Raw genomic sequence first — 288,358 nt, forward strand, 5'->3', positions numbered from 1 at the left:
TCTCTTTCCCGCGCCGCTCCTTCCGCCTGCTTCCGCCGCTCATACCGCGACAGGCAGCTCCCGCGCCGTTCGCGTGACGCAACTCGCGCTACGTCGCACGCTACTCCAGTCCGTATAATGTCCGTGATTTCCTTTCCGCCCACTTTGTCCGTGTTCTTGGCAACCCGCACTCTTTGCCAAATTACGCCCTTTGAGACAAAATTTCGAAAGTTTGAAAGTTTTGAAAAATTTGAAAGTTTTGCAAAATTTGAAAGTTTTGAAAATATGAAAGTTTGAAAATGCGTTGCCACCTAGTTGGGCGCCACTTGTCGCCGCGCGGGCTGATCCCCTTATTGGTTGTGTAGGTTCTTGGGCTTGCTCAGTTGGGGGTGGGTTTCGGGCCGCGTGGCAGTTAAGAGGATCTAGCCGGCTAATAATAAAACTACATAGGGTTTCGTGGCACTCACTCTTTTTATTGGCCACTATTTGCAGTGGCACGGGGCTATCGCAGTTCCCGCCTACGACCGTTCTTAGGTGAGGCCTGACTGCACGAGAATCTCCCCTTACACTGCCGCCTATGTGGGAAGTAGTAGGTGCCGGCGTCGCGGCGCTAACCGATGGCGTTTGTCCCAAACCGGCAGGGCTTTGATTTCCTGTCCTATAGCGACTTCAGGCAAGCACTACCTGCGGACACAGTTTCTGAATTGTCCCATTAATATGGCGAGGTCTCGTCCATGACACAAAGGTACTATTTTATCCTAGGCAATGCACGACTATACAAGCGAATAAAGATATATATATACATACATACGAGAGGGAAGGAAAAATTAAGAAACGCTAATAATACAATAAGGCGACACCTTGGCAATAGTTGACATACTAATCTCCATAGTTCCGAACTGCCTGACACGACTCGAAAACTGTTGCTGATCTATTCCCCACGTCACTCTGGTTAAGCCCGGAGGTCTCTATGCTCACCCGTTTCACTCGTCTTCGCGAGAGCTCGCGGCCGTCACGTCTCTCCACCGCGGTTCTCCAGACATGACTGCCGACTCCCCTCGCGCCGACCCCCTCCCCGCGCGCGTCTCGTCCAGCACCTCACGTCCTCGTGGACGGGAACCTGCGACTTCTTCACCCCGTGCATAATAAAATACATGTTATTTACCCTTCTAATTTAAATTATACATGATGGACGATATTATAGTTTTTACAATAAAAATTATGTCCTGCTGAAAGAAAAGAAAATATACATAAAAAACTACATCGGAGGGACACTGGTTTATTGAAGGTGGCACCACTGGCTCCCGCACACGCCCGCGCACAGAAGAAGGCGGTGACGCGTCATAACGGCCTGCAGGAGGTAGGGTGGCCTCTGGGTCGACGTCAAGCCTGTAAACTTATTCTCTCCCGCCGTTGGCGTTATTAACAGTTTCATAGTGAATGTAGGTGTAGCACGATTGGAGACGTGTTGTAACATTGCTGAAATAAAAGGAGTACGTTGAACGTGTGGTTTTTAGTCGAGTGACCACGTGTCCCTGCTCCTGAACCTCGATGCGTGTAGGACGCCTGAAGAGCCCACTGTAACGATATCGCGCGCAAAGGGAACTGAGCGTAGCCCTACATGGGTCACGTCACGCCCTGATGATAGTCTCCGCCGGGTCCACGTGCCCAAATCACGTGGTGGCGCCCACTCCGACATTTAATTTGTTCGTTCCCTTACATCCCTAGTACGACAATATGTTAATATGTTCACTAAAGATATGCAATTGATGGAGGATGCCCTACATTAATAATAATTAGTAACAGAGAACAAAGCAAATTTGTAGAGAAGAGACCTAACAGTAGTAGAATAATAAAATTCCGAAAAAGGCTGTTTCAAAAATTACAAACATTCCTACACATAAGAAAACCTTAATCTCAAAGACTTCATTATACTGGTCATTACCTGCTGCTCACGATCTGTAAAGGTAAGCTAATTAAATTAATGGGGAAAATGTAAAAAGCATTTGGTTTGTGGTCTTATAAATGTGGTCATTAGAGGCAAACATTATGTCTCTGTGTTTAAGTGCTCACTTTTCTGTCACCAAAGTGATTCTCAGCAGGGTCATTAATGGATCTTTTGATAGTGGGGAACATAGCAAACATTGCAGTGGTTAGTTGGTTTTCTCAGAGTTCTTACGTTACTCCACCCATCTGTTGTGTCATTATGCATATCATTAGCATTTTATAGCCCTTAATTTTTTCGTAATGATCTAGAGGTCACCAAGCTGAAAGCTCAATTCATTTCCTTCATTGACAGATATAAGGGTTGAGGATTTGAACCAAGCAAGATAAACATTTTAATGTGGTCTGCTTCGTCTTCTATAGAAAATTAAAAATAAAAAAATAAAAAATGCTGCACATTTTAAGGCATCAAAGAAATTGACTACATATCCCGAAATATTGTAATCTTTATCACTTTTCGTACAATTTTGCAAAATATCGCTTGCTAGATCAAAAAAACGATATCATTGTTCACGTTCAAAAGCTGTGGCTATAGCGATTTTTTTTCAAACCTAACTAAAACTAAGTGTATTTTGGAGGGGTTCTGGTTAGGGAGGGACCTAGGTGCGTCTCAGGCCGAAGCCTATACGCCTAGTCATGCTGGGATTAGCCATGCAGGGAGAGGGTCGCATGCATCTTGTGCTAGGAGGGGATTGGCCAGCCATGGCAGCGATTGGCGCCATGACTAACTCCCCTCACTCTTAAATCTAAACTATAACTAGAGATAGGTTGGGCCCAGGTAAAACCTGCATAGACACAGGGAAAACCCTTGGCACATTCATGCAGGATGCAAATTGGCATGCATTATGTGTAGGAATTTACAGGAGACAGAGGATGGTCTGGATGAAGTGTTGGTCAGAGTAGAAAAGAGTCTACCATGCGGGGGTTGGGCACTTGGACTTGTGGTCCGCCTTGCTAATTGTCCAGTACTGGATTTAGTGACCAGGGACGCAAGCGCCCCTGGTGGTGGATGGTTGCACTGACCACTCACTCCTGTAGCTATAGCCCGTGCTTTTCTACTACCGAAGTTACCCGATCGAGCTTCGTACTTCGGAACTGCTCGGGCATGTCGATCTATGGGGGTGAATATTATATTTCGTAACGAAATGCCTAGTTTGTAAGTCATTTATCTGTTTTCTGTCTTAGGGCGCGGTTACACGGGAGTCTGAACTACTTCAGGTGAACATGTTCAGCTGTTGAGTGCGGTTACACACAGTCTGAACATGTTTCGTTCGAGGCCATTTCCCATTTAACTTAAACAGGTTGGCAAAGTAGTTCAGATCGACATATCTTCTACATTAGCCTCTGATTGGCTGGTTAGAATATAAACAGTCTTTTGCAGAAATTCTAGATGGAAAGTGTTTCTGGCACAAGTTCGAGTAATATTTTACCGAATGCAACAAAAAAAACCAACAGATAATTACATATATTTTTTAATTTATCCTGACCTTAATTTTCTTAAAACTGAGATAGGTACTCTCGCTCAAAAAATAATAATAAATAAGTTTAAAAATTTTACTGTGCATGTTTGAATTCCCGATTTGTAAAAAAATATTGAGCAATATGTAAACACATTTCATTTCTGCTGATACTGCTGTATAAACAAGTGAGAAAATCCCGCGTTTTCTGGATGCAATTAAAAAATAGAGATCAACAACACAGTCATTCGTTGACAGTAGACAATCGGTTTTAGAGCTAAACACACTTTTCAGCAACTACCGTGTAACCGCACACTTTCGCGTTTGTAAACGTGTTTACTTAAACATGTTCACCTGAAGTAGTTCAGGGTCCCGTGTAACCGCGCCCTTAGTTTCTTAGATTTTTAGGTGCTGACTGGCACCCGGACCCCTCCAAAATACACTTAGTTTTAGGGCGCGGTTACACGGGACCCTGAACTACTTCAGGTGAACATGTTTAAGTAAACACGTTTACAAACGCGAAAGTGTGCGGTTACACGGTAGTTGCTGAAAAGTGTGTTTAGCTCTAAAACCGATTGTCTACTGTCAACGAATGACTGTGTTGTTGATCTCTATTTTTTAATTGCATCCAGAAAACGCGGGATTTTCTCACTTGTTTATACAGCATTATCAGCAGAAATGAAATGTGTTTACATATTGCTCAATATTTTTTTACAAATCGGGAATTCAAACATGCACAGTAAAATTTTTAAACTTATTTTTTATTATTTTCTGAGCGAGAGTACTTATCTCAGTTTTAAGAAAATTAAGGTCAGGATAAATTTAAAAATATGTATAATTATCTGTTGGTTTTTTTGTTGCATTCGGTAAAATATTACTCGAACTTGTGCCAGAAACACTTTCCATCTAGAATTTCTGCAAAAGACTGTTTATATTCTAACCAGCCAATCAGAGGCTAATGTAGAAGATATGTCGATCTGAACTACTTTGTCAACCTGTTTAAGTTAAATGAGAAATGGACTCGAACGAAACATGTTCAGACTGTGTGTAACCGCACTCAACAGCTGAACATGTTCACCTGAAGTAGTTCAGACTCCCGTGTAACCGCGCCCTTAGTTAGGTTAGGAAAAAAAAAATAAAAAATCGGGCGAATCTTTGGCTGTCCCAATTTCAGAGAAAAAGAACAATTTGAAATCTTTGTTTACTTCTTTGAGTAGTGCTCGTTGTTTCTGTACTCCTTGGTACAAATTAGGAATGATTATTGTTGGTTATAAACGTTGTTTTCAGGTTAAGTAGAGGAATAATTAGTTTCATTAAAACATTTTCCGGTATTTCATTATTTTATCTACGGAAAAGTCGTGATGTAAGGTAAGTCCATATTTCAACAAACATAACCAAGAACTGCTATGAAGCTAGCGTCGAATCCCAGCTCCAGATCGGAACAAGCACCATAGTTCTACCGTGCTTCTCCGCCGGGTTTAATGAAAAGAGGAGAATAGAATAAATGTATTTTCAATTTAAAAAAAATTTTTAAACACATATTGCCCAACTACATATTTACCCAAATATAAACGTCTGCTTTGTGTGCAAATCAGGATGGGACAAGCGCGGGTATATGATTTGGGCAGGGAACTGTATAAAAATAAAAACGCGTCATGTTTATAATAATATAAATGTCATGTACCGTAAACTATAATTCCCCCCCCCCTTTTTTTTTCATCTTTTGTGTTTTCTATTTTGCGATACCGATATTTCATTTTCATAGAAATAATGCCTGCAGACGTTAACATTTTACGCGGTATCTTGAAAATACAACCTTGTTATATTTATTACAAATCTTCATGATTCTCGAACATTAATGCTGTGGTAAATGTTAATTATAAAGAATATAATACTAGTCTTGTAAAATATAATAGTCAAGGCACAACTGTATTCTACTTTACATTACTGATAAAATATTATTTAACTTACCTTTTTCAAAAATTTAAATACCGGTATCTGAAACTAGAATAGATGAAAATATGTATTTAGTAGTGGGTGTGGTGCATTATTAAACATTAGTTTTTATTTGACCACCACCCAGATTGTAAATACTAGTCCTTTAAAATACAGTTGAGAGCTCCAAACAACACTAACTGCAAATTTTGAGTGCTGTTAAAACGTAAACTAAAATATGTACATGTGTTGTTAATATACCTACCACCATACAAAAACATATATTCTTAATGTATACCACCATCTAGTTTATAAATACTTGCCCTTAAAAATGCCTTTTAAAAACTCCTGACAACACAAACTGCCAATTTCAAGGGTTGTTAAAACGTAAGATAATAATGTGCATTATAGTAGGAATGCATGCATTTGTTTACATATACCTACTACTATAAGTTGTGGCCAACCCCCCTTATACCGGGGTAGTCGCACACGTCCGCACTCCCCACGCCAGTCCCGCGTACGCGTTACCACTGACATACTGATAATGAGAGTGTAAAGAAATTAAGCTTAACAGACGCGCATCGACTGGTCTAACATTTGGCAAGTGTGCAAAAAAATATATTAGCATACTAAATTTACCGACAGTCCTGGAAACACTATCGCGATAGGTATAATAATGAATTACGAAACCAAAGATTCTCAAACTTAAATCCAGTAAAAAAGCAAAGGGACTTAAAAGGTAAATTCTAGGTATCATTTAAATTGGTATAATTACGTTCACAGTGTAACAACATTGGTTTACAGACCCTCTTGCAGTATAATTAATTCTAATCCAAAGTCCCAAAAAAGTCTATTATGGAGGAGGGGGGAGAACCGAAATTATGACGTTCTTTAGTCTATATAATCCAACCACTAAATCCCGTCGCCGCACTCTGCTTTCAATACACATCTTCTGTAAATCATACCAGCCAGGAAAATAAAGTACTAAAATCCAGTTCTCACACTTACTTGGTACTGAAGCATACCTCTGAAGCCGGTGACTCCGGGGTCGGGCGTAAACCCCACTCACTATTTGCGCTTCTAGCAGCGCAATGCTTCTGTGGCCCGTGCACTAGCCACACACCATCGCGCGCTCATGTACTACCTCGTTTTTCGCTTCGCCAAACGTGCCATGGCATCACAGTCATATTGCCGTTAATTCTTGCTCACGTAACGTAACACTTCTTGCCCATGGCTGGGACGCGATTCCTCCTATGCACGAGCAGTTCCGCGGCCGGCGGTCAAACACACACTCCCTTCTCTCAACAGCAGGCAGCCGCCTCCCACTCGTCACGTCAGCTGACATCACCCCCCTCCTCTGCTACCACCCCTCACTCCGCTAGATCGTTCTCGTTGCTTCTTGTACGTCCCACTACAGAGTAAGAGTACTTAACGTAAAATAAACCAAGTATACTATTAAAATGTTACAATAAATAAATATTAAAATACACCATTAAATAATATAAGGACATAAATAGTGTTATAAAAAATTAAATCATCTTAGAATAAACTTTACGCAAAATAAAAATAATAATAATATCCAAGACGACTGAGGTCGCCACAAGTGCCCTCAAAGTTTGATTCTATTATAAATTCATACAAAATATATTATTTGCTTCATGTTTTTAAAAAATTGGTAATTGTTCTGTATCATATATCCAAGTTTATCCCTTGATGGTATGATCCTGTAAACACTGATCCTGTGGTACGTGATGCTTGCTGTGTTAATTTAGTACGTCGAAAGATCCCGGGGACTAGTGCAGTTTATGATTCTGTAACATTACTAATGACGTCACCAAGATGGCCTCGCTTACGTCATTACCACCCCAACATTCTTACGGGACAAGCGCGGGAATATGGGGGTTTTGGGTGGGGAACAGAACTATAAATACACTATTTATCACGTACTACATTTTTTGAATATTATGTTTTATCGGTATCGTAAACTACACTATAATTACCCCACAACCCCCCCCCCCCCCCCCCCCTCATTTTGTTCTAGTCTATTTTGCGGTTCTGAAATTTCGTTATTAAAGACATTATTTCTGTACATTATATAAATTGAATTATTATCATGAATTATAAGAATCATAAACTTGTCCTATTTATTATAAAACGTTGTGATTCTGAAAAATCAAGTAGCGAGAGACGTGAGCTATAAAGAATTAAAACCGGTACTACACTAGAACAGGTGAACTGTAGTCTACTTCACGATACTGCAATCATTTTTTCTATTATTTATTACTTTCAATAAATTATTTACTGGTATCGAAAGTACAATAGACCAGTTGGGACTTGAGTCATCTTCACAATACCGTGAATATATTTTCTATGAATTCTTACTTTTAATACATTAATTATCAATATTACTAAATACACTATACCGGGTGGGTACCTACTGTTGTCTGCTTCACGATACCGCGATTCTTCCCTTTTTAGCACATACAATAGACAGCGTGGAACTGCATTCTACTTCTTTATAACTGGGATATTTTTTTAAAAAATATTTTTTTACTATTTAATTACCAGTATCGCATAATAGACTATACTGCATGGGACTGTATTTTACTTCATAATAGGTACCCATGGAATATTATCTCGAAACATCTTATTTATAATTAATCAAATACTGGTATCACAAATTACACTCCAGTCTATTTCATGTTACAGTGAAGTTTTTTCTTGTAATATTATTTTCCATAATTTATTGACTGGTACCTATCTCAAATTATACTACACAGCAAAAATTTTATTGGAATAGTATCTTTTTCACCTCATAAAATACCGATTTCCCTAAGAAACCTTGTTTGTAATTAAATCTATTGTATGATTACCTATATCAATATTACACCTACATTAAATATGCAACTGTCACCTAACACATAACAATACATACACATAAAACATCTAAAAAACACAAAACTTTGCATCCATTCAACCCTACTTTCCTTTCTTGTTTTTACTGCAGTGATTCTATACTACCAATTTTTTTCTTACAGTTGCATTATTCACACCAAATCCATTTTCCATTTCTCCATTTCATTTTCCTATCTCGCAAAATGCTAACCCTTATGTAGTTAGTTTATTTATGATATACCTATTCGTAATAATACACTAATAAGACATCTCATTGAGCTATTTCACAGTAATAATAATTGTGCTAGGTTCATTGTAACAATTCAAAATGCTACCAATTCACCAATTCAACTAATTGAATATTATCTTATAACCATACTTTTAGAAATTGTAACTAACAAATATTTTACCAAGTGAGACAAAGAAACAAGCATTGTTTAAAAACGTGTCAGTGGGCATTGACGTGGTACCTGCTATGGTCGCCAACCCGCTAATATCCGTCCCCGCTGCGGCACGCACCCTCGATCATGTCCGCGCAGGGCCAATTATAAAGAAATGCTGTAGTCTACTTAAGAATACTTTAAGCTTTGTTTGCATGTTTTTTGCACGAGAGCATGCTTCCGCCCCTCTCGCGCCCCTTCCCCATCTCCGGCAGTCTGCATCCAGCCTCCGTTCAGAGCTCACGCGTTGAGCCTTCAATGTTGAAACTTTGAGCGATTCGTTCTGTTCCATGAGTAATTAAACTGGAGCCGTGGTCTACGCTAACCGCTGTGACTCCGAACCATTTCACAGGAGGGATTAACCTTCTTCAGCTGCAGCTCACCGCCAGGTGACTCCCGTGTGCGGCACTGGCCGACTCCCGTCCGAGATCTGCTGGTAATTGTGTCGCGCACACTCCTACCGACTGCACTATCATCCTATACAGATATTTGTGTGTAGAACCCACTCCACGGGACTGACCAGTTATGGTATCTAGCACACTCCGCGGGACGAATGGTTAAAGAGACTGCCGCAGAATCAGGTCACTAGTGTTTACAGTACATTGTTTCATAGAGTGTGATGTACCAACGCTGCTGTGTAGCATCCCGACAAATGCATGAGATTAAAGTCTAGTGACCAAACAGTTTTAACCCGTCTACGCTAGTTAGGCATCAACATCTTGAGCTGAGCAGGGGAGTGCTGCAATAATAGTTATAATAGGTGTGTAGATAAATTCCTTGGAAGTGTTATTTTATTTATCAATAATATATGACTTTCGTTTCCTAATGTTATATAGGTTAATTTTTCTTGTTCAAGTTACTTGTGATCATATAATTTATTCTTATTATAAGTAAATCATAAAGTATGTCACAAAGCCTATTGAGTATGAAATAACTAAGCCAATGAACTACTAAATTTATTTAAAACACTTATCAAATTGCTTCAGCACTTCATACGGGATTTATGTAATTTAAAAAATATGAGGTTCATGAGAATCAGCCATTTTCTACACTGCGATCTGAACAAGCAATTGCTTCAGAAATGGCTGCAGCAGTCATGGCAAAGACAGTCTTATTCATGTTCTTAAGCACAGTCTCAACGACTATTTAACATGCTTCTGCGATGTGTTCTCAAGCAACGACTATGAGACAGAAGAATGCCCTCTCAGAAATAAGAAACATGGGACTATCATAAGATGGTCATCATCAAGACTGTCTTGTTTGCGATCACTTGAGATTATCTCAAGCAATGTCTATGGCACACAAATATTTAAATAAGAATGCCTATGAGAATTTCTTAACGAAGGAATTGCTCAAGACATAAATATGAATACCATCCCTCTCTGTAAAAGGTGTGTGCAATATTTTAGTTTACATTTTGATAGCCCTCAAAATTGTTAGTTTGTGTTGTCAGGAGTACTCATCAGGCATTTTTAAGGGCAAATATTTACAATCTAGGAAGCTGTCAATCTGAAGCTGTTATGTTTTCTTATAGTGGTAGATGGTACTAATTAGAAACCAGCAGAGTACCTTTTTATAGCCATCTTCACATTGTGAATGGAGGCCTTTAGAGGGTGAAAATACTGTGTTCATTTTATAGCCCCTTAAGTTAGCCAGATTCCAATTTAAAGTGCCAAATGAACACAAACGTTTGCATCCCGGAAGTAGATACGTATGTTGATTCAAGCCAGAGTAAGATAAGGTAAGATTCCCTCAATACAGAGTACAAAATCCTATTGTAATATCGTAGCCTGTTAACCGTTGTAATTCAAATCTGAATTCCTTTCACAAGTACCAAGTGCTTTTCATTGTTTATTTACCCATACATTGGTTCAAAATACTGTTTATTGTATCATTTTTTTTTATTTGGTAAGATATGTTTTATGTTATTTAGGCACTAAAGCTGTGAGTTCGTCGCACTATACCATTATAGTATTATGGTATGTGTTCCAATCTGAAGCTGGGATTTAGAGCTAATGTAACCTCAGTACAAAACCATTGATGGTGTACATTCCTTTTTTTAACTTAATTCCTTCCACTGAACACTCAGTGTCGTCTAGGGATTCAACATTTGACGTCCGCTGATTTATCTTGTTCTTCCTATGTTCATGCATGTTGTCCGTTCTTGAGGTTTCTCCTGTGACATACCGTATAAACCAGCAATGGCGTGTGTCCTTAAGAATTGTTCAAAAATATATATTAATTGAAACGTAGAGAGCAGGAAATGGTGAAGTCTGCGAGGTGTGCCGTTTCTAGGTATGGCACTCGTGATTTTATGAGTAGGTAATTAATTCATTCACATTTCTTTTTTTTTTAATCTTTCATGTTAAATAAATTTTAATATTTTTATGCAAAGATTGTATTTGATATTTATTTATCTTTACATATTTCATTATCTTAATGTTAAAGTTTTGTGTAGCTATTTAATTAATAATGTCTTAAATGTGTTTGTTTCTATTATAATCAAATGTGTAAGGGAAACACTACTACAATACTGGTTCTATGAATATTTTGTTTTGTTTTTATAATTCTACTTATTGTAAACTCTATGATTTCTGTCGTGCCAAATGAAAAAGACTTACCTTGCCCTTTTCAATTTCTTTTCAGCCATTTGGCATGTAATTTTTTGGTGTGGATGTAAAAACCACCACAAAATGTAACAACTTATCTGTTACCGCCGTTTTGGCGGTTCGAGTCATGGGCCTCATCCTGGCTTTGGTGTTCCAGGAATCTAAATTCATTTTTGGGAATTGACCTCTTCAAAACAAAGGCCAGAAATTTCATTATTATTATTTTAAGGTTATGTAACTGTTTTAAACTTCTACGTGATCATCATGCAAGTTTCTACTATTGAACTTGAATCAACGAAATCATATTGATTTCTACACTTTGGAACATTTCCGGCAATTAATTTTTATTCTGAAGAAAGAATTATAAGAAGACTTCAATAATTTAATATTTGTTTGATGAATTAATTTTTTAAATAATATTTGTTGATAAACTTAACCTGTTTTTACTTAAATCTAATATAAATACTTGGTACGTACCTAGTTGTTCACGATCTCGTTACTTTAATATATAATACTCAATAACATTTGTTAATATGTTAATTGTTTTGTCGATGTTTGTTTTACATTGTTGTTTTTACAAAGGCCTATAATTACAACCAGCACCAATCTGATATTTGTGTTATTTGTTCCCAGTGGTTTATTCCAATAAGTTTTAATTCCTTTTAACATATTATGTTTGGTTATAAAGGGCAATATATTCTCATGTCTCTATTGTAATTTATACTAATCCTTTGGTTAATACATAATAACATAGTACAGCAAATGTAAACGATCCGACATATCTGAAACTTTCATGTGTTATAGTGTCCTTGGGTAACTTCCAATGCCACACATTGAGGTTATGTAGGATGCTATAGCAGATGGAGGCCTTTCAGTCAACAATATGTCACAGAGGACACATCTGGCATGTTGCGTGCTGTGTCTTGCAGATGGCGACAGAACGCACGTGCCTCGAGGATCCAGTGAGGCTGGAGCCGTGTGACGGAGGGTTGTCGAGCGTGAAGGAGGAGGTCAAGGTAAGGGCTGGTAATTATCTACATTGGCATCTTTTCCATGGGGGGGATCACATAACGGGGATGGCCTTCATTTCCCCCAAAAACAGTTTTTTGAAATCTTACTTAATAGTAAGAAACTCGGAAGTGGGTAGTACCACGAATTTGAGGGGAATTACAGCGAATGTAAAATCTTACATCACTACTGATTCATTTTCAATTTGCTGGAACACACCAATTTTCCCAGACTTCAAGACTGTTTTGGAGGATTTCACGTCAAATAAGCGGTATTCATTTCAAAAACTACGGGAACCTCTTGGAGTTCAAAGTATTTTTTAAGAATGAATTGATTTTAGTTTTTTTATTCAGTCAATTTTATTACACTAAAATTTTGCAAAAATAACTTTGAATTTTGCATATATCTGATTTTCTGGTCACTCAAGAAGGAATGGTGTTAGAAAGCTCAAATTTTTATTATTTTAATGAATTTTCATGTGACATGTAATAGGATGGATTGCATGAAAAACAAAAAAAAAGTGAACAATATTTCAAATTTGGTTTTTTTTTCAGAAAGAGAGACTAAAAATAATTTGAAAAAAAATTTAAATAATTATTTTTACCATTTTCATTTCATCTTTCAAATATTGTTGTGTAAACTTAGGGAATAAAACTGAGTTTGAAAAGTATAGATAAATTAATACATTTTTAATTAATTAACTGCTCTAATATGCAATAATATTTACAGCTATCCCTTAATAGCTAAGTTCATTTACCCCATTAAAAACATCTCTGTATGCCTCCTGTCCTCTGTGTCTGTACCTCTGTTGCCATTACTCAGGTCCTCGGAGCCACTCGGCGCCAATAAACCCGTCTGCTTGCCGCCATTGACTTGCGGAACTCTCCTCTGCCTCGCACCTCGCAAGTCACTCGCGCCTCTTCTCATTGCATGCGCACACGTCACTCAACCACACTCCGCTCGACTTCTGCTCCGCTCGACCCTCGGCACTTGTTGCCAGGTGTTATATAGCTCCCCCTCGCCAAGGCCTGTCAGAGTCCCAGGAGCTGCACTGCGCAGCCAGGGACGACGGTCTCCCGGAGACCCTCAGCGCCTGGCGCCCCGGGGGTCAGGGGGCAGAGCCGCTCAGAGACTCGGTGGTGCCCAGGTCTTGGAGAGGGACCGGGCATGTCCAGTTAGACCAACTGTCTGCAGGCTTCGCAACAGTATCATTGAGGGATCGTTATAGGTTCATGAGATATCAGGCGTAAAGCAGTGGCTCAGTCGAGGGCAGGTAATTTAGTAGCACCAATTTTTTTATCAAATTATTTAGTTTTAACTACTCTCTATTTTAAGTACTCTCATACCAAGTCATTCGTATTACTTAGATACATACTATTTATTAGACTACTAACCAATATTAAAAGTCATAATTTACTTAAACTAATGGCTATTTTTGTATTATCGTTCGCTCTCACTAGGCATGACTGCTTATGGCATAGATTTTTGCAATAAAAGAAATTACTGGAGGATAATATTTCCAGCATCATATTAGTACTGTGACATTTTCTCATCCTTACAGCAAGCCACAAAAATTCAGACACCTGTCTGGGAGCAGCCTTAAAAATATGCTTAATTTTAAAAATCAATTTTTTCTTATTTGGTAACTTTTGCACACATCTGCATAAGGTGATCCAATAAATAGATGTCTTACAAACAAATTATTTACAACACTAAACCAAGAATTAAGGAAGGTGCCAATCAGAAGAGCCTTAATGAAAGTTAGGGAATAACCTTTATTTCAAAAATATTTTTTTGTGACAGATACCATTCTGATTTTGAGCACTATGATAAAACCAAATTTTGGATTACAAACTTAACTAACTCTATAATGGTATATATAATATACACCAGGGGTCGGCAACGTCTCCATCGCGATCTACTGGTAGATCACGAGAAAATATTTAGTAGATCACGAGCGTTATTGAAAATTCACGAATTTTTCCACCCACTACGAACCACTGCAAGTCTTAAATGAGATTTAAACATCAAGAATATAACAATTCTTCGTTAGCTGATTGAGGAACAATTTAAAAAAACACTTCGTTCCCAAATGATACCGATCATTTACAAATATTTTTGAGTAGGTGTAAAGCTGTCGCCGCCAGTACAATAAAAAAGTGTTATTTTGCATAACGGTCTTTGTTATGTAACGAAAACATAAACAAACACGATACTCAGTTCAGCAGTGTAGCCATCTTGATCTCATCTGATAGCAAATGTCACGGATGTGGGGCTACATTTTGATGTTTTCTACACGCTAACAGAAAGGAAATTATAGTAGCAAAAAATGTATTTAAAGCGAAATAAGAAATACATATTGCATTTAAGAAGTTATAATAAACTCATTTGCTGAATTAGATATTTTCATGCAACGTACTTAGAGAATTTTTGTGGGTACATATATGTTGGCAATCCTGCCAGAATAAAAACATAGTTTACAAGTCATCCTTGTTTAAAATGGTTAATAACCTCAAAACCATCACGTATGTTACAAAAATAATGGCTTTAATGGTGATATTTATTTAACGAATGCCTTTTAAAAAAAATAACCACAGTTTATGCATACGTGTATGAAGAACCGATGTTAGAAAATAAACGAGATAGTTTTATGTAAAACCAGAGTCGTCTCGTGATGACATCTCTTATCCCTGATCGTGTTCACAGCCGTTGATTTATAATGCCAAATACTCTAAACAGGACACAACTGCATGTAAATATTGTTTTCTGATATTCACGTGACGATTGTTGGCCGTGCAACAACGTTTACTATTAAATTTGTTTTAAGCCCGCATTTCTTAATTATTGACTGTGGTGTGATAAGTTAATCACTTCTGATGAGTGCACCAAAGATACAAAAGACAACATCCATGCAGAATGGGACCATGACTTTTTTGTCACCAAAACAAACTGCAGATGCATTTGTTTACTGTACAAAGTAAATATTGCATTCGTGAAAAAGAGTAATGTACAAAGACATTTTGAAACAGTACATTCAAACATAAATAAAGAGTTTCTCCCGAACTCAGAACTGAGGCGAGAGAAAATTAAGAAACTGAAAAATATGTTGTCATTACAACACATGTTTACGAAAGTGACAGATAAGGGCACAGCAGCCACAAGTGCTTCTTCGCATTTCTTATGTGTTGGCAAAACATAAGAAGCCATTTGAAGACGGGGAGTTAATTAAAGAAGCATTTCTTGTAGCCGATGATGATCTGTTTGAAAATTTCAAAAACAAATTGTAAATAATGGCAGCTATTCAGTCCCTGCAACTTTCAGCTAGAACTGTCACAAGAAGAGTTGAAAATATGGCAAGTGATGTCATATCTCAAATAAATAAAGATTTGGATGCATGCTTGTACTTCTCTCTCCAGCTTGATGATTCAAATGATGTAACTAGCATTGCTCAGTTGCCAGTATTTGCCCGACTTGTATTCAATGACTTTTCAGTCAAAGAAGAATTGTTGAAACTGATTAATTTAAAGGCCATACTAGAGATGAAGATACTTTTTTTTGCAGTGAGCAGTTTCTTATATCTGACCAAAATTCCAATTCACAAGCTTGTGAGCATTACCACTGATGGAGCAGCGCCTGCCCTTATTGGTTCAAATAATGGCTTCTTGGCTCAGTGTCAAAGAGATAAAAGCTTTCCAAAATTTTTGTCATACCATTGCATCATACATCAGCAATCTTTGTGTAGAAAGTTCTTAAACATGAATGAAACCATGAAATTAGTTGTGCAGATTGTTAACAAAATACGGCCCCAACCTATCCAAAGACGACTCTTCAAAGATTTGCTGGATCAATTACAACTGCAGTATGGAGAGCTACTTCTGCATTGTGAGGTGCGTTGGCTGAGTAAGGTCAAAGTTCTTTAACGATTCATTCAACTGCTACCTGCCATTACAGCATTTTTGAAAGAACAGGAACGCTCCATGGCAAATCTTCTTGATGATGCAAGGTGGCTTCATAATTTAGCTTTCTTAGTTAATCTCACAGAAAAACTCAATGATTTGAACATTAAATTTCAAGGGAAAGATAGGGAAATGGTTTAAATGATATCTGAAGTAGGTTCTTTCATTGAAAAACTTACATTTTTGGAGAAAAGCCTAAGAGGAGGTGATTTAAGGCACTTTCCTACCATGAAAGCTCAAGTAGAAGCATTGGAGACCCCATATGAGAGAGAAAAACATGTAAAACTTTTGTCTCATTTGAAAAATGATTTTGACTCCAGATTTCCATAATTCAAAAAGATTTCTCTTATATCCCAGTTTGTCTCTTTTCCATGGGCAAACCTGAATCTTGAGTATTGTACTTCCTCAATGCAGACGACGTTCAACATTGATAGAACAGCTACAGAACTAGAAATTATTACATCGAAAAATGACTTGCGTGTGAAAAGTGTTGCAGAGCACATGTTGGCAAGTCATTCCTCAAGAGAAGTACATATCCAGTGCTCACTGATGTTGAACTTCGAGTGAAAGCCTTGTTTGCTTCAACGTACCTATGCGAGTCTTCATTTTCCAATATGAACTTCATCAAAAATAAGTACAGGAGTAGGATAACTGATTGAACATTTGGAATCATGCATTCGTCTCAGTGTAACCAGCTATTCACCAAACATCAAAGCTATTGTTAAGGAAAGTTCCTGCCAAATTTCCCACTAAGTGGAGATATTTTTCAATATTAATCTAATTTTAAGTGTTTCGTCTATAACTAACAGATCTCCTTTAATTCAGTTATTGCTATAATTATTTCTTTATGTACTGTAACCATAAAAAGTAGGGTATTTTAAAACTACCAGGAAAAAACCAAATAGACTATTTTGTAAATGTGTGAAAGTAAACTTGTTTATGTATAATCAATAAAACAGAACAGTAGATCAATTCAACATGTGGCGAATTAACAGTAGCATATACACCATCATTTGTGTAACAATAAGGTCAAATTTACTAATTCAGTTAAAATTATTATTATATAACTCCCGGGGCGCCCTGGCGGGTTTCACTTGCAGGGAACAGTGTGTGGACGGCTCGGACGGCCGTTCTACTGGAGAGAGCAGACGCTCCCAGGTCAGTCTGTGCTCCTCACCTGGAGGGCAGGTTGCTGCTGGTTGTTTATACTTCTGTGTTGTTCGCAAGGCTCGGTATATTGCAGTTTTCAGGGAAATAATATCTTACGTAGCAAGTTATAAATTACAATGATATTGGCATATTTAAAATCATGATATTCTTAATAAAGTATTTTTGTTAACATGCTATTATTTCATTACTTAAGGTTATGTGGAATATATTTGTTTTGACAGTCTCATGTTAAAACACATACAACATGGTTTGATTAAGCTGTCATAATTTATGGCACGATATTAGGTATTGCCTAAGCAGTTTCACCTTTAGACGAATCTTACTTCGCAATTGTATTTTTCAAGACATCTGCTTTTGTACTGTGATCGCCTATTTCAATGTGACTAGCCCGGTCATTGGCAGACCAACAAAGAAAGTAATTTGGTTAATACCAAATTTGAGAAACTCTAAAGAACATATTTGATCTCTGAGTATATGTTTATGATTATTGGTGTTGAATCAATAACAATCATTAACATGTTAAGTTAAGGTGATCCACTGGGTTATTTATAAACACAAAATTGTACTTATTATTAATCTTAAGTTCTAATTCAATTTCAGTGATAACGCAAACGATTCACTGTTGTAATATGAATAGTTATATTATTGGAAATGATATTGTTTTCACATTACAACATGCTAATTGGAATTTTTACAAGAATAACTATATTCAGTAGAATAGTTTAAGATTAATATTGCACAACCTGTGTAATAGGACACCTCTTCAAATAAAATTTAATAGTTATATTGCAATATTCAAATGTAGTAAAATTTTAAAATTATTTTAGCTCAATCGGGACTCTTCGATTAGTCTCTCGGGTTATATGGGTGTAAGTAGATGAATTAGACATAAGATTGGTACACTACGGTCGAGTTATGTACTGCTATTAATTATAAGCTTGTGGAGTTGTAAAGATGTAAAATTTTCTCATAGTTCATAGTTACCTCCGAATATGCTGCAAGTTAAGGACAATACCACCTTAAGATATGGTATTTCAACTATACCGTGAACTGCGGATCTCAGTAACTACATTCGTACGGACGTAGCGATGTCCTAGCTCTCGATATTCCTGATGATAACTCCACAGGAACAGCGATTTCTCGATCGTCCTGATGATGGGTCTCCAAACCGGCGATTCTTGATGACGACGAAGGGCAGTTGTTCACATTCTTGATAATGATGCAGGGTGTTATCTTTAAAAGATTTGTGCAATGGGAGTGCATGACTTGATGTAAGTTTTTGGACATAAGCCATTGCTAAGAACTTTTTCTGTTGTTTCTGTTGTTTCTGTTTAGGTAAAACTATTGTATTTGTTTGTTTTTTCGTTTTGTCATGTTTTTTGTCTCGCTTCAACTGTTGTGCTGAATTATTTTGGGGTTCAATATTTTTGTGTTGTCATCATTTGTGGGGATTTTTTCGTTCTCTTAGTACATTTTTCTTTGTTTTTTCTTTGTTTGCTGACCATATTCCTGTTTCGGAATATTTTGTGGTGTTCATATCCTTGTTGACAACAGCAATTGTTTGCTTAATTTTGTGTGTTTTTTTTTGTATCTTTTTTTGAGTATTTTTATTTTTATTTATTTATTTTATTTATTAGTTTTTCTTCAACAGAAAAAGTTCTTAGCAATGGCGTATGTCCAAAAACTTACATCAAGTAATGATGCAGGGATTTACTATCCTCGATGACGCATATGTAGTTCTTGACTATCTTTGATGACGACTATGTAGTTCTGGTCTATCTTCGATGACGACTATGTAGTTCTTTAATACCTTCGACGACGATTAAGTAGTTCTGGTTGAATATTTGGCAGTGATGAACTTTAAGTTTTATATAAATTTTGGATTTGTACATTTCTCGAAGTCTCAGTCAATTTTTCTGCTTATCATTTTCTTCTTTCATGCTCGCCGTTCGAATTCATCCTTCCTAATAAAAATTCTCCATCTAACTTGTAATTCAAAAGCAAGAATAGAGGAAGTAGGCAAATAAATATGTTTTAAATCCAAAGATATCGTTGTTAAAAGTTACTATGAAGTATAATGAAAAGAAAAAGAAGAAGGTTTCCCAAAACACAAGTAGTGGCAATACTTCACAAATAAATATATACAAATTTTGAAATTAAATAACATTATTAATTACTATAAACTACTGGTTGGTTTATAGTACCATTAAAAAAAAATTAAATAAAAAAAAAACTCCAAGTCTCATTTACTTTGCGTATGTGAGAGTTACCAACTCTTTTAGACCTAGGTTCCTTTGCTCCTAACTCTTACAACTCCTAGGGTCAAAAGAGACTAGTAAAACAAGCCTATTTACGGCCGTCTAAAACGGGGGAGAGGAAGCACAATATTGATAATAAAAAACCTGCAGCAGGTGTTTATGATATAATGTGTTATTGGCGATCCATCTCCGCCAGGTCTTTGCGAAGGCTGACGAAGTAAGGAACACACTGGTCGAAGGTTATGGGGAATGTAACAGTTCGTCGGCACAACTAGAGGTTATTCGTCCAAGCTGACGTAGTGCAGGACTGAGACATCACTAGTGGAAGTTGAAGAACATTTTTAGATCTCCTTGCTTCAGGTAATGCGAGTCACTCCTCCTAGATTACAAGTCCAGACTTGTACCGTCCCCTCTGCTTCCCGGTTCTGAAGTTGGCAGTCTGCTGCCAGTTTACCAGTTTTATAAAGTGCCCAATATAGAAGTGTATTATATTTTGAAGTGTAGAGTAGGTCTATTTTTGTGTTAATGTGAGAATATTAGGCAGCATGTTCCACTATGAAAATAACTTGTATAATGGAATTTAACCAGCATTTTTCATGACTGTTTTATATGTACAAGACATCTAACCCAGAATGGAAAATAAAGATAGGAGGGTAGGTCTCAATTGTTTTAACACATTAGAATTGGCAAACCACTCTTAACATAATAAAGAAGCTGAGAATTGCACCGACTATGTGGTGTTCACTTTTTCCTGACTGCCAGAATTAGCAAAAGTTTGTGATGATTGTAAAAAAGAAATGGGAAACCTGAAAAGTGTTCATGAAGTTACTGACGATTGATATCTTCAGGGAACTAGCCAAGTAGGGTCTTCAGACTCGGCAATAGATCGGGATGTGTTATTCCGTTCATAAGCTTTCCAAGCTGTCTCATCAGTGAATCAGTGAATTTTTTTGTTAACAAAAAAAATGTATGGTACAAAACGTAATGAACAGGAAACGTAACAAAATAAGCACTACAATCCAGTGAAACTTATTAGTGAGTGCCGAGAGTTACAGCACTGAATTTTCTCAATCTGAAGATAATGTAATTATAATAACCTCAGAAACTACTTCAATAATTGCACTAGCAGAAATAAAGAGGTTGTGGTACGATGATCTTCACCTGCGGAAACTTGACACGAGTGCAAGGTAATGCGTGAGTTCAAAGCCTCGCATCACATGGTTTGCCAAGCAGAAAACTTCCTTTATAATTCTTGTAAATGCTGTCCGTTAAAATAGGTCTGTAGCCCAATCGATATGGGGTGTGTAAGTTATTATGAATTACTAAGTATGTGAGTAGGTACTTAAAATATCAATAATTTTACTTTAGTGTAGTAAAAATTAAATAATTGGACAAGAAGGGTTTTGCCTTCAACTCATGCCACTGCTTTATGCGTCATATTTTATGAACCTATAATATTCCCAAAATTATATTAAATGGCTAAAATAAAAATAGGATAAACAATTATTTTTTTTAATGTGTTAAAGTGTCACTTTTTGAGAACAACAAATTTGAAATATTCCATCTCTTTTTTTTTTATAAAGCAAACCCGGTCAAGTTTTCTCATGAAATTACATCAAAAAAGCTTACAACTGGTACAATTTGATATTTCTAACTCCAACCATTCCCAAGTGACAAGTATTGTGTAAATTTTAAACATTAAAATTAGAGTGTTTTACAAATTAACTTTAAACAGAAACTCACAATATTAAAAAAAAAAAAATTCATTCTTCATTTTCTGCAGATATGTAAGCTATGAACAAAAGACGAGGTATTGTAGAATGTCTTGTGTTGATTTTACGTGGAATCACCCAATTCCACTTCCAAATTTCCTAAAATATCATGCAATCAGGATCAAGTATAGAGGATTATTGATGAACTGAACTAAACCAGGAATAAAGATTATCAACAGTGTCAGTATCATCAGGATCTGGGTATTACATGTAGTTCAAATGTGCAAAAAACCACAAACATTCATCTTTGTCTGAGCAGTTACATCTTATTTGCTTTGAGCAGAAAACAGTGATGTTTTCAGTTGCCTAGAACCTTTGATGAAACATGAATTCCCTGAGGTACCCTCCGTAAAATAAGAAATTTGACCATCTAAATACTCACAGAAACATCGGCCAGACTCACATTAAAAATAACCCAGTACCAAACTGACAACTCCTCCAGAAATGACCATCAATTTTTTGCTCTTAGCTTATTGATGTTACACCAAACAATCACCTCACAAAAGGGTACGCAAACAACTAATTCAATTTAACAATTAATTCTTGCCTCCATTCCGAACTGTTTGCCACTACATGAGTCGAGCTACGTCATAAAATACATGCAACGCAAATAAATTCACGAGAATGCAAAAAATTTAAACTAATTTAAATGCAAAACCATAATATAACCAGTATTTATAGTTTCAATCATGTTTTCTTCTGTAAAAATAACAAACTAAACAATTTTCATAATTTAAATAAAACCACACTTGACAAAACTACAAAGAAAAACTAACCTAGTAAACATGGCGCACTTATATGAATATACCCGTGCTCATAAAGTACTTACATGATTATACCACTTGAACTGTAAACCTTTTTAAGTTAATTAAAATATCACAACAATGCACTCCTGTCTCAAACCATCCACCACAATGGTAAGTAGATCTAAAACATAACTTATTTAAATGTTTTTTTTTTGTATGAAGATCCGCCACTCTAGGTAATTATCTAAGTGCGGAGTGCAGTTACCACGTTACTCTGTAACTATGCTCAAGGCAGTCAGACATTGATCATAGAAAAGTGCTTATTCTGTAAGAGATAAAAGAATTTAATAAAATGTTATAATTTTCCTCTTTAAATATAAGGACACTGATTTGAGACAGTCTCAAGTTTTGAGTTTTGCTGCAGCTGTTAAAGTAAGAATAATAATTTATAAAATAATGTATTAAAAAAGTTAAATTGCAGCTAGTCTATAGTCTAATATTTATAGATGTGTATCTCATAGAGACAGTTGAAGATGTGCTTAAAATAATTAAGAATGAAAGGTACCTGGGGTGGAAAAATCTGACGGTGAAATCAATAAATTCTCAGAAAAAAGTAAAAGTTGATTACGTGGGTATGGAAGTGGACCTAGTAACATTGAGCATTAAGGGAAATTTTCAAAACAGGGTTTGTTAAATTGATGTGTACCTACCAGTGATGAATAACATTCTTTCTCGGTCTATATTCTTTTACTGGACTTGACTTTTTTCTGAAGGATGAGAAAAGGCTGAAAGTGAAAGCCACCTACCCTGACACTCAACATGCATGACTTGAAGGAAGTATTCAGGTAGGTCGAACCTTGTGGACTCCCGACAGTGTGTAGCGGTGCCTAAAATGTCTAGGAATCCTGACGTCAATACCTAGTCAGAATCTGTCACCAATTCTTGGTTTGTTTTCATACCAATTAATGTGGTAATACACTATAATGAATACTATGATTTTTTACAGAATTTTGGCACTGAAAAACTAAAGGGAATGCTTTTGTATCAGATTTTGAGTCATAAACGTTCACAGTAAGCTAGTATTATAAATCCTTGTCAGGGTAATAAATAGTAATAAAGAAACAAAGGATAACCCCACAAGGATCATTGTCAAAAAATTGGACAAACCATAAAAAATTCGATTTGATGTTATGTTACTGATTCCAACATGGAAATAAAATAAATGACAAAAGAAGTTGACAAAGAAGAGAATACAAATATTGAGTATAGTTGTTGATTCTTGTTAGGTAATGGAATATGCCTAGTTAAATTCTCATGCTAGTAATAAAACATATTTTTAAAGCTAAGACTATAACTCTAGATGCATGTGTATGGAGGTATCGTAACCATGACCATGGCTGGGCACAGCGTCTAGTTGAAGATGGTGTCTTGTGTGGACAGCTGGAAGGAGCAGTCTCACTTGCAGGCAGTGACTGACTGTTGCAGAGTGAAGACGAGGCAGATTGGAGTACTGCTCCAGCCATGACTGTGACAGGGCCCAGCATCAAGGTGAAGGAGGAAATGACATTTGAAGATGGTGTATTGATCGGACAGCTGGATGGAACTTTCTCACTTGCAGGTTGTAACTATGTTTTTTTTTTTGCCTTACCCTAGTCATTAATTATAGAGGATGTTTGCCCAGCATTAAGAATAACATATGACTATGTGTGTGAGGTGTGCTGTGTAGGCAAAATATTATTACAATATACACTTTAACCTTGAATATATAGACACTCACTACCTAACCTAGGAATTGAGGACATAGCTGCTCACCCGAGGCTGTTTGTAGTGGACGCCACCACGTGAGTGGGCTCGTGGACCGTTATTCTTATTATATGATCCCGCGCCAAGGGTTATATTTTAAGAAAGAGACACAACACTCTTATAATTTATAGAATCCCTCATCCGGGCTATGAACCTTAAATATATATTAATACTTAAATAATAATTGTTGTTATTGGTTTCTGGTGACGTCGCACTGCTGCTAAGCGCATGTCTACATACGTCGGCGTACGAATGCCGGGAAGGAGGGAACTGGACAGTGGAGTGGGACCAGGCTTAGGGGGGAAGCCCCGGCTGACGTCAGAATATAGACACTCACCGCCTGCACTTCAGTGGACCGTAATGTAAACATGGGTACTTATTACAGGCTGTCTGAAATAAAATCATAAAATGTTAGTTTGGTTTGTTATTAATTTTTTATGATTAATGGCTATTTTGAATGGTTTGTTAAGTAAAGTAGAAGCAGAAAAAGTAACAAGGCTTAAGTCTGGTTCTCCAAAAAAAAAATTCATATTGAAAATGGCCAGTGGAAAATTGGTTTCTTTATTAGTAGTTTACATAATTTTGCTGTTTACAACCATGGCATATTATTTCCATTTTTTGCATGACAAAACCATTTGGGATATTTTTATAATGTTTATAGGTAATTTCTGTCTGATATCTGTGATAGTTTGACCGATACTAACCTGGTAAGATAATTCACATCCTGTTTAACTTGGCTGGTATATGCTTCAGACATCTGGTGGGGGTTGGTTCAAGGAGCTGGACAAATGGAAGATCCCCGACCAGGATAGCCACTGCGCACTCAATAACAGGCGGTGATAAAAGCAAAACTGATGGCAACAAAATTTACAAATTATTAATAAATAAATTTAGTTATGAAGTTAGGATGCTGGTTCCACTTACCTCATAATGCAGGGGTATCCAGAGGTTATTCCATTGTAGAGCTAGAAAACTATAACTAGATAAAATCTACTAGAAAACTATGTTACCATAGGAAAAAGCAAAAAATTGAAAAGTGACTAAATCTGTAGTAACAGTACCTACAGTAATTACATAGTTGTTTCTATTTGAAGTTGCTCGTCCGAATTATCTGAAGCAGATATGTTGGACTCTACTTGGATGAAGTAACACAGAGACTACCTCAATGGGACTAGAACATACAATTGTAGTTGAAGATACACTTCAAAGGGCAGGGGCCCGATTCTCGACGCTGTCGGAATAATTCCAATAGCAGATTGATGTGCAAGTTTTATTCCCACAGACAGCTAAATGTCTATTTTTGAAACTGCAACAGCAGCCATCAGAATCAACATTGTCGGGTTGACGAAAAGTCTCTATGGAAGTGTGGCAACGTTGTTTTCTTTGTTGACGTCACTGGTAGGAGGCCAATTACAATGAGGGAAGGACCATTTTTAATGGAAGTATATTATAATTTTTTTTTCATTATGTTCATCTTTTTTCTCTAGTTGATGGACGTGAAAGTTAGGTGTATAAATAAATAAGTAATGTTTAAAAATGAGTTGTAAAGTTATGCCTGAGAAGTGGAAAATTCTATGACATACGAAAAAACAAAATGTTTTAAGCAGTGTAATATACTGTGTAATGCAATTGTAAACTTTATATCTTGTTGGAAAAGGTACTAAAACACAAAAATATTTACTAAAATGTTTACAGATTCATGGTTTTGTTTGACGTCGACCGGGGCTACGCCCTCTAAGCCCGATGTGCCTCACGTCTCGCCCTTGCAGGCCCCTCCTCCCACCTCCACCCTCTATGACCCGGGCGTAGTGTATGTGTGTGTGTGTGTCGGCCCGCGCCCACCGGTGTGACGGCAGTGCTTCGCTCCCGAGTGATGCCGAGCGAGGACGAACATTCCCGAGACAGACTTCATTTAATATTCAATTAGTTATGTAATTACATTTGTTTTCAGACAGTAGACTAATTTAATGATGGGTTTATGTATGTTAATTCCTTTTCCGGTGGCACGCTTGATATAAATACATGTTAACAGCTGTTGGCCGTCGCTGCCTGAGGTAAGGAGCTTCACGCGCCCGTTGTCTGCAACTACCACTATTACTGATCCGCGTCCATCTGGCTATTCATTTATATAAATCATTTTCTTTAACTTGAGGACTTACCTTGGGCAGTAGAATGTTTTATTTAAGTTTTATTTACCTAACAAATCAGTGTGTTTTGTGCGCGTGGCCACGCGGGGAGATGACTGAGGCGTGTGGGCCACCTTTGAGAGCCTGCCTTATTGTGTGTTTTAATAAATAGCGAGGGGATGTAGTTACGTGTTGTTATTGATGCTGGGGGAAACAGGCCTCGCTGCACACGGGCGACGTCACGGCCTGAGAATAGAGTCCCGGGTCCACATGCCTGTAACATATGTGATGGTGTCCTAAGTGTAAAGCCAAGTACTTATATCCAAACATCAGAACCCCCTTTGCAACAGCAAAATATATTCACTATCAAAAGGAAAAACAAGTGTGCTTTGGTTGGTCTTTCCCTGTAGGAACCAAATATGCAGGGGAACTGAACGTAAATAAGGATGGTTCGATAACATCTTTGTCCAATAAATAATGTTTTGTGATTGTGTATACATAATTTTCATTTTGAGGCCAAACAGCTGATGTGTGTGAAATGTGATAGGGGTACGATCAGGGTTTGCTGATTTTAACCACAATGTTTTAAACCACGATTTTAACCATGGTTAATATCATTTAATAATTTTTTTTTTTTAAAACTGTATTTTAAAATAGAATATCATAATTACTTTTAATGAAAGGTCTAGTTTCACTGATAACAATAGTTTGCTTATTAATGTTTCTTGTGATTTACGGAACAAATAATTATATACTAATCAAGATCTTATTTAAATTATCTGAATAAGTTGGAATTATACCCAGCTAAATACCCCTCTAAAATTAAATTAATTATTAAATTATATTCAAAAGTGTAAAAAAAAAATTGATTATTTAAAAAATATTCTTTTTTGTGTGAGACTGTACTGTAAATCCCATTTCTGTGGGAACGCCCATTCAATGGACAGTCCTCCTCCTGTGGGGGAATACCCTTTCTGTGTCAAGTCCCAGTGCAGATTTGCTGGACTTCACTTCTCTGATGTTATAATTGTTCTGGTTCAACATGAGTGGCAGAAAGCAGAAAGCAGGATGTTGTATGGCTTTCATTTGAACATGCTGAGAACCAAAGTAACTAATGTGATTAAAAATTCCTGGTTTAAGAGTGACAGATAGTAAAATTTTTTGCTGCATATTGGAATGAAATTTTGTCAAAAGTTTTATTTAGCTACTGTTTTTGTCTGTACGTAGTTTCGAAAATTTTCATAACATTTTAATTGAGATATTAAACCTTAAGTTTTAATCATTTAAGCAGTTTTATACAGAATTTTAAAAAGTCTCGTGTCTGACGCTTTAACTATATATGCATGTAACCTTCTTGTTTACTAAAATAAAATTTTGTTTTAATAGGTGCAATAATTCTATTATAAAATAATTAAATTATAAATCTCTGCATAATGTAGAAGTCCAGTCTTTTATGAAATCGCCTCTTGCACGTTACTAACATATTGTCGAGAGATGGGATGAAGCCCTTATAGAGACAAAGCACCATGGATATTTGTTAAGGCTAAAGTATGTCAGAGCTATATCTGGGAAAGCCAAACGATGATCAGCTAATATTACCAATTTTTCACAAGTAGCGAGTGCAGACGTCTGTGAAACTTACTATTTTCACCTAAGTTCGTATTCGACGAATCAAAATGGAAGTTTAACTATTATACAGTAGAAAGAATACTGCATCGTTTGATACCAAACATATGTCTGTGCACTGCCTGGAAACTCTAATCGAAGGTTAGTTGAAAGTCCAATTTTGCGTTGTTTTTGGAATTTTACACGCAGCCGTTTAAAAATAATACGTGCTGAAGAGCGCTGCTATGGATTGAGCAGTGGGAACTTTCCTGAACCAAGTACTACCTGCTCGTAGTGGGGACTGGTTAGACCGCTCTAAGCCGCTTATCTCTCTTCAAGATCAGGAAAGGGGGCAGTGCATTGTTACCTGCCTTTTTCTGACCACTGAACCATGGAAGTGCAGAGTATATCAGTGATGTCGTTCAAGTTCCTTCTGCCAGCCGAAAGAAACTTGCATCAACAGCTTCTATGTTCAAAGAGCTAATTAGTAATCATATTGAATTCTTTAACATTAATTTTTATTAACGTTACCGTAATTTTCCCTGTTCACTTACAATTTGGTTTATCTCACACATCTGCCTCCCTACTCTCAGTACGCCTTAATGGCCAGTGACAGTACACCTTGTTATCATTAGGCCCGTTATGTAATGACACGGAAACGTAATCAAACGGTAACACATCTCGTAAATGCAAGACGACCATTTACGGTACTCCGTCAGCTCGTTCTACAGTGTACGGATTTGTCGAAAACATAACAAAACTTGAGCCAATAAGCGTAAAAAATACTGACGTCACGCAACATCATTGTAAACAAGCTCAAACGTGAAATTTTAAACATGCATCGGTTTTTATGTTTAGTTTACGTTGAATTGTGCATGACGACTTCTGTTTGATGCATTTAACTAGTCAAACGGCTTATAATTAGAGACTTCTGAATTTAGCGAATAGATTTTGTGACTGGTTGTATTGCATATCACTGCATCTTGTATTCACGTAACTGATTGGGTGCTTTTTACTCTCGCGCGTCTGGGCACTTAAAAAATATATATGTCAAATATTGTACCACACGTACGCTATAAAGGCAATATTTACACTTTATAGAAAGTAAATATTTAATTTCCTTTAATATTTATTTTGTTAATTATATTTTATTCCTTATGTTTATTTGTACTCTATGATTAATCCAGACTGTAAATATCTTTCGTTATCGTTTGTCTATGTATTACTCTATGTTATTTTAATTTTAAATATTGTCAAGTTAGCATAGCAGTATTTTTTGAATTAACTGTTAATTTAAAGATGAATGCTTCAGAAATGGTCAGTAATTTTACTATCTTTTGTTTTAACAACAAACTAAAGAAAATCGTTTACTAGTGACGTGAAAATATTCTTTTAGAACAAATTAAGACTTGAGGAAGACAACAGCTAAAAAGCAACGATTCTGAAATTGATTTATAATTGAATGTTTAATAGAAAATTGGAAATGGTCATTAATGCAAATATTAGCTGAGTTTAGAAGAAAATAATAATAATTTTAATCTACTAAGATTCTACTCAGACATCAAGATTTTAAATAATTCTTTAAGAAGAGAAGTCGTCAAAAATCCGTATTCAAGAGATCGCCAAATGACTTTGATATGCTTTGAAAACTACGAAGATAACATTTGTGACATTTGTAAATAAGAAGAAAGAAGAATCCTGTTGAAAATGAAAAGTCACAGTTCGAGCCCGGGAAGGATGAACGTCTCGCAGCCCATAGTCGGAAGGATGGAGTCGTTACGGCGTGTATTCCTGCCGCACGCTAGAGGACGGAGGAGCAACCCAACTATCGCAGTCCTTGACGAGTCGAACCAAGGAGTCTCCGAGAACCTACACATCTCGTGGGTATCCTGCAGCAAGGTTTGGTCCCTTACCCCATCAACCGAAGACTCGCTGAATATAAATCCCCGAACAAATTACAATTTAAGAAAAAACTAACATATTTTCACCTATCTAGGCTGTATAATATTATATTGAATATTCCTTGTAAAGAAAACCTATTAACTTGTTCATCTTTAGATGTTAAAATCAAATTCCGGAATCGCGATCCCGATCAAGATAGTATAATTTAGTTTGGATGGAATTTGGTATTGGAATAACGTATTACTATTTTTGTTGACTAGTACTGCAAGAAACGTACCCAGTAGTCCAAACTCTACTGTACTGAAGTTAGTTAGAAATAATTAACATTTGATATTAAAAATAATTCACTCAAGTGAAAAGAATTGTTAGATGTTTGAAGTTGACAGTCATATCAAATTCCATCTGGATTTTATAATAAGTTAGCTTTAAGTTAAATTTTCTATTAAATGTATTTTGGTGCATGTCAAAGTGTATTGTCACCGTCGTCACAAGCACTGCACATAAATATAAACAGTACATTTGGATTTGATTACACTTTATTCCAAGGTCTAGTCACGATATTAGTATTTAACATACTTTTGAAACACCTTACCTTAACTTTCACACACAAGCTTCTTAATACAATTCATAATACTGTGAGAGTTAGGCTAGAGTAGCAGAAACTATTAAATAAATTAAATAATTTCATTTTTGACACTAGCTGACTCCATAACGCTAATTTATGAATAATCACTTACTGTAATTTGTACATCTCAGAATGCATTTATACACAACACATTCGGCTTCGTTTTGATAAAACTTAAACAATTAGCTTGTCGGTATTTAACGGTAAATTTATCAATGTACTGAAATGTCACTTTTGGTTTTAAAGAAATAAGTTTTATATATTAATTACACTGTGTCAAACCATAAAATTTTGTGAATTAGCACATAAAAAACAAGGTAAACAACCTAGATTTCATCAAATCATTGCTACATCCACCGGTCACGATGTATGTAGGTTAACCGACATGCCGAAGGCATTACTTGTTGGAATTTCACGCTTAATCTAGCTCTAAAACTAAATATTTCCATTCGTTAAATGTGTGCCGCAAATATACTTCTATTTGTTTATTGACATTGGTTTTTTTTTTACTTGAGCCATCGTCGTTACCCAGCAATTTTTGGCCATTCAAAACTGGTATTCCCGAAAGAGAGGTGTACACCAAACTAGACTTTTTTGATATTCCAGACAGAAGAAATGACGTCTTAAATAATAAAGCGGAAACAACTAGCACATAACATAAATATCGTATGGGGAAGGTACCTGAGGGTAGGGTATCGTACCCCTATAATGGTTCGTTACATACAAAAATAAACAGATGTTCAACGCCGATTGCAAATTTTGTTGTTTTATTTTTCAAACTAGAATGCATAGACGAAACCAATCATTTTCACAGTTTTTCTCACTCGTTCAACACGTACATCTGCCCGTCGAAAAATGCTCATAGTTTGCGCGATGTGAATTAACGAAAAATAACGTCCTTCAGTAATCTTTTACTGCAAGTACACGAAATTAGTGCAGCCTTAAACATGACCGCACCCAGCGAAAATGAATTTCGCCCCGAGCCAAAAGCCGACGAAGGTGATCACAATTTTTAATTTGGTACTGTCCGAATGAAAATAAAAAAAATTAGGTTAACTTAATAATCGGCCTGGCTCTGACCACCAACGTTAAATTATCTATTAGCAAATTTCTTCATAATTTGGTGAGAAGCCACCGAACGCGACCTACTCGTGCAGCGTTCGACGGACGTCTGGTGAAATCCTGCCACCGTCTCCTCCACGCAGGGAGGATAAGTCACATGACCTCACCGACCAATCACACGCACGCTTCATTCACGCTTACAGATACAAGCCAATCACAGAACAAATTACAATACATGAAAAAACCTTGTACACACATAACACGGGGCTTCCCTTGATCTGTCTCTTTTCAAATTCACCTCAAAATCGGGGACTCCCATTCTCGTTCTCTCTCCCACACCGTGAGACAGCAGTTATCACACATTTCCCACGTAATGGGGAAATTCCCGTCTTTATCTTGGTTGGCGGGGAAGCACTGTTTCTTTCTCACTCACACTTACATGTCTCTTATGCCTCTCTTTTTAACCATCACACCAGACACAGTCCTTTGTTCTAGCATTATGCAACACGTTAATTAAAATTAAGAACAGCAATCATAACACAAATTACTTTATAAAATTCAACTTATTTAGAAAAACCTGAAAAAGTAGGCGCAAACAGGCAAAAATCTAGTACAACGGCTCATTTGTTAATAATTACATAAAAAATAGTAATGATTAAAAATGTCTAATAAAATACAAAATACCTTCTTAAAACACATAGCACGTGCAAATAACATATATTAATAGCCATAACATCTGATTATACTGTCTCATAACATACACACCACTCTAAAAACATTTCTTATTAATACTTACATATACAGAAAAGAAGTTTAAAAGAAATATATTTAGCTATGAGGGCAGGGTCTTGCAACGTTACACCCCGAGTGCAGACTTGTTATTGGGTGCCTGTAGGCATCTGCGTGCCCTAAGGGATGATAAGCAATGAAGCCCTGCAATGGCGAAGCGCTTGAATGAGCGGGGCGGTGTAAACGGGAGATCCCCGAGAAACCCCGCCATCCACGAAATCAGAATGATTCCTACATGTGAAATTCCGGGCTTCTGCCCCGCTGAGATCGAACCCAAATCGCTTTGGTGGGGGGCGAGTGGTCTGGCCCCTCGACCGCCGCGGACCCTAACATGACTATTCAAAAACAAGAATAAAATGGACATGTACATGGTATATGTAGTGATAAAATAGTGCATTGCCCATTTCTCCATCTCTCTTACGCTTGCAGATGCGAATATGTGTACACTTACGTATGATTGTAGAACGAACTTAGAGTGTCATACGTTTCCCTTTTGTGTGTCACGGTCAAACGTGCCTAATCATTACTTGCATAGCCGTTTCATAAATAAGTACTTAAAATTAAATGTACAACTCTTGTGCCCAGAAAACTGCTCGTAACTAAATAGGCACTTTGTTAGCGATGCTAAGACTTTGCTGCAACTATTTTAGTATACAACGTGTATTTTAGTTAAATTTACAGTCAAACCTCTCTGAAACGACCCCTCACGGTTCCCAGGAATAGGGTCTTAATAGAGGGGGGGTCGTAATAGATTTTTTCCGAAATTTTCAGTTGAATAACCCCCCCCCCCTCCCCCCCCCCCCCAACCCCTACTCGCTAAGAAACCAGCCGTACAATGGCAGGATGCTGTCACTCACAATGCTAGACGGCTTTGCTTTAAACCCACTTCAACCTTCATGACAAGTCCGTCGCCCTACAGGCCACCTCTAAAGAAAATATGTCAAAAGACAGTTTATTTTTACTGGTTAGTTTACATGTACGTTTTCTGCTTGCCGTAGTTAAATACACTAGAACCCCGATGTCACGAACCCCGGATTTAACGAAGCAGTGATTTTACGAATACATTCTCGGGAACCGTCAAAAAATTGGTTATTTTGACTAAAATGTGAAAATCAGAAAAAAATTAAAAACGAAACGAAATGAAAGATCATTAAAATCTGCTAATTTTAACACACAGCGTATTTTTGTGTCGGCTTTAAGGGGGCGGTTCACGTAGAACACAGAATTCGTAGTATACCTAATTGGTGATATAAATCTTGTGTGTTACGGTAATGTGATTGTAACTAGATATTCACATAAAAGAAAGGTATTACTTTAATATTTACTTTATGACAAACACTGGAACAGTCCAAAAAGTTAATTAAAATTTTTTTAAATATGGTTCTTTATGAGAACACAAACACGTCTTGTTTCTTGCATATTATGTGTAATTATGATGCAATGTTTAGAAAATATTTTTTTTACAAATATTTTATTCTTATAATATTTAATTATGTATAAAAAGTGAGTATTTTACTAAACGAGACCTTTTTTTTAATCGGTTTTTAATTTTTCCAAGTGCATCGCACCATGTTTAAGAAAGCCGTACATAGTAGTTAATAAATTTATATCCCTATAAATACATGATCTACTCGTTAAGCTAAGTTTCTTCTTCAATTCTATAGCTCGATAATTGTTGTTCGAACAGCAACTTAGACAAAATGTACGAAATATTCCTTGCATGCACGAGAAAGCGGTTTGACTAGTTGATAAACTGCCAACAGAGTGCAGCTACTGCGCTGTCAGTGACCATTTCCTGCCTTCTTGTCCTCCCGCCGCGAAGCAGCACTGACGGTGCGTGGACAGTGTTGCCATAGATATTCATGTGAATTCATGTTCCGGTGTTTAGCAAAAACGTTTTCTTGTGAAAACTAGATAATGGGTAAAAGAAAAATATCCTATCGTGTTAAAAAAAAAGGGTAAAAAAGCTTTAGCAGTTTGTTTGACCTGGCAAAAAAGAAAAGAAAATGAACTGACACAAAAGAAAGATGAATCCCAAGCGTTACTGAAGTAAACCAATTCCAGGATGCCCTACAGTAAGTAAATTTAATTTTATTTTATTAATTTTAAATATGTAATCCTTAAATATCACAATGTTCTGCCGGGATATGTTCTTCTTGCTTTACTAGACATTCTAGAACTGCGTATTTTTTTTATCTTGCTGCAGTATAAACTATATAAACCTAATTGTTTCTTAGCTGTTTTTGAAAAAAAAATTATATTTGGGCTCGGTTGTATACCGTTTAAACTATAGTAATAATTAGAGTATAAATATTTGCGAGGGCAGTGACAGATGGTGATGTCACTTCAGTCGTGCCACATTATCTTGTCCTAATCCAGTGAACATGTGATTGAACCCACATTTTTTAGTTATATTATTAGTCACTTAAGAGTTTTGAGTACGCATATAATCCATTGACAGCAACGCAGACGCACAATTATATAATAGTATGCAATTCGTCTTGAAGTTAATCAGTGACACATAATTTTTTTCTAGTGTCGTAAACCTCAGTAACAAGAGTAACACAAGTGCACGTAGCGTCGTTTATATCAAAACAATACCGACAGTAGGCCTACCCCGAAGCATCAGTGATAGACAAATAAATAAACTTAACGTTTTCACTAAAAATACGAAACATATCTCTAATATCTTTCTTTATGTAAATACAATATAACTAATATTGACTTTACCTGAGAAGGCCTGGAAAAATCGGAGTTAATAATAAAACTAGCAAGAGAATGTAGAAACAATCGTATACCTACTTCAAGTGTGTTAACAAGTAACCAATGAATAGTTTAAAAAAATTGCTTTATTAAGAAATACACATCAGTGATTAGTATACATTAAATGTCATAGGTCCTGGAACCTCTGAATTTTTCATGCCTCTAATTGTTTTGACAATTTGTGTTTAGTAGGTATATATTAAAGATAAAAAATAAGTTTCAGGAAAATGCTTGATGCTTAGACTTTTTTTATCAAAGACAAAAATTCCTGAATGACCGAGTTAAAAAATATTAGGCAATATCCTCTTTGTGAGTGGATATTGCCTAAGTACCTATAGTCTACAAATTTCTACAACATTCAAAGTACAGCCAAATAACAAATTTTGAATGATATTAGTCAGAAAGTGTGTCTACTGGTGTACCACAAGATTTTGAAACATTTTTGAGAAAATTAATTTTCAAACAGGAAAATGTTGAGCTACAAATTTATAAAAAGGCTAGCACCAAGAGGCTCTAGTTAGATTTTAGACTGGTGAGGGGATCTTTAATATCTTCTCCCTGGGATAAGGACTAAGTGTTCGTAATCTCCCTTTCACCATAATACCATGGAAGGCAATGGCAAACCACTATAGCATCATCGGAAAAACGTACGCCCCGGACACGCAGTCAAAGTTCATGTTTGTGGGCAGAGTTTTATTGGGATCTCCTCTAATTTTTGTATTTTTTTACATTGATACACTAATATGCGAATTTCTTAAATAAGAATTAATATTTGTTTGTTTTCTTGGAGAGTAGTTTTAAATTTAATACACGCCTGGACTCGAAATGCAGCTTTCTCATTGGCCATGAGGAAAGGAATATACAGGCCAGTCACCCTGTTTGGTACAGTTAGCTCTGGCATGGCTGGTTCCACAACACTCGCTTGCAGCCCAGTAGGATGTCCCTTCACAGAGGATGCCTATCCTGCCACTGTTTCTTTTGAAGAAGAGTGCCGTGCGGTCAAGCTGTAGCTCATAGTTTTGATTACTAAATATTTAATGAAAGTCTAAATTAAACATATAATAGAGTCCTTATGTATTAAACCATTATAATAACAAATAAAAAAATTAAATGGCTTACATATTACAAATGTAAATGAAAAGTAAAAATTACCACACATCAATATAGGCCAGCTTGCGTTTTGATTGAGCAAATGTCCCTAGTGGCATAACAGAGAAAAATTTGGGTTGATTTAAAATTGTCTCTATTTGCATCACATTTTGTCTCAAAGCTGTTATTCTTTTTTTGTGTGCACTTTGCAAAGACATTTGCATTATTTACCTTTATTATCCTTGTGAAAAAAATATAATGCTGTATATTACATATTGACTATGCTTTTCTTATTCTAGACAAGATACAACTCAACAACCTAGCACATCGGCACCAAAAACATGCGAAGAATTCCCATCACTGGTTGTCACGAAAAGTACAGAAAAAATTAAATGCTCCTGGAATGAATTGAAAGGAAATAGAATTATCAACCCGAGCTATGTGTTTCCAAACATTTTTGAAATAGGAAGTGAACACTCCAAGCAGTGTACATTTGGGAATATTGGTTTCAAAAATGAAATCAGCGTTGGGCTCCATTGCAAATTGGTATTTGAATGTGATACATGTCATCGCAATTACGCAATAAGCAATGAAGAAACGGGGCATGGTGACATGAACAGTGCTGGTACATGGGCTACAGTTACCTCCGGGATCAGTTTTTCTCAGTTTGAGAATGTTCTTGGAGTACTGGATGTTCCAGCAATGAGTAAAAATACATTCCTAAAGAAGGAAGTGGAAGTAGAGAAGGTAAGTTCGTAATACTCAAGGAACATAAATGCTAATATATGTGACTTTGTATGTGTGTGTTATGGTTATTATGGTTTTGTTATATGTATATTAAATTTTTCAGGTGTGGTTGAAACACATTGACAATGCGCTAGTTGAAGCCGGAATTGAGGAAAGACGTCTAGCGATAGAAAAGGGAGATGTTGATGATGGTATGCCATTTATCACTGTGATCGTAGATGGTGGCTGGAGTAAGCGCAGCTATGGTCATAATTACACTGCAACGTCTGGCATGGTAAATAATTTTTTTTATCTCCTAGACGATAAACTGATCTTTAAATATTTATATAGGTTAAAATCTAGTCGTTTCCTGCGTTTATCTGGTTGTCTCTCTGTAAGTAGGTATAGATTTTAATGCGGTTTTCACTGTCATTTGGAAAATATTTTCGGGAATGTTTTTATGTATTATACAAGCATATTATAGTACAGAAAACCCGAGAATGATTTGTAATGATGTCGCAAAAATACATAATTATTTGCCATATTTTACCATAGACATAGAAAGTTGCAGACATACAAACTATGGGTGTTATATATTTAGGGCCACCAAGCCGTAAAAGTTTTTGCTATTGTAACTAATAAACATACTATCTTGGGTGCTTTCATGGCTAACGATGAATAAACTTTACGAGATATTTCAAAATGATATATTAAGGTTGTTTATTTGTGATGGTAAGATAATATTATTTGGTTATTTTTGGTAAATATTGCATGTTTATTTTATTTATATATTTTATCGGCTTATTTTATGTGGCGAAGTTAAGCCAAACCGCTTTGTCTCTCACTTAACCACATACATGACATACAATTAAAAGTAAAAGTTACAAAATAAATGTACATATAACTAAGCTAACCTAAATAAAAGAAAAGAAACAAGAATATGCTTTAACAACTTACAAAATAAAATACACACCAATTACTATAAAGTAATTAAATATGATACATACATATTTATAATAGTGTACTTACACAGGGCAGAAATATATTCAAAAATATTTTAAAAGAAACTCATTGAAAACTAAGAACCTTTTACCGTCATACTTAAGATCGAAAAATATTTAATCTATAACAAACAATTAAAAAAAACCACACCTACACAACCACCACACCTACACACACACATATAAAAGGCTCAAAAAGATATCTCCTCACGGAAATATGAGTGCCTGAACAAGATTTTTTTTATACGTTAAGGAAGAAAATTTTTAAAACGTTTCAAATAATGCAGCTTAGCTAGTGCCTTTCTGCTTATGTTCGCAAAATGCTCAGACCAGTTCAATGCGCTGTTTAGGGTGAGGCCCAAATATTTAACGGTGCGCCTATACTCTATTTCTACATTATTTACTGAAAGTTTTGGAAATTCTGCAGGAATATATTTTAATTTTAAAGTTATTCCTATATGTTCTAAAGTAGGGTTCATTTATAGTTATTTATTTTGCATTGTTAATTAACTGTGTTGTTTTTAATAATACTGCTACACGTGAAAGCTTTTACTATTGTAACGAATGATTTTATAACTAGCGATATTCTTTAACATTTTAATGTTACGATTAGACGTGAATGATGAGAGACATACTTGTTTTCTTTTCCTCCCTAAGGGCTACTCGCGCTATGAACGCATTTGCCGTAACACACTTAATGATTCATTTCAGTTAATTTCATTTTAATACTTGCCATTCGCACCGGTGTGCACATTGTGTATATAAAAATATATAGATATACTGATCGGATAGTGTTAATATTTGTTAATGCTTAGACATATAAATACGCCACATTAGTACCGACATTGCCCCCAAGTGAAGCCATGGCGTGTCGCTTATAACATATACGTATATTTTAAGTGATTTCATTTGTTACTGTACAGAGTCTAGCCTGTGTGGTATTTAGAGATAAAAAAAAAGTCATAATCTGTAGTCTTTGTTGCCAAAGGACGATTTGAGGTACCCACCCTCTGACGTCATGATGTCATGTGACTCAAAGGAGAGGGGAGGAACTGTGGATTACAAAGTCGCTTCGCTGCCTGATGCTACACATTAGAAATCAGCCATTAGTTTCCCATATAATTAACACATAAACACAGCAACATTTCCACACAAGACGTAAATCAAAAATACCTTCCCTGCTTTAAATGCATAGTATGTAGGCTACATCTGAGAGATTTCTAAACCGTGAGACTTTCCTCGTCACGAAAATAAATAAAGTTGGCCTGCTCATTTTTTTTTGCTGTGGATATCAATATCCTTTCAAAAACACGTCAGTGTAGTGTGATGATATCCACACATTGTATGAAAACATGAAAACCTTAATCTTTGTTTGAGCCTCTTGTTTTCCAAGTCCACAAAAAAGCTAAATCCTTAAACAAGCCTCAAATGAAATCAAATTAATAATGATTTAGTCGAGAAAACTCTTTTCATTATCAGTAAGTGATTGTTTACATTATGTCTCACACACAGGCGTTTCAACTGGTCATTGAATTGCTTAGCTCCACACCATTTCAAGTCGCCAATTAGGAAAAAATGTGGGGGGGGGGGGGAGATGTGACTATCAAACTGTTTATGATTAAGACCGTTAAGTGATAAGACAATTTTGGAGGATCCCGAGAAAAACCATAAGCCAATGGTTACATTTGCCACAAATTTCTTGCTCAAAACCAAATTCGCATTTAACCATTCTGGTAATCAAACCCTTATTATACTAGTATAATGTAAATTGTCTCACTACAAAATCATAGACACCCCTATTAAGCCTATGTAGTGTGAAGTTCGAACAAACACCGGTGGTACACTGGATATAATTGTTTGTGTTAATATTGCTTTATTCATTGACTTCAGAACAACTAAAATGGGAATATATAACTCAATTCAGAAAAATTGGAAAGTAATCCGGTATTGCGTTATAATCGAACCCTGCATTCAATAGGAAATTTTGGTAAATTACGAAAAACTGTGGTGTTTAGGGGTTAGGGCGGCTCTAAACGTCTAAGTACTTAAGAGGCGAAGAGATTGATATGAATTGAATTGTAACCTTGCCTAAGTATTAATCAGGTGTTAAAAAAATTCACCTGCAGGTATAATGAGAAACGTTTATTCAATCAAATTTAAGACCTTTGAAAAACAAGCAATGTAGTTTTTGAATGACTAAAATAGTGTTATTCTGTTCTTGTTTCAGGCTGTGATAATTGCGGAAAGAACAGGCCAGTTATTATTCTTGGGAGTCAGGAATAAATATTGTTGCATATGTGACAGAGCAACAAAGATTGGCATGGAAGCAAAACCTCATCTGTGTTACAAAAACTGGGATGAAAACAAACCCTCGACAGCAATGGAACAGGACATTAATGTCGAAGGTTTTAAAATGAGTGAGAAAATGCATGGTGTGAGATACAAATACTTTGTTGGGGATGGGGATTCGAGTGTTTATGCGAAGTTAGTCCAAAATGTTTCGTATGGTCGTACGATTCAAAAACTAGAGTGTGCCAACCACTGCATAAAAAATTACACTGGGCATTTGCACAAGTTGGCAGCTGACAAAACATTTCCACCAGATTCAAGAAAGCTTCTCAAGCAGTCAATACCACGGTTAACTGCAGCAGCTCGAGGTGCCATTCGGCACTGTGCCGATGAAGGAGAAACAGTTGATGATTCCATCAGTGACTTAAAAAATTGGCCATATCATGTTTTTGGAGAGCATGCCCAGTGCAGAAATTATTTCTGTCAAAAGGTTGAAAGTAATGAGAATTTAAAAATTATTACAAATGCAAAATTATTGGATGAAATAACAGCACTGGTCAGTCGTCTAGAACAGAAGGCCCCAAGATTGATCAAGAACAAAACAAGCAATGCAGCAGAGTTCTACATGAGCTTGCTGGCAAAATACAATTGTGGGAAAAGGATAAACTTAGGTCAGCGAGGGTCATTTCAGCGTAGGTGTTATGTTGCTGGTTCAGAAAGGTCATGTTTGGGAACAAAGCCCATTTAAAGCACTGACAGGCCATAGTCCAGGACAAACCCACAAGAAGTTGGTACTGCAGAAAACTCATCGACGCGAAGCAAAAAAACGCAGACGACTTGAGTACCCAGATGTCAGACCAACAAAACGATCCAGATTATCTTTCCCACCTGATGCCGATTATGGACCCGATGCCGAAGAACCAGAAGATGCCGAATCATTGCAACAGAGATGCTGTGACTTTATTGGTTCCTTACAAGTTACTGCAGAAGATGGGATAAGTGTGTGAAGGATACCTGCTCAAAAAGAGAGAGTCAATTGTGGCATGATATGAGACGCTCTCGACTAACGGCGAGCAATTTCGGAGCTGTGTGCAAACGAAAAGACACAACACCCTGCACAAATTTTGTTAAGAAATTGCTGTACCAACCACGTGTAATAACACCAGCTATGGAGTACGGACTTCGCAACGAGTATCTTGCCATTAAACGGTTTGAAAAGGACACTGGCTTAACTGTGGCCAAGTTTGGCTTATTTGTAGACCTGGAAAATGGATTTTTGGCAGCAAGTCCTGATGGATTGATACAAGAAGAAAATGCAGTGCTGGAGGTCAAATGTGTTCCTTCAGCTAGGCAACAGGGACTGATAACGACTGCTAAAGAGAAAAAAGGATTTTTCTTGGAAGTAACTACAGAAAATAGCGTGAAACTTTGGAGGAACCATAACTATTTTTACCAAGTACAAGGTGTTCTCAACATAACTGACCGTGTTTTGTGTTATCTTGTTGTTATGACTGATAAAAATGAAAGCTTGTTCATTGAAAAAATATATAGAGACGAAAGATTTTGGAAAGATGAAATGCTACCTAAACTGGAAAAATTTTACAAGCACTGTCTTCTACCAGAACTTGTTTTGCCTATTTTTCCAACAAGATTTGCAATTCGAGAGCCTGCGTACATTTTAGAAGCACAAAAGGTGGCAGAGAAAATAAAAATTAAGAAGAAAACCAGGAAATAATATGAAATTGGAGTGAAAATGGCCAGATGTTTTGCATGACTTTTGTTGCAGTTTTCAAGAAAAAAATAATATGTTTGTAGTTGTATATTAATGACAATTCTTTCAGACGAAAACACATAGTTTTTAAATTGTTCATAAGGTCTCGTCGACAGCGCGGAACTCGCACGCAAATCTCGCACCACAAGATGGCTTCCAACAGGAAGATTTTTAGTTTGGTATTAAAGTGCCGGTACAACAATAAACTGGAAATTAAGATAACGTTACTTATTTGTATATTGCTTGTTAATTTTAACGTCGTCGAACTAGATAAGCAAATCAAACAGGCAAACCATGTTCTAAATGTGTATGTACTAACTATTACTTTTAAGACCATTCCTAGTGTGAAATTTTTACGGTGGTTTCAAGCACAGCTACAAAATATTATTTTTGGAATGTTTATGATATTTAACTACCTACCTAGTCTCGATGCATAAATAATTGTATTAAAAAAAATTCCCATTCAATTTAATAAGGTAAATAATGTTGGCAGCTTTATTGCACATATGGCTTGCACAATTAAATAATTTCAGTTAATTACATCTGCACAGTTTATTTGACAGTATATTCTCTTCTTTGTTATTACAACTTATTGTACACAATCATACTATGATTGGAGTAAATTAAATGTATTATCATTATTGCAAGTAGCCTATCTTATCTGAAATGTTGTATGATTTTAAACATTTGTGATTTATTTGTTTATTTCTGTTATTCTATGAGTTGTCATAATAAACTAGGCAGTGAAAGATACATGATTTCAGTTTTGTAATCATGCACATTTTGATTGTTTTATTTTGTAAATTGTAAATAGTTTTTATGGTTGGTACATGTTTCACAGATTACATATTTAAAAATATATAATTGTAATATGTTTTTGATATTTTTAAAGTGTACTATGTTTGGTGCATTATTACTAATTTGCTATGCTTATGGCAATAACATTTACATTTAAAGGAAAAATAAACAAAATACCAGAAATTATAAAGTTTTGTACTTTAAACATAAACTCTAGAAATAATTAAAAAATACGAGCAACAGATCTATCAGATCCAGGGAATTTTAAATATACCAATAAAGATTTCTGTTATTTAATTGTCATGACTGATAGGTAGAGCCAAGATTTTACGGTTTTATTTTTTGGGAAATTTCGTCCTAAAGATTTTGAGATTTCGTCTTTATCGTCATAAAAATTCAAATTTCTTTTGTATTGTCTTTATGATTTATTTCGAAGATTTAAGGACAGTGATATTAAATGTAATTATAATCCCTTATTTTAATATTTACAATTTTTGCTTAAAGTTAATTAAAACATTGTTCAAAGTAAATAAATACTAACGGTGTAGATTGTGTATAAAAGCAAGTATAAAAACACGATAAACATAACTTAGGACATAATTTTGACATTGTTCTTCTCATATTTGGTAAAGGCACATTTATATATAGGTGGCAGTATTTTATATTGGTTATCATTATTCACAAATCATGAGAAAGCAACCATAGTTAAAAGTTCTGCATTCTCAGGCAAAAGAGATCTTCTCCGGTCACTGACAATTACAGAATATTTAGAAAATGACCTTTCAGTGTCAACATTTGATGTTGGTATCCACATTAATTTTAGTGCAGCTGCAGCAAATTCAGGAAAGTCACATTTTAGTTGACACATGAGGTTCACTATGTCTACATTGTCTGTGTGTGGTTTTTGTAGTTCAATGTTTACAAGCTTTTGAAGGGACATATAACCTGCTGCCACTGCAGTTCTTGGCACATTTTGTAGGAACGGTAGAGAATCAACCATTTTGGAGAAGTTTTTGCCTTCTATACTCACATTCCCAATATTTTTGGGGTTGAGCAGGGCATCAATATCACGAAAAAGTGCATGAGAAGGATCACTTGAGACCAAATCATGTAGCTTTAGTAAGCTAAGCTGTGATGTCTGTTTGAACAGTTCTTTCAAGGCTTCAGACTGAACACTTTTCATTTTGCTCAGTAACTTTTCAACACTCTCTGGAAAAATTCCTTTTGTTAGAACTTCCAATGAAATTTGAAGCTTCTGAAGCTTTGAATAGAGGAGGTGGGCAGTTGGGTAGGAGGATCCCTCCAAGAAGTTTATTGTGTCAACAAAGCAGGCACAATTTTCAGTGACAAACACACACTGAGCTTCCAGGGCTTGTATCTCAGTTTCTTTCAGTCCCTTTATGAATTTCACACCAGCATTATTTTCTTCACTCAGTTGTTCGAAGAAGCTAACAATGTTATGCATGTGGTCAGCCAGGTAGAAAACAGCATGAAACCACGTGTTCCATCGTGTCACAATGGGCAGTGGAAACATCTTCGCATTATCTTCTCCATTCTTGTCCCTCAAAAAGTTGAGGTAAGCATGCCGTCTCTTTCGTGTGTTCAAAAAAGCATTTTTTACCTTGATCACAAACAGGTTTAAATCCTCCAAACTGTTCTGCCAGATCTGCCCTACCAGATTGATTTTATGTGCCCAGCACTGCACGTGGTACACATGTTCACCAAATATACCTTTCAAAGTGCTTGCAGATCTGGTCATATATCTAGCACCGTCAGTTACATATGCAGACCTGCCAACTCTCACGATTTTGGTGTGAGGCTCACGATTTTAAGGTCCATCTCACGCCCTCACGCCAAGATAGTGTTTCCTCACGATTTTTCGGGGCCCCAAGATTTTGTTTGTAAAAGTTCTAAACAAGTTTTACGAAAGCTTACAGTAACAAGTTTCCATCAATACTCGAGTCACGTAAAGGAAGCAATTTTGAGTTTTGTAGCGTGTGCCGTGCTGACTTTTATATCTCGAATAGTGAAAGAGGAGACATTGTGAAACATGTCGCTACAAAAAAAAACACGACTAACACATGAAGTGTATTGCTTCCAATAAAAAAAATTAATTTGGCTGTGAACAGTGATAATAGTGTTACATGAGCAGAATGTTATTTTACATCTTTTTTAGTTGCGGCCCTGCATGATCACTACATGACACCGCTAAATTATGTTCATCTAAATTAAATCTGCAACCTATAATTTGTTGAAATAAATTTTGAAGCAGAGACCATGTAACATATGTACAGGTATGTCACTTAAATTTAAGGATTCTCATTTGTTGTTTTTTATATCTAACCTGTATTTATGGGCCTGAAAATTTTTATCGAGGACCTCATGATTTTTTAAATTTGAATGTTGGCAGGTCTGCATATGCAACTATGTTTTCTTCTTTGATTTCATACTTGGTGCATATGTCAATCACAGCTTTCGAGCAGCTGACAGCATTTGCAGCTTCAAGTACACATGATGCTCCAAGTAAAATGCTATGTTCTGCCCCTGGTTGCAATATCTGGAAAAGAATATTGAACACACAGTTATTTGCTTTATCTGTGGTTTCATCTGCCATAATTACAACTTTCTGGTCTGCCACTTTTTCTCTGATCTCTGCCTCTTTCTTTTCCCTTAAAAGAGGAATATATTTTTTTCTTACCCAGTCTGCACTAGGTATATCACCAGCACCACCGACATGTTTTGCTAGCCATTCCCTAAGTTTGCAGCTGTCCAGTTTCTCAACAGGAATTCCAGCAGCAATAAATGCTTCAACTGTTTCCAGTACAAATTCATCTTTTTGTTGCTTGGCTCGTTTTAGCACTGGCTCTGCCTCATAAATTGAAAGCTGCCGTTTTGAAGTTTGTTGCCTTTGCTTCCCATTTTTGTGTCTCTCGGACTGAGTGTGTTTGTTTAGTGTATCTTTCCTTTCAAACTCTAAACGACAGTCGCAAAATTTACACATCAGTATTTTACCGTCACTCACATAAAACCCTTCTTTTGAAAATTCTGCTGCACGTGCAGCCACTGTTGGTTTATTTTTAGGCATTTTTTTTGTTTGTTACACGATGTTGCTACATCTTCCTAAAACAGGAACACAGAGAAAAAAATCCACGAAAACTTAACGAACGTAAAATGTTGTAAAATGTAATGAAAATATAACTCTAAATCTAAATTTCAGCACGGCAAAAGTATAGTCACGGACGTTGTAAACCACTTTTTTTTTACAAAAATAATGTTTAATGCAATCGTGCCAATACACGAAACATTAATATTTTTTTTTCTCTTTACACTGGCGATGCGCTGCACGTCATAAAGATTTTAAAGCTTCGGGTGCTGCAGTAAATTTACTTAGTCAAAAAACGACAAATTTTTTCCCAGCTTTTAAATTACGTTATGAAACGCACGCGGAAAATTATTACGCTCAATACAATTGTATTTGTGCTTTGCGTGTTGGCTAAAGCTGGAGTCACAATGCCCCGACGGGTCCGACACGACAGGCCCGACAAACTGTCGTGCAGCATCTCAGCACGACAGATTTAAAAGTGTAGGGTCACAATACCACGACAAAAATAACCCGACGATTTTCAATTTGGCCTTCGGCAAATCGTGCCAAGCTAAATACTTCAATTAAAATGCATTATAGAAAGCGCTAAAAACAAAGTAGGCTCTTTTATTTATTATTGACAGTTGAAGTGCAAAAAAAAACATTTAGTCGTCTGCGATACGAAGTAAGGTTAATTTGATTTGTAAAACAAAGAGTAGTTTATTATAGTTACAAGGAAACAAGATAAAGATATGTCAGTGAGGGACAGAAAAATACTCCTGATGTTAGCTGTGCGAAGAATTAAAAAGAAACGAAAAATTAAAAGATGGATTCTAAAATATCGTCTTTAACCATAAACACGATGATATCTGTTAATGTTTATACAAACAGACAAGCTACAAATTTTTCAATTCACCCACACGTAAAACGAAATTTCACTTTTCAGCAAAAAGATTTACCAAGTAGGTAAATATTTTTGAAATTTATTTCTGTGCTGTTTCCTTTCCGTTGCCGTTTTCTTTTCTGTCGGGCCCCGACACGAAATTAGAAATAGAATCTATTCCTTGCGGGCCGTCGGGTGCGTATTTTGTCGGGCTGACGTCACGGCGAGCTTGTATTTCATTGGCTGTTGAACTTGTCGGGCCTGTCGTGTCGGGGCCGTCGGGGCATTGTGATTCCAGCTTAACGGTGTCTGTTCACAATCTTCGCATAATGGCGGCACTGTTTTTCTAACGTGCGTATATAACCAAATATTTTCAATGTTTGATATAACCTAAAACTAGGAAGATTATTATCCGTGAAAAAACTATGAAATATTAAAATCTTCTGTTATATTTGTATATTGGAGAAGTGTGTTTGAAACGCCTACAAAGATAATTGATCCAAGAAACGTCGTAAACAAAAATTTGGCATCTAACGATGTTATTGTAATGCATTTCGTGTTTATATGGTACGTATTCTATTTTTCGCGTTATTTCGCTTGTGCGAAAAAATCGTGGCCCTACTGATAGGTACTAAACAAGATTTGTTTGTTGAAAATGTTCAGCGAAATGAAGATTTTTGGAAAACTGAAATGCTGCCCAAACTCACGCGATTCTATAAAGAGTGTTTACTTCCCAAAATTGTTGAATCACGAGTAATTAGAGGAAAATAAGCAAGAGAGCAATAGTAGGTATATTTCAAAGGCAAAAGAGGAAATGGATGCAAGAAAGTCCAAGAAATCTTCGCTACTAATCTTTCAAAACATATGAAGTTAATATGAATACACTTTTATTCTGTTCATCGTGAAAACTTAATATTTTTAAATATTTTGATGCTTAAAAATATGCTTAGTAAATTTGCAGTTTTTTCGTTTGTGATTTACAACAAAAATATTATCTAGTACGTTATAAATACGATAGAGAATAATAGAAACTCATATATGATATTCGTTAAACAGAATGCAACATATAATGATGTAACTGTAGTTATGATAACTTGGAAATTAATGTTTCCAATAAATGAAACTAGGTATCTTTGTAATCAAAGTCGTTTGATTACTAATGCAATGTAAATATAAAATATTGTTATTTTGAACCCTTTGATACAGATTTTCTTTTAAATTAAGGTAATAAAAATTCTAGCTTATCGCGGAATCAAACCGCAAATTGTTCTGGTCTTTATGTATAAAGTGTGCGGTGATTTTTAATAGTAACACCTCTAATTAGGACAATTTACTGTTGCAATAATTGATCTAAATTACTCAGTGAAGATTTTATTTTACACTTGTGCTAATCATTAATTATATATTTGTTCTGACATTATTATTCCTATTTTTTTTACTCCTTAAGTATCAAGTATAAATTACGTCTCATAACTTCAGGCCTTCCCAAATTGAGTTAACCGTAAGAAAATGGTAAGTTATGATATGTCAATAGAGCATGTTTTTAACGTCTCAATTCAAGATACATATATGTTTGAAATGTTAGTGAAAATGATAATAAAAATATATTTGAAATGTGTATTATGATTTTATCTTGAACCATAGTTAACATAGAATAATATATACAGCACGTAAATGTGTTGATGTCTAAAGTGCGCGCGAAGGTATTTCCCGACGGGCTGTCAAACTGCGCTCACCGGCGCGGCGGATTGTCAACCTCGATCAGTCGCGGAGGGTCGTGGCTCTGGTCGGGTGGAGTAGACCTGGCAACACTGCAACTCTCAGCCCTGTCCTGCGCATGCGCGGGTGTAACCCACACATTCCTCGGGGAGGGGGGCGGCCAACCATCTTCGCGTGTCTAGAGCCGGCCAGGAGAGAGGAGAAATACAACCTCCCCGTTTGAAGAGCCTGACTCGAATGACCGTTGCTCCCAGCTACGCAGGTACTTATACTGACCGGGCGGAGTAGTCGGGTAGTTGATTTTGAAGGTTTTATTCAGATTTTACCAAAATTATCACGATTTAGAAGAGTAGCGATTTTTAGTCTCTGAACCGCCCCCTTAATACTTCCAATAATGTTCATGTAAGAATAACAAAAAAATAATGGGACATTTCCTTTAAAAATATGGCAGCTGTAGGTTCTGCAACGCGAGTGGGCGCACATGAAGCTCACCCGGATGGCTGGCAGCAGCGGCTTCATGACGCATAAGCTCACCCCTCCCTCGCCTTGGTAACATTCTTCAAGGCTAGCTCATCCCTCCCAGACACACAAACCATCTAGTGTCCTCCCTTATAACAGTCCAACTTCGCTCCCCTTTGAAAAACGAGAAAATACTCTTTTCACCCTCCATTCTCTCGTAAAATTGGGCTATTATGAATTGGGTACTAAAGCGGTGAGAGAGGGGTAAAATCGTTGTAAATATTTCTGACCCCTCCTTCCCCATCAAACACGCCCAAAAAAAAGTATGTCAAAATATGTCACTTTTCACACCAAGTTCGAGTTCAGTCATCTCTGGCAAGGAATTTACAAACTTTCAAACTTAAATATAAATGTATTTTAATGGCAAGGGTCCTATGAAAAGGAATATACCGAATAAAATCAAGCTGCTGTCACCAAACAAAGCATAAAACGGCCCAATGAGTGGTAGTTTCGTAATTGCTCGCGCAAGAGGCGAGACGTGGAATGTTAGAAGAAAGATAAATGCGGGGGAGACAGACGGCAGCCAGTGTGTTTCCTGCGTGGGGAATAAGTGGCGTAGCCTTTTTTTTTATGCTGGGTGAAGCGACCTTTTTCTGTCAACCCACGGGAAAAGATAATTTGAGCTGTCAAAATAAACATCTTTGCGGCAGTTAAAACAAGTTGAGGCGGGCGTGCATCCAGTCGGTCGCTGTGTATATCTACTCGAAAAACATAACATCTCAATTCATAACACGATTCCTTATAACCTACACGTATTGCCGGATGTTTTCAGCCTGATCCATGCAAGTTCTTTAGCCACGTTTTGAATGAAAACAACTGGCGGGCCAGTGTTGTGCCCTGTTTTGCAGACACATAATGCTTTTATCAATTTACTGACAGTATTAATATATTTTTACTCTCCTCGTTAAAATGAAGCAGATAACGTGATTGTTAACAAGTACAAGCAGCGGCCGACTACCATGTTCACACGCTGCGGCCGAAGGGCTTTTCCTGCATTGAAGGGACGTGGAATGGGGGTTGTCAAGCGCTGACAGCGGTCGACAGGAAGTGGTATCTATTTTTAGATATGCGCTGCCTACGGCAGTACAGTACTCAGCAAGAGAAACGCAGTAACACGCTACTCACCACAAGAAACTTATTTTCTGTCCGATTTTCTTCTGATTTTCGGCAATTTTTTCACGGTTCCTCGAAATCGGATGTAATAGAGAGGTGGTCGCAATAAATGGGGTCGCAACAATAAGGTTTTACTGTATTAACATTACTGAATGCGTACTGCTGTATTTTCGTAAAATTAATACCACACACGTGATGTCACAGAAGTTGTTATTATGGCATAGTTGTAATGCACGTGTTACTGAAGTCTCTATTGTTTTATTTAATCATCCTAATTACACTATTAATTTCAACGACAGTTTGTCATTTATTTGGCAAAAAAATTTATCTTGGTTTTCATCTGAAATAAGTGCATATGGCCTGAACACTGGCGAAGTTAACTGCTTTCAAATAACACTACAACAATTTAAATTACAAAAAATTACAATTAAACTTCTATGTTTGTTAGTGCTGTTCTCGTTGTGCTGTCCATAGTATTTGTTTTTTTCATCGTTATGTTTATGTGTTTGCTGTGTTGCCCAGTTTTACTGTCTGCTTGCATCCAAGGGAAGCCTACAACTCACGCCGAGTATTCGACATGCCCGAACATTACCGAATTCTCGCCTTCGGGTGGCTTCGGATTTCTTTTGTTTACATGAAAAAAAGCGCGGTACATTATAAGGGGGAACGCACGTACAGTAAAGTGAGTAAGCTACATTATAAGGGAGAACGCACGTACAGTAAAGTGAGTAAAACGATGGTTATTTCAGAATGATGATGGAAATAACTAAATTACTCCAGAACTGTATTGTGGATGAGGAAAAAAAGACAATTTCGGGATATGTTGATAGTGAAGAAAACTATCAAGAATTTTGTAATACTCTGAAAAAACTAGGACACACATATTCTGTACGAAGCAGTCACAATAGAACCACAGCAGGTAAAAGTGTAACCTTTGAAAGTAGTATAATATAATCCAGAAAATTACTGTGCTGAAGTTAGATCTATCCGCCGGCTGTCTGGCCGCCCGGGTCAACGCACTTGGGATAACAACGGCCTAAGTATTTCCATGCAGGTAAGGTGCAGCTCATCCCGGTTTTCATTTTATAACATACAATTTGGCAGTCGTATGAACTGTTATGCTATATAGTGACCTTCCTACATATATCTACTATCAATAAACAATTAATTTAGGGTGGCAACCATCGTAGGAGTTTCACAAGGACCTCTGAGGACCTCCAAATTGTGGTTTCCAAGGTATCTGTCACAAACATAATTTTTTTTAAGGCAACTTAGCAAACTCGTAACGATAGAGCTGCTATATAGTGACCTTCCTACATATGTCTACTATCAATGAACTATTTATTTAGGGTGGCAACCATCGTAGGGGTTGCATAAGGGCCTCTGCTTTAAAAAAAATAATGTATGTGATAGATACCTTGAGAACCACTCTTTGGAGGCTCTCAGAGGCCCTTGTGCAACCCCTGCGATGGTTGTCTCCCTAAATTGTTTATTGATAGTAGACATATGTAGGAAGGTCACTACCGTATATAGCATAACAGTTCGTATGACTGCCTAACTGTATGTTATAAAATAAAAACCGGGATGAGCTGCACCTTACCCGCATGGAAATACTTAGGCCATTGTTATCCCAAGTGCATGGACCCGGGCGGCCAGATAGAGCCGGCGGATAGATCTAACTTCAGCACAGTGGAAAAATATAATGAGGTGCAAAAATAATATATTTAACCTTAACCACTTATTTAAGGTCAGGCGATGCATCAGTAAAAATTAATCCTACATTCGGGAAAACATATTTCGTACAATTACTGCAAGCCTATGCTGGCATTTCTTACAAAAAAAAAAACATGCCACTTTCTTCTGATTTGAAATGATTTCTGTTACGTCTTTAATGAACTTTTCAACATTATGTGAAACCATATACATTTTTTCTTTCTGATTGCTTTTTGCTCCCTTCAATTATGGTTAAACTATCTTTAGGGCAGCTGGCATTCATTACACATCAGTTAAAGATATTTTATGAAGAGTTAATAGTGTTTGTTTGGCCATATTTTCCTATAATTACCAGGATGATTGTTGCAGCATTGCTCAATATAAAATTAATCATAAAAAATTTTTAATTGACTTACGATTACTTACCTTTTTTTTCTCTTAACAACACCATTAAATTGAACTTTAAAAAAAAGGAGCTTAGTAGATTTATAAAGTAGCAAAAGTATAAAATTGTAAATAGGTGCAAAGGGTTGGTTAGTTTTAGGTTACCAACATTTTAAATAGGTACTCAACTAAATATAACTATAAAGAAAAAAATTTCAAATATTTTTGGAAGAGTACCCACTTTCTCCAAGAAATTACCCAGAGTCTATATTGCATTTTTTGATACGCATTACATTTTGACAAGAGGTACTTTTTATAATGTTTAATATTATTTGTTTGTTTCTTTTATTCATATTTTACAGATCTACAAAGGATTTTTTTCCAATATAAACAGGGGAAATTAAGCAACATCCCTGAGATTGATTTCTTCGGGGCACCATTTACGTTTGAAAAATGGATGCACCTAGAATGTGCCCAAGGCCCAAAATATAAACAGTCTGAACAAACAGTTGATGAACTGGTATGTAGTAGTATTGTTGTTTGTGTGTTAAGTTAGCCATTTTTTATGTGCATATAGCAAATTTAACATTATTTATATTGCATTCCAGTTAATATCAACCCTTTTTTTAATCTTTCTACATTTTTATTCCAGTCAATGTTATGAAAACATTAAACTGCATAACCTGATACGTTGTTAGTTTAAAGACCTCTAATAGAGGCAATTTTTGAGTTTAAAAATAATCATTTCACTACAAGATGTAAGGTGATGCAAAATTTCTCATTAGCTTGAATGCAATATTAAATAATATTATCATTTGATCATTGAAGTATTAAACTCAAAATGGTATATGTATTTTGTAAAGATACTCAATTTCAAAACTGGTTTCTATTCTGCTGTTTAGCAATATTTTTTCCCTGAAATTTCTGTTGAGTAAGTTAAGACAGGTTTCATAAATGTTTTTTTTTAATACAGTTCGAAGAAACTACTCTCACTGTGGTAAAACTTGGTGCCATACAATGCCTGCTCCACCTCAGTATTGTTTTGGAAGTGACACACTAGTCCCACGTGCCCTTTCGTACCGGACAACAGGATGCTCTTCCAATGACTGCCATTGTGATTTGTACTCGAACAACCTCGGCATGCCAGTCTGCTGCTACTCTCTTGTTCGGCGCTCTGTGCGTCATTATCTGCTGATGCTACTTTCGTTGTGAATTAACCATGGGTGTGGATTCTTATGGCGATTGTTTCACTTATGTACCATCTGCTCTTTAAAAAGAAATGACAACTTACTTTCGGAATGTCCCTTGTATATTCAGAAATAAAAATTATTTTCCATTGCTATTTTCACAGCTGTTTTCCATTAACTCCAAAGAGCCATTGTGCAACACAAAAACTGGTTCATCCTAGTAGCAAAGTTCTTCAACTAATATCATGGCTGTGTCATGGCTCTGCCACTATCATCTTGGGATATTTACCCATAACCACTCTTGACAGCAAACATGGTTACTTATTGTGTGAAACCATCAATTGATTAACGGTTGTAAAAATTTGACTCCAATTTTTTTTTTTTTCGCCTGATCACCCACATGGCAGAAAAAAGAAATTCCTAATTGGAAACACCAAAAAAATTGGCTGTCAAGCAGTCATGTCGGTCAGGTGTGTCCGTGTGTACCCTGAATTTCCTGCAGAAGACACGGAGAGGAAGAAACGTGCTGTAAGTTAATACCTGATACCAGGGGCTTATTCGGAAAAGGGATAGGGAGATAATTCCTCCTTCCCTAAAATATCCATCTTCTTTCCAACAAAACTAAAGAATTTGAAAGCAAACAGCAGAATAAGTGTTTATATTCCATTTCCCTCCCTCCAAAGTGATATTCTGCATGTGCTGCTGCCTGTTACACAGTCTTATTTTATGGATTTTTATAACATTATTTATGCTTTCATAAGTACAAGAGGGGTACCTGTTCACATTGAGAAAATAATTGTAAAATATCATGCTATTTAATTGGGTTGTATTTTAACTGTTATAAGCAGCGGATGTTATGTTATCAGGTTTACTAGTTGAGTTTTAATTGCATTCTTTTCCATAAGTGACAGAGGATGAAAAGACTCAGAAATATTTACCTTAGAACTATCATTGGATTAATTGCAAGTTACTGTAAAATTTGTCATGTTTTTTGTTTCTGCATTGTATTATTTATTTTAGTTAATCTGTAGTGGTGCAGTCATCTGAAATGGCTATTTCTAAGTACCCACTATTATCCAAATAATTTGGTTATGTACAATAGTAAGAAATACAGTTTTGTAATAAATTTTGACATGTCATGGATTTTTTAAAGAGAAGTAGCTCTGAAGTAGCTCTGAGATGTCCTCTTGCAAATATATGTGTGAATAGTATACCACAATACATAGCCTACATAATTTGATTTTACGTATATGTATTCAACACCTTCAGGGTCCATAAGTGTAATATTGGCTTTACACCAACATAAAATAAAGTTAGCCATACTAAAACCTCACACAACCAGAATTTAAATGCTGAAATAATAAAACTAATACCAATTTATATAATCTAATATGGCTTTAGCATTCATGTACAAAATACAGCTTGTTCTACTGTTAACCACATTTATCCACCACATGCTAACTACATACAATCTAATAGTTTCATTTTCCATGCAATTACTTGATTCAGGAAATTCAATTCAATTCATAGTGATTATATTAACCACATTGCAAATACCAGTCTAAAATATTTTTCTCAAAGCACCGACTTTTAATTTTGACATTTATTTTACATCAATGCAGTTCACTGTCCATAATAATTCATGGTAATTATCAAAACTATGGGTCCAATCTGCAATGTTGGACGAGCTGAATTTCCGTCATGAAGCTTATTGTAGGCTACGACAAAACTGAAACAGCCTTCTGTACAGTGTAAAATGAAGTAAAGGTTGAATGTACATTAAATCACCTAAACTAATCCAACTGCATTAGGTATAAAAAATAAATGTGAAATGAATCTCATAGGTTTAATATCTGTGATTTCAATACGTAGCCAACTGTTTATGCATTTATATACATTAAACATGTTTCCAATTATTTTACAGAGAAATTTTTTTGCTAACACATTAGATCCATTGTGCAGTTATATTGCTTTTTTAACATTTTTTTATATGATTGATAGTTTAGTTGAACATTTCACAGTGTAAATGTAGAAAAATTTTTGATTTCAGATGGTGAAAAAACTGAGGGAAGTGATTCAGAAAGAATCTCCTGTTAACACCTACCTACGCTACTACATAAAAGTATGTTGTGCAGAGAGCCATAGTCATTCGATGACTTCATCACACCTCAGCCAACAAATCAATAAAGATCTGGCAATAGAAATCAAAAGACTTGTAAATGAAGGAATTACAAGTACAAGAGAAGTAAAATTATTATTACAAGAGTATGTAAAAAGTAAATTTGCTGACAACAAAATGCTTTGTAGGCTAAGTAAAGCTTTCTTTCCAGAAGATTCTGTTATTTACACACATGTACATAGGACACTATTTTCAAATAAAAAAGAACAAATGGACCAAGAAGTGTTGCAGCAAACCATCAACGAATGGAAAATTCAAAATAGCGATGACCTTTTTTTTTACCGGCCGTATGAAGATGTTGGTGATGTGAAATCTTTATTGTTTTGTTACCAATCAAAATGGCAACAGAAGTTGCTATTGCGGTATGGTAGTGTGTGTCTGTTGGACGCCACATACAAAACGACGAAATATGCTTTGCCACTTTTTTTTTTAGCAGTCAAGACCAATGTCGGCTACAGTGTTGTTGGTACGTTTATAGTGCAATCCGAAAGCACAGAATCGATTGCAGAAGCTTTAAAAGTATTCCAGGAATGGCTTCCTGAATGGCATCCACAATTCTGGATGACAGACTTCAGTGAGGCAGAAATAGGTGCGATAGACAAAATCTTTCCTGAAAGCACTGTGTACTTATGCTCATTTCACAGGGAGCAAGCCTGGTTAAGGTGGGTGAGGAAGAGCGGTAATGTCACTAATGGTGATGCAGAAGAGATTTTAAGTATGTGGCGTGCCATTGCAGCTTCAAGAGATGAGGTTGAGTTTCATGTTAATGTAGAAGAAATGAACACAAGCAACATCATGCAACGGAACCCCAAAGCGTCCCATTATTTTGCTACTTGGTGGCTATCTCATGAGTGTAGGCGGGCACAAGCCTACAGTGAAAAAGATTTTGTCACAATTATTCACACCAATAATGGAATTGAAAGTCAAAATAAAGTGTTGAAGCATTCATATCTGTGTCACAGTTCTGATAAATCTCTGACTGGAATGCTCAAGATAGTAATCAACAACTATTTACCAGACGTGTACAGAAAATATTGCTCCAAGAATTCTACTGTCAAGTTGTTTAATTCTGAGATTCCATCATATTTAATCAATCGACCACAGCATTTTATAAAACACGTTCTCACTAGAATAAGTGCTGCCCGATTTGACTTCAGCAAGGACTCCATTACAGAAATTTCAGAAGGGATTTTTGGAGTCCAAAGTTCTACGGATAGAGAGAAATTTTACTGTGTTAATTTTGATAATGCTACATGCACTTGCATGGACTTCATTACTTTCAGATTTCCTTGGAAACACATGTGTGCAATATTTGAATTTGTGCCCAATTGGAGTTTCCTTCATCTGAACTCCGCATATACTAACAGTCCATACATAACGCTTGATTTGGATAATGCCTTTTGTTCTGTTACAGGATTCATAACTACAAACTCAGAAAATGATTGGGCAGCAAATCAAACCTATGACCCAAAAGATAATATTTCAAAACATCAGCCATTAACGTCGCCTACGTTGACATTACAGAGGAAGGTTCGAAATGCAGCGAAGATGCTAACAGATTTTTCTTATATCTGTACAGACAACAATGCATTAGCTCAAACTGAAAAATTTCTCCTGGAAGAACTAAACAATTTGAAGAAAACTACAAAAGGGTCCTCTGGACTACACTACCTGAACCAAAATGATTCAGAAGAAACTCAGATAATTGCAAAAAAAATAAAGCAAAAATATAAAATGCTGCCCTTGCGCAGGAAGCGTAAGCAGCATAGCAAAAGCAAACTTTGAACTGAGCAGAAGCAAGGAAGTAGTCGCAACTGAAAAGTTCTGCCCTCGAAACAATGTGTATTATTTTATTTCTCTATGCAAATGAATATAGTGGTCATAATATAGGAAATATTTTCCTATAAACTATGAGTACAAACTAGAGAATTTAATTCCTAAAATGACTGCTTTAAAAGATCTTGGAATTATTCTTGATACCAAATTATTTTTTCATCAACATGTAGATTTTTTAATTTCTAGTTCTCGAAGAACACTTGCCCTAATTAAATATATTACCTACCATGCCTCTAATTCAGATTCCATTATTTCTCTTTTCTTAGCACTTATTAGGTCAAAACTAGAATATTGTTCAGTAATATGGAACAACATTAATTCATTTGATATTGATAAAATTGAAAATATTCAAAACAAATGTATTAAACTTATTACTCATAAATCATTTCCCCCTCCTAAATTAACATCACTTTTTGATCGGCGTGCCCTCCTTGACCATCTTTTTATTTCCAATTGTTATTCATCTAAAATCAATTGCAAATACGTACATCTTAGATAACACTGTGTTAAGAGTCCCCCAGTATCATAGTCGACTTAAATCTACTTTCTGTACAATCGCGAGAAAAAATGATATTATCTTTAGATTAATAAGCAATTATAATAGTTTAGAACCAATAGTAACAAGCTTAGTCAATTAGTAAATTATTTTAGTAGCACTTGCTGCTAATTAAATTAACTGTGTATTCTTAATCCACTAATTTTCTGTATTTTTGAATCTATTAATATTTTTTGTTTGTTATTATATTTTTTTGTTTGCTTTTTTACCTTGATGTTTAATTTGTATTGTGGCACAAAATTTATAATCAGATATGCATTTTTGCAGCTTCAACATTGTTTAAATGCACGAATCTTATTCTAGGGCAATTTTAGAGTGAAAAATAATAATTTTTAAGTGAGGAAAGACCACATGAAAAGTATAATTGAACAGTGTACATTTTGTTACGTTTAATGACAGATCCATGTAGGTTATTCAGGAAATATTTTGTTTGTTATTGAGTATACTTATTGCATTTTATTGTATTTTTTGTATGTAGGTATTTATTGTATGTATAGTATTGAGTATGCAATATCATTGGTCAATAATGTTATTTTGCACAATTTTAATTGAATTTGCTCATTTTAATATTTTCAATGAAATTGGTGAACCATCAATAATTTTGGGAGAGCAACATGTTTGATAAAACATTTGGCTGCAGGTGGATTCAAGAGGGAGAATCCCCCCCCCCCCTCTCCCCTCCATCACAGTTAAACCTTGCAGAAAAAATGTAATACTGATTATTCATATGAAAAACATTTACGTATTTGTAAAAGGACATACTTAAAATATATTTTGTATTGTTAATGATAATTTTATAAATTTTCGTAAGTATTTTATGACTATGAAGTTGGCAAGTCTATCTGGTATTTTCTCTGTATATCTTTAATTGAAAATTCATGCTTTTCCAAGAAATTGCTCAATATGAAGTTGGAAATACAGCTTGTTATCATCAATATAATTATTATTATAAAATGTATTGTATGCCAGGGCATGGTATCCCCCCCCCCCCAACCCCTGCTTCAGTTTTATTTGAGGAAGAACTGATGGACTATTACCAGATTATATTTACAGGAATCCTGTATTTTTTAAAGAGAACAGGAGTAGCCAAGACAAGAATGGGTGCATAGGCATTGTGCTTGTATTTTTTTGTATGTTACATTACCATTTTGTCACATGAAGTACACCCTAGATATGATTGATAAAATTGCTGCTAGAAGTGATTAACTATCAAAATTATCCTTGTACAACAGAAATGAAATCTTTAATAGAGATTAAATGTAGATATTAGAAATTTAATGCAAATTACAGTATCCAGTGGTCCTTAAGTTCCTTGCACTGAGCAAACAAATGGTACAAAACATTATTATACAATATTAGTATACAAAACGGAGTTCAATTAGTATATTGTCGTGTGATACAGAAATGAATTTCACCGAAGAATTGCAGAAAATCTCTATACAACAAGTTTTACTTCATCACCTTCAATCAATCTCAAGAGATACAAAACTATTTGTAATACAGCAAAATACCTCTAGGAAAAAAAAACTTACGTTCATTACTTAAATTTTACAGATAAGTCCCTATTGTACAGCATTACCTCTGGAACACGTATCCATCCCAAGCATTGTGCCTATCTCAAACTTGTAGCCCTAACGTTTCATTTGAGAACTAATTACTTTAACTTTTTAAGTTCAAAGTAAGACAAACATTTTTAGTATAAAGGTGAGGTACAAAATACTAATTCAAATTTGATTTTTATATATAAAATCTAAATGTGTGATAGGAAATTCACCAATTGTTGTGCACATGCACAAAGCATAGTTTGCTGCCAAGTCAGAAACTAAATGACAATAAAATATCAGTATTTATTCCTTACTTGAATGTTTTAAATCTTTATTAAGGAATTTTTAAGGATATTTAACACACCTGCCCAAAAACAACTCTATTCATGTACTTCTTTTGTGTGTTGATTTAGTTTATGTCAACTGTGGTTGAATGTATCTTGAAAGTGACATTTTATCTTCCAACCTATACCATGTAAAAGGTTATATGTTATATTAAAATATAAGTGTACAATGAATATTCTTACACTTTCTTTCTTGTATCAATAAATCCTATGTGCTTGCATGATATCTATCATATTAAAATGTAAAATCATGGATTATGAATGTCTGGCAAACAATCTTTACACTTTCTTATTTATGACACCATTATATTCCTGCATGAAACATTATTTAACCTTCTCATACATTGCATTGAAGATGTTACTGACATGCCTTGTAAAAACAAAATTTGTTTTTCCAGAAACCCATTTCTATTTCAACTTTCTTATTTATTATCAATTAAATGACACAAAAATAATATTCTAACTGCAATGATAAAACAACAGTTATAATGAGAATTAATAAAATGAATGCTTCTTTTCCATGGGATGTCCAAGGTCTGCAACAAAAAGAAGTAATTTACAAGTACTGATTATGTGGTGAATAAGTCAAACAAATGACACAATGAAGGTGAGAAGCAAGGTGATTAATAGAAATTGTATATGAAGAAAACAATATTTATGGCAACACCATACACACCAAATGGTCTACACTACTCTTCATACTTTTGATATCTTATTCAAATGAATATTTTCCTTTCATCACAACTTTCATCAGTTATTTTCCAAATAAATATTGTCAAACATTCAGTTATGCAAAAAAATGCATTACAAAGTGTTTGGTAGGTACTTTACAAGTAATGCAATGAAAAAATAAAGCACGTAACACAAATTAATTACCAAAAATCTATAAATTAAAACAGCACCTAACAACTAGTTACAGCTCATATGTTTCTCAGGTACATAGAAGTACATATTGCAGAGTTAAAGTCTTTTAAAGACCTGTATGAAAAAAAAAATTAAAAAAATTGTGTATTAATTTAAAGAACTTTTTACTTTAGAATTTATCTCCTATGGACCAGATGGCACACCTGTCTTCCTGTATTATGTAACATATCCTTGGTATTGTGTTCTATACAACTACAGGTAAAGCTGAAGTATACTTCAGTAAGCCTAGAGAATACAATACTGTAGGTAATATATATTTATGGTATCATATTCTATACCTATATAATGTAGCAATATAGTATAAAATATAATACCCGACTTTATGATGTAATCAATAGCATGAATCATAAGTAGCTAATACATTATAGTCGTAGAAAATGCCATACTGAAAAAATTTTTAAAATATCAAAATGTTATTAATTATTAAGTAAATTTAGGTACTTGAATAATCCAGCTCTGTAATGTCCGAGGTTTAAATAATCTGAACTGAATTTAAAGTAAACCACCAACAAACCAGCACTCTTAAAGCTTTGCTTTCATGATTCTGGACTAAGTCCTTAAAACCTGGATCAAATAAATTCACATGGAATCCCATGCAAGTACCATCATGCTTGCACAACAGACGTCCATGTCTTAAAACTAAAATTGATACACATAAAATTAAAACAAAAATAATAAAAAACAAATATATAAACTATCCTTAACATCCTAAAATATTTTGCTCAAGACACACATGACTCCATTGTTTATCAATGCTGAATTAATTTATAATAATCATCACAAATTTTAAACGTAAATACAATGAAAAACTATAAATACAATAATGAATATATTCTGCGTGTAAGGAATTATTTTGCAATGCCTAATTTCCAAAATCAAACTACTTTCAAACATAGAAAGAGTATCCTAATAAAATTCATTAAACATACGGCTAGGGTATGAGTGAAGTCGTCAGAAGAGAATTAAAGTTTACACTTCTTTATATTAAATTACTTTAATGGTACATTGAAGAGAATGAATGTTTCATTGAGAATGTAGTTGTAATAGTTTGTATTTTGCGAAGTTAATGAAAATTTAGGTGGAATGGCTAATTTTTAATTTGTATGTTACATGAAATGTCTTCCTTTGGTTAGGCAAACCATTAACATTATTAAATAATAATTAATTGCATCGTTTTCTAGGGTAGATTAGTTTTGCCCTCACATTAATAAAACCAAAGCACTGCGGTATTTCAGCTATATAAAAATATTTTTGTACGTACAAGTAAATGTACAGCTTAAAGCCTAGTACACACTGCTATCTTTCTTGAGCAAGGTGAACACCTAAAAATGAACTAGATGGTGTACTCTGTCTTGTTTGCAAGTATTTTGCACATACCTACCGTACACATGGCACTGTGCTTGCATGTTGCAGAATGCCATCCAATTATGATTATGATGTCCTTTTAGGAGCCGTTGGAGTAAGTGGTGCTCTAACATTAGTATCTGTATTTAAACAAATAACTTTGCAAACAAAACCAGTACTCAACTGTGTACAGCACAGATGTAAACAAACGATTACAGCTGAAATGTATATGCAACGAAACAATATAACCTCAATAACCAGTGATGTAAGGAATTACAGTGCATCTGCATTATTTAATTACCATACTATTTTCAACAAGAGAAATGGATAACTAACATTAAACATCTTACCAAAATTGCATAATTGCTTGCCTGAAAATTTGTTTTACTTATGTTTATTTCACTTACTATTTTTAATAAAGCCGGGTTTACATTTTTAAGCTAAGCAAAAAAAAGTTGAAAATCCGAAGCCACCTGAAGGCAAGAATTCGGTAATGTTCGGGCATGTCGAATACTTGGCGTGTAATGTAGGCTTCCCTTCTTTCCAATCTGCCTCACTGTATGTCCACTGTGTTCGTCTGTGTTTAATACATTATTTTTCTTGACTAAGTTCCTTTCACGGCATTCTTGTGCTGTCTAGTTTTTTTTAGGTTAAATATATTGTCTGTGATGTTTTCGTTGTATTGTCCATATTTATTTTTATTTTCCTTGCTGGTTCAGACTGTGTTCGAATACATCTGACTCGGTCTTGTTTTTCTTTAGAAATTATATTTCTGTTTTTAATTTTTTAAATTTATTTATTTTATTTTCGGAGTTTTTTACATGACTAACAGTTCAAAACTGCAATGGCGTATGTACAAATTACTTCACTAAATCAAAATTCCCCATTGCATCAAACATTCAAAGAACGTATAACAACCATGTGTATACAATCAAGGCTATGACTGTGTTCGTACAAATTTTCGCTCTGAAAAATACTGTTCCAATCGGACACAAGTTTTAGACAGTGTATATGGGTGAATATCATACTGATGTCTAATAAACGTTGCTATCACGCTCGCGTCCGTAATTTTTGTAAAGTAGTTTTTACTTCCACGTAATGAAGCCAGTTTTTTGATGGCATAATTACACCCGGGAACAACCGATTTGTTTAAAGCATTATAAATCTTAGTCTGAATGCTCGGTTCGCCCACGCTTTGTTATAATAAGTCCTATAGCATCGATCATACAATTCCGTATTCCTGTAGCTGTCTCGCCAGATGCGCAAGACTGGCATGAGTTTTCAAGAAATGATATATGTAACTACAGAACATTTTTGAAAAGCAGCAAAATTATAAATCGGCCCCTTTGCATTACAGTTATTATATTGAGGAAAATACATTTTGTGGGAACAGATTTTTTTTTTTGCGGCAACCAATAAATAGTTTGTGACTAAACGAATGTAGCACTAATAAACAGTTCAGTGACTGAGTAAATATTATCAATGTTACATATGATAAACAGCGTACCAAGCTGCTAAGTTGGTCGATACTGTACTATTAGCCGCGCCTCGAAGCTTAGTCATGTCCCGATTAACCATTTTGTGTTATTATGATTGTGTTTGATGCAGTGTTTACCATTTCCTTGCCTTGAACTTATACTTGCAACATTGCACTTATTTACTGTCACAATAAAATAATTCACCTCCCTTCAATAAGTTGACAAAATTGGATTTAAATACATATGCAGAACTCACAGTCTACTTGACAAATCACTTGCAGCACTGACTGCAAAGGATGCTTTCATAGTTGTGTCTAGCCGTTCATTAATATGATAACGGTAGTATGCAAATTAAAACAGACCGAGATGTCTGACTGTATTTTAGTCTGCAAAGTACTGTATTGTAAATGAAAATTTTTCAAAAAAAAGCATTTAAAAGCATCATGGAGAATTACGTAACGGAAGTTAAAGATAAAAGTTCTTAAAATGCTTGCTTACCAATGTTATTTCAGTTCAAAAAAGCTAGCGTTCCACTAGTTCTTATATTTTTTAATCTTCGTGACATGAAAAAGTTATATTATTACAATGCTATTTACATAAGGTACTGAAGTCACTCAACTTAAAGATTAAAGCAGTGTTAATGTTGTTAATCTTGCTACTCTTTCGCCAGAAATTGTAATCTCCATCATCAGGGTAACAGCCATGGTACAAAGAGTGGGTAGGTATACTGTGTAGGTCAGTGGTGAGGGCATATAGTTGAATACGTAACAATCTAGAGCTACTACGCTACCAGGAACATGGCAGATTAGATTTTGTCCGTTATCACTCCTCGTTAATATGCCGCACTGTGCGTTCTATAATGGACGTAAAGTTTTTATAATTTCTGAAAGACGTTGGGTTTGAGATGACAATATATAAATGTGGGTAAGAGGAGAAGAGACACTGTTAACGTGATCACAGGTTATCACATATTGTGATCGTTGGAACGTTATAAACAGCACTCATAAAAATTAGAGTTGAATTTATTTTTTAATCAACTTGCGCAAGCGGTAGTATTTCTTTGGTTTATTTATGTTAATTCTACCTTTGCATTACAATATCAATGGAATGTTCGTAATTATATATATATATACACACACAAACTCATGCCGTTACAAGCTTTTGGCTTCAAATGGTATATAGTCAATGCCATGAACGAGTGTAGGCCTACTTCTTTACATCTCGTAAAAGTAATTTTAAAAACTAAACGTAGTACCTATTTTATATTCGCGAATCTATGATATAACTTGCCACAGGGACGATTAAAGGTGAAACAACGTACACAGCAAAAGTAAACAACGTACACAGCAAAAGTACACAGCGTAATTCACACGGGCATCTTTCTTGTATAATACCTGCTTATTCACTTAGGCTTGTAGGGAGCGTTTGTTGTGCGAGTGATCACTGAGCATATTAGTGTCTAGCTTACAAGGACTTGTTTACCAGCTAGTGCAGGACAGTGACAGTTATATTTTTTCTTATATTTACTATACAAGTCGAATGTAAACGAACAGTTTACGAATGCATGCAAATGTTGTTATACAAAATAACTTTCGGAGAACAAAGTAATTTGAAAATAATGATGTCTAAGTGGATGAATAAATACAAATTTTATGAGTAGGGTACACGAGTCTCATACCCCGAGGGCAGACTTGTAACTGGGCGCCCGTTGTCATCTGCATGCCCTGAAGGATGCAGAAGCGACGGAATGAGAAGGCGGGGGAAACGGGAGATCCCCGGCAACGTCCAAAAGCAAAAAATCTCGGATAGCCTTTCAAAGAAATATTGCCTGTTTTGCATCATGTCGCTAAAATAATTACGTAGTCCTCTTAACAACTTTATTTCCATTTTTGCCTTCATTATTTCCCCTTATGCCTAACCAATTAATATTGAGCGAATAAACTCCAACTGGTTTAAACACAACTTCCAAATATGCATTTGAAATATTTAAGGGTACACATTTTCATACAAGAAAGTTTGAAGTGTGTACTGACCACTATTTGGTTGGATGCTAGGTTCACTATAGGCTCATTCACGCAATTTAACTACCACATCATTAATTATACGTTTTGTTACAAATTATTTGTATTATTTGTGTTAATAATATATCATAATTTTACCACATATATTTACAATTGGGAGGTTTTTTCTAGCAGACTGACTATTGAAATAATGATGTTTTGTTTTCAATTTGCTCTGCAACTAAACACTAGAAAAAATCAAATGGAATTGACAACAAAAATGCATTTATTTACACACCGAATTTTGGTATGTTACTTTATTACTTTAATTAAGGATGATAGATAAGCTGAGGTCACAACGAGACCTTTGCATTTTTTTATCTTACTTTATCATGTGTTTATTATAACACAGAAATTGAATTACAGTTAATGAAATTTTATGCTCAGAAAATTTGTTGTAACGTATTTCGTTTACAACAAGACTGCAGACAATGTCAAACTATGTCAACATATTACAATTGATAACTGGCACGATGGTGTACTCTGAAAAATTACGATTTTTAATTAAAACAATGGCTAAACCTAACATGGTTAATTTTCAATTTAAAACAATAGGACTAGAACACTAAAATATTGTCAGCATACTTGTTATGTTACTTAACAAATACATCATATTTAATTTATGTAATGTTGTGTTAAATCCATGCAAAACTATTGATAACAATACATTTGGTTCTACAATATGTGATCCAACGAGTTACATCTTTGCTTAACATGTTTCTTCACCAATTTCAGGCCAACCACATATAAGGAAAATTCAGTTTGGTGTTTATAAACAGATTCAGTTAAAATGTTTTCCTTGCGTATTACTTTTACAATACAAACTTACAACTATGTACTGAAAATACTTTCCTCCCCTTCTTTTTCCAAATGCACATTTGTCGATGTTTTAAGATTTCATGGAAAACTAAACAAACGTAAAATTTTAATAATTTATTTTGTGTGATATCATTATTTAAAATACGATGTAAACAATGCTCCCCCAAAACAGTTTACACATAATTTGCAGAGCTAGACGAATAAACAATTTTATCTTTAGAATGAATTTTAATATTTTATATAGTACGCATTACTTTTAATCCTAATTCTATACGCAACTTTTCACGAAATTTCTTTCACAGCATATTTATTACTACTGACACGATTTACACTGATTGTTATTAGGTAAATTTCAAGTAAATACTACCTATTGTAGCTGAACCCATGCACGGTGCGAATTATGGGAAATTTTTATATAGTTTTTCGTTTAATGGTCCATAGACCTCAAATACAATTTGTGGACATGATAATTGCAGAAATTTTTTACCAATCACTTCTAAACTGATAAATAAATTCTGAAAGTGGAAAATCTCGATCAAGTTCGTTAATAGGCAATATCTGACCAAAGTGGTAGAATTGGGGAAAGTTTTTCGAAAACCTGAAAAATTGCTATAACTTCCATAGTATTAGAAATATCATACTCGTTTGAACGTATTAAAATTTGTACAAGTAATGTAATGAAGTTTGGTCTTAGCTATTTTTTTTATACAACCAACCATAACTGCAGGGGGTTGATAAAACAAGGGTTTGAGGACAATAAAAAAATCATAGCTCCCAATGTAGGCACAACTTTGGATCTATGCGATTTTTGTAGTATTGTTATGATTTTTATCTAAAATTTTTGTCTAAAACATTTTTGGATTAGACAAACGTTTTCTGAATGGGGTCAAAACATAGGAGCGAATTGTTAAAAATAATTCATAATGCCCTTAGTAGAAACACTACCAAATCTGGACAAATCTTTTGTTAATATTTTAATTTTTATCTAAAAATTTAGTCTTAAACATTTTTTTGATTAGACAAACAGTTTCTAAGGGGTTATATAAATAGGGTGACGTCGGCGGGGGCTTAGCCCTGAGCCTGCACAGGCTCCGCTCCCTCCCGGCATTTCACTGCGAACGTGTGTTTGTTTTGGACCTCCCTCATGAGGGCGCTGTAGAAGCAGTGCGATGGCCCCTAATTATGTACCTAATTAATTATTGTAACCTTTTATTTTTAGCCCCAGTGTTTTTATGTTCAAGCCAACGGGCTCTTTTACTTAATTTAATAATATATTCTAGTTTTAGACGTTGCGCGGACGAATCCGCACGGACCGGAACTTGACCTCAGTTGTGGTTCTTTTAAGTCTCACGTTAAATAATTACAGAAGTGTTAATGGTTTTTAATTAAGAATAATGTGTTTTGTAATTATCTTCACTTTTGTCGGGGCACGAGATCATTAATTAACGTAACGTTTTTGTACGGCGGAAGTGTGCCATTGCGAGGGTAGCGTCGCCAGTTCCTCTTCAACAGCCATCGAGAGTAGACGCGTCAGCACCCCGGGGGCCGCAATCTTTGTGCATCTGATCAAGTATTTCTGTTTTATAATTTGTTCCTAAATAATTGCAATCTCTAGCCCTCGGGGCTGCTCTCGGTCGGTGGGACGTTTAATTAAATATTTATATCACTCGTTACGAGCTTCTTTGTTGCTGTTCACAGGAGACTCATGCGCATGGCCACATGGTTGGCCCATGCTTTACCTAAGCTGATCCGTGCCCAGGCCTTTTACTGTTTTAATGGAGAACGTGTAGGGAGGCGTGAGTTATGTTATTAAACCTAAATTTTAACTGAGTCGTGAGTTATATTTTACGTAATGGGAATCCAACCTTTGTACGAGTGTGGCGTGCCAGACGCCTAGAGCGGGCCAGGTTTGGTGTAGATCGACATAAGCGGATCAATAGGGCTGGTAACTCGTCCCACATGGGTTAGTCACGCCCTGAGAGAGAGGATTGGCCGGGGTCCACGTGGTGGCGCCCATGTAAACATCTTTCCCCGTGAAGCAGTGGAGAAGATAGCCCTCAAGGGGTTAGTTATAAAAAACCATTACTCCCTTAGAAGAAACACTATCAATCAGTTCAAATTTTTTGTAAAACTTATAATTTTTAGCTAAAACTTTTGTCTAAAATTACTTTTTACAAAACGAGCCAATATTGCAAGGGGTTAAAAAAACAAAAGTTGGAGAATGAAAAAAAAATCTCAGCAAGGTCACAACTTTGGATCCGTATGATTTTTATATTAATTTAATAATTCTAATCTTAAACTAATGTGTAGAAAAATTTTTCTTACACAAAAAATTGCTGCAAGGGACTGAAAAAAGAGTGGCATAATAACACACACAGTTCCCTTCTTAGGCATTCCATAAAATCCATTCAAACTGTGTTTGAATTTTATAATATTCATCCAAAACATTTTGTCTAAGAACATTCTTGATAATACAAACCATTGCTGCAAGGGATTTTGAAAACTTTGGTATGGAATATGAGAATAATTAATAGCTCATTATCATGTACTCTATGGAATTAATTTTTGTTTTTGTTTACATTTTTAGTGTTGCAAAAAATTTTCCTAAGTTAATTTTATGTTACAAACCATTACTGCGTGGGGTGGGAATAAAAATGATAGAAATCTAAATATTTTATTACTTTTTTAACAAATATTTTTATAAAACTTTATAAACTTTTCCTAAAACGTTAAGCTGAAATAATTGTTGATAAAAAGAACAATAAAAACCGAAGTTGGGATTATAAAAAACAATAACCTTAATAAGTGTCAATTTAATCTAATTTTATTTTTATCACCTTTTTTTTAATATTACCTTAAACCTTTGTCCAAAGGATATTTTTGTACGACCACGTATTAGTGGCAAGGATGAAAAGTAGTGTTTGAAGGTTGAAAACAATTACATAACTACTTAGTAAGTACAATATTAAATTTGTTTAGACATTAAATGCTGAATGCATTGAGTTGAGAAAAAAACATTAAAAATAGTTTCGCTGTCTGGAATGCAAGAAAATGTTTAGTCTGACATTTTTTAATATTGGGTAACATATCTATAAAAGGATGTTATGTACATTAAGTTTTTAAAATGTTCCAGGAGTTTGTAAAAATCTCCAAATCACTTCCACTTTGAAATGGATTTTTTTATATCTATTTACAGACGCACACGAGATAGTTACATAAATGAATAATCCAGTGTCAACAAGTTACCAATTCCATATTAATATATTTCAAAAGGTAATATCAATACAAACTTTTAATATATTATCTTCAAAATATATCTTTTGACTTTTTTTTAAATAGATGTTTCCTAATGCATAATGATAAACACAATAAAAACAAATTTAACTGGAAAATTAGTAAGTTCATTTTGAAAAAGTTAATGCATAAAGTGGCTTACTTACATTCTGCACTTAACAATTCAAATGTTGTTAGGTGTTTTACATTACCTGGAAGACATATGTTAATATTATACAAATTGAAACCAAATTACAAAATTTGCATCTTCGTTTTGCAGATGACTTGCCATATAACATGTATATTTTCTTTGAAATTCTATCCAAATCGGCTGCAACAAAAGACCTAACTATAAAAAAGTAATCAAAATTTTTGTTTTAAATTACAGCATTTTGGAACAGATGTTGAAACTTATACAATTTTTATTTCTATAAATTTTGCAATATTATGCATGCAGATAAAATTGTCTTTTCTTTATTTAAAATACTTTGCAATGAAAAATCAGATACATCAGGTCATGGTTAGGTTTTTTAAGGCCTCCTAGGTTTATGATATATATTAAAATGAAATTATTTACAATAAGAAGATTAACGGATATTATTGTTAGCAAAACAGTTCACAATTATACTGACATATTTGGACATCATTTGACTAAATGGTTTTTGATTTATTACGAGTTGAGTTTGACAGATTTTTTGATGCGCTATTGCATGTACTGCACGCGCTAGCAACTGACGATCAAAAATAGCGGACGCGCATACACACTCCATGCGCCTTACACATCCCAGCTACGTCACAGGACGAGAAAGCTCCCCCCCTCCACCCCCTTCTGTTTTGTTCTTCATAATGGCCCAACCCAACCCCAACCGCACTAGCCAGACACAGTGGCGGCAGCTAATCCTGCTTGATTGACAGCAGCTACCCAGCTACGACAACGCTCTCTGTAAGGATATTCTGGAACTTTTTGGGAGGCTTTTTCGTGACCTCGGTGGCTCCTCCTCGGTTTTGTCATTTCCTCCTTCCGTCTCCGTCCTGTCGCTCACTCTTAAACAAAAAAAACCTTGTCCAAAAATAACCATGTTGGTTTTTTTTTCCAACCCTGGTTACTATCCAAAAGTTCAAAGTCAAATACAGAAAGGTGGGTGCGTTCCAATTTTTTTGGTTAAAGCGTCAGAAGGAAGATTTACTGCATACAATTGGGATTGCCAGTCGTATCACTTGGCTGAGATGGTCCAAAAGTAATATATTTCCATCTTCAGCACTGGGTAGCATAGCAACAGCTCTCTGTACCCTTGCACCACAAAAAGGATATAAACTTGCTTATTAAATTTAAAAGTAAAATTTTCTGCTTGGAATTGATTACTAGGCCTGTTTAACAATGTATATAAGAACAGGAATATTATAGGTATATTGTCACGGTCTGAAAATTTCATTACTTTTTTTCTTAAATTTATTTTACTGTTGTATCTCGTTAGGTTAACGTATTGGTGTACGTGCGCGTTTCCACGCTCGGCCGGTTGATTTCGACACGCGGGTATTGGAATATAGGTTGCTGTGATAGAAGTTTGCAGGCACCGCGGGCTTTTGCGAGGCTGCGTGGTTTGCTGATTCTCGCGGGCCGCTGGCCAGGGCTCGCCGAGGGATTGCACCACGTTGTTCCAAAAAAACCCGCTGCGCTACGCTAGTCTCTTGTTTGCCGTTTTGTTAGGTCTGCCTCGCAAGGCTTTTGTGTACTCGTTTCGAGGACTCTGTCCTGATTAGTGTGGCCATCTTGCGTCCGAGTTTGGAAACGTGGACAGAAACAATCGAACAGCGCGAGAGGGGGAGGGAAAGCTCGCTCGCGCCTGCGCAGAAGGAACTGTTGACTTCGCTTGTTTTTGTTTTTCCTTGCGGGAAGGAGGACAGCCATTTTCCCCTTGGCTAAGTTTTCCCGGTGTTCGTGTTTTTTCGGGGTGACCTCGTTCGGGAGGTAAAACCCTCGTGCAGGGAGAGTACGAGGCTTTTTTTTCGCCTTGGAGACCTCGCTGGACGGGTGATCCACGACAGTACGGGGCCGAGTCACTGAGACGAAGTGAGGGTAAGTGATTGGCAGTGATGGATAGCGAGACGGAGCCTCGGGCTGGACGATCTTCGTCCAGTACTTAATATTTTAAGAAATAACGTAGTATTAATCCATTCCTATTATTTTTTAATTTAAAACAAATCGACGTCTGGTTATAAACATGAATGTAGTGGTAACTGGGAAGTAGACTATTCCTCAGCGGAGCTGCGGCGACGAGAGTACGGCCATGTTGGCCATGTTGTTGTACTGATAATTGTTTGCCGGCCGACTTCACTTTAATGTGTATTTAATGTATTTATTTATTTATGAAACTGTCTGTTAACTTATTTGTTATTAATTTATTTGTTAAACCTTTTTTTTTTTTTTTTTTTTTTTTTTCAGAGTTTGTTTATTGTTTTTCTAGCTTCAGGGCTAGTAAATAAAATCTGTGCTTGAATGAATTAATAATGTTTCTTTTCAGTGCATAAATCATACCCTACACTCCCTGTATGGGGAAAAGACTTGGTCTCGTGTACCACGACTCTACCTAATTACCCCCCCCCCCCCCCAAATGTTATAGGTTATTTATTGTTTTGTGTATAGGTGTACGCGGGTTGTCTGACGGAGCCACGTCACAAGTGGTGGAGGCGCCGGGTAATAGTCACTTGTAGGGTTGTTTGTGCTTTATTTTTTTTTTCTCTTCTCTTTTTCTTTCGAATTTAATAATGTTTTATTATAGAGCAGTGGAAGCAGTGTCGTGTGGGAGCACGCGGCGGACGTGTTGCGTTGTGCTTCACGTATTTTTATTAGTAATGTTACTGTTGTTTTGTTTAAATTTAATGAATAAAAAGTTTTTGGTTTAGTTAAGTTAGTCACTCAGTCAGTCAGTCAGTCAGTCAGTCAGTCATGAGTTTCTTTTTTTTTGATCAGGTCACCTATTAGGTTTTATTAAGTTTTAATTACGTAAATTTTAATTCCGGTTTAATGATTATTTAATTTTTTTTTTTAATTATGTCACCATTAAATTTTTGTAATGAATCTAAGAGTTTGTGTGGAGTTTTGGTTTAGGAACGATGTTAAAACTTGTGTTAAGTAATGTTGTAGACAGTGTTTGTTGCGGGCGAGGAAAGTCATGTGTCGTGGAGTGGTGAGGGGCGCGACGCTCAGCTGTGCGCTGATCTTGAGCGGCGGACGGCCTGGCGCGACACGGCTGGTGTTTACCGGCCGGCTGGTCTTCCAAGGACACAGATAAGAGTTTCACAGTTATTTTTTTTATGAGTTATTTTAGTAATGTTGAGAGTAATAATTTTAATAGAATTTATTTATTTTTCATTATAATTATATTTGTTTTGATAATAATAAATTTTTTTTTTAACTTTGTGTTTTGAATTGTAGGAGGTACACAGTAGAATGGATTAGCTATAAGAAAAGTGTGAGGTTTGTTTATTTGTGTATGGGTTGAGGGAATGAACTCCAGGGGAACAGTAAGGTATAATTTGTGTTGTCTTTGAGATGAGAGTTGTTGTTATTGTCCAGCCAGTGGAGCTGAGCTGGGACAATTTGAGGTGTCCCTGGGAGAGTAGGGACTGTAGCGCAGACCCATAGGAGATGGGCTGGCTACTGGTTAAGGGTCGGGAGAACCCTGAGATGTTAGTAGTTTGGGGCAGGAGTTCCCCATGGTAGTACCGAAGTGGCTATCCCGTATGGGATAAGGGTACCACTTCAAGAAATTTTGTTGGTGGGGTTAGAGTCCCCTGTGTAGTGGGCCTATAGTAGATAGGCACTACAGCGAAATTTTTGGTTGTCCTGGAGGTAAATTCCCTGGGTTAAGTTAATGGAATTGTGTTAAATTTAGGAAGGAGGGGAAATGAGAAACATAAGTGAGTTAGTGTACCTGCCTACGTATTAAATTAAATTGTATGGAATTAATTTATGAGAAAGTTTATTGTGTTAATGATAATGGAAGTGAGTTAATTTTTTTTAAATTTTTTTTGAGTAAAGTATTTTAAGTAATAAAGTTAAATAATAGAGTGAGTGGTGACAGTTATGATAGAGCATTTTTGAATTTATTTTGTTTATCCTACTTGGAATGTAAGGTTTTAATTTGTTCTCTCAACATAATTAAAATTTAAATAAGTTTTTTTTATACAGTGCCCCTTATACATTTGTTGACACAAGTAATAAAGCATTTTTATTTATTTACAATTTTATTTTAATTACACAAAAATTTGTATTTAGCTTTGTGATACAGAGGAAACTCTTTTTTTAATGAGTTGTTATGTTTGTGCTTGATTCTTATCGGTTTTGTGAAAGTAGTGTTACAGTACTCAGTTCAGTGGTGACCTGTGACTGACTTCACGACTAAGAAGACTGAACATGGTGTTGCTGGTGGCACATCAGAGTGAACCTGATGGCACCACCAGTAGCTGTTGTTTCGAGGTGTTGCTGTTTCCACCAGACGAGACCAACCAGCTGCTTGCTGCCTACAGCATAGCAGATGTTAAGGTGAAAGTATTTTTATTTTATTTTTATCATGTTTGTTATGTTTTTGAATTTTGGTCTAGGATGTCTGATACATTTTTTTTTTTATTTCAGCTTTCGTGGTTTATTTATAACAGGCAGATTTTAAGTGAATAAAGAAAAGTATTTTTATTTTTGGGGCAGTCTAATTTTATGATTGTTGATTCTGGAGTTTATTTTTTTTCTAAGATAGTAAGTTAAATAGTAAATAATGGTTAAAAGTAATAGACATAAATTTTTGTTGATTTTGGCTATGGCCCTGGTTCGATTAAGTGGTTATTTGTTAACGAAATTTATTTGATGATGATGCCATTGTAGGACGTTATGGAGTAAAGTAATACAGACCCTGGAGGAATGGGCTGTAGTGTGAGGGTAGGGAGGCCCTGGTTGTGACTGGGTTCGCAGGGTAGGCGACCCTTAGTAAATGAGGAATGAGCCTGGGGAATGTTGTGTCCTTTTGAAGTAGCAGTGGCTACCAATGTAAGAGGCACGGAGGGGTAGAAGTGGTGGGCCAGGGAATTGGCACCACGGGGATGATTGGTCAAGCCAATCCTGCCGCTGCGAATTTTTTTTGTTGTTGGGTTAGAGTCCCACAAGTTGTGTCCACAGGAGGTTGATGTTAGGCATCTATTGTCTTTTGTTGTTTCGAAAATGTTAGAAGCATGTTGCTCAAGCATGTATAGTCATCGATTTCAGGTTGGAGCCATTCTTGAACCAGGTGCCAGAGGTCAGACCCTAAGATGATTTAAATTTGGTTGGTGAGAATTGGTAAAATTATTTGGTTTTGGTATTGAAGTTTGTACCTGTGGGTATGTTTAATAATTTTTTTTAAGACTTTTCAGATAGCTAACCTGTACCCATCTTTGTTTAGAATCGTCTAGCTATTAGTGTTGCCCAAATACAAAGGTATTTCCATTTGCCTATTTGTCGCTGTCACATTTACCAGGAGAACTTGTATGTCAAACTTAAGATACCTATTGTTCATGTTAATTCCAATTGGAAACTATTTCAGTTTGTTGCGGTACCTTTCCGCTGGAAAAATAACACTTGCCACTTGGAGCACGAGCCCAACTTTTTAGCCGTAAATAATGAGCAACTGGTGACCATTCAGGGTCGAAACTTGTTGGATTGTCGTCCCTTCGAAGACAGTTTATGTTTTGTTCCCAGATTTTCAGGTGATGCCATGGGAAGTTCTCTATGTCCTAAGGCTTTATTTCAGGGAGTGACTGCAGAAAAACTTGGTGAACTGTGTGCTTACAGATGCCATTCGGGAACCCACCTCATGATTACGCAAGCTGGCCCTGAACGGTATTTTCTAACTAACCCTGTTGGTAAACTAGAAGTACAGTGTTTAGTGAATAAGAACCAAACCTTGTTTTTAGCTGCTGCGGATCGACCTGGCGCTGTGGACATTGAGGTCCCTTGCGATTGTCGCCTGTACATGAATGATGAGCTTAAAATTAATGAACTTTATCCGTGTGATTTTCTTTCTAAAGCTAAATTCCAAATGATTCATGTGATTCCAGCTGCCTGGACTGAATTAAAAAAATTAAAGATTTTACCTTTAACAGCATCTTCACACACAGTTTTTCCTTCATTAGAAGATTGTTTAGACGAGGATTGGCCTTCTGTTATTCCTCATTTGAATTTGGTCGTTTCACGTTCCTTCGCGAGGCCAGAAGAATTACAGCTGCGAGACCTGATGGAAGTTGTAAGCTTTTTGTTAAAACATTTGCAAAGTATTTCATTATTTGTGATTGGTGGTACTTTATTATTAATTGTTGTAAGAAACCCTTATCTAGTGGGGATTGGTACCTTACCCCACGTATCAGCTTTTAGTGAAAACGCTATGTTAACAATGGAGATAAGTATAACTGTATTTATACTTGGTGTCATAATGTGTATGATTATTTTTCTGCTATGGAAATGGTTGTCACTCAAGTGGAAATTACGAAAAACTGAGGAAATTTCACCTCCTGTACAGTCTGTTGTTGCGACTACAAGTGAAACCTTTAATTTACGTGAGAAATTTTATGAGAATTGTCATTTAAAATCTAAGTTGGTTAGTGAGTCAGGTGAGGAATTTCATGTTTACCTCACCCTGTGTGATTAAATAACAGAACTGTTGTTTATGTTTGTTTTGTTCACCCCATTAAGGGCACATAGTTGTTAAACACTTTTGTGGTTAGGATTTATAATGTTTTTGTAATTAACTGTTCAGTTCAGAGGTTTTCCTTTTTGTTTAAAGAATAAAAAACAACAATCGAGGATGAATCTAGGGGTCCAAGCAATTATTAACCTAGGGTTAATTTTTTTTTTTAATTATTTGTTTACGCTCGACTTTGACTTAACCTGGGCAGGGATACCTTGTTCCTGGTCTATCCCCTCCCCTGTCCAAACCGGTGTGTACTCGTGCCTCTAAAGACAGTGTAATTAATTTTCCACAGACTCAAGTGAGGCAGAGTTGTTAGCAACAAGTGTTTGCATTTTCTTTTTCTTTCATGAAGAAGAGATAGTGCATTGATGTACCACATCCAGAGACTTCAACGATTACGTAAGCTATGTGAAGAACTTTCCTTCGTCATGTATGTCCTCCTGACTGAGGACCATGTGTTGTGCAGCCATTGAACTTGTGTGGGATATGGACTACTGTTTCCTCCCCTGTTGTGTGGTGGGCTGCTTATAACTCATGAGGAGTTATACTGTGGAAGCCCCTTCCCAAATCGGTTTCTGTGTGTATGTGAACTCTCTGTCTTAAAAGAATGAAGAAACTGATTATCAGCATGGGGCTCGCTTTCGTCGACTTGTGCCGAATGAAGAAATTAGTTACTCTCGGCCAACCAGTGACAATGCTATTTTTTTTTCTCTCTGTTCTGTAGCTAGTAGCTGCAGAGGTGTGTTTTGAAGATCTTGGACTTCACCTAACCCTATTGACATTTCAGGTTCCTTTCCTGATGTTTATCCCTTGTTTTCCTGACTTGTATAGTCCATTCCTTTTCTCTTGGAGGCCAAGCTCCCATTTTAATTTAGCTGTGTTTGTTTTCATTTTATTGACGTATTTATGATCATCTTTGTTGTTGTTGTTGGAGAATAACATGCCCCTGGACTCATCCTTGGTTAGTTATGCTGTTTATGGAACTGATAAAGATGAAATGTGAGGTGGATATTATTTGTGTTACTCAGTCACTTTATTCAGATGTAAACTATTTGACAACATTGTTTGATAATTATTCAATAGGGTCACTTCACAGTTTTACTTAATGGAATAATTTAAATTTTTTTTTGTTAATTGTTTAACATAATGTTTTGATATGACGTTAAAAATGAATCTCCCCCCCCCCCCCGCCCCCCTCATTAACTTGTTGAAATAGGCTTGAAAGTGTAGTGTATGTTCTTTGGTGAGAATCTGATACTGGTGTTGAAATGTTTGTTCAGTTTCACTGGGGAGACATCCCCGATGACATGCTGCGAGGAAGGCAGGCTGAGGACAGAATTGCTCTGAAGGCTGGATCCTGGGTGTGAGCTGCAGATCACACTTCAAGGACTCTTCTCTCCAGCTTCAACTAGGGCTGATCTGTCCACGGTTCACGCCTCTCCTAGTTGTATGTCATACGAGTAGTTTTACGATGTGCCTGCCACCATCGATTCTTACAGGAAAGAATTGTTTCCTGGGCTTTTTACTAAAATTGTATCCTGTATTGTTTTAACTTTTTCAGTTTAGAGTTTGAATTTAATTGTTGTGGTAAAACCCAACCTTCGTGCGCTGTAGGCATTTAACTTGTAATTCTTTGCCCCTTGGTTTTATTCATTGTTAGGAATTTTTATGGCTTGTGGGGCACAAGCCCTTGTAGACCGGGGTAATGTCATGGTCTGAAAATTTCGTTACTTTTTTTCTTAAATTTATTTTACTGTTGTATCTCGTTAGGTTAACGTATTGGTGTACGTGCACGTTTCCAGGCTCGGCCGGTTGATTTCGACACGCGGGTATTGGAATATAGGTTGCTGTGATAGAAGTTTGCAGGCACCGCGGGCTTTTGCGAGGCTGCGTGGTTTGCTGATTCTCGCGGGCCGCTGGCCAGGGCTCGCCGAGGGATTGCACCACGTTGTTCCAAAAAAACCCGCTGCGCTACGCTAGTCTCTTGTTTGCCGTTTTGTTAGGTCTGCCTCGCAAGGCTTTTGTGTACTCGTTTCGAGGACTCTGTCCTGATTAGTGTGGCCATCTTGCGTCCGAGTTTGGAAACGTGGACAGAAACAATCGAACAGCGCGAGAGGGGGAGGGAAAGCTCGCTCGCTACTGCGCAGAAGGAACTGTTGACTTCGCTTGTTTTTGTTTTTCCTTGCGGGAAGGAGGACAGCCATTTTCCCCTTGGCTAAGTTTTCCCGGTGTTCGTGTTTTTTCGGGGTGACCTCGTTCGGGAGGTAAAACCCTCGTGCAGGGAGAGTACGAGGCTTTTTTTTCGCCTTGGAGACCTCGCTGGACGGGTGATCCACGACAGTACGGGGCCGAATCACTGAGACGAAGTGAGGGTAAGTGATTGGCAGTGATGGATAGCGAGACGGAGCCTCGGGCTGGACGATCTTCGTCCAGTACTTAATATTTTAAGAAATAACGTAGTATTAATCCATTCCTATTATTTTTTAATTTGAAACAAATCGACGTCTGGTTATAAACATGAATGTAGTGGTAACTGGGAAGTAGACTATTCCTCAGCGTAGCTGCGGCGACGAGAGTACGGCCATGTTGGCCATGTTGTTGTACTGATAATTGTTTGCCGGCCGACTTCACTTTAATGTGTATTTAATGTATTTATTTATTTATGAAACTGTCTGTTAACTTATTTGTTATTAATTTATTTGTTAAACCTTTTTTTTTTTTTTTTTTTTTTCAGAGTTTGTTTATTGTTTTTCTAGCTTCAGGGCTAGTAAATAAAATCTGTGCTTGAATGAATTAATAATGTTTCTTTTCAGTGCATAAATCATACCCTACACTCCCTGTATGGGGAGAAGACTTGGTTTGTGTACCACGACTCTACCTAATAACCCCCCCACCAATGTTATAGGTTATTTATTGTTTTGTGTATAGGTGTACGCGTGCTGTCTGACGGAGCCACGTCACAATATCATAGGTGCGTGCGTGCGTGCATGCGTCTGACATGACCAGAAGTTCCACAGATTATCATTTCAGTGTAAACACTGGTATTATCGTATCAAACAGATACAAAGTCGACAACCTGTGCTGGCGCAAGAGACATTTGGATGTGACAGTGTGAAACGTACATACTGTGTTTATGTACTTACCTTAATTTCTGTTTCATGTTCTGACATTTATCATGTTGTCTTTTGTAGAGCACGGACGAAGCAGTGACTTGTGCAAGCAGGAAGGGGGGACCGTGGTTGCAAGAGACACGGAACCAGCCGTGAATGATCACGAGATGACAGCTCAGTCCAGTCGCTCATTTCAGCCGGCTCATTTGGAGATGTTGAGACCGAGTGTGGAGGAGAAAGGCACAGAAACAAGACCGTCAGTGAATCTCAAGGGAGGTGCATCTGTGATTCCCAACAAAATCAGTGGCAAACACAACAATGGGAGTCCCTTCACATGTTCAGTATGTTCTGCTACATTTGCTAAAAAGAGTAATCTTCGTAGACATTGTATGAAACACACTGGGGAGAGGCCATTCTCATGTTCATTATGTTCTGCTACATTCAATCGAAAGGGTGCTCTTAGCAGCCATTTTATGAAACACACTGGTGAGAGACCATTCTCATGTTCAGTATGTTCTGCTACATTCACTATAAAGAGTAATCTTCGTAGACACTGTTTGAAACACACTGGGGAGAGGCCATTCTCATGTTCATTATGTTCTGCTACATTCACTCTAAAGAGTTATCTACATAGACACTCAATGAAACACACTGGTGAGAGACCATTCGCATGTTCAGTATGTTCTGCTACATTCACTCAAAAGAGTGATTTTCGTAGACACTCAATGAAACACACTGTTGAGAGACCATTCGCATGTTCAGTATGTTCTGCTACATTTGCTAAAAAGAGTAATCTGGTTGTACATTTGAGGATACACAATGGGGAGAAACCATTCTCATGTTTATTTTGTTCTGCTGCCTTCACTTTAAAGAGTCATCTTCATAGACACTGTATGAAACACACTGGGGAGAGGCCATTCAAATGTTCAGTATGTTCTGCTACATTCACTCTAAAGAGTTATCTACATAGACACTCAATGAAACACACTGGTGAGAGACCATTCGCATGTTCAGTATGTTCTGCTACATTCACTCAAAAGAGTGATTTTCGTAGACACTCAATGAAACACACTGTTGAGAGACCATTCGCATGTTCAGTATGTTCTGCTACATTTGCTAAAAAGAGTAATCTGGTTGTACATTTGAGGATACACAATGGGGAGAAACCATTCTCATGTTTATTTTGTTCTGCTGCCTTCACTCTAAAGAGTCATCTTCATAGACACTGTATGAAACACACTGGGGAGAGGCCATTCAAATGTTCAGTATGTTCTGCTACATTTGCTGAAAAGAGTTATCTTCGTAAACACTGTATGAAACACAATGGGGAGAGGCCATTCTCATGTTCATTATGTTCTGCTACATTTGCTGAAAAGAGTTATCTTCGTAAACACTGTATGAAACACACTGGGGAGAGGCCATTCTCATGTTCATTATGTTCTGCTACATTCAATCGAAAGGGTGCTCTTAGCAGCCATTTTATGAAACACACTGGGGAGAGACCATTCTCATGTTTATTTTGTTCTGCTGCCTTCACTCTAAAGAGTCATCTTCATAGACACTGTATGAAACACACTGGGGAGAGGCCATTCAAATGTTCAGTATGTTCTGCTACATTTGCTAAAAAGAGTAATCTGGTTGTACATTTGAGGATACACAATGGGGAGAAACCATTCCTATGTTCAGTATGTTCTGCTGTGTTCGCTCGAAAGAATGGTCTTCGTAGACACTTTATTATGAAACACACTGGTGAGAGACCATTCGCATGTTCAGTATGTTCTGCTACATTTGCTGAAAAGAGTGATCTTCGTAGACATTGTATGAAACACACTGGGGAGAGACCATTCTCATGTTCAGTATGTTCTGCTACATTTGCTGAAAAAAGTTATCTTCGTAGTCACTTTATGAAACACACTAGGGAAAGACCATTTTCATGTGCTCTGTGTTCAGCTAAGTTTGCTGAAAAGAGTAATTTGAGGATTCACATTAAGACAGTACACTTAGCTGTGTAGGCTTTTACAAGTAGTTAGCAACAGAAAAGGAAAACAGCAAATTGTTGCAATTGAAATGTCTTAGAGATTACCTAAAAATAAAAAATAATAATACTAAATAAAATTTAAAAAAATTGGTATTTTATTTAAAAAGTTGAGTTTTTTTCCTAATATTTGACGAAAAGTTGTGTTTTTAAAAATGGATATAATGGCAGGATAATACTGTATGTTTCGCATTATCAATCATTTTAGTGTTTTGTCATTAATGAACAGCAAACACTTGTTGCTTATATTGAAAGTGTAAATGAGAATTTCATTTGATCTTATTTAACTGATATTTCATTATTTTCAATCTCGTCACTTTTATTTTTATAATTTCTTTGCATAAGTGAAGTTAAATTTTTTGAGTAATAAACAATTATGTAGCACCTTTAAAAGTGGATGTATTTTACCAAAACACCCAAATAAACTGTGCACAATTTTTCGTAAAAGTGTTGAAATAGCGCGGTGTGCAGTTTTTTCCAAAACTTGAAATGCCGCGTGGCAACACTGCATAGCACAGGTTACATCAAGCTGCAAAGTTGCCTTGGTCAGGGTGGCCAGACAACCGGGAAATCGGGAAATGCGGGATATAGCCAGGATTTCTTAAAAATCCAGGAATACCTGGAATCAACCAGGAATTTTTATTAGAACCAGGAATTTTTTTATGAAGTAACGATTGCAATAACATACGGCTGTTGAAAGCCTATGATGCAGAAACTTGAACGTGAGCACGTTCACCACCCGTCGAAGCACGACAGTATGCTTGTGAGCTATATTTTGTGAAAGTTAATTTGTTCATATTGCATTTAAAAACTTTTGTAGTACGTAAGAAACCGTTAACAATTCAGACTTCCATACTTATTATGTTTCTGTATTCAAAAGCAACAGCATTTTGACTGAAAATGTTGTTGTAGGGTGGTAGTAATTTCTCGCACGGCATGTTGGTAGCACTAGTTTTGTATATATTTATATATTTTTTACTTTGCGCTCATGTTGTTGCGTCATGGTATCACGGATACTTTTCTCGTGTTTTTTAAAAGTTTAGTTGTGCGGGACTTTGTTTTGAATTTTTTAATCTAACATGTAATTTGCGCAGACTATCAAAATGTCAAAGAGTTCAGTCACCACATGCAATGACAAATATACGGAAGAGTTGAATGGGTGGAGAAAGATCCAAAGTGCAGGACAAATGCCATTTGCAATTTGTGTAATGTTAAAATCAATATCGGTAGCATGGGAAGAACAGCATTAGCCAGCCACACAAGAGGGGCAAAACACGTGCGTTTGGTGTCAAGTAAGAAAAATAATTTGCCACTGGATTATTTTGTGAAGAAAAGAGAAAGATATGTGATTTCTACAACAACAAGTAGTTTGTCTGTGCCATGTCCAAGTACATCAGTTGCGTCACAATCAAATCCAGAAGTTTCAGGTATGACAAAATATTTGCTTAATGAAGATGCGGCAAAAGCGGAAATTGTTTGGTGTATAGCAACTGTAATGAATCACTTATTTCGTAGTGCTGTATCTCTGGCATCATCACTGCCCCTCGTGTTTCCTGACAGCAGTGTTGCCAGTAAAATGCAGATGCAAAGAACTATGTTAGCCTATACAATCGTTCATGGTATTGCACCATATTTCAGAGATAAACTTACAAACTTCATCGAAGTGTGTGACCACATAGTTATTGGATTTGACGAGAGTTTAAATAAAGTTTCTCAAAGGCAGCAGATGGATATTCATGTGAAATTTTTAAATGAAACTAAATCTGAGGTTACTAGCAGATACTTAACTTCTGCATTCCTGAATCGTACATGTGCCAGTGATCTGTGGAATTCTCTTCAGGAATTGAGGATAATTGATGGATGGTCCTAATGTTAACTAAAAGTTGTTAGAGATCTTGAAGCTACTTTGCATGATGGGAGTGCAGATGCACCTCATTTACTTAATTTGGGTACATGTGGCCTGCATACATTACATAATGCATTTAGGGTTGGATTTGCTGCAACTGGCTGGAAGCTATTATCTTTGAAAGATTTGTGCAATGGGAGTGCATGACTTGATGTAAGCTTTTGGACGTACGCCATTGCTAAGCACTTTTTCTGTAGAAGAAAACTAAAAAAATACCCAAAAGACAAAAACACAAATTAAGCAAAAAATTGCTGTTGTCAACATGATATACCGTATTTATTCTCATATAGGTCGCCATCGCAAATAGATCGCACCCATAATTTGAGGTCTTGAATTTGGTATTTAAGATTCCCCCCATATAGGTCGCACCGGTAATTTAATGACTCGAACAGCCGGCGCGCTGGGCACGAAAGAGTTAACGGGTACTGTAAAACTCCGCTACTACGAGAGCTGATAATGGCGTGATAAATTGTTGTAACAACAAGTACTCGCAATAACCGAATATAGAAAATTGAAGTTAAGTTAGATTCCTGACTTCTTAAAATGTCTTAATTATTTTAGAATATAACTCGAAAACAGTGCTTTGTGTTGAAAAAATGAACATTTTAAATCGCAAAATATACATATTTTATAACATGAAAAGTTGCTTTTATTTCTAAACATGTAATAATTTAAGCCTAGGCGTGTAAAAGTACGAGTAATTATAGCAGGAGACAATCTAAAATGTACTAGGGAAAAACGTAAAATCACGAATGTATAAACGTAACGGAATTGTCAGGAATATTACGTAGCTGCTAATACTGTATTTATGTCACAACTTAGCTGAAGTACTGGTACGAGACATAAACTTCACAAGATAAAATGAGCGGAGTCTTGGTAACTCTTTTATACGTATTATATAATTTCAGAATTATTGTACAGTTGACGCATATTTTTTAAACTAACCATTTATATCTGGGAATCGTAAATAATTAATTATTGCTATCAAGACATCAAGATTAACGTAAACTTGAACACGTCACAGCAGCGAGAAAACTGGTGCGTATACCAATAAACTGGTATTAGAACTGGAAAAAACTTGCACACGGGAGGTGTAGCTTATATTTTTTTCCGCTACGCTCGCTTCTATTGGCTGGCTGCTGATGGAAGGTCACAAGTCTGGGCGGAGCGTTGAGTGAGTTATACTGCGCATGCGCAGCTCAGAGAACAGAGAGAGCCAGCCGGCGGCTACGTCGCGCCATAACAACAGCTGATCGTCTACAATGACCTTTCTCCAAGCACGGCGTGCTATTGACGGTAAATTTCCATCAATTTTCGGCCCTTTTTTTAAATTTTTTTACTGTGGTGCAATGCTTATGTATAATGTAGCCCGTATTTGTTCTGAACGCTGCAGGATGCGACTGTATTTTAATTAACTTTAACGTATTTCTTACTTTTCCCTTTATTTACACTTTCCCACTTTTTACACTTTTTTACTTTGTCCCCATGAAAATTGCAAATAAGGTGTTTTGCTGTAAACTTCTTTTTCGCACTTTAAAGCAAAATATTGCAAAAAAAATTCCTCAAAAATTTTTCTTTACGTATAGGTTGCACTAAATTTTTTTCCCATCAAATCTGGTAAAATTGCCGTGACCTATATGCAAGTAAATACGGTAAACACCACATAATATTCCATAACAGGAATATGGTCAACAAACAAAGAAAAACAATGAAAAATGGACTAAAAGATTGAAAAAACCCCTACAAATGATGACAGCACAAAAATATTGAACCAAAAAAAAATTCAGCACAACAGTTGAAACGAGACAAAAACACGGCAAAACGAAAAATACGAAACAAACACAATAGTTTTCAAAACAGAAACAAGCAACGTTTCGGGAACTGCTATCTGCTCCCGTCCTCAGGCAGAGACACACATGGTATGAAAACACAGGTGCGACTGAGTAGGGGCCATTTTTCATTGTTTTTCTTTGTTTGTTGACCATATTCCTGTTATGGAATATTATGTGGTGTTTATATCCTGTTGACAACAGCAATTTTTTGCTTAATTTGTGTTTTTGTCTTTTGGGTATTGTTTAGTTTTCTTCTACAGAAAAAGTGCTTACGAATGGCGTACGTCCAAAAGCTTACATCAAGTGGCTGGAAGCTAGTACAGTTTTTGCGTGCTCTATACAATTTGTTCAAAAACTCCTTCCAGAAGAGGAGACTTCATTCGGTACTCAAAGTCAAATAGATTCCCCTTGAAATTTTGTGCGGTTAGGTGAGTGGAAAATGTTATTCGCTTCCAGAGCTCAGGAAATACTACCAGATTTGGTTACATATTAGAGCTGGGCCGATGCCAATCCCCGATCATAATAATCGGCCAATTTTGTTAATTTGGCCGATCATAATGATCAGCAAAACGTAGCCGATTATTTTAGCCGATCATTGGTCTCCTACTGCAAACTTATAACATTGAATAATTACCTATACCTAACAAATTTCCATGTTTGTTTACAGTACTTTTCAGGAAGAAAATTCAATAATTCATCAAAAAATAAATGATTTAATAATTATAACTAACCACACACGAAAAAAATATACCAATAAAGTAAACAAATAGCGTAAGTTTTATAAACTTTGAACAGTTACATACCTAAGTATCAATTTCCACGTATATTTACAGTACTTTCGGTAAAATAATTTTCCATTATACTATTTGCAAATTTATTTCTTATCATTTACGAACCGAAAACTATGTATTTGTTTACCATTTACGGTTAATATTACCGCAATGGCGAATGGCGACTGTTGTTTATGTTGGTTATGTGACGCCAGAGATGTCGCGTGACGGAATTCGTACGGATTAATGGCGCTAGTAGTCTCGTGGTTAGAAAACAACTAAGTACCTCTTCGGGAAGTCATCTATTTATTTTTTTCTCGCTAAATATGGCCTATTGAAAGTTTTTTTTAGCGAAATCAATATTCTTATCCTGTTTGGCGGGAAATAAAGCTTATTTTTCTTTTGTATAAAAACCTGGTTGATGAAGAGTTTTGTCCCCCATTTAGTGGTACAGTATAACCTTGTTAATCCGTGACGCGCTAATTCGGGAATTGGATAATCCGGGACGATTTAAAAGTGCAGAAAAAAAAGAGAAGTAAAAATTGTCAGCGCTTAAAATTAACGTCACGCGGGCCGGCGGCCGGCAAACACTGCAAGCCATCGCGTGGGACGCCAAACTTTGACAGCTGTTTGTACCGACCCTTTGTGTCGCCCCCCTTTCAGCTGTCACATTTGTCACTCTTTAAACTTGAGGTGGATGTCCTGACTTCTGCTTCCGGTCTCCCGTTTGTTTGAATGTTGCTTCACGTGCTGCTGAGTTACTTTCCGCCCGCCAACGCATGGCAGGCGCCTGGCGAGTGACATGTCTGGCTGGCATTCGGCTTGGGTAGGGAGGGGGGAGGGGGAAATGGGGCCTACTCAAAATTTATGTGTGCAAGGTCAGCATGATCTTATCTTTCTCTCTTCGGCTGCTGTAAATGACCGTGAATTAATGGCTAGGCAGTGCCGTATTTTTTTAAGCCGAGACTAATTCAAAGAGGGCCCTTACCGTGAACGGATTATCCGGGTTTATTATTTTTTCTTTCAAAGGATTTCAATTATCCGGGCATCGGCGGGTCCCAATTAACACGAATAATGGCGAGTTTACTATTTTTTATCCATCTGCTGCCAAGGCGCAGTAAGCCTCGGGAGATGTTATGTTACATGACCTTGGCCTTAACCCAGCTGCACGCCGGTGTCTGAGAAGCTTGACAAGACCTTCCGGGCTTTTAATCGCTAGTTCGTGAAATTCGGTAATCCGTGATTATCTCGGTCCCGACCATCACGAATTAACGAGGTTCTACTGTATTTCGTATTTACAAATTAACTTACAATCGGGAATTATTGAAAGTTTGTTGGCGGCACTGGGGGGAAGGAAGGGCAATAAAAATATCTTCGCTGACCTCTACTGACACACGGATCATAGAATGATGGAGTTATGATTAATTATTATTATAATAAACAATTATTTAATTAGAATTAAGGACAGTGTGTTGAGTGACCAATAATGCATTATTGGAATTGAAGCATGCACAACTTTATAGTGAAATGTAGGTTTAGTAATATGGTTTTGGTTGTAATTGTAATTAGTATTGAAAATTTAAATTTGAAATTCTCTCCTTAAGTAATTCACACTTACATTAAAAAACTGTCAATTTTAAATCCTGTAATGTTGCTTGGATAGGCCACACATTTCCAGTGTTTTTTCAGGTTGTTTAAAATTTAGTTTATTACAAAATTAATCAATTCAGAGGTACTTGAAAGGCTCTAATCGTCTCAGAAGATCGGCAAGATCGGCAGCAGATGATCGGCATCGGCATGATTGGCAAAATAGGTGATCGGCCCAGCTCTATTACATATGCTGATAGGATAACCAAAGAGAAAAAAGTCCCTAATTGTTAAAGTTTCAAAATTGTGTCAGAGTTATTACAAGACAAATTATTAGGGCCAAAGCTGGCTTTCTTCAGTGCTATGGCTACTGAAGTGGAACCCTTTTTAAAGGAATTCAAAAGTGTTGTCCCATTGGTTCCTTTCCTTCACAGTGCTCTCCATTCACTGTTAAAATCAATCATTGGAAAGATTTGTAAAAGAAGATGTGCTTAAGAAGAAAGGGCTTTCAAAGATTGATTTGTGAGCCAGTGAAACCCTTATACCTGCAATGAATATTGATTTGGATTTTGCTACAAGAGATTCTTTAAGGAAATTGAAATCTCATGTGAAAAACATAGACTTACTTCTCTTCAACCAAGATTGTGCAAAATTTTACAAATACTTTGCTATCAAGATTCTCTTAAAGACACCTCTGGCATACAAATTAGCTAAGTCTGTAACCTGTCTGGATCCACTCGTCATTGCTAGTAGTAGCGCATTGGCACAACAGAGAAACACTTGTTGAAAAAGGATGGATCAGTGGATTATTTGCAGAGAAAGTAAAAAGTGACTTCCAAAAAATCTGTAATTTACCAAAAAATTCAAGAATGTGTTAAATCATACACAATAAGTAATTCACGTTTGGACCATTTCTGGATGACAGCAGTTGGATTGAGTGAGCTCTTTCCAAATTTTATGTCACTTGTAAAAATTGTGCTTATCTTATCTCACGGTAATGCATCTGTAGAAAGGGGCTTTTCAATAAATGCTAAGTGTGTTGTAGAAAATCAGCTTGAAGAAAGCTTAATAGCTTTGCAACAAGTGTATGACTATGTGTCAGTTCTGGGCAGTATAAATAATCTTCTGATAGATAAAAGTCTTATCCATTCTTGTAAAATTGCTCATTCAAGGTACAAAGAACATTTAGAACTGAAGAAAAAAAGAACGCAAGAAGAAATTACCAATGCTCAAGTCAAGAAACAAAAGGTTTTGGAGATCAAGAAACTGGAGGCAAAAAAGGCCAAACTACTTGCTGATGCAGCAAATATGGCTGCATTAATTGAAGCGGAAATTGCAATGAAAAAACAGTAAAAGGTTTGCATATTTTGTGTAAATAAGTTGAGTTCGGCAAATACAGTTATCCCTCGATTAGTCGGACCTCGATGTTCCGGACATCGGATAAGTCGGACAACCATTAAAAATAAATAAATAAATTTAAAAAATTTGCAACAGACAATATTAATTTCTTTAACGTATAAGGCACCACAATAGCAATGGCGGTGTTCAATAATGTGCAAAAAAAACAAAGTATGTACAGCGTGGTATGGGCCGATTCTTAGAAGGGGAAATTAGTGGCAATTGGGATGTCAGAGACTTGACACAACTATACAACGCTGACGAGACGGGGCTGTTTTGAAGATCACTACCAGAAAACACACAGGCTTACAAGCATGAGGGTACTGCACCTGGACGAAAACTTAGTAAGGAGAGACTTTCGGCTTTACTGTGTGCAAATCATACGAATTATGTTATAAAAGTGACAAAACTCAATAAGTACATTTACGGTGCATCGTTTTATTCAATTGTTATGTAGTAAACTAATTTTATACAATTAAATATATATATATATATATATTACTAGCTGCCCGACCCGGCTTCGCACGGCTATACTAATGGAAAAAAAGTTAAGCCACATCTCCCATTTACAGTAATGGTAAATAAATAAAATCCGCGAAAAAAATTATTACAATGCTGTATAATGTACTGGAGAGAAAATGAATAGCACCGATGGTTTCCCGACTCGTGCACGCAACGTACAACTGATGTACCTGTACTTCGCTACGGCAGTCTACAGACAGATCACTCTTGCGCCGCTCATTATACATGCCCCTCCTTGTGGGTACGCCACTGCCGCGCGATGCCCATTGCCATGGAGACGCAGAAGGCATGAACAATGCAAAATCCTGTTCTCATGCAGACAAAGTACCCACTGTTGCCTGGTTTTAACCACCCATGGGATATAATTTTTGGAAAATGTCATCCTGCGTAACATAAGGAACATTACTGTGAGGTTTCAAGTCTGTAAAATATATATACTTGAAAAAAGGGGCAATTTTTGATATTTAAAGTACGCGCAAAATTTCAACGGTGGTGAGGACTGCACTAACAATGAAATAGTCGTTGCCATAGAGACGAATGAATCATCAACAAAGCAATAGCCGTTGCCATGGTGATTTCCTACCAAAAACTGGAAATTTTGATTTATTACGCCCCCGAAACTCCCAGTGGACCAAATTGTGAATCTAAACCATCCTCGAATCCCCGTGAACTCACACAAAAAATTTCATCAAAATCGGTCCAGCCGTCTAGGAGGAGTTCAGTGACATACACACGCACACAAGAAATATATATATATATATATATATATATATATATATATATATATATATATATATATATATATATATATATATATATAAAGATAATATAGGCTACATTAAAATTTTGCGTAGTTCTGATCGAAAATAATATAATGTTTAGAAATAAAAAATAATTATATTTTTTGGTATTAAAATAATTTTTGATAATAAAATTTTTGTAACAAAATACGAACACACATATATAAAACCAGAGGTCCTCTAGAATTTTGATTTACAAGTTCCAAGCAGAAATTGTTTATTGTTAATTTTAATGTATCAAAAATCATTCATATAAGAAAAAAGAATATGTATATCTCAATAGATGAATACACCCTATCATATGCATTAAATATATTTTAAGTAATCCTTAAATAAGACCAAGTTTATTGAGTGTCGCAGTACGCAGCGTGTTTCTAAGCACGTCGGCCGTGAAAGATCAGTACGGCCGCAGTACACTGCAACGCTCGGGCAGCTTTAATGAGGCAACTAATTATGCTAGACTCTTTATAAATATACTATCTTAAAGCTAAAAGTATAATTATAAACATTTATTTAGACATTTTTTCGCATTGGGCACTTCAAATCGGTGTAAATCGTATTTTTATCTGGGTGGCAAAGATAAAAAATATATATGTCGTGAATTAATCGCTTTATATCATATCTTAAATATTAAATATTTAATTTTTTTCTTACATTAATGGGTGTATTACAGTTTCTAGATTATTTTGGTAGGTTTACGGACAGTCAAAATTAAAAACTGTATAAATGGGTAGCATTTTAATGGACTGATGTAAGTTGCTGTCACCTAGGACTTAAATGCAAATTTTCGGTGATAACGCACAAGGTCTACAGCGGTAAACTTTCGGTATGTTATTAAGCATTGTCAACTCTACCACAGTACAAAAATTCAGCTTTGGACAAATTTTTCACATGTTGTCTTGGTTTCCTGGAGTAACACGAAAGTCTAAGCGGGGAAGGGCGGCTACCTGATCCGAGAATGAAGGATAGGGCGAGATGGGAAGTGAAGATAAGAGTTGGTTGGGTGTCCGTGTTGGAGAGAGAGAGAGAGAGAGAGAGAGAGAGAGAAAGGCGATATTGTGGAAGACCTTCGAAAGATTCCCGCTAGATGGCAGGCCTCAGAGCTGCAACATTCGACAACCTCCCCTCACGGAACCTCTCTCGCCACTAACTTGCTAAATCTAACCCGCTAGCTTATATACGTGCTGGCTGGCCTTACAGTAGTAATAAACAAGCATTTATGAAACACTTAAGCTCATTTCCAACAAATTCTGACGAATGACTGTTTTTTGTCCTGCACCAATCCCCTTAAGCAGAGAAGTATAAACACACTATTTCTCACATATTGCATTTTTTGAATATTATGTTTTATATGTATCGTAAACATCACTATAATCCCCTCTTGCTCTAGACTATTTTGCAGTACTGAAATTTCATTATCAAAGACACTATTTCTGTAAATGACATTAATGACTTTGGTATCGTGAATCATAACATGACCTATTTATTGGAGAACTTCATGATTCTGAAAAATAAAACTTGTGGGGGACGTGAATTATAGATAATTAAAACCAGTATCGTTAAATACACTACAACGGGTGAGACTGTAGTCTACTTCTCTATTCCTAGAAAATATTTCATTACCAAACAATCAATGTCTGTATACATTATGAATTACTGTTGTATGGTGAAATATTACAGCGCACCCTATGTATGAGAATTTTTCATGATACTGAAAAATAAAAGGTGCGTGAATCATGAGTTACATTGAATTAAAGTTATCTCAAAATACAGTAGACCGGGCGGGACTGTAATGTACTTCACGTTACAGTGAATATTTTTGCTATTAGTTATTACTATCAATAAATTATTTACTGGTATTGCATAATACAATAGACAGGTCGGGACTTTAGTCTTCTTTACAATGCAGCAAATATATTTCCTATAAATTCTTACTTTACTGGGTGAGGACTGTTGTCTACTTCACGATACCATGATTTCTTTTTCATATAAAAAACTTTTTATTTTTTTCAAATAATTCTTCCCCATTTTAATACATATAATAGACCGGGTCGAACTGCATTCTACTTCATTATAACTATAATTTTTATTTAAATGATCACTTTTAACAATTTAATTACCAGTATTGCATTATAGACTATACCACATGGGACTGTATTTTACTTCATGATACCCATTAATTTTTAGTTTTGAAACATATTATTTCTAATTAATGAAATACTGGTATCAGAAATTACACTCAGGCTACGTCATACCATGAAGGTTTTTCTTATGATGTTATTACTTTCCATAATTTATTTGCAAAGGACTAGTTTGCTTCACAATATTGCTAAAATTTTATTGGAAAATGTTTCTCTTTCACCACTTTAAATTATAGTATCCCTAAAGAATAGAGTTTGATATTAAATCTACTTTATGACTACCTAAACTATCATTAAATCCACAACTGTCACCTAACACATATCACGACATACACATAAAACAACTACAAAACTTTAAAACTTCACTTCCATACAGCCCCACTTACCTTTCTTGTTTTTACTGCAGTGATTCTATACTATCAATTTTTCCTATTTTACCACTTCATTTTCCTGTCTCGCGAAATGCTAACCCTTGTTTGTCCATTTACTAATATAATCTCAATCCACACGTTCTTTCTATCTACTGCATTTTTATAACAATCTGTTACAGATATACATCATCTTGCTGCACACATGTTCACTACAAATTTTAATATTCTTAATACCTATAACGTAGACAAAAAAAACTACGTAACACAACTCGCACCCCTAAAAACACAAACAAATGAACACAATAACATCAAAACACTTACCTCCGGTACTATCAACACCTTCACTTCATTACTCTGTTCCATTACTATATTCCAACATCTTTGGCTTACTAAAATGAAGTAATTGTTTTCCCCTCTGTTCTTTTCAATCAATTGGAATTTGGTATCGTGAAATGCACTTGAGCCTAATTTAGTTGCCGCTTCACTGCGGTACACAAAACAGCAGCAGTTGTTAGCCATTTTACATTACTTTATGCTTTTTACCATAAACCACGGTAACATGTTGTGATTCACAGTTAATACAGGAATAAAATATTATCTACCTGATATCTTGCGATGTGTACGGACATAAAGATTTTTCCTGGAAATAATGGTACATGCATATTACTCTTGTGGCAAGAATTGAGAGTGCTGAAAAAAAAATAACTTGCAGATGCCAGCACTGGTATCTAGAATGCTATAAGTATTACAGAAAACTGAAAAGGCAGTTTATAATTTTGAATATTTCCCTAATTCTATCAAGCATTTAATAGAATCTTGAAATATGGTTACCAATTCTGTTTTTAAAAGTATTATGTGAGTCTTATGCTAACAAACAAACATTTTTGGTTATGGCCAAAATATTAACGGTGCAAGGCTTATTCGAGGACGTAGTTTTTTCAGGTGAATACCGTAATTAATTATGACTCTTTAATTACTGTGTGTATATTAGTATTTATGTATTTGTAAAAGTGATTCTTAGTGTGCATTCTACATTTCATAAAATATGTTACAATTTTATTTATATGATGCCTTATATGAATCACAGTTGATCAATTTTAGTTTTAAACTGTGGGTAATAGAAAATTGATTCATATCAAAAGTGCATAGTTTTATCTGAGTTCATCACTTAATTATCTTGTTATGGTGTACTGTGCTTATAAAACAGAAACAGATTATGTTTGAAACCTGTTTATTTATGTTACTGTTAAATGTTAAGAAATGACACAAACAATTAAATATGAAATAGCACCTGTTCATTGAAGTTGTGTAACATTATTATAAAAAAAAATATGTTATAGACTATTATTTATAAATATTACTATCAAATACTTTTATTTGTTGTATTCTGGAGACTTGTAATAATTGTTTTTTTGTTTCATCAAGAACCTTTTAAATGCTATGTATCCTAATAAACAATATTTTTATATTGTATGACTAACCTTTGCAGTTATATGACTTGGTATTTTGCCAGAAGTTTGGATAAAGTTGTGAGAAAATTTAAGGAAAATACTAACTTTATATTCATTTGAAAGTGATGAAATCATGAAACTGATTTATCCACTACCACTAGCCTTTTGTGTAAAAATATTTTTACGTTGACAACTTGGGCATTCTAGCCACGATGAATATACTTTTTACAAGCACAACACTGTTATAGTTAACAGTTAAACTACATGTAACCCAACCTGACTATCTATAATTGTACGTAGCGATAAGCATTACACAAGCCTGGTAATAGTAGTGAGTAGAGTTCGCTCTAATACTATGTTATTACTAAAACTGTGCTATGTTTTCGGCCAATCAGAAGCTGTTAACATCATACTACAGCATCATATGAGAACTATTTTCATAATTAATATAGTATGTTAACTAGATTGTACCGAATATTATTTTCTGTAGTTTATAATGTTAGAATGATTGAGTACAAATATAAACATCAAGGTCCAATTTCCTAAGGAGAAAGGAACTGATATCTGCATTTAATTTTGTGATTCCTGTGTCATGGAATTTATTCTGTTAATACTATTTTTTTTTAAAGTCTAAAACAAACAAAACAGGGCAATGTTTATGTCCGTTGTAGCCAGGCCACTGTGCTAGTTCTGTTTTGTGCCAGTGCTCATCGCTATAACTATCAATGTGTTACTATAATGTTGTTTGTGGCAAGGCTGTTAGCCATCTGCTATTCCGGATTCTTCACGTGCTCACTGAACACGCTGTTGAGCGATCTGTAGCCACAGCGGTGCCTGCAGGTTGCCTGTCAGTGGCAGTGTGTGTGTTAGCTTTTATTGACATCCATGAAGACAAGAACATTATTTAACTGCGGCACCGATTTTTACTTTTCAACTACTTACCTGAAATACAAACAGATTAGGAAATGTGTAGGGCACAAATAACAGTGAGTTAATTAAAATACTTAACTGTAATAAAACATGTCTAACGACTTCTAGTTTTATAAAAAATTATAATTAATTTGTATGGTTTCGCATCGCTCTGTTATGCACAGACGCCTAAGACGATGAGATCCCCATGAGTTTAATGGGCTCTGAACCATTTTGGTACCAATAAAATAAGTAAGAAGCTAAATATCCCTACATCGACCCTAGCTGCAGCCTGTGCCAGGAATCACGGTGATGTGGCATACTAGAATACTTATATCTATCCTATAAATATACAGTCCAACATTGTGTGTTCCAAAAAACAAAAAAAAATAATAATGTGCCAAATACATTCTTAAGGCATGGTTGCCTATGCAGGGAGCACATAATAATTTAGAATATTTTTAATCAAGTTCCTAGTTTGTAGGTTTTGATTGTTCTAATTTTTTCCATAGTTTCAAGGCGCTGTCTGGAGGTGGTTGTAGCCATGCATTACCGGTGGTGCATGCATCCATGATTGCAACCATGTATATAATTGGAAAAACAAAGTCTTCAAACCTCTGCACAGCAGAAACATTTCTGCCCCTGCACTCTTTTCTACTGGACCGTATTCTTGGTCCTGTATTTCTCTGCCTGCTCAATGCACCCCAGGGTTTCACTTGTGTCTATGAACAATTTAACAAATATTAATCCACATTTAAGACAGGTGAGTTAGTGATGCCTGCAATCGTTGCCATGGCTGGCCAGTCTCCGCACAAAGCACACAATACGTGCAGTCCTCTTCCTGAACGGCTGATCCCAGCACGACCAGGCGTGTAGGCTTCGGCCTGAGACGCACCCAGGTCCCTCCTTAACTCGGTCCCTTCCTGCAAAGTACACTTAATTCTGTAGAAAGTGATCGGCCCCACTACTCTCGCCACACAAGTTACACATTTTGTATCACGGGTTACGTATGTATCATGGGCTTCGAGGACCTTCCGTAATGAAAATTTGACATCACGAGTGATGGAAAAGGGAGAAGTTGTTAGAAAATTTATAAAAATAAAAAAAAAACATTTTCAGCAAATGAAGTTTTTGCAGATTGTCGTGTAGTTTTCAGAGTTACAATGACAGTTTGATGCAGTTATACAATCAGGAACCAACTATACACAAATATTTTATGAACTACCGTATTTACCCGCATATGGGTCGCACATTTTATGCATATTTTTTTTGTTTAATAACATGTACTACAACATTTATCCAAAATTTTACATTTTTGGTATAAAAAAAATTAACATTGCACTGTGTGGTTGAATATGTGTGTTTTATGTGTATCTGTATTGGTGTTTACTAATTATGTCATGAGTTAGTATAAGTTGTTTAATGAAAGCATCATGAATTGCGCTGTTGAGATGTGTGTGCTGCCTGTTGGGCAGCTACCGGCCGCCACCGGTAAGTGGCGTGGCTGTCTGGCAACCGTACTGGCATCTGGCAACAAGAGAAATATTTAAAAATAAACCAGCCAGAGAGTGAAAAAGGGTGAGCGAGTGTGTATGACCATGCAGCATTGTTTATGGTTCTCCCTCTTCTCGTTGTTGTAAATGTCCGTAAACTTGATCCGTACACAATCATCACGTCCATCTCCACAGGTGTTTGTGATGAAGCTGTATGCAAACACTGTTTTTTGGCATGAGATTTCCCACACTCTACTACAACATTGCATGACAGGACTGCTGTTTAAGGGCATGCTTGTTTTTATTGATAGAAAGGATAAAACAAAAAGTTGAGCATCATGACATCATTTGTCTCTCTGGGAAGTATAAAAAATAGTAATCTTGGGCCATGAAGGATGAAAAGGGGAGAGACGAAGAACCGGTGCCATGTTTTTGGAAATAAGTTGAGACACGTACCGTAAAGACTTAACTTGTATTCTACTGGAGACAGATATATGGTGCTACCCATATTCAAGGGTGGCCCTTACCGTTAAAGGTCATATTTTTTTGGCACAAAATTATTGGTGCGATCCATATGCAGTGGCAATACTTCTGCTGGTAAATACGGTACAGCCATTTTCCCTGAGTCTTACTTACCTTGTAAAAAATTTTACTTACACCACAGCCATATAATAGGCATTATCTGTTTTCTTTGCTTATTTATTTTCAAGTTCTATTTATCAATTTTATTTAATGTAACATTAAAAATTAATAAAATGGTAATTGATACCTCATTGAATAATGACGAGGTATCGCTAGGCAGTCAACAAAGTTGTAAAACAAGTTTTGATTCCAACAACCAGCATGACTCAATTAAGGAACACAGTTGGTTCCGTAAGGTTTGGACACCTCTTGACTACGTTTTCCTGTTTAAAGTGTGAATCAAAAGTTATCTTTAGGCAAAATTATAAAAAAATACAAAAAAAATCATGTTTACTGATATTTGCAATATTTAAAACCAATTATATTATTTATTTTTTTTTAATATCTTAGCTCTCGGCATACGACATACTGCATTTGGCTGTGACTCGTGAGGAATACATTGAGCAAGTTGCTCCCCTGGCCCCACACTTTGTCTCGATCATCCGAATGAAGCAAGATTCGTCTCTGAACTCGGTTGTGCCTTTCCAAGGCAATCGGTTATGGTTTGGAGAGTAATGAATTTCCAGCTCCTACTGAATTGTTTTCTTTGTCCGGAGCGTACGTCAAGAAGGTGCTTCTAGAGCTCCATTTATTGGTGAACTGTTCATTTTAATGACGGATATGCACGCCGCATACTGCAAGAATCATCACCAGATTCTCGGAGCACGTGGGAATGACAGTTTTGGACTGGCCTGCATAATATCCCGATGTGAATCCCATAGAGCATTTGTGGAATAGTGTAGGGAGACGTGTTAGGAGCCATCACCATCCTCCTCCTAGTGACTTAAGTCAGCTTCAAATTTCTCTTCGTATACAATGGGATGTGGTGTCGGTGGAGTACTTATTCAAAATGTAATAACTTCAATGCCTGACTCGCTTAGTGCCATTCGCCGTGCAAGAAGGGGTTATACCCGTTATTAGGGGCCAACACTTGTCAGGGAACCTCGTGAAAAAGAATTATCAGTTTTTAAATAAAGTGTGAATTTCGTATTTTTGTCATTTGTATTTATTTGTACAGTATTATTAATAAAAAGTATTTGTGATGAACTTTGTTTAATAAGGGGAAATCAGTTTTTTTTTTTTTTTTTTTTTTTGCTAAAATAAAATAATTTTGTAAATACATGTTAACTGTTAAGTCTTAGATGTTGAACCAGCTCAATGAGGTTTAGGTTTGCTTGTAGGAAGTATTTACAGACTGATTTTTATTTTGTTTGAGCAAAAACAAATATACATATACTTAATGTTATAATATGTGGTTTTAAAATGTTGCAGGTTAACATTTTAGCAATGTCATAGAAGTATAAATTATGTGTGTACCTTAGTACATTCTTTCATTTCTTGAGAAATCATTATGTTGCACCCGTCTGCCTATTACTGTGCAGTCGGGCCTAGGTGGGTTCGAGTGCCAAGCGGTACACTCACTGATAGCCAAAATTAAGGGATAGGTACCCCAAGAAGGAACTCCATGAATCTGTGGAAGATCTCTTTACTCCTGCTCCCAACTCTACACTTCATTTACGTACAAGCCAGCTACAACCATAATTACATTTTAGGCATCCGCTCCCTCCGACAGCCTAGCTTCCTCTGCTCGCTGTCCCCCAGCGTCTCTCATATCAGTCCACCGCCAGCAACGCCCTAATCAAAGTTCAGTTTTTCAGGCGTCCGGTCAGGAGGCACTCCGGCTTCCAGGAATCAGCAGCGACGCACAAGCACAATCATCCTTGATTTGTACACCATACAGAGTTCCACAAACAGTTCTGTGTACATGCCTGCTGACGTTTTCAGATTACAAACATTCGCTATGCATCAGCCGGCTAAGTATGCATGTATCCTTTCCACTGAATCATAAGAACCAGGGACCGGAAAGTTACTTTTAAAAAGTAACTCAGTTACAGTTACAAATACTCCATTGGAAATGTAACCCTGTTACAACTACAAGTTACACTACTGAAAATAAACCAGTTACAGTTACAGTTCTGAGAAAAGTAACTGTAAGTTACTTTAACAGTTACTTTGTGAAAAACTAAAAATGTGATACGTAATATTTTTATAGTTAAAAGCTAATAAAACATATTGTGTTTAGTAAAGATATATGGGTAAATATGTACAGTCGCGGTAGATGCCAAAAAAAATGCTAAAAATCTGAAAATACTTTTATTCTGTGCTCTTTCACTTCCTCTTTTCAAATCAACTGGCGGAGGTAAGAAATTCCAACTACTTTAGGAGATATCGAATTTTTAAATTTCATCATATGTAGAGTCGCGGTAGATGCCAAAAAAAAAATGCTAAAAATCTGAAAATACTTTTATTCTGTGCTCTTTCACTTCCTCTTTTCAAATCAACCGGCGGAGATAAGAAATTCCAACTACTTTCGGAGATATCAAATTTTTTAATTTTCATCACAATACCTGCGTAGTATGCGGCAGTTTACAGTTAAAAATGTTTTTTATTATTACATATTTTGCACTGTACAGTTTTGATATTTTACAACAGGACACTCCAGCACTCAGTGCTCTTTTGCCTTAATATAATTTTAAATTTATTTACACTTTCTATTTGAGTAGTTGAGAAAATACATTATTTAAATAAAAGGAAAATTTTAAAAAACCTTTTGCTTTGTCTTTGGAGTCTTTTTTGGACTCAATGATCATTTGTCCGGGTTTTGTTAGGTCAGGTCAGTTACATTATAAATGATTTAAAACTAAAGAACCATTAAATTAAATTCACATTATTTTTAATGTCCGCTTAGTTTGAAAGTATTTATAATGTAACTGACCTGACCTAATCGACCATTTTATTTATTACGCATTCAGTAACACACGTCAAAATAAAAAATGGCGACGTTCGAAGGGTTAAACGGGCGTTGTATTGCTAAATTAAAAAATTCGATATCTCATAAAGTATTTGGAATTTCTTATCTCCGCAGGTTGATTTGAAAAGAGGAAGTGAAATAGCATAGAATAAAAGTATTTTCGGATTGTTAGCATTTTTTTCCGCATGAATAAGCAGGTATTGTGATGAAAATTAAAAAAATTCGAATCTCCGAAGGTAGTTGGAATTTCTTATCTCCGCCGGTTGATTTGAAAAGAGGAAGTGAAAGAGCACAGAATAAAAGTGTTTTCGGATTTTTAGCATTTTTTTTTTTGGCATCTACCGCGACTGTACATATTTACCGATATATGTTTATTTAAACTGAAAATTTTTAAATAGGTCTTAAATTACATTAAGTAATGCAAATATTAAATAAATGACAATCAAAATACGAGCGCAGGCTAGCCAACAGCAGTTTTACAAGTACAAGCAATACCATCGCAAATAATATGCTTGTCGGGACTTTCGTTCTGGGTTTGAAAGAATTAACAAATCGTTGTTCGTTCAATAAGAAATACATTTTAAAAATGTAACTCAATAAGTAACGACAATTATCGTTACTTTAAGGCAGAAAATGTAATTCAGTTACAGTTACTGAAAACGTAATATATTGCGTTACCACGATCGTTACCATAAAAAGTAACTGTTACAAATAACGTCGTTACTAGTAGCGCGTTACTTCCAGTCCCTGATAAGATCTACATATTATCTTTATTAATGTCTTAAATTGTATATTTAAATTAATTAAATACAATACAATACAAATAATACAAAGAAATAATCTTGTCGATATGTCTATCGAACCGGAATCCCAGACACAACAATAATTAGTACCATCTTGTTAAACAGAATTATTGTTGGTTTATAAAATGGGAAATTATTTTACAGTTTTCACCATAAATGAAGACTTAAAAAGTTACAGCCATTTTAAGATATTAAAATAACGCCATTCATAAAATGTCCCCAGAAGCAAAAAGGGTATTATACCAAGAACATCAAAAAACCAATGAATCACTCCAAAGCAAAATTGATACAAATATTTATTTTTAACAACCAATGGTAAATTCTTTTAAACAGAAATATACTTTTTTGAAGGGGGGTTGGGGGATTTTTCAATTGTTCCCTTAAATGCATACTTCAGAAGATAAAAGAACTTTACTGTTTTGGTTGTTGTAATATAATCCAATTTATATATAGGTACAGTGATTGGTGCTTCTGGGTAAGTTCAAATGGGCCCGGATAATCGTATCTGGTCGCTTATCACCCTGTTGCCGGGTCGGTGACAAAGAGGGGTAAGTCGTCTAGGTGTACCTTGCCCGGCCGTCCACTGGGAGTGCGTACTGTGTAGGTGGATGGACCGGTTCGCCACAGAATCTGGCGAGGTTCCCACCACTTGGGAGCCAGCTCCATACAGAAATTACATTTCCCGGAAGATAGGTTGTGCTACCGCACATACACCCACTGACTGGGTTCAAGTTGTGAGGGTGGGCGGGTGGACTAGGGTGATTTCTGTACCAGAAATTGCTCTTGTTGTATGTGCGCCTGCTCCCTCATGGCAGCGATCTCCTCCCCCTATAGGTCATCGGTAGCCGCTGTGGCTATCCGACATTCTCCAGGAAGAGCCAGGTTCTGCCACAATAGCACCTCGGCCGGAGAGTGACCCGTTGCTGCATTTGTGCGTCGGCTCAGGCAGTATAATAGTTTGCGTAGGTGAATTTCCCACTTTGAATGAACATCCCCGAGACGGAGACGAAGCTGAACCTTTATCTCCTGGTTCCTCCGTTCAGTGGGATTCACCCGGGGGTGGTATGTGGGTGTAGTGTGATGAGAAATCCCCCACCGGGGGCATCCAGCATGCCAGCGCCTCCTTGTAAACTGGCATCCATTGTCCGTCAACAGTACCTTCGGGAAGCCGAACCGTGGGTAGATCTCCGTTTCCAGTAGGGATCAAATGGTGGCCGCCCAGACGTTCGATACTGGGAAAGCCTCAACCCAGTGGGTAAAAAGGTCGGTTATCACATCCAAAAACATTTTCCTGCGGGAGGTATGGGGGTACAGCCCCATGATATCCAGAGCCGAAGAGTGAAAACGTTCGCTTGATCTGCGAGGCTACTGTTGTTCCACTCCGTTGGCACGCCGCGACTTGAGCTGCTGACGGCTGGCATTTCCGCACATAATCACGGACGTCCCAGGCGGCGCAGAGCCAATGGAACCTCTGACGCAGCGCCCCTTGGGTCTGTTCCGCGCCCGGGTGGCCGGCCAGGTCGTGGTAGAAGCCCAGAACAGCCGTTCTGGCAGCTTCGGGTACAAATGTCCTCCAGGCCTCTATGTCCCCCAGCACTCATGTCTGTAGCTCCCCATAGACACACCTGTGGTAAGGCTGTGTCTGCTCCCCGCACCTGGCCACTCACTCCCTCACCCACTCGTTCTGTTGCGCTCCCAGCACAACATGATGTAGGTTTGCAAGAGTGTCGGGAAGGCAAGTGTCTGGACTCAAGTTGGGAAGAGTGGGGTATAAAACCGCAGATCTGTCTTTCCCCGGACTTGCAGCAGTGTGCCCTACCGGAGATAGCAGCTCCTCCCAGCTGCCCTCATTATGGTATTCGGTGTTAGGGTCAGAGTGTCGTGATAGTTTGTCTGCCAGCTGGTTTCGCACCCTGGGATGTGCTCGATGCGGAAGTCGAAGTTCTGCAGCTTCAGAGCTCACCGCGTGAACTTTGACTAGCGGCCCTGTAATGGGTCAAGCCACGTGAGGGACTGACTATCGGTACGGAGGGTAAAGGGCCTTTCCTCCAGGTGGTGCCTGCAGCGTCCTACTGCCCACACGACCGCAAGGCACGCTTGTTTGTTAACAAGATAACGGCGTGCCGCTGGGCTGAACTTGGCGCTCGTGTATTCCATGACGCACCGTTCCCCTTCTAGATCCATCTGTTAAGGCACTGCCCCCAATCCCTCTTGACTGACATTGTTCTGTAAAAACATGTCCGCGGGGCGGAGGTGAGCGAGTGTGTGGCACACTCGGAACAAGCGTTTCACGTCGGCCAGCTCGCGGTCCGCCCCTTGAGTCCACTGGAACCTGATTTTGGGGGACAGGAGGGCCGTTATCTGCGCAGTGACTGTGGCGAAGTGGGGGATTAAGACTCTTAGCCAATTGAGTAGGCCTATCAGCTGTTGCAGCTGTTTGCGGGTGCGTTGTGCGGTTTTGGCCTCTATTAAATCAAGTTGTGCTGGCAGGGGCTGACATCCGTCTGTGCTCACAATGTGGCCCAGGTATTCCAGCTCCGTCGCGCCGACGTGACATTTGTGGGGTGCGCAGGTCGGTCCGTGTCTGGCCAGCCGTTCGAGGACCATGGCAAGGTGTTGCACATGTTCCTTCCACATCCTCTACCAGACGATCACGTCGTCCAGATAGGCCGCAGCAAACTTGCCTACAAATCCATCTAGGACGCGGAACGTCATGGTCTGGAAGGTCGCAGGGGCATCTATCAGCCCGAACGGCATGGCGCAGAACTGAAACCTGCTGCCATCAGGTGCGGTGAATGCAGTGTTGTGCCTGTACTCAGGGCATACCGGCACCTGCCATAATCACGATTTAAGGTCTAGGGACTTGAAGATGCGGTCGTCCCCCAGCCCTGCCTGAGCGTCTGTAATATTGAGAGGTAGTGGTGCAGGGATGTTAACGGAGTTGATGGGTTTGAAATTGACACAAAACATGAGTGAGCCATCCTTTTTCGACATTACCACCAGACAGTTGTAGGGCGACTCGCTCGGTTCGATTACTCCGTCATGCAACATTTCGGATCTGGATGGCCTCGAGTTTGTGGGGTCCGAACCCAAAGGGTTTGAGAAATTTGGGTTCATGAGTGCGGTTGGGAATGGTGTGATGAGTCACGGTTGGTCGGCATATGATGTCAGCAGCCGCAAACACATGTGGGTGTTGTGCCAGAACATCTTTAAACCTGTCCACATGTTCTGAAGGGACTTCGTTGTGTAAATCACCTACAGTGATGGCTGGTGTGGCACCGAGTGACCTATCTCTGCCGATGCTGTAAGTCGTTCTGCGACCCGTGCGTCCCACATGCACCTTACCATCTTTGACGTCAATGGATGCTTCCTCCTGGACGAGCCACGGAAGCCCCAGGATGAGATCGTCACTCAACTCCCGCAGCACCAGCGAGGTGGTCTGACTAATCATGTCTAATTGTAATTGTAACCTGGGCGTGCCCAGACGTGAGCCCGCTGGTCCCACGAGTGGCCAGAAGGACATCCTCCCCCGTCTCCAGCTCAGTCTCAGATACCAGGTGGGCACTAATGTAGGAGTGGTTCGCCGCAGTGTCCACCAGGGCATGGACGGGCTGCCCGTTGACCAGGACCGGCACACGGATCAGGCTTCCCGCATTATCACTCGCTCGTCCCAACTGGGTTGGTGCTGTCGTCCACCCTGCAGGTGGTGCTAGGGTTGTCAAGGGCATTGATGCCTCGGCATGGTGCGTCGATGACTCAGAGCGGCACATCGATGAGTGGTGCGTGGCACCACCGCCTGATGTGACAGGTGGAGGTGGTCCTCGGTCGTGCCCGGCAGGTAGTGCCGGGGTCATCGAGGGCACCGATGCTTCGGCGTAGTGTGTCGACGACCCAGAGCGGGGCTTCAATAAGTGGTGCATAGCACCACCGCATTATGTGACAGGTGGTGAGTGGTGGTGGTGGACTATGCCAGCATAAAGTTCGGCTCAGCGGAGAAGCGGTACCACAACAACGAGCTGGATTGCTTTACCATAGTGTGGGCCATGAAAAAACATCATCCAACTCCCCCCCTCCCGAGGCAAGAGGTGCCTGCAGGAACATGCACCACGCCGCGCCGGAGAGAAGGAGCCGGCCCCGCCATCCCCGGTGCTGGGTAATGGAGGTCACGGGGAGGACTCCGAAGACCCTGCCAGAGCACCCCATAACCCGGATGAGGCCGAGGCAGAATCGCCCCCGAGCCCGACGAGAGGTGGTTGGAGACACGCAGCTTCCCTCACCGAGGTCACTTTACGCATCACGGTCACGTACCCCCACGAAGAAGGGACCAGCCGTCCGCAACGGACGCAGCGCAGACCAACGAAGTTGCGGGAGTATGTCCTAAACACCACCCAGGGGTGGTGCTCACCCAAATTGACGCTGATACCCGAGCGGAACGCCAGCCCTACGGACGACAACGTTCGACGAGCCCTGAGGGGAGTAGCCAGCTAGAGCGCCCCAGTCGAGAGTGTCGGCTCCTGGCCCACCTGGCCGAGTACATCCTGGGCAGTCTTATCGCACCGCCTCCCACTTCATGCGCCATGGTGCCGCCTCCCGGCCCAGCTGCCCCCGCACCATCGAGGTGGCATCCCCCAGCGCTAACACTTTACGTGCTTTGGCGTTACCTCCCGGTCCAGCTGCCCCTACAGCATCCGGCAGCCAGTGCCAACCCTTCACACGCCGCGGCTCCGCCTCCCGGCACAGCTGCCTCCGCCGGATCTGTGGTGGTGTCCACGATTGGCATCAGCCAGCACCAACCCTTCACACGTAGCGGTGCCGCCTCCTTGCCCAGCTGCCTCCGCAGCGTCCGAGTCGGCGTCCGCCAGAGCCAACTCTTCACGCACCACGGAGCCGACTCCAGGCCCAGCTGCCCCCGCAGCGTCTGAGGCAGCATCCGCCAGATGCCAACTCTCGTCTCCTGTCGTGTCCCTGCGACTGCAGTTTCTCCGCGCGTCTGTCTCGGCCGGCTGCCAGACTCCAACTACTTCCCCTGCTGCGCGTCACTCCGCGACACGTGCAGCGCTCGGAGAGATTCCGGATGTTGGCCTCGGCTTCGTCGCCCGGTGCAACAGTTAACATAAATGAATCAAGCATTTGAGAAACAACATAAGTCACAAACAACAGATTTTACAGAAAGTGAATAAAATGTAATAGTCAATGGCATGTGGCAAAAAATGTATATGTGATACTATGGATACATTACAACGTTAATTTACTTCTCTTTAATGTAAAAAAGAAATACATTGTATTTACAACTCCCCCAAAAACTATATTTAAAAATGCTGGATTTATGTTGTTTCTCAATTTCCTACATAAACTCAAAATATATTGTTCTGAAATGTGCTATTTTTGCTTTAAGGTAGTCATAATATTCCACAAAACATAATATTTATTTGCGTACACAAAGTAATACTATAAATTTGCTTAGAACATAAAAAATACCTATAATTATATGAATATAAATGCATTCAGTCCCTAATGAACTAATCTTGCTGATATGAGAAAGTCTATACGATGTAGGTTTTTAGATCTACCTTTGTATATGCGGCCTACACCAACTTTAACATTGAGAGATCACTTTTTAATACAAATAAGTATGCACACGTCCCTCTTCAAAATGAACTATTTGCTGATGATGTGCGGTAAAGTCTACATTGATGTGATTAATCATCAGGCTGGTTTTGCGTTACTTCAGTTACACATGTTGGCCACAAGAATAATTCATTATAGAATGACTGGCAATCTTCTGTGTGTGGCAAGTAGTTTTGCAACTTGCGGAGGTCATCTATTTTGTTCTGGTTGATAGGGATGCAACCTGCAGGATACACCATGTTTTTTGGAAGAACAAGGTCCGCAAGTGTGCAATTGAGAACCCTAAAATGGTGCTTGACAAGGGAATCAATAAATGGTCGTGCCACAACAAGTCCAGCGTTGTCACTTGCATAACTGAAGTGCATGAACTGACTTGGTTTGAAGCTTGTTTTCTGGTCTCTAGGCACAGATTTTCCATAGGACTCTTGTGACAGCACATTCCTCTTAAAATACTTGGGCCACCATTGCTTGAAGTCGAGAATGCTGATGGAATCTGCTATTACAACCGTGAAGGATCTCTTGCAGGATGAAGTTACAATTATCTCAATATACTCCTTGATGGTGTACACTCTGTCGTACTTCTTGATTTTTCTCTTGAGTACTGAGAAATCCCTATCGCAGGGCAGGAAAGAGTGTCCTCTTATTGGGAAGTAATGTTCGATATGTCTAAAACGTTTAAGAGAAGTCAAAGCAGACAACATTCTGATGAATGTATGGTTCTTATTTTGTGCGCTGCACCTATCAGAAAATATGTACAACTCTTTGACTCCCTTCAATGACGTATTCAAGAACTCCAAAACAAATGAACATACCTCATTAGGCCCCTTTGTTGCAATTCCCTCATGGTACACAAAGAAATTTGCATTGCCATCTTTGAGATTATGTATGCAGAAAACACTGATGGTTAACTGTCTAAGGTAAAACACCTCCTGGACTGGAATGCAAGGCAACTGTAAATTCTGCATGAAATCTATGCAAATGGCTCCCAAATCACCCGCTTTATCAGCTTTGATTATCTCGCTGATTTCCTTTATTTTCGCTGAAAATTTCTTAGCCCGACGCAAATGCACACATTTTTCTGCTTCAGCTACTTTCTTTGCTTTTTGGTTTAAAAAGGGGCTTTTAAGTTTTATATCCAACTCCTCACAAGTCGCACATGTATCTACCTGGGGTAGTCCAAACGACAGAGAAAAATGCTCTCTGAAAACTTTCAGATAGAAGCGATAGTTTGCAGCTGACATTTCAGGGTACTTCTCTTGGAAGAGCGAGTACATGATCTTGACGTCTAGCTTCTCGCTTAAGTAGTGGTATTCTTTGCTACTGTAGTGTGATATTTTAACTGGAAAAGAGGATATATGCTGCTTAATAGCATATATTACCAACCCTGATTTGGTATTACCTGGGATTGATTTCCCACGCATATCATGTGGACTTTTACCTTCAGAGAGCAACTTACAGAATCTACGAACACGTTCCTCCGAGATAGCATGTATGTTACAAAAAGCTGTTTTACATACTTGATGTTTTCCTGAACTCGTTGATATCTCATATACATATGTACATCCTCTTAATGGTTTTGAAGAAGCTTCCTTTGAAATACGATGTCTACGTCGCATCACCTTTTTCGTGGAAATAAGACTCTGGAGGTAACAATCCTGTTCATTTTTGGTATCTAAACTTGTAAATTTGTTAAAGACTTCTTCTTGTTGTGGTGGAGATACAACCGAGAAACATTTTCGTCTGCATCTGCAACACAGAGAATAATGACAGCATAATTTTTCTGCAATTATTCCTTGTGCACTAACAACTTGTCAGGTAAATTCATTGTGCATTAAAGTATTGTTAGAAGTACTTATGTGCATTATGTTGTCTCACAAAAAATGTAATAAAACTCTACAAACGTACACAAATTTTATATCGATAAAACTTGATAAAAAATTAAACAAAATATGCAAAACATCTATGAATATCTAAACGTTTTTTATGCAACTGAATTGAACAGAATTTCATTTAACCAAACATTATATTTTTTCAGGAATGTTTAGAAATAAGTGTAAAACATGGTGTGCTTATGGATTCAAAATGCATATAGTTAACTTACTTGCAATTTTCACCCTGTTTTTTGCAGGGATTTCTTTTCCACTCCAACTAGTATATGCTTCACACTTTACACGTGCTCTTTTTATCTGTTCAGACTTATATCTAAATGTATTTCGACACCCTTTCTTGCGCTTTTTACTGTCAGTCACACATTCATTGTCACTGGAAGGTTCCATATCTTAAGCACAACAACAAACACATCAAACTGTTTCTTTGTCTATGGTGTTGAAACTACATTACTACAGTACCATAGACAAATAATATTTCACCATGCATCAGTGCTATCTGGTGAGAATAGCTTTGAGGCCAGCCAAGAACTGCCATATTGGATTTTATAATTTTTCATCACAGCTTCTGTTCTGTGTATAGAATGTTTCGTTACGACATAACATAAATTAGAGTTTACCAAATTTCATAAGATGATTATAGTTTTTATATATTTATTATTTTTAATGTGGCAGCTCTGTTCTAAAATATATAAAAATGCAATATTTAATGGGGACTGTTCCTGAAATAATAATAACAGCAGCAGCAGCAGCAGATCAACACTGGATTTATAAAATGCACAATGTTATGACTTGTAGTTCCAAAAATGAAGTTACAAAATGCACATTTCTTTCATAGTAAAGTTATATCCTATGGCTTATCGTTATAAATCGAGTTACAAAATACACATTAATTGCTGGTTATAGTGATAAATGTAACAATTGAATATGGCGAGGCATGTCCGGCCTTAACACAATAAAATCTATGGCTATACAGGAATCAAGCAAATTGGTGCTTTGTGGTATTTGAGCGGGGTATTTGAGAAACAACATAAGTCCTGGACTTGTGTTGTTTCTCAAATACATAGCAATTAGAGAAGGCTATATCTATGCAATGATTGTGTGGACCTACGTGGTCATTTGCCAGCATGTACAACTACCCTCCAACAAACTGTTATTGTTGATAACTCATTTTCGCCAAAATGTGGACTTATGTTGTTTCTCAAATTCCCGATTCAAATATCACATAATATTTAGAAAAACATATAATAATTACAAAAGTTTACAGAAAAATAATACATAAAAATAATACATGACCCATTATTAAATATAAAAGTATGTTCTTAATATTCATTTTAAAGTGTCACACTGTTCGGGCAGGGGTGGATCAGGAGTTGGCGCAGCATAATGGACTTTATGAGCAGGGGAGACACTTGGGTCGACGTCATACTAACTCAATGTATTTTACATGAATAAATCCTAATAAAAATTTAGGTAGGTATACATAACTAAACATTTTATTTTCATTGGCAAAATAGGCTACAATACAAAAAAGGCCAGGTGTCAAATTGCAACAAATAGTATTGACATAAACCTCATTAAAGTAATAATATTTCAAAGAAAGTGTCCATAATTCAGTCTTTGATGGAAGATCAAATGGTAGCTTCAAACTACGTTGTTATACTGCCCTAGTACATGGACTGGATCATCACATTCCTGAGGGAGGGTATCGTAAAAGTGATGGTAGTCCTCATGAATATTTTTCTTTAGTGACTGTAAGCCTTTAACCTTATTCCGTTTTATTTTCAACGGAGCTTTGTACAAGGGTAGTAAGATTTCATAGACACCGGAGGTTTTAGGCCGCCGTGGAAGTTGAGTCCAGTCCTCGCTGAAATCCAGTTTGTAATAAATGTAATCATTGCTGTATCGAAAATACATACGTCGGTAACAAAAGGATCACCCTTCTTTGATCCTGGTCTTACACTACTAAAGTATCCATTCGAAAAATTGAAGAAGTCAGTGTACTTCAATAAAATAACTTTAGATGGACTTGGATCGCTCCTAGCTTTTTGAATTGCTTTTAAGTAATCGAATGGCAAAAAAAAATATTTTCGTTTTACTTTCTTCTCTGTGAACGGAGTCCACCTCCATCTGGGTATTTCCTACTTCCAGATATTTTTTTTCAAACGTCACGCCAGTCTGGTGAGAAAGATGTAGTAGTGCATTGGATACTCTTTAACGCCGGTTTTGGTAAGTACACCCATCACTCCAGAGTATAATGTGAGAGAAACTCTTTCCGTTAATTTCCTTCTTCAAAAAATTAAAAAGAATTGAGGCAAACACGTCACTATCTAAGTTCTCATTGGCCTCATTCCACAAGAAACAGTACACCTCTCCAGTTTTCATTTTATACACAATATAATTATGCAATTTTATTCTTGTCTTATAGTAGGCAGAGTAGCTCATTACTTTAGGTAACAATAGAACAGCTTGAACATCTACTGTGTATGCTCGTAACAACTCACTACTTACTGATATATCCTTATCCTTTTGTTTTTCTTCTCTAGACTTGTGCTTTTTTGTTTGATGTATTTTAAAATTCCGAATCAGTCAAAGTGCCTAGTTTATGTTTTAGACAAGTTTCACACTGGTCTTTTGTTGGCTGATAAATGTCAATTTTTAATTTGTACATTACCCTAGAAAAGACAGACTAGCTTGCAGTGGGTTTTTTGTTATTAACACAGATGTTTTCGTTGTATTCTTTAAACAAGGCCACTTTATTTTCCCACACTGGCTCAAGATACAATTTCTCGCTAATGCCCTGCAGTAGTGTGACTGCATTTTTGGAAGAGTTTCAAGAAATTCTTCTACAGAAAGAGACTTTACATCCACTGAAGATCTCTTTCTTTTGGAAGACTTATTGCATGAGGGTGCTGACAAAATGGATTATGAAGGGATGGATACATTATCCAGTTCATGTTGCTCCAAATCAGTGTAATTTTCAAGAGACAGTTTTTGCAGCCAAGACTGAACAGTCCTCTCACCCAGTCCAAATGTGTGCAAAAACATTTTTTTGCACACAATTGCACAGACATTGTCTTTCATTAGATAGTATTTATATGTACCGTTTCTTTTGGTTGATTCAGACAATGTGGATGATTTGTGCCTCTGAACTATCGGCTTCTGTTCTACCAAAGAGGAGATGTGTGCTTTCCTACCAGACCATTCATCTAAAGTTCTCCAAAAGTATTTAAAATTATGTCTGTCTTCCTCCTGAAGAACTGTGCAAGACAGCGTATTAGTATTTTTAATGCTCAATTTACACATACGGCGACTTTTCATTGTTCTTTCTTCTCTGGCAGCAATTACTTTATACATTCCATTGTATTTTTTTAATCCCTTATACTTTTCGCCTCGCATCCTTTTTTCTTTGTTTGCTTGATGCTCCCAACGTTCTGGATTCGATAATACCTTTCGGGTCCTTTTCCTATTTTCTACAGTCCCTATTGAATTTTCTTCTTACTGCCAGGTCTCATCCATAGGTTGTTCTTGTACAACAGCATCTTCAGTGTTGTCTACTTGTTGTTCTTCAGCTACACGGCATTGCTAGTCTTCCACTTCTACTACAGCTCCTAACATTAATTCATTGTGTTCTGTTTACAAAATATCTTTACTTTCAATTTACAATTAGTTATAGTTAGGCCCAGCTTTGCTTTCTTGTTGACTCTGACGTCGACCGGGGCTATGCCCTCCCTAAGCCCGATGTGCCTCACGCCGTCGACACCCCTGGATGCTCTGACGCGTCGTCACTAAACTAAGTCCTCATGTCAGTCGAGGTTGAGGAGGAGAGTGTTATGTTTACGTGGCTGGGATAGGCCCTACACCGGAAAAGGACCGGGTGCACACGAGGAGTATTTAAAAAAGGTTTTTAAGTTTGACTATAGTTACCAGATGGAAGTTCAGTGAAGACAAAGGATGATGACTCCCCGTAGGACGTGCGTCTGTCCCGGTCCGTGAGTCGCGCTGTACTGGTGTCTTGGCCCATGCGCAAGGGGAGGGGTGAGCATCCTGTCGCGCCAGAGTTTTTAAGTTCTGTTATTTGTAAATTATTATATCAATAACAAAATGTAAGTGGCTCTAAATTCACACAATAAAAATTAATAATTTACTCAATATATATGTTTTAGAAATTAGATGTAACAAGTTTATATGAAATAAGTTTGAATGATCTGAGTTACACTGGAGACTGTTCGTCGCTTGATGACTGCTCCAGTAGCGAATGATATACGGAAATTTGGGGCGGTTTTAATTAAGTTATACATTAGGTAATTGAAATCAGGCTGAAGGCCGCAAGGGGAGCACTCACAACTTTATTACCTGAAAACCACTCGTGAGTGACCCGGGCACTCCTATGTCGCACTTCCCTTGCACGGGGTTGTTAATAAAAAATGCTGTGATCGTAAATGTGTATTGAATTTAAATGTGCGTACTTCGCGTTGTCTGATCGGTTACGTCATGGGGGTTGATGCTACCTTTACTCCGCGGCGCTCGCCTGACTCAGGTGGGCCATGGCTAGGGGCGCGTTCCGTTAGCGGGGTCGGATACTGGCGGTTGCAGGTCGGGTTTTAGGGTGGCCTTCGGTCGGACGACGTCAAGACTATCGAATGTTACCGATCGTAGACGTAAGTCCGCACGTGGTCACGGACGCTGAGACTCGCGGAGCGCGGAGACACAGGTCCACACTCCGTGGCTGCCGAGCGGCGATTCCCTGCTGCCGCCTCGCGCGCGCCCTGCACCGCGCGAGGGGGGAGAGATGGAGGAGTGGGAAGTTGGTACGAACGAGACCGCGCGCTCGGAGTGGCTACAACGCACTTGTCCTATTGTCTTTTCCCTTAATTGTTTTATCGGTTTGAGCCCCCGGGGATCCGTGCCCTTAAGTTTATTGGAGTCAATTGGGGTCACGCCCGAGGCGCTCGCCTGACTCATTCCCACTGGGCTGGGGGAACGCTCCGAAAATGCGATCGGGTAATAGCAGTGCGGAGCACGGTTTTAGAGGCCATGGTCGGGGCGACGTCAAATTGAAAAAAAAAAAAAGACATTTTGTAATAATGCAATAAGTGGCATGCTATTGGTCAGAAATATATGGCATTTTAACACAACACGTAAATTTGTGCGAAGAAGCTTTTAGTAGCATAAAATTATATTGAGAAATTTGACATTTCATTTTGCATGAACGGAACGATATGTACATTTCGCTGTTTTACGGAATAAAACATGCAGATCATTGTGCTAGTGTAATTATTCTGAAAGCATGTAGAATAGGGCCCTTTTTTAAAAGTTAAACTACTGGAATTGCCCATTACATTATAAGTTTTGGTTTCCTATCTTAATTTCCAGTAAATATTTGGTGAAATACATAATTTTTCAACCAATGTTTAAGTTTTAAGATCTGTTAAAAAAATTTCACAATGAGGGTTAAATTGTATCTTGACCACCTTTTATCTTTTATAAAGTCTTATAAAAATCATTAATTTTTATAACATGGATGCTAAGAAATGAAAAAAAAATTATGCGATATTTTATTAAATTGTAGAATTCATTATCCCAATTCCTAGTCCAATGAGGAAAAACTAAATTTCGTTGTATAATGCTGTGGGGTAGGTGATATGAATACCATTATTGGCCGATTTCAGAGAACAAGAACAATTCGAAATCTTTGTTTACTTCTTTGTGTAATGCTCGTTGCTTCTGTAATCTTTGGTACAAATTATTATTATTATTAATATTGTTATTGTTTGTTGTTGTTGTTATTGTTGTTTTTGGTTATAAACGCTGTTCTCAGGTTAAGTAGAGGAATAATTAGTTGCCGTAAAACATTTTCCGGTATTTCATTATTTTATCTACGGAAAAGCCGTGATGTAAGGTAAGTACATATTTTCAACAAACATAACCAAGAACTGATATGAAGCTAGCGTAGGGTGACCAAATCATAAACTTGAAAAAACGGGACACATCCGCGGAGGGTTTGGGGGCGATACCCTCCAGCTAAAGGGGGGTCCGAGGGGCCCCATCGAGACGTAATCATTGAAACATGCTCTTTTTTAATGCTTATTTGAGACCTATAAATCTTTTTCAATTTACCTATGAATATGTATTTTAATTTAGATTGTGAGGCGTATAATAAATAAAAACAACAATTTTGCAGTGAATACTTATTTATTATAAGAATATACTTCAAAACATAATTAAACATGTGCGGAGACCTTTGTGCTAAATAGGCCCCACTAGGGTTGCCTGTTAGTTATGTGAGGTGACAACAGTAGCTTAATGCTCCACACCCTAAAAACGTTGGGCTGTGTTAAAACTGTGTAACAAATTTTATTTTACTTGTGTGGCTCTCTACTGGTAATTTTGACATCAGGTAGGTCACAGTTAAGTGTTACTTAATTGGGGAACAAACATACATAAACATACACTGGGGTAGCTGAAACTACAAATAACGGTAAATATTTACTTGGGCGGTATTTCCGAAAAAAAAAGTTAAAAATCCGAAAATACCTTTATTTTATGCTCTTCAACTTCCTCTTTTCATTAAAAGTGGCGGAGGTAAGAAAGTCCAAATACTTTAGGAGATATCGAATTTTTAAATTTCATCATATGTAGTTGAGCGGTATTTGCGAAAATAAATGTTAAAAATCCGAAAATACCTTTATCATATGCTCTTCAACTTCCTCTTGTGACGTCACCATCACAGTCGTTACTGCATATCTGTGTAGTTTGTGATTACTTCATTTATTTATTTTATCTTTGTATTATTTCTCTCAGCATTTAATTTTTTTTTTTTGATCGTTGTTGCTGTGTTATAAGCGAAGTACCTCTATGGAAAAGAGAGACTATAATGGTTTAAAAAAGAAGGAAAGGTTTTTGGAAGGCCATGTATATTTAATTTGTTTTTGTGAATAATGCTTGATCAATATAGGACGATTGGATGGATTTTAAGTAAGTGTACAGATATGATTTGTTTTAATTATAATGAGAGTTAAATTTATATACTATAATGTAATAGCATACGCATTCTTGACGCAGATGAATTGAAGTTATTAATATTTTTTTTATCAATAATAATCACAATATAAATCGTCTCACACCCAGAGGTTGAGTAAGTAGTTTCAAAATTTTCTCCCTGAGCTAGAAAAAAAACTGGACATTGAAAAATAAAAAATATTATTTATTACTATTATTCCAACATACCATGTCACAAACCTAAGGACTCTTGAGTAAGCCATGTCCAACGTAAATCCAGGACATTAACAAGTTAAAGGTTGTACCGTCTGGCTTATTAATAAATTTACCTTAGATATGGTTGTTAATGTTAATAAATGGTAATATTTAATGAAATTAGGCGTCACAGAAGAAGTGGAACCCATCCGTGGGGCACAAGTAGTGAGACGGCACAATAATAATAATTATTATTATTGATTTTTTTTTGTTGTATATATTTTGTCTTTATGATTACCTAGTTTGTTTCATACACTATTGAGCTATGCCACGTCTTAATCCCATTGTTTATAGCTTAAGGAATCGAACCGAAGGATCAACTGATGTTGACGAGAATGTAGAAATAGGAACACAGTTATCCAACAGCGATGCATTGACCGCAAATTCGGAAGAATTGAGTATGTCAGGATCACTTGAAAATCATGCCCAATTGTTAGACACACACGCAGGAGAGAGTGAGAGCGTGAAGCGGCCCATAACAGATACACAACCGGCTATACCTCCATCTACACCACCACCTAATGTTGAGTTACCCACTTATGACATGGATATCACAACCGGCGGCTTGCATAGTCTAGCGCCATCAGATAATGTAGCAGCTAGTGAAGCTACTTTTCAGCCTGCTACTGTCACTAATTTTAGTGCTGCATCTGTACCCACACCTACCATCATTGACATGGAAGTATTACTACAAGTGCTGAATAATCTTTCAGCTAAGATAGATCAGGGACAGGCTGAGCTTTCAGCTAGGATAAACCAAATGCAGGGTAACGTAAATAACGTACAGGAATGTATTGAAATGTGTTTGTCAGAGCAGAAAGAAGCACTAGAGCGGTTAACTGAACAAGTAGCACAAGGTCATTCTAGAATAAATGATCTGGAGTCTAGTACAACAGCTTTACTAGTTACGGCCAGGGAAGAACGTCAACGAATCCAGGATCAGTGTGTTCGCAATCATACTGTACTTAGGGAAGAAATGCACGGACAGACTGAACAGTTACAGTTGCGTCTCGAACAAGTAGAAGAGGCTACCGCAACCTTATCTAGTCGGATCGATACACTGAGTGACGAGTGTACGCAGGTAGCAGAGAAGGCGGCTGACTGTCACACGGTACAGCTGTGCCAGCGCGTCGAAAGTCAATTGAATAACCAGTTCAGTGTTCAACAACACCTGGAAAGTCAAGTGAAGGAGCTGGAGCGGCGGTTTCAGGGATTAGACACAGACCAGTTCCCTAGATTACCCACACAACCGAGTGACAATCCAGTACACAGCAACAGGGGCGCTAACGGACCAGCAGAGTCACTAGTTACACAAACATCTAAGCGATCCGTGCTGAATGCTACCGTGGGCGGTCTTACCATCGATCAGGCTGCACTACTACACCACCCAGCTAGGCAGTGGAGTGAATCTATGCCAACCTTTACGGGCAAGGCAACAGAAAACCCCATACGATTCCTAAATAAATTTGAGGAATATGCCCGTACATTCGGTCTTAACGACACCGAAAAACTTAAATGTTTAGGCTCTGCGCTCAGAGGAAATGCGTTCTACTGGTATGAAATGTTACAAACAACTACCACGTCATACCAGCAATTTATCGACATGTTCAGGCAACAATACTGGAGTCTGAGGACGCAAGGCAACTTGAGGGCCCAATTACACACTGAGCGGTATGACCCCAAGAAGGGCATGTCATTAGAAGCCCACATTTCTAGTATATATGAGAGGACTCGTTATCTAGATTTGGTTATGTCTGATGACGAATTTATAGCGACGGTGCTTACTCAGCTCCCGCTAAAATACCAAATCCAGCTAGCTGGTAGAACATATGGTGAGGTCGGGGAGTTTAGAGAACAACTGTTGATGTTTGATAAATTGGAGAGACTCAACCGCAGTCAGACGTCACGGGAGGAAACAGAGCGCAGTAACGCTTATCAGAAGCATGTGCCTATGCACAATACATGGCAGAACCGGGACGTCAAAACAAAGGACGACAGGCGAGCTTCCGTAAACTACATGAATTGGCAATACCAAGATGAGAATCCCTATCACAAACAATTTTTTAAGGGACAATATCAAGGTAAACACCAGAAAAGACGTTCTATGCCTTACAGGAAAAAAACATGGTGGTCCAGCAACAGGAATCACAGCAGCGACCATGAGGGTGAACGACGGATTCAATTTGAAAGCAAGAAGGGAAACAACAGACGCTCACCATCCCCGGAGCTACGGACACACAGGGAATCCGACAGAAGGAGGCGCGCCTACTCGGAAGACGAATACGATGACCATCGCAAGTATTTCCAGACGTCCGAGCAGCAGAGATCCTATCGTGCAGAGTACCGACTGCCAAGTCAGTCCCCTACTGAGCAAGACCGACAGCGCAGTACGCACTCAGCGGAAAACAACTCTGTCAATAAACCACCTTCCACTTCATTCCCTCCACCGTTTACCACACCACTGCAGCAACAGCAGCAGCTCAGTTACTTCGCTAGAAATGAGCCAATTAACCCGATTGCGGCCAGCTTCCAGCCGACAGTACACAACACAGCCAACGGCGGTGCCTGGGTACCTACAACTGCAGCTACTTCCGCAACAATTAGGAATTAACCCCGATTACCTACCGAAATACGCAACGAACACAGAATGAAGATGATTTACCTACTAAAGAGGAGGTTCAGCAATTCGTACAACAGAAATTATCATCCGAAGCTGCGGCAAGACAGAGGAAGAGGACTGCGTCCAAAAGAAAAGGATTTAAAGTCGGAGAATGGGTTCTAAGGAAAACATCTGTAATAAGCCGTAAATGGGAATTTGTAACACGAAAATTATTTTTATTATTTACAGGTCCTTTTGTTATTACTGAGGTTAACAACGAAATTTGTTACACACTTGCAGATCCTGTTACGAAACGTGTCGTAGGCAGGTACAATCTAACGCAGTTAAGAGAGTATAAGGCACCTATTATTATAAACAACTAAGTTTCGGCACGCTGATATGCGAAAGTTTATTGTGAAGAAAATGCAATATACAGCTGGTGGAATTAAATTGTATCGAAACGATAGTCTCGAGTTCAGACATATTATTCAGCCGTATCGTGGGAACTGTTATTGCCTTGTTTGTAATCACCGAGGAGTCGCGTGAAGAGGTGACTGTCAGTGTTTGTTTCGACGAGGCCGAGCCCCGTCGATGTCCGGCGTAAGAATGCATCGTCATCTACGTCAGGAATTTGTGCGCAGTTCGTCGAAGGTCAGAGTACCTATACATGTTTATATAGCCGCGATGCTATTACTGCGTTTTGAATGTCAACCCAAGGGGTTTAGACATAACACGGCAGCACCTACAACATGAAACTATTCGGTAACAACGAAGTCAATATATGTACACGAAAACTGTTGTTTAATTTTGGCAAGATTTTTGTTATATAAATAACCTTTAAAACAGCTGTATTGTGTACGAAAACAATAAATTAGCCAGCATGCCTGCAATGAAAAATTAGGAATGCCTATATTCTGTCAAGATGTACCACGTCATGAATGGATGTGAAAACACAACACTGCATTCAAGATTAGTAAGATACAACTACAAGCCGACATGCGTACGTCAGTAACATTAGATTTTACTTAGTGCGTAAACTTTCCATGTTTAGAAATTCCATACATTATTCTTTGACAATGAAAAAAAAAATTAAAAGATAACATGTAATTTTAAATTTTAGTTACACTTCACAACGCCATTATTTTTCTTCTTAATTTTCAGTAGGATTGTGAAAGCTATTAGGATGGCGTCCTCATAGGACTGCAAACTAGGAAAGCACACTTTCTTTTCGTGTGTAACACTATATTCAAAGATAGATTATGAAAAAAAAAATTAATAGAATAGGTTCTAATTTTTCACCACTGAAAATAAATATCAGAGAGGAATTTATTCACTATTTTATTTGGTAAACTTTATCGACAAGATTAAGAAACTATAACACTGGTGAGATGCGAAGCAGAGTCTCAACAGATGGTAAAAACAGTCATAATTTGCTGTAGCAAAATGATTATACGGTTGAAATAAATGAGATTCCATATGTTTTAACAGCATTTAAGATACATTGAAATAGCGGTAAGAATAGGTATTGTTATTACTGAAGACCGCAAAAACGTACGTGTAAAAGCACACTCACGGAAGATATGTAGTCGCAGGCTGTGAGCCGTTCACTAAAATGTGTGTTTATATATTTTTTTTAATTTTATCTCGTACCAGCCTGTTATGAAAAACATTTTAATTGCTATTGTAAATAATAATTTGTAAGATGAGGTGAATTTAATTATGATTTTCCAATTAATGTAATTGATTTAAGTTGTTTGGAGATAAGCAAGGCAGAAAGCCACATTTTCGCATTGTACTAAACAAATAAATACGAGTAACCTTTCTGTAAATGTAATTTTATACTTTAAATATCCTCACGCATTATTAATGTGAATTTTAAGGTATATATTAGTGTTATGATTTATCGGTAATGCAAGTATAGTATCAAATTTTTATAGTCTTAAGTGAGTATTATTGAGTTAGAGGGTATAAGCCAGACTGTACGACCAACTTGAAGTACCGAAGGTTAAATGTAAGCAGAAAGTTACACCGTCAAGAGTGTAATTGGCATGGCTAATTGCGGTTTGGACACACTATGTGAGGTGTGCGACGAAGGTAGTGAATGAAAGCTGGGACTTATTAAGTGATGCGATAGCGAGAAGACGACGGATGGTGTGTAAGAGTGGAAATTATCCGGTGAATCCTGCATTGCGACACGACTTGGTGACACCACATCCAACTGCAGTCATGGCAGGGCGTTGACTCGACCTGGGCTGTAGTAGCGGCAGACCAGTCTGCTGGTTCAGGAGGTGGAGCGGCTGGTTTTCGGGATCCTCACGAGGTCGGCACCGGCATGGATCGTCAGAGGCCGTGATGTTGTCCGAATGACGGTCGTCGTTGCAGTGGGTCCTGCGCACCCCCGCCTATTGTTGAGTACAGGCCCGAACCCCATCACATCTCTCGCCTCAGCACTCCCGGTAAATCTACTTACCAATGTGCCTGTGTTCCTGTCACTTCTTCAAGAACGTTGCAGTGGAAGCAGCTTTAATCAGCTATCCAGGTTCCACGAGTTAAAATTCTACAACGGAAAAGCGCAAGTGTGCGCTGTTCCAAATCAACTCATCAACTGTGCTGTGTTATGTGCTAAAAGTGGCGCTGGTGCGCAGAATGAAGGTTTTTTTTGTTGTTATTTAGCAATAGAGTTAAAAATAGGTAGTGCCAACATTGACCAGGAGTTTGAATGAAAACTGAAAACAGAACAATAATCTCCAGAATGTACAAGTGTTATGTATGTTTTCATTTCCTTTCAAAGAAGCGGCAGTCTGTGACGTCACCATCACAGTCGTTACTGCATATCTGTGCAGTTTGTGATTACTTCATTTATTTATTTTATCTTTGTATTATTTCTCTCAGCATTTAATTTTTTTTTTTTTGATCGTTGTTGCTGTGTTATAAGCGAAGTACCTCTATGGAAAAGAGAGACTATAATGGTTTAAAAAAGAAGGAAAGGTTTTTGGAAGGCCATGTATATTTAATTTGTTTTTGTGAATAATGCTTGATCAATATAGGACGATTGGATGGATTTTAAGTAAGTGTACAGATATGATTTGTTTTAATTATAATGAGAGTTAAATTTATATACTATAATGTAATAGCATACGCATTCTTGACGCAGATGAATTGAAGTTATTAATATTTTTTTTATCAATAATAATCACAATATAAATCGTCTCACACCCAGAGGTTGAGTAAGTAGTTTCAAAATTTTCTCCCTGAGCTAGAAAAAAAACTGGACATTGAAAAATAAAAAATATTATTTATTACTATTATTCCAACATACCATGTCACAAACCTAAGGACTCTTGAGTAAGCCATGTCCAACGTAAATCCAGGACATTAACAAGTTAAAGGTTGTACCGTCTGGCTTATTAATAAATTTACCTTAGATATGGTTGTTAATGTTAATAAATGGTAATATTTAATGAAATTAGGCGTCACACTCTTTTCATTAAAAGCGGCGGAGATAAGAAATTCCAAATACTTTAGGAGATATCGAATTTTTAAATTTTGCAATACAAGACCTGTGGAACCATTCGAGCGGCGCCATTTTTGTTATTTTGCCGTGTGTTCGTGAATACGTGATTCGTGAATGCGTAATTAATAAAATGGTTGATTAGGTCAGGTCAGTTACATTATTAATACTTTCAAACTAAGCCGACATTAAAAATTATTTTGTGAATTAATTTTAATGGCTGTTTAGTTTTAAAATATTTATAATGTAACTGACCTGACCATACAAACCCGGACAGACGGTGAACAGTAAACTAAAATGGTTGATTAGGTCAGGTCAGTTACATTATAAATACTTTCAAACTAAGGTGATATTAAAAATAATGTGAATTAATTTTAAACCCGTAACAAAGGATGTACAGTAACAACTCACGTAAATTTTTTTGTTACTTATTACTTGCGCAACAATATCAAAATAACAAATAAGACTTTAAAATTAGAAACGTTAAAAACTCACCTAAGTTGGAGGCGGTAATTAAACACCGTTTTAAACAATAATTGAACTAAATAATCACGTATTAGTTCATTTGAATTCTGGCCTATCACGAACAATCACGTGACATCATTATCCAATAAAAAAAAATAGATACTCGTACGTAAACAAGAAACAATTGTGCACGCACGCCACAGGAATGCGCTGGTTTTGTGCTGACATTTAAAAATTCGATATCTCCTAAAGTATTTGGAATTTCTAATCTCCGCCGCTTTTAATGAAAAGAGGTATTTGAAGAGCATATAATAAAGGTATTTTCGGATTTTTAACATTTTTTTTCGCAAATACCGCTCAACTACATATGAAGAAATTAAAAAATTCGATATCTCCTAAAGTATTTGGAATTTCTAATCTCCGCCGATTTTAATGAAAAGAGGAAGTTGAAGAGCATAAAATAAAGGTATTTTCGGATTTTTAACATTTTTTTTCGGAAATACCGCCCAAGTAAATATTTACCCAAATAACATAACACAACACTTTGAATATAAAATATATAATTATTTATTCCCAATGTAAAAACAATTTCAAAATTTTACTCTTATTAATATATTTAATTTAATTATTATTTATATCCAAAACAACAACCTAACTTATAATTGACATCATATAAATCCAATAAAAGTTCAATTACCAGGATTTATGTTGCGCACATTTAAATATTTACAAAAGTCTTTATTCGGGTTCATTGACACTACACAGTTTTTAATTAATGTTTTAGGGAACTTAAAATCAATTTACCTCGGCTAGTTAGGTTCAAAATGTCATCGGCAGAGCTCAGAGCCTCTTATCCATAGGACCTCTGAGTCTGTTAATTAGTGTGTAAAATCGTAAAATTTATATCCAAGTATTATTCAAATCATATATAAAGTCAATTTACTTCAGAAAATCAATGTTTATATTTATTTCCGGCGACGATGTGACGTAAAAACGGGAGTTGCGTGATCTGTGCATAAGATGAGGACACAAAATCTGGGCACTTTTATTACTCACGATTTTCACTTCTATATTATTTATCTTTTTAGATAAATCCTATTCAAATATTCTGGACTCCCTAATGATTCATAATTATCATCCTCTATCCGGGATGCCTGTTGCTAAATAGCTAATTTTCAGGATTTATAATCACCGACGTCACGAAGTTGCCGCTCTTTCAGCTGGCCATTGTAGAACTACCTTTCTTACTAGCTTCTCCAAATAAGCCAGTAAAACTCAACTTTTAAATGGTGGCCTGTGATTGGCCAAAAACCAAAATCGGTTACTTAATTTCTTAACAAAAACGTGAAATCCGAACGCAACAATTGCGCGGATAACAAAATTTCACGTACAATTTAAATAAACAAATATTAAAATAATAATTTACATAATAAAATCACGGCGTTAATTTTACCGTTTACGGTTTTCAAGTTCATTAGTCCTTAGAGGGGTATCAACAATACCTAGTTCAAATAGTCCGGTAAAAATCCAAAGAATCACTTTTCCATAGACATACATAACAATAAATTGCCGTTTCTGAAAATAAATAATATTAGACATAGAGCAAACAAAATAAATAAATCGTAAATAATAATAAATAATTAAACTGTCAAAACAAACATGTTGCAGTACAGATTTTGCCGCCCTTGTCAATTACATTGAACAGTGCTCTTTGACCTGTTCAAAACGGTGCAATGTGATTGGCACTTCCCTTTCTCCGTCGCACAATACACAACACTCTTCGTTGCCTAGCAACGCGTGCATAAAACGACAAACAGAAAAAACAACTTGAGAGCGACTACCTCTCCTCGATTCTTTTTTTACCGTTGCGCAACTGAAAATCGCGCCTTTTTAAACACTTTTCGTCGGGTCGTCGCTGCTAACAGACCTGCGCGATGAAGTTCACGGAATTTTGCAGTGCAAAATCTTCGAAGGCGGGAACTGCTGCTGCTCTCCGACTGCTTCTGCCTTGAGCCGCTCCTGTTGAGAAGGACTCGGGAGGACTTACTTACTGTGAGTATGATTCACTAAAAGGATTCGAAGGGGTGCAATGTACACGTGAATCAACAATAGGACGTTCTCCAGGTCACGTCACGGCAGTGGATCGGCGTCCACCTGCGGTGATGACGGCATCCTTGCTGCGACTCCTCCTTCCTGCAGCGGACAGTGACGTCGAGACGGCGCCTGTCCTCAAAACGACCAACAAACCTGGCCTGGTTCACCACGCGTCGACGGGGTCTGGCGTGGGGCGATGATGCTGTACCAGACAGCACGGCACCTGGCACTGCAGCTGACGTCATCAACTGCTACTGCGGCGGCATCTAGCCACCCTGCCTCACGACTACGTGCGAGGCGGCGTCATGGCGTCTGAGGTGCTGATTGTGTGGGGCGAGATCACCACTTCTCACAAGGAAGCACTCGTCTGCTCCCACCACTGTTAGGTACACAATCGTTGCGAACCGCACTATGTCTAGCTCACTCTGGTGTAACCTTCGCACCTGACTTAAGTATAGGTGTACGGGTCTTAATCAATAACTTAATCACTATGTGCGTACTTGTACTCTTGCAAGTACAAGTGTCTGCAGGCAATACAACTTGTGTACTTGCTGCCGAATTATATGATGTCAATTATACACAAAAAAAAAATATATTATCAAACTTAAAATTCTTAACTTAACATATATCATTCGCATTATTAACATCATTGTTAGAAAAAAAAATACAATTAATTATTAGATCTCAATTCTTGCATAACAATGCATGGTTATCAATAACCAATAAATTCAATATTAGCATTTTGCTTGCTACTAACATATCACATTGTTAGTTCGTACTTGATTAATATGCATCACAGTGCATTTGCTTGTTTGTGTTCTCATTTCATGAGATTTCCTACCTTTCACAAAACATTTCATTATACATATCATTATTGAATATTAAACCTCACATGTTTTGCTTTTCATTATTAACATATTGATAGCTAACATAATTGCTATTCATTACTCAATGTTTGTAACTCACATGTTTACATTTCATTATTAAAAAATATTTGCATTTAACTATAGCATATTTAGCTTGCAATTTACATTTGCATTTCATAACACTTGTTAACATTTCATCAAAGAATATATATCATATCATATACATATTAACAATTAATAGTTCATTGTTATGTTTACATAGTACATATTAGCAATTGATCATAAAACATATCATTTACACATAATTATATATATATACACAATAACATTTACATATCATAACATTTACATTTCGTTATGTTTACAGGTTGTACAATTAAAATTTCATAGTGTCTTTACACATTGTTTTCATTATCTCCTATACAGAGAAATCGTTGGATTACACAATTACAAACTTAGTAACTTTTCCAACTTCAGTCTGTTGTGCTCAGCTCAACAGCTGTAGAGGTTTTATCTTCCTCTTCTCATCTTTCATTACTGTTGTTTTCATCCCGTAGCGGTCTCGCTGGGTTGAATAAGTGTTCACCTTTCATCTCATCTTGGTTACTATCAGTAACATGAGTCTTGTAATCTACTGAGGCTCCTGGCTTCAGTGTAGCTAAGGTTCCTTTTACCAATCAGCTGTTTCACAAATTTGCTGTATCAGGATGTCTTTCAACATATGGTATCACATGTTCAATATCTTTTTCATTTCTTTTTAAGAAAAATTTTCTTGCTTTTTCAATTTTAAAACTTCTGTTAGGCGAAGTTGCTTGTGGACACTTGTTTGCCGGAGTATCTTCACTTCTCGCGACAAAGGGCTTAGATCCTGAGTTTTTTCAGATCCACATTCTTCGCTATTCTTCACATCATTCGAAGAATACTACTCAAACAACTATAACAGTGCTGCGAGTGAATAGTGTTGAGACGACGTAATTTTTGTATAGGGGCTTCTCCCAATAAATCCTTAAAAATCATCGATTTCAAAATTTTGTGTTTTCATTTCATAGAATGTCAATACCTTGACATCCAAAGTTTAGTAAAATAAATATTTCAACTAAATCTGATTGGATTTGTATGCGAAATGAGTGCATATTTTTCTAATCTGCATTCTGGGGAGAATGCAATCCTAAAGACCATTCTTTTCCCTAAATTCATCCCAGAAATGGTAATAAAACAGTGAAGTTTTAAAATCTTAGTGAGTTCTTCTATAAATAGTAGAAAATTCAGTGATTTTTTTATTTTTTTATTTTCATCATCAACATTACTACGCATATTGGATTACTCAGCATCATCAATAAATCAAGGTAACCTGCATAATATTATTCTGCTTGTAGTTGCGCAGTGTTATGTGCTTTTAGAGATGCTTTGCATGCCAGTGTTTATCTATGTTTACACAGCAGGATGGGGTATCATACCACATAGTTACATCGACACTAAATAAGCTTAATTTCTTCTCGTTTGTTAGTACAGCGTAAGTACAGCTTCACATATGTATAGGCTAGTCTAGTGTCAAATATATGCCTTCGTGACATTTGAGTTCATACTCATACGAGGAATTGTGCAAGCCAACTGATACATAAATACAATACACATTGTACACTGGTAGCTTCGCAGGCTACAATAACATCTGTATGGGTGGCATTTCACTTCACCTCAAATACAGCAATATAGCGGGAATTACACTTCCGCATAACCACAGGGTAAATATCTGCATAGGTGGCATTTCACTTCACCTTTACACAGAAACAAGCGGGAATTACACCTCCGCTTAACATTACAAATTACAGTGGCTGCACTACGCCTCACATGGCGTACTAGATCACATAATCACAGTGACATACACTTACTCATCCGTACAATTCAGATCCCTGGTCTGAAACTTACACTTAGACTGCTCTCAGCTGTTTATGGTACTATACCTTGTACCATCACGAGGCATTCCCAGCTTAGGTCGGTACTGCTTACATAGTAGTAGGGCTCTTGTATTCCCTTAGCTGCGTTATATTATAACGGCCTACTGGTCGGCCTGTTGCTGGCTCTGATAGAGTGTAGCAATTCTCTTGCACTATGTCTGTGATGACATAAGGACCTTCAAATAATAAAAACAACTTCTTGGTTACATGTTCCCAGGCCTTGCTTACTGGAGTTGTCTTCTTCAGTACCTGGTCTCCAACTTTAAATTTTGATAACTTTGATGCTGGTTTCCTCCTGCGTCGTATGTCAGCTTCTGCTGTCAACTTCCTCTTCACTAGAGCTTCTACCTCCTCTCCTGTAGGTAGTCTTGCTTCTTCATTAGGGACTGGTTCACATCGGGGTAAATACTTCGGGTTGATCGCCACCGACATATTCAGGCTAATAGCTTCTCCAGGGGTAACTCCAATAGAACCATGTACAGTATGGTTAATAACGCACTCTACATATGGCAACTTATCTCGCCATGATTGCTGCGAGTTATGGCATAGCGTACGTAACAGACTCCCTATTGCCCTCATGAGTCTCTCCACAGGGTTACTTTGTGGATGTCGTACACTGATAGTTGTAGGTATTGCACCTAATTTCCCGACTCCGGTTTGCCATAAATCACTGGTAAACTGGGTACCTCTGTCTGACAATACCACTTTAGGTAAACCAATTTCTTCAACGAAAGTTTTTAATTTTTGCATAACTGCTTTTGCAGTTGGGTTCACAATTGCATACAATTTTGTGAATTTTGTGAAAACATCTTGCATCACAAAAACATACTTAACTCCTCCCTTTGACTGTGGTAGGGGGCCAAATAAATCAACTGATAACAATTCCAATGGTGCTGTTGGAATGATGGACTGCAACTCTCCATGCAGGTGTTGTCCAGGTGGTTTCACCTTCTGACATAGGTCACAGGCACTTGTGACCTTGCTTACATAGCGTGACATGTTAGGCCAATACACTTGCCTCTTTAATGCTTCAATGAGCTTCTTGCTCCCTACATGTCCCAAGGCTACATGTAGTTCCCAGGTGATTGGTTGCCTCAAATCGGCTGGTATCACTGGTTTCCAGTGATCTTCGAAAATGCCTCTCTTCCTTGACTGGGCAAACAAAACATTTTCTTCTGATAAACAGAAATGCTGGTGAATTTTATTATCAGCTGACTGCTTCTGCAGCTGGTTGATGGTGCTTTTGCAGTACTCATCTGCTTGTTGTTTACATTTTATATCCTTCAGGATATCTCGGAGTTTAGGGTTGGTTTTGAATATCTCTGTGGATACTGGTGCCACTAGAAATTCCTTCTGACGTTTTGATGTAGATGTTGAACTTTCTTGTAGTTCATGCAGGCGACTTAGGTAATCTGCAGTGGTGTTGATATGAATATCATATTCCTGCAGTAGCAACAACCATCTCGTAAGGTGGCTCCCAAATAGCTTGCCTGCCTTAAGGCATGTTAACGCCTGGTGATCTGTTAACAATTTCACTGTTTCTCCAAGTAGCAGATCCCTGTACTTCTGGAGTGCCCAAATAATGGCCAGAGCCTCTCGCTCTGTAACAGTGTAATTTCTCTCTGCCTGGCTGAGGGTGCGACTAGCCATCGCTACAGTCTTTTCAACTCCGTTTTCCTCCTGTGCAAGCTTGCATCCTAGGGCTGTGTCTGAGGCATCTGTGTATAACAGAAATTCCTTCCCTTGGGTTGGATGGTAGATGACGTGTTCAGTCAGGAACAAGTTCTTCAGGCTGAGGAAGGCTTGCTCGTGCTCTTCACTCCACATCCATGCCTGACCTTTCTTCAATAGGCTGAACAGCGGAACTGCACACTGTGCAACTTGGTTGGAGTAAATCCTGTAAAACCCAATTATTCCAAGAAACGCTCTCAGCTGTTTCACGTTCCTCGGTGTAGGAAATTCCTGAATGTTCTGCAGCTTGTCTGGGGCTGTCTTGATGCCTTCAGGTGTGAGGATGTGTCCTAGAAAGGGTAATTCCTCTCTGCAGAATACAGATTTTCTAATTTTCACAGTCATGCCTGCCTCTTGCAGTCTTTGCAGTACTGTGGCAACATGCTGCAGGTGCTCTTCAAAATTTGATGATGTTATTTATATGTCATCGACATACGCCCTTGCAAATCCCTGACACTCGGGTCCTAAGGTTGCGTCTAGACATCTCGTAAAGTCAGCCACTGCGTTACACAGTCCAAATGGCATGACTGTAAACACATACTGTTGATTCCTGAACAGAAATGATGTATATTGGCAGGAGTTAGGCTCTAATGGTATCTGCCAATAGCCTGACGACAGATCCATGGTTGTGAGATACTTCACACCTTGATACAATCTTAAAATTTCTGCCGTTTGTATAGGACTTTCCCTGTCCTTGACTGTAATTTTGTTGAGCTCCCTAGCATCGAGACACAGTCTTACTGTTCCATCTCGTTTACTCACACAAACTATGGGGTTAGCATAGGGGCTTGCTTCTCTCCTGATCACATTCCAATCAATCATAAGTTGTAGGTAGGCTGTGGCTTCCTGAACGTACTTCACCGGAATGGGATAGCATTTGCGGTGGTACGGTGCCTCCTCATTTATTTTAATTTTAGCTTGGTAGAATCTGTTTCTGCCTGGCTTGTCAGAGAATACTGACTGAAAGTTGGCCAGTACACCAAACAGTTGTTGCAGCTGACTGGGTGATACACTCTTCACCTCCTGTAGTGACTGTCTTATGTCTTCAAGTGATGCCTGAAGTTGCTCACTTGCTTGTGCATTGTATATGTGCCTGTGCATGGGTTCACTGTAAAATATTCCCACAAAATTTTCTCTCACATGCCACTTGCCTGTGAGTGTGACTGGGGTTTCACAGTCATTTGAATGAATTGCACATAGTTTAAAATCTATCACTACACCAAATTGTGATAGAAAGTCAGTACCTATTATTAGCGGTTTTGCTAGGCCTTTCACAACTAGTGCAGTCATGTCTTTTGGTCTGCCTAGGCCGTGTACTGTTATCAGTACCTGTCTGTTTACAATAGGGCTTGCCCTTGATGTCACTCCAATTATCTTGAGTGCTGGTACTGGTATCTTGGGTAGTATTATGCCCTGATGTTCGAGGTAGTTCACCAACTCCTCACTGATACACGTGACTTCAGCGCCATTGTCAATTAATGCATCCACATTGCATTCTTCAATTTTTAATGTCACATGTGGACAAACTGTACAAACTTGATGAACCCTATTTTCATCATTTTCATTATATAGAAAGTCTCTTTCACTTTCTTTTAGCATAACAGTGCATATAAATTTATCGTAGCTGATGCAGCTGTAAATTGGAGTTTTATCGTTTTGTACCCCTGAGCCTGAATAGTGGGTTTCTGTTCGGGGTGATCCAACTGAAACCCGTTCTAGTTTAACGTGCCCTGGTTGGCACGTCCACCTGGAACACGTTGTAGTGGTCCCTCGCTGTGGTTCCAATTACTTGGTCCTGCGACGCTGGACACTGCAGCCTTGAACTCGGCTGCTACCGGGTTCACTTCCCCTCGTTGGTAGTATGCAGCCTGATGTCCTGCATGCTGCGCCTGGAATGGTGGCGGAAATGTCGTGTTCTGGAAGCGTTGTTTGTTTCCAGAGAACCGGCTATTATAGGCTTGGCCGCCATGATTCTCTGTTGTCTGGGGGGAATAATGGTGGGGTGGCATTCGGGTTTCTTCGTGACGGCCCTGGTATCGAGGTTCCTCCGTCTTGCGGTACTTCCTCGCGTACTCTCTCTCGTCTTCAGACGAGGATCTTGGGCGTCGGTCACGGGACTCCCTGGGAGGCCGTACTTCAGGCGAGTAGGAGCGGCGGCGGTTGTCGTTGCGGTCGTCCTTCCTCTTGCGCTGGTACATTTCTTCGTCGCTATGGTAATTCCTCGCATTTGACCACCAGGTCTTCCTCTTGTTATACGGGCCCTTGCGTTGGCTCGTAGCGTACCGGCCATATGAGCTTTGCGCCCTGCCCTTGGGTTGCCACGTCATAGTGTGGACAGCTGCCTGCCTGTTGTCCCTTGGCTTGTTATCTTGGTTCTTCCAGTAGTTGTTCAGGGGTGGCTGGCGGTTCTGTTGAGGTACCCTATCGTGGTCCTCCTTGGGTGCTGGCGTCCTGTCCATTTTCTTGAGTTTGTCGTAATTCAGGAGCCTCTCCCTGAACTCGGTGATGTCTTGGTACGTTAGCCCGGACAACTGTTTCTGGTAGCGAAGTGGCAGCTGAGTCAGAATTGCTGCTACAAACTCCTCGTCCGTCATGGGCAAGTCGAGATATCTTGTTTTCTCGAACATTGTGGACAGGTGGGCTTCCAGCGTTGTGCCCTTCCTGGGGTCATACCTCTCGGTATGGAGCTGGGCACGCAGATTGCTCTGAATTCGCAGACTCCAATACTGCTGGCGGAACATGGCCTGGAAGTGGTTGTAGCTACTGGTGGTTGCACTGAGCATCTCCCACCAGTAGAAAGCCTGCCCCTTCAATGCACTGTTGAAGCACTTTAGCACCTCAGCCTCGCTGAGATTGAACGTGGCAGCATACTCCTCGAAGCGTTTCAGGAAACGTATCGGGTTCTCTGTAACCCTCCCTGAAAACGTGGGCATGGCTTCTGCCCAATGCTTGGCCGGGTGGTGGATCAGAGTAGCGGGGTCCAAACTCGACGTGTTCACGAACGCCCTGCTACCTGGCCGGTGAGTGATGGGGGTAACGTGTGTCTGTTCCTGGGGCTGGTGCTCAGTGTAGCACTCGGTGCCGCCCTGTTGCTTGCCTGTGGTGGGCAGTGTTGGAACAGTAGGTCCATGGCACTCGCTTGCCTGGGCCTGACCTCTACTACCAGCTGATTCAGCTGTAGGGCTTGGTTGGACAGACATATTCTCAAATCTGTCCCTCAGTGTAGCGGTGGCCACCTCAATGTCGCTGAGCCTGCTCTCTAGGTGCTGTATGTGCTCGCGCACCTCTTCCCTTGCGTTGGCCTGTCCTCGGTGCTCGTTGGCCATCATGTTCCTTAGGGACGTGATGTGAGATTCCAACCCATCTACCCTGCTGTTGTATTGAGAGACCTGTTCTGCTATCTGTTGAATCTCCTCGTGTTGTTGTGAGAGTCTAACCTCGATGCTGTGCTCGAGATTCCTTATGCTGGTATTGTTCTGTTCCATGGCAGCATTGGTCTGTTCCAATCCAGCCTTGGTCTGTTCCAATCCAGCCCTCAACTCAGCTGTGAGATTGGTGTTGTTTTGCTCTAGTTTTTCGGTGAGAGCAGTGTTGTTTTGCTCTAATTTCTCGGTGAGAGCAGTGTTGTTTTGCTCCAATTTCGAATCGGTCTGCTTCATTTGAGCATTCGTCTGCAGCAAGATCTGCATCAATGCCTCTAGTGTCACTGGTGGTGGAGTAGGAGTGCTGTCCTGGGGTGTAGCTGTGTGAAGGACAGTGTCATTCAGGCTTTCCTGTTCCATGATTAGGGGAGATGTGGGCCGCCCTAATCTCTCCTCACAGGTGATTACAGGCGAATTCCCTGCAGATGATGTAGGATGTGATTCACTGCTTGAAGTTTGTGCAGTAGCATACTCCTCACCTACACTTCGTGATCTGTCCCGCAGAAAGTATACGTTTTGCTCGCTGGCCATAGTGTTGTGTAATGAAGTAACTGACAAGATAATGTGTTACACAAATAGTGCACTTGCACACAATACTGGGATGGTACAGAATTTACACACACAAAAAAAAATGTTGAGCTGTCCCTTAACCTCAATATCGGCCCCACCGTATGGGCTCCAAATTAATATGTGCGGAGACCTTTGTGCTAAATAGGCCCCACTAGGGTTGCCTGTTAGTTATGTGGGGTGACAACAGTAGCTTAATGCTCCACACACTAAAAACGTTGGGCTGTGTTAAAACTGTGTAACAAATTTTATTTTACTTGTGTGGCTCTCTACTGGTAATTTTGACATCAGGTAGGTCACAGTTAAGTGTTACTTAATTGGGGAACAAACATACATAAAAATACACTGGGGTAGCTGAAACTGCAAATAACATAACACAACACTTTGAATATAAAATATATAATTATTTATTCCCAATGAAAAAACGATTTCAAAATTTTACTCTTATTAATATATTTAATTTAATTATTATTTATATCCAAAACAACAACCTAACTTATAATTGACATCATATAAATCCAATAAAAGTTCAATTACCAGGATTTATGTTGCGCACATTTAAATATTTACAAAAGTCTTTATTCGGGTTCATTGACACTACACAGTTTTTAATTAATGTTTTAGGGAACTTAAAATCAATTTACCTCGGCTAGTTAGGTTCAAAATGTCATCGGCAGAGCTCAGAGCCTCTTATCCATAGGACCTCTGAGTCTGTTAATTAGTGTGTAAAATCGTAAAATTTATATCCAAGTATGTATTATTCAAATCATATATAAAGTCAATTTACTTCAGAAAATCAATGTTTATATTTATTTCCGGCGACGATGTGACGTAAAAACGGGAGTTGCGTGATCTGTGCATAAGATGAGGACACAAAATCTGGGCACTTTTATTACTCACGATTTTCACTCCTATATTATTTATCTTTTTAGATAAATCCTATTCAAATATTCTGGACTCCCTAATGATTCATAATTATCATCCTCTATCCGGGATGCCTGTTGCTAAATAGCTAATTTTCAGGATTTATAATCACCGACGTCACGAAGTTGCCGCTCTTTCAGCTGGCCATTGTAGAACTCCCTTTCTTACTAGCTTCTCCAAATAAGCCAGTAAAACTCAACTTTTAAATGGTGGCCTGTGATTGGCCAAAAACCAAAATCGGTTACTTAATTTCTTAACAAAAACGTGAAATCCGAACGCAACAATTGCGCGGATAACAAAATTTCACGTACAATTTAAATAAACAAATATTAAAATAATAATTTACATAATAAAATCACGGCGTTAATTTTACCGTTTACAGTTTTCAAGTTCATTAGTCCTTAGAGGGGTATCAACAATACCTAGTTCAAATAGTCCGGTAAAAATCCAAAGAATCACTTTTCCATAGACATACATAACAATAAATTGCCGTTTCTGAAAATAAATAATATTAGACATAGAGCAAACAAAATAAATAAATCGTAAATAATAATAAATAATTAAACTGTCAAAACAAACATGTTGCAGTACAAACAAGATAACTAAAATTGTTGGTAAAAGTTATGTTAAAATCTTTAGGATTTCAATTGGGGAAATTTTTGTTTCGTTCCAGCCAATTTTAAAACCTCTTTCTTTTCCAATATAAAGTTGTAAAAACTAGAACAGTCCATTTTTAAATTGTAGAGTACCTGCAAGATTGAAGAAAGGGTATCCACTCCCATCTTGTTCCTTTCATCCGTCCATTAAATGTTCAACTGTCACGGAGGGGGGAAGACGGCCCGAGGAGAGGCGCAACAAAAGTGTATCATCAACCCAACGTAAATACGGGACATTTAGGCGTCCCGGGAGACTTTTTCGGGACCCCGTGTACGATCGTTAAAAAACAGGATGTTTGGTCACCCTAAGCTAGCGTCGAATTCCAGCTCCAGATCGGAACAAGTACTATAGTTGTACCGTGCTTCCCCGCCGGGTTTAATGAAAAGAGGAAGTTAAAGAGCATATAATAAAAATATTTTCGGATTAAAAAATTTTTTTTTAACACATCGCACAAGTACCTACATATTTACCCAAATATAAACTTTTACTGTGTGTGCAAATCAGGATGGGACAAGCGCGGGTATATGATTTGGGCAGCGAACTGTGTGAAAATAAAAACGCGTCATGTTTATAATAATATAATTTTCATGTATCATAAACTATAATTCCCCCCCCCCCCCCTCCCCCACAACTTGTGTTTTCTGTTTTGCGATACTGATGTTTCATTTTCATAGAAATAATACCTGCAGACGTTAACATTTTACGCGGTATCTTGAAATATACAACCGTGTTATATTTATTACAAATCTTCATGATTCTCGAACATTAATGTTGTGGTACCTAAATGTTAATTATGAAGAATATAATACCAGTCTTGGAAAATAGAATAGTCAAGGCACAACTGTATTCTACTTTACATTACTGATAAAATATTATTTAACTTACCTTTTTCAAAAATTTAAATACCGGTATCTGAAACTAGAATAGATGAAAATATGTACTTAGTAGTGGGTGTGGTGCATTATTAAACATATCAGTTTCTATTTGACCACCTCCCAGATTGTAAATACTAGTCCTTGGAAATACAGTTGAGAGCTCCAAACAACACAAACTGCAAATTTTGAGTGCTGTTAAAACGTAAACTAAAATATGTACATGTGTTTTTAATATACCTACCACCATACAAAAACGTATAATCTTAATGTTTACCGCCATCCAGTTTATAAATACACCAATCCCTCACTTAGCACGACTAATTCGTTCCTAAAAATGTTCGTGTTAATCGAAATCACGTATTCTGAAGCATTAGTCCCCATAAATATTAGGCTAAATTATTTAATGTGTTCCAAGATGTGTAGGGAAGTAATCTTTACATAATATAAATGCGTAGAATAATACTTGAAAATGCATATGTCATATCATTTATCTTTTTAAGCCTACCACCGAATACGTTAGATAAAGAAAACATGGCACAGTGTAACGGGAGATAAGTGGTAACATATTTACCGTCAGTCAGCAGGTTGGCTTGCCCGCCCAGGCGTGACCTTCAACACGCGCGCGCGTCTGTCTGCCTGCTGTTGCAAGCAGCTGGATCCTTTGTTATTACGTTTAAAACTTAACAAAATTAAAACACTTTTATGAAATTAAGAACCGGTTTTATATAACTTTAAAACACACAGCCATATGTAAACATTTAGTTTGTTATGCACCCCTCTTATAAAAGCGGCTATGTAAACAAATCAGTTAACAGATAAACAGATTTAGATTTTCCCTAGAGCACAAACATAACATTAAAATACGGGTACACTCCCTATTTAACGCGGTTGTCGGGGGACATAACTTTTACCCGCGTTGTTGCATAACCGCGATGTTTCGATGTGACCAAGGTCAAAAGGCATAAAACACCGCCTGTGTTCTAATAGGTCGGCAAGCACGCACAGTATAGACGGCCCGCCTTTGTGCGGACTTTGCATCCGCAGTTTCCACTAAACACGGGTGAAAAAATAAAAATAATAAATTTTAAAGATAAATATTAAATGTTGAATTGTTTTTATTTTTCCGTGTGCCGCGCACAGTTTGTCGCACGGCCTACGAGCGCGCCACACGCCGCCATACACATGTGCGGCACACAAGCTGCTGCTGCCAGTCTCGTGGTGTTAGCCACAGTATCTGCTTCGTCAGTGTCCGTAACAAAGTAAGTGCAGTGTGTGCGGTTACACACGATTCTGTGGTCAAAGTCTTCTAAAAAGAAAGGCCGTAGTGATACTTCAAACCGAATATGAATCGCAAAGTACCGAGTTTGATTGACAAAATAAAAATTCTAGATTTACTTACAGATAGCTTGTCTTTTGTAGAAGCAGGCCGCAGATACAGGAAAAAAAACGATTCTAGCATTCGTACAATAAAAAATAAAGAATCGTCTATCGTGTCAAGTGGTTAAACTTTATTATCCATGCTTACAGTAAATTATAAATGGTCACATGTGGGAAACAAAAATTGCGCCAATTTAATTTTAGCGCATCAGTGACGCCGTATTAAAAACCGTGTTAAACTTTGTCTTTACTTATTTCACCAAACGCTGTGTCGAGTTGCTGAGTGTGTGTGGCTCGGATCGGCAAGTGTTATATTCCCCAGCCTCTGTTTAAAGGTCGGGAGACCGCTACACATAAACATTTCCGGGACTTGTTTACTACCTCACGGCAAAAGTGGTACAGTATGGTTCACGTAAATATTGGACCACTGGGAATTACTGGGCAAAGATTAAAAATACGCTAGCCGATTTACTTTACTATTTAATGTTAAAACATTATACCAAAGTAAAAAGATGAACTTGTATAATACAATGAATTACCCAATAATATTACGTCTGTAGGTTTAAGTTGTAACAAAACATTTATATACAGATGTCCAGTAAAGTACCAATTAGGATTCTGGAGTGGAATTTTAAACACCGGACTACCTGATTTTGCCTTGTACGCAGCGACGCTGCTCAGTCAAGTGACTCATGCTCTGCCTGTGTGCTGCGTTAACACATTCCCTCCCCCACTCCCCCTGGTGTTTCTGCCCGCTCTAATCTCTACCTCTCTCCATGTTCTCGGCTAGCCTCTCCCTACCCAGCGCTTGCCGACAACCAAGCCTATCCAACATCAATCCCCAGCCGAGTCACGCTGACAATGTCGCTGGATGGTGGGCTTTATCAGGTCCCCTGTCCGATGCTTCATTTGTGAGATAAAGCGACGTTAAGAACTAGTGTTTCAGAAAATATCACTGGGCTGGATTGGACCATAATTTGAAAACCCTACAAGATAGAGGAATAATGTACGGAGATATCTTGTTTAGAATTTCACTGCGGACATTTTCTACGCCTAGGCTTTTTTCTGCCCGATGCTTAGTTTGTTAGTTACAACGCAAAATTATCCTAATCGGCTGTCAACCATTTATTCCATTATTATTATTCATTTCTGACTGGGGGACATGGTTTGACCCGCGATATACCCGATTCTGCGATCAATCGGGGCGCGATATACCGGGAGTTTACTGTATGTACAATATGTACATATACAAAACATAAAAGTTAGTTAAATATTTTCTGGGGTGAAATTAACACTATCATCTTGCTTTTTTTAAAAAACGTGTCCAATTTCATCTGCTTTGGTTTCTGGTCTGCAGCCGGGCATCAACGGTACGGCCTGGTCTACGGCCGGGCATCAACAGTACGGCCCGGTGTTTGTTTATCTGCGTGCGCATCTCTTTCCCCTCGCATTCCAAACCACTCTTCCCCCCTCGAATTCCATACCTGACGTCGCGTCGTTTCCGAGATTTTTTTTAGCCTGTGGCGATTTCGTGCTAACTGAAATTTACACGTGCTATTCGAGACTAGGGCAGTAAAATTTACATCGTGCTAACTGAATTCGCATTAAGTGAAGACGTGCTATGCGAGGGATTGGTGTACATACCGTACTTGCCCTTAAAAATGCCTTTTAAAAACTCCTAACATCACAAACTGCCAATTTCAAGGGCTGTTAAAACGTAAGATAATAATGTGCAATATAGTAGGAATGCATGCATTTGTGTACATATAGGCCTACCTACCACTATAAGTTTGATTCTATTATAAATTCATACAAAAGATATTAATTGCTTCATGTTTTTAAAAAAAAATCGGTTAATTGTTCTGTATCACGTATCCAAGTTTATCCCTTGAAGGTATGATCCTGTAAACACTGATCCTGTGGTACGTGATGCTCGCTGTTTTAATTTAGTACGTCGAAAGATCCCGGGGACTAGTGCATTTTATGATTCCATAACATTACTAATGACGTCACCAAGTTGGCGTCGCTTACGTCATTACCACCCCAACATTCTTATGGGACAAGCGCGGGAATATGGGGGTTTTGAGTGGGGAACTATAAATACACTATTTCTCACGTATTACATTTTTTGAACATTATGTTTTATCAGTATCGTAAACTACACTATAATCCCCCCTCCCCCCCCCCCCCCCTCAATTTGGTTCTAGTCTATTTTGCGGTTCTGAAATTTCGTTATTAAAGACATTATTTCTGTACATGATATAAATTGAATTATTTTCATGAATTATAAGAATCATAAACTTGTCCTATTTATTATAAAACGTTGTGATTCTGAAAAATGAAGTAGCGAGAGACGTGAGCTATAAAGAATTAAAACCGGTACCTACTATACTAGAACAGGTGAACTGTAGTCTACTTCACGATAGGTACTGCAATCATTTTTTCTATTATTTATTACTTTCAATAAATTATTTACTGGTATCGAAAGTACAATAGACCAGTTGGGACTTGAGTCTTCTTCACAATACCGTGAATATATTTCCTATCAATTCTTACTTTTAATACATTAAATATCAATATTGCTAAATACACTATACCGGGTGGGTACTGTAGTCTACTTAACGATACCACAATTCTTTCCTGTTTTAGCACATACAGTAGACAGCGTGGAACTGCATTCTACTTCTTTATACCTGGGAATTTTTTTAAAAATTATTTCTTTACAATTTAATTACCAGTATCGCATAATAGACTATACTGCATGGGACTGTATTTTACTTCACAATAGGTACCCATGGAATATTATCTCGAAACATCTTATTTATCATAAATTACACTCCAGTCTATTTCATGTTACAGTGAATTTTTCTTGTAATATTATTTTCCATAATTTATTGACCGGTATCGCAAATTATACTACACAGCAAAAATTTTATTGTAAAAGTCTCTCTTTCACCACATAAAATACCAATTTCCCTAAGAAACCTTGTTTGTAATTAAATCTATTGTATGATTACGTATATCAATATTTCACCTAAATTAAATATGCAACTGTCACCTAACACATAACAATACATACACATAAAACATCTAAAAAACACAAAAACTTTGCATCCATTCAACCCCACTTACCTTTCCTGTTTTTACTGCAGTGATTCTATACTATCAATTTTTTTCTTACAGTTGCATTATTCACACCAAATCCATTTTCCATTTCTCCATTTCATTTTCCTATCTCGCGAAATGCTAACCCTAATGTAGTTTATTTATGATATATTCGTAATAACACTAATAAGACAGCTCATTGAGCTATTTCATAATAATAATAATAATTGTGCTAGGTTTATTGTAACAATTCAAAATGCTACCAATTCACCTTTTTTAAATATGCTAATTGAATACCTATTATCTTATAATCATACATTTATAAATTGTAACTAACAAATATCTTACCAAGAGAGACAAAGAAACAAGCATTGTTTAAAAACGTGTCAGTGGGCATTGACGTGGTACCTGCTATGGTCGCCAACCCGCTAATATCCGTCCCCGCTGGGGCACGCACCCTCGATCATGTCCGCGCAGGGCCAATTATAAAGAAATGCTGTAGTCTACTTAAGAATACTTTAAGCTTTGTTTGCATGTTTTTTGCACGAGAGCATGCTTCCGCCCCTCTCGCGCCCCTTCCCCATCTCCGGCAGTCTGCATCCAGCCTCCGTTCAGAGCTCACGCGTTGAGCCTTCAATGTTGAAACTTTGAGCGATTCGTTCTGTTCCATGAGTAATTAAACTGGAGCCGTGGTCTACGCTAACCGCTGTGACTCCGAACCATTTCACAGGAGGGATTAACCTTCTTCAGCTGCAGCTCACCGCCAGGTGACTCCCGTGTGCGGCACTGGCCGACTCCCGTCCGAGATCTGCGGGTAATTGTGTCGCGCACACTCCTACCGACTGCACTATCATCCTATACAGATATTTGTGTGTAGAACCCACTCCACGGGACTGACCAGTTATGGTATCTAGCACACTCCGCGGGACGAATGGTTGAATAGACTTTGGCAGAATCAGGTCACTAGTGTTTACAGTACATTGTTTCATAGAGTGTGATGTACCAACGCTGCTGTGTAGCATCCCGACAAATGCATGAGATTAAAGTCTAGTGACCAAACAGTTTTAACCCGTCTACGCTAGTTAGGCATCAACATCTTGAGCTGAGCAGGGGAGTGCTGCAATAATAGTTATAATAGGTCACCAACTGTCGCAATCTCGAACTCTGTGCACCACCACATGGGGTGACGACCCACCCCTCTCTGGTGTTTAGCTCCGGAGACTAGCCGGGCGCTCTTTGCGGACATTCACATCCACAACACTGGGTTCTTCCCGAGGTTTTGGACATAGCACCGCCGGTGATGGCCCAATAACAAACTTAAATCCTAACTGGAAGAAAACCATCTCGTATTTTCATTTAGGCTAACAGGCGTGTAGTTAAGTTCCTTGGAAGTGTTATTTTATTTATCAATATATGACATTTGTTTCCTAATGTAATATAGGTTAATTTTTCTTGTTCAAGTTACTTATGATCATATCATTTTATTCCTATTATAAGTAAATCATAAAGTATGTCACAAAGCCTATTGAGTATGAAATAACTAAACCAATGAACTACTAAATTCATTTAAAACACTTATCAAATGGCTTCAGCACTTCGTACGGGATTTATGTAAGTTAAAAAATACTAGGTTCACGAGAAATAGACATTTTCTACACTGCGATCTGAACAAGCAATTGCTTCAGAAATGGCTGCAGCAGTCGTGGCAAAGAGAGTCTTATTCATGTTCTTAAGCACAGTCTCAACGACTATTTAACATGCTTCTGCGATAGTGTTCTCAAGCAACGACTATGAGACAGAAGAATGCCCTCTCAGAAATAAGAAGCATGGGACTATCATAACATGGTCATCATCAAGACTGTCTTGTTTGCGATCACTTGAGATTATCTCAAGCAATGTCTATGGCACACAAGTATTTAAATAAGAATGCATATGAGAATTTCTTGACGAAGGAATTGCTCAAGACATAAATATGAATACCATCCCTCTCTGTGAAAGGTGTGTGCAATATTTTAGTTTACATTTTAATAGCTCTCAAAATTGGTAGTTTGTGTTGTCAGGAGTGCTCATCAGGCATTTTTAACCATTGGTGGTTTACATTCCATTTCTAACTTAATTCCTTTCACTGAACAGTTTCTGCCGTCTAGAGATTCAACATTTGACGTCCGCTGATTTATCTTGTTCTCCCTGTGTTCATGCATCTTGTCCATTCTTGAGGTTTTTCCTGTGACATACCTCATAAACCAGAGCAGGAAATGGTGAAGTCTGCGAGGACTCATCTGGCGTGTTGCGTGCTGTGTCTTGCAGATGGCGACAGAACGCACGTGCCTCGAGGATCCAGTGAGGCTGGAGCCGTGTGACGGAGGGTTGTCGAGCGTGAAGGAGGAGGTCAAGGTAAGGGCTGGTGATTATCTACATTGCCGTCTTTTCCCTGTTGGGGGGGATCACATAATGGGGATGGCCTTAATTTCCCCCAAAACCAATTTTTTGAATTCTTAATTGTAAGAAACTCGGAAGTGGGTAGGGCCACGAATTTGAGGGGAATTACAGCGAATGTAAAATCTTACATCAATATTTATTCATTTTCAATTTGCTGAAACACACCAATTTTCCCAGACTTCAAGGCTGTTTTGGAGGATTTCACGTCAAATAAGCAGATTTCATTTCAAATACCACGGGAACCTCTTGGATTTCAAAGAATTTCTAAAGAATGAATTGATTTTTTTTTATTCAGTCAATTTTATTACACTAAAATTTTGCAAAAAAAAAAAATCTTTGAATTTTCCATAGGTGTATCTGATTTTCTGATCACTCAGGAAGAAATGGTGTTAGAAAGCTCAAATTTATCTCATTTTAATGAGTTTTCGTGTGACATGCAATTTGATACAATATTGTATAAAAAAAATTATTAATATTTCAAATTTTGTTTGTACAAAAAGACACACTTGAAATAATTTGAAAATATTTGAAATACTTATTTTTACCATATTAATTTCATGTTTCTAATATTGTTATGTAAATTTAGGGAATAAAACAGGGTTTAAAAAAGAAAACCTAATTAATAAATTTGTTAATTAATTGACTGCTCTAATACACAATAATATTAACAACTATCTCTTAATAGCTAAGATCATTTACCCTGTTAAAAAAATCTCTGTCCTTTCCTCTGTTTTTGTACACCACTGTTGCCATTACTCAGGTCCTCGGAGCCACTCGGCGCCGAAAAACTCTTCTGCTTGCCGCCATTGACTTGGGAATTCTCCTCTGTGCCTCGCACCTCGCAAGTCACTCGCGCCTCTTCTCATTGCATGCCTCCCCCGCCTCCTGCGCACACGTCACTCAACCACACTCCACTCGACCCTCGGCACTTGTTGCCAGGTGTTATATAGCTCCCCCTCGCCAAGGCCTGTCAGAGTCCCAGGAGCTGCACTGCGCAGCCAGGGACGACGGTCTCTCGGAGACCCTCAGCGCCAGGCGCCCCGGGGGTCAGGGGGCAGAGCCGCTCAGAGACTCGGTGGTGCCCAGGTCTTGGAGAGGGACCGGGCATGTCCAGTTAGACCAACTGTCTGCAGGCTTCGCAACAGTATCATTGAGGGATCGTTATAGGTTCATGAGATATCAGGCGTAAAGCAGTGGCATCAGTCGAGGGCAGGTAATTTAGTAGCACCAATTTTTTTTAAAAAATTATTTAGTTTGAACTACTCTCTATTTTTAGTACTCACATACCAAGTCATTCACTTAGATACGTAGGCCTACTATTTATTAGACTGCTAACCAATTTTAAAAGTCATAATTTACATAAACTAATGGCTATTTGTGTGTTATTGTTCACTCTCACTAAGCATGACTGGCTATGGCATAGATTTTTGCAATAAAAGAAATCACTGGAGAATAATAATCCCAGCATCATATTAGTACTGTGGCATTTTCTCATCCTGACAGCAAGCCACAATTCAGACACCTATCTGGGAGCAGCCTTAAAAATATGCTTAATTTTAAAAATTAATTTTTTCTTATTTTGTAACTTTTGCACACATCTGCACAAGGTGATCCAATAAATAGATGTCCTTACAAACAAATTATTTACAACACTAAACCAATAATTAAGGAAGGTGCCAATCAGAAGAGCCTTAATGAAAGTTAGGAAATAAACTTTATTTAAAAATCTTTTCTCGTGACAAATATTCGGCACTACGATAAAACCAAATTTTGTATTACAAACCTAGCTAACTCTATAATGGTATCTGTATATAATATATACAATCATTTGTGTAACAATAAGGTCACATATACTAATTCAGTTAAAATTATTATTATATAACTCTCGGAGCACCCTGGTGGGTTTCACTTGCAGGGAACAGTGTGTGGACGGCTCGGACGGCCGTTCTGCTCGAGAGAGCAGACGCTCCCAGGTCAGTCTGTGCTCCTCACCTGGAGGGCAGGTTGCTGCTGGTTGTTTATACTTCTGTGTTGTTCGCAAGGCTCGGTATATTGCAGTTTTCAGGGAAATAATATCTTACGTAGCAAGTTATAAATTACAATGATATTGGCATTTTTAAAATCATGATATTTTTAGTAAAGTATTTATTGTTAACATGCTATTATTTCATTACTAAAGGTTATGTGGAATATATTTGTTTTGACAGTCTCATGTTAAAACACATACAACATAGTTTGATTAAGCTGTCATCATTTATGGCACGATATTAGGTATTGCCTAAGCAGTTTCACCTTTAGACGAATCTTACTTAGCAATTCTATTTTTCAAAACATCTGCTTTTTTACCATTAAAAAAAAAAAATTAATAAAAAACTTCAAGCCGTTCTTGTTGCCAATGTGAGAGTTACCAACACTTTAAGACCTAGGTTCCTTTGCTCCTAACTCTTACAACTCCAAGGGTGAAAAGAGACGAGTAAAACAAGCTTATTTACGGCCGTCTAAAACGGGGGAGAGGAAGCACAATATTGATAAAAGAAATACCTGCAGCAGGTGTTTGTGATATAATGTGTTATTGGCGATCCATCTCTGCCAGGTTTTGTGAAGGCTGACGAAGTACGGAACACACTGGTCGAAGGTTATGGGGAATGTAACAGTTGGTCGGCACAACTAGAGGTTATTCATCCAGCTGACGTAGTGCAGGACTGAGACATCACTAGTGGAAGTTGAAGAACATTTTCAGATCTCCTTGCTTCAGGTAATGCGAGTCACTCCTCCTAGATTACAAGTCCAGACTTGTACCGTCCCCTCTGCTACCCGGTTCTGAAGTTGGCAGTCTGCTGCCAGTTTACCAGTTTTATAAAGTGCCCAATATAGAAGTGTATTATATTTTGAAGTGTATAGTAGGCACATTTTTGTGTTAATGTGAGAATATTAGTTGGCATGTTCTTCTATAAAAGTGCCAGGAATTAAGTATAATAGATAGTAGGCCTTTTTACCTATGAAAATAACTTGTATAATGGAATTCAACCAGCATTTTTCTTGACTGTTACATATGTACAAGACGTCTAACCTAGAATGGAAAACGGTGATAGGAGGATAGCTCTCAATTGTTTTAACACATTCGAATAGGCAAACCACTCTTATCATAATAAAGAGGCTGAGAATTGCATCGACTATGTGGTGTTCGCTTTTTCCTGACTGCCAGAATTAGCAAAAGTTTGTGATGCTTGTAGACAAGAAATGGGAAACCTGAAGTGTTAATGAAGTTACTGACGATTGATATCTTTAGGGAACTAGCCAAGCAGGGTCTTCAGACTCGGCAATAGATCGCGATGTGTTCTTCCGTTCATAAGCTTTCCAAGCTCTCTCATCAGTGAATCAGGGAATTTTTTTGCTAACAAAAATAAAGTATGGTACAAAACATAATGAACAGAAAACGTAAGAAAATAAGCACTACAATCCAGCTAAACTTATTAGTGAGTGCCTAGAGTTACAGCAATGAATTTACTCAATCTGAAGATAATGTAATTATAATAACCTCAGAAACTACTTCAATAATTGCACTAGCAGAAATAAAGTGGTTGTGGTACGATGATCTTCACCTGCGGAAACTTGATACGAGTGCAAGGTAATGCGTGAGTTCAAAGCCTTGCATCACAAGATTTGCCAAGCCAGAAAACTTCCGTTATAATTCATGTAAATGCTGTCCATTAAAATAGGTCTGTAGCCCATTATATATGACGTGTGTAAGTTCTTATGAATGGCTTAGTATGTGAGTAGGTACTTAAAATATCAATATTCGTACGTACTTTAGAGTAGTTAAAATTATATAATTTGACAAGAATGGTGCTGCCTTCAATTCATGCCACTGATTTATGCCTTATATTTCATGAACCTATAATGATCCCAAAATTATATTAAATGGCTAAAATAAAAATAGTACAAACAATTTTTTTAAATGTGTAAAATTGTCACTTTATGAGAAAAACCAATTTGAAATATTCCATCTCGTGTTTTTTTTGTAAAGCAACCCCTGTGAAGTTTTTTCATAAAATTCCATCAAAAAAGCTTACAACTGGTACAATTTGATATTTCTAACTCCAACCATTCTCAAGTGTAATTTTTAAACATTAAAATTAAAGGTTTTTTTAAATTAACTTTAAAAACAAACTCAATATATTAAAAAAAAAAAAATCATTTTTCATTTACTGCAGATATGTAAGCTATGAACAAATGAGAAGGTATGGTAGAATGTCTGTGTTGATTTTACTTGCAATCGCCCAATTCCACTGCCAAATTTCCTAAAATATCATGCAATCAGGATCAAGTATAGAGGATTATTGATGAACTGAACTAAACCAGGAAGCAAGATTATCAACAGTGTCAGTGTCATCAGGATCTGGGTATTACATGTAGCTCAAAAGTGCAAAAAACAGTGAACACTCACCTTTGTCTGAGCAGTTACATCTTATTCGCTTTGAGCACAAAACAGTGATGTTTTCAGTTGCCTAGAACCTTTGATGAAACATGAATTCCCCGAGGTACCCTCCGTAAAATAAGAAATTTGACCATCTAAATACTCACAGAAACATCGGCCAGACTCACATTAATAAATACGCCAGTACCAAACTGACAACTCCTCCAGGAATGACCATCAATTCTTGCTCTTAGCTTATTGATGTTACACCAAGCAATCACCTCACGAAAGAGTACACAAGCAACTTATTCAATTTAACAATTAATTCTTGCCTACATTCCGAACTGTTTGCCACTACATGAGTCGAGATACGTCATAAAATACATGCAACGTTTTCTTCTGTAAAAATAACAAACTAAACAATTTTCATAATTTAAATAAAACCACACTTGACAAAACTACAATGAAAAACTAACCTAGTTAACATGGCACTCATAAAGTACTTATATGAATATACCAGTGCTCATAAAGTACTTACATGATTATACCACTTGAATTGTAAACCTTTTAAGATAAATATAATAACGTTGCACTCATGTCTCAAACCATCCACCACAATGGTTAGTTGATCTAAAACATAACTTATTTAAATGTTTTTTTTTGTATAAAGATCCGCCATTATAGGTAATTATCTAAGTGCGGAGTGCAGTTACCACGTTACTCTGTAACTATGCTCAAGGCAGTCAGACATTCATCATAGAAAAGTGCTTATTCTGTAATAGATAAAAGAATTTAATGAAATGTTATAATTTTCCTCTTTAAATATAAGGACACTGATTTGAGACAGTCTCAAGTTTTGAGTTTTGCTGCAGCTGTTAAAGTAAGAATAATAATTTATAAAATAATGTATTAAAAAAGTTAAATTGCAGCTAGTCTTAAAATATTTATAGATGTGTATCCCATAGAGACAGTGGAAGATGCGCTTGAAATAATTAAGAATGAAAGGTATCTGGGGTGGAAAAATCTGATGGTGAAATGAATAAATTCTCAGAAAAAAGTAAAAGTTGATGACGTGGGTAGGGAAGTGGACCTGGTAACATTGAGCATTAAGGGAAATTTCCAATACAGGGTTTGTTAAATTGATGTGTACCTACCAGTAATGAATAACATTCCTTCTCGGTCTATAGTCTTTTACTGGACTTGACTTTTTTCTGAAGGATGAGAAAAGGCTGAAAGCGAAAGCCACCTACCATGACACTCAACATGCATGACTTGAAGGAAGTATTCAGGTAGGTCGAACCTTGTGGACTCCTGACAGTGCGTAGCGGTGCCTAAAATGTCTAGGAAACCTGACGTCAGTACCTAGTCAGAATCTGTGACCAAATCTTGGTTTGTTTTAATGTGATAATACACTATAATGAATACTATGATTTTGCACAGAATTTTGGCACTGAGAAACTAAAGGGAATAAATACTTTTGTATCAGATTTTGTGTCATAAACGTTCACAGTAAATTAGTATTATAAATCCTTGTCAGTGTAATAAATAGTAATGAAGAAACAAAGGACAACCCCACAAGAGATTATCTTTGTCAAAAAATTGGACAAACCATAAAAAATTGGATTTGATGTTATGTTACTGATCCCAACATGGCAATAAAATAAATGACAAAATAATTTGACAAAAGGAAAGAATATAAATATTGAGTATAGTTGTTGATTCTTGTTAGGTAATGGAATATGCCTAGTTAAATTCTCATGCTAGTAATAAAACATATTTTAAAGCTAAGACTATAACTCTAGATGCATGTGTATGGAGGTATCGTAACCATGACCATGGCTGGGCACAGCGTCTAGTTGAAGATTGTGTCTTGTGTGGACAGCTGGAAGGAGCAGTCTCACTTGCAGGCAGTGACTGACTGTTGCAGAGTGAAGACGAGGCAGATTGGAGTACTGCTCCAGCCATGACTGTGACAGGGCCCAGCATCAAGGTGAAGCAGGAAATGACTGTTGAAGATGGCGTATTGATCGGACAGCTGGAAGGAACTTTCTCACTTGCAGGTAGTAACTATGTTTTTTTTTCCTTCTGTACTCGTTAATTATAGAGCTGTTTGCCCAGCATTAAGAATAACACATGACTGTGTGCAAGATGTGCTGTATAGGCAAAACATTATTACAATACAGTGGAACCTCGTTATTACGAGTACGGGATACTACAAGACCTTTGTTGTTATGACAGTTTTGTAATGTACCGTCAGTTTGACTACGTAAATCATACTAAATTTAACCGGTTATTACGATTGGGTTGCTGTCACAACTTAGAAACACACAACTTAGAAACAAATAACTTAGAAACACACAAGATAGAATCTTCTAAGTTATGTCTGTTCTAAGTTATGACAGTTCTAAGTTGTGTGATTCTGCTGTGCATGTTTCTAAGTTATGAAAGTTCTAAGTTGTGTGTTTTTAAGTTGTGATAGTTCTAAGTTATGACTTTCAATTTCTATGTTATGATGTTTATAAGTTGTGTGGTTCTGCATCGTGTGTTTCTAAGTTATGTGTTGCTAAGTTTGACAGTTCTAAGTTGTGTGTTTCTAAGTTGTGATAGTTCTAAGTTATGACTTTCTACGTTATGATGTTTCTAAGTTGTGTGGATATTATATGGGGAAACTTTTGGTTGTGTGTTTGTGGCAAATGTTTTCATACAGTCTTATATCCAGCCCCCTACAAAGCTTCTCTCTTTGAAAGTTAGGTAGCGATGTATAACCATCTTGACCACCAGCGTTCTCTATGTCGTTTGTTGAAAACTTCATTTTTGAAGACTTGTTTGTTACTCAGCAGATGGCATTTTCACCCAGTTCGTGAATTTAACGGTGAAATTACTGTAAAAAATAAATTTTATAAACTATATAAATTATATCCAACAAAAAAGCACATTTTATTCTATTCAAAACAAAAAGAAAAACTGTAAATTAAAAAAAAGGGTAAATTATTTAAAGTGATTTCTAACAAAAGAATTATAAAAAGAACTAAAAATTTAATTTTAACTTCAAAATATAGGTATGGTGGAAATACCGGCCATTTAAATTAGCTATTAATGTATAAAAATAGTACTAGTTTCTCAGCAACCCAAATTTAGTGGGTAGATTTTATTGCATGGTTTTTATAACTGGAAACCATTCTTTTAGCCTTATTCTTTGTCATAGTGAATACCATTTAAGTTTTATTTTTTTTTAACTAAGTAATTTATAGTGTTATGCTTTTTTTTTAATTCAGAAAGCTCTGCTAAATTGGTCATTTGTGAAGCGGAAAATTTAATACATAGTAGTTCAATGTTCAATAATAAACTTTATTCGGTGAATGATTACGTGCAATTAAATGCATTTGTGACCATGGTTAGTCACCATGTTATAGCAAATGCATAACTATCCCATAAAACACAAAAAGTAATCCAATCAAATCAAAAGGAAAAATTTTTGTAAAGGTCTTGTTATGTGCAATTCACAATTAAATATATTTTTTCTTCTTTTTCTTGGTTTGAAAACTTTCCAAACAAATTCGCAGTTAGTAATTTTTTAAGAGCATGTCACGAGTTTATATTTTGAAAAAAGAATGAAATAACAAATTTTGTATGCCTTTAAGCTTTCATATAAAATATGTAAATACAATTTACTGCAAAACTTTAAAGTCATGCAATTGAAAATGTATATATTTAGTTTTTTGGTTTAATTATACGTAGCAAAATATTATTACTTTAACAATTTATTATGTTGACATCGTCCCGGACTGCGCCCTTCTGAGCCCGATGTGCCACCACCTCCCCCCTTACATGCTGCGAGCCCCCTCCTCCCATCACCACCCGCCGAAGTGTGTGTGTGTCGGCCGCGCCCGCCCGTGTGACGTCAGTGCTCCGCTCCCGAGAGTTGCCGAGCGAGGACGAACGGTCAGAGAGTCGCGAGCGCTGCGAGAGGAAGGAGCATCATGCACCTGTCAGTGAGACGGGGGGAAACGGGCCTCGCCACACACGGGCTACGTCACGGCCCTGAGAACAGAGTAGCCGGGTCCACATGCCCGTTATACATGTGGTGGCGCCCTAAACCTCTACAAACACTTCGACCCCCATTGCGGCATCAATGTGTAGGTATATCGTCTACCGTTTGTGGTGTAGGCCTATAAAATAATTTTAAAAAACCTAGCGTTATAATTTTGTACACTTCTTAAGGTTTTTCGGATGGAATGTGATCGTAGCTTGGTCTATTCAAGAAACAAACGCCAAAAAAACATACATAGTTCATGAGTTGTGTTGTGAAATTAAATTTGACACTGATGTAGCGATTAAAACCGTTTATTATTTAAGAGAGTCCATATTTTAGGAATTAGGTTTCTAGACGCACATGAATTATATTGTTCCATGAAAAATGTATAAATTTTATACATAAATGGCATAATGAGGATTGAACAAATCTTTTTTAAAAAATTCAGAATTTTTTTTAGTGCCTAAATAAATGAGACCAGATTGTTGACACAAGACCTATATGTAATGACTGATTCATATTTGATGTATTTTAAAAAAGTTGGATTTTGTATAAACTTTACTTGCCAACTTCTGCAGTCACAAAAATTTTACAGATATAAGACCATCGGCAACGTTCCTTTAAATGAAATGTAAGAGATAAGTAGCATTCCAGCAGGTATTATTTTTATGTTGATTAACTTGATTATGTAACGGTGAAATAGAGTGCAAAATTACAAACCATTTTCTTGGACTTCCAAATTTCTAAATTGTTACAAGTAGTTGGCGAGGTGAAAATAGAATTTAGAGTTGTGCCACTCAGGTTCAACCTCGAGTCTCTGACATTTCACTTTGACAGAAAAATCATACACTTAATAAAATTCGATAACTCATGGATAATTTGATGCTCAGAGTGAAATCAGAATCCCAGATTTGCAATTTTTCTAAGAAACTTAAAAATTTCAATAAAAAGAAAAATTGAAATATGTAACTTCCTAAATGTAAAATTTTATTTTAAAATGTTTGGTTTAGTTATATTTATCCTCTTTTATTCAATTAGCTATTTATAAATATTACTCATATTAAAACGTTTTTGAAACCAGTCACTTGAAAAAAATTCATGAGTGTCAATTAATTCAAGTTAGGTATTTGAACCTCAGGAAGCCCACACAAAAAAAAATTTACCGCTGTCTTTACATTACCAACCCCAAGAAGAAAGTCATATTATTTATATACTCACTCTCGTCTTTTACTTTTTTTATTTCACTGAGCCTCTCACAAAAATGACTAGCAGGTTATGCAGAATGCTAGGTAATCATTATTAATGAAAGTGCCACACAATTTCAAGAAAAAATACAAGACAATTTCTTATGATAAATTTTTTTTCACAACTTTTGAAGCATATTGGTATTTTTCAAAATTTGTGGGACTGTTTGGTTCATACGTTAAGGGTTATTTTAAAAATGTTCAACTACCAAAGAGGGTTAAAAGTCATTGTTATTCTGTCCTATATGTAAATGAGTACGGTGTAGAGTAATTCTCATTGAACAAACAAATATATTTAGTTGTTCCTTAAATTAGGTAGCAAACATGCCCTATAAAATAACATCAATAATAAAAAAATTGCAAAAATTGTAAGCTCCATACATATCAATAATTTCTCAACGACTTTTCTGAACGTGTAGTAGGATTCACTAATAATGTACATGAGTGCATGCATTTTATTAGATTTAACTGTGTAAGATGCACATACCACCCATCTCACACTTGCTTTGTGTGTCAAGACAGGCGCATGCAAATTAAAATTTAAACTTTAGTTTTAAAAATACAGTAGTTTTAATTATACAGTAACAAATAATTTTAACTTTCACGTACAAAGCCTCTGACTGTGAATAACTTCACGGGCGAATTTCGCTAAATATCATGACGTCACTCTGTGCTTTTGTTTTAGTTTGGAGAAAATGTGGCTTTGAAAATAGCAGTTTTTGGAAATATTTTCTTCAGAAAACATTAGTATAATTTTTTTTTTTATATTTGGATTTTTTTTTGTAGTAACACATCGCGCTAGCCCTAACATGCAAACTGTTTTCACATGTTGGGTTACGGTAATATTTTATTCAATAGACATCTACCTAATAAAATTAATTCAAATCTCTATTATAAGATTTTCCGCAAGAAGTTACTAAAAACGAACTTCACCCACGAATTTGGTTAAGCCATTAATTATTTTATGCTTTTTTTGGATACAAAAAGACGTTAAATTTGACCTTGTGTGGAATATTTTTTTGTAGGATACACCCAAGCAGTAAAATAATTTTTTTGCAAACACCATTCATATTGGACGTTGTGCTGGCAGCTTTCTTAACGTTCGGAACGACTCAATGTTCTTTGGCGACGAAATGTTTTTAAATTCTATACGTTCAATGTTCGGGGAGGGTAAACTATTTAAATTGATAACATATTTACTAACAAATTCTAAAACGTGGTCGTATGAAGTCGCTATATGACCGTAATAAATGTGGATAATATGCAATATATCCGCGGCATCTTCTCTCGATTAAGGCTTGCTTTCCTCCAATTTAAAAAATCCAATTCAAACTTATAACTGAAATACATTTTTAGTTAAGTATTGTTTCCAGTAACGTAACTGAAGAAAGGCTAGTTTCGAAATGGTGAATTTGAGGTCAAGAAAGTCGCTCGGCAGTTTAGAAAGGGTTCAGATTGATTTTGAATAGGATATAATGCATTTCATTTTGATGGCTAAATTAGCATATATTTTATGTCACCAAAAATAAAAATAACTACTTTCTTATCCTACGAATCATTCTTAAGAAATTTACTTACGAAATGACCTTACTTAATTTTTAAATATTAATAGGTTTTCATGCTCTTTGTGCTACATAGTATGTACAAAGATGTGACAACATCTAATAAATCGATGAACGCTGGCTGCACGCACAAAAAAGTGTCCCGTTACGCACACTGTTCTGTTACACTGTGTCCCAAACGGGCATTGTCCCATTACACTGTGTCTTGTTAACGCTCCTTGTACGCTTGCGCTGCATCCATCTCTCTTCCACTCGATTGGCCTATGAATCTACTATTATATTAAATAGGTAAAGGCGGGCTTTTCAAAAGTAGCTTTTAAATTTAGTACGTACTTTAACTAAACTATTTTATTATTAATTTTTTTTTTTGTTATTTTTCCATAACGTTTTGTTATGATGTTGTCACGTTAAACTAGTTTACAGAAAACCAATTTTTTTTTATTCATAATTTCACACTCATATTCACTGAAACAATGTAAGCTCTACCCAAAAACACACAATTTATTCAAAGAGGGCTTATCTTACCTGATTTGATGCTAAAAATATACTCTTTCTGGTACATCCAATATATTCACCACTGATATACTTAGTGAAAACCCTAGACGTTTAACCTTTTTAGTTTATTTCTGAGTATTTTTTTCCTAAACTAACTAAAACTTAGAGTGTGCGGGAGGGGTCTGGGTATGAGAGACTCTAAGTGCGTCTCAGGCCGAAGCCCATACGCTCTAAGCATGCAGGGTGTTAGCTATGCAGGAGAGGTAGCATGCAATATGTGCTAGGAGGGGATTGGCAAGCCATGGCAGCGATTGGCGCCACGGCTGACTGCCCTCTCTGACTATACTAGACTAAAACTAGATAAGTTGGGCCCAGGTAAAACCTGCATAGACACAGGGAAAACCCTGGGCTCTTTCATGCGGGGTGCAAAAAAAATCACGCATTTTGCGTGCAGGTGGTTACGGGAAACAGAAGGATGGATCTGGAAGAAGAGTTGGATTTCTGAGTATGTTTCAGTAAAGTTACCATATAGTTCCAGGAAAACACTTTTCTTTCACGTGATTCTTTACTTAAAAGGTGTGAAGTTCATTATTTTGTTCAGTTTAGTTTTCAGATTGGTTGAAAGCTAGAAACATTTAAAATGGATGGTAGGGTATTAACAACGTACAGAGAGTGAATAAATTAAGGATTCGAACTAGTAGATAGTAGATATGTAAGTCACTAGAGACAATGAGAGATGAAGTGAAGGTTCGCCGGTTTATTGAAGCGCCCGTCGTGTCTCTCACTTCCGAGATCAACCATTTATATGCTCATATATTGTATTTTAAAACAGAAAGAATTGTGAAATGTGCAATATACAAAGTCTAATACGCCTGATAGCAAGATTGTAAAAGAATAAACCAAAATCTGAAAGGGGGAAGGTGCTCAATGGGCTAAGGTGTGACGTTTGTTTGAAGAGGGTCGTTGGCACTAAACCACTTCTTAACGGGGGTGCGGAAAAGAACCATACTGGAAAACTACCATTATGACACTTCCCCCCTGGCCAACCTTTAAGCATGGGGAGGGGGGGGGGTGGATAGCATAAGTACTCGGGGAATTCTAACGAAAATTCTTATAAACCTATTTTTGTTTTGAAGAACTTCGCAAGAAATTAAGGGTGTTGCTCAGTTAAATTATTCATACAAAGAATGATATGTATGTGTGTGTGTATATATATATATATATATATATATATATATATATATATATAATATATATATATATATATGACTCATGGTATAGCTACTGTGATTGCTTATTTCAGTAAAACCAGAAATAATATTTCATTTGAAAGCATTCAAGTGTACATACATAAAACAACTTAAAGCTGAAACAATGTACATCATTGTTTTCAGTTATTTATTTAAAAACATTCATTTTTGATGTATTTGTTGTGTTTCTGTGTGTTTGTATTTAAATAGAATTAAACTAAACATATCGCTGTTGCCAATGAACGTATTGTCGCTATTATAATCTTACGTACAAAACACACCCATTGTAATCTTAGGCGTAATGAGGAGCGCAATGAGAAATATATGATCTTATTTTTTACATGATAGTTTCTTGAGGGGGAGGGGAAGTGGTTCTACCCCGGAATGTTTTAAAAATATGTTGCCATAAACTGTATTTTAATCTAGCTGAGGACCCTTAAAAGCTTTTTTTTAACCTGCAAATCTTAGGGGAAAGTTACTTCTAATGAAATGTTAATCCACACGTCCGTGATTGTAATAATGCGTGTTTTAAAAAAGGCTTCTCTAAAATTTGTAACGTTGCAAGATCCTGCCCTCTCAGCTAAATATTTTCTTTTAAACTTCTTTTTTGTATATGTAAATATTAATAAGTCAATGTTTTTTGAGTGGTGTATATGTTATGAAACAGTATAATCAGACGTTATGGCTATTAATATATATTATTTGCTCATACTAAGTGTTTTTAAAAGGTATTTTGTATTTGAACAGACATTTTCAATCATTACTATTTTTTATGTAATTATTCACAAATAAGTCGCTGTACTAGACTTTTGCCTGTTTTGGCTTACTTTTTCAGGTTTTTATAAATAAGTAGTTGAATTTTGTCAAGTAATTTGTGTTGTGATTGCTGTTCTTAATTTTAATTAACATGTTGCATAATTCTAGAACACTGGACTGTGTCTGGTGTGATGGTTAGAAAGAGAGGCATGAGAGGCCTGCAAGTGCGAGTGAGAAAGAAACAGTGCTTCCCCGCCAACAGAGATAAAAGATGGGATTCCCCACTGGTCGTGGGAAATGTGTGATAACTGCTGTCTCACGGTGTGGGAGAGAGAAGGAGAATGTAAAGTCCCTGGCTCTATGGAGAGAAAACTGTTTTCAGTGTGTGTTCTGTACTCCTATTGGCTTGTATCTGTAAGCGTGAATGAAGCGTGCGTGTGATTGGTCGGTGAGGTCATGTGACTTATCCTCCCTGCGTGGAGGAGACGGTGGCAAGACTCCACCAGTCGTCGGGCGATCGCTGCTAGGCGAGGCCGCGTTTCGGCGGCTCGCGGTTTTTCGTTGGGTGCGGCCGAGTTTGAGGCCGCACATATTTTGGATATTCCAGCAAAAGACTTATTCAACATTATTTTTTTTTATTAATTTTCATCGGCCGAGCTGCGAGCATTTCTCGACAGGCAAATGTATGTGGAATGAGTGAGCAACCTATTTAGGAAGTGTTTGGATTCGTTTGTGCATTCGAGTTTGAAAAAATAAAACAAAAAATCACAATCGGCGTTGAACATCTTTTTATTTTGTATGTAACGAACCGTTACAAATTATGCAATATTCAGTAGCGATAAACCGAACCATATTTTTAATTTAAACTGGTTAATGAGGTGCATTACTATTTTAAAAAATGAAATAACTTGACTTTCTGTTTGAATAATTAAAAAGAATGGGATAAATAACATTTATAACGTTTTGTCTAAATATTCTGGCTCTAGGAAGAATTGAAGGGGGCTCGTGGTCCCTCCCTCTTGACTACAGCTTCCACTTACTAACAGTGCACTTAGGAATAAAAACTGCCCTAATATTATAAACGCGTCACATTCATTGGAGAAGTTTTTGGGCTCGATTTGAGGCAGCGTCATACCTCATATTTATGAGCACAAAGTAATTGTACTACAGTTTACATAACTGGTTGCTCTTTACTTATCTGTAGGCTTTCAAAAACCATCTCATCTGTTTTATGCAATTATCATGCAACCAGCGTGGTTCCACTTAAGTAGCAAATGATACGAGTTTGAGGGATAGCATGGATATTTAATTTTAAAAAGTTAGCATACTTAAACCATACAATTGGCATTTCAGTAATAAGTGCTGATAATAATTTTCTTGTTCAGATATGACAGTTTTCTTTTTATAATTAAATATGAATTACCGATAAAAATTTCTTCACTGTATACTTTATATTACAGTTTATTTACCTCCTGTTCACTTGGTTGTTAAAAGTTTTTCCATATATTTTTGTAAGGAATTACCTTGAATGTTCGTAAGTACGATTCACGTGCATTTTGTGTAGTCCTACATAACACATCGTTAAAACTCAATGAGCTATTAATGATATAATAATTATATATCGTTCTCGTGTAAGCCCTGTAAATAATGTCAGTCTTTAAGCCAGTGTTTTTTAGGTCTAGTGTAATGTAGCGGGGTGCTGTATTCAGTCATACTAACTGTGTGAAAAAGGGTTTGTGATTGCAGAGCCTGCCTACGCCCAAACTTCATTCCTACCCTCTCGTAATAATGCCGTAAATTTAGTACATATTTCAGTATTAAGAGCTAAAGACCAACGAAGACAACCTTGTTTATAACTAAAGTGATTTTTGAAATCTAAGCATACTGATTTTGATAACCTGCTTCTGTTAAGAACAACTCGAATATGTTCTTTATATTTTATGGTACACTAATTTCACTAGCATATTACAAAGTTAAAAATGATACAAAAATTATGAATAAAAAATATTTTTTTGTGTTACCATTACCTCAGATTATGGCAGCTAACTGAAACTGTAAACAAAAGTTAGTATGTGAGGCAATGGCGTAACGTGATAGTCGAAGAAGGGTACTCCCGATTGTGCAGATTCGTAAAGAAGAATTAAAACTATGATCACCCACTCTTCCCCCATCACTTTGTTTAAACTTTTTGATGTGGCTATGGTTTTAACTTTTTCACATTTACAGGTAAAACAATTCAATTGATGAGAGATGCATAAAAAGTCTCTTAAAAAATAATATTTTTATTTCTCTTTTGCTGTCTAATGACTACATTTCCAGGTAGAAGGATGGACAGGGGACAGCTTAAAACAATCAAATAATTCACTGGGTAACTAAAAAGTGAAAGGTTAATACAACGAAGGTCTCCGAAACATAAATCTGAGTTTGTATTTTTTTTTTTTTTTTTTTTCGTGCCCACCATAAAAGTGTTTCAGCTGTCGGTGGGCATGTCACAAATACAAATAAATAAATAAATAAATAAATAAATATCGTAAGCTGAGTATCTCCGCCCATCTCTAAATAAATGTGATGCATTAGTGATTAACGCCACTGACCATGGGCGTAGATCCCGAGGGTTGGGGGGGGGGGGGCAGTGGTACCCGGACTCTTCTGGAATCAAGACGCCCCTCACTGAGGGGGCCCGCTTACGCTCGGAAAATTGTGACTGTGAAACAGAATTGGTTAACGTAAACCTTAAAACTATGTTTTATAGAAATTTTTTTGTATATTATAAAGTTTTCTTCTTCTTATAGCATGCATATGGGCCAAAATATGGGCAGTCTACTACATACAAACACGCACCCTATCCAGAGATGACTTCTGTTGGTTAACTCGACGCGCAAACCTTCGGGCCACTCGGGCCCTCCCTGAGAATTTTTACGCCCCCCTCCCCCACCCCCAACAACCCAGGGAATCCTACAGATTTGCGCCCCTGCCAGTAACATCGTATTAACTAATTATGATACAACAGTTTTCTCAGAAACATTATTCGTTAACTAATTTCTAAATAACACCTATTCCCCTTCCCGACCCGCTTTCGGCAATGAACTAGAGAAAATGTTCATCCAAAGTCGTGTAAATAATTATCTGGTGCACAAAATTGACGCCCCCTTCACCTCATAGTCCTTGATTTTAGAATGAAGTATGTAATAAAAAGAAAGATTTTTTTTATTGATTCATTTGAACAATGTTGATTTTTAAAGTTTGTGGTGCGAAATACGAAACCAAAATAATTTAATCATTTTGGATGAAAACCCCTGTATTGTTAACACACTTTAATTACAAAAAATAAAACCGAAAACTGCCGTTGTAGGAGGTACACTACAACTTACTTGTTAAGGCATTGGAAACTTTCAAAGTCCGTAATGGAAGAGAGAGAGAGAGAGAGTTATATTACTGATTCAGACGTAACGCAGGTCACACCGAGCAGATAGAGTGGAAGTCTGGACAGTCTACAGAAAGCCGCATATTTGGCCGCACGAGTCATGCTAAAATATGAACTCAGCCTGAACATCTGCTTTCCGAAAGAGCAGGAAAATACATTTTGCCCACACTTATACAAATCCAAAGTAATAATTATATAAACACAAAATACCCCTGCCCAATTATAATAGTAGTCATAAAGAGTAAACAAAATGTAATTACCAGTAAAAATATGTATGTTTCAAACGAAAATTGTTTATTTTTGTTATATAGTTAAAAAATATAAAAATAAGTTGTGCAAAAAATTAAATTAATTTAAGTATTAAAAAACTAAAATTTTAAAATTACTTTTAAAATACATCAAAATACCCATACAAATATATAATGTTCACCCTTCAATTTACAAAAGATACGTATGTTTGAATCAGGTGGCGCAATCACGAAGGCTTCGATTAAAATTCTGTTTCATCAATCATGATATTTTACTCCAAGGTTTTTCGAAATGACACCGCATATTACCTCTCTTACACGTTGCAACCGGCTGTCTGGCTAAATATTTACTGCATTCCCAGTAAAAATACTTGTGCGGTATTGCTCTGTAAATTAAGAGGAATATAGCACCTTAATTTGTACTTTAGTGTAAGAGAAAATTTTTAATTAATTTTTGTATTGAGGGCTGCGCGCACGTTCCCTGTGACTTTAAGGTGTTATGAATGGGTGCCACCACGTGTAAGGGCACGTGGACCCGGCTGAGTCTCGCTCTCAGGGCGTGACGTAGCCCAGGTGGGGACGAGTTACCAGCCCTTTCTACCCTACATAGATCCAGACCTGGCCCGCTCTAGGCGTCGGGCACGCCACACTCCTAGGCTAAGTAGGCTCTCTCACCACGTGGTTAAATAAAGTACTCAGGTTTTACTTATATCCAGATTTAATTCCACGAACACGCCTCCCTCTACGCACTGTACTGACACTTTTCCGTACAGATATGATATTTTAATTTGTGACATTATTTTAGTAATTACTGTTGATATTTATCTATGTTTATTTTTTTCAATACTAACATACTGTCTACTATAGTCGAACGCTATGATATTTTGTCTTTGGGTGAAAAGAAAACAATGTAATATGTGAAGTTTGATGAATATGAAATATGTTTGTTCACTGGAAGAAAATGATTAAAAAAACAATATGTCTGAGTAAGTAATGCTTACATGTATTTTATATTCATTGGATTCTTACAAAATCTACGAATATAATGTATAAATTATTGTTTATTCTGCTGGACAATGAATTACGGACAGTACATCGAATAGGTCCAAATCGGGTTATGAGAATAATTAGTTCCGTATGAAATTAAAATTATTTCAATAGTAAAATAAATTTCATACCAGGATAACCTCAATTATAATAAAAGACACCGTAAACTCAGAGGTAGCAGTGTAGATTCTTTTTTGAACTCCGACTGATAACGCTAGCCACATACATACATATATATATATATATGCAGTTTCGTATTTATCGTACTTAGGAACTCTCTGTGAATTAATGCAAACATTTAAATGTACAATAATTAGAACTGAAGACTTTTAATGGAAAAGGACACTTGATAATTTTCTATAAGCCCCAGCCTAAATTCCAGATTATTAACAAGAGATAAATGCTCACGAATTAGTATTTAACTTACCATTTTTCAACTAAATAGTCTGTAATAAAGTTTCACGTAACATTACAGAACAGAGAAGAAAAATTTTTCTGGCGCCAAACGTGGTGGCCGTCGTTATAGCGGTGTATATAAATATAAGTAATTGTATTATCCAATCTAACGGAATATTATATTGATCATTTAAAGATTTGTTGATCCGTATTAGTCATGTCTCGATCGGGAAAATCTTCATATGCCTTGAGGAGTCGTACAGAATTCATCAGTGAGGACAATCTTGTAGAAAACTCTGACAGTAATACCACTTCTGTTCCGTACGACGAACTGTCCACTGTCAGATCATTAGTAAATAGAGCGGAATGTGAACTGGAAAACCTACAGACGGGATTGGAGCGGCAGGTAGAAACCGCTGTTTTATCTACATCAGCGTGTCAGCAAATCCATGAAATAGCAATAGAACCTGTAGATGCAAGGTCTGCAGTAGCCGCAGAGACTACGATACCTGTAACTGCTAATGTTCTGGAGGCTGGTGGTATGTCCCAGATCATGGCCATGCTATCCAACCTACACACAGACGTGGCTAAGAAATTGGACCAGAATCAAGCTGAAATCAGACAATCTCAGGCGGAAGTGGTAGGCAGAGTGGAGCAAGCTCAAGCTTGTTTCGAACAGGTTAGCTCAGAAATAACTGCAAAATTCGAGCTATTGCAAATAGAGCTACACCGCAGACTGGATCAAGACAAGGTAGACACAGGAATGAAAATTACGCAGCTAAGAACTGATATGCAGTCAAGCTTGAACGCGCTTGAATCACGGTTAGAAAATCATTTGGCCCAGCACAATGAGCAAGTGGAACAGACAGAACAACGAGCATCAAGTCTTCTAGCTACTGCTACACGAGAACGAGAGGAGATGCAGTTAGCAACCGATGTGCTGAATACCCGACTGGAACAAGTGGAAGTGGTGACTGCAGTTCTACGATCCAAGATTGATGAGCTGGCATCAACACCAGCACTTGTTACTACGCCATCCAGTTTTGTGCAACCGCCCATGGCTGATCCACTGATACCTACTTATAGGCAGGTGCAAGAGTACTCATCAGCTACAGTCTCATCAAACACAGGTAACACACCCCAGTTTACGCACATGCAGGGGGCTACACGAGAAACCATGCCTGCACCTACACAGTTAGATACAACAGTGGAAAAGTCAGATAAAGACACAACGGCAGTCCAGCATACTACGATTACGCAGGTAAATCCTGTCACTATGTACCATCACCCCGCGAAACACTGGGCAGAAGCCATGCCTACATTTGCAGGCAGGGTGACCGAAAACCCCATGCGTTTCCTGAAAAGGTTCGAAGATTACGCCAAGACATTCGACTTACAAGAGAATGAGAAACTCAAATGCTTGAACAAAGCTTTAAAAAATCAAGTGTACTACTGGTGGGAAATGACATCGCCCCAAATACAGACCTTTGGACAGTTCAGAGAAGCATTTAAAACACAATTCTGGAATGTCAAGGTGCAGAGTAGCATTAGAGCACAGGCTCACACTGATAAATACGACCACAAGAAGGGCGTGTCATTGGAGACACACATAGCCAATGTCATCGACAAGACCAGATATTTGGATTCTCCAATGACTCACGAAGAATTTGTCACAGCCATTCTGGGACAAATGCCTGTGAAGTACCAACAACAGCTGACTGGAAGGCATTTCCAGAACCTTACTGAGTTTAGGAATGTGCTCATCAACTACGATAAGTTGGAGAGGCTCAACAAGTTTCAGAATGTCCGAGAAGAAACCAGCCGCCCGCCGGCATACAACAAGCCAACGCCAATGAATACTTATTGGAAAAACAAAGATCGTGGACCGCGATGGGAGGATCGCCAGCCAGCGGTTAATACTATGAGTTGGTGGAGAATCGACAAAGAATCCCAGGACTCTCAGACTCCGCCTGGCAAGTACAAGAAAGGCGGATCCCACAAGAAGAGGACTTGGTGGTCGAGAGGGAGGAAATGCAACAGTGACGACGAGAATGCATACCAGTCTGATGTCCAAAAGAGTAGACCGAATAGGCGTGAGTCGTGGGCACCCAATCCACAGTCACCCAGGGAATACTATGACAGGAGGCAGTATCAGTCGGATGACGAGAGAGAGTCATCATGTAAGCAGAGGAGGACTGACGACCGCCATTCACGTGGTCACAGTCGTGAGGACACTCTGTCATGGAACAAATCCCCATCACGCACACATGCAACAGGATTTAACCAATCCGTCGGTGGTAAACCGATGAACACATTACAATTCACCACTTACCCGCCTTCTTTCACGCAACGTCCTCCATCCAACTACATATCCGAATTTCCAACCCAATGCAACATGAATCCTGTCGCTGCAGAATTCAACACTGCAGTAAACAGCGCAGCACAGGAAAGCACCTGGACACCGAGGAAAGATGTCTATCCATCAATATCGGATGGACGTGCGGATCCCAGTATGTTAAACTAAAAAGGGTCCCGATGGTATCGCCCCGGATCGAGGTCCCTTATCCAGGCTCAGGGGTGCACAGACAGTCTAACAGCAGCCCGGTATACAGCTTTGTGACACATGAGAAACTAATATGTACAGTGTTGTTAAGAGAGAGTGAAAGAGAATTCCTATATCATGAATCCGATGATGACTTGCTACCACAACTTGCCAGGATGTGTCCAGGGATAAATGTTCAAGTGTGTGGTAAGGATGTAAATGCACTCATCGACAGCGGAGCAGAGGTATCTTGCATCAGTGAAGAATTGGTAACCGCACTGGAGCAACAAGGTCAGAAGTTGCCCAAGATACCTGTTCCTGCAATGAAGATATTGGGGGTGACTTCTCGAGCAAGCCCTATAGTCAACCGGCAAATATTGCTTAGAATATATGGACTAGGGTCACCCAAGAACTTGATGGCACTAATGGTGAAAGGATTGGCCAAACCACTTATTATAGGAGCCGATTTCCTGTATAAATTTGGCATAATCATAAATTTCCAACTGTGTACGATATCGGCCAGTGATTGTAACACTCCAGTAACTTTGAACCCTAATTGGCATGTTAGAAACAGCCAGATAGGTGTACTATGCAACCAGCCAATGCATAAGCAGGTATACACAGAACCACTTAGTACTGAGCTTGTGGCATCACTTGAAGACTTGCATAATGCCTTAAGGGAGGTGAAACTGGTAATGCCACGGCAAGTCAACCAGTTATTCTACATATTGGCTAAATTTCAAAATGTATTTTCGGACAAACCAGGCTTAAACAGGTTCTACCAAGCCAAGATTAAGGTATACGAGGACCGGGTTTTCCACCGAAAATCATACCCAATCCCTCACAAGTTCCTGCAGGAAGCTACAGCTTACCTATAGCCCAGGAAATGAAGGGAAAAAATGTATAAATGTCGGGAAAAATTAGAGACAAGCTGAACTTTTGGCAGGTGTTAGGACCCAAAAAGAGGTGTATTTTCCCAAAAGTCCCCACCCCTCCCCTCTGTGCTTCCCCCCCCTACCCGCCCTTAAACATCCGATTTGCAAGCATTTGGATTACCCTTCATATCTCCGTTGTTATTTATTGCAGTCAAATTTTCTATATATCGTTTTATTTCTTATATTATTATCTACAATAAAGTTATATATAGTTTTGTTCTAAGATTAGCAGTTAACTAGATATTAGCTTAGGAATGTCAAGTTTTACAATTTTATGTTAAGTTTGTTAAGAATATTAAAGTTTAAAATTTTAATTTGGGACAATTTCCCGAAACACTTAAGATAAAAAGTGTAGAATGATTCTTTAGCTTTTCAACGGTATTAATTTTTAATATTTTGGATGAAGATAACATGAAGTAGAGGGCCGTAAGTAAACCAAGAACTCACCTCTCGCAACCCGGACTTAAAAGCAATCTGCCGCACCCTATTCAAGCTCGCTCAGCTGGCCTTAAACGTTACTTGTAATTCTTCCTATTTATTCTAAATAATTATATATACAATTTTAGTTCAGAATACAAAAACAAAGTTGGTTTAATTTTTATATTATTTTTGCCAGTTTTGGTTCGGGGGGGCTTCAACCCTAACCCACCGTTCAATTATCCACCACCTATGGACCCGCCGTGTTCCGGACTGGCAACAACCGGCAGCTGTGAACTAAAATACATGACTGCTTATTCACAGTATGTGATAAAGAGCAATCAGTATAATCCACAGCATCACGGACCACCCACCCACCCACTTCAAGCTGTTGTGACATTTACTGAATTGTTTACTTCTTTATGTGCATTTTTCACTTCCAAACTTTGCTATTATTTACACATCATGCTATTTAATTTGTATAGAAAATCTCTACTTACAACAAAAGTACTTCAATGTATTTTACAAACAGATCTATTCATAACGTTTTCGACTCAACGCCTACATACATAATTATACATCATCAATTGCATCTTCATCTTCATCTATGGCTGTTGCATTGTTACACGAAAGACCATTGCAGTGTTCACACATAGCTCAGCAATGTAAACCTGTCTTTCGACATCCACAATAGTTCCCACATGCAGATTTACATGAACATGACACTATGTGCAACAGATCGTTTGGTGAAAAAGGTTTAGATGTGGTTATTGGCTTACGTACGTTTCTCTCGCCTCCAGCTTCTCTTACACACTTATCCAAATTAATAAATGGAAGAGCCATGACATATGTTGAGTCACTTTTTCCTTTTCTGCTGTTAATGAGGTTCATGAAACCATTCCATCCTGGTTGGACATTCATTCCAGAAAGCCAAATAGAGTTTAGAGTAAACATGGTTGCTACTGTGAAGTCTGAATTTTTCAGCTCAGATTTTAATTCGTTGTAGTCTTTCACAGTAATGCTACTAAGTCCGTTGTGGGCTTTTTTCTTTGGATAAGATCGTATCCTAATGCATTCTGGATTAAATGTTCCAGAAGATTTCCTTGCAACCTTTACTTGAGTTTCAACACTAGAATCTGGGGTAATAGTTTGGACCCCGCCCATTGCATGAAACGTGTTCACGCCAGCCAGTGTTCGAACATTGACATCAGCATTATCAAAATCATGCTGTATGAAAGCATCTTCATTGACATTTAGTGATCCTGAATTTATGAGAGTATTAATGTACACGGAAGCTTCGTAATTGGAAGCACAAATAACCATAGAATATAGCACGTTGATAAGATGCTTAGATCCATATAAACGATGTAGTTTCAGAGCTAAGCCAATGTGAAGTGGTAACAAAAATGATCTGGGTCTTACAGCTGATATAATAGCATGGTTTATGACTACACAATTTCTGTCTACCATTTCAAACTCTGAAAGGTTTTTTTTTTCTTTTTCGTAACTCTTTGTGTGAAAGCTGCTAATGAGTTTGGTATGAAATGTTCTCCTCCACATGTAATGTCATTGGTACCTGGATATGTTTCATGATCATATACCTTCTTTTGAATATCTTCTTTAATTATGTCAGCTGCAGCCCATACAATCCTAAGTTTTTCCGTTTCTAGGTTCCTATCTCTTTCTTTGTACCAGGTCTCAATAATTTTACGGACAGTATCAGACAAACACACAATGTTCTTTCTACCTGAAACATTAGATACCATAATCCGTTCTTTAAAGTGTTCTAGAAGAAGATTTTTCAGGTGTTTGTCGGAATATGTATAACTTTTCCCTGAAATGCATGCCATTATATCTTGCAACTCTTGAATTGAATATTGGCATTCATCGCTTTGTTCAATGTAACTGCACAACATTAAAAAATATTCTTTATCCGTCATCGGTCTGCCTACAAATCCTTCACTTGGGTTTGTCTTTGAAAAAGTGTCATGACAGTTTTTATGGTGTCGTGCTTCTGGGGCTACAAGGTCACTTACATTTAAAATGCGTGCTTTCACTTGATCTCCCCATTCATCGCTCCGATCTTCACATCTCTGCAACAAACTATCTTTAATTTCTAATGTTGCTACCATACGAACTTTTTTCCTACGATACAAAGCAATCTTAGAATCGACAATAGCCTCTTCCCCAAAAAAAAAATGCAATCTTTTTTGTAGTCAAAATTATTTCCTACACTTCGCAAAACAGGCGATAATGTTGAAGGAATACATACAGCAGGACTCAGTGATGATGTAGTTGCAGCTTTAATACTTGATGGTCTCGTATAGTTTTGCCTACACGATTTGTGTACTCGAACACTTGATTTTTCTTTCAAGTTCTTGTGGAGCCCATCCTTTCGTAGAATGCTTGCTTCTGTTATTGTCTTCAACCCTTTTGTAACAACAACAGTATCTCCTTCCGTATCTTTACCGCATAGAATACAAAGTAAACTTAAATGTTCCATTTCAATTTTGGTTAGTATGAATTATTGTTATAACATGGTAGGTAGATTCATTCCTGAAACATACGAAGACGTAATTACTCATCACTTAGAAAGTTGTTGATTTGCAATTGTCGAATAGTAAAAAGTTACCATAGACTGACAAATGCGCATTTTAATAGTTTACTTATTTACTTAAAATGTAAGTTTCTGAAGAACCATAAAAACATTACGATAAATAGTCACGATGTTGAATTGAATCAGTTTATAATTACATTTTTTAAAATATTTTACTACAAATCTCACACAAATATGCAAAAAAATATTTAAGTTATATGATCTATTAATTTCCTGAACTTCAAAAAACAGTGTATTGACACACACATCAATAGGCCTAACGGAGTTTGATATTTGTGTTGCAATAGAAATCACATTTACGTGACACAAATTTAAAAAGTAAGAAAACTGCAATAAAGCCGACATATAGTCTTCTGTGTAAAAATATTTTATAAGATGTCCTGGTGGATCTTAAGACGTGAAGCATCTACAATCGATGCTAATATGCGAATGAAGCAGGACCGGAGTGCTAGGGTGGAAGTTAGCACAAGGCTCCGAAGAAGGGGAAAAAAAATCGACAGCCGAACATGCTGTGGTACAAATTAAAAAAAAAGGAGTGGTCCTATCCGGGAACCAACCCCAAATCGTCTTGGTAGGAGAACAGCAATATAACCATAGCAACAGCCCACGGGAAGAAGTGGTTTTTTATTATTAAAATATTACTTACCTTTTGTTATTGAAAACATTCTTACCTTCTTAGATTTGCGAGAAGCTGTTGCAAAATTTCTTCAGTTATCAAAAATTAACACGTTACTTTCTAGTACTTCACGTTGTTATGTGACGTAGAGTAAGCGGAAGTTTTAGAAACTCACGCACATACACGCTAGAACGTTACCGCACGCTTCAAAACCACTCCAAGAACTAGTCTCTGGAAGACGGGCTACTCAAGGCAGTAAACATGTCTTAAGAAATTGATGGTCGGGGGTGGTTAGGGACATTTCTATGACTCAACACGCCAGCTCCCTCGCTCTTGATAGTAAGCCTGTTGTTTAGCCTCCTGAAGCCACCCACTGCAGCACGCACCAAGGGTAGAACAAAATGCAGCGCCCTCCTCGCATAATCTAGTGTTATACACATGTTATCGTCATCCAAAATATGAAACATTAATACCGTTGGAAAGCTAAAGAATCATTCTACACTTTTTATCTTAAGTGTTTCGTGAAATTGTCCCAAATTAAAATTTTAAACTTAAATATTCTTAACAAACTTAACATAAAATTGTAAAAATTGACATTCCTCAGCTAATATCTAGTTAACTGCTAATCTTAGAACAAAACTATACATAACTTTATTGTATATAATAATATAAGGAATAAAACTATATAAAGAAAATTTGACTGCGATAAATAACAACGGAGATATGAAGGGTAATCTAAATGCTTGCAAATCGGATGTTTAAGGGCGGGTAGGAGGGGTAGCACAGAGGGGAGGGGTGGAGACTTTTGGGAAAATATACCTCTAGTTAGGTCCTAACACTTGCGAAAATATCAGCTTGTCTCTAATTTTTTCCGACATAAAACCTTCTTTTCCTGGGCTACTACAACTGATGTTGGATTGGAAGATAATCAAGAGAGAAGCCAGCCCATATGTAAATCCGATGGTATGCGTCAGCAAGAAGGATGGATCTGTACGCTTATGTTTGGACGCTAGATCACTGAATGACATAACTATAAAAGACCGAGAATCACCTGTGCAGACGTCTGATATATTGAGATTATATCAAGGTGTGCATTTCCTGACAACCCTAGATCTCTCGTCAGGATACTGGCAAATACCCCTTGCACCTGAGTCCCAACAGTATACAGCATTTCTGTTCAGAGGACAACAGTATATCTTCTTAGTACTACCATTTGGACTGTGTAATGCGGTAGCAGACTTTACTCGTTGTCTTAGCACTACACTAGGACATGAATGCCAGGAATTTGCCAGGGCATATGTTGATGATATATTGATCGCATCATCAACATATGAGCAGCATCTGCAGCACATCCACACTGTTTTACAGAAATTGCAGGATGCTGGTATGACGGTAAAACTGAAAAAATCAGTATTTTGCAGGGAAGAACTTCCTTTCCTAGGACATATACTGACCCCAGAAGGGATAAAAACATCTCCTGAAAAACTGCAAATCATTCAAGAGTTCTCTGTGCCTAGAAATGTGAAACAGTTGAGAGCATTTCTAGGTATAGTGGGATTTTACAGAAATTACTCTAACAAGATGTCACATATGGCAGTGCCTTTGTTTGATCTCTTGAAGAAAAACAGAACTTGGAGTTGGGAGGCAGAGCAGCAAGCCGCCTTCGAAAACTTGAAAACTTTATTCCTACAGGAACATGTCCTTTTACACCCAGTGCAAGGTAAACCTTTCCTCCTATACACAGATGCTTCAGATACGGCATTAGGGTGTAAACTCGCCCAGTGTGATGCCAGTGGTGAAGAGAAAACGGTAGCCATGGCGAGCAGAACACTGAATGCAGCAGAGAAAAATTATACTGTAACTGAGCGTGAAGCACTTGCTATAGTATGGTCACTACAGAAGTTCCGGGACCTGCTGTTAGGAGAAACAATTAAATTGCTAACCGAGCATCAAGCCCTAACGTGTCTGAGGTCAGGCAAGCTGTTTGGAAGCCGCATCACACGTTGGTTTCTCCTACTACAAGAGTATGATATTCAGATCGAACATATTAAAGGATCTGCTAACACAGCTGCAGACTACTTAAGCAGACTCCAAGAAAGTGATAATTCGGAAACTGGGTCGGCGAACAAACCTAGAGAATTTCTAATAGCATTGAATTCATCAGCCATAATACAGGAAAACATCAAGCTAAAGCAGCTATTTATAGAGTTGCCAACTAAACAAAAGGAAGATGAGTACTGTAGCAAGATAAAACAACAGACATTTCTGCGTATCAGTAGAAGGAGTGTTGTTTGCTCATCCAAAAAAAAGAACTTTGTACGAAAGCAACTGGAAGCCGATTATACCCGCTAGTCTGCGGAAGGAAATATCATGGGAAGTGCATACTGCACTTGGACATGTGGGCAGCAAAAAGCTGAGCGAAGCCCTAAAGAGACAGTTGTACTGGCCTAACCTAAAACGCCAGGTGTTGCAAGTCACCAGCACCTGTGATGAGTGTCAGAAGGCGAAACCCTCTGGGGAAAAACTCCATGGTACTTTGCAAGCCATCATACCAAGTGCTCCAATGGAATTGGTAGCGTTAGATTTGTTTGGTCCATTGCCCAAATCGAAAGGAGGGGTACAGTATATTTTTGTGATACAAGACATATATACCAAATATACTAAATTATTTGCTATAGTAAATCCGACAGCCAAAGTTGTGTTGGCTAAACTGAAGTTATTTATCGACAACATTGGAAAACCTACTACAATCTTATCCGACCATGGTACACAATTTACTAGCATAGTCTGGCAGGAGGGTGTAAGAAAATTGGGATGTATACCCACTATGATATCAGTGAGACATCCTCAATCCAATCCGGTCGAAAGACAAATGAGATCGCTAGGTTGTCTGTTGAGATCATTTTGTCACAATGCCCAGAAATCATGGCGTGACAAATTACCCTACATCGAGTGCATATTAAACCACACTGTACATTGTACAACCGGAGTAACTCCTGCGGAAGCCTTAAGCTTGGATAGGTCGGTGGCGATACGACCTGATTACATACCCAGATGTGACAACGACACAGATCTAGAAGAACTACCTACAGGGGAAGAGGTAAAAAGCTTCATTAACAGGAAACTAACCTCTGAAGCAGCAGCGAGAGCCAAGCGCAAGCCTGTTTCGAGAAAACAAGGATTTGAAATTGGTGAACTTGTGTTACGAAAGAGCATGCCTGTCAGCCGCAAGTGGATTGGCGTGACTACGAAGTTGTTTTTGCTATTCGAAGGTCCCTACCAAGTCACAGGGAAAGTACATGAGAACTGCTATGCTTTAGCTGATCCTACCACTGGTCAGTCAATAGGACGGCATAATATTACCCAGCTACGTCCATACAAACAACCTGAGATCAGGCACTGAATTTGGCCTCAGTCAACAGTCAAGTATTCAAAATGATATGGGGTGAAGCAGAAATACTGACAGCTGAATATTTATTTGTTGATTATAAATATGTGTGTATTGAAATTATGTGGTAATACACCAAGTATGTACTTATGTGATGATGAATTGCCATCACACGCATGGGAAGTGTGTGAAGGCAGATACCTGTACCAATTTATGATGGAAGTGTAATACCTATCATTTCCCTGTGCCTAGCCCGCACTGAAGGGAATATTGCAACAGTGTATACTGACAGAGTTCAGTAAGTGTCTATACCAATGTATATGTGTAACACTGTACATGTTGTTTGGTTACACCGAATGTGTGATTGTACATGGTATACTGCAGATCAACGACTCTACTGTGTGGCAACAACATCACTATCATACACATCAAGCTGTATTTTACATGATACTATGTTATTGTTTATGATTTGGAAAAGCTGGAAGAACATATGCTAACACTACCTGTTATGAAGATTGCAAAAACTGACGAGTATGCCTATGGGTTGGAATGTACAGGACAAGCTTTAAAAAAAAAAAAAACTCTTTTGTCATATGGCCAATGCAGCAAAGCCTATTGTAACTTGTATAATGAATGTAAACCGTTAGGTAAACAATTTTAGCCTATTAACCGTTATTGCTATTGTTAATTTAATTATCTATAATAAACTAATGAGAACTAGTTTTAATGACAATTAGTAAAAAAATTTTTTTGTTGAAACAATTTTCGTATAATCTAATATTGATCTGAAGCTGATACTAATTCATGAGCAAACATTAAGAAAAGAAGATATGGACCAGTAACGCTACACACAATTGTGTAGTAAGGGCTGTATAAACACGAGTGAGATCAGGAGAATATAAGCAGTGACGAACGATAAGGTCCGACCCACCTGTGGCGAGTGTTGTGGAGCTGGCCGACAAGAGGTGCCGGGTGGCCACAAGCATGCCTACTGCCTCAGTCGTCAAGATAACCTCGCGCGCTCCCGACCAGCGGCGCGGATTGCCTGTATTGACGTCATGCCGCGGCAGGTGCCGAGGGACCGTGATGTCACGTAGCCGTGCGATGATGCCGCATGGAAACGCCCGGATGGTGAGCGACAGGTGTGTCGGGGTGCCGAGGTGACATCTTACCCAGTGGTACCCCAACTGCTGCACTCCGTCCTGGTCGGTGAATACATGCAGAACGTGTGCAACGTGGTATAAAATTTTCGTCGTCATACTGAACTCATGTATCCCATCCACGTCGTGTTGTGCCATGTTTTTTTTTTTTTACCGAGCAACGATTTACTTTTAACACTTCTCCGGCCGTGTGAATGGTAAAAGAAGATTTTGTGTAAGACGATTTGATTGTGTTAGCAAGCCGCTGGACATGCATCCCACATCCAAATCGCCTGAAGCGGCTATTCTGTACTGACACTTTTCCGTACAGATATGATATTTTAATTTGTGACATTATTTTAGTAATTACTGTTGATATTTATCTATGTTTATTTTTTTCAATACTAACATACTGTCTACTATAGTCGAACACTATGATATTTTGTCTTTGGGTGAAAAGAAAACAATGTAATATGTGAAGTTTGATGAATATGAAATATGTTTGTTCACTGGAAGAAAATGATTAAAAAAACAATATGTCTGAGTAAGTAATGCTTACATGTATTTTATATTCATTGGATTCTTACAAAATCTACGAATATAATGTATAAATTATTGTTTATTCTGCTGGACAATGAATTACGGACAGTACATCGAATAGGTCCAAATCGGGTTATGAGAATAATTAGTTCCGTATGAAATTAAAATTATTTCAATAGTAAAATAAATTTCATACCAGGATAACCTCAATTATAATAAAAGACACCGTAAACTCAGAGGTAGCAGTGTAGATTCTTTTTTGAACTCCGACTGATAACGCTAGCCACATACATACATATATATATATATATATGCAGTTTCGTATTTATCGTACTTAGGAACTCTCTGTGAATTAATGCAAACATTTAAATGTACAATAATTAGAACTGAAGACTTTTAATGGAAAAGGACACTTGATAATTTTCTATAAGCCCCAGCCTAAATTCCAGATTATTAACAAGAGATAAATGCTCACGAATTAGTATTTAACTTACCATTTTTCAACTAAATAGTCAGTAATAAAGTTTCACGTAACATTACAGCACGTTACACTTTAAACGGTTAAAAAGCCTGAGGCACAAACCGACTTAAGTGAATGCATGGTCCACCCACGTGGCCATGCGATAAATTATGCTTAGAACACAATGTATAAAAACTTGAATGAGATAATTAATTATTAATACAGTCCGCCGACCGAGAGCTGCCCCGAGGATTGACGGACGAAAAGGTTTAAGAATAATTAAGGGGATTGGTGCAGGACAAAAAACAGTCATTCGTCAGAATTTGTTGGAAATGAGCTTAAGTGTTTCATAAATGCTTGTTTATTACTACTGTACGGCCAGCCAGCACGTATATAAGCTAGCGGGTGAGATTTGGCAAGTTAGTGGCGAGAGAGCTTCTGTGAGGGGAGGTTGTCGAATGTTGCAGCTCTGAGGCCTGCCATCTAGCGGGAATATTTCGAAGGTCTTCCACAATATCGCCTTTCTCTCTATCTCTCTCCAACACGGACACCCAACCAGCTCTTATCTTCGCTTCCCATCTCACCCTATCATTCATTCTCGGATCAGGTTGCCGCCCTTCCCCGCGTAGACTTTCGTGTTACTGAAAAATTTGTCCAAAGCTGAATTTTTGTACTGTGGTAGAGTTGACTATGCTTAATAACATACCGAAAGTTTACCGCTGTAGACCTTGTGCGTTATCACCGAAAATTTGCATTTAAGTCCTAGGTGACAGCAACTTGCATCAGTCCATTAAAATGCTACCCATTTATACAGTTTTTAATTCTGACTGTCCGTAAACTTACCAAAATAATCTAGAAACTGTAATACACCCATTAATGTTAGAAAAATTTTAAATTTTTAATATTTAAGATATGATATAAAGCGATTAATTCACGACATATATATATTTTTTATCTTTGCCACCCAGATAAAAATACGATTTACACCGATTTGAAGAGCCCAATGCGAAAAAATGTCTAAATAAATGTTTTTAATTATACTTTTAGCTTTAAGATAGTATATTTATAAAGAGTCTAGCATAATTAGTTGCCTCATTAAAGCTGCCCGCGCGTTGCAGTGTACTGCGGCCGTACTGATCTTTCACGGCCGGCGGGCTTTGAAACACGTTGCGTACTGTGACACTTAATAAACTTGGTCTTATTTAGGGATTACTTAAAATATATTTAATGCATATGATAGGGTGTATTCATGTTACATCTATTGAGATATACATATTCTTTTTTCTTATATGAATGTTTTTTGATACAATAAAATTAACAATAAACAATTTCTGCTTGGAACTTATAAATCAAAATTCTATAGGACCTCTGGTTTTATATATGTGTGTTCGTATTTTGTTACAAAAATTTTATTATTAAAAATTATTTTAATACCAAAAAATATAATTATTTTTTATTTCTAATACATTAAGTATATTATTTTACATCAGAACTGTGCAAAATTTTAATGTAGCCTATATTATAATATATATATATATTTAATTGTATGAAATTAGTTTACTACATAACAATTGAAGAAAACGATACACCGTAAATGTGCTTATTGAGTTTTGTCACTTTTATAACATAATTCGTATGATAATATTATTTTTTTCCCGAAAATAAATAAAACACAAGTTGTGTTGTAAAATGTATTGATAGAATTACATATTTAGTAATTTTTTTTCTAAGTTAATTCATTGGAGTGCTGCGCCTAGCTTACTTCGTTGAATTGCTAGTGGCAAAGAGCGGTGGTGGATGTTTTTGCAAGAGTTTGGCCGTATTTTATGACCCCAGCTGTGAGAGGGTGTTCGTCCCAGAAATCCTAACGGTCAAGGAAAATAGCCTTTCTCTGTAGTCACGTACGGGTCTGCTACTCGCGTAATATCGTCAGTTTATCACAACTTTCCGGGAAGTTCTATTGTTATTTATTTATAATTTAGAAATTGAAGAGTTGATCATACTAACATTTTTACCTAAGCAAATCGTATCCTGGAAGATTTTTATCTACGTTTGCAGCAAAAATCACTAGCAGTTAGGAAACTTTTATTCTTTCAGAGTAAAATTCAGTCTGGAATTACCATACATTAAAAACCTTAGTTTTCTGGAGCAAAAAACGTCCCGGCACGAGCGACTTTAACACTGCTGCACACACACTACGCAGCTTGAAATACATCAGTGGTCAGACTATTGTACCAGACACTCAAAATATACACATTTAAACCTTACAAAAAAAAAACACAGACAATATTTATGAAGTGATTTTGACGCTACGCTCAACATATTTATGTAACATGTAGTCAAATTTCTATAAAAAAAAACATTTCTTACTTTTTATGATTAAAATTACTAATTTAATAATAGGATGTTTAAACTTTGAGGTGTTTATCACAGTTACTATGTAGGACATTCTTTTATATTACTTTGGCGCCATAATGAGAACCGGCTTAAAAAAGAATTAAAGTTATTAAATTTACGAAACATTTTTGTGGATCATTGTAGAAATTATCATTAAGGACTCAACTGCTCATTATTGGTGTGATCACAAGGTTTCATCGGTAAACTTTTGACGTGTTACTAAGAAATGTTCATTCTACTACTGTACAAATTTTCGGCTTTGGGATAATTTTCCATGTATTAAAAACCTTTGTTTCTTCACAGCGAAATTCGTCCCGACCCGAGACTACTTCGGCAACCTCGCAGTAGTATACACTACGCGGCTCGGATCACTTTAGTGGTCAGACACATTGTACCAGGCTCTCAACAAATAAACTAATTTAAAATTTAAGAACTAAATCGTGATCGTAAAATGGCCACAATTGTGATTTGCGAATTTATGGAGAAATAAAAGCAGTTAAAATCTTATGTAGTTTCCAAGAGACATTATTACATCACCAATCATCTAAAATAACAGGTTTGCAAAATTTCAACATATTCAGTAACTAGTCAGTTTTTTCAAATGTGTTAGTATTAACAATCTGGACCATATCTAGTCGGTGAGGTCTGTATTGTTACAGACTATCTGTATTCTGGTATTTGGATTTTGAAGCTACTTAATGATTCGCTTTCAATGTCTATTAAAATATACCTAATGCTAATTGCAGGAATATTTCTACTCGATTTCAAAATTATAATTCCTGAACATTTGTAGCGGACACATTTCAATGTAACACTTATGTGAAACTTCAACATAACTCGAAAATCAATGTCACTTCGTGTACACGAGATGGCCCCTGCTCTGTTAACAATGAGTCATCACAACCGGTGCCGTCTGTACGAGCGTCTTTACAAGTTATCCTGAAATATGTTCTTAAATAATAATTCAAGTGAATTATTAAAATCCTACATATCTTAAGTGTCGTAAATGAATCGTTATATTTTGTAAATCCATATAATATAGGAGCCAACATGGTGCGAAGCGATGGACGCGATAGGAATAATATTTTTTTTTTACCAACCACTACATCAGTAAATATTTGTGGTTTCCATTCGCTATGAATTCAAGCATGTAACATGTGTACTGCTTCTTCAATTCGGCCACAGTTAAATGGGAGGAGGCTCTGAATCACTGAAAACTCCTCAACCAAATCAACGATGAATCACAAGCATTACAACAAACAGTTGTCACAAGTCAAGTAGCCAATGAGCAGGTGACATTTTTCGAGTCCGTAGAGGATTGTTGAGACTATCCTACAGGCCAATGGCAACGCGCCCTTACGCGCATGGTTAATACCCCGCATGAGTAGAGTGTAAAGGCGTAAGCCTGAGACACATCTAGGTCCTCATCTAACCGCGCACACTTAGATTTAACTCAGGATAGGATGAAAAATATTTACTAATTTTGCAGTCCTAACAGTCACCAACGAATAGCCAGCAAAATACAAAAATAAGCTCACGAATATTGTTCGTGAATGAAGGCGAAGCTGATACTTTGGAAACGTTACCAGCAGATATTAAATAATGTTTAACTATTATTTACGTTGCTTACTTCTTAAAACTGCATTCATGTAAACTGATTTTGTGTGAGACTATGTTGAGTGTTTTCTGCTACACTTAGTTTTCTGAAAAAAGTCTATTGTGGCTTAATAAACATGTTAGCATTGATGCCTGTCATAAAAAAATCAAACGTAATTATACGGATACATGTTGAGTATAGTTTATGAATGGTTCACGCATTGCTGAAAAAAAAAAAAAAACATGTTTACAATTTTACACATATTTTTGTTGTCGCATCGCGTCCATCGCGTTGTACATACGCAACTCTGAAAAATAAATATATGGTAAAAAAAGCTATAATAAAATAATCACTTATCTTTTTTTATTCTTTTTTCGAAGCGCTCTAATGGTTTTCGATAGTTTTGTTATTTTGTGTACTGTGCTTGGTGGAGGTTTCTTCTGCATTTTATTCCTGAATAAATCTTACGCTTGCAACAAAAAAAATCTAGCTAAATCACTGTGCTAAATAATAACAGAGAATAACCATTCAATTATACGCCGAGCTAAACCAAACACGTTCTCTTATCTACTGAAAATGAGTACGTTGGCCTTCATATCAGTTTCCCGCGAAATCCCGTCTCCTCTTCGTAAACAGCAGACAGCTGTGGCAGAGTGGGAACGAGCTGCAAAAAGTTTGGAAAACTGTCGCAAGGTGTCACTACTGTCCAGCGCGCTCCATAATTCCTCGTATCCGAGCTTGCACGCGGCTCAAATTTCTACAGCTACGTTTTTACTTTAGACCCGACTGCAGTAAGTTAAAGACTAAAATAAAGTCAATCATTCAGCCGACATATATGTAGGCGTTTGAATTACAAATGAAAACGCGAATGTTATTAAATTCGCAAATGAATATCACGCAGTTTCGTAGCAGCTCAGTTATTAAAATTCAAATTGTAAATACGTTAAATTAATAATGATTACAGATAAAATAATGGTCACAGTCATATCTCCCGTGTCTGAAAATTTATCTGCGAAAGTTTTACCACTGAATTCTTTATAGTTTTTTAATAAAGCTTGAATTTAAAAAATTCCCGAAAATCAGCAATAACTTAATTAAAATAAAAAAATAAAAAAATAAATTTTACATCAGAATGGTTAAAATCTTCTCTAGCAGCTGAATCATTAACAAATATATTATTTTTTTTAATACGATGCTGGTGCACCAATCCCCTTAAAGATGCAGAATTACTTGATCGGTGGTTTACAACGGTTGAGATCCCCGGGGTGCTGGCGCGTCTGCTCTCGGTCGGTGATGAAGATGAACTGGACGAGAGCTGGCTCGTCTCGACTAACATGGCGCCCCCGCGCCAACACAATTACCGTTATTACCTTCTGCGATTCCGTGCCCCGGCGAAAGTTAAGCAAATCATAGATTCAGTGGCGTAGCGTGGGTGGGGCGGAGGGGGCGGCCCGCCCCGGGCTGCAGCCCGCGGGGGCGGGTCGCCGGTGAAGCGGGTTGAGATCTGATCTATGATTCATTCATTACATGTGTCAGACACACTATAATGTTCCATTTTTATCTACAATTTTGCGCACCAACTATTTTTTAATATTTATTTAAAATAAAAACTGCGAAATCACTGACAGAGCTCTTTATAACGTTTGTTTGTTTACATACGAACGGCAACATCGCATCACGCCGCGCCGCCCGGCGCGCGCGAGCCGAGTTGAGCGGCACTCCTTATGATGTTAATTACTCATACAAAATCTTTTGTTTCACGCGTCGGCCGGTGTCGATGCCTCTCTTTCGCACTCAGCAGTTTGTTGTTGTTGCCTGTTCTGAATCAGAGGAAGATATAAGTGGTAAAGGACCACTGGAGCTCCTCCAGTTCATTCAAAAACTGAATCTCGGAATTTCGGTTCCAAATATAGTCATCTTGATTCGTATATATTTGACTTTGGCGATTAGTGTTGCAAGTGTGAGAGAAGTTTTTCGAGGTTGAAGCTAATAAAAAATTACCTCAGATCTACTATGAGCTCCGCTAGACTATCAAACTTGGCTATATTGTCGATTGAACAAGAATTGGCTGCTAATATTGATTTTGACAAAGTTATTTCTGACTTCGCTGCTCATAAGGCCCGTAGAATCCGCTTGTAAAACCGCTCATCCTATTTTAACTTCAATAAAAGGTACTTCATTGCATGTGAAATTTAATTTTAATTAAGCACCTATAGAATGGGGGCGGCAAAATGGGTCTCCCGCCCCAGGCGCCGAGATGGCACGCTACGCCACTGCATAGATTAACATTAAAAAATATATAAAAACTACTGGCAATTTAAAGTACATTAATATTTACGTAGTTATTGAGAATTTATATAAAAACATTTCTACCCTCGTCCAAGTCCGTGCCTATTCGGGTCCGCCCGGGCAACGTCTGTAGTTTTTTAAGTAACGTTATATTTAAATTAAAGAAATACATGAGTAAACTGCAACAGAACACTGGGGCAAAAAAATGAATGAAAAAGGATTTACAATTCACATTAAAACTGAACACTTTAGGGGGTCGCCGCACTGCTTCTAAGCGCCCTCTTGCCGGGCTAGACACACACGCACACACGCACACACGGGGCGGGAGGTTTGAACAGAGGGTGGTGGTGGGAGGAGAGGGGTGGTGACGGCGTGAGGCACATCGGGCTTAGGGAGGGCGTAGCCCTGGCCGACGTCAGTATGTTAGTAAGACCTAAAATTTGCAACGGTTTCAAACAATATATTTTTAAAAGAAGTTGTAAAAAGTTTACTCTGTGTCTGAACATTAAAGTTATGCTTTCTCCAAATAATCTGCATTTGCACTCAAAGTTTTGACGTATACTTTACATACATACTTAATGTATGTATGTATTTTATCAAGAAAATAAGAATATTGCTACTTTTAATAATTTTTTTAATATATAAATGACACTAAGTAACTTCTAAGAGGAGAATGTCTTATGACGCAATAACAAGAGAGAAAACGTTAATTTAATAAAATAATTTTTTATTGTGATTAACGTCTTGTCAACAATGAGGTCACAGAGACGGGAAAGGTATAGTTAAAAAAAGTCAAACAAAAAAGTTAGTCCAATGTTCATAGAGTTAAATCATTTTATTTACTATAAGTAGTACACAAAAAAACTGTTTTTACTAATATAAGTTTAAAGTTATCCATGAAAACCCAGAATCAAACAAATGTGTCTATCGGATCTGGCTGGCAAACCTTACCTGATCTTCAGCTAGCTATGTGTGGAACTGACAACACCACCTATAGAGTGAGATACAAACTAAATGCGAAAGTTACTATTTCACCACAAGAGTGCAGCTCTGAATTCAGGGAGAGTACAAAAAAAATTTGTCACTACAGTCCTTTCAAATTACTTAAGCTTTCTCATCCAAAATTCTAAGTTGTGTGTTTCGGCATTGTGTGTTTCTAAGCTACGTGTTTCTATGTTATGACAGTTCTACGTTGTGTGTTTATAAGTTGTGATAGTTCTTTCTACGTTATGACGTTTCTAAGTTGTGTGGTTCTGCATTGCATGTTTCTAAGTTATGACAGTTCTTCGTTGTGTGTTTCTAAGTTATGGCAGTTTTAATTTGTGTGTTTCTAAGTTGTGATAGTTCTAAGTTATGACTTTCTAAGTTATGATGTTACTAAGTTGTGTGATTCTGCATTGCATGTTTCTAAGTTACATGTTTCTATGTTATGACAGTTCTAAGTTGTGTGTTCTAAGTTGTGATAGTTCTTATTTATGACTTTCTAAGTTATGACATTTCTAAGTTGTGATCGTTCTAACTTATGACAGTTCTAAGTTACGTGGATTTTTTTCGAGGTTTCTAAGTTATGACTGTTCTAAATTGTGTGTTTCTAAGTTATGTGTGGTTCTCATTACAAGTGCCTCCTTGTTGGCCCTTTCGTAAGTACGAGTGATTTGAATGGCATTTACAAACAAGGAAAAACACCGTCAGTTGAAACAATAATGTCCACGCAGTAAACAGACAGCTGCGTGGCTACGCGGGCGCCAGACGGACTGGGTTCTCAACAGATATGAGCTATGTTCAGGGGAGGAAGGACTGGTGACAAACAACATGCACTCTCTCTTTCTCTCTCTCTCTTGAAGGCACCAGTTGCCTCCTCTCCTAAGTCGGCGGAGGGGTAAATCTAAAAATAGACCAACCAACGCCCTTCCTTTCTTCTTTCGCTCCTTTTTTTTCGTCGATTCACATACCTTCCCTCCGTGACCTTGAACGGTGCCGGACTTTGTATCAGGCCATTTCATTCACGATTAAATCAAAAACCGTCGTAGATACAAAAAAATCCATGGAGACACTTTCTATTTGTAATTTAATTTGCTACAACTTTTTACAGTGTGAAATTAAAACTGTTTGGACGGTCCAGTATCTAACTTAAGTTTAATTTTTTATATTCTGTTATTACGAGTACTCATAACGAGAATTTTTGCCGCCATTGTCAGCTCTCGTAGTAACGAGGTTGCACTGTATGTAATTACCTTGGAATATAGACACTTACTACCTAACCTAGGAATATAGATACTCACTACCTGCACTTCAGTGGTCCATAATGTAAACATAGGTACTTATTACAGGATGTCTGAAATAAAATCATAAAATGTTAGTTTGGTTTGTTATTAATTTCTTATGATTAATGGCTATTTTGAATGGTTTGTTAAGTAAAGTAGAAGCATAAAAAGTAACAAGGATTAAAACTGGTTCTCCAAAAAATAATTCATATTGAAAATGGCCAGTGAAAAATTGGTTTCTTTATTAGTAGTTTACATAATTTTGCTGTTTACAACCATGGCATATTATTTCCATTTTTTGCAGGTGAATCCATTTGGGATATTTTTATTTTGTTTATAGGTAATTTCACTGTCTGATATCTGTGATAGTTTGACCGATACTAACCTGGTAAGATAATTCACATACCGTTTAACTTGGCTGGTATATGCTTCAGACATCTGGTGGGGGTTGGTTCAAGGAGCTGGACAAATGGAAGATCTCCGACCAGGATAGCCACTGCGCACTCAACAACAGGCGGTGGTAAAAACAAAACTAGTAAAAAAAACTGATGGAAACAATTCATTAATAAATAATTTAGTTAATGAAGTTATAATGCTGGTTCCACTTACATAATGTAGGGGTATCCAGAGGTTAGTCCATTGTAGAGCGAGAGAAACACTAAATTTGGAAAATTAGGCAAAAACGGAACTAGAAAAAAATCTAGAAAACTAAATTACCAACGGAAAAAAAAAAATTGAAGAGTGACTAAATTTGTAGTAACAGTACAGTAATTACATAGTTGTTCCTATCTGAAGCAGATCTGTTGGACTCTACTTGGATGAAGTAACACGGAGACTGCCTCAAGGGGGCTAGAACAAGACAATTGTAGTTGAAGATACACTTCAAAGGGCAGGGGCCCGATTCTCGACGCTGTCGGAATAATTCCAATAGCAGAATGATCTGCAAGTTTTATTCCCACAGACAGCTAAATGTCTATTCTTGAAACTGCAACAGCAGCCATCAGAATCAACATTGTCGGGTTGACGAAAAGTCTCCATGGAAGTGTGGCAACGTTTTATTTAGTTTTGACGTCACTGGTAGGAGGTCATTCACAATGAGGGAAGGACCATTTTTAATGAAAGTATATTATTAATTTTTTTCCATTATGGTCATCTTTTTTCTCTAGTTGATGGATGTGAAAGTTACGTGTATAAATAATTAAGAAATAATTAAAAATGAATTGTAAAGTTATGCTGTGAAATGGAAAATTCTATGACATATGAACAAAAAAAAATTGTTTTAAGCGGGGCAATATATTGTGTAATGCAATTGTAAACTTTATATCTTGTTGGAAAAGGTACTACAAACACAAAAATACATACTAAAATGTTAAGAGTGTTTTTTTTAGTATTAAAAAAAATTTATCACTTAAAGCACACCCTTTTTTTTTTTTTATAGTTTCTGCTTAGTTGGCCCAAACTAGTATATATTTTTGTGAATACTTTGAGGTGAAAATAAATTTAATGCAGTGTTTCTTGGTTCAACAAATTATTTATGAATGTGTATATTAAGATTTTTATAACCAGAACCACTGCAAGACTTTACAAAATGATAACTTTTTGGACAATTTCTTGCCAAATATTTGGAGGGAAATTTTATGATTGTTTGGAATAGGTGCTTCTTGAAAAACTCTTATGTATTTATCAAAAAATCTTTCAGCAACTTTTATTTGTCATTAATAATTTAATAATTTTTGTGTGGGTTTTTATGGGTTTATGTTTTCTGCAACTAAATTTTCTGCATTGCAGGAATGTTGCCTAGGTTTACAAGATAGGAAGGGGTATAAAGGATAACCCCTATTTTCACAATCAATTGTAATTGGTGAAATTTATATATAAATGGACTAATTTTGATTACATTTCAATCCCGTATAATAGATATACTTTTTTTACGAATAAATATGCATAGCCAATATAAGCCTGCCACATTAGTACTGATCCAATCAGAACATGACATATTTGTGCAATGTTTAGTGTGAAAAACTAATTACTTTATTTGGAAACTATGTAATAGTACCTACTTATCACTAAACACATCAAATAAGTATAACATTTCTACACAGCTATAATTTCTATATTTTTCATGTACAGTAGGTAAAATGTTAAGTAACCAATAATTGTAAATATAAATTTATTTACCTAGATTTTATGAAACTGACAATTCCAATTAAAAAATATATATATATATATATATATATATATATAATATTCTTAGACTTTAAATTTTAGTTCATTTACAAGATATTTCTCTCAAGAACACAACAATTTTAAAGGTTGGAATGGCTCTCGTGTTGCAATTTTTAAATACAATAAATTAGACATATTCTTAAACCCATCGCATATGAGTTTATATAAATAATTTTATTTTTCCTTTTAGGAATAAATTAATTTTCAATAAAATAATCTAATACTCGGTGATAGGCCGACCTACTGTATCATGTCGCGTATTTAAATCTGAATATATATCACACAATCTAATGAGGTGAATAAGTTATTGCTGGTTTTAAATGTAGTTAACCTAATATAACTAGTCATCTGCATGATTTTACAATATTTAAATGTAGCTAACCTAACTTAACCAACCATCCACACAATTTTAAAGTATTTCAGAAACATAACAGAGCATCCATTTTGAACAAATTGAAGTTCCAAAGAACAACAATCTTTCAAATCTCTATCGGAATTGTGATTCCGCCAGCAAAAAAGGTAGAATAATTCTGGCAGTTTGTGACGTAATTCTGATACATAATTCCGCTAGCGAGTGTTCAAGAATAGGGTTTAACAAATCTCTGTCGGAATGAAGCAATTCCGTTAGTGGAATTACTCGGACAGCGTCAAGAATAGGGCCTCAGAAGAAAAAATGGGGGTGGGGGTGGGGTAAAATTGGAGGTATAGTCTGTTTTATGCTTGGATTGCAGTACAGAGTATATGGGAACACTGTTGCCAGATTGGTACTACATGGGTTGTTAAAATTTTTAGTCATATTTTGTATACCATCATTAATTGTAATAAGTTTTTATATGTGTTTTAATTGTACTATTGCACCGAGCAGCCAGCGCTGCCCGTGCATACGGCCTCCCTCCCCTTCACCCCCCTCCATGCCTTCGCAGTGACTGTTTTTCCCTCCCCTTTTTTTCCCCTCTTCCCTTTCCCCTTGGCGGCGGGCGACACTAGCGCCACTTGTTCGTTTGGTATAAAGAAGGCCGCTAGGCTTTCCTCGAGGTGGTCGTCGTCGGGACGCGGCTCGAGCAGCTTGGTCTGTTTCCCCCTGAAGGTATGGTTGGCATAGACTGAGACGTCAGTTCGCTTTGGGACGCGGTGGCCGTGCCCTACTCATGTAATTTACCTTTGCCTTTTTTTTTTTGTTTCTGTTGTTCAAATTCACTGTTTCGGCTGCCACCTGGCAAAATTATGTCTAGACTAAAGTTCGGTTAAATTTTCCGTTTTTCCCTCGCCAACCATGACCCTTGCTCATTTTACTGGTTACGTCTTGTTTTTACCTGGCCTTAGTGCACCTTGTGCTTCACGCGGCGGGTTGTGCGTGTTTTGCCTCGTAAATTTTTAGTTAAATTGCTGGCTGCTGTTCGAAGTTTTCTTTCTCGGCGTCTTTCCGCCCTCCCGGCGACGACAGCTTGTAACCGTGTGCGCACATAAATTTTGTGGTGGAATCAATTGAGCTTTATGAAAATTATTAAATAAATTTGGAGGTTTCATTTTTCGACCTAGCTGTTCCCTGAGCGGGACGTGATTTGACGCTCGACGCCATTTGATTTAACTGTATATCTTTGCTTGTTGTGTGATTTGTCTCATGTATTGGCCCGCTCGTGAATTGAACTGTAAATCTTTCCCGCTGCGGCGATACCTCATAGTTCATTATTATGTAATTGTTATTATATTATATATGTGTACTCGTAAATGGCGGTTGTAAGGTGCCTGTCCTTTGCATTGTTATTTGTTTAGGGGCAAATTCTACTTCGCTTGTATGAACGTTCAAAGTATTAGTTACTTATTCACTTCTGCGTGTTGCGATTTCTTTTGTAACGATATTTGTCTACAGTTGTTCCCAAACCATGTTTGTACAATAATTGTTTATTATTATAAATTTGTAAATAAAACTTAGATGCTCTTACTCCAGCTCTTTACACTCTTGTTAGCCTTGCTACTTAACAGGAACACCTCTCTGGAGGCGATTCCCCTACCAGAAGGGGTTTTGACTGACGCTCCTAGTGGGCCTGGCTTTTTCCGCTCGCTTGGGGGTTGTGCTCATGTTGGGGCTTGTCTCTAAGGTGGGTGCAAGTCTGCGCTACTCTGCTCCGTCTCAGAGTGTCAGTGTTTCTGTTTGTTTGTTTTTCATGACCATGGCTACTACCGTCGGAGTGTCATGGATATACCAGCTGCACCGTGAGGACCTGGCTCTTCATTATGTAATTTGATTTGATTTTTCTAAGTTTATAAATACTGACTTTATTATAGCTGTAGTCATTCTGTCAGATATAATAATTACATGATAATCATAAATATTTTTTTGTAACAAAGTCACTATTAATAACAAGGCATCTAATAGACTTATGTGCAATTCTGAAAAGAGCAAAACTTCTTAAAATTCAATATTAACATAAATGCTTGAAACCAAGATGGCAAATTTAGTTACGCCTCCTTAGGAATAAAAAATGGAGATTATCAAATGATGCTCTTGATTAATATACCAGGAAACCACAATTCTCATTCTAAAATTTACCCAACAAAATACAATATTTCCGATACATTAAACGAATTTCCATTACATGATAAAGTTGTGTCTGAAACTTTTGTGCTCAATGGCTTGCATATGGCAACAGAGCACACCAAAACAGGACAGCGCTAACAGCAGAAAGTGTGCATTGGGAAGAGAAAGTAAATGCCCATTTAAATGCACACTTCTGTGTAAAGATGAGATGCACTGCAGGAGACGGAGGTTGCATCAAAGCAGGTCCGAGAGGTGGCATTCGGGCTGGGTAAACGGAGGAGCTAAGAGCTCTACGTAGTTGGCAAATATGCCGGAAGATGGCCTCCAAAGCAGAGGTAGGAATAGGACTGGAGCTAGTAGTTAAAGTTTTGGATGACAGGTGGAGCACTGTGTCCGCACGGAGTGAAAGGTGACAAGATGGCGGGCATCACTAGGGCTCGGGGGGAGGAAGAGGGGATTCAGACTATGAACGTGCCTGAAATGCAGAAGGGCGGCGGGAGGGAAGAAACAGTAAGCATAGCGAGAACCGTGTTTGCGCAGTCGTCTCGAAATGCAGTGCCATTATCTCTTGAGTGTGCTAGAGTGAACAGGAGCGGGAGACGAGAACGTGATGAATGATGCACGGTGCAGCAGTGATGACAGGAGAAGGTCCACCAGGGACGCGACGTGTGTGGCGCTGGCAGGCGGGAGAAACCGGACGGTCTGCCGAGACACCGTGGGAAAGGAACGCTGGGAGCGTGGCCAGCACAGTAGCTGCCAAGCCTCCACGAGGAATGAAAACTAAACAAGCTAAAAGTTTAAAAATAGTTTGTGTGCCCAACATTACAAATTAATGGCACATACTCCCCCACTCAAAGGCAGAGCCCAGGGTCAGATAAACAAAGACAAACAAAGGTTAGTCTGATACCCTAACTACCCTGGATACAAATTTGGTTAATCCTACTAATATTATAAACACAAAAGTTTGTAAGTATGGATGGATGGATGTTTGTTACTCTTTCACGTAAAAACTACTGAATGGATTTGAATGAAATTTGGCCTACAGCTAGCTTATAACCTGGATTAACACATAGAGCCCATATTAATATGAAATTCCATCCCTAAGGGAGTGAAAAAGTGATAATTTCATTTTTTAACAGAAAAAACATAGGTCATAGAAATACAAATAGTGAGTGAGTGTCATTTCTCTATGTCTGACTCACGATCATACACATAGTAAGGTCTGGCAAATTAATATTTTTCTCCTTGGTGAGACCAGTCCGCTTCGTGGAGCTCGCAGCGGCTAGCAAAATAAAGGCGCTAATAACAGTTTTGTTCTTAACTTCGTCAATAGATAGTGTTGCCTTGAATTTTATACGCACCATCGTTTGATGCGTTTCTCATGTCTTTAATTTTTGTTTGTTTGTGCCATATGCGTTCCTATACCATTCATCCGATTGCGATGAAATTTTGGTGATTTGTTATGCGCATGCCCATGAAGGTTACTGAGATGGTATAACAATGTTTCAATAGTTGGAGCACGAATCGTGTCAAAAAATGTGTTTATTTCATTTTATATAGCGGCACTTCGTCTGTTTTTGTTGTGTAAGTACGCACGCATGACACAATTTATTTAAATATAAAAGAGAGACAGAGATATATATATATATATATATATATATATATATATATATATATATATATATATATATATATATATATATATTGTAACATTGCAGAACCCTGCCCTCCAATATAAATAATTTTTCTTTTAACTATTTTCATGAATGTAAATATTTCTTAAAAAGTCTTTCTAATGATATTTTACCGTTTGTTATATATTTTAGGGTTGATATTTTTCACTTGCTGTGTTTTAAGAAGGTATTTTGTATTTTATTAGACATTTTTAATCACTACTATTTTTTATGTAATTATTCACAAAGAAGTCGCTGTTCTAGATTTTTACGTGGTTAGGCCTACTTATTCATGTTTTTCTCAATAAGTTTAATTTTGTAAAGTAATTCGTATTATAATTATTGTTCTTAATTTTCATTAACGTATGGAATAATTCTAGAACATGGGACTGTGTCTGGGCTTGTGTGATGGTTAGAAAGAGAGGCATGAGAGGCCTGTAAGTGGGAATGAGAAAGGAACAGTGCTTCCCCGCCAACCGAGATAAAGACGGTAATTTCCCCTCTGTATGGGAACTGAGTGATAACTGCTCTCTCACTGTGTGGGAGAGAGAACGAGAATGGAAGTCCCCGATTTCGAGGGGAAATTGAAAAGAGACTGATCAGGGGAAGCCCAGAGTTCTGTGTGTAAAAGATATTTTCATGTGTTGTAACTTGTTCTGTGATTGGCTTGTATCTGTAAGAGTGAATGAAGCGTGCGTGTGATTGGTCGGTGAGGTCAGGTGACTTCTCCTCCCTGCGTGGAGAAGAGAGTGGCCAGATTTCACCAGTCGTCTGTCGAACGCTGGACGAGTAGGTCGCGTTCGATGGCTTCTCGCTAAATTATCATGTAATTTACGAAGAGATCATTTCACGTTGGTGGTCAGAGCCAGGCCTATATTTAAATCAACCTAATTTTCTTTTTTTTCGTTTTTTTGATATAATTTAATTAGAAATTGCGGCCACCTTCGTAGGCATGTTGGCTCGGGGCGGAATTCGTTTTCGCTGGGTGCGGTTCTCTTCGAGGTCGTCCCATTTTTTTGTACTTGCAGTAAAACATTACTGAAGGACTCAATCTACGCGATTATTTTCCGGTAATTTCTCATCATGCGAGCTACCAGCAGTTTTTCGACGGGCAGATGTATGGGGACTGAATGAGTAACCTCTTTTGAAAGTGTTTGGAATCGTCTGTGCAACATTCTATTAAAATAAAATAAAAACATCAAAATTTGCAATCGGCGTTGAACTGTTTTATTTTGTATATAACGAACCGTTATATTTGGCGCCCGGCCGCGCGGCTTGAATTTGGACACGACCCTGAGATTAAGACGGACATTTTCGGCAGTAAATAAAAAATATAAACATTCTCAAAACAAGTTTGCGACTATGATAACCTCAAATAACTACAATCTACGATAAATAATGAACAGTTTAGAAGAAAACGCCAAAGTGTTTCCAGAACTATCGGCGCAGCTGAGCGGCGAAGGCGGTTTTTGTCCGCGACGAGAGTCTACGAGCGGCTTTCAGCGAGTGAAGTGTTCCGGAGAAACGACGGAAAACGTTACTTCGAGGGACAGAGCGACCCAAGGCACCGTGGGACTTCAGGCCTGTTGCATCGTGGGACCAAAGATTATCCACCTACGGAAAGATGGGAAACTCAATGCTATTTATTATGCTACTAGTTCTACCCTAGCGCTCCAAGTTGTCACTCGCGGAACTAACAAAAAAAACCGGCGGCGGGAAATTTGAACGTGGACATATGTGTGGTCTATTTAAAATAATTTTTTTTTATGGAAATATTTAAACTAACATATTTACTTTGACAGATGAATATCTTTTACAAAGGAAACTAAACAAGCAATTCTACAAGTAGAACTATTTGTATAGTTATTTATATGAATATTCAACTGTAAAAGTAAAATTGTTAGTTTTATTTCCTCTAAAAGTATTGCTTTGTAACATAGTGTGTGTGGAATATAAAAATACCTATACACACATACATTTAATTAAATTTCTAAATTTATAATATATACTCTTTTTAACTACAGTAAATAAACAAAATGAAAAAAATATCAAATAAAAAAATTGCCACCTACTATTAGCTTACCTCATATAAAAAATTAAGATTTTGAATTAAAGCTTTACATTATTATTGTGAAAAAAAAAATTGTATTACTGGGTTATAACTAGATAAAGGCAAATGGAAAACTATTTTACAAAATGAAAGCACTGATAAAAGTATACCAGTATCAAGTCCATTGTTTCTATGCTAGGCCAACAGATGAATCACAGGAATATGTTGTCATATTGCATCTTCAAAATTGGACAAATTAAAAATATAAGAACAATGTGTTCAATTTTTATTACAACTTAAACTGAATAAAAAACACATTTTTTGAATCTTTATTTATTTTCAGCTTTATAATTTGCTAAAGGAAAGAAAATACAAAAGAAACATTTGTGCATGTTTAACACCACAATTTACTCTGACTTCATAATTCTCTCCAGTCTCCACTATTACTTTCTTGAGTATCCTATTTAAAATTTGAGAACACCTGATTCGGAATATCTTAAGGAACATTAGTTGTTAACAAAAACACCATTTTCAGAATTTTCAATATTTTTCCTTGGTTGAGCACCTACTCTAGAAAATTACCTACTAAATTTACAGGGAAGTAGCATTGCTGAGTGTTTATTGCTAAACACTCCCTAAACAGGTACGTTATACACTCTCATAACAGATATAGAGTTAGTTTTCCTAGGCATGACTTATTCAACAAGAATGGTATAATGATATATAGCAAGTGATATAATACATGGTTCTTACAAGTATACATTAAAAAATATATGTATATATAAATTGGTTCTGAGTTAATTCCTCAAACAAAACCAAAATCAAAAACTGAGTGCCTGCAGGTGCATCCTGAATTCTGATGGTAATAGAAAAAAAAATGTATAGTTTTATTCAAACATTGTTTTTATTCAAATTAAAATAGTGGTATCAAGGATGGTAACTAAAGTAAGAACAACTTGTAAAGATAGGCATTTGTTTGTTCTGTCCCACCACAATAATGTTTTCAAAAATAATAACTAGATACTTTATGGCCATCTGTGTTTGTGGTTATATTGGCTACTGTAAGTTTATTTATCATGTGTGCTTATTGGCTGCATTTGGAAGCATCATTTAGTGCAGACCCTGACATCGGCTAATAATATAATAATCCCATCAGCGACAGTGCTGAAATACCTTGTTACTCATCCTGGTTTACATTATATAGTAGAAATATAAATGTAGGTATTCTAAAAAAATAAAAATACAATGTGCATAAACATAACATAGGGGAGGGTGGGGAACTGTGAACCATGGGGTAGTGTGAACCAATGAAAAAATATTTTTTGCTATTAAGGGAATTTTGACATTAATGCAAGAGAGCAGTTGGCAGTAAAAGTTCCTTTATTTGTTTAAGAATGTGTGAAGCTCCATGCTGTTTTTTGGTGTGTGGATTTTTTTTTCAAATTTGAAGGTAAGAAACAAAATTTTGTCTTACTTAACTATATTCTTAATAACATTTATGCTTCTTAATTAATAAATTGGGTGTAATACTCTTTTCAACTACATAGATCTTTATTATGTGTATGCATTTTTTAAACCTCCTGGTTACCTAACATAACCTAAAAATGAGAATTTTGTTCATTTTGGTATCATGGGGAACAGTGAACCATTTTAACTGGGGAACTATGAACCAGTGGTTCAATGTACCCCACATTTATTTTCCACCTTTGAAATAATGAATTTTGGTTAATGTTTGTTAATGAATGTTACTTAACAACATATACTGTTCTAGATAATTAATTAAGGATATATTTATGCAACTTGTGTTTAATAATGTTGGTTTTGAGATGGTGTTAATATAAATTTGTAAACAAATTTATAATACAGAATTAGTTGAACATATTTTAATGATAATAATTTCTCTGTTTCAGATTCATTTTAATGACATAGAATGGCTCGAAAACCAAAGAAGAAAACAACTCGTAAACCTGATGGAGAGTTGATGAAAAGAGCTCTTGAGGACCATAAAAATGGGAAAAACTCAATACGAAAATCTGCTGAGAAGTTTAGTTTACCGTATCCCACATTTCGCAGGTATGTTTTAAAGTATATGAATAATCCTGCTTCCATGAGCTTTGAGCCTAATTATTGCAACAGAAAAATTTTCACTACCCAGCAAGAAAATGAGTTAGTAGATTATTTGGTTAAGTGTGCAAATATGTGCTACGGCTTGACTACAACACAATGTCGTCAGCTAGCATATAACTTGGCTAAGAGTAATGACATTGATGTGCCAGACAACTGGGAAAGAAATAAGGAAGCTGGTATAGATTGGTTCTATGGTTTCAGACAGAGGAATCCCACCTTGACAAATAGAAAACCAGAAGGTTGCTCATTATCACGTGCAACATCTTTTAACAGGCACAATGTAAACATGTTTTATGATAACCTCCAGGAGATCTTGCAGCGAGAACCCAAGTTTTGTGATGGTACTAGAATCTTTAATTTGGATGAGACCAGCACCAAAACTGTACCAGATAAATTGCAAAATGTGATAGCGGGCAAAGGGATTAAGCAAGTGAACCAAGCCACAAGTGGAGAGAAGGGGATTCTAGTTACTACTTGTTGTATAGTAAATGCAGCTGGAAATTCGTTACCCCCAGTAATGATTTTTCCTCGAAAGAAAGTTACAGATGTCATGTTTGAGAAAGCACCATGTGGCACGTTAGCATTAAGTGAGAAAAGTGGATGGATGACTGGAGAAAACTTTGCAAAAGTAATGACACATTTTGTGAAGCACTCAACAAGTAGCAAGGACAACCCATCATTGTTAATCTTAGATAACCATGAAAGTCATTTGGATCCAAAGGCATTAGACGTTGCTAAAACAAATGGAGTGACAATCCTCACTCTACCACCTCATACATCACATAGGCTCCAACCTCTGGATGTTTCTTGTTACGGGCCATTCAAGACATATTATGCAGGTGCACTACAGTCTGTTATTTTTAGGAAAGCTTTGCCTGTTACCATCTACAATATTGCAGAATGCGTAAGCACTGCACATGATAGAGCTCTCAACCCCTCAAACATAAAATCTGGCTTTAAGAAGACTGGCATTTTTCCTTTTGACCGTCATATATTCACAGAAGATGACTTTGCACCAAGTCAGGTTACTGACAGACCTCCACCTGAAGATTCTGATACTGGCATTAACCTAGATTTGCCATCAGGTGAGATCACATCCCAAGCACCTGCTTGTGATGTTGACAAAGTTACTTCCTTCACTTCTTCACCAGATGACAGACCTAGAGAAAGCAACGCGAGTAAATTACGAACAGATTTAAATATTCCTGTTTCAGCAAACCAATCAAGTGTAGTTACAAAAATGGACACAGCTTCTTCAACTGTTAAATTTCTGCAGGAGACACCAAATATAGAATTAGAAAAATCTGTGTTTCCTAAGTGCTCCCCAGTTGATATAAGGCCATATCCTAATGCTGAAGAACAGAAAAAAAAGAGAGGAAGGAAACAAGGCAAGAGTATTATAGCAACAGACACACCAGTGAAAAATGAAATTGAAGAAAGGAAAAAATTTAAACAGAAGGGGGAAAAAACAAACAAAGACACAAGTAAAGCAAGAAAAAAAATGAAGTTTGATTCAGACTCAGATGATGGAACAGCCATAAAATCTTTTGATGATGGAATGTCATCAACTGATGACATTAGTATTAATGGTAGTGAAGATGAAATATTGGGCGAATTTCCTGACATAAATTTGACATGCATAAAGAAAGATGCTTATGTTCTTGTTGGGCTGAAAGATGAGAAATATCCGAAGAAAGAAGTTCTTTATGTGGCACAAATAGTCAAAGACAAGGACGAAAAAGGTGATTTCGAAGTTAAATATTTAAAGAAAAGCACAAAAGTGGAAGGACATTTTTATTTGCCATCTACTGAAGAGACAAAAATATATACACTACCTGATCATTGTATAAAGATGCTTCTACAAAACCCTAAACAATATGGTGTCACCAAAAGACAGAACTCATACATTAGTTTTGGTATTCATTTTAATAACTTGGATATTCGCTAAAAACTATTTTTCGTCGAACGAAATTCAACAAGACAGTTAGTTTTTGTGATGGTTTTGTTAAATACCTGAGGTAATGAATGTAAATGTTTTTTTTTGTGTATTTGTAGTGTTTGATGATGTATTTATGTAAATTAAAAATATGGTTCATAGTTCCCCAGTGTGTGGTTCATTCTACCCCATGGCTGGGGCACAGTGAACCACAGTGCACTTTTAAAAAAAGTTGAAATTCAAGTAAAAGTAAAAATATATTTTAACCATATTACAAGTGCACGTAAAAGTTAAATATATGTCAAAACCAATTACAAAGTCAAAAATACAAATGTAACATAATTTTTTCCATATTGCCAAATTAAAAAAAAAATGGTTCACTGTTCCCCACCCTCCCCTAACAGCCAAAATACAAGGGTATGCAAATTCTTTGCATTCAAATAACATTTTGAAGAAGTATTACTAAATCAAAATAGCTGCTTCAAAAGCACTAGTATATGGTTATTTCATTTATTGCTCTGATGTCTAAAGTATCCACCATCCTGTTATTACTAAATTATTATAAAAAACATGTTTTTTTCTCACACACACACACACACATATATCATTTGAAGCAATGGCAAATGTTTGGTGTGATGGCTTCTAATCACTAATATAACCCCTGCTTTACAAATAGATTTTTAATGCTAAAACATTTACAAACAATTTAAAATGTGAATCTTTCCTAACCTATTTCACACACAAAACAGAATTATGATTCTCATGTTCCAAAATACTAAAAAAGCAGATACAAAAATGAGAGTTGCTTGCAACATAGGATTAATAAGTGTTTCACTCTAATATTGTGGGATGTTACATAGGTATTCAATTTGTACAATTCACATCTACTGTAAATTTTTTCAAAGTATTAAGTTTTCATACGCCTAGTAAAATTAAATTAACACTACATTGTGATTATGACTTCTGAGTTATCACGTACATATGCACTGCTGTAATATTTTAATTATAATTTACAATACCTATCATTGCTGTTCAGCATCTTTAAATAATGACATAAGAGACACAAAAAATTAAATATCAATCCTTGTGAACAGTGCTTAAGTTTATGGGATAGTACTATAATGTGAAAAATATTAAATAATAATAAAATAAAATAAGATAAGACTTCAAATGCAAAACCTCCATCAACTCTAAATTACTTTGTGAGAACCGTAACTAATATCATTAACGTAAACCATATCTTTTAATCAGCTGGTGGCAGCAGAAATGACTAAGGATTTAGTACTTGTTTTAGACAACACTAATCTTTGGTCAACACATAATATATGTTTGGAATTGCTAAAACATTACAAATGTGGCTTTTCTAAAAATAAATAAAATTTTAAAATGGCATTTTGAAATTAAGACTGTAACCCAAACAAGAATGCCATTTTTGGCCAATATTGTTTTCCTATCACAATGCCAAAGCATTTAAAATGTAGCTGACCTAACCTAACCAACCTTTCACTTCAATTTTGTAGCACAACTTTGCTTGTTTCTTGGCATTGAATGTGTCCACGAGTCCGAGACGACACTATTTGCAGGGAGAAAATCATCATCCAAGTAGCCAGAATTGTCCTTTGCTACAGGTACTGCTCCAAAAATCAGAGTTGTCTGGTTCTCATCTCGAAACTGATTTCTTGCAAAGTGGTTCCCACAAAGGTACGAAGATGTCATACTTTGTACAGCAAGTTTAGGATTCTTTGCAACACCAGCCCATTTCTGGTACCTAAAAAATATATATTTATACATTGTTAAATGATTACAATTTTGTCATAAAACATAATTTACAGGGGTAAAATTTTATGAGTAAAACTTTCAGCATAAAAGTTTAAAAAAAATTCTCAGAAATGTTTAATCTGCTGGTGGAAGGACATTGCAATATTTTGAGTACTTCATTAATTAAAGAACTTTTTTTTTATGTAAAAGTGATGTTGATTGCTAAGTGGCATGTTTATTAATGTATTTAAAGTGAAGAGTTTGATTAGGTACAGTCAGTGTCAGTTACATTTGAATGCTATTGTCTTATGCTAGACATAATGGAAAAATGCTTAAGTTAGGTGAAATAAAATGCTTACGCTAGAAAATAGAAGATTTCACCCAACCCGACAATTTTTAATTTCCATGTAACCCACCAATTTTTCCTTTTCATCGAACCTTAGACAACAGCATTCTTAATGTAACTGTCCATACATAACCAAACCTTTCTCTCTAATGTAAATAAAAAAAAACGTAACTATCGAATAATTGTTATGCCGGAAATAAAATGTACGTCAAGTAAAGAAGTACTGGAAATATTGTATTACCCTCCGACAAAAAGCATTGACGGTAAGTACAGAAACATAACTAAGGTGAAGTTAGATTCGATTCTCATACGTTTCCGTACGTAAACAGTTTTCAGATTTTTTTGGAAATATTTCACCCGAAGTTGGTTTAAAATCAACATTAATTCACTTTTAACATGCGTGAACTTATTCTCTATACCCTCTTAAAGTGAACATACAATCATGAGTTTCACGAGATATTTAGTTTTGTTACCTCTCTTTCGAATTCCTGGAAGTGGATGAACATCCCAAAGCAGCACACTTCCTACCATCCAAATAATTATTTTCCATTTCGCTTAAATAGAAAAGAAGGTTAACCCTTTTTAACTTAACCTAACATAACATGAAAACCCGCCATTTTCAAATATCAACAGAAATAATAATAATAATAATAATAATAATAATAATAATAATAACACGTTGACAGTAAGCGCTCCAAGTTGTCACTCAAGGAAACACAACATCGTGCACAAATTGCACATAAGAGTTTCACGGGGCTGGTGGGACTTCGAGATCGTCACTTCGCGGGACAACGTGGGATGAATCGCCGATGATAGCAAGTGGAAAATTTAAGAAAACTGTATTATTTGTATTGGTTTAGAGAATTTAACTTGTATTTGTGTAAAATTTGGTAATTTGGGTATGTCAACATGGATAACGCTAGTACGAACAGCAGCGAATCAGATTTCATGGGTTTTCAGGAAAATGTAGAGAATTCCGAACAGTCAAATCCAAATTTGGAAACAAGTTTAATAGAGCAAGATTTTTCATGTCAACAGGAAAAACCTGTAAACATGGAACATCCTGCCAAACTAAGTCAGGATATGGAATCTCACACAATTAGCAGCCCAGTTGAGGTTATGGGGGGGTCAGAGATGTTACACAGATTGATGGAAATGATGCAAGGAATGACACAAAAATTTGAACAAAACAACCAGGAAATGAAACAAGGACAACAGGAGTTAAAACAGGAATTAAAACAGGAAATGAAACAGGGACAACAGGATCTTACTCTAAAATTAGAACAGGGTCTAGCACAAAACACGCAGGAAATAAGGCAGGAAATTTCACAGGTGAAATCCGAAATGATAAAACAAATGCAACAGGAACTGGTCAAGATGGAGGTTAAAATTGACAGGGTACAAACAGAAATGAAAGAACAATTGGGTACATGTGAACAAAGGGTTGAGAAATGTGAGTCGATAATTGATAACCTACAGACTGGCCTGGAAAACTGTAATGGGGAAATGAGCATTTTGAAGGAAAATATTTCAATTCAGGGAAACGAAATTCAGGAAAATAGGGGGAAAATATCGGCATTACAGGAAAATTTCAGTCAAGTTCAAATTAGCATAGAAAGGGACCACAATGAACTCATTGAGGTGCATGGTAAAGTAAATGAGAATGCCAGGGGTATTTTGTTGAATGAGAGGGAAATTGAGGAAGTCAAAAGCCATTTTGAGGTTAATGTTGAAAAGGTTTTGATGGAAAATAGGAGAATTGGTAACCAATTTGAAAAGTTTCGAGATGAGGTTGGACAGGAGTGTTTGAAAAAAATAGAAGAAAAATTGGGAAAAATTAGGGGAGATTCTAATGGAGGGATTAGGAGTACAGTGCTTACTGTGGATGAAGTTAACATTTTTGAAAAAAGTGTACCAAAATTCTACGGGGATGACCGAGGGGCAACCCCAATACAATTCATCACCAAGTGTGAAAAAGTGTTTGGATACTTGAAAGGTTCAGAGGAACAGCAAGTAGAATTGTTTGTATCAAAATTAGATGGGGCAGCATTGCAATGGGCAATGCATAAGGAGAGTGAGTGGAAAACTTTTGAGGAAGTTAAAACAGCCTTTTTAGACAAGTATTGGGGGATCTATGTCCAAGACGATTTTTTTCAGTACTTGTTTACAGGAAAATACCAACATAGGGATGGTCCCATGGCACCATATGTACGACGACTGTATTTACAATCAAAATTTTTGAACAACCCTATAACCGATGAACGTTTTATCTCCCATATTGTTCATCATTTTTTCCAGCAAGTACAGAACTGCATTCTAGGGGCCAGGGCAAAAACTGTGGACGAGGTCATGGATTTGCTGGAAACGTTGGACAGGAGAAATGAGAGGGAGGAAGGACTGAGGGGACCAGAGAGGACCACCCAGAGATAGAGGTCAGGGAGGTCACCATCCTGAGGGTCAACAGCAGGAGGTAAGACCACTGCAAGTACAGGAACGGCGGGGGAACGATCAGCTGCCCAGGTGGAGACCAGAGCCACGTCCGCAGGAGCAAAGGCAAGGTGAGGACAGGCAAGACAGACAGGGAAATGGACCGAGGAGGCAGGAAAACCGTAATTTAAACAGGTAAGCGGGAAGGATCGAGACCCAAATCCCTCCCAGGAGTGTGACCTAGGGGTCAAATCAAAATGTCATACAATACAAACAAATGAGTCTGGAATAATCTCACACGAGCTGGAAGAGCTATTAAAAGAAGCAGAAGGGCCTACCAACATTGTTCAAGGTAAAATAGGTATATGCCCATACATTAAAGATAAAATTGTCTGTGCCAGTAAGGAAGCAAATATGTTAGTTGATTCAGGTAGTGAGGTGACTGCCATGTCAGAAGAATTTTTTATGTCTTTAGGTAATGAAATTTCAAAATCCGCCGCAGTATTTCCAGTTTCAAATGTAACCATAATTGGAGCCACAGGGATTAGGAATAAAAATGTCAAAAAACAGGTACTACTAGAGATAAAATTTGGAGAGGTAACGATGTGGGTAGTGTTCCTAATTGTTAAAGGGCTCAGTATTGATATTGTTTTGGGGGCAGACTGGCTGCAACGAAATAATGTGATAATAGACTATTCTATGCAGTGGATACATGTGGCAGGAACCCTCATTGATTTCGGAGCAGAAATAAAAGCAAAATCATTTAATTTAAGGATAATACGAGGAGAAAATTTTGAAGAAACAGAATTGAAGTGTAATTTGTTGGAAAAACAATACATTACAAAAAATGATGTAGATCAGATAACCTTTCATAGTGGTACTGTAGAACAACAGGAAAAATTAAGGGGAATTTTACATGTAGAAAACAAAGCTTTTGCAAACTTTCCAGGGTTAAATAATAAGTATGAATGTAAGTTAAATTTGAGAGGGCACCAACCATTCGTTCAAAAACCATATCCAGTAGCATATCAGTTGAGACCTGCTGTGGAGCAAGAAATTCAGAATATGATAGATACAGACATTATCGAGAGACGCAGTTCTGAATATTTGAATCCTATGGTAGTGGTCAAAAAGAAAAATGGGGGGGTGAGATTATGTTTGGATGCTAGGAAAGTTAATCAAATTATAATCCCAGACAGAGAAGCACCAGAACCAATGGACGAATTGTTACAAAAATTTGAGGGTTGTGCGTATTTTTCGAAAATCGATTTGGTTGCATCGTATTGGCAAATTCCTTTAGCACTTGAATCTAGGCTTTGTACTGCATTTCCCTATCAAGGAAAAACTTATTGTTTTAAAAGGCTACCTTTTGGATTAAATGTTTCGGTTAGTCATTTCATTAGGGGGCTCGAGGCAGTTTTAGGACCAGAAATTCTTAATAGGGTAACGATTTATGTAGATGACATCATGATTGCCACTGCTACATTTGAAGAACACTGTGAGATTATTGAAAGGGTTTTGAGAAAACTGCAAGAGGGGGAAATGACAGCAAATTTACAAAAATCAGAATTCTTAAAGGAAGAGATAACGTTTTTGGGTAATGTAGTTAATGCAGAGGGCATCCATATTGACCCTGAGAAACTGAAGGCAGTAAGGGAATATCCCTCCCCTAAAAACCGTAAACAGTTAGAACGTTTCATTGGCTTTTTCAATTTCTTTAGGAAATATATAGAAAATTTCAGTGGGATCTGTGGGGCGTTGAGGAAGCTGATCCAGAAGGGGCAGAGTTGGGAGTGGGGACCTGAACAAGAGGAAGCAGTGGAGAGACTCAAACAGGAGTTAGAGAAGGAAGTGTTGTTGCACCATCCGAAGTTAGACGAGAAGTTCTACATTCCTTGTGATGCATCAAATGAGGCTGTAGGGGCCATGTTGTTCCAAGTGAGTGAGTAGGGGGAGCAGGTACCCATCAGTTTTGCAAGCAGGGCACTCAACACTGCAGAAATAAACTACACCACCACAGAAAAGGAATTACTCAGTATTGTGTTTTCATGTTCTAAATTTCGCACATACATTTATGGCAGAGAAACAGTAGTTTTCACAGATCACAAGGCTTTGTGCCACATAAATTCATGTAAATTGCTACACGGTAGAATCACCAGGTGGATTTTGGCATTACAGGAGTACACTTTAGACATACAACATGTTCCAGGGAAAACGCAGGTAGTAGCTGATGCACTTTCAAGGGGAATTGCAGACGTGGAGGCCACTCAGGCACAGGAGTTTCAGATTCGGAGAATTTGTAAACAAATGCAGGAAGTTAATGAAGGACTGAAGGAATTTTCTGGGCAACTTAAGGAGGAAATTAATGAAGATCCTCGATTACAAATTGTAATTAAAGAGTTGGAATCTACAAATTGTAGAGGTATTATCAAGGAAAAATTTGTGGTTAAGGAAGGCTACTTGTTTCAGAATGTAAACAATGAATTGTCGCAATGGGTTTTATGTATTCCAAATAATTTAAGTACTGAAATTTGTAAACTTATGCATGCAGAGTGTGGACATTTTGGTGTAAGAAAAACTGTACAGTATATAAAAGGATTTTGTATATTTAGAGACATGTACCGAACTGTGGCTAAGGTAGTCAGGCAGTGTTTACCATGTGCACAGACAAAAGTAATGAACAGTAAGTGCAAAGGAGTCATGCAACATGTGTTGGCAACTAAGCCATTAGAGGTAGTATGTGTCGATTTGTTTGGTCCCCTACCACAGGGAAGGAGTGGAGTAAAGTACATTTTTGTTGTTCTTGATGTATTCACGAAATATGTTAAATTGTACCCGATCAAACGAGCAACAGCTCAAGTGGTAACAGAGAAAATTCTAAATGTGTATGTAAAGGAAATAGGTGTACCACAAAAGATTATTTCAGATAATGGACCTCAGTTTCGGGGAGAGGTATGGAAAACATTAACTGGTATTCTTGGTATTGAACTAGGCCATACAGCAGTGTACCATCCAGCTGCTAATCCAGTGGAAAGAGTGATGAGGGAACTAGGTAGATTATTTCGATTATATTGCAGTGAAAACCATAGTCAATGGGCTAATATTGTGAGTGAAGTGGAAGCTATTATAAACAATGTTTGGCATGAAAGCACAGGTTTTTCACCAGTAGAGTTGATGCAACAAATGTTACCTACTTCAAAACTGCAAAAACTAATTGATTATCCAGACAGTGATACTGTAAGGTTAAAGGACAAATTGGAAAAGGCAGGGAAAAGACTGTTGTATAAGGCAGAGGAAAGGAAAAGTAGATTTGACAAAGGAGTTAAACCTTGTGTTTTTAAAGTAGGGGATGAAGTACTGATAGCGTCCCATAAATTGTCTTCACTGTATGAACAAAAAATTCATAAGTTTTTTCACTTGTACGATGGACCTTTTGCAATAGAATCTATTGTAGGCCATAATGTTTATAAGGTTAATGGTGTAAATTGGCATGTATCACTACTTAAACCTTGGAAAATCCAGTGAAATGTTAAGGTCAGAATATGTAAATTAATGTAGATAAGTGATAAGGATAAACAATTACATGTCTTTTTTTTTTGATGTGTAGTCTTACGCAGTGTGGAAATTCTTGTTGTAACAAGCTTAACAGATGTTAATGTTTTGGGTAATGTTTGATATAACTTTGTATAATTTTGTGTAATTTGGTAATAGGTTAGCCGAGCTGACTAGCAGCTAAAAGGGTTTTAGTTGGGCGCCCCTTACCTTTCGGCTAGCTCGGGAGCTAGGAATGAAGGAGTTAGGAATGATTGAGAAGGAAGTTGGAGGAAAAAGAACTGTATTTTTTTTTTATGTGTGATAATGATGTTTTTGTGTATTTTTTATATAATGGTTAATGATACTAAGAGATGTAAGTACATAATGTCAACAAATGGAAATTCAGTGTGTTAATGCAGAATTAAGTTTGTGTGTATTTTGGTGTAAATATTGTCGCGGGTTGAAATTTTGCAGGGTTGTCGAAATCAAATTTAGGGACTTTACTGACGGGACTCTGGGCTGGCTGCTCTGTTCACTCGTCAGCGCAAGTGGCGTGACCATGTAATTGGGGCACGGGGCCGGCGCGGCGCGCTGCGGGCTTGCAGAATTTTGTTTGTTTGTTTGGCCGCGCGCTGGCGCAGCCACGGGCCGCAGTTACTGGGGCGCGCTGTCGTAACAAGCCGCGCGGTGTGGCCTGCACATCGGGGTAGAGGGGGGGTAGTCTTCCCAGATGTTCTAGTTAGTTGTTTAGTAAATTTGACTTCAATAACGAGCTTTTGTTATGGTAGGCGCGGCAGGGCGCGCGAATTTAAGCGCAAGTGAGTGGTGACTCGGGGCTCACTCAGGCGGAGGCTATGCGTCTCACCTGTGGTCACGAGTTGTTAGTTCGTTCGTGATGTAGGAATTCAAGCTTTCGGGCGGAAGCTATGGTCGACGCCAGAGGCCACGAGTCGTTTAATTTAAGTTAGGTCATAATGTAGTCGTCAAGCTTTCGGGCGGAGGCTATGGCCCTCGTCAGGGGTCACGCGTCATAGTTTTTAAAATGTAATGTTCGTTCGGGATTTCAAGGGCAGGAGAGGCCCCTACGTTATTTTTTTAAAGTAATCGATCAAGAAAGGCTTTTCGGAAAATGTGAGTATGGACTTATCTTTGTTTTAATTTTAAGTATTAATTATGATTTGAGGTATTCGGAAGGACTAGGGAAGTGTTTAGTGAAGTTCTCTCATTCTCTCTCTTGTAAGGTCGTTCAATCGTTAAGGAAGTAAAGAGATTATTGTTTTAAATTGTAATCCCGCTATTTAAATGTTCTTTAAAATGATGTTGAGTATTTGACTTTAAGAATAAAATAATTTTAATTAAGTATTATGTTATTTTGCAAAATCTCCTTAGTTCAGCTCTCACCAGACATCCTGTACGGGATGACGAACCTATGATCCTAGGTACAGTAAAGTATTTTATGAAGTTAAGACTAGTTGATGCCAAGCGAGTTGTTTCTATGTAAAGAGCTAAACTTCTCGCCCCCCCCTCTGAAAGTGGATCGTGACAGAAATGGCGGTGGCACCGGCTAGGTGCACGTGACAGAAATGGTAGAGTTCGCCGGATAGGTTCTATTTCTGGAGAGAGAGAGAGGTAGATTTTTATGTTTATTATTAAGTTAGTTTCAGCTTCTGATAGCAGGTTATTAAGAGTTTACTTGAGGAGAGGATTACGGAATTTTAGTCTATAGTGGAGGAAGTCTTTGAGATTTTTTTTTTGACGTAACAGATGTTTATTTGAGGATACTTGTAAGGATAAAGTTTATAGTGATAAGTTGTTTTAAGTCGTTGAGTTTATCAGGGATTTTTACGTGAGGAGAATACGTTATAATTTAAATGATTAATAGAGATAATGCAAGTGGTTTAATTTAATTGAAGTTCATTTTAAGATTGTAGGTTAAGAGAATTATAATTTAAAATAAAGTTTTTTGTCGTAAATAGGAATTATTTTCAAGAGAAGTTTGTTTTGTTTTCGTGCGCGTAGGAGACGAGACGTACGAATTAAATCAGTCGAGGGAAGGATAAACGTTAGAAAGGAATTAAAGAGAAAACGAGAGTTTATGTAAAAGAGAGTTATAGAATTTATAGTGATGTTTTGTTTTAATTAGAAAAATGTTGAGAGTTGTTTCAGAACGACACGTCAGTGGACGTGGCAGAGTGAACACGTGACGGGGAGGTGCTGAGACCTAGCGGAGAACGGAGGAACCGCAAGCGAGGGTTGGCGCACCTGATGGAATTCGGTGACGTCACGGGCTCATACGGAGACGTGGACAGGCCGTGACCTTGTTTTGATCAGCTGTACGGTAACTTAGCGATAAGAAAATAGACTATTGGTTAAATAAATTTAAATTTAAGTGTGTTTTAGAAGAAGAGGAACTTTCAGTATGTAAGTAATTTATTTTAAGAAGTGTATGATGTATAGGCTAGAAGTGTTTCGTTGTAAGTTGTTTATGTTTTTGTTAGTTAAATTCTACCTCGGTTTTAAAAATATTTTTTTGGGATTTGTAAACATTATTAAGGAGGTACACTATAAAATCGATAAGCATTGAGAAAACTGGGAAGGCTAGATTTTGTGTGTAGAGGGAATTTACTCCAAAAGAACAGAGAGACAAAATTAATGTTTTCTTTAGGGCGAGGGACCCTAAGGTGAGGTGTTGTGTCCCTGGGAAGAAAGGGAATTGTAGCGCAGACCATAGGAGATGGGCTGACTACGTGAATTAAGGGTTAGGAGAATCCTGAGAGTTGTGAGTAGTTTGGGGCAGGAGTTCCCCATGGTAGTACCGAAGTGGCTATCCTGTATGGGATAGGGTACCATTTCAATGAAGTTTGTTGGTGGGGTTAGAGCCCCCTGTGTAGTGGGCCTATAGCAGATAGGCACTACAGTGAATTTGGTTATTTTGTGAGGTAAATTCCCTGGAGGTTAAGTAAGATTGGATTCAGTTAGGAAGGAGGGAAATGAGAAACATTGCTGTAGAGAGTTAGTGTACTTGCCTAATGTGAAATTGAATTTTACTAAATTAATTTAGGAGAAAGTTTTTTTCGGTAAATAAATAATAATGGAAGATAGCTAGATAATTAATTAATTTTTTTTGAGTAAGGTGTTTTAAGTAATGAAATAAAATAAGGTGAAGTAATTTGAATAATTGGGGAGGAGTTTCTTTAAGAGTTTAGATAATTGTTTTTGAATTTATTGAGATATTCAGCCAGTGAAGTTTGAGTGTGAGAGATACAGTGAGATTTTAAGGAAATCGGTTGTTTATTAATTAGGACAAATGAGATTTTATGATTAAGAGTCAGTAAGCATAGTTAAAATTTACGACATGATATTTGTTGACAGTTTACAGTTATTAAGGAGAAAACAGAGTAATCTATTTATTTTTATTTTAATGGTTTGAAGATAAGATTATGAATTTTTTTTGGAAGTTTCTTTGGCATGTTGGAATAATTTTTTTTGATTTTTAGAATTTACAGAGAAAATTTAATTGATTTACATTAGTTTGGAAGTATGGAGGTTTAGTGTTCGATTAGCCCTAACTTGATGGTCGGATCCCAAAAGAATGCCGTAAAACCGATAGCCAATTGAGAGGAATGCGGTAGGCGCTTGTGTAGAGAGGGGTTGTGGGAAAACTCCTTGGGACTGATGGCAGATCAGGGGCCCTAAATAGTGTGTGATGCTGTAAAACCAGTGCAGAGAAAGCCTGGTATGCTTAAATTTTTGGGCACAGGTTATGTAAACCTGGGGTTCCATGGGATTTAGTCATGTTAGCTGCTGTGAGACATTAAGATTTCCAGGCTCCATAGTAAATTCAATGTAAATTTTTGTTTTCTTAAAATAATAAATTTGTTTTTAATTTTTTTGAGATATTTGATTTGTAACAGTGAATACAGACCCCGAGGAATAAGAGTTGTCATGATGTGAGAGGAGAAGGTGGTAGGCCTAAAAGGGTACAGGCACCACAGAGGTTATGTGCATTGCATAATTTAAATATAAGGAAACTTGAGAATTTGAAATTTTGTTGTTGGTTTGTACACCCATAAGAAGAGTATAGGCAGAATTTTTATTGTTATGAGATGTCTAATTTAATTGAAAAGAAGAAAGTTTAAAGATGCAAGGTAACATTATTATTGTAATAATTGAAAGAGATTAAGAGGTAGAGAGAAATAGGCAGTTTTTGTTTGTAAGTACTAAAGTTTACAAATAGAAATTTAGTAACTAAGAATGAATAATAAGTTAAGTCTAGTGTAAAAGTTTTTTTTAAGTTTGTTAAGTTAAGAGTCACAAGTAAATTTTTTTTTAGTGAGAATGTCTTTGATAGGAAGTATTAGAAACTTATGGGAATTTTAGGGTAACATAAATAATGTAGGTAATGAATAATAAATAGATGGTAGGTCTTAAGTTAGGATTAACATTTGAAGCAGAATTTAATTAAGAAGAAGGAAAATAAATAGGCCTAATGAAAAGAACAAAAAAGGATTTTATGGTAAAGCATTTTTTTTAAGTAATAAACAATGAATAATAATGTTGTTTCAGGGTAATGTGTACTAATAATACAATTTTTTTTTTAGGACCAAAGAACAGGAATTATGTAATTTAAATTAACATGTATTTTTGAAACTGTTACAGATTCCTTAAGATGAGCTGAGCAGCAGTCCAGTTTACAAGATGACAAGAGTTCGAGAGACAAGATACAAGATCACTGAAACAAGAGCCAAGACTGAAGATTCAAGAGAAGAGAAAGCTGGCAGCCATGGACTTACAAGTGGAGATTAATAAGGTTATGTAAAGTTTTATTTTTTTATGGAAGACAGTAACTGGAGTTTTTTTTTGTTATAAATATTATTTACAGAACTTTTTAGGTTATAGTAATGTAATGGAACTAGTGAGTTGTGGTAGCTGTCAAAAAGAACTAATACCTTAAGTTTAATTTTTAAAGTTAATTTTCTTAATTTACAGAGGGATTAGTAGTTTTTTTTAAACCTTATTTAGGTTGGAATTTAAATACAATAGCTTATTATAAATGTGTACGAACAGTTCAAGTTCACAGTACTGATAGGTAGGTCAGATGATCTTATTGATTTTGATGATTTGTTGTTTTGAGTTGATTTTTAAGTGTTGTGAATTAGACAATGAAATAGTTCTGAAAACTTAAATTATTTCAAGCTAAGAAATAGTAAAGTTAATTGTAACTCAAAGGACACCAGAATTTAATTTTTTTTGAATTAGTAATGTTTGAAAATTTTATACTTTACAAGAAAGGTTATAAACAAACAGATCGGATGGAACAAGGATGCAGTAAATCACAATTTCATTTAGAATTATTGATTAGCTTTTGAGGTTATGAAGTAAAAGTAATTATAGTTTAAAAGTTTGAATAAAAAAAAATGGTTTTTTTTTAATTTGTTTGAAATAGAAAGTTTAAAAGTTAATTAGTCATGATCTAGGTGGGTGATGGGGTGGGAATTGGCCACTCTTTTTCCCTATAACCTCCCTAACATGGCCTTCTATTACATCTAACAGAAAAAAAAAAGAAGAAAAAGAAGACTTAGTATTAGTTAGAATGTTTTTTCATGAAGATACCTGATGAACTTTTTTTTTATTGTTGGGAAGAATAGTAGCAAGATTAATCAGATGTTTTACTCAGAAGAAGAAGAAGAAGAAGATAAAGCAGTTTTATGACTCGACAAGCCAGAGATTGGTGTTTCCCCTCTGCGCTCCTATTGACTACGTTGTTTACTCTCATGGGATAGCTGGTTCGGCACCATGGAGAGAGATTGGTGGGCATTGTGGTTGCCCCCAGAAGAAAAGAAGAGTAGAAGAGGTTATGGGTGGGTCATGTGAACTGACCTTCAACCCAGTTACTTCGTGGGGACTATTTGCTGTATAGAGAAGATCAAGACTCAAGAGTTAGGGAAAATCATTGGAGGTCATGTTTCCCTTCCTTAAGTTTTTCCTATCAAATTATTTGCCTGATTAGATTATGCTAAGGGTGGGATACTTTATGTTAGCAGTTGAATTAATTAATTTTATTTTTTTGTGTGTTTGCATCCTTGCCCATCGATTGCAGTTTAGTAGTTAGTTTTGTATTTGTCAGGCGTGATGGTAATGCCTGTTGATGATGTTTCAGAATTGTAATCTGTTCGTGATGAGGATGGCACAACTCCGAAGCAGATGTGGGGAGAAGTTGTGAGCTGCCCTGGAAGCCAGTCCAGTAGCTGTTGGAGTTGAGTGGTGTTTGCTGATGGCCAGCCCAGGGAGCTACTCTTCTCGACAACACTGACTTCGAGGAGTTGCACCAACCTTCACGAGATAAGAGTTTAATTAATTGAAACACTGTAAGGACACTTAATTTTTTTTGAAGAACGAAAGAAGTATGGTAATAAACGGAAACCGAAAAAAAAAAATAATAATAATTATCAAGAATTTGCACATTGTTTAACGAATACTGAGAAACTAAGAACATTAATTTAATTTGTAAAGAGAGCTTCACTAACAGAACAATTTTTTTTAGAATTGAGAACTCGAGCCTCTGAAGGTTCCTGTGAGAACAAACCAGATAAAAGTTTTACATTTAATTTTATGAATACTTGTTGTTTTAAAATAAATCTTATGCAGAATCTAGATGTATGTTCAGACAGCAAGGAACTAAGAAAATTATTATTTTTGTGAAATGAGGAATTTATAGTTATGGTTTAATGGAAAAAGACAATTTGTAATTTTGAGGTAGCTCGATGGGGCTCGAGCTCTGTGAGGGGAGGGTTATGTCGCGGGTTGAAATTTTGCAGGGTTGTTGAAATCAAATTTAGGGACTTTACTGACGGGACTCTGGGCTGGCTGCTCTGTTCACTCGTCAGCGCAAGTGGCGTGACCATGTAATTGGGGCACGGGGCCGGCGCGGCGCGCTGCGGGCTTGCAGAATTTTGTTTGTTTGTTTGGCCGCGCGCTGGCGCAGCCACGGGCCGCAGTTACTGGGGCGCGCTGTCGTAACAAGCCGCGCGGTGTGGCCTGCACATCGGGGTAGAGGGGGGGTAGTCTTCCCAGATGTTCTAGTTAGTTGTTTAGTAAATTTGACTTCAATAACGAGCTTTTGTTATGGTAGGCGCGGCAGGGCGCGCGAATTTAAGCGCAAGTGAGTGGTGACTCGGGGCTCACTCAGGCGGAGGCTATGCGTCTCACCTGTGGTCACGAGTTGTTAGTTCGTTCGTGATGTAGGAATTCAAGCTTTCGGGCGGAAGCTATGGTCGACGCCAGAGGCCACGAGTCGTTTAATTTAAGTTAGGTCATAATGTAGTCGTCAAGCTTTCGGGCGGAGGCTATGGCCCTCGTCAGGGGTCACGCGTCATAGTTTTTAAAATGTAATGTTCGTTCGGGATTTCAAGGGCAGGAGAGGCCCCTACGTTATTTTTTTAAAGTAATCGATCAAGAAAGGCTTTTCGGAAAATGTGAGTATGGACTTATCTTTGTTTTAATTTTAAGTATTAATTATGATTTGAGGTATTCGGAAGGACTAGGGAAGTGTTTAGTGAAGTTCTCTCATTCTCTCTCTTGTAAGGTCGTTCAATCGTTAAGGAAGTAAAGAGATTATTGTTTTAAATTGTAATCCCGCTATTTAAATGTTCTTTAAAATGATGTTGAGTATTTGACTTTAAGAATAAAATAATTTTAATTAAGTATTATGTTATTTTGCAAAATCTCCTTAGTTCAGCTCTCACCAGACATCCTGTACGGGATGACGAACCTATGATCCTAGGTACAGTAAAGTATTTTATGAAGTTAAGACTAGTTGATGCCAAGCGAGTTGTTTCTATGTAAAGAGCTACGATTCTCGCCCCCCCCTCTGAAAGTGGATCGTGACAGAAATGGCGGTGGCACCGGCTAGGTGCACGTGACAATATTATAAGGTTGTGTAACTTTTTAATAAGAAAGTTTGAATATGATGAGTGATAAGGTAGTGAGTTATAAAAAAGTTTAAAGTTTAATTTAAGGTTTTTTGGAATTATATTTGTGGTGGAAAGTTTACTATGTTAGTTTCTGAGTCTTAGGAAGTGATGCATCTGTTCAGAAGTTAGTATTTCTTGGGTTATCAATGTTGAGCAGTCTAGTTATAAATTTGAAATAAGTGTTGTCCAGTGGTTAAAGTTATGATAGAGGTATTGGTAAGATTCTTAAAATGTTAGAAGTTGTTTTTTTGGATGGGATATAGGAAAATTTTGTGTCAACAGTTTTGAAGTGATAGTGTTGTCAAAGTTTTGTTAGTGCAGATATGAAGAGTGGAGATATTGGTTGATTTGTGGGTTAAAGTGGTTGTTCCAGGGGATTTGAGGAGTTTGTCATGAGCAGCAGAGAATTAGAGTAACAGCGGTTTTTTAAGGGATTTTAAAGGAGATAATTTGTTTTGAGGTTTTTTGTCGTCGTCATTGAGGTTAGAAGTTTTTATCATCATTGAGAAGTTTTTATCGTCGTTAAGGTGGTCATGGAGACGTAATTCCTGGAGTTGAAGATTTGTTGTCGTCGTCGAGGTTTCTGCCGAGGTGTAAGTTTTTGAAGATGTTAAAGTTTTTGTGTTTATTTGTCGTCATCGAGGTAGTCATGGAGACGTAATTCCTGAAGTTTTTTGCAGCTAGTGTTGAGGTTTCCACGGTTGTGATAGTAAGTTGTTCAGAGTTTTTTTTGTTGTTGAAGATTCTTCGTTGACCAGGGGGTGTCTGCTTGAAGCTTATAGAGAAACCAATTTCAAAGTAACTTGTATTATGCACTGACGAGAGGGAGATGACCATTTGTTAAGAGTTGTTGACACTTTGTAGTAAGAGGTATGTTTTAAAAATTTTGGCTTTTTAACAAAGGAATTGAGGTTATGACAATATTTAAGTAACAGTTTTTTGGTATTTCTATATAAACAAGGGTAGCAACGACTGGATACATTTATTTCTGAGGATGTTTTCGTATTTATTTTGTACAAGTTAGTTTTTCACTTTTGTAACTTTTCAATTAAATGTAGTGTTAATTTAATTGAAAAGTTGGGGGGGTTATGTAACATTGCAGAACCCTGCCCTCCAATATAAATAATTTTTCTTTTAACTATTTTCATGAATGTAAATATTTCTTAAAAAGTCTTTCTAATGATATTTTACCGTTTGTTATATATTTTAGGGTTGATATTTTTCACTTGCTGTGTTTTAAGAAGGTATTTTGTATTTTATTAGACATTTTTAAACACTACTATTTTTTATGTAATTATTCACAAAGAAGTTGCTGTTCTAGATTTTTACGTGGTTAGGCCTACTTATTCATGTTTTTCTCAATAAGTTTAATTTTGTAAAGTAATTCGTATTATAATTATTGTTCTTAATTTTCATTAACGTATGGAATAATTCTAGAACATGGGACTGTGTCTGGGCTTGTGTGATGGTTAGAAAGAGAGGCATGAGAGGCCTGTAAGTGGGAATGAGAAAGGAACAGTGCTTCCCCGCCAACCGAGATAAAGACGGTAATTTCCCCTCTGTATGGGAACTGAGTGATAACTGCTCTCTCACTGTGTGGGAGAGAGAACGAGAATGGAAGTCCCCGATTTCGAGGGGAAATTGAAAAGAGACTGATCAGGGGAAGCCCAGAGTTCTGTGTGTAAAAGATATTTTCATGTGTTGTAACTTGTTCTGTGATTGGCTTGTATCTGTAAGAGTGAATGAAGCGTGCGTGTGATTGGTCGGTGAGGTCAGGTGACTTCTCCTCCCTGCGTGGAGAAGAGAGTGGCCAGATTTCACCAGTCGTCTGTCGAACGCTGGACGAGTAGGTCGCGTTCGATGGCTTCTCGCTAAATTATCATGTAATTTACGAAGAGATCATTTCACGTTGGTGGTCAGAGCCAGGCCTATATTTAAATCAACCTAATTTTCTTTTTTTTCGTTTTTTTGATATAATTTAATTAGAAATTGCGGCCACCTTCGTAGGCATGTTGGCTCGGGGCGGAATTCGTTTTCGCTGGGTGCGGTTCTCTTCGAGGTCGTCCCATTTTTTTGTACTTGCAGTAAAACATTACTGAAGGACTCAATCTACGCGATTATTTTCCGGTAATTTCTCATCATGCGAGCTACCAGCAGTTTTTCGACGGGCAGATGTATGGGGACTGAATGAGTAACCTCTTTTGAAAGTGTTTGGAATCGTCTGTGCAACATTCTATTAAAATAAAATAAAAACATCAAAATTTGCAATCGGCGTTGAACTGTTTTATTTTGTATATAACGAACCGTTATCGGCGTTGAACTGTTTTATTTTGTATATAACGAACCGTTATAATATATATGAGTGTGATAGAGACGGAGAGATAAGTTGAGATAGAGCGAGGTATAGAGAATGAAATGGGTTAGATAAAGAAATATACATATACTAGATGTATAGAGACTTATATATAGAAGATATAGAGATAGTGGGACGTATATATGTAGATATAAAGAGATAAACAGAGATAGAGAGATACATAGATGTATATAGATGTAGATAGAGATAAATATATATAGAGAGATGGATAGATGATTTGTATATATGGAACTACTTCAAACATATTACGAAACAAAACTGAATGAGGCATTGCAATGCAGGCCGAGCATTAGCTAGATAATGGAATAGTTTCAATATTAGTAATCTCTTATTTTTCAGCTTTTTTCTATATTGCTTTATAAAGTCTAAATTACATACATACCAGGTAAATAACTATAAACTGGCAGAACGTCTGTCAGGATTTGAAAGTGATATAAATTAATTTTCACACTTGACATTCAAATTAAGAAGACAGTTACTAATTACATCTGATTTCGAAAAAGGTCCCCTTCACCCTGTGTTCAGCCCGGGCAACGCCGGGTATTGCAACTAGTAACAAATATAGTAGAGATACACAAATATTAACTCATCATAGACAATCTTTTCAACTAGAGTGGTCCATTTTACAAAACTAACAACTTTAAATGCTAGCAAACTTATATCTAGTATGATTATATCTAGTTTTTGGGGAACTTAAAACTATGACTTAAGGTATTTTCTTTGTGAAAACCATTGTTTGATGTTTAGGCATGTCGATACTTAGAAAGACTGTTGTAAGAAAGGAGCAGAGGAGAAAAGCACGATCTATGTCATGTTGGGTGTGGGTTCTTTAAGTGGTAGATGTGAGCATGTGTCACATTCTCACCAGAACTTGGGTCTGCTAAAGCCACTGCAACTGGCGTCAAAAAATGGTGCACCTGTGAGGGGCTAATCCAGTGAAATAATAGTTTGGTCAAATACACTAAAATATTTTGCCTTCTTGAACCAATGGAAGGCTAAATTGAGTTCTGGAAGAAGGGTTAGTCTATGGATATTTTATTTGTTCGGCTTTGTATAGTCAATTAATGACTTGCTTGGCACAGATAAATTTTTTTTTTAATTTTTATTACATTTTTAAACTTTTGGACATTTTAAAATTTTTGATTATCGGAGCCAAGAGAGAACCTTAGTAACTTGAGCTTTCGGCAATTGTTTCGATTGTTGCTAGTTCTTCAGCACTGAGGAACCAGCTGTGCTGCCATCATCCCACGCTGAGTTGGCTGTGCTTCAGATTTTCTCTGCCTGCCCACGCACATAGCCTAAAGTACACGGCGCCTTCAGACACGCCCTCGTGACATCTGGCAGCGTACCCGTGGTGTACCAGCATTGCATTTCGACACGGCTTCAGGCCTGAGCGCACAGCCGACGTAGCCCTATGCCAGCTCTCACTCCCCCCCCCCCCCCTTTTTTTTTGGCTGGGCTCTTCCTCAAACTGTTGATAGTGAGAATCCTTCCCTCTCCCCGTCTTCTCAATTTCTCGAAGAGACTCTGGCTTGGGCTCTCTCCCACCTTTCTGCAGCGCCACGATGCCTGTTGGACACTTCATCAACTAACTTGCACCTCTGGTAGTTCCTCTGTGGGCCATTCCAGCCGCCACCTTCCTACCCGGTTTCGAGTCCACGTCTAAACTCCCCTTCACCGTCCTCCTCGGGAATCCCTATGCCCATACACACGCTCACCAGGTGGCCTCTCCGTGCCATCTTGAGGCCAAGTTCTGAACTACACTAGCCACTCGTGCTTCCCACTTTCGAGCTCACCGCGACCCTGTTCTGCACTTATTAGAACTAGCACACCGACCTCCACACCTGCCCCCAGCATGAACTGCCAACCACACGGCCTCTCCAGGCCAGAGTGCTCTCTTCAGCGCATCTCGCACCAGCCATTCGCAAGTACGATCATTTCACAGATGTAATACCGGCGCACAGGAAGTTTTACCGTTTTTAACTTCCAAGTTAACAGCATATATGAACAGCTAGTATTTTTATTCTGGTTTATGACATGACTATTCTCTTTTGGGATGACTGCTTCATTGCTCTGATGATATAGTTGTTGGGTTTCTCCCTCGCAGCAGTGCTCGCGTGCGTGCGTGCTTGCGTGCGACATGCCCAGAAGTTCCACGGATTATCATTTCAGTGTAAACACTAGTTATTATCGTATCAAACAGATACAAAGTCGACAACCTGTGCTGGCGCAAGAGACATTTGGATGTGACAGTGTGAAACATACCACTGTGATTATATACTTACATTAAATTCTGTTTCATGTTCTGACATTTATCATGTTGTCTTTTGTAGAGTACGGACGAAGCAGTGACTTGTGCAAGCAGGAAGGGGGGACCGTGGTTGCAAGAGACACGGAACCAGCCGTGAATGATCACGAGATGACAGCACAGTCCAGTCGCTCATTTCAGCCGGCTCATTCGGAGATGTTGAGACCGAGTGTGGAGGAGAGAGGCACAGAAACAAGACAGTCGGTGAATCTCAAGGGAGGTGCATCTGTGATTCCCAACAAAATCAGTGGCAAACACAACAATGGGAGTCCCTTCACATGTTCAGTATGTTCTGCTACATACACTTCCCAGGGTGTTCTTAATAGACACTATATGAAACACACTGGGGAGAGACCATTCACATGTTCAGTATGTTCTGCTACATTTGCTGAAAAGAGTATTCTTTTATTTCACTTGAGGAGACACAATGGGGAGAAACCATTCCTATGTTCAGTATGTTCTGCTACGTTCGCTCGAAAGTGTGGTCTTCGTAGTCACTTTATGAAACACACTGGGGAGAGGCCATTCTCATGTTCATTATGTTCTGCTACGTTTATTCAAAAGGGTGCTCTTAGCAGCCACTTTATGAGACACACTGGGGAGAAACCATTCTCATGTTCATTATGTTCTGCTGCATTCACTCTAAAGAGTGATCTTCGTAGACACTTTATGAAACACACTGGTGAGAGACCATTCTCATGTTCAGTATGTTCTGCTACATTTGCTGAAAAGAGTATTTTGGTTGTACATTTGAGAGCCCACACTGGTGAGAAACCATTCTCATGTTCATTATGTTCTGCTACGTTCACTCAAAAGTGTGGTCTTCGTAGACACTTTATGAAACACACTGGGGAGAGGCCATTCTCATGTTCATTATGTTCTGCTACATTCACTCAAAAGAGTGGTCTTCATAAACACTTAATGAAACACACTGGTGAGAGACCATTCATATGTTCAGTATGTTCTGCTACATTTGCTGAAAAGAGTATTCTTATATTACATTTGAGGATCCACAGTGGTGAGAAACCATTCAAATGTTCATTATGTTCTGCTACATTCACTCAAAAAGGAACTCTTAACAGCCACTTTATGAAACACACTGGGGAGAGACCATTCTCATGTTCATTTTGTTCTGCTGCATTCACTCTAAAGAGTGATCTTCGTAGACACTCAATGAAACACACTGGTGAGAGACCATTCTCATGTTCATTATGTTTTGCTACGTTCACTTTTAAGAGTGGTCTTTGTAGACACTTAATGAAACACACTGGTGAGAGACCATTCTCATGTTCATTTTGTTCTGCTACATTCACTCAAAAGAGTCGTCTTTGTAGACACTTTAATAAACACACTGGTGAGAGACCATTCTCGTGTTCATTATGTTCTGCTACATTTGCTGAAAAGAGTTGTCTTTGTAGTCACTTTATGAAACATATTGAGGAAAGACCATTTTCATGTGCTCTGTGTTCAGCTAAGTTTGCTGAAAAGAGTAATTTGAGGATTCACATTAATACAGTACACTTAGCTCTGTAGGCATTTACATGCAGTTAGCAACAGAAAAGGAAAACAGCAAATCGTATTGATATTTCGTTATTTTTAGTCTTGTCACTTTTATTTCTATAATTTCTTTCCATAAGTGAAATTAAGTTTTTTGAGTCATAAGAGCGCGTGACCAATCAAACTATCTAGAGGCACGGAAATCCGTCTAACCTCACCTCACCAAAGCTAAGGCGACTCATAACTGGAATGTAAGACAAACCTAAAAGGTGGCTACTAACCAAACAAAGTTACCTACTAAACTGCATTTGGCCACAACAAGCACTTCAACATAATTCAAACATGATAAAACGTGTGGCACCGACGATAACCTTAGACAAGACCACACTCACCCACGGTCCTCGACGCACCACCACACAGCTGATGACCCCGGGCAAAACAGCCCGGCTGAGGGTTCGACCAGGCTTATATGCAACACCGGCGTGAACGTCACCAAACGTCAGAAGGGACAGAGGGGTGGAAGGGGTAGGGGAGGTAGAAGTGAAGGAACGGCAACAGAAGAAGTAGGTGCCTACTTCACATTAATTAAATTAGCCTTGCTATTTATGGAAACTAATGCTTCAGAATATACGATTTCGAATCACAAAAGCATATTTAGGAACAAATTAGTCGTGCTAAGTGAGGGATAGGTGTACTGGTATCGCAAATTACACTCAGTCTACGTCATACCATGAAGGTTTTTTTCTTATAATATTATTACTTTCCATAATTTATTTGTAAAGGACTATAGTTTGCTTCACAATATTGCTAAAATGTTATTGGAAAATGTCTCTCTTTCACCACTTCAAATTATAGTATCCCTAAAGAATAGAGTTTGAAATTAAATCTACTTTATGATTACCTAAACCATCATCTACTCTAAATTAAATCCACAACAATCACCTAACGCATAACACGACATACACATAAAACAACTACAAAACTCAAAAACTTCACATCCATACAGCCCCACTTACCTTTCTTGTTTTTACTGCAGTGTTTCTATACTATCAATTTTTCTCTACAATTTCATCATTCACTCCAAATCCAGTTCCCATTTTTCCACTTCATTTTTCTGTCTCGCGAAATGCTAACCCTTGTTTGTCCATTTACTAATACAATCTCAATCCACAAGTTCTCTCTCTCTACTGCATCTTTATAACAATCTGTTACAGATACACAACATCTTGCTGCACGCTAGATACAAGTACATTTATTTGCACACATGTTCACTACAAATTTTTTAATATTCTTAATACCTATAGTGTAGACAAAAAAAACTTACATAACACCACTCCCATGTAAACTTCGTTTACTACTCCTAAAAACACAAACAAATGAACACAATAACATCAAAACACTTACCTCCGGTACTACCAATACCTTCACTTCATTACTCTGTTCCATTACTATATTCCAACATCTTTGGCTTACTAAAATGTTGTCATCGCTTTACCCTCTGTTAATTTCAATTAATTGGAATATAGTATCGTGAAATGCACTTGAGCCTTATTTATTTGCCGCTTCACTGCCATTTTACATTACTTTATACTTTTTATGATACATCACGGTAAACATGTTGTGATTTACAGTTAATCCAGGAATAAAATATTTACTACCTGATATCTTGCGATGTGTACGGACATAAAGATTTTTCCTGGAAATAATGGTACATGCATATTACTCTTGTGGAAAGAATTGAGAGTGCTGAAAAAAAAATAACTTGCAGATGCCAGCACCGGTATCTAGAATGCTATAAGTATTACAGAAAACTTAAAAGGCAGTTTATAATTTTGAATATTTTCCCAGTTCCGTAAAAAATTTAATAGAATCTTGAAATATGGTTACCAATTCTGTTTTTAAAAGTATTATGCGAGTCTTATGCTAACCAACAAACATTTTTGGTTATGGCCAAAATATTAACGGTGCAAGGCTTATTCGAGGACGTAGTTTTTTCAGGTGAATACCGTAATTAATTATGACTCTTTAATTACTGTGTGTATATTAGTATTTATGTATTTGTGAAAGTGATTCTTTGTGTACATTCTACCCTTCATAAAATATTTTACAATTTTATTTATATGATGCCTTATATCAATCACAGTAGGTCAATTTTAGTTTTAAACTGTGGGTAATAGAAAATTGATTAATATCAAAAGTGCATAGTGTTATCTGAGTTCATCACTTAATTATCTTGTTATGGTGTACTGTGCTTATAAAACAGAAACAGATTATGTTTGAAACTTGTTTATTTATGTTACTGTTAAAGGTTAAGCAGTGACACAAACAATTAAATATGAAATAGCACCTGTTCATAGAAGTTGTGTAACATTATAAAAAAAAATATGTTATAGACTATTATTTATAAATATTACTAGTAAATATTTTTATTTGTTGTATTCTGGAGACTTGTAATAATTGTTTTTTTTTGTTTCATCAAGAACCTTTTAAAAGTTATGTATTCTAATAAACAATATTTTTATATTGTATGACTAACCTTTGCAGTTATATGACTTGGTATATTGCCAGAAGTTTTGATAAAGTTGCGAGAAATTTTGAGGAAAAATTAACTTTATATTTATTTGAAAGTGATGAAATCATGAAACTGATTTGTCCTCTACCACTAGTCTTTTGTGTAAAAATATTTTTACCTTCTCAACTTGGGCATTCTTGAGATTGAGAAAATCCTTTTTGAAAATTGCATTCCCCCAAATATGTTGCAGCCTGCTTGAACCCAAAGTTCAAACAGACTACAAATTCACGAAAAGTAGTGCGCAAGATTGGCGTGCACAAAATAAATAAGTATTCCCCTTCAATTAGGGGAAATGACAGAGAGCTAAAGTGTTTTCAAGATGTGAATCATGTAAGAAAAAGTATAATTTTTTTTATATAAAAAATATGAACAAAATTCAACATGCGTGCCAGTAAACAGGGCAGAATCTTATAGCTGATGACAGTTAAACGCTTAAACAAACGCTTGAGTATACACATATCAGGTACATATCAAAGTTGTTTAAAAAAAATTGAAAGGGCGGTACATAAACGCTGTGACAATATACGTTAAGGCGATTGGTGCATGGAAAATATTACGACAAAACTAATTTAACTGTACATATTTATTTTTGATGCTTCTTTTTAAGACATAATATACCTAGGATATTTTTAATAAACTTTTTTTTACTGAGTTATGTCATTTTAAATGCATTTATTTTTATTCCAAGCCAGAATTATTTAGATAACACATAATTATGTTAAACTTAAGTATAGTTCAAGAAACGAGTGTACGAATAGGTTTCTGCACATATAAAAGTAAGAAGAAAAAATTTTCATCGTCAAAATTACAGTTTAATATTGACAATTTCCATTGATCACTGCTGGACTACTTCAGGAGCGATTTAAAGAATAAATTTAAATGAAAATGAAAACATAATTGGCAGAACACTATTGAGTTATGTATATATTTTCATATCCTTTTGTTTTTGATACGATCCGACTCAAAACATGCCCTCTGGAGTGACAGTTCTAGTGCTGCGTGTAAAACTCTCGCCGCCGGGAAGAATGTCCCCGCGACGTGGCGCTGAGGGCGGCGCTTGTCGGAACCAGGTAGTCCGGCGGAGCTCCGGCCGGCGGGCCGCAGCCTGCGGGTGGGGAGGGGGAAGAATGGGGTGTAGAGGGATGACGGAGAGGAGACCGAATAAACGAAGGGACTTCAAGGTCGCGCTCATGGAGCTAATATACAGTAATACATCTGGAGAGGACAAGGGAAGGCCAGCAGAGAATGCGAGGTGAAGCCGGGTATCGGCTTCCTACGCTGGAAGAAAATGAAAAAGAGCCAAACTCGCCTCGCGCGGCCGAGAATCCTCCAAACTAAACTCGCAACAGCTTTGAAACTATCAAAACAATCAAACTGAAAATTTTACTGGAGTATCTATAAACATTTTTCCCCACATCGCTTATAATTTTTTTTCGAAACATGAATGCTTTCATTTTTAAAAATTAAATACTTATTTACTGCCAACATTTTTTGTGATTGCGCAGAGTAAATTACAACATCGAGGAAAAATTTTTGTTTGCAATTGTAAGTGGGGGACACTAGCGTATGAAATAAGGAAGAAGCCTCAAATTTTATTTATATACCCCTTTTGACGCATTCAACCCCATACTTTTATTTTTACAGAGAGTTGAAGTGGGAATAATGTTTCAGTGGGTAACACTACCGACATATGTCTTCGGAACGCACTTCTTTTTGTTATTATACATCTCAAAATTTATAATTTCATACACAACGTTTATAAAAACGAATTCTTACTTACCTCATTTAATCTATTACAAACCTCTTGTAATATACGTGTATTAGAAGAAGAACCAACGTAACATGCAAACCTTAGGTAAACACTGGTAGAGAATTGTTTGGAATAACTGTAATGCTATGCATATACTGACAATGTAAGAAACTTCCAATTTTATTAATTGTTTGCATAAGAATTAATAATTTTAAATAATCATAGAATAGGCCTTTATAGACTGAAAACCTTTCACGTAGTTTCAAGTCGCGTACATAAAAGTTTTTTAATATGTATAATTACCAAATATTGTTGAATATATTTAACATTTTTATACATGTTACAACACACATATAATAACAAACCTATATAGTATATAAAAAGACAAACGCCAAATTTTAGCATTTTGTATTTCTTTTCTCTGTGTGAATAAAATAACAGTTCTTAACGTAGTTGCTAATACTGTACTATATTTCTAAAAAAAAATTACGAAAACCCCTGACATCGTCACCATAACAAATTTGCAAAATAATTAAGGCACATTTTTTAATGCTACGAAGCACACTCTTAAGAGAAATGTTTTAAACTTATATTGGGATGTAAATAATATCTTAAAAGCATTCTGAAACCGTTACTTTGAGGGAAACCTTAATATACCGAACACCATACCATCCTTTAATCGAGTACGATTTTCGCTTCTTAAGACCCATTTGTCTTCAAAATGCACTGTACTGTGTAAGTAATAAATCAGTCTTAAAATCAGTTAATTATTTTATCTTCCTATTTCGTATTCTAATTGAGATAAATATCAGATAAGCATGTGTTACTTGTATCACGACATCAAGGTATTATTTATCAGTAATTAATATTTCATTTTATTTTTTTGTTAACTAATGTGCATAGGGCAGTGCACTAGACATCACTACCTGTGTGTAGTGTTGCGTTACACTTTTTAACGCATTAGAGTTTACATAAAATGATAAATTCAAAATTTCGTTTAAAAGTATAAATATCAGAGATCAATTTAATTAATGTCCAGTATAACTCAGTCAGTAAAACATTCGGAAATATGTATAGGACCTGAAAATATAAATATTTGTTAACAGTTAAACTGAACTAAGATGTGTTAGAGTGGTTTTTTCTCTGTCCATATATTAGAGGTATGGAACATCAATAAATATAGTTTAAAAAACTAAAGAAACATGCTTTTAAAGATTATCAAACTAAAAAGTAAAAAATAATTTTAAAATTTAATTTATGACAATAGTATATAAGCAATTCTAGTATAAATGAGAAAAAAAGCTTGAGGTGCTTTGTGCCATATTTTTTGTATATTAAGCGGCCCAAGGTTTGTTTCTCATTTATACTAGTATTGCTTATATACTATTGTCATAAATTAAATTTTAAAATTATTTTTAACTTTTTAGTTTGATAATCTTTAAATGCATGTTTCTTTAGTTTTTTAAACTATATTTATTTTTAACTTTTTAGTTTGATATTCTTTAAAAGCATGTTTTTTTAGTTTTTTAAACTATATTTATGTATATAATTATCATAGGGAAATGAGTTACCGACACTACCTATTACCATCTGAGATAACTATTTGGAGTTGAAACGTCACAAAGAAATGGTAAAGTCTCTCCGAATCATTTACAGTTAGATGTATGGATATAATCTTAGAATTTACCAGAAGAAAAAAAAAACATTCTTTTTTTCCGGCGTGGCCGGGAGTAGAACCCACGATCGCTGAATCCGTAAGCTGACGTCTCAGAAGTCGCGCGCCTTAGACCACTTTTTAGTTTTTGTAACCGAAATTCACTTTTTTTATTTTTCTTATTTTTAATGTTTGGTTGTTTAGAACAAGATATCTTCTGCAGCCATTTTAACAAAAAAAAAATTTTAAATAGTTAACCTAAAACGTGACTAGACCATTTTAGCACAACTAATTACCCTTAAAATATTTAACAACGATTAGTTCCACAAGGCTATGTTTATCTTTTTATATGTTAAACAATAAAAATCATTTTTAAATCGAACGTGATGAAATTAGTGGGACATTTTACAGTGATAAGCCACTCACTCTTAGTCGAAAGAGTAAAGGTGGGTTTACGATTGAAAATTAAGAATTAAGACTTAAGACTTAGTCGTGTACTTACCATATGACTCTATGTATACTAGTGGAATGGTTTATGATTGTTGTGTGTGAATTTTGACGGGTCGTGTGCGAACCATATGATGACTTAAGACTTAACAGAAATGGTTATATTTTATATTTTTCGTTAAGACTTAAGGGAAGCGACCAATCACAACAAACCGGAACCTTTCAACCGGAAGTTTATGTCTTATTATTGGACCGAGCGAGGCAGTATTTTGGGTTAGAATTCGTATATTTGTCATTTGTAATCATCATCCATTTCGAAAAATAGATATCCCATTTGTCAATAACCTATTTCAAACCTGCTTCTCCGTTTCGATCAATGGCCAACCATGTGTTTTGTGCTGTGATTGGTTAGAATTAACGACTTCTATGTCAATCATAAACTGGAAAATGTAGTTTTGACTTAATCGTGTGCTCGATGTTAAGTTATAATTCTTAAGGAAATCAATCGTAAACCCAGCTTTACAGACGGACAGACAAACAAACATACAGGTGAAGCTAATATAAAGCATGTAATAAAATACGCATCTGTCGCCCATTTACTTTAAATACAGAATTATAAACTACATATTGTGAAAACATTCTGCAGCAGTTTTTGCTGAACGGAAAAACACGAATGAGAAGACAGACGAAATGTGTTTGGTAAGTGATTTTTCGTCAAATGAAATGGAACAGGACAGTGCTTATCAGAATGAAATTACAGAACTACTTTTGTGCAAGGAAATGTATTTTACAAAGACATTTCAAGAGAAATCACCTTTAAATGAAATAGATCTTGCTGACATGGAAGAAATAGACTTAGATTTAGAGGCCAGGCCCCTTTCAAGTGACGAAATTTCTCTTGAAGGGCTGAAATATGTTTCTGGCTATATAGCTCACCGTTTCAGAAATAAATATCCTGACCTTGGCACTACGGATTTCAATTCGGAAGACGATAGCTGGATACATGTACAATCAAAGGGTAACTTAAAATGTCCCACTAATGAATTTTTTGAATTAATAAAGATCACTGAAATGTGTTTTGATAATATTCATGGCAACAATTTGTGCAAAAAAGAGCGGATTTTTTAATCACTGACTAAAATTATTTGCGGAACTACTGAAAATAAATATCCAGAAGAAGTTATATACTGTTTTGTCAGGACAAGAACGTATATGCGTATCAAGTATTTGAACATGAAATATTTTAACGAACAAGACCAAAAACGCAAAGAAAGAAATAAGATGAGGAAAACTACCCTCTAAGATTTTTCAGTGTGATAGTGTCCACTTTCCTTCACCATAATATGTATGTTCATAATTTATTTATGATGTTTTTTAATTACTATATTTAAGAAAAGCATTTATTGTGAATATCGCAGCAATTATGTAGGGCTTAAGGTATTTATTGTATTCCAAATATTGAGTATGTCATTTTTATTGCCTTTATTAAAAATAATATATATATTAACAATGTAACAAAACTGCGATATTTTTGTATTGCTATTGCAATTTCGTTTCTTGTAAACATTATTGTAGACTTTTTCATATTGAAATTAAATTTGCAATAGGGTTGTTTGTATTTTAATTTTACAGTTATAAGATTTTTTATATGTTGTTTACTGTTTACAAACATTTGAAAAATATTTCCTTAAACATATTTCCATTTCCATGGCAATAGTCTTGTTAGCCTTTCGGGTAACTCTTCTACATGGATGATAAGATGGTGCGACATCTAAAACATATCACACCACCTTTACATAACTATAAAACTAAGAGGTGTTTTCTTTACATAATATTAAAGCACAATGTTTCCTTGTGGCGTAGGTGATTTAGAATTTCCATTTATCTAGAAAAATGGGCTTTCAGAATTTTTTTTAACACACAGTGTTTGGGAAGGTTTTTGAAGAAAAAAATTGACTACACGTTTTATTTTTTTGCAGCTGAATTCGGGCACTTGCATGAAATATAATTAATCTGTAGGAAGCGCAATGGTTTAAAGTATTGATGTTGAAGATTTAAAAAGATTTATTGAAATAGTGTGAGAGAATGAGCGAGTTGAGTGAGAAGAGTGCGGGAGTGGCCACATGACGTCTGCGCAGTTGCGGACAAAAAATAATCCATTCTGCCTCCCCATGGCGAAGAATGAGTGAAAGAGAAACCTGATAAACATTCCCCTCCTCCGGGCACGATAGAACCTTATCGGCTGTGTGTTAGAGGGAGAGCGAGATACAACCTTCGAGGTTTTGTTAGTTCCCGCTAGATGGCAGGCCGCAGAGCGACCACCAGCGACACCCTTCCCGTATGAAGGCCATCTCGCCACTGACGAGCTGGAACTAAGCTCCTGACCTCCCTACATAGTAACGGTCACCCACATAGGCATCTAGACTCTTTAGTGGTCATATGATACAAAATTCATTGTTTTCGGGCCTGTGACCGTTTTTTACCGTGCACCAATCGCCTTAATAAGGTAATCAAGCCACGAGGCACAATAGTTTACCAGGGTTTACAAATACAAAATTAGGCATGCCATGAGGCATTAGTTTACGATAGTACGTCAGCATTAAAAGCTCGGCCAAATTTTTCTACCACACAAGTGTTTTATCAGTATCAAAACGTACGCTCATGAACAATTATACAGGCTACAAATGCCATAATAATTTACACATTAAAATATGGTTTTTTTCTCGCATAATTGTCGCCCTTTTTATTCTTAAATCAAGTTTGAAAAGTAGGGGTGCAACGATATGCGGAAAAAAATGTTTTTGTTAGATAAAGTTATTCATAAAAATCAAAACCAATTCATTGAAAGTACGTTTATTTAAAACGTGAAGTATAAAAGAGCACGCCAAACAATTTAAATTAATAAGTTATGCAACATAAACCTTTCAACTTCAAATAGAAAAATAAAATCTGTGATCCAAATGCAAGCCGAACGAACGCGTAACAATCGCCGCAGTAAGTACACACTCTAGAGGTGGGTCGAAAAGTATCAACCTGATACTTTGTCACTGATACGCGCCTGTATCAGGAACGGCAAACGAGTACACTTGAAAAAAATCAGAGACTTTAGTATCAGTTCAGAATTCACCTGGAACAACACCACGGCCAATGAGCGCAGTACCCGATCGCAGATGACGGTCACTTGGGCGGAGCTTGTGAAAGGGGAGGGAGCAGGAACGACGAATAAGGGATAAAGAAGGGAAAGAATGTAGGGGAGGAAGCGCAGGGGAAGGCGTTGAAGCCTTGAAAGAGAGGCGCAAAGCGATATTGTTACAAGCATGGCTGCCACTCATGGGTTTTTCCACCCAGATCTGGGTTTTTCCAATGGTGATTGGGTTTCTGGGTTTTTAAATAATGAATTCCAACAATTCTAGGTTTTTTATAATTTTAATTATTTTTATACCTAAAACAATAATAAAGGTAGTAGCTACTGTATCTGTTGCAATATCTGTTTGATAAATGCAAACAAGTCTATGTGTTTCACACACAAAAATACATATAAACACAAAACTAGTTTTCAAGAAGCTAAGTCGAATATTAAATTAGACACATTCTTCAAAGAGGCTTGCAGAACACAAAACCAATGCAACAATTAACCTTCAAACCAATCTTGTAGAATCAGACTCTGAATAAAGACTAACGTACATGATGCAGTTTTATAAAAACAATTACCGGTTTAAAGAATGCAGTGATGGTGTTTGTTTTCTCATGTATATATTTGTAGGTTTTTTTATGATATGTGCTGGTCCAAGAATTACTTATACAGCCATTTTGCTGCAGTGTAATTTTCTTGTATTGGTTGTATTTAACCGTTTTCAGTCTTGTAAGGTAATTAATTGTTTTATACTAAAACCAGTTATGTTTATATTTTTGAATTAGTACGCAAACATTTTCAACGATAGCATTTTAGACGCATCTGGGTTTTTTACCCATGTGTCTGGGTTTTTTTGTAGGTTATCTAGGTTTTTCATGAATATCAGAGTGGCAGCCCTGGTTACAAGTCGTTTTGTTTATTGTCCTACTTCAAAGTATGCTCAGTGCGCAGTGCGTGCACCGTCTCGTTCAATAATAAAACTAATGAAATTTTAATATTAAAAAGTACATTAATACAGGATATAATATTTATATTTGTGCACCTAACAGCTATGAAAATGCAAATAAATTCTCAGTTGACACTAATAACAGATGTAATCAACATATGGACTTTCTTTTTTCGAAAACAATTAGTAACTAGTGTTTTTATACATTAAAAATTCACGATTTTATCAAAAATAAAAAATAAAAAAAACAGATAGGTACATTAGTGAGCATACTATATCAATGTTTTTTCAAATGTTTATTCAGATTAGTCGATGATTTATAACTCAGTTTTTGTTTACACAAATTACAATTAGCAAACTCATTATTTTCCGTGAAAAAATTCCACACAAATGAAGTCTTTTCGTGCACTTATCCATTCCTTATTTCACTATAAATATACTAACTACAAAGCATGACAGCCCGCAACATGTTGATACACGGCCAGGACTGCAGTGAATGTTTAACTGATTGATACTGGTTGTATCAGGCGGGCATGAGAGTAACAGAGGTAGAGAATTACCAGGCGTGATAAATAATGTATCAGATTCTCCTTCCGGTCGCACGGTCTGCGTACGCGGAGCTTTGTTGCCTCCTGGGACCGTCTGATACAGAAGTATCAGAGACTTGTAACATGGTACAATGCTGTATCAGTATCAGGTTGGAACAGATACCGAAAATTGCTGTAACAACCCACCTCTAACACACTCCACTTAAGCCTACTACACACGGGACTCTTTCTTGTACAAGAAAGTGACCATCTAAAGTGTGCAAGAAAGTGACCTCTAACTTGTATACTAGCTAGTGTGAACCATACACACAACTCTCTTTGGTGAACAAGAAAGTTTGTAAACAATAGTGTTTCAACAATGGAGAAAAATTCTGACATTGAAGCAGTACTTGGTGTTGTAGGTGTTATTTGTGCTATACAAATAGCATGTGCATTGAAAAGTAGCAGATGGAGAAGGCGTAGGTGGTGGACAAGACCTTGGATACAGAGGCGTGATGAAGGGGCTGGCTGTGTACATAGGCTAGTGAACGAGGAGTTAAAAATGGAAGATCCAGAATCATACAAAAACTACCTCCGTATGGATGAGCAATCATTTCAAAAATTAAAAAGGGTAGTTGAATCACGCATTAAAAAAAAGAGCACAAATATGAGGCAAAGTATTTCTGTTGAGAAAAGGTAGGTATATGTTTATATGAGAAAAACATAACACTTGTAAGCATTTTGAATGAGTTACAGCAAGTATATTATATTTTCAGGTTGTCTGTTACATTGAGGTTTTTGGCAACGGGCGAAACTTACCAAAGTTTGAGCTTTGCATACAGAATACCTGCGTCCACATTGAGCGGAATCATTCCACCTACCTGTAGAGCTATTTATGATGCCTTAAAAGACGATTATTTAAAGGTAAGTAAACATAAATAGGTAACAAAAGTTTGGAAAACAGGATGAAAATAAATACAATTTAAAATACAAACAAATATGTTACATTTATCTTGCACACTTTTCTTAACAAAATTATTTAATATTCGGGATAGGTTATATTGTTCGTTGGTCGGCGTTTCCGCATATCTTGTAGTTGCGCTTCCATCACAACTGTTTGCAGTTTGTGTTGTGTTACCAGCCTTAACTCTTCATCGTGAATCTTTTCAAGCTGTTCAGCCAAAAATCTGACAAACAATTGTGTGCCGGATTCTGAGCGTGACTGGGAGCCAAGTCTGGACTGCACAGTATTCAAAATTGTATCTGCTTTTTCAAAAAGTGGTGCCATGTCGCTATTCACTTTCCTTCTTTTCCTACTTGGTCCAGAATTTATACTAGATGAACCGGAAGGGGCAGGCGACAAATCATAGGCAGTAACTGTCCCTTCATCTGGAACCTCTTGCATGCACACATCAATTGTTTCTTCGTGATCTACTGGAATAGACTGTTCGTGGGTGAGATCACTGGCAGGCAATGATTGTGAAAAAATCTGTGTTTCTTCATCCTGTAACAAGAGCGTGTACAAAAGGTACATGACAAACATTTATTTTACAGGTTCCCAACACTACAGAAGAATGGTTAAAGGTTTCTCGAGACTTTTATGATCAATGGAACTTCCCCAACTGCCTAGGGGCTATGGATGGAAAGCATATTCAGTTTCAAGTCCCCAGATGTTATGGATCATATTTTTATAACTACAAAGGTTTTAATAGTATTGTACTTTTGGCTGTTGTTGATGCAAATTATAGATTTCTCTTTCTCGATGTTGGTTGCAATGGCCGTGTTAGTGATGGTGGTGTGTATAATAATAGCGAATTAAGTTCATTAGTCAAGAACAATTCTCTTAACTTCCCACCACCAATGAATTTACCTAACACAAATATTGTATCGCCATTTACATTAGTTGCAGATGATGCATTTCCTTTACATCCGCATATAATGAAGCCATACAGTCAAAGGTTTGCGACAAAAGAGCACAAAGTATTTAATTATCGCTTAAGTCGTGCCAGGAGAGTGGTGGAAAACGCTTTTGGCATCCTGGCGAATAGGTTTCGCGTGCTCCTTACAAAAATTAATCTGTCAGTTGACAAGGTTCAAACTATAACACTCGCTGCTTGTGCACTTCACAATTATTTAATACAAGAACATTCAAGTAGTTACCTAAGTGGCATAGAAACTGAAGATACTCAAAATTCAACATTTAAACAAGGGTATAGTCTGAAAGGCCTTAGGGCACACATAGGCAATAGATGCCAAAATAGTGCAATTGAAATAAGAAACAAATTATGTGCTTATTTCAACAATATTGGCGCTGTGCCTTGGCAGTGGGAATGTGTCAATAAATTCAATTTCTAAATTAATGCAGTACACAAAAAAGGCACATCTGTTCCTAAACAAATAATGCATTACTTAATTTTTTTGCTTGCTAGCCTTGAAAGCATGACTGTGTATGTCATTTATTATCATAAATTTTGGAATACAGGTATACAGGTCTACAATTTCATAACCAAACTTTGTTGTAAATATGTATATGAGTGGAAATACACTTGAAGCAACCAGAAATTCCTTTAATAAATACTTATTGTTCATTGATGCTTGGTATAATTTATATCTGGTTCATCAGTTAATAAAGGTATTGTACTGTATTAGGCTGTAGGTGCTTGGCTTTATTTCCATGCTTGTAAATATATATTTGGTTAAGTTATTATTTAACATTAGTGATGTGGCCTTTGGCTTTATGTTTCACAAATTAATTTACTCATACATTTTACAGGATTGTGAATGTGTTTCTGCAATAAAAATAAATCTAAAACACTGTGTTTCCTATTATTTTACAAGAATGTACAAACAAAGATGTAATATTTTACTCAAACAACTTCTGTAATCAAAATAAGCACAAATTCATTGCAGTCATGTACCTGTATGCAGTGCAGGTATTTCATATTAAATCAATTACCCATAAATGTCTCATCACCGGGCAAACTCAGAACAAGGGAGACTCAATGCAGTCCTACATTGAGAAGGAGAAGAAAAACCCACCTCTACAGTCAGCAGTGTTCCAGATACATTCGCTGATGCTGGCTCTCTGCATTGCAACGAAGAAGGCATTGTTGACTCTCCTTTTCTGGCCTGGATGTGGTCTTTCACGAAACCCATCAGAGGAAACCACCATACTGTAGGTCTGTAAACACTGTCAGCTGCAGCACCACTTCGTTGACTTTGCTGTAATTTTTGAAGCTCATGACCATAGTGAGTCCGCAATGAAAGAAATTTTTTTTTTACATCGTCCACTGTTGTTTGAGGGCGCACCTTCTTAACTTCAACAACTACTTTTTCTAAAACATATTTTCTGGAGTGTTTATTCAGATATCCCGGAAGTTTGCTATTATACAGAACTTCGTGCTTTTTGTAGGTCTCAATTAAATATTCCACTGCTTCTTTCGTCCAGTCCGACATTTCACTACAAACACTTACCAGTTCCACACTCACAACTGTTTGTATTATTATTTATGATATTTATGTGTTTAGAGACTATTTAATAATCCATACCAAATACCAGCAATAACAATGTTTGTTTACATTAAAAACATTCGCGCGCGCAATAGTATTGTTTATTTACATTTGACTCGCTCACTAAAGAGAGCGAAAAATAGTACCTGCTCTAATCGATACTAGCTAGTATACACTTCAGATTATGCGAGTCGCGCGCATGCGAGTCGGGTGTTCACACGACACGATTTGGCTACTAGTCGAGGTAAGCAAGAAAGTGTACACCTTTCTGCTCACAAAAGAGTCCCGTGTGTAGTAGGCTTTAAGAGAGTGGGCCATCAGATGCTGTTAACTCGGCACTCGACCGAGAGCACGCGCGGTATGCACTCAGCGAGATATCGATACTCGGCTACATGTGCGCGCTCTATACGGGAAGCAACATAACCAAACATTAATGATTGCAACGAGCGCTGGCTACATTTTTGTAAGCGGTACACCGCGGCGGCGCAGACGGAAAGATGAACGTTATAAGGTTAAAAAGTTTTTAAAAGAAAATTTACACATCAGACAACTACGTATTTCCGTTAATTAAATAAGTAATAGGTAATGTCCTAATAAATATTAGATTTCTATTTTAAAATAGATTGTTTTATACGGAAAAAATAACCACACAAAGCACTCGGAATTTAATAGCAGAACCAAAAACATAATGCTATGTTTAGGCGAGAGGTTTTTTTAATCAAAATTTCAACGCCCAAAAATATGGGTGCGACGATTACACGAGTGCGACAATTATGCAATAAAAGTGGGTACATTACAGTGATTATAAAAATTAGGAGACTAGAAATAGAAATATGATGCTTCATGGCCTAACGAGGTGGTTCGGTGCAGTGGGCGGGTGGCACACATTCAGCCCAAACACGATATAGGCTCGCACAAAAGGACAAGTTAAGATTACAGGGCAATGAGACAAACAACAAAAATAAACAGCAATGATTACGTGGGAAGCGAAACAACCTGTATCGGTGCGGCATGAGCGGAAGTTAACATTACAAGGAAGCAAATAAAATATCATCAAGGTGGCAATGCAAACCACAGTTAAAAGCAACTGGCAGCATGGCATGACACAAAATTACAGCCCATATCAAAGAGCCAAAAAAAGTTGAGGCTCATGCGAAATTGCGCAGTGGCGAGACAAGCTGAAAACTAAAGGGCTTAGCAAACATGTTACAAGCTGAGCATGGCCACATTGTGCACCAAACTTACAGTTACTGTGTCGTACATGAAGTTAACCTCATCGCCGATACTGACCAGAGGTGTAGCGCCTCACTCAACAGCAACTGAATCACCCAGACGACATACTGCGAAGACAGCAGCAGACGGACAGACAGAACAAACAGGAAGAGCTCGAGGCAAAGGCCGCCAAACCCTTAAATACAAGCAGCACAGAGGGCGCTAGTGCTGCGGCAGATAAACAAAACTACTGCGGAAGGAGAGGGTATGTGGAGGGGGGAACAAAGAGGAGAGGGGAAGGAATTGCTGGGCTATGCGGCCCAAAGCAAGAAGCACCTGCTTCAATGTATATTTAAATACCGTAAGTCTTGTTCGCACTGGATGTGTTTACTTTTACATTTTTTAAAACTTTTTTTTAAATAAGTACTTTTCTAAGTAACTAAGTTTGTTTAAAAGTTCGTGCATACAAACATAAAAATTCAAGTAATTTGTTACTTCGGGTTGTTTTGCTGGGCCTCCCTGGAAGGGAAGCCTTCATTTCACAGGCGAGAGAGCCACATGCCCGAATGATTCCACGTTCGTGCATCTTCGCTTTTTTTTTCTCTGTAGTTCCTAAATCAACATGGGGGAAGCCTAGAACTTACGTATTTCGATACCCTGATGAGCAGTTCCGAAGATATCTGAAGTACGTCGCTCGCTTGTGCAGCTTTGGAAGAACAAAATTTTTAACAACAAAGCGCGGGTGAAAGTTGTTTTTGAGTGCTAGTGAAATGTCATTGTTGTAATTTGCGAAAGGAAATTTACAGAATTTCTTTTAAAATTAAGCGGGTTATTTGGATACTCGAGGAGCTTAGGATAATTTTTCATTAGCAATGAATGTTCGTTTTCAGTTTGTGGAAGTAGAGCTCATTACCCAGCAGGTAAGTTCATTTATGTATACAATGTAAATCAACTCTAAAAATTTATAAAGCTTAAATTTATGTGATATTACCTTGCTAAAAAAAATTTTTTTCACTTTGCTAGTTATAGTTGTATTTATAGAGTATATACCTACAAAACTCTGATAAAAATATGTTTTAAAACAAAATGTTACGTTTACTGTGTAGATGAGTCAAGAAGCGTGAAACTGCAAAGTATTGAATTGAATACAGATTTGGCAAAACAAGGTTTGATCCTGGTCGTTTCAGCTCTGTTTCTGTTTAATATGCACGTATTATCACTTCAGACAAGTGCTGGAACGGTATCTTACTGCAGGCTGTGGTTGATTGCCTTCCAAGTTTTTCTTCCTTGAAATATATCTCTCTTGAGATTAACAATTCATCAAAATCAAGGTATTTTCACAAAGCAATGCGTTGCTAATGGAGCATAAAAAGAATAAATAAATTTGGTGTCTAGACTACCCCCATCACCAGCACTGAGCACTGCAAAGTCAGTCACATATCCCACTTCCAAAAAAAAAAAAAACAGGGTTAGGTCTCTCCAGGAATCAAACCCAGAACACTTAACCACTGTGGTTCCAAGTCTGTCTGTTAAAGACCACATTGTCAATGAGACGGGATGTCAAATACCCCTAGGTACCTTTTTTTTTTTGCCCATCATGAAATTACCATGCATTTTCAGCAAATGAGCAGGTTCTTACCATAAACTAGTCGGTAGCCTTGAAGATTAGGGACTTCTTCCCACATAATTTTTGTTTTGGTTCTCTGTTATACTAATTGTAAGTATGGCTGAAGGGCATACTACTCGTGAATATTGTTGCGATTTATAATGTGGGGTGAACTGGGTTTGTAAAAGATAGCCCAATTAAGTGTTATTACATTTTTATAGATTACAAATATTTACATTAATAAATAATTGTACTCAAAAATGTCCTCATATTTCTTTAACCTGTATAAATGATACACTTTCCTCTCTGGATGTGGTAGACCACATCATTTAGCCGCTTCAAGACTTCATACAGGCATTCACAAGCTGCTTGAAGCTTAGGGCACCCTCTTCCTTTGTTGCGGGTTGTACAGCTACACCAAATCGCTATCCTGAAATCTGGTTGAGTTAGCCTTGAGGTCGTACCTCGTCTTCATTCGATTCGTTGCTAATCGAATATTTTTGCGGGCGTCTTCGTGTATAAGTACCATTCGTAGGGATGGGAAATATAGTTCTTTGGAAAGAACTAGTTCGTTCGGAACTAGTCACTTCAAAGACTAGTTCTTTAGGAACCGTTCTATTGAACTACATCGGTCGCGGACTGTATCGCGGTTTCCAATGTTTAAACAAAATATTCCATACATGACACCAACACAATCGTTACAGACTTTTTGTTTTATGGGCATTTCTTTTTCTATAAATAAAAGAGGCACACAGTAATCCGATGCTTGTAAACAATATCTCCCATTACAAATGAGCGACTATCATATTGTTTTTCTTTCACACACTTCTTACATTTTTGAATGTGTATTAATTTATTTTCTGCAAGTAAAGTGCTTATTTTCACATGTGTACAAAACAAAATAATAGTATAGTGTTTTCTCATCTGTGACAACCTAAGCTGATTTTTTTCGTATTAGGTAAGTTTTATTATGTTTCTTTAAATTTTAGTGTAGTTTTGTAATGTGTGGTCTATGTGTAATTAAAGTTTAATTTCAGATTGTATAGGCTATCTGAAATTTAACGTAATTACACTTATTTACGTGACACGTTTTTTAATGCCAATATGTAATGTAAATGTCTAAAGAATATTAGATAAAAATTAAGAGTTCACGATCGTCAAACGATACATCATTGCGCAAGAAAGAACGAAACGAAAATAATGACCGACAGCCTAACTACACAATTAAATAAACTTACTGTGTGAACTATCTATGTCTTTGAACTAGCTAGTTCAGTGTGTATATGTACTCCCTTTCTCTTCGGTCTTCGTAGTTCAGATCAGTACTTGGAACGTCTCTGCTTGGAACTGACGAAGCGAGACCAAATAAAGAACAAACGTAAGAGAGGGAAGAAAGCAAGAAAGAAAGACGTGGCATATTGGGTGACAGTGGTACGATTGAGGGGGGGGGGGGGTTATCTTTCGCGCATGCGCAGTAAGGACCAAACATAGTAGGAGACGAGAAACACGCAAACAACGAAAGAACGATTGTTTTTGGTAACAGCGATCTAGTAGAGGTGGGTTGTTACAGCAATTTTCGGTTTCTGTTCCAACCTGATACTGATACAGTAATGTACTTAGTTACAAGTATCTGATACTTTTGTATCAGAGCAGTAGCGGTCCCAGGAATAGAGGTGGGTTGTTACAGCAATTTTCGGTATCTGTTCCAACCTGATACTGATACAGTAATGTACCTAGTTACAAGTATCCGATACTTTTGTTTCAGAACAGTAGCGGTCCCAGGATGAACTAGTCACCTAGGGATCTTTCGCGCATGCGCAGTAAGTACCATACATAGTAGGAGAAGAGAAACACGCAAAGAACGAAAGAACGATTGTTTTTGGTAACAACGAACTAGTCACCTAGTTCGCTCGTCAGAACAGTTCCAAATGAACTGGTAGTTCGCGAACTACCCATCCCTAACCATTCGCTCCTCAAGACGATTCACATAATCAGTGGTGTTGGTCGGCTATCTGCGAGGACGACCGAACTTGACATCACAGGGCAGCCTCAACTCCTGTCCAAACACAATGCTCGTAGGGGTCTGCCCTGTGAAGTCATGGATGGCAGTCATATATGCCATCAGGTACAACTGGATGTGTTGATCTCAATACTGTTGATGCTCGGTCACATTCTTGGCTAGGTGTTCCTCAAGAGTTCTGTTGAACCTCTCCACCATGTCATCGGAATGAGGTTGTAGGGCTATAATCCTGGTTTTATTTATTCCCAGCAACCGACACCTGAAATACTGTCAACTCGAAATTGCAGCATTTGTCTGAGTAGCTCCATTGATACCCCAAATCTGCAAATGTAATTGTTTAATATTGCATCCGCAATGGTAGTAGCTTCTTGGTTAGGAAGTGTATACACCTCTGGCCATTTTCTGAAGTAATCCACTGCTACCAGAATATCCCGGTTACCATCTTTAGTCTTAGGAAATGGTCCAGCAATGTCGATGGCTATTCTTCCAAATGGGGCCTCTACATTGTAGGCCATCATTTTCCCACGACTCTGGTGTTGCCCTTTTTTAGCCGAGCATGTTTCGCATTGTCTAAACCAAGCCTCCACATCCTGGCGACACCTCAATAGTAGCGTTGAGGGGTCTTGGCTAAAGTATTGTTCACCCCATGATGACCACCAGAGGTACGATCATGGATTTCTTTCAACACCTCTGCCACTAGACTCTTTGGAAGGAGTAGTTTCATGTTAACTAATTTTCCATTTAGACTCTCCCATGCCCTCATTAGCAGACCATTTACCATCCTCAAGGAATTCCACTGTGCCCAGTAAGCTTTCACAGACCTTCAGTCACTGGAGATCTCATACCGTACCATATTGGATGTCCAGTAACATTCTCTAGCCAGCTTATAATAGGTGCTGGGTCAGGATCTTGCCTCTGCACTGCTTTAAGCTAGCACTATCCCACTTATCTTCTCCATTAGTAATCGTTCGTTGAACATCTGCGATCCCATCATTTTTTTCCACCCTTTTGCAATGGTTGCAGTCTACATTGCCAGGTCTTCGGGAGAGGGCATTGGCATTGCTGTGAATTCGGCCTTTCCTGTGTTCTACCCAACAATTGTATTACTGTATCTGTTCAGTCCACTTAGCAAGTTATCCATCTGGATTCTTGAACTGTAGTAGCTGCTTAATTGCGGCATGGTCAGTGCGTAAAAGGAATCTTATCCCATATAAATATTTCTGGAAATGTTGTAGAGACTTAACTATAGCTAAGATTTCTCATCTTTTGATGCAATAGTTGCATTCAGTCTTGGAAAAAACTTTGCTGTAGTATGCTATTACAAATTCATTGCCATCTTGAACATGGAAAAATACAGCAATCCAACCATCTCCGCTTTCATCTGTGTCGAGGATATACTCTCCATGTTGATGGGTGTAGGCAAGTATGGGGCTAGTGCACAGAGATTCCTTGAGGTCTTAAAAGGCAGTCCTACATGCTGAAGTCCATATAAATTGTCTCTTGTTCATGTTCAGCTGATGGAATGTTTTTGCGATTGTCGAGAAACCAGGTACAATCCTAGGTACAGAGTCCCAAGAAACTTCTTACTTCATGCTTATTCTTAGGCTGAGGCCACTCCTTAACAGACCGGATCTTCCCAAGATGTGTTCGCACTCCATCCTGGTATACAATATGTCCCAGGAATGTTACCTCATGCTGGAATAAGAAGTTTTTCTTAGGATTTAATTTAAGTTGTGCATGGCGAAGCCTGTCGAACATATCCTGAAGATTTCGCAAATGTTCCTTCACTGTATTTCCTACCACAATAATGTCGTCCAGGTGTACTAGGCATATTTTCCAAGTCAAGCCCTGCAGTAAAAGTTCCATCAATCTCTCGAAAGTTGTAGGAGCATTACATAACCCGAATGGTAACACAGTGAACTGGAACAGACCACTACCTGTCGTAAAAGCAGTCTTCTCCTTATCCTCTGGGTGTAGCTCCACTTGCTAGTAACCACTCTTCAGGTCCAGTGTAGAGAAAACCATATGGTGCCAGAGAGTGTATGAAGTGTCATCGAAACATGGGAGGGGGTATCTGTTCTTTTCGGTGATGTCATTCAGCTTCCAGTAGTCCACACAGAACCTCAGTTGGCCAACCTTCTTCGCCACTAAAACAACTGGGGAAACCCAAGGACTGGCTTATATTTCTATTATACCACTCTCCATCATACGTGCGATCAACTGCTCTGCTTTTTCGTGTTTTTCTATATGCAGACACCGTGGTGCCTGTTGGATTAGCTCTTCATAACCTGTGTTAATGCGATGGTAGACTAGGCTTGTTCTCCCAAGGTCAGTTTCCCCCAAGGAAAACACATCCTGGTTTCTTACAAGAAAATCTGTGACTTCTTCTATTCCTCCATCTGTTAGATTATTTTGACATCGCCTTAGTAGATGTTCTAGATTTGGGTTCAGTTACTTCGCATCACATCTAATAGGCCTACTCAAAAGACTGGTTACCAGTTAGCTTTTGGGTCTCACTGTTTAATAACTCTTGGTCAAGATTCGAGGTTGGCTTCCCTGACTGGTACAACCTCGTCGAACCTTACAATGCTTCGAGCGACCAGGAGTGTCTTCAGTCCTAATGTCATATCTGGCTCTATCATGTAGCTCATGTTGCCCCTAGGGTCTCCCATAATCCTAGCCAATATCTGTTCATGGTTTGCTGAAATTGAAACATTCGCTAACTACCACTTGCATTACAGGAACTTCTAATAGGTCAGGGGTAAACAAGGCCACCATTTCATCTTTAATACACAGTACCTGTCCTTCCATGTCAATAACGAATCGGTACTGATTTATGCTGACACTGGTCCAGCTGCCTCCCCGTCAAAGTTATCAAGTTATGCGGAATGGGTCTCGGGGTTTGGGTTCGGCCAAGTGGCAGTGTGCCGGAAATTAGGTATATTGGCACTTTTTTTAATTGTTATAATTTTAAAATATTTTTTTTGGAAATTTTATTTTATATATAATTTAGTTACAAAAGGGTGATTTACACTTTGTTTGGCTGGTGTACTCTACGTAGTTAAACTTTGTGCCAGTAGCCTGAAGCATCTTTTTTCAGGGACCTATCTGATCTTTTGCAAATCTAAGACATCGTTGGCAACCCGTTTGACAGTCACATTCCCGGCCTGTAACATTATTTCCCTGCATGACTAAAACTGCATACAACAGCTCTGGACGAGTTGTTACCATTTCTCAGAGACGAGCTTACCATAGCTTTTACCGTCACGCATATGTCAGGTTCACTCCTCAAAAGTCACGTGAGGAGGCTCGTACCCAGCCATCGTTGCGCTTTTGTACCCACTCACCCCCCCCCCCCCAGTTCTGAGAATTTAGCGCAGGATCATTGCCCTGACGTGAACACCCCCCCCCCCCCAGGTAATGTCTGACTTCAAGGTTGATTTGCCATAAAAAAATGTGTGTGCAAGGATGGACGACCCACGACATCTAGCGGTAGAAATAGTAACTTTTCTTGTCGCCAGCTCGTGGAGCTGACGCCCGCGACACCTAGTGGCAATCTTGCCAACCCCCCCCCCCCCTTTCCTTCTGTCCTCTTTAGGCCGCCAGAGTGCAGCTCCGGCTACTCCATATGGCCCTATGCTTCCTCCTCATGGCCTGTCAAAGTCGATTGTATGTTGCTTTCTGTACCTGCCGATAGAGACCGCAGCAGTCGCCTTTCGGCGGCAAACAACTGAACTCGTACTTACGACCACTCGGTCTCCTCCGGTAATATTCGGCCCAGTGCCGAACCTTCCCCCTCTTTTTCCCTAGGACCGAGCGCCCGTTTTAATAGGAGCTTTGTCCGCCACTGCGGCATTTGGTACTCGGACTTCGGCTACTTACCGCGTCGTCTCGGCGTTCCCTCTGATAAGAGGCTTTTTCGCGGCAACGACGAAATCGTGTGAATAAGGAATGTAGTCAGCTGTCTTAAGGGATGTGATCCCAAGCTCAAAAATTAAGTAGTAGCCAGTCAGTAGTAGTGATTAAAAAACAAGTCATGTCTTAGTTTAAAGTTTATTTAATTTTTTTATCTTACTAAGTGATAATTTCTGCCGTGTCATCCGCAAAATTCTCGGTATCCGCCTTTCTGATGTCGGCGCGAGACTTTTCCTGAGTCCAGGAGCTACGCCCTGTTTGGTGAGTTACTTTGGTCTATTTTTCCTCCCCGAATTCCCATTTGTTGACCTTTTCGCGCTGACTGTGTTTGACTGTCTGGAAGCAGGTCTAATTCGTTTGGAATTTGGCTTGTGTTTCAGAAAGGGTCCAACATTTGGGCGCCGAAATTGCATCCATCATGTTGTTCAGGACCTCCAGCTTCATTTCTCTCTAAGAAGAGCTTCCTCCCGGCCAGATGTCGAACTTGAAGCCCTGGGTGATATTTAACATATAACTTCTCCCTACCGCCAACGAAACAAATTATATAACAGCGAGCAGTATCATAGAGAACTTAAAAAATAAGAAAATGTGAAATTGCTACAGTAATGAGTGGACGAACTTAAACTGCTATAAAATGTCTTTTTTTGTTGTTAACAGTATAGTGTAGTGTTTTAATAATATTGGGCCGGACCCCCTTTAATAACTTTTATGTAGTGTTTATTTATTTATCATATACCTTATTCTATTTAAATGATTCACTAGCTCCCAAGTTGCCTGTATGCAGGGAGTATAAAATTGTCTTGTTCACCACCTCGTGCCCCCTATTGTAATACTTCTATTTTTTCTTTATTATTTTCCCCAGCTGTTTCCTAGGCTTTTTTTTATTAAATTAAAATAATATAATTTTAGGGCACGAGGGGCATATCAGCGGGAGGCAGGGGTGTGTCTGTAGAGGTGGTCCTTGGGCTGTTTAGGCCACCCAAGACGCCTTACACTACAAATGATACACTCCGCTACGTGAAGTGTGTTTTTTATTACATATCACCCTTCACATGGTGCTATCCATCCCCTGGCCACGACTGATGGAGGTTGGTGAGCTCTGTGCGTGCACGGCTGTTCAGTGATAACCCCTCTTATAATGGTGCGAGGGGGAGTTTGATGAAGAACAATACGTGGCGGACGTTGCTGCTGTGATGGCGCTAGGCGCGCGACGGCGTTTTAAGACCTGCGCGGTGACACACGGCTGGTGGGGGTCTTAACTCACTCTCTAGATGAGGCTGCGGAATTGGCGCGAAGTTGACCTCTCAATGTCGCGCGAAGACGACCAGCCTCTCCGAGCTCCCGATGGAAACTGCCGACTCCGTGTAGCGCGGCACTACAGCGGGCCGGCTAATTCCGCGCCCAAAGCGTAGCACATAGGGGAAACAGACGCGGCCAAGTTAAGGACATATTCGCACGTTGAACAATTACATTAATAAGTAAAAACGTTTGAAGAATTATATATTACAAAGTTTATGTCTGTGGGAGAAAACATGTTCGTATGAATGCTATAGTCCGGCGGAAGCACATTGCCACACCCGGCGGAGTGTTTCCGCCGATGTGCTCAGTAGTGGTGTTAGCTGTGGGTCGTTCGGTGCACCCACACTCTTTGCACCATATTGCACACGTGGGCTTGTTCGTGGCACACAGCTTTGAGAGGCGTCGGTGAGGCATTGCGGCCTGTGCGACTAAGAGGCGCACTATCGGCTGGCGTCAAATGCCCCCCCAATGTCTGAGGCTTCTATGTGCACCAATGCCTCTAAATGATCGCACGGGAATGATGCACTCGAAGCACTGCTCTGGGGTGGTGTACTATGCCTGGGGTGTGATTCTAGGCCCTGACTGCTGGAGCATCCCTCTTCAAACAAGAAAATGGCTGTGTGCCTCCCTCACTATGTTCGTTCCCCCCCTCAGTAGTGGCTGTGATGTGAGCTCCATTGAATTGCACTGGGGTGGCACTGTAGGGTCCCAGGCCCGGCCCTGATGATTGGTTCATTCGTACTCAGCCAGGTGAATCGGAGCCCTGCGGGTCCTCTGTGGCCGCAGTGGTAGGGAGGGGGCCGCTGCTTGATAGGGTGTGTTGTCCGGCGGGAGGCACCCCTCCAGGGGCAAGAACTTGTCCGAGGTATTGTCCTCAGGCTCCTCCAGGGGAGTGATATCCTCAATAATGTATTTTCCAGGCTCGGCCAGGGTGTAGGCATGGCTAACTTGGTCCTTCTCAAGCTCGTCTGGGGGTGATATCCTCAATTATGTATTTCTCGGGCTCGGCCAGGACGTAGGCATGGCTAACTTGGTCTTTCTCAGGCTCGTCCGGGGGGGGGGGGGGTTGACATCCTCCATTATTTATTTCCCGGGCTCGGCCAGGGTGTAGCCATGGCTAACTTGGTCCCATCAAGGGGCGTGATATCCATGGACTCGTGTTAGTCTAGACAGCACATCCAGACCGGAGCCCGCCACTTGCATGATGGGTACCTCCCCTCATGTAAGTTCCTTCCTACCCATCATCTGACTCATCACCTGACTTGTCGACAGACATCTGGGGGTTGGCATCTACCAAGCTGATGTTCAGCATCCATGACAGCTCATCCCATTCCTCAGTCTCCTCCTCATCGTTCTGTTGCCATATCGGGGGGTCCTTATGACCGCCACCCGCAGTGTCGATTAGAGGGCTCAGTGTACCGGCAGTTGGGACTTCCGGTTCGGGGGGCAATATGCATGCGCTCAAGTCACGTGTTGACGTCAGATGGTGGGGCGGTGCCCTTTGGCAGAACCTGCTGGTACATTACCTTCTGGCCCTCTGATTGAGGTGCCCTCGGGTTGAGACCTGGTGACACACCTATCATTATTCCAGGTGCTACCAATCGCAGGTCATCCCTGTGGACCTTGGCGGGCCGTCCCCAGGGGGTTACGGACTGCGTTTGATGTGGGTCCAGATTTCCAGAGCACTTCCCTTGGCTCCGACCACTTGGGGGCCAGCCCCGCACAGAAATTGCGAGCGACCGATGACAGATGGTGCTGCCTCACGTACACCCACTGTCCAGGTTGTAGGGGTGTCGGGGGGGGGGGGGGTGACTGGTCTGTGGTGTGTGCTCCGATAGGAATTGGGTTTGCTGTTGCCTGGCCTGTTCCCTCCCTTCCTCGATCTCTGGACGGATTAGAGTGTCCGTGACGGCGCCGCCACCTGACACTCCCCTGGTAGGGCGAGGTTCTGTCCATACAGCAGCTCTGCCTGGCTGTGGCCTGTGACAGCATTTATATGGTGCCAAACACAATACAGTAACTTGGGTATATGTACATCCCACTTGGAATGGTCGTCCCCCAGGCGCAATCTTAACTGTGCTTTTACTTAATGGTTCCGATGCTAGGTCGGATTGGCCTGGGGGTGATAGACGGGAGTGGTGTGGTGGTCTAGGCCCCACTGACGACAGTCAGCTCGCTAGTGCTTCCCACTGAATTGACACCCATTGTCCGTTAGTAGTACCCTCGCGAAGCCATAGCGCGGGAAACTTTATCGATCCAGTAGAGCCGCTATGGTCCAATCTCACATGATCGCAACTGGGAAGGCCTCAACCCACCTTGTGAAGATGTCTGTGATAACCACTAAAAATCTTTTTCCCTGAGTGGTCTGGAGATACGGCCCCATGATGTCGAGTGCCAGCATGTGGAACGGGTCACAGGGGCGATGGGGGCGCTGTTGCACCACTCCGTCCGTCTGCTGCGCCTTCCACTGTTGGCAGTGCTGACACTGTCGCACATAACCCCTAACATCGTGTAACGTACGCTGGGCTTCAGATAAACACTCAATAAATGAATAAGTAAAAAAAAAATAATGTCTTCGAAGCATCAGCCCACACACAAAAAAAAAAAAAAAAAACAATTATTATCACAGAGGTGCCCAGACATCGTACAAAGGAATTTACTTATAACCTATTAGAACCTCTAGGAGGCTATGTGGATCGAGGATGAGTAATAATGAAATAACAAGAATGCTGGTTTGATTTATATAACTGCACTTTTACTAAAATTATTTACTTTGCATTTTCTTTTATCTTTATATTTAAGTACATGTGTATTAAAATACATTAATTACAAACAGAAGGGATCCCCAGGGCGACAAAATAAATATAAAAGGAAAAACAACCATATCTCTTAAACTTGACCCTGGTTTTATGTGAGCTCGCAGGCTCAAAAGAAAGACAATAACTTTTTTTTAAAATTGCTTTTAAAATGAAATTAACCAAATCCTATGTCCTGAAAACTGGCGGTCCTGGCACCAGATGTTTCTGTAGATTTAAGTCCAGAGGAAAACGATTTATGAAGAAACTTGTATGTCGAACAGTGTGGGGAGAAATCTTGTGACTACATGAGCCCAATCACGGACTGCTAATTTTGGCAGTAAAGTTCCATTCTAATTCTTGCACGCTACCTGTAACCAAAGTCCCAAATTGCTTAGACTGGTTAACAGGCGGCTAAGGCTGGGCATGACTACGCCCAGGGACAGGAAAAAAGAAGGGGGAGCTATGACGATCACTTACACAAAACAGCAGGGTGAAGTCACGATAGCTGGCTGCAGTAGTTGAGTTGGCAACTCCCAGTCCAAAAGTATGCGGTAGCCATGACAAGAAAAGTAAAAAAAAAAAAAAATTAGATGAAAAAAAAACTAGTACGGACAGCCAATTTTAAAAATAAGAAAAATGAGGCATCTATGCTTTGACGTTCGAGACTACATGTTGTAGTGCTGAGTCTTGGAAACAAATACAGTGGCAGACTCCCTGACCGGAGTTATTGGCAAAAGACGCCGATGTCAAACTGTCTCTTGGAAGGGGTGGTGGGTGGCAGGTTGCCTTCCACAAGCATTTTGCGACACGGCGGTGTTAGCTACCAACACCCGGGGCATGGCTCCAAGTGGGAAAAATATGAAGCTGGCTGCTTGGCTAAGAATAGCCAGGGAAAACTGCGGTTAAGTCAGGAAATAAAAGGGGGGAGAGCACTTCACCGAAGAAACATGAGTCCGGCCGTACACTGGGCCGAAGAAGATTTGAAAACTGGGCATATAAGTTTAGATAAAAAAATTATAAATTTAGGAAAAATTCTATTTTTTATTATTATTAGAAATAATGGTGCCGAAATGTCACATTATCGGCACATACTCCTTCCTGTTTTAAGTGGATGCTTATGTCTAACATGCAAAACTCATAACTTCTGGGAGTACCAGAATAACCTATCTCCAACAACTTACATATGTACCGCGTGCACGACAAAAGGAATAGTGAAAACTCTTACGCTCTAATATTAAATAAACTTATCCTAAGTGGCCACTTAAATCTATTACATCTTAATTTTATCACTCTTATACCTAGTACCATGGATTGTTAATTTACTTATTTTCTAATTATTCTGAATTTTAGTACGCGGGGTTTTTGAGAAGTTTTAACATTTAACAATGTTAGGCATGCCACAGTTTTTAGAGAAGCTCCTGTGATCGGAGTCTTGAGAGAATTAAACACATCTATTTTAGATTAGCCTGTGTTTTCTTCAATTGGGAGATGTGCGCTCTGGTCACAAATTCTCAGGAGCTGGGATCAGCTAGGCTAGCTGTCACTGGCGTTAAGAAACATTGGATGTGGAAGGGTCTGATCCAACGATAAGAGAGCTTGGCAGATCTTTTGTTGATCATGCTACTCTGGGGATGTGCTTTGCACAGCACTGTGTCACCTACCCTGTTGGGGATAGGGGAACGATTTTTGTTGTATTAGGTTTTACTGGCCTCGTGTGCGAGGTTCAGATTTTTCAGGTTCTTTTCCAGATCTGGCGGATGTCCTTGGGGTAATAGGTCGGGCAACGACCAAAGATTGGAAAGAGGGGTGTTAGGTTTGTAAGTGAACATTAACTCGAAAGGCGTCGACTTGTGACCTACGTGGCGTGCGTAATTAAATGCCATCTGCAGCTACACCAAATTGGTATCCCATATATCATGTTCATGTGCATGAAAAGCGATAAGAGCTGGCCGCAGATTACGGTTAAATCTCTCAGCATGAGATGGTTGGGGGTAATATGGGGTGGTTGTGACATGCAGAATGCCAAGCGAGAAGCACGTGTTTTTGAAAGCCTTCGATGTGAACTTTTTGTTCGTTGTCAGAGACTAAAATCGATGGAAGGCCGCATGTGATGTCCGCAGCTGATTGTCCTGCCCGTTCACATGCTCGACCGCGAAGTCGAAGCTCTGGAGCATGAGTGCCCACCGTATGAGCTTCAACTTGCGGCCTTGGGCGGAATCAAGCCAGCTTAGACACTGACTGTCTGTTCTCAAAGTGAAATCCTGGCCCTCCAGGTGGTGTCGGTACCGCTCCATCGCCCAAACGACGGTCATGCACTCCTGTTCGTTCACTGGTGCCCCAGGTACCCAATCTCTCGCGCACCCATGTGGCATTTGTGGGGGGCGCACTTGAGTCCGTGTCTGGCCAGCCACTCAAGGACCAGGCCGAGGTGGTGTGTGTGGTTCTCCCACAACCACGACCAGATGATCACGTCGTCTAGGTATGCTGCAGCAAACTCGCCGGCATAGCCATCTAAGATGCGGACCATCATGGCCTGAAAGGTCGTGGAGGTGTCCATCAGCCCAAACAGCATGGTGCAGAACTGGAAACACCTCCCATCAGGCATGGTGGAAGCTGTTTTGTGCCGGTCCTCCGGGCGTACCTGCACCTGCCAATACTCTGACTTTAGGTCGAGCGAGGTAAATATGCACGTGCGCCCAGCCCCGCCAAGGCATCCATGATGTTGGTGAGGGGAGGGGGCAGGGATGGTGACTGCGTTAATTGGCTTGAAGTTAATGCAAAAGCGCATTGAGCCATCCTTCTTACTGGCTATCACAATCAAACAAATGTAACAGCACTCACTTGGTTCAATGATGCAATCGCGCAACATCTCGGCGATCTGCGTCTGGATGACCTCATTATCTTTGGGCCCGAACCCGAATGGTTTGACGAACCGGGGTTTGTGTGGCCTGGTCGGAATAGTGTGCTCAGCGACCGTAGTGAGTCTAAGTATATTGGTAACGGTGAACACTTGCGGTTGTTGGGCCAATACCCGGTTAAATAGGCCTATCTGCTCGGTTGGGATGCCATTTTGCAATTAATCTAGGGTGATGGGGTTCTCTCGCTGGGGTGGTAACCACCACCCAGGCTGTACCCGATATGCCTCTCCTGCTGGCCAATGTGCACCCTCCCCGCCCGCACTTCTACTGTAGTGTCCTCCTGGGCTAACCATAGCAACCCTAAAATCAACTGGTCCCTGAGCCCATCCATCACGAGGGTGGGGGTCTGACTGGTGTGATCTCTAATAGCAATTGTTATTTGGGTGTGACCAACCGTGAGTGCCCTAGCCCCCTTGGTGGCTAATTGTATGTTCTCATGCTCCGGGATCAGGTCCCCCTCTGGTATGAGTTGAGCTGACATGTAGGAATGACTGGCAGCTGTGTCCACTAACGCATGCACAGGTTGCCCATTCATGGCCACCGGTACTCTGAGTAGGTACCCAGCCTCAGGTCCCAATTATTCCATGTGGGGCGACTCACCAGTCTGCTCCAGGGACGCTGCCAATGTCGTCAGGGGCACCTGGTGTTCGGAGCCGCCTGCCTGCGATCTGGTACGGGCTGCTGACAGGTGGCACTGGTCACTCCAGTCCATCATGATAGGGTACGCCGGTGCTTCAGGAGGCACCACAGGTGCTGCCGGGGTCCCTGGCGGCAACCAGTGGCTGGTGTAGCTCGCCGGCGACCTGGTGTGGGCCGCTGACGAGTGGTGCTGGTCGCTCCCATCCATCCTGACGAGGCGCTTTGGTACCTCAGTTGGGGCTGGACACGGGGTCCAGGGGCGGCAGCCAGCCGGTGCATCGACCCCTAGTTGGTGTTTCCCTCTGTGGATTCTTCGGTCCTGCGAGTCTGCCATAATGCAGCCTTGGTAGAGCAGACGTCATGCCAGTGGTACTCTTCCATCCGGCAGTACTTGCAACGTGGTGCCCTGTCTCACTGGCCTTCCGATCTCGCGCTTCTGCGCTCGTCTCGCTGGGTCCGTTGATTGCCCTAGCTCTGACTGCTCGGTGATGGGTTGCCATGCTCCCGTGCTCGTTCTGTTTGCCTGAGTGGACCCTGTGACTGCTGGCGCTACATAGGAGACTACTGCAAGCACGTCCTCAGGTGTCGTCAGTTCTGCGGTGTACATCCCTCGTCGCTGCCCCGGGGAGCTTTTTGGTCGGCACAGGCTGTGCAGGTCTTGATCCACCTCTTTTGCAGTTGTATGAACTCCTCTAACCCCCGTCCGGTGGCGCTCCGCAGGAACGGTTGTAGCTCGGGAACAATTAACTCCACGACTACACCCAAAGCTGCGCCGATTTGGTTACCTGGGATCAGACGCCTGTGAAACCGAACTTTGTCTCGTATGAACGTCTCCACATCCTCATCGGCGGCCTGGGGATGGCAGAACAGCTTGCGCTGGCACTGCGTGCATGCGCCATCGAAGCACCCTTCAAATCTGGCCATGAAGTCGTTCCACTCCATCTCGAATTCACCAATCATCCCCCACCATTCGAGTACGCTCCCCCACAACCGCTCGCTGACTTGTTCAGTCCACTCGTTGAGCGGCACTGTGAACCGGATCAGCCGATCGCGTCAAGTCCACATGAACTTGCCGGGATCCTGGTGCGCTTGTCCTGCGAACTCTGGCAATGCCATGGTTCCGATATTTCTTGTGATGCTCACCGCCTGTACCTGAGGGGTTCTCGTTGGTATGTTCTCGCACGCAGAACACATGAACAGACCGTCTCTGAAGTTAAGAAATTTCCGTGCTTCCATACATCTGCGGTGTTTCATTGCGCTGCCGTCGTCCGGGTTCTCGTGTTCGAGATCCGGCGTGGTTCCTACCGGGGAGGCTGTTTTTTTTTATTGAAATTGTATCCGGGAGGGGGCTAGGCTAGCTCTGTGGCTAACCAAGAGTTGTGTCGTTGGGTGCGAATGCCACTGAGTGGCCCATTACGACCGTCGGCGGTGGTCGTGGTTGGAGGAATCCCTGGCTATTGATACGTTACGGGTCCTGCACAGCATAACACGCTGATTCCTGACTGGATCAGGGAAGTTCACACAATAACATACACGGTTCGGTTTTGCACTGTCGTATACATGTCACGCACAGAGTGTGCGGAGTGGACGTTTAATTGAAATCGGACAGTTACACTTGCAGTTATAGTTACACGATGCACATTGAATTTCCCTACAAGAATTACACTAAGTTAACACTGGGCATTCTGATTTTCTGTCACTAATGTTAAATCCTCACGCCAGTCAAGGTTAAGGGGGAGGTCGATTGGAGGCTATGAACTGCCCCGCTTTAAATTTAGTGCGGTGAGTTTTTGTTTAAGCAGCTGGTTTAGGCCCTACACGGTAAAAAGGACCGGGTGCGCACGGGGAGTTTAAATACGAAAAGGATTAGAATAATGATTATAATTACCAGTATTGAATTCGGTGAAGACAAAGGTTGAGGACTCCCCGTGGGACGCACTTCTGCCCCGGTCCGCAAGTCACTCGGTCCTGGTGTTTGCTTTTGGTGCGAGGGGAGACCTCAGCGTCCTGTCACGCCAAAGTTGATAACATCCCGTTATTTGGAAATTATTAAATTAATAAGAGATTGAAAGTGGCTCTAAATTTACACATTAAATAATAAAAATAATACACATATACTCTCTAGGAATTGGATTTAGAAAATTTACATTAATTAAGTTTGAATTATACAAGTCACACTGGAGACTGCTCCAGTGGCGAGTTAAGCACAAAAAATGGGGATGTTATAATTACGTTACACAATACTCTAATCAATTTACGCTGAAGGCCACAAGGGGAGCACTCACAAATGTTTTAACATAAATTCAGACGTGAGTGACCCGAGCACTCCTACGTCGCACTTCCCTTGGACGGGGTTTTTAATTAAAAGTGATGTTAACATTAAATTATGTTTAATTTATAATGCACAGGGATCGCGGTGGCTGGTTAATTAGGGCATGGTCTTTGATTCTACCTGTTGTTCCGGTGCTCACCTGACTCGGTTGGGCCATGTCTAGGGGTGCGTTTCATTAGCATGGTCGGTTACTGGCGGTTGCAGGTCGGGCTTTAGGGTGGCCTTTGGTCGGATGATGTCAGCGCCACACTCGTGACAGTATGCAACTTTGTCTGGTTGCCTGTGGTATCTTATTGTGCTGCATTTATGTGCATCCATTGTGTCGATCCCTACGCCTGTGCCGCACATGTACATCGCGCACATGATGTATTGTTGACTGGTGTACGTGGTCGGGGGTACTTGTCGCACGGCTCTCCAATGTCAATGGATACGTCCGTATTAGCTTGCATCGCGATCGCGGGTCGCGGCTGTCCGGCCTGTGTGCTGGGTTGAAGCTGTGATACGGCCCGATGGCCCTGCGCCTGACAAATTTGCTTCGGCAAATTTCGGCTTGGCTCGTGCAGTGATGCTCGGCAGAAGCTGCTATTGGGCGCGCTCAGCTCGCGGTTTTTGTGGGTGAAGCTTGTCGAGGGGTGGTTCGGTGCGCGCTTGGCTGCTCGGAGTGCGTTGCTGGAGGGGTGGGGGTGGCTTGACCTGGTTTAGCTGGCACGTCCCGTTACCCTGCGCCAGCCTGTCCAGTGATGCGTGCCCAAAGTCCTTCTTTCTTTGTGAGTTATGCTGTTTGCGTTGTGGGTCTCCCTTAGCTGAATATTTGCTAGATTCTTTCTCGTTTCTGATGTTGTTAATTTTGGAAAATTAGTCCGAACTTTTGTCGCTACACTAGTTGGGCGCCATTTTGACACCGGTTTGGCTGCCTCCCCGTCAAAGCTATTAAGTTTTGTGGAATGGGTCTCGGGGGTTGGGTTCGGCCAAGTGGTGGGAGGCAGGGACGTGTTCGTAAAAGTGATCCTTGATCTGTTTAGGCCACCTAAGATGCCTTAAACTACAAATAATATACTCCGCTATGTGAAGGGTGTTTTTTATTCCTTATCAACCTTTACATGGTTGTATCCATCCGCTGGCCGCGACTGTTCGAGGTGTGTGAGCTCTGCGCGTGCATGGCTGTTCAGTGATGACCCCGCTTATAATGGTGAGAAGCATAACTTACGCTCTAGATGAGGCTGAGGAATTGGCACGAAGTTGACCTCTCAACGTTGCGTGAAGACGGCCAGCCTCCCCGAGCTCCCGATGGATACTGCCGACTCCATGTAGCGCGGCGCTACAGCGAGCCTGCTAATTGTACGCCAAAAGCGCTGCACGCGGGGAACAGATGCGGCCAAGTTTAGGACATATTCGCACATTGAACAAATACATTAATAAGTAAAAACGTTTGAAGAATTATATATTACATAGTTTATGTCTGTGGGAGAAAACATGTGCCTATGAATGCTATAGTCCAGTGGAAGCACATTGCCACACCCAGCGGAGTGCTTCTGGCGATGTGGCCGGTAGTAGTACTAGCTGCTGGTCGTTCGGTGCACTCCCACTCTTGGCACCATGTTGCACGCGCGGACTTGTTCGTGTCACACGGCTTTGAGAGGCATCGGTGAGGCATTGTGGCCTGTGCAACTAAGAGGCGCACTATCGGCTGGCGTCATTGTGCACTCCTAGAATTACCTCATCGGTGATATCAGTTTCATAAAATGTCTGTGATAATGTCCAAATTCCAATTGTTACCTCCAAATCCCGCTGTCGATGCACAGGTGAATTTTCTCCAGTGGATGTTATGAGTCTATATGTGGGATGGATGTCCTCTTCAGCTTTTCTCTACTTACAATGTCTGTGTAAATTAGAGATGCCAATGTCCCTGTGTAAACAGTAAATAAACACTGTCTGCCATTGATCCATTCATTAAGCAACAAACTGTCATTGCCTCTACGAAATACAGATATGAAAATCCCTAGGGGCTACCATTTCCTGTATAGCTGGAATGTGCCCCCTTACACCAGCCATTCTTCGTTTCCCTGTTGATCTTCCTGTTGTGTTGTTTTCCTGCGTGTCGGAAAGTTCCACTGGATGTGTCCTGGTTCACTGCAGATGAAGCACTGCGGGCGTCCTCTTGCTCTCCTGATCTGGTTACCTGGAGTATCATTCAGCAGCTTCTTCAATGCCCTGAGAATATCTACTTCATTAGTGGTGTTTCTAGCATTTACTGCATTGCAGGGTTCCAGTCCAGCTCTCCTGGTCCTGATGCTTGTGTTTCTTGAGGCACTGCGTGCTGCCTTGATTCCCAGGGCATGGACCAAGGCTTTGCAGCTCTTCTTGTGTCGGGCTAAACGAAGAGTTTGCTATACATCTGCATCTCTGAGTCCATCTATGAAAGCACTAGTGGCTAGCTACTGGCGGAACTCTGTTGGCGTTACTGGGTAGGCGAGGTGCACGAGTCGCTCGATGTCGGCTTTCAATTCTTGGAGTGTTTCTGAAGATCGCTGTTGATGTGTCTTCAGGGCTGTTCTATACACTTCGCCCACTTGTATGTCGCCATATCTCAGCTCATGTGCCTCTATTAATACTTCATAGTCTTTGTGGCCTGGAACTGGTATGGTCTGCAACAGCTCTAGTGGAGATTCTCGCAGGACCAAAACGAGTGCCGTAGCCTTTTCTTTCGTGTCTCAACCATTCACTTCAGCAGCTGCCTCGAACTGTAACCTGTAGACAGCCCACAACGATTAGCCATCGAATGTGAGTGGCTTGAATTTTGTTGCGCCTTCCACCTTCACATCTCCGGAAGAACTACTCCATTTCGTAGCAGATGTTGCTTCCTTGATCATCCGACGGCACACTTCATTTACAGCTACTACTCGCTGTTCGGTGGCCTGCTCGAGTTGAACTAGCTGTGTTCTGCTAGTAGTTGCTCCAAATACTGCACTTTCCCTTCCAATGGGATTCCAGTTTTTATCGATCATCTTCATTTCTTGTTGGTTCTTCTTGATGTCCTCTATCTCTGACTTCATAGCAGTCTTCATCTCTTTTTAGCAGTTCTTCATTTCTTTATCTCTTATTTGCAGTTTTTCATTTAGCACTTCATCTCTTCTTGACTATGAAACATTTTTTCTTTATTTCTTCTTGATTAAAATATTCTTAATGAACTATTTACTATGTAGTTAAAGAATGTTAATGATGGGAGCTTCAAGAAACTAGGTCTGACCTCGCCAGTGGGTTGCACGGAACTCGAGCAAGGTTACAAGGACGCAGATTCTGCTCCATGAGAGCGGAAGTTGCGTCAACAATATCACTAATTCAGATCTGAGATGCTGTTAGTCTATATCTGGATGGCTGTAAAAGAACATATAAATTGCACTGGAGTACCAAACCTGGATGTTCACAAGTGGGAAATGTAGTGTATATTTGCTGTGACCTGTAGGTTTTTTTTGGGGTACTCCTGTTTCTCTCTCGAATTCATACCTCATGCATTCTTCAGGCTGACTTGTATGACAGGTCTATCTATCAGCTAGGGTAGCCGGCTCCTATAAGTGTCAACTCCATTCCTGCCATGTAGACCCTGCCTCAGACAGGGAAACCTACATGACAATTTTCATTTTCATCTTTAAGACACAGCACTGGTGGTAGTCAGCCATGACATTACAGGACATGCTCCTTCAGTTGCAGACAGAACAGACAGGACAGGGACCTGGGCTTAAAATAAGGGCCAAGGAGGTACTATATAAGGGCTACCTGTATTCATATTGTTATCACAATTAACTAACTAGTTAATTAACCAAGTTATATTTATTTTCTATCATTAATACACCTTCACACGTTCAGACACAGTACCTTCACATTTGTAAAATCCAAGAATATGTATACCGGTATGAGTGTTGTTTTCTCACTTTGTGGTTATATTTAAATTTTTTTACCCATATTATTGTCCTCTAAATACTGTATTACGGCCTTAATTATTTGCGAACTACATGCATATAACTGTAGAACTTTTTTATAGCAACTTGTACTACTCCAATTTATTGTTCGGCTACAGTGAAGTTACAAAAGTCATAGATGACACAGCCCACGCGCTTTCTGCCCTGGCTGAGGAATGTTTATTACGCAAAGGGATATTTGGCTGTCGCCGTAGCATGTTTCCTCCCTGAAAGAAGCATGTGAATAAAAAAAATCAAAATAAACAAGAGGTTTGCAATGGCATTACCTGTTAATGTGGATAAAATCGTGGAATTAAAAGAACTTGCTAGTTCATTCTTGAATTTAGAACATGGAGTGGAAGGAGATAGACACAAGATAAATAATTTGTTCGATGAAATGAATGCAATAGTGTTTAAGAATTACATCCTGACAGATACGGATGTAAGTTGGTTGGTTAAGTCTGCGATCATGTACGAAAGAATAAATTTCATTAAATTAGTAGCAAGAAAATAAGTTGTTTTCATGATTGTTTGAGTGGTGGTGATTTTCAAGGATAACCACTTTTTCGTAAATTTTTTATTCCAATTTTTTTTTTATTTCTTGACATGTTTACGATTCATTATCCAAGAGGGCGTTGTGAAACATAATTGACCAATTTAACATGTAGTTAGGTTAGTTACATTAAAAATGTAAATTCATAATAATGCTTAGTTATGTTAGATATCGGTAAATCTGTATTGTACGGATTAGCGCCAAAAAAAATCGTACAAATATGAAATAACTTTCATTATATGCTCTTTTACGTCCTCTTTTCAGAACCGTCTGCGGAGATAAAAAATTCCAATTACTTTTGGAGATATCGCCGTTCTTATTTTGCAATACAAGCCCTATGTAATCATTCGAGCGTCGCCATTTTATATTTTGCCGTTATATTTTGCCGTGTGTGCAAAACGGGACAAAGGTAGATTAGGTCAGGTCAGCTACATTATAAATAATTAAAAACTGAACGGACATGAAAATTATATAAATTTATTTCAATGGTTGTTTAGTTTTAGAGCATTTATAATGTAGCTGACCTAACCTAACAAACCCGGAACAAATGATTAACAGTAGGAACGAACGTAATTTTTTTTTTACGCGCAACAATATATTAAAAAATAACACAACAAAATTTGAAACGTTAAAAACTCACCTAAGTTGGAGGCGGGTATATTTCCTTCGCACTTAGTAAGAAATGATGTAGTCGTTCACCTACGTCGCGATACCTCCGACGGAACATGAATTCCGCAAGGTACCCGACGTAGTGGTCAACTCGTCGACCATATCGAGGTACATTCTGCCTCACTTCCCGCCAAAGTCTCTCTATTCTTTGAGTGTTCGCCCCTGTGTCGGGATCAACGAAGTTCATATTATGATTAACCTTCAGGTGAAGATAATCATGCTGAGAAAGACAATTATAAGCACGCCAACAGTCGCTTATAATTGTTGTTCCAGGTGAAATGTACTTCTTGATCACGCGCAGGAGCGTTCTGCTAGTACGATCTTTGACAGGAACGAGAAAAATGTTATCACCATTTCTCTCGATTCCGCCAAAAACCCACTGACCCTGGATGACTCGCCCCTTATTATTTTTACGCTTACCAATTTTTGCCTCATCAATTTCGACAACTTTCCCCGGCCCACCCAACTTCCCTACATTTAAGTCCAAACTCCACTTAATTAATACTTCCCTGCAAAAGGACGTCCAATCTATGACGGTTTTCATACTGACATTACAATTCTTCTCAATGAAAACAGTATTTGGGTGATGAATCGTTAAAAAAAAATAAGTCATCTTCATAATTGTTTCAATCGAAAGTCTACTTTTGGAAAACCACGTGCCGGTTCTGAAAGATTTTTTGAAAGAACATGTTACCCTTTTAATTCTTTTACTGGCACGAGTTACCGTTGTCTGGTGACATTGAAAATATTTGCTGTCCTCGGCCAACTCAATTACCGTCCCACATTGGTTGCACTTTACATCACTACTCAAAACTCCATGATCAACTAAAAATTCAAACAAAAATTTCCAATCATCACACAAATGCACAAAATTGAATACATGCAGGGTACACCCGCCGCATAGCTGACTATTCCCAGAAACACAGGCCATTTTAAAGACAGAATGTAACACGATAATGATACAGGAATTCCAAGAACGACTACAACATCTAATACAAATAGCGCAAGTGACCGTTGTAATTACACATCGTTTTGAACAATAATAAATTAATCATCACCTATTGGTTCATTTGAATATTGGCCTATCACGACCTATCACGTGACAACCTTATCCAATAAAACACAATTGACTCTCATAAACAAAAAGCAATGGTCGATGCCGTGTGAATGTACAGATATAGTGATTAAAATTAAAAAATTCAATATCTCCTAAAGTATTTGGAATTTCTTATCTCCGCCGGGTTTAATGAAAAGAGGAAGTTAAAGAGCACAGAATAAAGGTATTTTCGGATTTTTAAAATTTTTTTTAAAAAAATCGCCAAAAAATGAATATTAAAAAATTCGATATCTCCAAAAGTAATTTGAATTTTTTATCTCCGCAGGTGGTTCTGAAAAGAGGACGTAAGATAGCATATAATAAAAGTTATTTCATATTTGTACGATTTTTTTTGGCGCTAATCCGTACAATACAGATTTACCTAGATATCTTAAAAATAATTTATAAATTTTTGACCTATGTTAAATTTGTGATGTTTAAAATACTTAAATATTTCGAAACAATTAGGTCATGCTGTAACAGAATATTCACATTATCCTACATTCTTTAATTGTGTGAACCTTTAGTTAGCCACATTGAAAATACTAAAAAATATGAAGGATGCTTGTTAAAATTTGCTCATTTTTATGAAGGTCATTCCAAACTAATCGTTCAAGATATGAGACAGTATTTTTTAATGTAGCTAAATAAACCTAACCAACCGTCCACACTTTTTTTAAATAAATTTAATGTAGCTAACTTAACCTAACATATTCACAATATCACAGTTGTGTAGAAAAATGATTTATTAGGCTTTTATACACTTAACTGAACTAGCCTGTTTAGTAAATCACTTATTACAACACTATAATATTGTTTATTATTTCATAGACAAAATTTACTATGTTATGAAATTAAATATTTAGGAGTGTGTTTACTTCGCTCAGATCAACGGGTAGTTTTAGCTCCGGTGTTGTTTGCTGTAGTTGGTTGTACCCTCTCTTCTTGTTCTCCTGTTGTGGGACACACTCCGATCCAGCTCCACAATACAGTCTTGAGATTTCTCTAGTGTTAGTTCATCAGGATTTTCACCATCTAAAACTAGCTTTTTTTTCCCTCCGAGCCCAATCCCGCGCGGAAATTGTGGTTTCCTTTCCATTGGGAAGCCGGACATGTGCATACCCAGGGTTGTCGTCAAGTAACTCCACTTCATCATACGTGTTGTGCCAGACGTGTCGTCTCATCAGGACAGTCCCAGACGGTTAGCCATGTAGTGGGACATGCATTCGTGAGTCATGCGGAGTAGCAGTTTGGGCAGAGCTCAGAAGAGAGCAAACAGTGAAAAGCATCTGGAAGGACCATTTCTCATTGAGTTGTTTCCAGCCCTCTTTATTTCAGAGCTAGCATTAGGTACCACTTTACAGATAATGCCATGCATCTTTCAATTTGACCGTTTCCTTGAGTATTGTAACCAGATGTATAGCTAGTATCTTTCCTTTGCAAAAATAGAAAATTTTTCGTTCATAACAACATGAATGATGGAAGGCATGCCAAAAATAGAGAAAAGTTGAGACAAGCATTTGATTGTAGTAGATTTAGACATGCCAGTATGTGGAAAAGCTATTGGAAAACTAGAGTACTCAAAGACAATGGTTAGTAGATAATGGTTATTAGATGTTGATAATAGAGGCCCTTTAAAGTCACTTTTTAACCTTCCAAAGGTACTAGTTGCCTTAATAAGCTTACAGTGATTACCTTTGAAAAACCTAGTTTTAAATTCTTCTCAAACTGGGCATGATGAAGTTATTTTGCGAATGTCATCAATAGAGTACGGTAAGTTTCGACACTTTACAAAATGAAGCATGCGTATCATATCAGGATGACACAGTGAGTTGTACGATCTACTTAAGTATTCCCCTTTTGATAGGTTTCTTGAAAATTATGCTACAGGTCTCCCCCCTTTTCATTAAGGACCACTGCAATGGCAGATCAGTTGCATAAGCTTCATCAATAAATAGAATGTTATCATCTAGCGCAGGTACTATGTCATAAGCAATTTCTTTTTCCCAGAGCAGTAAGTAAATGCATCCATTGCTTACTTGGGTATAGGGCAAGAATTGCAGTGGGTTAGTGGGTAGATCTTTCAGAAAATCTTTGCATCCATTTTGAGTAGTGAGCACTGTTCTACGCAAAGATGGAGTATTACGAGGAGAGACCAGTTCCATGAGTGGTTGGAGTCTATCAGTGTCTGGTTTGATATCTTGTTCTATTGGTACCTAATAGGTTGATTGCTTTAATAGAATATGAACATTTTCCTTCTTTTGATGTTATTTTATACTTGCGAACAGCTTCCAGAATTCATTGTAGGTTCGTGTCATATTCGTCTTGATAACATGATAGTAACATTGCTGACATAAGCAGAAGTATCCTTTAGATTTTCTTGCTGAATAATACTGTCAGTAATACGTTGAAAGCCAGCTACGCCATTTGTTACACCAGAAGTAATCCTTCGAAACCGGTAGAGTTTGTTTCAAGGTTCAAAATCTGTATAGGGTTTGTCATCTTCTTTGGTGGAAATCTATTGATATGCAGTACGCAGGTAAAGAGTGCTAAACATGTGAAATTGTGCAAATTTGCTTACTGTATCTTCTATACAAGGCAATGAATATGTGTCAGTTAGTGTGCATATTCAATGGCCGTTTCCTGTGATGTTCGCTTGAGGTCACTACAACTTGTGCATGTGATTTACAAGGTTCAATTATCCCTTTTGACAGTTGATGTTAGATTTCAGACTATATGAATGGCATGTCTTCCTAGCTATAGGTACTTTATAGATTTATCTGTAGTGGGCTTACAATTGGGTCAAGTAGAGAAGGCCATATTACTTTCATTGTAGCAAGAATATCATCTCCAAGTAATAGGTCAATGCATAAATCATGACGCACCGCTAATTTCACTCCTTTGCATGTATATTCGCAAACCATACAATATTTGAGCGCAGTCCCGTAGCAGCCATTGAAACCTCTCTCTTGTCAGGATTCAATTTGAGATTATGTTTGCGGTTCAGAAGAGCATTGATATATATCCCATTTGGATGAACCACTATGACTGATGTAGAAAGACAGGCCGGAGAAGCAACTGGTATGGTTGCAGTGAAGGATGCTGCAAAAGTTCCGTTAGAGGACTTACATGCCTGGGAGATGGGTACTTTCTTGCCATAACTGTTACATGTCGGACACTTCTCTCAATGAATTATTAGTAGCCCTATGGCAGCATTTGAGATTTACAATAATAGAAGGTGTCTGTAATGCAAATAGATCAGTAGTATTGTGCCCATTATTAGTCAATGAATCTCGAGATTTAGCAGCAAACACAGGGATAATCTGTTTCGCATAACATTCAGAGTATTTATGGACCATCTCCAGTGATCTAGCGTGATGAAAAGCAGCTTGGAGTGTCAGAGTAGTATTTTCTGAAAGATGCTATCATTTATGTAAGAAGACTGTAATCCACTAATTAAAGCATCTCCAATACTTACTCTCATTGCAGTATTTTTCTGCTGACACAGCTAGGAAATTACAGTATTTGCTTAGTTGTTTAAGAGCCCAAAGGAATTGATATAAAGTATCACTATTTTCTTGTCACCTCGTTACTAGTTAGTGTTTTGTAAAAATATCACTCATTTTCGGTTTCACATACAGGCCTTGTAAAGTTATGATAGCAGATGTGTACGTACAACAATTTGCTCCATACTCTTAACTGCAGGAGCAATATAATTTTTCAATCAGTCTAATTTTTTTATTATTTATTGATTTGAAAGCATTCACAAAATTCTTAAATATTCTATACCAATGCAACCAACGTTTACCTGCATTATTGGAGCTCGACCCAGTATAAAATCTTTCTTGGCAGAAGAATTTATATCAATTTTATTTTAAGTGTATAAAATTTGTGAAGAAAACCAATAATTTATTGGGTTTTTATACACTTAACCGAACTTAATAAACAGCCATTTCATTAGGTACATCATTTCACTACAACACTGTTTGTTTATTATTCGTTTATTATTCACCACAACAGTATTTGTGACCTGAACTCTTGTCGAAAAGGCGAACTGCTGGTAAACTACGTGAAGTATCACAGTTCCTTCGTAGAGCATGATTGTGAAACATTTCAGAAAGTTGTTGTTGTTGAGAATGGTGTTGGGGAAAAGCGAGGCGTGGCGGTGGCAGGTGGCAGAGCGGCTGGTGCGGCAGTGCTGCCTGCTGGTGGCGCCGGGAGACTCCCTGCTCCTGGCCAAGGCCTGCCAGCTGGTCTCCAACCTGCTGTCGCACCAGCAGACACCCGCGCCCGGCGGGGAGGCGCTGCGCCTGGCCGTGGCCTGGTGCGTGCGGGGGCTGTGCCAGTACGCGGACATCGCCGTGCTGGATGTGCTGCGCGCCCTCGAGACGCTGCTGCGCGCACGGCCGCACCAGCCCGACGCGGTGAGCCCCCATCTGCGCTTGTCACTGCAGTGTTGCAGTCTGGGACCGTCTCCGATGTTTCGTGTGGCTTCTCGGTGGAACCAGGTCGGCGGTGGCGTGCTCTTCCTGAGCAGTGTCGGGTTACCGGGTCGAATGTGGACTTTCTGATCACCACAGCCGTAAGGCAAGAAGCAAAGGTCCGGCATGCCTTTGGTACGTGAGGATGTGTGATCATCCTTTTTATCGGCCAGAAATGTGGTCTTCTGGGGTACCTAATGGCCTCCCTGGGGTTAGATATCAACTGGTCAGTATTTATTGCCCATTTTTGTTACATAAAAATATTTTATAAATTTTTCCTGCTGATCTAGTTTATAAAGTTATGAGTGATAGTAGTTGTAAACGTATATGAGGTAATTTAAGCTAATGTTTTGACATTAAACTTTAGGAAGAACCCTTACTGAATACATAGTGCACTAAAACAATGTTCGTCAACTTTGTTTGTCTCAGTAACCTATCAGTGTAGCGCTATGTATTTTTTGTGTTCACCATACAAACTACGCAAAGAAAAAAATAAGTACGTAAGTTGTATGATTTTACGTACACGGTTATGCACAGAAGGGTTTAAGGTGTTGCTAAATCCAAATCACTCGGCACCCACTCTTGTATGTAAATGAATGTGTCACACTGTGTCTTGAGATCAAACCTCTTCTGAGCATTGTGTCGAGTACGCTTAATTTTCTTTAAAAGTGTTTTGTTGGTGTTATGCATAGCTGTGATTCCCCTTGCTACATTTATCTAGTGACGATGCCTTTAAATGCAAGCTTTCTGAGCTGAAACAACTATTAACCTCAATTTGTCTAATTAGGCTTTGTATGATAGTAGGTTAGTTATAAACTGAAAATTTACTAGAGTAGAGTAAGAAAATGGTGTTTATTACAGAGCTTTGTTATTATTAAAAAAATTGTTCCTAATGTCATTTTCCTGAAAATTTTACTGCTGTAATAAGTCTTTAATCCAGCTGTAAGTATAGTTTTAACAGGAATACCAAAGAAAAATGAATATACAGTATAAACACATTAGAAAATAAATGCAAAAAGCTGCTTTATAGAAAGAAACGGTACATATGAGGCATGTTCAGAAAGTAAGTGTACTGTGACTGTAATGGTATGTGTTTTTTTTTCTCAGGGTTGGCAACACTGAGTAGTAGAGAGGGATCTCATGACGAGAGCCAGCATCGCAAGAACACTAGTACGTGAACTCACATTGTGGCACCCAGTTGCGTGAAAGATGTCTGTAAGAAATCCAGCCAAGTGCGAGCCACATGCTGTGATTCCGCTTCCTGCTCGCGGAAGGAATAACACGTACCGAAATTTTTTAGTGAATCCAAACGGTTGACGGTGAAGGTGTTATGAACAGAACGAGTGTGTTTAAGTGGTGTAGGGAGTTAGTGAAGGCAGAAAAAATGTTCGTGACAAAGGAGTAGAAGACGTTCCACTGATGAGTTGGTGCAAAAAATCGAGTGAAGACCGTCAATTGACTGTGGATGACATTTCTGCGATGTTTCCAGAACTCTCTTACGCGAGACACTCGCAGAAACGCTGGGATACCGGGAACTGTGCGCAAGATGGGTTCCAAAACAGCTGACAGAGCAGCACTAGAAGAGTTGGGTCAGTAGCGCCCGCAAGTTTCTTGAACAACTTGAATTTGAAGGTGAGGATTTTTCTGAGCTTTATTGTGACTGGAGATGAAACATGGGTGGCAAAAAGACAGTCGTCACAGTGGTGTCACACCAATTCCCCATGTGCCAAAAAATACAAAACCACAATTTCGGGCAAAAACATCCTGGCCTCAGTGTTTTGGGACCAAATAAAGGAATCATTTTGGTTGAATATCTGCCTGAGAGGGAGACCATCAATGCACATCGATATTGTGAGACCTTAAATAAACTCAAAAGGAGCGATCACAACAATTGGGGAAAGCTGACGAGAGGATCGTGCTTGTTTCACGGCAACGTCCGACCTCACACAGCCGTGGCCACCAACGCGCTCTTGCACTCAGTTGGCCCTCGTATTCCCCTGACGTGTCGCCTTCCCCCTACCTGAAGGCACACTTGGTGCAGGGAGAGGTTCTGAAGTGGTGGGAGTAGTTGCGGGAGAGATCTTTGAGGAGGGCATAACGAACCTCGTGCCTCGGCTCACCACATGCATTGACTGGGATGGCGATTGCGTGGATAAATAGTCTACAAGTGTATCAACAATAATCCTGTAATTTTTTCAAATGCATTTTCTCTGAAATGAATGTAAAAATCTTGTACACTTACTTTCTGAACATGCCTTGTATGAGCGTTGGACTTTTCCCAAAATTCATTGTGGAGACGCACTCGTAAAATGTGAAATGTTGCCTACGAGAGAACGGGAGACGGTTCACGGAAATGATAACCGGCGGTAACGATAAGAAAGGACCGGTAGCGCGGTAATGCGACCTGGCAGCCCAGGTGAACAGCTGGATACGAGTTACTGCAGGTTGTCGTCCCGGCCGTGCAGGTGGAGGAGCTGGTGGGGGCGCTGCGCCGGCTGCTGGGCGCGGACTGGGGCGCGCGGCTGGCCTGCGAGCGCGACGTGCGGCTGGGCGCGCTGCAGTGCCTCGAGGCGCTGGCCGCCGGCCTGGACGAGCGCTGGGCGCAGGAGGCCGCCGCCGTCTTCCTGCAGCAGCTGTGGGCGGAGCAGGCCCCCGACCAGGACCCCCTGCAGCTGTGCAAGGTGCCGCGCATCTGCCCCGTCTCTCCTCTCATCGCAGCCATCGTTCTTACGATGGCAGGCGTCAACAGTTCATCCGCGTACCTCAGTCAGGCTCAAAATGGAAGACATCCAGGGCTCATTAACTTCCGCCCACAAGCACCTCTGCTGTAACCCATGCCATTAAAAATACCATTAAAAAATTTATTATTACTTACATGCTTTAGTTGTAATGGTTCAAATTTTAAGTCTAAAATTCCAAGAAATGGTGTTAAATTATTTTTACTACACCATATCATTAAATAAATTAGCCGCTCTGTAAAACTGGGCACAGATCATAAAAATGCTCTCAGGAGCATGCGAACTTTCGTCAAACTTACCCACCGAAATGATATCATCGCAGCCTTTGGAGTTTGTATCCAGACTTTACCTAACAGCAAACCTGGTGATGGGTTATGGCAACTTGCTCTCATAGATTTTACAGCAAACAATTCGATCCCGAACGTGGATGCAAGCAACCAAATATTCAGACACATTTTGAGGAATGAAGAGATGACGTGACAGATTATTTTGCCTATAGGTTCTTACGAAGTCTTAAGACATTGAATTGTATATTAAGCAGCACTTACCTTCAAACGTATAGTTTTTCGTTTAAAGGTAATCCAAAAAAAACCTTCAGTGTGTTTTGCAAAGGAATGCACAAATCGACTTCACTGGCGACCGCTCCCTGGCCCCGATGCTTGGTTTCGAACCAGAAAGTTGACGAGTCGAGAGTCGACCCAGCCCGTAAACGTGATCGGAATAACGGCATGAGTTGAGGACGGTGAGTGTCGAGAGAGAGTGGGGCGAGAAAGCGCGGGTGTCCCCAGGTGCTGGTGTCCGCGCTGAGGGGCCTGCGCGCGGCCTTGTCGCGGTGGCAGCTCCTGCTGCACGGCGCGCTGGGGGACGCGCTGGGCTGCGTCAAGGCCTACATGCTGCACGGCCTGCCGGGGCACGGGGGCCTGCGTCCCCAGCGCATGCACCCGTCGCTGCTCGCCCAGCCGGACCCCGCCCTGCCCCCGGGCGTGCCCGCCAGGAAGGTACAACCCCGCTCGGCCTGTGCTCCTTCCTTATTCAGGGGGGGGGGGGGGGGTTGTAATACCGAACGTTAGGATAGTTTCCTAACTGTCCTCGACTGTTGTAGCAAACCTTCAAGCAACCATTCATTTCTTCAACTCCATGCAGGACTAAGCTCTTGATCTCCATCCAGGCCAGAGAACACCTTACCATTTACGGCCGACACATTCCCCCCGAATCAACACAGCTTCGGAACATATCACAGTGCGCACAAATTCTGTTTCGTTTCATCATCTCACAGTTTTTTTTTTTTACTGAAAGTTGCAATTCTAGTTTTACAATGAAGCTCAAATGTATTTTTTTGGCTGGCTTTAAGATGTATTTTGTTTTATTTTAAGTTTTTTTTTTAATGTGCAAGTAAGAGCATTCGGCTCGTCACTTGGTTAAGAAGTTGGTTACGTAATGACTGTACAGGTGCTGTGTGTCGACACACGGTTTCAAAATCGTAAGCCGAGTTGTTTCAGGTGACTGTAGAAATTTCAGCATTTCACTAAAACCTATTATTGCAGCATGCGCTCAAGTCATGCGATAACAAACTTTAGCCCCAACACTATGGTTGGTTCTCCTTTAATTGAACATTTTGGGAAGCCCTGTTTGATATGTTTTCAGTATGTCTCCGCCAGATAACTCATGTACCTAGTGAGTTGAATGTATGCATCTGTTACATGAAACTGTCAAACGGTCACAAACACAAATACGTATGTTACTTTTGCATCAAATATGACTAATTTTCATAAACTAAAAGAAACATAGTACTTCAATAGCCCACCATATTTAACATAGCACATTCATTATGATTTTGAGTAATGGAACCAATGAAACTACCCTCTTTTATCACATAATCGTCACACCTATATTTTAAGCCATAAAAATTGGGATAAAAAAACTTTTCGCGTAAATGTCGCATGATGTTTTTGTTCCCGCTATTAGATGTCGAGCGCTTTGTGTAGGTATCTTTTCCGTATAAAACAATGTATTTTAAAGTAGAAATCTAATATTTATTCGGACATTACCACTTACTTATTTAATTAATGGAAAAAGGAAGTTGTCTGACGTGTAAATTTTCTTTTAAAGACGTTTTTAAACGTTATTACCTTTATCTGTTTGTTTGTGTCGTTGCCATTTACTACTTACAATAATGTAGCCAGCGCTAGTTGGCATCATTCGTGTTTGGTTATGTTGCTTCCTGTATAGAGCGCGCACACGTAGTCGAATATTGATATCTCGCCGATTGCATGCAACGCGCGCTCTCTGTCGAGTGCCGAGTTAACTACTTTCATTATTTGTAGTAATGCAGTGGTTTATTTTTTAACCTTTCCTTTTCCTTACAAAAGGAGTGATATACATTTATTTAAAATTTGTACCATGCACACCAGTAGTCAAAGGACTGTTAGGGTGTGCACAACATGAAAGCAATAAACAAGTAGACGCAGAACAAACACGCAGGCAGTCATCACAAAGGAGAACCACCTCCACGAAGGCACCACCCACAAGTAGGCAGATAACCACACACATGCAGGCACTGCTAACACAAACATAATGGATAAAATACAAATAAACACATTGGAACCCTTCCACAATTATTAATTAAAGATAATGTACCGTGTTTTATCGCATAATCATTGCCCTGTTATTTTAGGACATCAAAATTTGGAGAGAATAAATTTCTGGTATAAACGTCGCATGATGTTTTTATATTTCGAGCGTTTTTTGTAGGTAGTTTTCCCTTATAAAACAATGTATTTTAAATTTGAAATCTAATATTATTTTGGATGTTACCGCTTACTTATTTAGTCAACAGAAATACGTAGTCTGATGTGTAAATTTTCTTTTAACAACGTTTTCAAATGTTATAACTTGTATATTTTCGTCATCAGCGCAGCGGTGTGCCGCTTATAAAAATGTAGCCAGCGCTAGTTGGCACGCACACGTAGTTGAATACCGATACAGATAGCTCATCGATTGAATGCAATGCGTGCGCTCTGTCTAGTGCCGAGTTAACTACATTTGATATCCCACGCTTTCTCGTGGTGTGTACTACGATAATTATGCGCTCTGACTCACGTTCGCGTCACAGTTTTGGTTTTTCTATTTAAAGTTGAACAAAATGTTTTTGTTGCATGACTTAATAAATTAAATTGTTTGGCGTGCTTTTGTATACTCTACTTTTTAAATGAAAAGGTTATGTTTTCATGAATAACTTTACTTAACAAAAAATGCTTTTTTCACATAATCGTCGCACTCCTACTTTTCAAACTAAATTTTGTTATAAAATGTGCGACGATTATGCAATAAAACACATTTTATCTGTGTATATAAAAATAGATGTGTGCATGTACGTATGTTCCCTATGGACTCCAAAATAGCTGGACCTATTTTAAATGAAATTTACAGGCAATCTTCAGATTGGCTCAGTGGGTGATCCTGTGAAGTTTGGTAGCGCTCGGATCAACAGTTTTTTTTTTCTTTTTTCAATTTTGCGTCATATTTTTATTAATAATTATAAAAAATTTAATTTTTTTCCAATTTTTTTAAATTTTGAACATTCAACAATTAAATTAAAAGCAATATTAGGGTCGCTAAACATAGGATTTATATATTACATTAAATGTAAGGAAAACGTAAGAATAAAAGGGAAGTGGTTTGAATGTTGGGTAAAGAGATGATTGGTCACGTAAAATGTATTTATAATTTTATATTCAAATGTGGTTTACTTAATGGCACCGTCAAATATATTATTATCTACATACTAACAAGCTATTCTACTCTGCATGTCATTAGTAGTGAGGGAACACAGGCTTGGTTGAGCATCGTGGTGTGACTGTGTGTCCCACCGTCACGTGACTGCAGACCATCAGGCTGCGCAAGGGGCGAGGCTCCGGTCCCAAGAAGAAGCCGGAGGGGGGGTCGGAGGAGTTCTCGACGCAGTCCAGCAGTTTCCAGAGGTTCACGTCGGAGGACGGGCTGAATGACGGGCACTCCTCGCCCTCCGCCTCCTGGTCTCGCACCAGTGACTCCGAGCAGTCCGACTCGGAGGACCACCAGCGAGTGAGGCTGCGAGAGTGGCAGGCCAGGGTCCGCCAGGCAGCCCTGGGCCTCATGCTGGCCATCTCCAAGGTGCGTGCCTCTAGTAGCTGGTACTGCTGGCTGTGCTTGTAGCTGTGTGACTCGGAGGACCACCAGCGAGTGAGGCTGCGAGAGTGGCAGGCCAGGGTCCGCCAGGCAGCCCTGGGCCTCATGCTGGCCATCGCCAAGGTGCGTGCCTCTAGTAGCTGGTACTGCTGGCTGTGCATGTAGCTCTGTGACTCGGAGGACCACCAGCGTGTGAGGCTGCGAGAGTGGCAGGCCAGGGTCCGCCAGGCAGCCCTGGGCCTCATGCTGGCCATCGCCAAGGTGCGTGCCTCTAGTAGCTGGTACTGCTGGCTGTGCATGTAGCTCTGTGACTCGGAGGACCACCAGCGAGTGAGGCTGCGAGAGTGGCAGGCCAGGGTCCGCCAGGCAGCCCTGGGCCTCATGCTGGCCATCGCCAAGGTGCGTGCCTCTAGTAGCTGGTACTGCTGGCTGTGCTTGTAGCTCTGTGACTCGGAGGACCACCAGCGTGTGAGGCTGCGAGAGTGGCAGGCCAGGGTCCGCCAGGCAGCCCTGGGCCTCATGCTGGCCATCGCCAAGGTGCGTGCCTCTAGTAGCTGGTACTGCTGGCTGTGCATGTAGCTCTGTGACTCGGAGGACCACCAGCGAGTGAGGCTGCGAGAGTGGCAGGCCAGGGTCCGCCAGGCAGCCCTGGGCCTCATGCTGGCCATCGCCAAGGTGCGTGCCTCTAGTAGCTGGTACTGCTGGCTGTGCTTGTAGCTCTGTGACTCGGAGGACCACCAGCGAGTGAGGCTGCGAGAGTGGCAGGCCAGGGTCCGCCAGGCAGCCCTAGGCCTCATGCTGGCCATCGCCAAGGTGCGTGCCTCTAGTAGCTGGTACTGCTGGCAGTGCTTGTAGCTCTGTGACTCGGAGGACCACCAGCGAGTGAGGCTGCGAGAGTGGCAGGGAAGGGTCCGCCAGGCAGCCTTGGGCCTCATGCTGGCCATCTCCAAGGTGCGTGCCTCTAGTAGCTGGTACTGCTGGCTGTGCTTGTAGCTCTGTGACTCGGAGGACCACCAGCGAGTGAGGCTGCGAGAGTGGCAGGCCAGGGTCCGCCAGGCAGCCCTGGGCCTCATGCTGGCCATCTCCAAGGTGCGTGCCTCTAGTAGCTGGTACTGCTGGCTGTGCTTGTAGCTCTGTGACTCGGAGGACCACCAGCGAGTGAGGCTGCGAGAGTGGCAGGGAAGGGTCCGCCAGGCAGCGCTGGGCCTCATGCTGGCCATCTCCAAGGTGCGTGCCTCTAGTAGCCGGTACTGCTGGCTGTGCTTGTAGCTCTGTGACTCGGAGGACCACCAGCGAGTGAGGCTGCGAGAGTGGCAGGCCAGGGTCCGGCAGGCAGCCCTGGGCCTCATGCTGGCCATCGCCAAGGTGCGTGCCTCTAGTAGCTGGTACTGCTGGCTGTGCTTGTAGCTCTGTGACTCGGAGGACCACCAGCGAGTGAGGCTGCGAGAGTGGCAGGCCAGGGTCCGCCAGGCAGCCCTGGGCCTCATGCTGGCCATCGCCAAGGTGCGTGCCTCTAGTAGCTGGTACTGCTGGCTGTGCATGTAGCTCTGTGACTCGGAAGACCACCAGCGAGTGAGGCTGCGAGAGTGGCAGGCCAGGGTCCGCCAGGCAGCCCTGAGCCTCATGCTGGCCATCGCCAAGGTGCGTGCCTCTAGTAGCTGGTACTGCTGGCTGTGCTTGTAGCTCTGTGATTCGGAGGACCACCAGCGAGTGAGGCTGCGAGAGTGGCAGGGAAGGGTCCGCCAGGCAGCCTTGGGCCTCATGCTGGCCATCGCCAAGGTGCGTGCCTCTAGTAGCTGGTACTGCTGGCTGTGCTTGTAGCTCTGTGACTCGGAGGACCACCAGCGAGTGAGGCTGCGAGAGTGGCAGGCCAGGGTCCGCCAGGCAGCCCTGGGCCTCATGCTGGCCATCTCCAAGGTGCGTGCCTCTAGTAGCTGGTACTGCTGGCTGTGCTTGTAGCTCTGTGACTCGGAGGACCACCAGCGAGTGAGGCTGCGAGAGTGGCAGGCCAGGGTCCGGCAGGCAGCCCTGGGCCTCATGCTGGCCATCGCCAAGGTGCGTGCCTCTAGTAGCTGATACTGCTGGCTGTGCACGTAGCTCTGTGACTCGGAGGACCACCAGCGAGTGAGGCTGCGAGAGTGGCAGGCCAGGGTCCGCCAGGCAGCTCTGGGCCTCATGCTGGCCATCTCCAGGTGCGTGCCTCTAGTAGCTGGTACTGCTGGCTGTGCTTGTAGCTCTGTGACTCGGAGGACCACCAGCGAGTGAGGCTGCGAGAGTGGCATGCCAGGGTCCGCCAGGCAGCCCTGGGCCTCATGCTGGCCATCTCCAAGGTGCGTGCCTCTAGTAGCTGGTACTGCTGGCTGTGCTTGTAGCTCTGTGACTCGGAGGACCACCAGCGAGTGAGGCTGCGAGAGTGGCAGGCCAGGGTCCGCCAGGCAGCCCTGGGCCTCATGCTGGCCATCTCCAAGGTGCGTGCCTCTAGTAGCTGGTACTGCTGGCTGTGCATGTGGCTCTGTGACTCGGAGGACCACCAGCGAGTGAGGCTGCGAGAGTGGCAGGCCAGGGTCCGGCAGGCAGCCCTGGGCCTCATGCTGGCCATCGCCAAGGTGCGTGCCTCTAGTAGCTGGTACTGCTGGCTGTGCTTATATCTCTGTGACTCGGAGGACCACCAGCGAGTGAGGCTGCGAGAGTGGCAGGCCAGGGTCCGCCAGGCAGCCCTGGGCCTTATGCTGGCCATCTCCAAGGTGCGTGCCTCTAGTAGCTGGTACTGCTGGCTGTGCATGTAGCTCTGTGACTCGGAGGACCACCAGCGAATGAGGCTGCGAGAGTGGCAGGCCAGGGTCCGCCAGGCAGCCCTGAGCCTCATGCTGGCCATCGTCAAGGTGCGTGCCTCTAGTAGCTGGTACTGCTGGCTGTAACTCTGTGACTCGGAGGACCACCAGCGAGTGAGGCTGCGAGAGTGGCAGGCCAGGGTCCGCCAGGCAGCCCTGAGCCTCATGCTGGCCATCTCCAAGGTGCGTGCCTCTAGTAGCTGGTACTGCTGGCTGTGCATGTATCTCTGTGACTCGGAGGACCACCAGCGAGTGAGGCTGCGAGAGTGGCAGGCCAGGGTCCGCCAGGCAGCCCTGGGCCTCATGCTGGCCATCGCCAAGGTGCGTGCCTCTAGTAGCTGGTACTGCTGGCTGTGCTTGTAGCTCTGTGACTCGGAGGACCACCAGCGAGTGAGGCTGCGAGAGTAGCAGGCCAGGGTCCGCCAGGCAGCCCTGGGCCTCATGCTGGCCATCGCCAAGGTGCGTGCCTCTAGTAGCTGGTACTGCTGGCTGTGCTTGTAGCTCTGTGACTCGGAGGACCACCAGCGAGTGAGGCTGCGAGAGTAGCAGGCCAGGGTCCGCCAGGAGGCCCTGAGCCTCATGCTGGCCATCTCCAAGGTGCGTGCCTCTAGTAGCTGGTACTGCTGGCTGTGCATGTAGCTCTGTGACTCGGAGGACCACCAGCGAGTGAGGCTGCGAGAGTGGCAGGCCAGGGTCCGCCAGGCAGCCCTGGGCCTCATGCTGGCCATCGCCAAGGTGCGTGCCTCTAGTAGCTGGTACTGCTGGCTGTGCTTGTAGCTCTGTGACTCGGAGGACCACCAGTGAGTGAGGCTGCGAGAGTGGCAGGCCAGGGTCCGCCAGGCAGCCCTGAGCCTTATGCTGGCCATCTCCAAGGTGCGTGCCTCTAGTAGCTGGTACTGCTGGCTGTGCTTGTAGCTCTGTGACTCGGAGGACCACCAGTGAGTGAGGCTACGAGAGTGGCAGGCCAGGGTCCGGCAGGCAGCCCTGGGCCTTATGCTGGCCATCTCCAAGGTGCGTGCCTCTAGTAGCTGGTACTGCTGGCTGTGCTTGTAGCTGTGTGACTCGGAGGACCACCAGCGAGGGAGGCTGCGAGAGTGGCAGGCCAGGGTCCGGCAGGCAGCCCTGGGCCTAATGCTGGCCATCTCCAAGGTGCGTGCCTCTAGTAGCTGGTACTGCTGGCTGTGCTTGTAGCTCTGTGACTCGGAGGACCACCAGTGAGTGAGGCTGCGAGAGTGGCAGGCCAGGGTCCGCCAGGCAGCCCTGGGCATCATGCTGGCCATCTCCAAGGTGCGTGCCTCTAGTAGCTGGTACTGCTGGCTGTGCTTGTAGCTCTGTGACTCGGAGGACCACCAGCGAGTGAGGCTGCGAGAGTGGCAGGCCAGGGTCCGCCAGGCAGCCCTGGGCATCATGCTGGCCATCTCCAAGGTGCGTGCCTCTAGTAGCTGGTACTGCTGGCTGTGCTTGTAGCTCTGTGACTCGGAGGACCACCAGCGAGTGAGGCTACGAGAGTGGCAGGCCAGGGTCCGGCAGGCAGCCCTGGGCATCATGCTGGCCATCTCCAAGGTGCGTGCCTCTAGTAGCTGGTACTGCTGGCTGTGCTTGTAGCTCTGTGACTCGGAGGACCACCAGTGAGTGAGGCTACGAGAGTGGCAGGCCAGGGTCCGCCAGGCAGCCCTGGGCATCATGCTGGCCATCTCCAAGGTGCGTGCCTCTAGTAGCTGGTACTGCTGGCTGTGCTTGTAGCTCTGTGACTCGGAGGACCACCAGTGAGTGAGGCTACGAGAGTGGCAGGCCAGGGTCCGCCAGGCAGCCCTGAGCCTTATGCTGGCCATCTCCAAGGTGCGTGCCTCTAGTAGCTGGTACTGCTGGCTGTGCTTGTAGCTGTGTGACTCGGAGGACCAACAGCGAGGGAGGCTGCGAGAGTGGCAGGCCAGGGTCCGGCAGGCAGCCCTGGGCCTATTGCTGGCCATCTCCAAGGTGCGTGCCTCTAGTAGCTGGTACTGCTGGCTGTGCTTGTAGCTCTGTGACTCGGAGGACCACCAGTGAGTGAGGCTGCGAGAGTGGCAGGCCAGGGTCCGCCAGGCAGCCCTGGGCATCATGCTGGCCATCTCCAAGGTGCGTGCCTCTAGTAGCTGGTACTGCTGGCTGTGCTTGTAGCTCTGTGACTCGGAGGACCACCAGCGAGTGAGGCTGCGAGAGTGGCAGGCCAGGGTCCGCCAGGCAGCCCTGGGCATCATGCTGGCCATCTCCAAGGTGCGTGCCTCTAGTAGCTGGTACTGCTGGCTGTGCTTGTAGCTCTGTGACTCGGAGGACCACCAGCGAGTGAGGCTACGAGAGTGGCAGGCCAGGGTCCGCCAGGCAGCCCTGGGCCTCATGCTGGCCATCGCCAAGGTGCGTGCCTCTAGTAGCTGGTACTGCTGGCTGTAACTCTGTGACTCGGAGGACCACCAGCGAGTGAGGCTGCGAGAGTGGCAGGCCAGGGTCCGCCAGGCAGCCCTGAGCCTAATGCTGGCCATCTCCAAGGTGCGTGCCTCTAGTAGCTGGTACTGCTGGCTGTGCATGTAGCTCTGTGACTCGGAGGACCACCAGTGAGTGAGGCTGCGAGAGTGGCAGGCCAGGGTCCGCCAGGCAGCCCTGGGCCTAATGCTGGCCATCTCCAAGGTGCGTGCCTCTAGTAGCTGGTACTGCTGGCTGTAACTCTGTGACTCGGAGGACCACCAGCGAGTGAGGCTGCGAGAGTGGCAGGCCAGGGTCCGCCAGGCAGCCCTGGGCATCATGCTGGCCATCTCCAAGGTGCGTGCCTCTAGTAGCTGGTACTGCTGGCTGTGCTTGTAGCTCTGTGACTCGGAGGACCACCAGCGAGTGAGGCTGCGAGAGTGGCAGGCCAGGGTCCACCAGGCAGCCCTGGGCCTCATGCTGGCCATCTCCAAGGTGCGTGCCTCTAGTAGCTGGTACTGCTGGCTGTAACTCTGTGACTCGGAGGACCACCAGCGAGTGAGGCTGCGAGAGTGGCAGGCCAGGGTCCGCCAGGCAGCCCTGAGCCTCATGCTGGCCATCGCCAAGGTGCGTGCCTCTAGTAGCTGGTACTGCTGGCTGTAACTCTGTGACTCGGAGGACCACCAGCGAGTGAGGCTGCGAGAGTGGCAGGCCAGGGTCCGGCAGGCAGCCCTGGGCCTCATGCTGGCCATCTCCAAGGTGCGTGCCTCTAGTAGCTGGTACTGCTGGCTGTAACTCTGTGACTCGGAGGACCACCAGCGAGTGAGGCTGCGAGAGTGGCAGGCCAGGGTCCGCCAGGCAGCCCTGGGCCTCATGCTGGCCATCGCCAAGGTGCGTGCCTCTAGTAGCTGGTACTGCTGGCTGTAACTCTGTGACTCGGAGGACCACCAGCGAGTGAGTCTGTGAGAGTGGCAGGCCAGGGTTCTCCAGCAGCCCTGGGCCTCATGCTGGCCATCGCCAAGGTGCGTGCCTCTAGTAGCTGGTACTGCTGGCTGTAGCGTTGTGACTCGGAGGACCACCAGCGAGTGAGGCTGTGAGAGTGGCAGGCCAGGGTCCGCCAGGCAGCCCTGAGCCTCATGCTGGCCATCTCCAAGGTGCGTGCCTCTAGTAGCTGGTACTGCTGGCTGTAACTCTGTGACTCGGAGGACCACCAGCGAGTGAGGCTGTGAGAGTGGCAGGCCAGGGTCCTCCAGCAGCCCTGGGCCTCATGCTGGCCATCGCCAAGGTGCGTGCCTCTAGTAGCTGGTACTGCTGGCTGTAACTCTGTGACTCGGAGGACCACCAGCGAGTGAGGCTGCGTGAGTGGCAGGCCAGGGTCCTCCAGCAGCCCTGGGCCTCATGCTGGCCATCGCCAAGGTCGTGCCTCTAGTAGCTGGTACTGCTGGCTGTAACTCTGTGACTCGGAGGACCACCAGCGAGTGAGGCTGCGAGAGTGGCAGGCCAGGGTCCGGCAGGCAGCCCTGAGCCTCATGCTGGCCATATCCAAGGTGCGTGCCTCTAGTAGCTGGTACTGCATGTGATATACGTCTTGTTATTCATTATAATATGCTACTGTAAAATACAAACATGAATAATGCAAAGAACTTCCAAAAGTAATTTGCATCATATTTGATTCTATTTTATCTAATTAAAATTGTTAGGTATGTGCAAAAATAAAAATCAATTTACATAACTGATGACATCTAGAATGCATATTTCAGTTCTCATAACAATGATTTGATTAGCATTTAATTTTTTTTTTAAAATTTATAATGTTTACTTTTTTTTATAATCTCCTGAAATTATTTAATATAAAATTTTTTAATTGAAAAAAAAATTATAATATACAAACAATGCCATTTATTTTAATGCAATTTTTTGTAGTCAGTTGTAAGTTATTTAACTTAGAAACTGATAATCTGTATTTTGAAAATAAAATAGAGATGCCTTCTGCTGCATTTGTCCCTCGAGCGTGGAGTGGACCTCCCCTACTGCCTTTAGGGGAAAGTGTGGGGGGGGGGGGAAGGTAATGAGGGGTTTAAGGTATCAGTGGCTATCTTGCTACAATCCGTGTGGGAAGTGCTGGTACCATGAACACTTTGCTTGCTTGGTGTCTCATTGAGGCTTGGGGTTGCACACGATCAGCAATCAGTTAAAAACAAGTGGAGACAATTTCCAGACCAAGGCTGATACTTACACCCAGAGTTCATAGTAGCCGAATCTCGCCCGTGACGCACTATTGACAGCGGAATCTGTGGTGTAAAAATGAATTAAGGGAAAACGAAAGACACACCATGAACTGTTAAAGTGTTGGAATTCAGGATACTCGAATTTCTAGCAGCCATATTATTTCCATTTTGCTTTATGACTTATAGCTTTAGTTTATATTCGTATATCAAATATAAACTGTTAGGAGACTGTCCAGTTAAAACATGTACAAATTATATCTTACGTATTCTTACATAAAAATGTGCCCAGATATTGTACCAATTATGTAATATAATAATTAGTAAGAAAATGTTATTTACATATGTAGTGTGAAAAGGTGTTGAAACAGGTCTACCAGGTGTTTGTGGACTGGTGAGTGGTGAGTGGTGAGTGGTGAGCGGAACCAGCCCAGGGAGGCGTGGCTGTTGCAGACGTGCGACAAGAAGCTGCTGTTCGGCTACTGGCCGGGGTTCCTGCCCGACGGGGAGCCCGGCCTGCACACCCGCACGCTCGCCACCTGCCTGCTCAAGGACTCCTCCCCGCGCAGCCGGGCGGCCGTGGCAGACATCCTGGTGAGCGTGCTGCCGGGGTCGCGCCCCTTCCTGCAGCACGCACAGTCCAGGTGAGACACACCCCCGCGGCGAGGGCGAGGTGGTGACCAGTGGCATAGCCAGGAGTTGTGTATGGGGGGGGTTAAGAAGCATGGTCCCCCCCCCCCCCCCGCAATAAAGGGGTGGGTCCAGAGGTCCACCCCCCAGAAAAAATTGGATTTTAAGGTGTAAAATAGTGCTATTTTAGCATTTTTCGGTACTTAACTTTAAATATTGTAATGGTGAAAATATTATTAATTTTTTTAATAAAAAAATTGTTTGAGTGATGAAGTAAGAAATTAATTAAAGATATTTTTATCAATCCAAGTGCCTTGTTTGCATCCACTCAAAATCATAAATCATGCTGGAAGCTCGACAATACAAAAAAAAAAAGGAATAAAAAGGGTTGGGTTTCGGCAGAACTGATCTATTCTTGGAAACAATTAGCTTTAGCTTGAAGAGTTACATGACACCATGTCGTCTCAATTCTATACACACACAGCGATCATTACACTTTTGGAAGCCCAGTCAATGCCGGTGATAGTAAGACACCCAGGCTTTCAGCTAACCTGCTTTCAGTTAAAAAAATATAATTGGGCTAAGGGGGGGGGGGGTTAGAACCCCTAAAACCCCCCCCTGGCTACGCCCCTGGTGGTAACCGATGGTCGAGAGCGAGGTTGTTGAGGCTGAGGCGGGGCGTGGGTGTGCGCAGCGACAAGACGACTGCGTTCACGGCCTTCTCGGTGGCGGTGGGCAACATGGTGCAGGAGCTGCACCGCTGCGTGTGCCTGGCCGTGCTGGCAGAGAGCTCCGTGCTCGCGCTGGTGCCCCTGCTGCGCTGCCTCGCGGCGCTCGTGCAGAACACGCCCTTCCACCGCCTGCCGCCCGGCCTGGCGCCGCGCGTCGTGGCCGTGGCCCGCAGCTTCCTGCACCACCGAGGTACCTGGGCTCCTGCAAGCACCCGTGCTTCTGTCCTTTCATTGACCAGCGGCTTATTGTTCCTGGTTTCTTCAACTCATTTCAGCATAATCTTAAGGGAAAAATGTATAATTCAATAACTTTTATTATTTATTATACACTGGAGTCCCGTTATAGCAAGGTGTCATGGTTCCGGGTTTGATCCTCGCTATAACCGTGTCCTCGCTATAACCGAATTGGACAAATTTTGGCCCCCAAAAAATAAATTTAACCGAAAATAGCATAAAAATTGGGTTTAAACCTGTATAATTGGAAAATAACAGGTTATATTAACGAAATCTTAATTTCTGTGAGCAGATGTGTGAATTCTCTTTAAAACGATACCCCATAAGTACGGATGCGATCACCGATTGCGTCAAAATAACCAGAATACCCTGCCACGCCACGTAAGTATAGCATCTTGGCCCGCGGCCGACACAGCATTGTTCTGCTATCTATTGACGCGGGCTGTCTGCTAGCGGCCATGTTGGTTCGGGATGTAGTTAACAGGTGGTGATAGTGTAGTGCGACAATTTAATCCATTACAAAAAAGCAGTAGTGCGGTTGCGGTAACGCACGTACGCCCCAAACGTAATAGTCGCTGGAAAACTATACTTTTTTCATTTAAAGAAACCTGTCAACTTTTTTAGAAAATAAATTTGGGATTAAACTCAAACCATCACCACCCCTTTCCCGGACAGATACCACAACAACTGACCGAAACAAAAGTTACAAGAAAACTGCCCTAGCGATTCGGAAATAAATACGGTAGTGCCTACTAGAGGTGTAAGAGTAACGAAAAAATGTGTACCCGTATGTATTCGTTACTATAACAATTAGTACTCGTTACTATCGTATCGTTACGTTACTCGTTACTTCTGATACCGCATAACATGCTATGTTATGATGCAGCAACGAATCGAGTCGTATAGCGTACGCGTACAGTATGACTGCGCGTAAATAATAATAAATAGAATATAAACAATTAACAATATTTGATATTTAACATTTTTTGTTAACCAAGAAACAATTAAATCTCATTAGAGTGGCTTTTTAATATTATCTCTTAAGATAACCAAGAAAACGTGAAAATACGCGATTATAAAAACAAAAACATACATATTTCTAATTTGTAAAAAATACTTTCTTACGTTGTTTCTGTTCCAATCTCAAACTTTGTCAACACACGGCACAGATAACTCACGAAAGTTTGATAAAAGAAAGAGAGGACGGGATTCTATTTTTAAAGCCACGCACTTAGGTGGCGACTGCACGGCTGAAGAATGTGACAGGCGTCAACGGCAAGATGTCTAGTGGCGAGCGAGAGGGGTGGAGATAAAGCAGACAAATAACAAAAGCGTGCTTCAAGCGATCACGCCGTAAATTCCTCAAAAATACCTCGTTATAGCCGTGTTCTCGCTATTACCGTGCTCGCTATAACGAGATTCTACTGTATTTGAATTAGTGATGTTAAGGTTCTTTGTTTTCCTGATTCTCGGTTTGATTCCGGTTCATAAAAATCTTTCTTGGTTCTATGTGAACCACCACACAATTCCCAGTCACACCAAGGTACAGTTAAGTGCTGATAGTTGGAGTGTTAATCTGTTCAATATGACTTATAAATGCCCCATTTAACCATGATTCCACCTCAAAAAAGTTAACCTCCCTAGGTAGCACAAGTGCTTCATGTCTCACTTGTTTGCTACAGTAGCACTGAACCTACATCCTGCGGTACAGGAAAATTTACTTTTACATATTAGGTTAGTTAATAACTGTATTTTTGTTTTGCTGAGACATTATTTAATATAGGCATTAGAAATTGCTTGAAGAAAGTACAAATATCTCTTCACTTTGGATTAAGTAAATTTTAAAAACATAAATTATAAAAACTATTATAAGAATAGCAGTACACCGAAGCAATTGTAAGTTATGTATTATAATGGGTAATGTAAGTAACCCTCAAGTTTACAAAGGTCCGTTAAAAGACGGTATACACACATTATTTTTTGGTTGAGTTAGAAGTAACCTAGTGCTGCAGAAGTGGTAGCAAAAACCTACATGAGTAGTAGACACATATAAAACATGGTAGTTTATTTTTAAATTGTGATTTTTAAAAGTACTAATTAAAATGATCATCCCTGTCTCCAAGTGAAAAGAAGGACAAAAAAGTTGGTCGGGATCCCAGCACAAAGAACTCGTTGGTTTACGCCCAGAACACATCCGGTTGGTCTCTCCAAATGACGCTACAGGAGGAAAAGGGGAGGGAAGCTGTCGGCCTGCTGCCATTTTCCAAGATTTGCAAACATTTCTTTTACGTGTCGAAAGGGGCTGAATTGGAAGATAGAAAGACTTGTGCGTGGGTTGCCCGAAATATACGTCCCTTTTCAACAGGTTTCTTTATGGCGTTTCACACTGAAAATCTGCTGTATTTTCAGGCCGAACACTTTGACTGCTAAATATTCTGTGGTACCGGGATTATATTTACGGTGATCGGTGCCGATTAATTTGCCGATAATCTGCGAAACTGTGAACCAAGAACTGGGACTGATCCATTACTTATTGGAAATGCTTCCTCCCTTTGTTGAAGATATGATTTATATATCAATGTACGGTGAAAGGTTTAACTTTGCATTCTAAATTTCGCACTATCTGGCATGAATCAAGCTTCACACACTCATATTTTTTCGGCTGTAACCTTTGGCTCCAATCTGCAATGCTGAGCTGCTAGGGAGTTTAATCCACTTGGAGGTTATTGTTATTGACGGTTTTCATATCAGTACATTGTTTCCTATTTTGTAGTGGGTTATTCATCAAGTTTGGTTTTCCTGTTAAAACTGTATTGACGTTCGATATACCGGCAAAATCACTGATCCAGCATGGCGGTGTTGCAAAACGTGTGGCATTAAACACCCTTCCCTGTACTAAATAAAAAATAATTTTTTTATTTTATTTTAAAGTTTTAGGAAGTACTAATGAAATAAGATATTTTCCCCATTTTTTTAATAGCAAATTTACATGAATAAAAGTATGACACATGATGGCATTTAACAAATTACAAATAATCACATTACATTTCAGAAATAAAATATTTCCCACTTGTAGTAAAAAAGTTGAATTTATTACTTTTTTCCACTTTAGTTCAGTATAGTTCCTTCTAGTTTAATTTTCTTGCAATTTAATACCTGATACTTTTTTTTTTATGATAAATCATAAATATCTCAAATTGAATAACTTACTTTTGCCAACTCTGGCTATAACTAACATGACCATTTGAAAGCATATCATATGCTATTGTGCATTGCATCCTGAATTGTACTTCAAAGGCAAGTTTGCTGATAGTGACTTTAGGCTGAATGATTTATGCTACAAAATTTTTTTTTTATTTCTACATTAGCACTAGAGCTATATGGACTTAACCACCTCACAAATGTAGCGTTGAACCAAGATGCTACACATAAGCTGTAAGACATCATAGATGTAGGACGCACCCAACTTTCTGAGCTGAGAAACTCACAAAAAAAGCTGCACCTTAAATTTGAGTAAATTTAATTTTAAAATCTCCCACTGCTTACAATACATAATTTCATCTTATGTTACAATAGTTCTAAATGTAGTTGCCAAACTTCCCGCAATATCCTAGTTCTCTACACAGACCATATGATTGAAAGCAACAGAAAATTTCCTTCCAGACCACTTTGTTTCTGTTCGCTATCACTTGATAAAGTTAACGGGGCTAGTGAAATGTGTGTTTTTCGTGTATTTCTTCCTTTCCCGATATCCAGGGTCTGTGTCTGTCCCGGTGTAACGAGGCCCAAGTTAAATAAAGTTCAGTGAAAGGTCTGTAATCCAACAAGTTCGTGCCCACGTTAAATACAGTACCAAGTGTGAACTGCCGCCTGCTAGAGTAACCGTGAGATCTGAGCTGTGACGATAACATTAGATGGCAGAGAAATGGAGATGAAGGTGTAATGCAAGGCCCTTGAGTGCTTACCAAGAACTTGTACGGGGCATTTTATGTCTTAACATTTATTCTGGAAATAAAAAAAAGCAGTGAAGCCCTTTTCAGGGTCCTAAAAATACAGTTTTAAAACGAACTACAGAAACTGAACTGCTCATCAGCCCTCAGCGTATTCTTAATTGCTTTTTCGTGAACGGACACCATTCGGATTTCTCGAGCGATTTTCGAACGGCGAGGTTTGTTTTGAATCTCTGCCCCTCGGAAGACCCGAGCTTACGACTGTACCTTAATATAGTCACTTTATTTTAAGAAAGCCTTCATAAACACTTCAAGCTTTTAACTGTCAGTCGGCACGCAAGGATGTAAAAAGTAACGATGTAGCTGCGTGAAAGTTTTAAAACTGTTCTTCTTTTCTTTTGGTTGGAAACAATGGTAGTTGATGTGTGGCGCGTGGCAGACGCCAAGGTGCAGGTGGCTGGCCTGACGGTGCTGGGCTCGCTGGCCGCGCTGGAGCGGAGCACGGCGGAGCTGAGGGCCGCGCTGCTGGGGGGGGGCACGCCCCGCCTGCCCGAGCTGTGCCTGCGCACGGCCGGCCAGCCCGGAGCCGTGCCCGTCAGGGTGGAGGCCCTGCAGCTGCTGGGGGCGCTGGCCGCCCACCACCTGGACACGGCCCAGTTGGCAGCACTGGCGCCCGCGCTGCGCCCCGCGCTGGGCGACCCCGACCCCACCGTGCGCCTGCACGCCGCCCGCGCCCTGCACGCCGCCTGCGCGGCCCTGCCAGGTACTCCACAACCCCTAGTCCTAGCTACCGCCAGCACTCGTCACAACCGAATATAAAACAATTAGATTCTGGACCGTTCAAACAGTGTTAATTTCACACCGTAACTTGAAAACGGTGCACTATAGTGATAAAAAAATGTGTTGAATAAAAGTTGTAGCAAATTAAATTACGAATAGAAAGTGTCTTTATGAAAATTTTTGTATCTACGACGGTTTTTGATTTAATCGGGAATGAAATGGCCTGATACAAAGACCGGCGCCGTTCATGGTCACAGAGGGAAGGTGTGTGAAGCGGTGAAGAAAAAAAAAAAGGAAGGAAGAAAGGAATTAGATTTACCCCTCCGCCGACTTAGGAGAGGAGGCAACTGGTGCCTTCAAGAGAGAGAGAGAAAGAGAGAGTGCATGTTGTTTGTCACCAGTCCTTCCTCCCCTGAACATAGCTCATATCTGTTGAGAACCCAGTCCGTCTGGCGCCCGCGTAGCCACGCAGCTGTCTTGTGTTTACTGCGAGCAATTATATCTTCAACTGTGGTGTTTTTCCTTTTTTTGAAGATGCCATTCAAATCACTCGTACTTACGAAAGGGCCAACAAGGAGGCACTGGTAATAACCGGTTTAGTTTAGTATGATTTACGTAGTCAAACTGACGGTGCATTACAAAACTGTTGTAACAACGAAGGTCTCGCAGTATCCCGTACTCGTAATAATGAGGTTCCACTGTAATACAGCGTGGCTCAGTTTATGAACATCATCACAGGTATTGTCAGTGGAAGGATATACATTACATAAATGATGATATCTATCTAAGAATTTCTTGTTTTAATAAAGTACTTAAGGATTCTCAGACAGTCTTAAATTCGGTTTTTTAGCATCATATTTTTTAAAATATTTTCTGTTGCAAAACGCTCTTGCCTGGGAGGCCTATCCAAAATATTTTTATGTAGCTTCCTTCGGTCCTCCTACCATGTATCCTGGGTGTGTTCATGTGAGAAGTGGCCCCATTCTCAGTCCTTTAGCCGCTCAACAGTACGATGTGAGCAATCATGCCGTAAGTCGGTCGGACCACACCAGTGTTAATAAGCTTGTGGCTGATATTAAAATATATTTTAAGTAGGCCTTGAAGACACATTTTTAAACATATGATTGCACTATTGGTGTCAGTCACTGAAGTCAGCAGAATTTGGAAGTTTATGGACTATTGTGGTCTGTAGGAATCCCAGGTGGGCCACAGGGTAACGTTTATCACCCATTTCACAGTTACGATTTGACAAGCGCAAGCGGGCCCCCTCAGAGAGGGGCCGGGGTCACCCCCCTTCCCCCGCCCTACATCCATGGTGTGGTTTCCCATTGTCTGTACAACCATTGAAAAATAAGTTTATTTATATAAACTTATTACTTTAGTAAAATATGGTGTTGGACTGTGTAAAAAGAAAGATATACTAGTTTAAAGCATTTTGATGACACTAAATAACCCAAATTTGTAAAAGTAAAGTTTCAGGAATAAATAAAGTTAGAATACATAATGTAATAAGTTGTATTTATATTTCATAATAATATCAGCAGTATTTTCCATCAAGAACAATGGATTTTATAATTTAATTTATATATGTGTGTGTGTTAGTGATGTCTGTTCTACTTTTTCTCCAGTTCTCAGTCCGGTTCCGTTGCTTAAAAATCGGTTCTCGGCTCTAGGTTTTAAGTTATCCACCACACAATTTCCATTTAAACCAAAGGTATTGTTTTTAAATTTTAATGTGGCTCACTCTGAATTTGAGCTTGAGGCCACCAGTCAGTACCACATCTCCCAGCACCTGGCAGTCGTGTGGTTGACATCTCTGCCGATTTGCATCCGGGTCGGGGCTCGTCCTCCGCAGTAGCTTTCATAGCACCAGCGCGCCCCTCACATCGGCGCTACCTACCTTCAATAGGTAGAACCAAGATGGCCGCCACCAACAGACGCTTTCTGCCATGTGTCTTCCTCGCCATGTGTTCTTTAAGGGGGTGCCTCCCATTTCAGGTCAAGATTTTATATTTATTTACAGTAATTACAGATAAACTAGAAGAATTTTCCAATTGTTTAATTTTCACAAAATGAAAAATATATACAGCGCATACTTTTGGCATAATTCGCTGGCAAAGTTACCTTTTTAATGTTTTTGGGTTGTACAAATAAGGAGAATTTAATTTATTGAAAAAAATGAAACTTTTTAGGTTTAACTGCAATGCCACTGGCTAATTCGAGAAATGGTTTTAATTTATTTTCAGAAAATATAAAAGAATTTTACCTGGCATTTCAAAATTCTCAAATTTGTTACGGTTTACAGCCAAGAAACGTGAAAAATGAGTTTTTGTAATGGAAATGCAAACCATATCACGAAGTAGCCAGTGGCAGTGCAGTTGACTATAAAAAGTTTCAGTTATGCAATAAATTCAAATTCTCCTTATTTGCACAACCTTGAAATCGTTAAAAATGTAACTTTGGCAGGTAATTATGCAAAAAAAAAAAAATTCTCTGTATATATTTTTCATTTCGTGAAAGTTAAACAATTGAAGAAAGTCTGCAAGTTGATGAGTGACTTGAGATGGGAGGCACGACGACCACCTGTGTTGCGGGTGCTGGAGGCAGGCCTCTGCAATGAGGACGGGCGCGTGTGGCAGGGGGCGCGGCGGACGCCAAAACGCGGGCGCGGCTGTGGCAGGAACTGCTGGCTGGCCCACTGGTGCTGATGCTGCAGAGCGAGGACCACGCTGCGCTGCGGGCGGTGGGCTGCGACTGCCTGGCCGCGCTGGACGAGCCCACCTTCCTGCAGCTGCCCGTGAGCTGGCCTTCTGCCGTCACTCCCACTCCAGTCCCCACCTTCCTGCAGCTGCCCGTGAGCTGGCCCTCTGCCGTCACTCCCACTGCAGTCCCCACCTTCCTGCAGCTGCCCGTGAGCTGGCCTTCTGCCGTCACTCCCATTCCAGTCCCCACCTTCCTGCAGCTGCCCGTGAGCTGGCCCTCTGCCGTCACTCCCATTCCAGTCCCCACCTTCCTGCAGCTGCCCGTGAGCTGGCCTTCTGCCGTCACTCCCACTCCATTCCCCACCTTCCTGCAGCTGCCCGTGAGCTGGCCTTCTGCCGTCACTCACACTCCAGTCCCCACCTTCCTGCAGCTGCCCGTGAGCTGGCCTTCTGCCGTCACTCCCACTCCAGTCCCCACCTTCCTGCAGCTGCCCGTGAGCTGGCCTTCTGCAGTCACTCCCGTTCCAGTCCCTACCTTCCTGCAGCTGCCCGTGAGCTGGCCTTCTGCCGTCACTCCCACTCCAGTCCCCACCTTCCTGCAGCTGCCCGTGAGCTGGCCTTCTGCCGTCACTCCCACTCTAGTCCCCACCTTCCTGCAGCTGCCCGTGAGCTGGCCTTCTGCCGTCACTCCCACTCCAGTCCCCACCTTCCTGCAGCTGCCCGTGAGCTGGCCTTCTGCAGTCACTCCCGTTCCATTCCCCACCTTCCTGCAGCTGCCCGTGAGCTGGCCTTCTGCCGTCACTCCCATTCCAGTCCGCACCTTCCTGCAGCTGCCCGTGAGCTGGCCTTCTGCCGTCACTCCCACTCCAGTCCCCACCTTCCTGCAGCTGCCCGTGAGCTGGCCTTCTGCAGTCACTCCCGTTCCAGTCCCCACCTTCCTGCAGCTGCCCGTGAGCTGGCCTTCTGCCGTCACTCCCACTACAGTCCGCACCTTCCTGCAGCTGCCCGTGAGCTGGCCTTCTGCCGTCACTCCCACTCCAGTCCCCACCTTCCTGCAGCTGCCCGTGAGCTGGCCTTCTGCCGTCACTCCCACTCCAGTCCCCACCTTCCTGCAGCTGCCCGTGAGCTGGCCTTCTGCCGTCACTCCCATTCCAGTCCGCACCTTCCTGCAGCTGCCCGTGAGCTGGCCTTCTGCCGTCACTCCCACTCCAGTCCCCACCTTCCTGCAGCTGCCCGTGAGCTGGCCTTCTGCAGTCACTCCCGTTCCAGTCCCCACCTTCCTGCAGCTGCCCGTGAGCTGGCCTTCTGCCGTCACTCCCACTCCAGTCCCCACCTTCCTGCAGCTGCCCGTGAGCTGGCCTTCTGCAGTCACTCCCATTCCAGTCCGCACCTTCCTGCAGCTGCCCGTGAGCTGGCCTTCTGCCGTCACTCCCACTCCAGTCCCCACCTTCCTGCAGCTGCCCGTGAGCTGGCCTTCTGCAGTCACTCCCATTCCAGTCCGCACCTTCCTGCAGCTGCCCGTGAGCTGGCCTTCTGCCGTCACTCACACTCCAGTCCCCACCTTCCTGCAGCTGCCCGTGAGCTGGCCTTCTGCAGTCACTCCTGTTCCAGTCCGCACCTTCCTGCAGCTGCCCGTGAGCTGGCCTTCTGCCGTCACTCCCACTCCAGTCCCCACCTTACTGCAGCTGCCCGTGAGCTGGCCTTCTGCCGTCACTCCCATTCCAGTCCGCACCTTCCTGCAGCTGCCCGTGAGCTGGCCTTCTGCCGTCACTCCCACTCCAGTCCCCACCTTCCTGCAGCTGCCCGTGAGCTGGCCTTCTGCCGTCACTCCCACTCCAGTCCCCACCTTCCTGCAGCTGCCCGTGAGCTGGCCTTCTGCAGTCACTCCCGTTCCAGTCCCCACCTTCCTGCAGCTGCCCGTGAGCTGGCCTTCTGCCGTCACTCCCACTACAGTCCGCACCTTCCTGCAGCTGCCCGTGAGCTGGCCTTCTGCCGTCACTCCCACTCCAGTCCCCACCTTCCTGCAGCTGCCCGTGAGCTGGCCTTCTGCAGTCACTCCCGTTCCAGTCCCCACCTTCCTGCAGCTGCCCGTGAGCTGGCCTTCTGCCGTCACTCCCATTCCAGTCCGCACCTTCCTGCAGCTGCCCGTGAGCTGGCCTTCTGCCGTCACTCCCACTCCAGTCCCCACCTTCCTGCAGCTGCCCGTGAGCTGGCCTTCTGCAGTCACTCCCGTTCCAGTCCCCACCTTCCTGCAGCTGCCCGTGAGCTGGCCTTCTGCCGTCACTCCCACTCCAGTCCCCACCTTCCTGCAGCTGCCCGTGAGCTGGCCTTCTGCAGTCACTCCCATTCCAGTCCGCACCTTCCTGCAGCTGCCCGTGAGCTGGCCTTCTGCCGTCACTCCCACTCCAGTCCCCACCTTCCTGCAGCTGCCCGTGAGCTGGCCTTCTGCCGTCACTCCCATTCCAGTCCGCACCTTCCTGCAGCTGCCCGTGAGCTGGCCTTCTGCCGTCACTCCCACTCCAGTCCCCACCTTCCTGCAGCTGCCCGTGAGCTGGCCTTCTGCAGTCACTCCTGTTCCAGTCCGCACCTTCCTGCAGCTGCCCGTGAGCTGGCCTTCTGCCGTCACTCCCACTCCAGTCCCCACCTTCCTGCAGCTGCCCGTGAGCTGGCCTTCTGCCGTCACTCCCATTCCAGTCCGCACCTTCCTGCAGCTGCCCGTGAGCTGGCCTTCTGCCGTCACTCCCACTCCAGTCCCCACCTTCCTGCAGCTGCCCGTGAGCTGGCCTTCTGCAGTCACTCCCATTCCAGTCCGCACCTTCCTGCAGCTGCCCGTGAGCTGGCCTTCTGCCGTCACTCACACTCCAGTCCCCACCTTCCTGCAGCTGCCCGTGAGCTGGCCTTCTGCAGTCACTCCTGTTCCAGTCCGCACCTTCCTGCAGCTGCCCGTGAGCTGGCCTTCTGCCGTCACTCCCATTCCAGTCCGCACCTTCCTGCAGCTGCCCGTGAGCTGGCCTTCTGCCGTCACTCACACTCCAGTCCCCACCTTCCTGCAGCTGCCCGTGAGCTGGCCTTCTCCAGTCACTCCCGTTCCAGTCCGCACCTTCCTGCAGCTGCCCGTGAGCTGGCCTTCTGCCGTCACTCCCGTTCCAGTCCCCGAGCGGATACCGGTGTCACTGAGGGTTGTGTGTTCAAGAGCGAGCAGTGTCACGATGTCTGGCTGCTGCGTGCCGGTACCTGAGTGCGGTGGAGGCCCCAGCCGCTGGTCTAACACCCTCCCGATCAAACAACAGGGAGCAATACATCACAGTTCTGTTACTTTAAAAGTTCTGGAATGTTTAATCAAAGAGAACTAGAATGTTACTCCCACCCTACCCTGATAGGGCGCGTGTGTGGGAGGGGAACGCGAGAACGCCGTCCGTAAGGTCGGAACAATCTGCCGCGAGCCAGCCGGCTGGTGCCTCGGAGCCGTTATCTGTGAGAGGAGGGTGAGGGGGGAGGGGTCCTACTGTGCTACGTGCAGTACAGTGCTTGCCGAGAGAAATGTGCAACACACCTAAAACAAAACTTTAATTAATTTTGTTGAATTTTTCACAATTAAAAAAAAAAAATTTCCAGGTCCTCCTAATAAAGATATGGTCAAGATAAATTTTGTCATAACAATTGGATTTTACTGTAAATGGTTTAAGCATTAGTATATTTTATTTTTTATCTCTGGGGTACAGATTTGTTTTCTACCTTCACCACCAATTGCATGATTTACTTCATTATGCATCTTAAAATTTGAATGAATGTAGTAGGCCATTAGAATTGTAACATGTCTGACGTTCATA

General features: G+C 39.0%; 3 protein-coding genes across 15 annotated transcripts; all 3 read left to right on the top strand.

The window, feature by feature from the left end:
• Positions 1–4,344: 4,344 nt before the first annotated feature.
• Positions 4,345–88,975, top strand: LOC134540254 (gastrula zinc finger protein XlCGF26.1-like). 8 transcript variants are annotated; one of them, XM_063382878.1, is made up of 5 exons: positions 4,345–4,808; positions 12,249–12,335; positions 23,715–23,847; positions 52,354–52,511; positions 55,229–57,257. In XM_063382878.1, the coding sequence occupies exons 2-5, from the start codon at positions 12,249–12,251 to the stop codon at positions 57,140–57,142; spliced, it is 2,292 nt and encodes a 763-aa protein (XP_063238948.1). In that variant the 5' UTR covers positions 4,345–4,808; the 3' UTR covers positions 57,143–57,257. The 8 variants fall into 8 exon arrangements, with proteins under 8 accessions (XP_063238948.1, XP_063238952.1, XP_063238953.1 ...); XM_063382883.1 differs by lacking the exon at positions 4,345–4,808 and adding an exon at positions 53,586–53,706 and having other exon boundaries at positions 12,248–12,335; positions 23,699–23,847; XM_063382882.1 differs by lacking the exons at positions 52,354–52,511; positions 55,229–57,257 and adding an exon at positions 79,443–88,975 and having other exon boundaries at positions 4,369–4,808.
• On the top strand, positions 33,597–42,752 carry LOC134540255 (uncharacterized). Its single transcript, XM_063382887.1, has 3 exons — positions 33,597–36,740; positions 36,844–37,014; positions 39,948–42,752. Exons 1-3 carry the CDS (start codon positions 36,606–36,608, stop codon positions 40,755–40,757), a joined length of 1,116 nt encoding a protein of 371 aa, XP_063238957.1. The 5' UTR covers positions 33,597–36,605; the 3' UTR covers positions 40,758–42,752.
• A 25,144-nt stretch (positions 88,976–114,119) lies between the features above and the next one.
• LOC134540366 (gastrula zinc finger protein XlCGF57.1-like) lies at positions 114,120–219,599 on the top strand. Of its 6 annotated transcripts, none has more exons than XM_063383048.1 (4): positions 114,120–114,288; positions 142,099–142,185; positions 148,575–148,707; positions 215,600–219,599. In XM_063383048.1, the coding sequence occupies exons 2-4, from the start codon at positions 142,099–142,101 to the stop codon at positions 217,105–217,107; spliced, it is 1,728 nt and encodes a 575-aa protein (XP_063239118.1). In that variant the 5' UTR covers positions 114,120–114,288; the 3' UTR covers positions 217,108–219,599. The 6 variants fall into 6 exon arrangements, with proteins under 6 accessions (XP_063239118.1, XP_063239120.1, XP_063239119.1 ...); XM_063383050.1 differs by lacking the exon at positions 114,120–114,288 and adding an exon at positions 119,514–121,309; XM_063383049.1 differs by lacking the exon at positions 114,120–114,288 and adding an exon at positions 140,176–140,605.
• The last annotated feature ends 68,759 nt before the right edge of the window (positions 219,600–288,358 follow it).

The sequence above is a fragment of the Bacillus rossius genome, chromosome 16, assembly GCF_032445375.1.
Source record: "Bacillus rossius redtenbacheri isolate Brsri chromosome 16, Brsri_v3, whole genome shotgun sequence".
Classification (NCBI taxonomy): Eukaryota; Metazoa; Arthropoda; class Insecta; order Phasmatodea; family Bacillidae; genus Bacillus; species Bacillus rossius.

What these genes read in the sequence shown, in the direction of transcription:
- LOC134540254 (XM_063382878.1), top strand. Translation starts at nt 12,249, where the DNA reads ATGGCGACAGAACGCACGTGCCTCGAGGATCCAGTGAGGCTGGAGCCG. An exon ending in GCGTGAAGGAGGAGGTCAAG is followed by an intron (nt 12,336 to 23,714) that starts GTAAGGGCTGGT and finishes TGACTGTTGCAG; the next exon opens with AGTGAAGACGAGGCAGATTG. An exon ending in AACAAACAGTTGATGAACTG is followed by an intron (nt 52,512 to 55,228) that starts GTATGTAGTAGT and finishes TTTTGATTTCAG; the next exon opens with ATGGTGAAAAAACTGAGGGA.
- LOC134540255 (XM_063382887.1), top strand. Translation starts at nt 36,606, where the DNA reads ATGAACAGTGCTGGTACATGGGCTACAGTTACCTCCGGGATCAGTTTT. An exon ending in AGGAAGTGGAAGTAGAGAAG is followed by an intron (nt 36,741 to 36,843) that starts GTAAGTTCGTAA and finishes TAAATTTTTCAG; the next exon opens with GTGTGGTTGAAACACATTGA. An exon ending in ACACTGCAACGTCTGGCATG is followed by an intron (nt 37,015 to 39,947) that starts GTAAATAATTTT and finishes TTCTTGTTTCAG; the next exon opens with GCTGTGATAATTGCGGAAAG.
- LOC134540366 (XM_063383048.1), top strand. Translation starts at nt 142,099, where the DNA reads ATGGCGACAGAACGCACGTGCCTCGAGGATCCAGTGAGGCTGGAGCCG. An exon ending in GCGTGAAGGAGGAGGTCAAG is followed by an intron (nt 142,186 to 148,574) that starts GTAAGGGCTGGT and finishes TGACTGTTGCAG; the next exon opens with AGTGAAGACGAGGCAGATTG. An exon ending in AGGAACTTTCTCACTTGCAG is followed by an intron (nt 148,708 to 215,599) that starts GTAGTAACTATG and finishes TGTCTTTTGTAG; the next exon opens with AGTACGGACGAAGCAGTGAC.